A 217,698-nucleotide genomic window follows, 5' to 3' on the forward strand; every position below is an offset into this window, starting at 1 on the left:
ATGATGAAAATATATTTTTAATCATAACATAATTTGGGGGTTGACCTCTACTTGTTTTTGTGGGGATGGGGTTGGCTTTGGGGATTTATTATATAGCATCAATAATGAGAGAGCAGTAGCAGCAGTTGCGCCTACAGCTATCCACAGAGTATAGCTACTCTTGTGGTGCTTGGCTAAGCCAAGCTTTACCGCCGACAAACAGGGCTACCAGTCTATCTCGCTTGTCGTCTTTGTTATCATCCGACACTAACTCAAGTAGTTCATTATACTCCATCTTATAATGTAGTAAACAAATTTTAATTCTAAAAAAATAATACCCTACACACACGAAACACAGGGATGAAGGTTAAGTTACAAACGATAAGAATGTCGGAAACCATTATAAAATATGGCCAATATATTTTGTTGATTTGGCCCCCGGAAAATAGTGGCGACTCAAAAGTGGTCGACACGCTCGGGGGGCAAGAGAGATGTGTGGCCATATTTAAATTATTAAACTTATATATACTCTATGTATATAATAATGTCACAGTAAGGAAGGAAGCCAGATCCTTTCCGAGATTAAGAGATCCTCTAGGAAGCGATAAAGGAGCTATTTCGTGAATGGAGCCTGTATCAAGCATTTCAGCAAAAAGTGATCTTGTACCCCAATTCTGTATACTACTCCCCTGCCATGTAAAAATGACTCCCAACTTTTTCTGTAAAAGGTGCCACTGGCCCCAAGCTGTGAATGTCTTGGCAGAACACTGGCTGTCTTGAGAAATTTGAGGAGTACATTTTTATTTCACTGTCATTTTGTTTTTAGGTACATAAACTGATTAAAGATTAAATATTTAGAAAGCTGAGAATTAATGCATTCCATACATAATTCAAATGACACGTAAATCCTACTTTGTAAATAATTATTGCAAGTTTTATTTGGGGATGTCATTTTGCTGCTATCCTATCGAATGGGTTCGACAGTAGCATTGAGAGGATTAAACACATTTATTTAAAGTCCAGTGAAAACCAGTCCTACAACCTGAAATTTGGGTGCAAGTTGCAAAGTAATGTCGCCAGTACATAATGAACTCATTGTTAGATATAATGAAATCATTGCTAGGTATGCTGATCTCTGTTAACAAACAAGATCACCATGATCCTACAGATCTACTCTACAATCGGTCTGCAGTCAACTTGCTGTATCCTTTAGCCAGTGTTGGGTGTGACAACTCAACTGGTGAAGCTACTGGTTCACTGACTATAGTGGGCTCATTTGCTGTGGAAGATTTCAAAATCTGCACTGGTGGGGATGTAACAGACTCTTTCGGTTTAACTGGACACTGGGTAACTCCCGATACGAGATGATCAACATGTACATATCTCTTGAGGTATCTTCCGATTATGACTACTCCCATTGTGACTACTCCCAGTTTGACTACTCATGAACATAAACGTATAATGGAGCATCCCTACACTTAACAATGTACTGTACCTGTATAGTTGATTACACCCAGTTTGTCTACTCTTTGAAATAAACCTATAAGGGAGACTCCCAGGGCCTACCTATAATGATTAGCACCCAAGTTAATCAGGGATCTTGTGATCATTCATTGTTTATTTTGATATTTCGAGATAACTCCTCTACTCGGATTAAATCTGTGTACAGGTTGTTTGTTTTGAAAATTGGACATAATCCCTTCAACTATCATTCAAACTATACTCAGCAGCAAAAAGAACGTCAATACAAATTCAAAATTAGATAGGCACTGAAATCAAATCATTACAGAAATGGACATAATAAGCGGATCAAACATTTTTGTGTACAATATCTTGACACATCAATGAATAACTCAGCACTATTCCAAGACATTACGTGAACGTTTGCAGGCCATTCAGACTCTTGACTTCAGTATCTAGTGTGACCACCGAGAGCGGCAATAACTGCAGCACAGCTTCTATGCATGGAGTGCACCAATCGATTGATGAAGGCCATTGGCACCTGGAACCATACTCTGAGGCCTGGTGCAATAATTGGCTATGTTCGGCCTTGGTATGACATTATTCAGTCACCTCTGAATTTCATCCCAAAGATGTTCAACTGGGTTTAAATCAGGACTAAGGGCTGGTCACTGCATAATTTTGACACTGTTCTGCTGTAGGAAGTCCCCTGTAGCTCTGGCAGTATGGACCCGAGCGTTATCAAGGTGGAAAATGTTGTTCCGGTGACGTGCGAAATGTGGTATGACGTAGGGTCTGAGAGCTTGGTCGATGTAGCGCACCGCTGTGATGCTGCCTCCTCTCCCTGGACCAAGGTTCTGGAACACCACAGGACCCACTCTCTGGTTCAGGCCTATTCCACCCCATACCATGATGCTTGCACCTCCCCATGAGTCTCTTTCCATAACATTGGTCTGAGCAACGCTGGCCACCGCCGTCGCCATATTCTTGTTCTGCCATCTGCAGTTGATATGCAGTATCAACTCTCATCTGTGAACAGAAGAGTTCTCCATTGCCTGTATCACCAGTTTTGGTGTTGTAGGGCAAACTGTAGACGTTTGCGCCGATGACGAGGGGTGAGGATAGGTCCACGGTAAGGTCTATGGCAATGGAGGTTCCTGCTGTTAAGACGTTGATGTACTGTATCAGTATTGATTGGTCTTCTGTGTGTTCCCACTGTCTGGCGTGCTGTTTCGGATGCCTATGTGAAAGGATTCTGTACATACTGTCGCACAACATGGCAGTCTTGTCGTCTTGTGGTCACCCCTGGTCTGCCAGTACGGGGGCGATCATTTGTGGTGTTGGTAGCCCGGAAACGTTGCTGCAGCCTGCAGATGGCCTGAACATTGTCCTGGCAGTGACTGGCAATGGCTTGTGCAGTGTGGCCAGCTTCAAGTCTTCCTAGCGCCTGGTTCCCTCTGAGCTGTCGTGAGAAGGGGCATTCTCCTGATGTTGTAATGTGAATGTTTCAACCAGGTTTGGTGGTGCATTTTATAGGGCTGGTCCTTGTGAACAGTACGTGCAGCATGAGTTGCATGAAAACATGGAGAAAACCGTATCATCTCGAGCTCAGGTTGCATTTTTGAGACCATTTTTTTTATTCTATTCTGAGTTTGGGAAGGAATGTCTTTGCTCAGGTAGAGTTGGAGACGTTGTCAAAAATATAAAATCAGAACATTAAATGAGTTTACAGTTATCCGTTTCTGCGAAGGAAACTTCCAAACTGACGTTTCTTTTGCTGCCTAGTATATTAACTGTAGTACACAAAGATATTCTCAATCATTTTTACCGAGCGTGATTGTCGTAGAATTTATTGCTCGATGGAGCTGTTAGTGCTATTTCCCTGAATCAATTTAAATACCATGAAAAACCCAACAGAAACTCACAATTACTTTGATTTAGATTTTGGGACTACATTTTGTCAAATCATCCATTGTCGCCTCAAGTGCGTCTGTAGTAATCTAAATATAATCGACATATCTCGAAAACATCTAAGTGTTCATGTGATTATTATAATAATGAAGACGTAATGCATTACCTTTTTGCATGTCGGAACTATCAAAATTTAAGAACTGTGTATTTTTACATTCAAGGGTATGATGTAAAAATCCTATATACGGTATGGGCCGCATTAAATAACTCAACAAATTGTGACATTCTCAACACATTACACCAGTTCTGTCGCACCATTTGAAGCTGGATGATAAGCAGGGACTCTTGTATGTTTCATGCTGTTCTGACACAGAAAATCAGTAAATTCATTTGCAATAAACTGCTGACAGTTGTCCGAGACAGTTTCCTCTGGTACCCCATATGCTGCAAACAGTGTACGGAGTACATCAAAATTTTCTGTGCAGTAGTTGATGATGCCATGTGATAAAATTCTATCCATTTACCGTGGGAATCGACTACAACCAAGGTAGTGCCATCCTTCTTTCTCTGCAAAGTCTATATGCAACCTTTGCCAGACTCGAGTAGGCCAATGCCAAGGATGCAGTGGGGTTACTGGAGCTTGATTCTTTAAGTACAAGTAGTACTGTTTCCAACCAGTCTTTCAATGTCTGAATCTAGACAAGGCCACCATAGACAGCCTCTTGCATAAGTCTTGATACGTGACATTCCTAAGTGTTCAGTATGTAACTCAGATAACAGTGTCTCCCATAGTGAAGAAGGAATCACCACTGTATTCCCCACAAGATACATTTAATTTCAACAGACAGCTCATCTCTTTGTGTAAAGAATGGCTTAATTTCTTCATACTGATTGGTGAGAGGCCAACCTGAACAAACAAAATCCAGAACATTACTGGATCCTTCCTTGTGGCTTCTGCTACATCTTATGCAGTAACTGGCATATCCTCAAACACTGAGAACTGATACATATCTGATTCCAGTGACTGCTTATCATCTGGGGATGGCAGTCAAGACATAGCATCGGCATTGCTGATCTTCTGTACTGAATGGTGTGCTGATTATCCAGAAAGTAACATGGCCCATTGTTGCATTCTTGCAGCTGCCATTGCCAGAATGCCTGTTTTTGGACCTAGTATTGTGGTGAGGGACTTGTGATCAGTCACCAGAGTAAAAGTCCTCTCAAACAGATACTTGTGGAACTTCTTAATTCTAAAGATTATGGCCAATGCCTCTCGTTCAATTTGTGCATAATTCCTTTCACTTGCTGAGAAAGTCTTTGAAGCAAATGCAATCAGACGATGTGTTCTATCCTGCATCTCTAAGCGGACAGGTTTCTGAAGATCATAATGTACCAACAATTTGCCAGTCATCAGCTGTTTCTTGCAGGCTTGAAATGCTGACTGACATGTGTTCGACCATAACCATGGTTCTTCTGCCAGTTTTGTTGAAAGCTTTTCCAAGAAACTCAAGTCATGATTTCATCTAGAATATGATCACGGTCAGCCTCATCAATATCCCCTAATCAGGATGTAAATGCAAGATTGCATGTTTCAATATTCCCTTAAATTCTATGTGTTAATATTGTTTAAAGTTTAAATTTAATCTTAAACTTAAATTTACTAAAATTTCAAATGCAAATATCTTAACTCATTGGTCTAATGGTTAAGGCTGTGGATTGTAATCCCAAGGTTGCAAATTCAAACCCCACTTACACCAACTAAACTTTTGTAACTAATGTACATAACGTATTTAAATTAGCCTCATTTCTAACACTTGCTTATCACATGACATCCCTAAGGAAGCGCATGGTCTAAAAAAGCATGCACTTCAGTCTGTGCCTGACCACCATGCTGGAAAGTTGCTTCACCTCACTGTCTGCGAATAACTGCAAGTCAAGAAACAAATGTAAGGTACTTTTAACTCATAGCATTTCTAACTTTATTGCATTATTATCATTTGTATAAATAATAAATTATTGGTAAACAATTTTGATAACAGTTCAACGAAATGTTGTTCAAATGTTTAGTCAACCAAATGTATTGTACAATTTCAATAAGCATTGTAGAGTTTATTAATGCCAAAAGTAAAAATGTTTAAAGTGCATTAATGAGCAAAGATTATGAAATTGTTTCTGCTTATATTGTAGTTGTTTTAACCTCATCAGAGCTCATCAGTTTTCATCGTAGCCTGATTCCTTGTCAAAGTGCTCACCAAGTTTCAAGGATGAAATGTTGATGAATTGGTAAATTGTAACCTGCACACGGATGTAATAAACTCTGATGCGAGTATCGGATTTTGTTCTTGCATCTACACAGGATATCGTCAAGGTAACACATTACACCCTCAATACTATTTGGTCCATTGTCTTTTGCAAAATGGCAGGTGCCAACTCCATACATCAGTCTCTTGACATTGTACAATCCACGGGGTGTATTGATAGTAAGGAACATTTGTGCATCAGGGTCCAGGGTTCGAAATACCCCCTATATTAGCGTGCGATGGCACGGTAAATATTGAAATGGAACAGATAAAAAATGTTCTCGGTGACCTTACGACACGCCTAATTTCTTAGAGACATAACTCACCTTTAGTCATTTATTCCCCCAAACAAAACACTAATGCAAATACCAAACAAGCAAAAACATTTATTGACTTTATCGCCCAGGAAATCACTGGAAGTCTGATGAATGAGGTAAAGAAATCTGGTTGCTTTTCCATTTAGAGTGATGAGTACTGATAGTTCGGTTTTTGAACAGGACATTGTGTTTGTTAGATATATTGAACAAGTGAACCTGTCACAAAATTCTTAGCTATTAAAGATGTTGGGAAAGCAGAACAAATGAAGCTTAAACAGAAGACATATCAGTTATAAAAGAAAACAGGTTACATTTGTTGTTTACCAACAATAAATTTCAAATGATCATCATCATTGCTAGTCATTTATTCTAAAAACAGGTGGGCACACATGATTTCTGAAAGGCACATTTAATATATTTGCCTGGTGCCCTAAGGCACACTTTGAAAAAAAGGTATTTCTATCCCTGGGGTCTAACTCCAAGCTTTTGGTAAGCATGTGAAGGTCAAATTTTGTGAACACCGTGCCACCTGCCAACTTAGCTAATAGATCACTGACACGTGGTAAAGGATATTTCTCTTCTTCCAGTTGAGGATTAACATGAATCTTGTAGTCACCACAAATCCTAACTGTATTATTGCATTTCAGTTCCACAACAACTGGTGAACCTTTGTCCCTTTTCTCAACCGGTTCCAAAATACCATCCCGTTCCTTGTCGAATGCATCTTTCATTGCATATGGTAAGTTCCTTGCTTTTGCTACAGCCGGCTTTGCATTTTCCTTAAGGCGCACATCAGCCTTAAACAACTTGATTGGTGATCCAGATTCCCCAAACAACTTCCTGTGTTTGTCCAGAATCACTAACATCCTTTTGTTTTCTAAGCGATTCTCTAGTCACTGCCATAGTGTTGATGATACTCCACCAATCAAGATGAAACTCTTTCAGACAGTTCCGACCTAACAAGGGCAGCTTGTCTCCTCGGACGATCACAAGAGGTAGTTCTTGCCTCTGTGAACCATGTCACATCCACATTAACCTCGCCCATGACATCAATCCTGTCACCAGAATATGAACGCAATGTCCTCTCAAAACTGTGCAGTGGTAAATGACTCAAATTTTCCTTGTAAAATGCTTCTGGGGCAATGGAAACGACAGCTCCTGTGTTTATCTCCATTAATATTGTGAGTTTCGCTGAAGAAATGTAGCTTGACATGCTTTGAAACCTGCATTTGCAGATGAATACACACCAAAGAGGTCAAGATCATTTAAATTCTGTTCAAGGTCAGGGTCACCAAGCTCATCCACACCGCCATCTTGTTCATCTACAAAGTGCGTATTGCCATGATTGGAATCAGGTTTGCTAAGGCACCTCTTAGCAAGATGGCCTACTTTCAAACAGTTATTACAAGTATTCTGATCATGTTGATCACCACATCTCTAGCATGGTCGTATTTCTCTTCCTTTCCCAGAATGTATTTGTTTTGATTTTGTTTCACTGATGTAACACTCTATGGTTTCCCTTTTGGGTGAGAAAACATACCTGCTTCCTATCAATGCCATACCATCCGATGTCCGTCGCCAATTTGTAGTAACTTGAAGAAACTACTTCGCTGTATTCAACACACAACTTAAGTCATCAATGGCACTTGGATATCTCGGGTATTGCCACCAAGTTCTGTGCATGATCTTTTTGGTGTCCAGGAAAGCCACATTTGAAAATTACCAATTGCCGCTAAAGCCACATTTCAGGTACAAACCTCGGGGCCGCGAAAGCCTCAAATAAGCGTCACACATTGATCACAATTGGTTAAAATTGTTTTAGTCACTTGCCCTTTGTTTAGTTAAAGACCACATACACTCTAGGGGGGTACAAATACATAAATCACTAATTGGCATCGTTATAAATGAAAACCCGTCATTAAAACTTCTCATTTCGATCTTTAATTAACTTAAATCGACCTTTTGGACAACAGTGCACAATTCTCACCTGCAAACGAAATTTCAACCAATCAGAGCGGTGCGTCTGTGACGTCATGTGAGGAATAGATATGAAGGCCGATGCAAAATTCATGTACATTTCAGGGGGTAAATTATCTTGTTTACAGGTTTTTATGAATACCTCGATATTAAATTTGCCTAGTTTCCAATATACAACTTGTTTTCATAGACGATTCTGTCAAAATCGCTTGGTGTTGCTAGGCCTTATTTGTTCGGGCCAGACGCTAGTGATAGTCAAAACAATGATCAGCCTCGCTCATCACGGTTACGGTTAATTTCTTCAACCTAAACAGTGTGACATTAAGAAGGGTGGATGCCCATCAGATGCAGTTATTTGAAAATATCCCCGGTAGTTCTTGTATGATGATAATAAAGTATCAAAGCAGTGTGAGCTTTTTCAAGTTTTCTAATGCCTGGATGGTATGATTGATCCAAATTGATCCCATTTCTGTTGTTTTACCTCTATATTAAATCATGTCATGTAAAAATATGACGTCTATTACGTATGATATCAAAAATTGACATTTGATGTATTTGAATCCGTAAGTAAACAACCCTACTTTGCCATTGCTAAAAGAATCTGAAAATTTACTTTGGTAAATAGGTACATACAGTTTTAGCACACAGCAAATGCTCATATGTATTTTTTATGCAACAATGAAGTTATGTTTGTATTCTCAAAACAGTGTTGGCCCATAAATTTTCACATGCAATACAGCAATTAATACGCCCTTGTTGTAACCCGTGTTAGGTGGTATAAACCTACACATGCTATTTGTCATCATTCACTTGATGGTCAGTTAATGAATTTATAACAGGTATAATTAGTGGTAACACCACTTCGATTACCCGACAAAGGTTCCCATTTGGCATTTCTTGTGTCTGGAGTAAATACTCAACATTATAAACATCGATCAAAGGATTAACTGATAAAACGCTGATTGATTAATTACTTTTATCTTGCACAGTGGATTTGTCAAAAGGTAGTGTTTATGTATGTAGATTTACTCATCTATACTGAATACACTCTGTCGTGGTTGTGTCTGTTTAAAATTTAAAACAACGTCCTTCTTTCAAAGGCTTAACAGCCAGTACATTGATTGATTGTTCATTATTGGCTAACTAAATTACTTTTTTTTTAAAGAATGGCGGACATTATGCAGTTAGTTGCCAGGTGTGCTATCTTGGGTCACCAATGAGACTATACACCAATGTGAAATACCTGAAACGATATATCACTTTTTCGTATATAAGACTGTTAAAAGACACATCTCTTGGAACAGCTGCAGATGAATGGCATATCACTCGTTTTTGTGGATATTGATGGATACATTCCTCGAACAAGGTAATAGCCTGACATTGTTCCTATAACTTTAATCTGTTTTAATTTTAATATTTGCATTTTGTTTTTATTCATTTGTCGCAGCATTCAACAGAATCAGTATTGTCACTTCGACCCCCCCACCTCGCTTCCATGGAAGACATCCTATGTTACAAGTTGTGTCATGCAAAATCCTTTTGGTCATGATTCAAATACATATTTAACTACGAGTAGAAAGTAGTTTTGATTTTCTAACTTGATGAAAACAAACCATAATCTCATTAATTCTAACAGACTTTAGCCTGTGACTTCACGATTTTAAAAGATGGCGGCGCCCGCGAACATCCGCCAGTCTGAGGATAAATGCTATTTAGGTTTGTTTTCACCGAGTTACAAAAACAAAACTACTTTCTACTGGTAGTAAAATATGTATTTGATTGATGGCCAATAGGATTTTGCATGACATAGCTTATAACATAACAATTTCTCTCGCAGAAGCGAGGTGTGTGTCAATATAACACTGCTTACAATATTATTGTCACTTCGACCACAACCTTGCTTCCGAGGAAGAAATCGTTATGTTACAAGTTGTGTCTTGGAAAATCTTTACGGTCATCAATCATATACATATTTTACTACAACTAGTAAGTAGTTTTGATTCTTTCACTTCCGTGAAGCGATCTGAACACAAGTAAGATATCGTTCCAGGATTCTACAATGCTCGCTTCGCACTCACAAACATAACCCATTTAGCACGAACTGCGGGGTCCTGTGGAAATCTGTGCATGGTGACACCATCGCCCGACCCCTGGGAGCAATTGACGACAACGCAACGATTCGGCATGTCGTCGTTGATGTCGAGAAATCATCAAAATGACGAGCTTGCTACACACTTTCTATACAACTAACTGAAAATCCTTCCTCACATGACGTCACTGCAGTGCTCTGGTGACAGAGTTATGTAACCTGTCTGTGGTTTTGTTGCCGGGCGAGAGTGAAGCAGGCGACTTTTTTGCAACGTTTAATCGCTCAGTATGAATTAACCACAAGTTTTTTAAGAATGAATTTGGCGTCCCGCATAAGACTAACCACAAATTTTTCATATGTAATGGTTTAAAGAGTACATTTTGTTCTTTAACATGTGATGGCGGCTTCTTTATTCTTGTTGAAGTTTGTAATTAATATAGGATAACATTAATATTTATTTTTAAAAATTTAAATATTTTTATTTCCCATCAGTATGTTGAACATCGCATTTCAGAATCAAATGCAATTTTTGCATGTTATAGAATACAGTTTTTGCGTTACACACCACTTACAAGCGATATACATATCACATTTTACAGTATTGATTTCTGCTATTTTGTGAAGATTGATTTTATTTTCAGTAGTATGAATAGTAATAAATCTGCGTAGTTGCAGTGATCACGAATCGTATTCATTGCTCAGCTGATACATAATAGGGACACTGTCCCAAATACATACATATACTTCATCTATATATACCTTAAGTGCATGTACATATGCGTTCATATATACTTCTATACACATACATATATTCATCTACGGACACATACATACACATGCATATACACACACATACGCATGCATACACATATGTATATATACATACACATACATACATGCATATATTCGAAAATAGTGTAAGGAAGGAGGACCAGAAAGTAAAAAATTGTGTTTGCCTCACGTTTAAAAAGGCAATGTATTTGGTGGATTTATAATAGTTTAATATTTCCCGCTGAAAATATTGAAAGTTTGGCTTCATATTTTTCAAACTCATCTTATATAGTGTATATTTCACAATAAGAAAGACCACGTTTAGTGGATTATTATTTTTGCCCTTCCAGCCAAATAATATATTTTCATGAGAGAGGCTGATACTTCCTTCGGATAATATATCAAGCCATCCGGACACCTCCTGCCATATTTTTACAGTATATGGACATTCACATAATAGATGTATTATCGTTTCAGGAGTGGATTCACAGAAAGAGCACATGGGCGAATCAGTATATTTCATTAAATGTAACCTGTACTTAGTCATTAAAATATTATGAGTGATCTTAAAGTGAAACCATCTTAACTGTACGCTCTCTGTGCATCTGTTTGCCATTAAATAAATATTAGTCCACTCTTCTTTGTTATAATGTTGCTTCAGAATATCCTCCCATTTATTTTTGACCACTGGGATTGACGTGACTTTGTGGCAAGAGAGTATTATAAAAAAGCTTCACTCCTTTGTTTTTTTCCACATATACAAGAGATATTAAATGGTGATATTGGGTTTTGGAATTCTGAACTGGTTTTTCCTATATCAGTTATATGTTTAGACCTGCAGTATGCCAATACAGCACATTTTATACCCTCTAAATGCAGAAAGTTTATCTTGGGTATTCCATATTTTTTTTCTATCTCAGCTTTTTGTAGGAAAATCCCATTACAGTCAAGAATATCTTTAAGAAGATGTATTCCCTTTTTGGCCATGTATTCATAATAAACAAATTTTCCCTCTATCTGTATATTATTGTTGAACCATACAGACTGACGGAGAATTTCTGAAATTTCTTTCAACTCTGAATAACAGTTTCTTAGGTAGTAACACCATGCCAATAATGCATCTTTCCAAAAAAGGATTTGTAACATTTGGCATGATATAGTTGCATACATAATCTGTATCAGCATAACAGAACTTAATCCTATCAAGTATACATACATTGGCAATAGAGATACATTTTGAATTTTCGGTAATGAGCCTCTTTATCCACATTAGTTTCTACGCATGTTTAGTATTTTTTATATCTGGTACGCTAATGCCTCCATTCTTGGGTTTCTGAAACATGGTTTCTCCTTTTACCTTATCCTTTTTTCCTTGCCACACAAACATGAAGCATTTTTTCTGAAAGTTTTGTATTATATCCTCCGGTGGGCTTGGAATTGAAGAAAAGAGATGATTTAGTTTTGGTAATAGCAAAGATTTTAAAATAGTGTTTCTACCCATTGGTGTCATATATCTTAAGGACCAGAGGTTCATTTCTTTGTAGATTTTTTCAAGTTATGGTCTATCGTAGCGTCTAGCTCGACATCAAAGTCTATTCCTAATAGCCTAAAGTTTGACTGCGTCCAGTCTAGATTCCATTCTTTGCACATCTTATACCTAGATCTTTTTTTGGATCCTATCCATATCAGCCTAGTTTTGTCTGTATTTACTTTTAGCCCTGAAAATCTTGCAAAGAAAGCCAATGTGTTTAAAACTGCGTAGAGACTTGATTCTGATCCATCCAAGGTTACTGTAGTGTCATCAGCAAACTGGGCAAGTAAACTTTGGATATTTCCTATAATAATTGAATAAAACCCTTAATTTTTTTATTTTTCCTAATTAGTAAAGCTAGTACTTCGGCGCATAGAATAAAGATATACATGTACAGTGATATTGGGTCTCCCTGGCGACATCCCCTGGTTATCTTGAAAAAATCGCTTGCAAAACCGTTTACTATTACACTAGATTCAATATCATTTGAAAAAAATATTTATCCATTTCTGTATGCTTGGCCCAAAGTTAAAAAACTTTAGAACATTCTGCATGAAATTTCTGTCAACTGAGTCGAAACATTAATATTTTTTATGTTTATTTTGTTCTTTAATCTTGCATTCTCTGCTTTTATTAGAGCACCACAAACTTTAAAAATATGTCATAATACCCTTCCATGTAATTTCATGTGATTTTGTTCCAAACCACGTTCTCAAAACAATGCCTTATCACGCCAGCGTAACAAGGTTGTCTGGCTCAGCAAGTATGTAAAAGCTCTGCTTGCTGATGTTTTATCTCTAATAGCTATGTCATTGCATAAGCACAACGATGTTGAGATTTTCCAGTAGTTGTTTATGTTTATCAGCGGATGCGGATAATTTTGCAAGCACCAGTTTGAAATATTTTCCTTTTTGCACTAATACACTCTTATTTATTTCCATTACATACATTATTTTTTGTATTTTCTTATTCTGTATCTTTTCAATTTATTAAGAATGTGTTATATTGGTCATATTCTGGCATATTCTATTATTCGCATCTTGGACAATATAATTATAAAAATATATTTATATTTCGGTTTCAAAGTAACAGTTAGGACTAAATGAGTTATAAATGTCAACTAACTCTTTCAACACCAGTCAACCAGAGGCATTTACTGCCATGACACCGAGTTCCCAGAGACTCTGAGGTCACAGATGAAGCCTATGTTTATGAAGGAAATTATAAGCTTGTAAAACGTTATAGCCAGTACATCCCACACACCATTTAAAAGATCTAATCCTACTGTTGATAAATATGAAGTTTATTTTTATAATATTATTCAAATAATACAACTACAACTTAAATAAATTTATTTTTTAATGAAAATGCAAGCTTACATTTATAGCGTCCACATAAACAACGAAAGAAGCAAAAACTATTGTGGTTTTCCATTTGTGACATGTCATAACATGTCCGTGCCTTTTTCCTTTATAACATGACATAACAACGGAAAATACCTCTGTTTTCGAAGCTTCGTATGAATAACATGCGAGACGAATCGTTTGATGTCGGGCATCGTTCGAAAGCTCTGAACATCAACAACATCACTTAAGCTGGTTCCCGGCTCCCTTTGCGCGCGCTAACGTTCGACAAAGCTATGCGAGACGGGGCCCAGCTTACAATATCACTGTACCCTTGCCTAAGCTGGTTCCCGGCTCCCTTTGCGCGCGCTAACGTTCGACAAAGCTATTGCGATATGCGAGACGGGGCCCAGCTTATACCCTTGGCCAGAGTATTTTCACAGTTGTAAGAAGCGATTTTATTGGATAAAGATTGGTTTCTAATGACGCTTTTTCGCCACAGTCTGCTATAAGGGTCGTGATTGGTCAAAATCAGACACGTGACACGTGACTTAAGGCAGCCAATCATATTACGGCAAAGGATACCGTTCTCGTAAACGAAAACTTTTAGATTTAGACAAAGGTTTTGGGTAAAATAATGTTATTCTGAACATATTAAGTACGAAATCGCTACCTATACGTAAGTTATGGAATTTATTGGATGTATCGTGCTAGGTTATGACCTGTGACAAAAATGCTTCATGTATATATTTTCGCATTAAACATCGTGTCCGAGCGTGAAGATTGAGGCCGCAAGAGCCGAGATGTCCGTTGTCAGTGACTTGACTTACATTACATGATCGCACAAAAAGATGGAAATAGTAATTTTATATGTACGTTTGACAACTTTTATGAATGTTGTTGTTGATTTTATTCATTAGTTTATTCAATATATTTAATGAATTCCTCGAAACATGGTTACTTTGCTCTTTGACAATGTTATTGTGGACCCGCTGCCGAAGCATGTGTCCGAGAATCGCTTTTTTCATTAACATTGCGAAAAATAGTTTATAATTTTAAATCCTGCTGATAGTATATGATAAATTGAAATTGAATAAGTGTTTACAGACATTGTGAAATGTGATAGATTTAATTTATGAATCATAAGTCAGGTAGGTTCCTAAAATTATGTCTCATTTTGTCGTGACTACTGCTTGGCCGCTTAATCGGCCTCCGGTGTCTGGGGACTCTTAACGTTGTGGCCGCTTAAGCGGCCTGCGGTGTTGAATGGGCTAATATACATATATATTTTTTTCATTCAGTAATTTGCATCATAACACAGAAATGGAAGTTATTAGTATTATATTTTTCGAAGCTGTAAGAATTAATTAAACTGGACACATCAGCCATTTCTGAGCAGGTTCGGTCAATGTAGTCTATTTATTAGAATTATTTCAAGGGGTTAGGGACCAAATTAAATATATAGTTGGTGTAATGCATGAGTACCAATTGTATTTTTTCCTTTTGCATTTTTAATACTTTTTTCACATAAAACTTGGAGCCCCAAAACATCAAAAGTACACGATGAAATGGTTTAATGGAGAAATTTTGGGCTCATGGAAATTGGCCAAGAACTTGCACTGAGCCATTTTCACACTCCAAATGTTCAGTAATGATTTAAAGGCTAACTCACCCTTGTGCCGTCACCAAACATGCTCATGTCTCCCTCATTCCTTAGTGCGATCCACATTATCCTTATAGTATATATATATATTCGGTACAACACTTTTTGGTCACAAAATCACACGATGATTTTTATAAAAGCATGTCATTCATGCATGCACTGTGAAATCAACGTCTGATGCCTGACATCAGAAACTGTTTTCAGTTCGTGCCATATCAGCTCATTCCACACTCTTGTAGACAAATGGGGCAAGCTGCCAAATGGCATCGGCAGTTGCCGTGTATTAAAATCACAAGACACCAAGTCCGTGACCTATTCGACACTTTCCGTTCATTTCTGTAACGTCACAGGAATGACTAGATAAATTTTCACATTGTGTAACAGTTTGGCTGTTGCTTGTCTTAGTGACACATGACCTACGGCAGAGAACATCCTCACGAGAAGCTGTGGTGCTGAATTCTAAGCTGCTCCGTAGATTGTATTATCGTTATTCCTATGCAAAGAGTTTGTTCTGAGTTAAAATGATACATGCTTACGGGACATTCTATGGAAAAGGTCAATTTCAGCTTTTGCTCTTAAGAAAATTTTATTTGCAATTTTTTGTATTTTTATGTCTTCATGTAAACTACTTTGGTTTGTATGATTGGTATATTGCATCAGCAGAGAAGCTTGGACAAGTATTTCCATAAAATTTATTGTGACGTTTCAACTTTAAATCAGAACCTCGTTACCGCAACGGCTGCAAAAATCTAGTCATAAATGTTGTTTAAAAACAGCTATGAAATCGAAAGAGTAGTTAGGCATCACATATATTATATTATGATTCGTAAAAGGTGTTTGAGTACCTACGTGAGGCAGCTAGTTTGCATGATCTGGACTTTTCCCTGTTAACGTTTGACCTAAGCTAATATAACACAATCATATTTCATGCATGGCATAAACATGATTATAAAAAATGACAAATAAATAAACACTAACAAATTGAACAAGCTACCACACTTAACAGATGGATATAAATAATAAACAAATAATATACACACCAGGCCTAGGTGACAGTTAACCGCTGTCAGTCAGTCTTGACAAGAGTGCAGAAGTGTCAACCTAAAACCTTGTATAATAATAAAAACCTAATACACATAAATTATAACCACAGACTTAGGTGACAGTTGACCGCTGTCAGTCATGAGAATAACTGAGTGCAGAAGTGTCAACCTAAAGCCTTGTATTAAACAAATAATGCACAGTGAATAGATACCTGCTAACCCATTCATCAATGAAAAGACCTGCAGAATATTTACCCACTTTATAACGTGCATTAATGTAAATACATGTAATATATACAATAATAATATAAATGGATACATATTGGTAACACTACACATATATAAATATGTTGACAGAAATTTGATTAAATACAAACCACGCAAAGCCATGTAAACGTTGCTACAGCGTTGCCATGTATCCAGCGACAGTGATTGACAGCTAGGTACATCGCGACCCTGCAATCAACACCATGAAATTTACACGTAATACGCCGGGTGCGAGGCATGCAGCTTCCAGCGGTTGACATGAACAAGCACATGGATAGTGGATACATCAACACCCTTTGTTTACTATGTTTTTTACATTGCGATGAATTTGTTTACGGCCGATATGTTAAATATAAAACTAAAGAGCATTGGGGTTTTTACTCTATTAGCCATTGAAAAAGCTTAAAACGCTCCATACAGCGAGTTTTGCTCTATATAAGGACATCACGTGACCCATTCATCAGTCCTTTCCCATTGTTTTTCTTGTCACAAATTTCACAAAGGCTTAATCCTGTTCACAGCCTGTTGTGAAAGCCTAGTGCTAGGGAAAGGCGCTTACCTTGCTTCGTAAGCGTAGATGGATGAGGAGATCAAGTGTTCTGTCAGTTCTGCGATTAGCGTCTGTTCTCGTCAGTGTCTTGTATCGATCTGTCAGTTGATCACGTGCCCCGATCACACCCGGAAACATGCGAGTATCACTGGATGGCCAATCCGATGAAACTCGATGTACGAGTGCGGAAGCACTGATCACTACATAATCAATATAGGTATAACCAAAAAAATGTAATTTAACTAAAACAGTAAGTCTATACACAGTTTAATTCACCTAAACATTAGCTTTTCACTTTCCTATTTCTGTCCTTGAGAATGAGTGAGCGAGTATACACTTTTTATCATTTATGTGTTTGTCTATAACTATGTATGTATGTTTTGAAGTGTTCATGGGCATGGTGTGGGTCATACATGGTATGTTACCCAGTCTTTCAATAGTATTTATATTTGTATATTTATTTGTATTTAGATGCAGTTGATATAATCAACTGGTGCAGTCAGTCCGCGCCCCAGTACTAACCACAGGGTACGCTTATAACTATTTTTGTGTATTTATAAAAAACTAGTCTTCATGTACATCATATGTATACATAGTCAGTGTAGTTTACCCTTGAATATATTTGATAAATGTATTAGTTGACTACATTATACCACGTCATCCGTTTGATTAAATGTGTGAATATATATGAATATAAATATGAATTGTGATTATGATTGTGATTGTTATTGTAATGTACCCTTACATACGCATGTGTGTATATATCTATGTACTTATTGTTATGTATATGTTTCAGGGCGTTTGTTCTCACTTATACTCCTCCAATAAATCCTTAAAACTTAAACCCGACCCGTGTGTCATGATTGAACACCTCCGGTTACATATACAAAATACCGACACATTAAGCAGATATACCAGTCTTTATGGAGACCTGACATGCCACAAATAAGACATCCCGGTGTTCTGAATACATACAGGCAACTACCCAAGTGTATCATAATAACCTGGATGCATGTGTGACTCAAGACCTGGTTTGTAGGATAGATGTCTAAATGGCATACGCCATGTCATGAATAACCATCTATTTTCAACTAAAAAAAACTAAGCACTATCATTAATTAAGCATTATTATCCAGCGTCAACATATCATCCATGATGTACTTCCATCTTATCTTCACAGTTGGGACTCTACTGGTGGACATTTCTCACAAATTAATTATTTTTATGTCTTTTAAATGGGTCAGCTGTGCCTGTATCAGGTGACGAATAATGTTTTATATATAATGACAGGTGTACAATATCGGTATCATTTCATAGAGCAGTCTATTTTGAAAATAGAAGAATGCAATTTCTGGTGTTTCACGTATGTACTTTTTTATATATACAGATTTCTCAGGTTATTAAGAGTAGGATATGTAAAGACAAAGTGGATTTCATTATCCATACCTCTTTTATCTTTGGAATCCCCTTTGGAATCCCTATAGTTTCCATTCGTTACTACATTTTTTCAAAATATGCAGTTGAGGTTTGTAGTCCAAGAACAGAGTCTGATGATAATATTACATCGTCTGCAAAGTGAAGCATTAGAAGTTCTGCTAATTGGAGAACAGTTGTGTTTAATTACCACAATTAAGAATTTCAAAGTAGTACTAGTAGTAGTACTACAATTCACTGATGAAAAATGAAAACATTATAGGATTAAGCATGCATCCATGACGAAATCCACTTGGACAATAAAAATAGTCAGTGAGATCATATCCACAGCAAACACATGATTTAACATTTGCGTATACATGTATAGCACATACATTCTACCCCTCAGGCCAACTTTTGTGACACATTGCCACAATTTAGAACGATCAACAGAGTCAAATGGGTTTTTTATAATCTACTAAGGCTACTTATAGATTATGTTTTTTAATGATAAGCGTTTTTTAATTAATGCATATAAAGTACAGATGTGATCAATCAATGAATAGTTCTTTCAGAATCCAGGCTGGGATCCAGGTAATTTGTCGCGCTTATATGCACAAAGCGAAATTATATTATGAAGGATTTTTGTAAACACTTTCTAAAAATACCCATTAGTGATATACCCCTATAGCTGTCTAAATGGTTTGGGTCCCCCTTCTTGAGTAACAGGGTTATAACAGAGGATGCCCAGGAATGTGGAAAATACTTTCATCAACGACTTTGTAAAAACATGTATAATGAATTGTATAATTTCAGGTGTATGAAAATAGATTTCTCACTCCAGTTACCACGCACACACCCACTGACAACAGAACCGGGAAGAACATTGCAGTTAATGTTGTATTTCAACTACAGGACTCTTTTGGAAAGGACTGACTGTTGCTAAATGTGGCCAACTTACTCTCAATATACAGACATGAATTTAAGTTCCTCATTGCATATTTGACATGGATCCAGTGTTACTACAATACATTTGTAGCTTTTCGAAATCTAATACGCTCATAATGAAAGGAAAGTCGGGACATTTACAGTTGTCTATTCATCCAACTACCTATGCACCCTAGTCTACCACTGAGCCACCCGGGGTCAGCTGGTATTGTCAGACACCGCCTATGCAGGTAGGCTGCAAGCTATGAAATGAGTCTACGTGTGTTTCTGGAGTTAATTCCATTGCTTGTTCTGCTGGATACTACTCACATACGTCCTTGTGGTAGGTGCAGTTCCGTGTTACATTCTGTTGCTTACACATAATGTCTTGCTATACAACAAACGTACCCTAAACACTACGCACTTGTTGACCTCCTGGCTGGGTTGACAGTAGAGAGGCAAACCTTGTCCGAGGGATTAACTGGTTGAACAGACGCTTTTATTTCCAGCCAGAATATAACATTGGCCGACTTGGATGGTAATGCTACATTCCTAGTCATAGCCGTTTGGCTTTTGAAACATAAATAACAGCATTCAATCGACAACTGCCGACTCTGTTGCCAAACGCGGGACTTGGTGTTTGGAGTTACCTCCCTTTAGTTAGATTAAATTCGCAGCTCGGCACAATTCCTGTTGTACAGATGTTGACGAACGTATTTCAAGTGATATTCAGATCGGTATTATATCTGAATAAATTGATTATCTAGTACCAACAGAAAACAAGACACATAAAGGCACGTTGGCATATTTTTTGATGACAGACTTCTAAAACCCAAGAACGAACGTTGATTCCTGAAATGAGGATATGCCGCAGCTAAACATGGTAGCATCTGTACCAGACTTTAGAAAGTAAGAAATATAAAATCGTAGATTTGTATTGTTACATAAAAGGGCTTGGTTGGAAATCGGACCTGTAAAAGTGCGGTATAATATAATATTTATAATAATAAATGGATATTTCTTGTGCGCCATAGTCCACCCAGAGCATGCTCAAAGCTCTACATATAAGAGTCACTAGAGTTTATGAGGAAAATATGACAGTTCGTCAAAATGACCATCAGAATATTTGGCAGTTATTGGTTGTAGAATGTTTTGAAGAGGAATGATTTGAATGCTTCGAAGGATGAAGCATCTTTTGTGGGGGGATGGAAGACTGTTCCACAGGGTTGGTGCTGCAAATTTGACTGGTCTATGGCCAAAGATATAAATGATCGTTCGAAATCTAAATTCCAAACTTTTAAGAACCATTTTATTCATGGATGTTATTGAAATACTCCTCATATCAAACTAACGTGCAACTGAAAGACTGCCCAAAGCACAACACACTCACCAGCAACACTTGGAACAAACAAACAACAAAATGTTTCAGGGTCAGCTCCAGTTCTTGCCACCAACAGACGTGTTCCTGTGGAGGGTGTCAGTTTCAGCATCACCTGTACACTAGATGCAGCTATCATTGGATCTGCTGTCTTCTACAAGGGTCCTACTTCTAACCAGGGAGCCTGCCTATCATCAGGCAGGTGTGGGACATCTGTGTCAGGATACAATGTGAGTCTGGACAGTACATCGAGGATCCTGACTTTAGACATCGCATCAGCAGATTCCACCAGAGACAGTGGGACATGGACATGTAGTGATGGTGCTGCATTATCCAACAACATCACACTGTCACAGTTTGCAGGTGGATTTTATATGCGTTTTATGAGCCTAAGATTCATGTCAAACTTAAAAAAGAAACATAATAAGAAGATATATTCAAATGAAATTGTTAAATATGAATTAATATAACCCTTTCCACAATCACGACCAGTTCTCCTGTATGATTCAGACAATATCATGAACAAGTGTTTATAGTTTTTATGAAGATGCCCAATATGTTCAATATGATGCCCTATTACAACAGCTGCAAGGAAACATGCGACTTCCAGTAAATAATGTGTTAGTTCTCTGTATATGTGACATCAGGTGAGTGTTTTTGTTTATTTAAATGACATAACTCGACAGCTCGAAAACTCCACCGCGTTTTCTGATCTGTATCCGACAATATTTCCTCTTGTTAAATTTATTCTGAATGTTTCGTGTCCATATACCGGGGTCTTGCCTGGCTTCCCCCGGACATCAAACAGACACACATCATGATATAACTGGCCAAATATGGAACGTCACTGCAACGAAATACGTTGTCTTGACCCCAGAAAGAAATTCCGTTTGGGAAAAGAAGGGAAAAATAGCTATAAAAATTGTAGGAAATCATCACGTGAAATCCGTGATGACAAAAGGTGTTGAGAATTTTCAGCTCACCCTTGCCCTCAGTTTGCAAAATCTCATATGTATTTGACATGACACAGTAAAGAAAATTTACATTTAAATATATACGTTTCAGCTGTATCATGAATTACATCAGTACAAATATTCTGGTCAGATGACAGCATAACTACTTGCATTACCAGGTACAAAATCACCATTGAACGATGAGCTGCAATTATCAAGGGCGGCCATACAGCGTGGTCCAGAGTTCATATCTTGATTGACTGGCCTCTGCGAACTTTCAAGACGTTTATAGATTTACACAAGACGTATAATTTTATCATTCCTTCGTATCAGTTGTCCTGGACTGGAACTCTGTGACCTTCTCTCCAGAACTGACATCTCTCCCGTCCTCAGTGACACCACAGAATAACATCTCCGTCACTGTGACCACTCCGTGTACTACCCCTGCCGCCGCCATCACATGGAGATACCAGCAGGTAGGAACCGTATGTTCATCTTCATGTATTAGGTCATCGTGTGTATGTATCTGTCAGCGATATTGCGGTTGTAGTCCCACAGCAGGTCTAGAGTAGATGCCTCTTGTTTTAATTTGGAACACACAAGTCAGCGGTTTTCAGTGTTGATCTGCATCGAATTTCAAAACACAGTGGGTTTATCGCTATTCCATTTTCACACGAGGGCAGAAAAATGATTCAAGGGTAGTTATTTATCATAACAGATACGATATTATGTATTTCACTGACATGATATCATGTCATGAATAAACATATTGCATTGCTTGAGTTGACATCATCAATATCATCATTGACATCAATATATATGCTGAAGATCTGTTTATCTTTCCGTTGGGAAAAAACTCATAAACTGGCAAATCTCCAAACCTGAAAGAAATATCAAAATCTTTTATGCTTTCTGAGGACATGAATTGTAACCGAAAGTGACACTTGAATCCAATTACTGATTATCGTGTGTTTCACTGCATGCACGTGGAGTAATCCGATGAAAACTGCTTATTTTGTTCATTTGAGGTAAACAAGAAACAACTGTGCATTTTAGGATGAAACAGTTTTAGCCGTACATAGGACTGTAAGTATCGTAATTCCTTTCATTATAACAATAATTTTTTTAACAGTGTATCCTTTAAAATTATCTATTAATCTTTAACTGAAGAAGGTAGTAGTTATCACAATACTTAATGACGTTTCGGTGTAGGTACATTTTAGGATGAAACAATTTTAGCCGTACATAGGACTGTAAGTATCGTAATTCCTTTCATTATAACAATAATTCTTATAACAGTGTATCTTTTAAAATTATCTTTAATCTTCAACTGAAGTTGGCAGTAGTTATCACAATAATTAATGACGTTTCGGTGTAGGTACTAACACAGTCAAGCACTTGCTTGATAACGGTGTTAGTACCTACACCGAAACGTCGCACTCATTGCAATAAAGAAGTTCACTATTCATAAAACTTGGTTATCCTTCATCTCTACAACTTCTAAAACGCCTCTCAAAGAAGTCTTTGATGGGTAATTATATAATACAGCGACGTCCCACCAGCTGTAAATATTACGATAGGTCCGGACAACCTTCAGTCCATCAGTCTGCGTTGTGTTTACAGGGTGTGAGTGGCGTCCCTCCCAGCGGTACATCTTCCACCCAAGGATCATGTCCATCAGTCTGTGTTGTGTTTACAGGGTGTGAGTGGCGTCCCTCCCTGCAGTACATCTTCCACCCAAGGATCAACACCAACAGTCTGTGTTGTGTTTACAGGGTGTGAGTGGCGTCCCTCCCAGCAGTACATCTTCCACCCAAGGATCATGTCCATCAGTCTGTGTTGTGTTTACAGGGTGTGAGTGGCGTCCCTGCCAGCGGTACATCTTCCACCCAAGGATCATGTCCATCAGTCTGTGTTGTGTTTACAGGGTGTGAGTGGCGTCCCTCCCAGCAGTACATCTTCCACCCAAGGATCATGTCCATCAGTCTGTGTTGTGTTTACAGGGTGTGAGTGGCGTCCCTCCCAGCGGTGCATCTTCCACCCAAGGATCATGTCCATCAGTCTGTGTTGTGTTAACAGGGTGTGAGCGGCGTCCCTCCCAGCAGTACATCTTCCACCCAGGGATCATGTCCATCAGTCTGTGTTGTGTTTACAGGGTGTGAGTGGCGTCCCTCCTAGCAGTACATCTTCCACCCAGGGATCATGTCCATCAGGTCAGGTCAAGACAACCAACACCCTGTCTCTACCAGGGAACACAGTCAGACTATCTAACTACTGTTTTGTGTTTACAGGGTGTGAGTGGCGTCCCTCCCAGCAGTACATCTTCCACCCAGGGATCATGTCCATCAGGTCAGGTCAAGACAACCAACACACTGTCTCTACCAGGGAACATGGTCAGTCTATCTAACTACTGTTTTGTGTTTACAGGGTGTGAGTGGCGTCCCTCCCAGCAGTACATCCTCGACCCAGGGATTGTGTCCTTTAGGTCAGGTCCAGACAACCAACACCCTGTCTCTACCAGGGAACACAGTCAGTCTCTACAACAGGCAGGTGTCTCTCACTGTCAGTGTGGAACATGACTCCTTTGATCCTCCCACGTACACCAAATCTGTCACTTCAAACACCATACAGTTCCCTGGTGAGTACATATGAACTCCCAGTCTTCCTGTTGTTAACTCATGATCAGTATCATTGTTCAACAAGAGTGAGGAGTGAGTGAGTGAGTGAGTGAGTGAGTGAGTGAGTGAGTGAGTGAGTGAGTGAGTGAGTGAGTGAGTGAGTGAGTGAGTGAGTGAGTGCGTGAGTATGGTGTTACGCAGGTTTAAGAAATATTCCAGCAATATCATGGCGAGGGGCTCAAACAATGGGTTTCACACATTGTACCCGTGTGAGAATCAAACTTGTGTCGTTGGCCTAGCGAGTCAACACTTTAACCACTAGGCTACCCCATCGCCCATGTTTCAGCAAGAAGGGTAAGTATCACAGCAGTAAGCTTCCTCCTGGGAAAAGTCTTCGAAGTAACATTTTTGAAAATGTCTTTACGTGTATGTCACCCAATACATTTCAAACACAGCAAGAATGTTATAAAGCCGACCTGTTTAAATATGATGTATGAATTATGTTTTATATGTCATCCATATTGATTTGGTACTGAAAGGTACACTTGGGGGATTACAAAGCATTCATTTCACAGAGAGTTAGGTTGGTGATAAGTACAGCGTTGTTTTGTTTTGAAAATATATTATGTTCGTCAGCCTTTGAAGGCCGGTTTGTGTTGTAGACATGTGTGTAATACTTTCAGTTTTGGATCACCATTTTAGGAGGTAAAATGTCAAATTGTGTGCATCTGTTGATATAACCAGAGACAATATTGCATGCATACTAATGAGCAAAAGTTGTCACGTGGCACAAACACATGATCAATTGTCAGATCACTATGTATGTACATGTATGTATCTGACAAAAACTGAAAAGGTCATGAATGGCCACAAAAAAGACTAACCCTCAGAGGCTGGTATGTATGTGGCTCTGAAGTCACAAACTCCTAGTAAGAGTCAGTCGGTTGCCAAGCTTACTCCAATCCTCAGTAAGAACGTTGCCAACTTCCCGTAGAGTTGCTGGAAGGCGGCGTCACTGGAGGACGCCTTGCAGCTCGTTCCTCGCTTCTTTGATGGGGTTGATGGCTGGTGACCTGACTGGCCTCCCCATGCACATAATGGTCTCGTGCTCAACGTACATATTAACGACCCTTGCATGATGAGGTCTTGTGTTATCGTCCATGCGAATGCTTGCCTCCCGTAACCTGACAACAACCAGTCTCACTGAAACGATTACACACTGTGTAAGTGGAAACGTTCAACAGACCATTTCTCAGTATGACATCCTTGTGCAATCAGGAGAAATCCAACTGTGGTACAATGCTATCGGCTGCATGAGTAGTATAAATCTCTGACGTAAAAACACGACAGATTGTCCTATTATATTCTACAAACGACAACACGAGAAATTGAAAGAGAAAGCTTTTCTACTTAAAACGTTGAGTTGAATGTTCGAAATAAGTTATATACTCAAATAACACACCGAATCAATGCTACACGTTTACTGGCGCGAAAGAAATTGTGTTCCATGGAAAGACAAATGTTCCAAGGCGTTTTCCTGGCTTCTCGCGAGTCTTAAGACCCCACTTAGTGGAAATAATAAGCTGTCTGGCCTTTAAAAGTGAACATTGCTCGCAATGCTCGAATACCCACGTTCTAATTTCGTACAATTCGAACAACAGATGTTTGGATGCGTTCCTTCGACCACTGTATATCCCTCTGTCTCTGTTTCAAATAAAAAAACCCACTTTCACAAGACTACTGGTGAAAACATCCATGTTACAATAACTTTTGCCGCTGAGTATAACAAATTCCTAAGCTGCTATATTATGTGGTTAATACATAATATTATCCACTGTTTGGAATATGACCCTGAAATAGTGGCATGTGTGAAAAACTATTCAAAGTAAGAGTGTCTTGCGTCTTCCGTTTTTACAGTCCGGGTCAGCTCTGTGACACTCACAAACATCAAGTCTGATAATGAGAAGATTGGACAGGAGGTGGGTCAAACTCTAACCTTGACCTGCGTGACCTCAGCCAGTTTCCCCACTTCTACTGTCACCTGGGTGGCCTTGCCATCAGGAACGACACCTACAGTCACCACAGAGACGACATCTGGTGTCCTGATGAAGACAACAAGCTCCGTCACATTCACTGTCAGTAGGGGTGACCAGGGGAGGAGCATTCGTTGTCAGGCTGAAAACATCAACGGTCAGACATCCCCGCAGTCTAACAGAGCCACACTGGAAGTTTGGTGTAAGTAGACATAGTCTAACAGAGTCACACTGGTGGTTTGGTGTAAGTAGACACAGTTTAACAGAGCTACACGGGACGTTCGATGTAAGTAGATACAGTGTAACAGAGCCACACTGGAGGTTTGGTGTAAGTAGACACAATATGTAACAAAGCCATAATGGAGGTTTGGTGGAAGAAGACACAGTGTAACAGAGCCACGCTGGAGTTTAGGTGTAAGAGAGCTACAAGGAAGGTTTGATGTGAGAAGACAAAGTCACACAGCCACACTAGAGATTTGGTGTATATAGACATTGTTTGGGCGTATGATGACGCAGTCCAAGAGAGAAACATGAGATGCAATCTTATAACATAGCCCAATGCGGGTTAAGTAATCAGGTATCAATCAAATGTTTTGTAAGTAGCGCGTCAGGTATGAAATGCCATCTTCAACAGAGCCTTCAACAGCATCGTTAAACCCAACTCACTCACTCACTACTCATTCACCTCACTACATGTTTTGTGTAAGTAATCAGGTATCAATCAGATGTAGCGTGTCAGGTATGGAATATACAGGTTTTGCTGTCAACAGTCTTGTCTCTATCAAGGCAATGTATAAAGTAAATAAAGTCTTCAGATCCACTGTGAATGATTGCAACAAATCCGCACATTTCAGAACGCCACGCTGGTGTTTGATGCAGAGAAACAGAATAAGGGTATTGCTGATCTGAACATGTGTCTGTCAGACGTATGCAAGATTATGTATATAAGCAGATACAGTGTAACAAGCAACACAGTAATTATATACTTGAACTGTATTCCAGTTGGACCAGAGCACGTTGATGTAACAATGCCAGAAAACAATGTAACTTTAGAGAACATAAATATGACCTTGACCTGTGGTACCACCGGTTACCCCAACCTGATCTTCACCTGGGACTACAGTGATGGAACACCAGTAGGTGGCAGCACAGGACCTGTAGCAGAATCTTCTACTTGGTGGTCCCAGACTCTCATCTTCAGGCCAAACAAAGGCAAGACAAGTGTGAGGTGTCACGTCAGAAACACCATAACATCCACAACTAAGACTGGTTCTGTGTCACTGGATGTCAAATGTAAGTTCAGGAGTGTTTCGAGGATTTTATTTATAACGCAAAGCATTTCCATCATGTAAATACTTCCTGGACATCATAATGCCTATGCCAGTTTCTGGGGGTATTTTTTCAGTTTTCTACTTTGCACTATGAGCGTAAGCCACTGATGAATTTAATTGTATTTGCAAGCTGACTGCCATATCAAGATGGTGTTACTACACATTCGTGTGGTGTATAATTGTCTTTAGCGATCACTAGCGTTAATGTAAAACGTTAATATCAAACTTTGATTATCCAGTGTAACGGATTCCACAGGGCATTAGAGGTAACATAGCAGTGAAAATGATATGACTGGATCACCGGAAACGGTGGTAAGACCAGGCTTTAAATCCATCGATCTCGTGAAACAACCCAGATATATTCATGGTCCTCGCTGTTACATGTACACTTCATGTTCTGTTTTTCATGGTTAAACCATATTTGTTTAAGATCACCCACGTGACCCTCCCTCCATCACACAGTTTCCGGCTCTGATGTTTGAAGGAGACCCACAGACAATCAGCTGCTCTGTGACAGGAGGAAATCCTCTAGCTACGATCACATGGTCCTGTCCTGGCACTGGATCAGCATCGGTCAGTGACAGTGGTCAGACCAGGACATCTACTCTCTCCTTTACTGTCAGCAGGAGTCAACATGGTCAACAGTGTCAGTGTCTGGGGGCGTGGCGGTATGGAGGATACAACTACACTGATGTCAGGACATTCAACGTCAGCTGTGAGTACCGTTAACTGTTTCTGAATGGACTGACAGGTACAAGGGATACCCTCTTCTCATTGAGACATGTATGGATGATTCATCCTTTCTATGTTAGAGATCCCTGAAGTTTTTGGCCATGCTAGGCTTTGTCATTTTCTCCCAGATGGCATTTTAGAAGCTGTATTTTTGATGTAGATGATACCTTTGTCAAACTTTTAAACCGAGACAACTCAAAGCTTGGGACAATGATTAATTGATTATCAAAAATTAAATGTACGTACATGATTTATTTACAACTCATCCTACACCGCAGGTCCAATAAACCCACAACCACTCAAAGCCGACTGTAACATGACAGGTGTAATAGCAGGAACCGCAATAGGAACCCTAATTCTCACCTTACTGATTGGAGCTCTAGTTCTGGCTGTCCTCTATAGGAAGGGGTTCAGGTTTGGAAACGTCATGACAGGTATGTTGTTAAATCTCATTGGCAAGAAGTAGTGTGTCGTGATGTTTTATTTCAACGTGAATTTAATTGATCACGATGGTGGACCTGAAAGTTATCTGTGAACCTGGTACTGCATACACAAACAATAAAGACATATAACTGCGGGACTGGTGATTCTGAGGAGTATGTCTGTCATAACGTTTCATATGATTCATGCTTCCTTTGCATCAGTAACCAACAATTTCCAGATTGCCATGTGATGTGTGTATTTCGTTGAACTGTATATGCATTGTCTTCTTTTCAGAAAATGCTTCCCCGAAAAGGTACACCAGATTGATAAATAATCCGTTTTGAAAGAATTGGCTTTGAAATACTTTAAATGTAATTTATAATCAAATATTAATATCAAATAATAAATGTATGCGTTTCCATTGTGAGATCAATTACCTGTCTCATTTGCCTTTGTAGCACTAGAAATCCTGAATTGGAAGAAAATGAAAACATAGGATACTCCTCCCTAGGTAGGTTCAATATTTATGGTCAGATATATCGATTTGATCACAGACATACTTCTCGAATTTTATATGTTAATATTGATTTGTTACAGATCAAATTGACAGTCCAGCACAGTCCTCTAGCATGAGTAGAGATGGTTCGGAAAGACAACATTACACACAGTTGAAGATTTACGAGAATACAAACGGTAGATGGATACAGTTTTACATTATTATAACACTCAATCATATGTGAGGTGAAGGTATGCCATAGTGCAGGTATTATATCTATCTTGTTTTTGGAATGGCATACAACATATGAACTGTTATTTTGGAAATGTGTGTCGTGGTTTTCAGTCGAGGCCAAACGAGAGACAAGTACCTACGAAGACATAACAGAGACGCCTCCTGCACCAAACGAGTCAATCAGCGCCTCTCCATACCAGAACAGCGGCGCTCAACCTTGAGGTAAGCAATATTTGGAAAACAAAGTTCACGCAATTAATTGTACACAAGAACAGTCTCAAACTGACGCCTTGGCTTCCTCATCTGTTCTAATGTAGAGTGTATTGTTTACTGTGCTATAATTTGTAAATCTGGATAAATCAAAGGTGGTTGTTTTTCGAAACGGAGGACGCGTTAAGAGAAATGAAAAATGTTTTTTTAAAGGTCTACCTTTAGAGGCCACCCCTTATTAAAAATATTTAGGAATTGTATTTTCGTCTCGTTTAGTTTGGTCCAAAGCGTGTGAAACGCCATCTTTACAAGCCCAACGTGCATTTTTCTCTCTGTTTCAACTGTTCGCCAAGTATCAAAGTATGTCCTTAACTATTGCTAATAATATATTTGTCAGTAAGATACTACAAATTCTAACCTATGGACGTGAAATTTGGGGCTATGCTTATAGAACGTGTATTGAAAAGGTTCATAGTGAGTACTATAAAAGATTTCTGACACTCAGTAAAAAAACTGCATCATGTGCTGTACTTGGAAAAATTGGCAGATATAACTTGTGTGTACATTACCATTCAAGGTGTATTAAATATTGGTGCCGAATTATTCGTATGGATCAAAATAGATACCCGAATGCCTGTTATAAGATGATGAAAACTATGATGATAACGGAGGCACAAACTGGGTTTCACATGTTCGAATGCTTCTATTAACTACAGCTTTCTCCTATGTCTGGTTAGCCCAAGATTGTGGGGATGTAACTCACTTCATGTTTGAGTTCAAACAACGCTGTATAGATATTAATATAAAACACTGGAATGGTAACATATGAAACTCATCATTTCTTGTAAATTATAGTACATTTAAGTCACTTCTTGAACCTGAACTGTATATTTCCTGTGGCGCATTAGACAAAAATCTTATGCGAATGTTGATCAAATTCCGATGCCAAACACATAACTTGAATATACAAAAACAACGTTTTTCAAAGATAATTGTCCCATGTAAAGAATTAGTTTGTAACAAATGTACTTTAAACGTGTTTGAAGACGAATATCACTTTCATAACCGATGCAGATCCCAATGTATTCCAGCCTATTTCTACAGCCCACCTTCAATTGCCAATTCCGAGCCCCTACGAAGATACACAGTGTCACTGTTCTTAAAGGAATATGTATATTCCTGAAGCAAAACCTACGTTAAAATAATTGTATTATGAATTATATTTCAACTCTACACACAATGACAATGTTGTATTACCTGTTGTACTCTTGGCCAAATGGCCTTCAATTCTGAATAAAGTGATCATCAAATATAATTTGACTTGGCACATTCTTTACGAAATTAATGAGACACACTGAATTTGCTACTGTATATTTCATGTATTTTCAGATCCTGACTACGGGAATACGTAAAGCAAACAAGACATGAGATGACATCACTGGACAGTAATACAAAGGGAATGAACTGATAATCTGTGTACATTTCATATGGTTTATTTTGTCAACATATGACTGTTACCTTATTACATATGTATATGATATTATATTATTTGTACTATGTACACACATGATTCAACAAACGTTTACGCACATATATATTTTTAAGATTGGATAATTGTGTATTTATCTGTGTTCGTATGCATAATAGATGACTATATGTAACGAGATGTAACTGTGTATATTTTAAATGCAGTATGTGTATACCGCGTAAAATAAGAAATGTCTCGTTACACTTTAGTTTGATGACATCAGACAATGATTTCAGTGATTTACGCGTGTTTAAGATTAACAGACTTAACATACCAGAAAAAGGAACAAAATGCAATTATGTTATGATGAAAGTTTGGCGTAATGTTCTTGATTGATTGTACTGATTGTTGTAATAATCACTGATCCTTTTACAACAAATAAGATATAGAACTCGAACCCAAACCCAATGTTTCTCTTTCTAAAGCTATTGATAAGTAAAGTATTTTCTGTGAAATCAAAAAGTCTTTTAACATCATAAAACATTTCCCCGTGTGACCAAATTCATATTTAAATCATTTAGTTTCATATATCGCTTAAGGAAGGTTATCCGATATTTTGGCACCATCATTGATGAAAAGCTCAGTTTTACAGCGAACACAGACAAAATCTAAAAAATGCTAACAAAGACTCTTCACGGAAATTAAACTCTTTTAATGTCAATTATACTTCCAAACGCCACTTTTTAGAAACTCATTTCTTCCATGCTTTTATATATCACAGCATCTAATGTACAACAAATTCCCATTCGGGAAAATAAAGTATTATTGTCGTTATTATTAAAACAATTCAAACAAGACTCTTATTTAACTTGTTTGGTGACTTCACGTAAGAAAAATAAAGATTCACTCCAAATAACTTATGTTTACTTCATGACCGTAAAAAAATATGGTCGGTTTTACGCCCTGGTTTTACCAACTTCACTTATATTCTAGGGTCCTTCAGACTATCAAAATGTAGATAAAAAGGTATTTTTTATAACTTTCTATGTGATTGAAGTGTCGTATAACTTGCTAGATATACAAGATGGTAAAACAATACTGTAGGCGTGATGCATATCAGTGTATAATTGAGCCAAACGTCTCACTGAACTACCTATGCATCTATGACGTAATTGAGAGACTATCCGCGGATCACCATGACGTTATTCTCTTGCATGGAAAGGGTATTACCGCCATGTTATAAGCATATGCAGTATAGTTTTTACGGGACTAGGTTAGTTGTTTTTTATTGAAGTGAAGTGAAGTGCACACACATATACATATATTGGTGGAGGGGGCGGTCGGGGGGTCATAATGTCGGCGTGATCACCGCACACCAATGAACCTTCTTCCGAATACCGAAGGATAGTTAACGAGCGACCGCATGGGAATGGGAATCCTATCCGTCAAACCACGTTTAACTCAACCCATTGTGTTGTGTATATTTTACACGATATTGTATATTTATAACAGTGAGAGAGCTCCAAACCATCGGCTAATGCAGTGTTGTGAATAGTGATTATGTGGTGGATGTCTGAGGGAACAGAATACTGCAGTTAATAATTGGCCCCCTTGTCTATTGTGTCTTTTGTAGGTCATGTCGAGTGTGATAGTGAGGCTTATCTTGCTCTTGTTGTTTTGAACACGCCTATATGTGCACATTGTAAGCCAAGGTCGGTGACTCGGTCTGTTGGTTTTAGTATCCCCAGATAATGCAACGTGGTAGGTATTCACTTAAGCAAAGTGGGGCATGTTCGCTTGTATGCGATCTGATAACAGTCAGGGTTTTGAATTGACAGTCGTAATGGCATTCGTTGGGCTGTATACTGAGGTGCAGCATGGTGACTGAATACTGTGTAAGGCAGACACCGTTGGGTTGTATACTGAGGTGCAGCATGGTGACTGAATACTGTGTAAGGCAGACATCGTTGGGTTGTATACTGAGGTGCAGCATGGAGACTGAATACTGTGTAAGGCAGACACCGTTGGGTTGTATACTGAGGTGCAGCGTGGTGACTGAATGCTGTCATTGTGTTATACCGCCACAACTGTCTGCGCTTCTTTACCTAGTCGAGTACGTGTATTTTGTCTTACCCAACAGACAGCACATACATAAATAGTATGTAGAGTATTTACCTCTTCATTTACAAATACTATTTGATACTTTGCTAGCATTTATCTAAAATACAAGGCAGACATGCATTGTGCAAACATTATTTTTGTTAGATTTGGGAGTTTCAACGGTATACACACAATGCAAAATAAATATTGTGTTGGTGCTTCGAACGGGTTTCATTTATATGTGTTTTCTTTATACTCAACTTTAGCATAGTCAGACGGTCAATATATTCTTCCCAATGAAAATTGATGAATCGTAGAACCCCCAGGCCACGAATATCTTCCATTACCTCTGCAGTTACAGGCTGCTTATTTTGTTGGTTTAAAATTGTGGTAATCACTTCAGCAAACATTGTGACTTTATAATTGAAGCCTAATGGTGAGCCTAAGTAGTGATTCTCCTGTAAAGATTAACACTGCCTTACACTGACGGTGTGTCATAGTAGTGATTCTCCAGTAAAGATTATCACTGCCTTACACTGACGGTGTGTCATAGTAGTGATTCTCCTCTAAAGATTAACACTGCCTTACACTGACGGTGTCTCATAGTAGTGATTCTCCAGTAAAGATTAACACTGCCTTACACTGACGGTGTCTCATAGTAGTGATTCTCCAGTAAAGATTATCACTGCCTTACACTGACGGTGTGTCATGGTAGTGATTCTCCTGTAAAGATTAACACTGCCTTACACCGTTGGTGTCTCATAGTAGTTATTCCCCAGTAAAGATTATCACTGCCTTACACTGACGGTGTCTTATAGTAGTGATTCTCCTGTGCAGATTAACACAGCCTTACACCGTCGGTGTGTCATAGTAGTGATTCTCCAGTAAAGATTATCACTGCCTTACACCGTCGGTGTCTCATAGTAGTGACTCTCCAGTAAAGATTATCACTGCCTTACACTGACGGTGTGTCATAGTAGTGTTTCTCCTGTAAAGATTAACACTGCCTTACACCGTTGGTGTCTCATAGTAGTGATTCCCCAGTAAAGATTATCACTACCTTACACTGACGGTGTGTCATAGTAGTGATTCTCCTCTAAAGATTATCACTGCCTTACACTGACGGTGTGTCATAGTAGTGATTCTCCTGTACAGATTAACACAGCCTCACACCGTCGGTGTGTCATAGTAGTGATTCTCCAGTAAAGATTATCACTGCCTTAAACCGTCGGTGTCTCATAGAAGTGATTCTCCTGTGCAGATTAACGCAGCCTTACACCGTCGGTGTGTCATAGTAGTGATTCTCCAGTTAAAATTATCACTGCCTTACACTGACGGTGTCTCATAGTAGTGATTCTCATGTGCAGACTAACACTGACTTACACTTCCGGTGTGTCATAGTAGGGATTCTCCTATGCAGAGTAACACTGCCTTGCACTGACAGTGTGTCATAGTATTGTTACAAGGTAAAAATGCATCCTAAACCCACAAGAAAATTACATCAGAATCCTTATATAGATTTGCGGCTATTCTCATGAGTGCTTTAAGGTTGGGAAAGCAATGGAAACAGAATGTCGCCAGTTACTAGTAGATCAATAGTTAGATGTGTTTGTGTCGTAGGTTTCGCGAGGCAAGTGAAGAAGACAGTCACTATTAGAGACAGAACAAATTACCAATTACGTTAAAACAACAAAGAACAGTTGCAAAGGGATCAGTCACCGATCAGTGATCTCCGTTATATTTCCAATCGCAACACACATGAGTTCAGAGTCAGAAATAGTTAACGAATTAAAACGAGGTATGGGAACATGTGGTCAAGATCAGGTCAGACTCGAACCAAGTGAAAAGAGACCTTTAACACGAGTAGAGGGGAGCGGGCGACGGAGGCGAATAGCAGTTACACAGTTTCCCACTATGGGGTGAGTCTATCTGTCTTGTGTTGAAGCTGTGTCCATCACCGGGTGGACTGGCATCCTTAGTGCATCACAGCTAACTGCTGTCAAGGAAATAGAAGTGACGAGTTAGTTGTGTGACTTTAAGTAGTATACCGTGTCAAGGGTGAGACCGTGTAAGGAAGTACTGTGTGACAGGTTAGTGGTGATACCGTGTAAGGAAGTATTGTGTGACAGGTTAGTGGTGAGACCGTGTAAGGAAGTACTGTGTGACGAGTTAGTGGTGAGACCGTGTAAGGAAGTATTGTGTGACGGGTTAGTAGTGAGACCGTGTAAGGAAGTACTGTGTGACGATTTAGTGGTGAGACCGTGTAAGGAAGTACTGTGTGACGAGTTAATGGTGAGACCGTGTAAGGAAGTACTGTGTGACGGGTTAGTGGTGAGACCGTGTAAGGAAGTACTGTGTGACAAGTTAGTGGTGAGACCGTGTAAAGAAGTAGTGCATGTCAGAGGTACAAGAACAGATATCAATCACAGTTTCATGTCTAACTCAACTAAATCGTCGCCTGAAACCAGAGTGTTCTAAGTCCACTTTTTGACAATCAGAGTTAGTATGCTCGGGGTAGGTTTTAGAGCATAATCTGTTTCTCTAGCAACTTTTTGCAGTGCTATCTAGCTTTAAAGGTGGTATTTCAAGAACAAACTTTGTTCTATCTCCATGACAAATAACATGCTATAAGTCTTCGAGTGTTCTAAATTGTCAATTGGCCAATGAGCAAGCACAATTTGATCACGTGACATGGAGATTTACCAATTTTGAAGTGATTTTCATCATGAATGGAACATTTTAACTCTTTTTTTATTTCTGCTTTATTTCATTAAGTATAGTCCTTATGCAAGTAAAAAAGGTTTAAACGACAAAAACAAAAATACCTTGTAAAAAAGAAATAAGAATCAAATATCCATATAATAATAATAAGGCTGAGATTTGGCTGTGTTTCTGACACTTAGCACACTTTGGTTTTGAGAAAAATCACGATTTTCTTTAGTCAAATGTTCTATCTCCAATCATTGTTCGTGGACTTCTTATATAGTTCAATAGATTGAGAATATAGTTTGCTATTTTCTGATACTGTTTGACATGTCCCATCCAAAGAATTCCAAAGTATTCGATTGAATAGTTTAGAATATATTGTTGTCCTAAACTTCTAGATCGATTTTCTCGAAAATAGTTTTTTTGTGACTTAGTACTGTTATAAGGTAAAAATGCATCCCCCAAACCATGAGAGAATTACATCAGATTCGTATTTAGATTTGCAGTTTTGCTCATGAGTCATAACGGTTAGGCACGGTATGGAGACGGAAAGTCTCCATAGAATGGCGTTTAGCCGTAGGCTATGGAGAGAGAGACAGAACACATTCTTGTGAAAGACATAACAGATTAATCTTATATTGAAACAAACAACAAAGGGGTGAGTGACCGAACGATTCTTACCGGTACTTTTCCAATCGTAATATTCATGAGTGCAAGGTCGGATACAGGCTAACCGAATCAAAACGATTAGTTGAAACATGTGATGAAGATCAGGCCAGGCTCGAACCATATAAAGAGACAGGTTGGGCACTGAGCGAGGGGTGCGCGCTTTTTAGTGACGGAAGCCAGTCCACGCCACTCAGTTGCCCCGTGTGGTACGAACCTGCCCTGTCTGATGTTGAAGTTGTAGTTAGAGAGATGGACTGAGACAGAGTAAAAACTATGTGAGTATAAACTTGGTGTTGCGTTTATCTTTGAATGTATGTGTGCCAGTACATGAATGTTATGTGGTTAATTAGGAGTCACGGTCGTCCGAACCCTCACTCCTTGACTTAGTATCCTGCAACGGACCAAGCGAGTGGAGCGCCAGAGCTACCATCTCCCCGAACAATGTGGAACGACCATAATTAATAGGTAACTGTGGTAGGGTTTACTAACACCCAATCGCCGGTTACGGCATGGTGGAGTCTGCGGGTTCTTCTTGAACAAAATGTTTAAGACGATCCCTTTCGCTGTTTTTCTCATGGTCGCTCCTACCCTTTTATTCCTTTGCGTTGACGTTTGACGGTAGGTTCCCTTTTAGCGGCTGGGATATGTTATCTGCAGTTTTCCCTCAGGATATTTGGATTTTTTGTAATGCCTCGTGGAAATGATTCAGATTCATCTACGTCCTATGACAGTCCGGTCCAATCTCGTCCCATCACGTCTAACATTTTTACTAATCCAACCCGAGTTGGCATCATACAACAACCCACGTCAACGTCTCACCCTCCATCTGCTCCCAATGACCTCTCCCTATCTCTTTCTCAGGAGGATTTAGAATTCTCATTTTCCTCTTTAGATTTGTCATCTACCAATAGTTCTTATTCTGCACCTGACTTCAATATGGGCGATTCCACTTTTATGCCAGAACATTTCACAGGTAGGGACACGTCTCATGCTGCCAAGTGGCTTGACCGTTTTGCTCATTTTGGTAACTTTAAAAGGTGGACTGATGCACAGAAAATTGAAGTTTTCCCACTCTTTTTAAAGGACGCGGCGTATCTATGGTACAAAGATCTGATAGAATCGGCAGAGGAAGAAATAGTTCGTTTTGATGAGATTGAGAAATTGTTCAAGGACAAGTATGTACATCCTACTCACCGTTGGGCCCTTTTGGAAACTTTTGTCAGTCGAAAGCTATCCTCTACAGAATCTATAGATACTTATTTGGCGGACTTGACTGAGACGGCTAGCCTTTTGGGAACATCAGACACGGACTTAATGGACGCTTTTGTCCGGGGATTAGATGACAATACTAGGCGACATGTTTTAATGAAACAGCCAACTGTGCTTAATGAGGCAGTCTCATTTGCGAGATTGGCCAGGTAAGTCATTCCACAGGCTGCAGAAAGTACGAATATGAAGCTGGCAATAGAGACTTTGAGAGAGCAAATTGCTTCGCTCGCAGGGAAACTCGCTCAACCAACATTACCAGTCAGTACTTTTCAGTATCGCAAGAATCAGCGCTCTCAATTCCCTATAAGACAAACAGCTCGTCCGTGGCAGCAGCCACAACCTCAGTTTCAGCGACAGCTGTATCCGGACCAACACAACCTGCAGCGACGCCCACCCCAGTCTCCTCGGCCAAACTACACCCCAGGAAGGACCATGACACGAGCACGCCCGTGTTATCGCTGTGGAGGTGAGTATGACTTATGTCATTCCGATAGGTGTCCAGCTCGAAATTCAAAGTGTCACTATTGTCAGAAGGTAGGACATTTCCAACGTGTTTGTAATGCTCGAGGTCAGGCAGAGATATCACAACGTGGATAGCAATCAAATCCACGATCACACAAGCAATGTTCTCACTGTATGCATCAGACTTTTGGCCCCCCATATTTGCACTCGCAGGAGTCACCAATTCCTATCTTATCAGGTCATAACCAGCCTCAACCGCCTGTTTTACATGTCACTTCTAACAATGACAATAGGCACAGAATTCATGTCCTTTTAGGAGATCAGATAGTTTCTACAATAGTGGATTCGGGTGCTGCTATTAGCGTTGTAACTCTTGGACTGTTCAATGACTCAGGTCTGTGGAAAGAATTCCCTATTCAAAAATCCGATGTGTTATCCCTTCAGGGCATAGGCTCAACCATAGTGCCAGTGATAGGACAAGTTGAACTTCCTTTAACTATTGGTGATTTTCTGATGACACAACGTTTCCAGGTAGTTGCAGATTTAGCATCACCTATGTTTTTAGGAATTGATTTTTTGATACAGAAGAGTGCTATCTTGAATTTTCCCGTTTGGGCAAATAGCAGCGAGTCCCTTTATCAAGTATTGTTTACGGAACCTGCATACATTTCGGTTCGCAGGCTGGCGGATATTACCATCCCCCCTCAATCTGAAATTATTTTCCCCGTTTCCATGAGTTGTTCTCCATCCGACCAGATAGGTTTATGTGAACCAAATCCCATATTAGCAGAAACCCATCAAGTTTTAGGAGCTCATTGCATCGTCTCAGCAACTTCAGGGAAAAGTGTGTACCAAATCATTAACACTAATGATCATGCTGTAGACATTCCAAAAGGCCATGAAGTTGCTAATTTCACTTTTGTACAATCAAATGAAATTACGCCAATGCAGTCACAGCCCTCGTCTGATTCAGAACCACCCCTCTCTCTGTCAGAAGTAGACACGAGATTACGTGACTTGAATATTGATTTTTCTGCATCCCCTCTGTCACAGGAGCAACAAGCTAGGCTAGGACACCTGTTAGCTGAGTATTGTGATTGTTTCGCTGTTGATCTGTCAGAAATTGGACTAAACGATACAGTCCATCATGATATTGATACAGGAGATGCTCCCCCCGGTTCGGCAACGTTTTTACCGTACTAATCCTGCTATGCTATCGTCAAGTTCAGGAGTTAGTGGATTTAGGCATATGTGAACCTGATCATGATAGCCCGTGGGCCTCTCCAGTTGTAATGGTGCCCAAGAAAACTGCTAAGGGTTCGCCGCCATCATGGAGAATTGCCATTGACTTTAGAATTGTGAATTTATGCTCCCGTCCAGTAGTTTTCCCAATGCCAAGATTAGAAGATGTTCTTCATGTTTTAGGCACGGCACACGCAAAATATTACACAACTATTGATTTGGCTGCAGGATATTGACAAATAGCTTTAAATGAAGAAAGTAAGCCCAAAAGTGCATTTGTGACAGCTAGTGGTACTTATCACTTCAACCGTATGGCCTTTGGCTTAGCCTCTGCCCCAGCAACTTTTCAAAGACTGATCAATGATGTTTTCCGTACACTCAATTGGCGTAAAACGATGTGCTATTTGGACGATGTGTTGTGTTTTTCGCCAGACTTTGAGACTCATTTAGCTGATTTGGAAGAAGTATTTTTGTGCTTACGCAGGGCAAACCTGAAAGCAAAACCATCTAAGTGCCAGTTTGCTTAACAGTAAGTTTCTTATCTGCGGCACATTTTTTCCAACAAGGGTGTCCAAGTCGACCCTGAGAAAACTAGCGTGATAGCTTATTTTTCCCGACACCCACAAAGTCTAAAGAAGTTAAAAGCTTCCTAGGAATGGCAGGGTTTTACCGCCGCTTCATTCAAGATTTTTCAAAGATAGCAGCTCCCTTACATTCACTGTTGCAAAAAGATAAAAAAAAATTGTTTGGACGGATGAACAGGCATTTCAAACTCTCAGATCGGCCATACTCAAACCTCCAATCCTCGCATTTCCAGACTTTGACAAACCATTTCTCCTATATACAGATGCTAGTGATGAGGCTATAGGATATTTGCTTGGTCAAAAAGATGATAGTAACAGAGATGTAGTACTTGCTTACAGTGGTCGTGCTCTGTCTAAAGCAGAGGAAAACTATGGAATCACTGAAAAGGAATGTTTAGCAGTTGTGTCAGGTATCAAACATTTCAAAGTGTATTTGTCACATGCTTCGTTCACAGAGCTCTACAATATTTGAAGGACAATAAAGACCGCTCTGCTCGATTGAGCCGCTGGTCACTTTTGTTGAGTGATTTCACTTTCACAGTTCAGTACCGACCAGGTAAAAACTTGGGTAATGCTGATTTTTTGTCACGCTTACCGTACCCAGAATGCCCAGAAGGCATGGATGATCCACTCTCTGATGTACCCTATTTGTTTGCTACTGATGTGAATTGTACAGCCAATGAGATCACTCAATCGGACGACAACAGCCACATATCGATTGTGACTGCACCTGAGAAATCACCTGCGTTGTATGAGGATGACTCACTTTCTGACCCTCTTCGTGTAATTTCCAACCCTGTAGGAGATTGCTCCATAGCAGAGAAACAATATGCCGACCCTGAACTACAGCCCTTGATTGACTGTTTAAAGTTCCCAACATTTGCAACGGACGACAAAACCACACGATTACTCTTATTACAAAGCCAGGATTTCATTCGTGACAATGACATATTGTATCATCTGTTTGCACCACCAGGACCGGGGCACAGGAAAGACAGGCTTATTCGTCAGTTAGTGATACCCAAATCGTTAGTAAAAGAGGTGTTACAATCATATCATGACAGTTTATTGGCAGGGCATGTCGGTATTGATAGAACATTCAATGCTATTCGACAGAAATATTATTGGCATCATATGTTGTCTGATATAAAGCAGTATATTTTGTCATGTACTGCTTGTCAAATAAATAAACGTGATTTTCACAAGAGACCAGCCCCTTTGCAACCGTTACCTGTTCCAGGTAAATTGTTTGACCGTGTTCAAGCTGATTTCTTAGGACCACTGACAATCACCAAGGCAGGTCATCGGTATGTGTTTTTGTTAACTTGTGCATTTTCACGATGGAGTGTGGCAATTCCTATTTCTTCGTTAAACGCTTCAGAGGTAGCCAAGACATTTTACTCCAAGTATATATGTGTTTATGGAATTCCCAGAATGTTATTGACTGATAACGGTAGTTCATTTACCAGCAAACTTTTTAATGCGGTATGTTCTATATTGGGGATCAAAGCACTGAAAACGAGCAGTTATCACCAACAAACCAATGGAGCTTGTGAAAGACTCAATTCCTTTATGTGGCAGACATTGCGTATGTTTATCAATGAGAACCAAGACAATTGGGATGATCTCCTTCCTAGTGTTATGTTTGCATATAATACTAGCCCGGCAACACAAAGTACTGGATTTTCTCCCTATTTCCTCCTGTTTGGACAAGAATGTTCAGTACCAATTGATGTTGAATTACAATCGTTTCAACCTCTTCCCCACACAATAAAGCAACATCTTGATGTCATCATCCATCATATCGAGGTTACAAGACAGATGGCACGTGCCAACTTACAGCAGGCGCATGAGAAAGCGAAATGCTATTATGACAAAAACACTTCAAATCCTATTTTTCAACTCGGGGATAAAGTATGGCTCCATTCGACGGCACATACTGTAGGGAAATGTAAAAAGTTAGGCCAGGTTTTTCAAGGACCTTTCTACATTGCTGATGAATTGCCCCATTTTACCTACAAGTTACGTCGTTGTGATAATCACAAATTACTTAAAGTGCCTGTCCACGCAAACCGGCTTAAAAGATTTGTCGACCCCAAGGATAGATTAACTCTTCCCATTCCAGCTGGCGGGGACGACACACCAATTGTTATGTCTCAACATGATGCATCTGATTCGGACGCACAGGGGCCAACCCAGGCGTCCCAGCAGTTAAGCCCCACCCAAACACAACAGCCCACATTTGACTGGAAGATGACGTTTTCATAGTGAAACGAATTCTAGCGCATAAACTCGTCAATGGAGAGAAATACTACAAGATTCACTGGGAAAATTTCACTGTACAAGAAGCTACATGGGAACCCGAATCGAACATCCCTCAGGGTTTGATTCGAAATTACATGATTCAGAAGTCATTGAAGAAAAAGAAAAAGCGCAAACGTTACAAATGTGTGTCTATTTTTACACAGGATTCCCAGTTGTTTCTTTTAAATTAATATATTTCGTTTCCTTTTCATTTCAGGCACTGCATATATCATGTTGCAGATGGCCACTCTAATACTGATTTTTGCATGTGTTTTATTTCAGGATTATTACTATATGATGCTATACGCATGGTGCTAGCCCACGCTATAGATCCTTCTTTACGATGTTGCAGGATGCAATTGTCACCAGGTTACAAGGAAACAAATTGTGCATATATGTTGAACTGTGTATTGTTTCTTGTCAAATGTCTTGTTGAATATATTCAGAATACTTCAACTGCATACAGTCACGTGTTGGTTGATATTGAAAAATACATTCATATTCACGGGTTAGTGACCAAACGCTGCGAAGGTTTGGGTCACGTTGCGTACTACTACTTGAAGAATACATTCCCGGGTTACTGACCAAAATGTTTGGGTCAGGTTATACATATTCATACTACTTCTACGGGAAGGTTACAGGTCGCGCTGTCCAAAAGGGACGTTGTACATATTTTGCGGACCATTACAAAGCGTTTCGCTATGCGTGTATATAAGAGAAAAAACACACCATGAACTACGATCTAAGAGATCTGACAATACGCGATTCTTACAAATACAATGATGATCATTGAAATACAGTGAAAGGCGATGATGTTCGATGATATACTATGATGTGCAATGAACTACAAGTACATTACTCGAAAGGCAGTCAAGAGAATTCTGTGTTCAATGGTTATACCGTACCGATACATATATGTTCCGTGATGAGAAATCTTCTGATGAAACAGGTTGATGAGAATTTACTACTATTGTTGAATGTTGTTTATTCGCACGAATACTAGTGTGAAACTACCATTACCTGCATGTGACAATTGTTATCATATTTAATACAGTCAGTTTCAACTTACAGGAGAAGACGCCATATGAGCGCAGTTTTACAGTGATCGAAAATTTTCATAAGAATATTGATGATGTATATGATTTCATTTTAAGTTTCTATTTATGTTCATAATCACGTTCTTTGAATTTTAGAATCCAGGAGTCTCCTTCGACCAGTTTGGGTCTTGTTCACGCTGATGTTACGACAGAATTACGATTTCCATGGGGAGTTGTATTTATCCATACGTCACGTATCGACATTTCACAAAATAAATGGATCCATGTATTCCAGTATAAATTGCCAGATTTGTCTGAAATGGGCAATAGACCAGATTACCAACAGTTTTGTAAAACGCACGCGTTACATTGTTATTCTGTGAATGCTATAGATGGATACATAAAGAAAGCGGAACAAGAATTGCTCGTGTATTGGACGAATGTCAGTAAGGACATTAAAATATTAATTCCGCACATTAACACTTTTCAAAAGGATTCACGCACGAGACGGGCAATTCTTCCATTTATCGGATCCATTAGTCGTTCACTTTTTGGTACTGCCACAGTCGAAGATGTAGAACGGCTGGCGCAGTATGTCAAACAATTATCAATGCATGTAACTAATACTTCTCGTGTTGTACAAGTGCAAGTTCGTCAGATGTCGTCATTTATAGCTAAAACCAATGACCGTATTTCTCAGGTAGCTGAACAGGCACAAGATGTAGAAAAAAGTATTTTCATTTCTATGAAAATTTTGCTAGATCGTCTGACATTTTTGACGACTATTCGACAGGAAATTGATGAAATGTATCTTGGAATACAGCAATTAGTTAACCAGCGTTTGAGTCCATCTTTGCTCCCAGTTACGGAAGTAAAGAAGGCCCTAAATATGATTCAAAAACGTCTCAATGCTGAATATCAGTTGTTTCACGTTGCTCACAAGGATCCAGGCTATTATTATCGGGAACGCACTGTTCATTGTTCTAGAACTGGAGATTCAATTTAAATTTCGCTCATTGTTCCTATCCAGACTCATTTAACTCTCCTCGATGTATATCGAATTAATTCATTTGGCCTACCAATTAATCAATCAAGTTCACACGTGACTCAGGTTATGAACTTACCTGATTATTTGGCAGTTTCGGAAGCGAAAGATCAGTATATTGAATTTTCTACCAGGGATTTTCAAACATGTTTTGGTCAATACGAAAAACATTGCCCAATATTTCTTAGCCCCAAACCAAACACTGTTCTCACCTGCGCACTTGCTTTGTTTAATCAGGACGTACCAGGAATTAAATCCTTGTGTGATGTTAAATTAAATTAAACGGGCTTCGTTCGATGGCTCTCGAAATCGAACCAGGCCTTGTTTTGCTCAGTGGCATAAAAACTATTATATTAACTTGCAAGGGTCGCATTGAGAAGCGTCCAGCTTGTCAGATTTGTATATTTAAAATGCCTTGCCACTGTGCGTTGAAACTGGATGAATTCGACATAGACATGAGAATTCATCACTGTGAAAAAAAGTCAACAACTTCAAAATTGTATCCACCCAATCTTCTACTCTTTTCGGAATTTTTCAATTCATCCGCACTGAAACCTTTCGAAACTTTACGGCCTCTTTTAGAAGATTCTGCGTTCAAAATCCCACATTTATTAATCGATGATAAAGTTTTCGATGACATTCGGAAAAAGGACAAGAAATTTCAAGTTGATTTACGCCTTATTTCCAAGCGTATGAAAAAGGCACAAGTGATTTCGGATAATTTAATTGAAGATAATTGGATGGATTCCCTTCCATCGTCTACTTTGGATAGGTCCTTAACCAACCCCTATCATTTAACGGCTAGTTTTGCCGCAGGTTTGTCCTTATTTCTATTTATACTGGTTATGTATTTATGGTTAAAAGTTAGACGCCTATTTTTTGCTTTAACGTTACTTACAGCAGGTTCCCCGACTAATGGGTTTACAGATTGGAAAGCATACCACACAACCACCCCTCCGAACTATCCCCAGCCATCTTTTATGTCTTTGATTAAATCAACTATTTCAATGGATGTTTTCCTCATCATATCGACAGTATTTCTGGTGTTTATTTTACTTCTTCGCAGAATAAAAAAGTTCAATCGACCGGTTACGACCTTAGTTTTACATTTGACTAATGCTTTGGCTTGTCATGAGATTGTTCTGTCACAATTTTATCTCTGCCCCCGTGACCTCACATTGTCAGCTGCAAATGCTTTGACTAACTTTCGTATTCAACGAGTTTTCTTTACATATTACTTGCTGTTTGATAGCCCTAAACTGCACGTCCACACACCGACACAATCTATATATATTTCTGGTAAGATTGCTATCAGCTGCATAAAAGCGTGGCAATTAAAAAAAATTCTCCCCACTACTACAGGTGTTTTTATGGTTCTACAACATTGTGGAGTCGCTTTTCCATTACCGGTGAATTAAGCCTTCCCCAGACATAATGTATTATCCAGTTAACCAATTTATGCCTTTTGTTTCCCTCCATCTGCCGGAGCGGCCAGAAACTACTATTCATTTGACTTGGGCACATGTTGACTTAGTCACGTAATCACGATGATGATTTGTGTCCGTTGAACATTTGACATGAGTTTTATAATCACGAGGAACCCTGTTGTCGGTATATAAGACCATGATTACAATTCATTCGACCCCGCTCTTCACACATCTGACTTCGTTCATTTTGGTAAGACCCTTTTTCTCTCTTGTATTTCAACTTCTCTTGTGTCGGTTTTTATCAGCTACTTGGCTTATTCCCAAATTCTTCTTGGTCAAGTTTCCTGCTTCACTCGGCCAATTCTATCATTTAAACTTTACTGTCCCTTAATCTTTACAGTCATCTCAATCTGAAATAATGCAGGCTTTTAAGGATGTCTACCTCTTTGAGTGACTGGCATACAATGAGGTTCTGGTGCTTGGTGATGTCATTCGGGATTCGCTGCAGGTGAACTCAGCCCTTATAGCAGAGACACCCCGGACGCGGACCACTATTGCCTGTCCGCGTTATTTTTAATTCCTTCCTTTTTGGCGGGTAGTCCTTTACTTGGCAGGGTTACTGTCTTATAGTGTAGAGTTACCACTCATGGATGACGCCCTTTTGGAGCAGGTTACAATCCTTGCTGAATATTTCAAGGCACCTAACCTTGTTATGGTATGCGCCCAGACGACCTTATCATGCCCAAATCCATTTTGTAAAATGGCCACATGGATCATGCGGGCACATGAGGCTATGCCGATATACCAGACATCATTTGCTAATTTCATTGACTTTTTAGAAATGGAATATGGTCTGCCAGGGTGTCACATATTAAAACACGTATCGGGTGCGTTGGCGTTTCATGTCCCCCAAGTGGTCAGTGTGGTCGACAGAACAAGGGACCGATACGAGAGGTGGCTTAAACAGTCCCATTGTGTTCTCTGTAAAGTTCAAATTACCGAAGCAGCGACGGCATCGGTAAGGCCCCTTCCTTGTTGCTTTGCAACAATCCATGCTGACTGCGCGCTCCGATTCCGGGCTATGCCGTTATGGTCGTTAGCCGCACCTGACGTTTTTTGTGTTGCTTGTGGTACTCCCTATATTGGAGCCCGAGTCTCGTTACCGGCACATCCGACGGCTGATTCGCCGCAAGTTACTGCATGCCTTCAACGGCATTTACTGCTACGCCGTCCCGTTACTCTTCCTCGATGTTTGGGGACCAGTCCGCAACCCCTTGCAACGCGAGACGCACAACCCCCACCACCTCCGCCAACACCATCCTCTTCACACGCGTCTGTGCAACAACGCTCTCCCTCACAACCGCTGTCCCCTCAAGCCCAGCCACACATCTCTACGTCGCACCCATATTGTCCTGATGACTCCTCTTGGTCATCAGATTCTGAAAAGCTTGAACCGGACGTTATTGACTCGTTACTGTTGAATTGAATACCGTCCTTCTAGTCTATTGTCTAACGGTCTCTCTTTGTTCGTACTTCTTACCAATCGGATGTATTACCCGAATCTTCTTCTCGGGTGGCGGACACTCAGGGTTTCAATTCAAATGTTGTACTCTTTGATTATTGAGTAACTTGAGATAAGGTTTAGTCAGTATCTTAACCTGTACCTATATCTATGCTTGTTCATGTGTCCATGTATACACAAGGAGAACAAACAAAATTCTTGTTCTATAGTCGATTTGTATCCTTGTTTCAATGTATGTTCTCAGTCCATCACATAGTCATCTATGTTGTTCGTTCTTGTTGTTTTAAACTGCAAAGCATTTACTGAATGTTGTGAGTAACTTGCACCTATTTAACCTATTACAGGTATTACAGATGTCGTCCATAGTTAAAATAACATTTGATTCCTATTTATTGGTGCCATGTTACATAGGTATCAGAGAATATTCATGCAACATAATGGACTCAAATTGTTTTCGGCACGCAGTCGGCAGTCAAGAATGCTGTTATTGTATCCCCTTTCCCCACATACAAATTTTCATGAGTATCACAAATATTCTTCAATGTATGTGCAAATGTAGCATTTATCAACTGAGACAATAAACCATTTCAGAAAAATGAATGACGTGAGAAAATGCCATATCTGAAGCCAAATGAGAAACTGACACAACCTCATACTTAGCATTTGCATACCAAATTATGATTCATCTTGAGTTTATTAGTCCCATATACTATACCCATCAGCTAATACCTTTCTTGGTGTCATCACATCTACTCTTCTTTGGAGTCTGTTCTCCCCTTCCTGAAAAGTAAAATTATTTATCACCAAGTGCAAACATGTTCCTTTAGCATAAAGGAATGCTTACCATTATAATATTTCTTAAAAGTGTCTCAAATTGTAATAACCTTTTTGTTATGGGTTTCTCCTTCTGTTGCATCTGGCAATGAGTCAGTTGGGACAATACATGTGAAAAAATATGATATTTTACCTACTTTGGTACAAATCCAAAGTAGGTAATGTTTTCATTTCAGCAATGTTTTCATTTCAGGGTACATATAAGAGTGAGTAGGTGAGTTAAGTTTTACGCCATACTCAGCACTATTCCAGCTATATGGCAGCAGTCTCTGAATAATCGAGTTTGTACAAGACAAACCAGTGATCAACAGCATGAGCATCGATCTACCCAATTGGGATAAGATGACGTGTCAACCAAGTCAGTAAACCTGACCACCTGATCCTGTTAGTCGCCTCTTACGACAAGCATGGGTTACTGAAGATCAATTGTAACCCTATCTTCATGGGTTCATATAAGAGTGGATCATTGTAAATGGTTAAAAACGTACTGTTTCTTTGTTGGCTCTAGAAATTGCTAAATATCAACAAATGCTTCATCACACACTCTAAACGAATTACCTCTTGCATTTAGGCACTATATACAATCCATACCTGTGCTGACCATGAACTTGTTTAAACAGTGATGATTTTATTTACCACTAAGTCACCATCAACCAATGTTCTTCCAGTGACATAAAAATCAGTCGAGTGAAATTTTTTGTTATTAGAAATTTACCTATGACCCTGTCATAATTTTGTGGTTTTTTTTAGGTGTGTGTGTGTTGTTGTTGTTGTTTTTGTGTGTGTTACATTCCTATTTGAAATCGATGGCAATAACACGTTCTCTAAATAAAACAACTATTTGACACAATCCAGCTTGATCATATAACCTTAGGAACATTGATAAGAAAGGTTACTTTCATAAAAACATTAGCCCTCTCAAAAGTAGCACATATTTTAAGCTCATTGGCTAATCCTCCAGATGGCTTCCGCAAGTTTCTTGAAAAGATATTTTTCAAATTCATTTGGAATGGTAATAATGATATAATAAAAAGAATCACAATGAAAAGATTAAAGGCTGAAGGGGGGACTGGGTATGGTTGATATAAAAAACATTTATTGAAGCTCTAAATTTATCCACTCTTAGACAATAATTACTGTAAAAAATCATCCGACAATAATCCTTTCAATATACCTTAAAATGATATCTTCAAGTATGGAGCAAATATTCACAAATTGTACCACGTCTGAGTGTCGGTTCCTTTGATCTTACCCGTGGTGTATGTGCTGGAAGACAACAGTTTTGTGTTGAAGGCAGATTTCGTCTGCCATTGGCTCCTAAAAGCCACGCCCCACGGCAAGAGGACTGAACTCAACATTGTTCAACATTGTACACAATTTATGTCAGTCAAGGTTTGCAACAAGGAAATGTAACTTCTACAGTTTTAATGGTTTCAAATGAATTTACAAGCTGAAATTGACCAACTCTTTTATTTATGAGAACCAAATGCTGCAATAAAATGAAAAAGAATGAAACGTATACATGTACTTTATATGTACTTTGAAATTTACACAATAATGAAAGTTATAGTTCCAAAAATGTTTTCAGATTTAGATTAATTATTGTAGAAAACACAGTTATTATAAATAGCACTCATTTTGGCAACTAGACTGAGAATGAAACGGTCGTTAAAACTTTAAAATTTTCCCGCTTCCCATACATAATAGGCGTGGTACAAGTCAGTTAGCTTATCCTATCTCACGGTATGCATAATCCCACGGTTGGTAGGCGGGTTGCAGATTACCCGGTTACTACTACCACCGGGAAAACGCATAACTCAAGGAGGCCAGGAGAAAGCGCCAACTCCCGATATGCAAACTCCAAACTTGAGATGGTTTTTTTTTTGTTTTTTTATGTGGTTTTTTTTCAGGTAACCCCTTGGCTTATACAGCACAAAAACTCTAAGGAGTGGGCGCTCCCGAGTTAATGTGGTCCCTGCTTCGAAACTATCCCCCACAGACACACGCTGGAAGGCGGTGAAAGAAGGAATAGCCTGGTTGATCAACTAGTTTAACGTTCAGTACCAATCTCCCTAACCTACCAAAGGTGAGAAAGGACTTAGGAGCAGAACGCTTTGAAAACCATACAGGTAATCGGGATCAACACTTCACTGACGTGATTGCTCAAAGAGTAGAGGTCAGTAAGCGGAATGTCGACCTTCTCTACATGTAGCACAGGACTTGCCTCATAGTCTTCTGAGCCGACGTCAAGAGGCCTAGGAGTTCCTGCCATTGACGGAGCGTCCTGGCTTGCGCTAGAGCTAGGGAGACCAACCGCTGTATCTGCAGAAACGATCCCTCGGGACAAACATTCTGTTGACCTGTGTGTCGAAAACAGCTCCGATGAATTGAAGTCGGTACGATGGGACTAGTTCCGATTTCTGCAGATTGATTAACCATCCTAATTGGCAAAGAAGCTGTATCGCAAACTGCATGTGACGAACCAGAAGGGCATGATCGTTCTGTGCCTGAATGCAGTCGTCGATGTAGGCTTCGAACACTGTCCTCTTGCGATGAAGAAAACTGGTGATAGGCTTCGTTACCCGTGTAAACAGCCACCGAAGAAATTCCAAACCGGAGAACACGCTATTGATAGTGGATGTCCTCGAAGATGAACCGAAGGAATTTGCGACGCGCCAGGAATATCGGGATGTGGAGGTAGGAATCCTGAAGATTCAAACCGACCATGTAGTCTCCCGGCTTGATAATTGTCTTGAGGAGTGCCACCGATATCATGAGAAAATGAGGCGGGGGCTGAAGAAATTTCTCGTTGAAAGTCTTCATGTTGAAGATTAATCTCAGTTTGTCCGAATCCTTCTTGGGCACCAGAAAGATTGGAGAATAGAACCCTGGATTGGTCGGGGCCGGACCCAGGGATTCGATCGCAAGTTTCTTGAGTAAAGTGTTTATCGTTGATCGCAGAACAGCCGATTGTTGTTTGGGATACGTTCTGCGATCCGGAAGTATTGTGAGCGGAGGTTTCCCGATGACTGGTAACTGGAATCCCTTGGTTAACATGGACAGGACGTAAGGGTCTCCCAAAATTGTCCAATTGGGAGCAAGTCGGCCTCCTACTGGGGAAATCTGAATGGGTACGACTGGAGGTGGAAGTTCCCAGTCGCCTTTCAATGTCAACAAGTCATTGCCTATCACGTCTCTGTGAGGTGGGCTGGTCGATAGTGGAAGTTGATCGTGGAGCAGTGGCAGTTCTTCGTTGGCGATTTCGATCGCGTCCTCTTCCGTGAGGAACCCCTCCCACAAAAAGAAGCCGTAGAACCTGAGCGAAGGTCCGGATTAGTAGGGACATAGTGAGCTGGTCGTCGCTGTCTCATTGATTGCTCCACTTGTAGTCGCTGGAACCTCAACAATTCGACCGAGACTTGTAGATGGGCATCCTTCCCTACTCTTTTGGCTACTTCCCTAATCGCCTCGTTGAACAGAGAATTGCCCGACCAGGGTGGGCGAAATTGGTCCGTTCTGAATCTGTCTTCCCAGGATGATAATTGTGACGGTCCTCTACGCCTCATAGCTGACATAGAAGAAGAAATGAGCCAAGAGATCTAGGATGGTTTGGAATTGTTCTTGCAACTCGGATGTATGCTTGCTGATGGGCTGTAGTTGTCAACATTAAGTTCAATGGAGCCATAATCTTCCTTATGGATGCATCTAAATGTATCAGTTCACGGTCTTCGACCAGAAAGGGCGAATAATCTCTCTGTTTCGTACCCAACAGCGTGATATCATCATCTACTGGAGGAGCGGCAATCATAAATGACAATCCATGTACATGAACCGATGCCAAGTTGAAGCGAGGAGCAGCAAAACAATCTTTAATCTTCCTCAAACTAGCAAAAAGGCTCATCCAGGGACGCAGTCAGCTGAGTAATGCACGGTCGGGGAGGGAACATGATAGAACCAAAGTCTCCAGTCTTCATATCAAAACTGGATAAAATGTCATCTTTCGAAGTACTATGCTGTAACATGAGGTCATCAGCAATCCAGATAAGTAGCTGAGGTGAGTCAACAGCATCCACACTCACATACGCAGGAGACATACTTCCTGAAGACATAGACGGCGCTGTTGAACGTAGAATCTCTTGCACAGGCACCGCTGGCGTAGTCGAAATCCCTGATGACTGAGTAACACGAGATGACACTGGCTCCTGATGCTACCGCCAACACAAAGGCATCAAAGTCCATAGGTTGAGACTTTGCCCCCTCAGACACTGGATTCCAGGAAACCGGCAAAACAGATCTCGCCGTCGAAACTGTAGCAGAAGGAACTGATGAAATCGTAGCAGCCCCAGAGGGAAGATGAGGTATGTCACCCAGCGAGGATGAACATACAGCTGATTGAGTCACGTCAACATGAGATGATGGCACTTGTGTGGACAACGCTGAAACCTGAGGAAGTGTTGAACCATGAACCACTCCAGCAGCTTGAGACCGTACCGCACCAGGAACACCATAAGTAAGCTTTGAGCCTAGTGGCCAATGAGTGAAACTCACAATAGGAATCCCTGGAGTGAGCGTTGATCCAATAACACTATGAGTAAGCGCCGAACCAGGACGGCCGTGAGCGAGCGCTGAATTAAAAGCAGCATGATGAAGCGTCGAACTAGTAGGAAGCGTCAAACCGGAAACGCCGGGAGCAAACGCCGAACCAGGAGGAAGCGTCAAATCCTGAACACCGGGAGCAAGCATAGAACCGGGTGGAAGCGCCGAACCAGGATGAAGCGCCGGACCAGGAGTGAGTGCCGCACCAGGAGTCCTAGGAAGGGGTGCCAAACTGTGCATACCATGAGCAAGCGCCGAGCCAAGACCAACATTAGTGAGTGCCAAACCGGGAATCCTGGGAGGAAGCGCCGAACTGGGATCACCATAAGGAAGCGTCGAACCAGATGCAAGCGTCAAACCAGGACCATTGGGAGGAAATGCAAAACCATGAAGCGCCAAACCCGGAGTAAACACCGAACCAGGAATACCAGGGTTAAGCACCGAACCAGTTGGAAGCGCCGAACTGGGAAAACAAGGGTTAAGCGCCAAACCAGGAGGAAGCGCCGAACTGGTAGTAAGCGCCGAATCCATCCAAAGCGCCGTGAGATAGGATAAGTTTAAAAATATATATTAAAGCTCTCAAAGGGTTCAAGATTACTTAATGACAAGTGTATTTCTAAAAATGACAAACTTGAGATTTGTACTAAATGGGAAATGATATTCAATGATTGTGAATTTGTTTGGCACAAAATTTTCAGCTTCTATTGACATGTATTGAAAGATGTTAAACTTCTTTATTTTCAATACACATTTCTGCAAATAGTTATTTATACTAAAATATTATTATTCAAAATGAACCTGACTGACAATGATTTGTCTACCGTTAGTTTGCAATGATGTTTCTGAGAGCATTTGTTGTGCTTATTAGGACTGTTGTGAAACCATAAAATTCTGGAATGATCTCGAAATCAATTAATAACTATTTACCATGAAAAATAAACATTACAAAATATTTGATTTGGTTTGGTACATTACATAATGATGTATTACTAAATCACATCATTATCTCTGCCAAAAAAACATATCAATTTATGTAAATTTAAAAAATCAATTCCAAAATTCATTAAATATAAAATGGCATCAAAAGAGATATTTTCTGTTCAAAACTTTATTTTCAAGGGAAACAATGAAATTGATAAATTCAGTCTTAAGTCTTAAATGGAATTCACTCATGCCAATATTCAGCAACAAATTATAATTACATCTTTACACCTTTTCTGTGTTTGTTGTTACTGTATACCTTTGACTATGGGAACAAATAAAAAAAATACATAAAAAAAACATGGGAATGTTAAGATACAATATTAATACACTTTGTCAAACTGATTTTAAATCATAGCTTTTGTGCACAGAGTAACAAGAGGGCACAGAAATCTACATCCTTTTCCCTTTCAATGGTGCATAAAATCACTAGAAGTGTAAATATAAGAGAACATACCATTAATCCTAAAGCATATGAGCACAAGTTACATAATAATGACTATACCGAAATCTTTCACTCACTCCCTACTCTTAAAGCTTTCAATACCTTGTAATGCCATGAATTAGAAATGGTACCCTGGTACTTTTCAGTGACTGAGTTTTGCATTTGACAGCAAAGGCTGAATTCATAAATTCATAATAATAATAATGTAGCATTCATCAGTCCTTTAATGTTTGTATGATGCTGTACCTTTCTTATTAATTGACTCTGCATTATAATTAACATCCAAGACTACTCCAGCTGTACCATAAACTAGTTTACCAAGACTGACTACCTCTTGGTCACCTGACTAACATAGGGATTTTTTCCTGGGGATCTATTTTCACCTATATAGATACAGCACTGTTGTATGACATGGGATAACAGATGTGCCCACTTGCCTAATTAAATGCTAAATGTAAAAATTCAACAGTGCCCCTGCATACAGTTCAGATTGCTCCTCTTCACAGCAAGAATAGGCATCAACTGAATTCCAAGCTTTTCCTCAACAAACTGTTGATCTGGACTGGGGGGCAACCCAACATGGGATGGTATGGTGAACAACCTGTAAACATATGAAGTTATTTATACACACAAACATTTGTTTTTAATGCCATAATATAAATAATAACTGCATCCATGTGTTGATGTTTTCTGCGTAACCATGAAGGGATGCACAAAATAGACACAGATGTTGAGATTTAACTTAAAAATGCCTTATTTGACAATTGAGGTTAAAATGTAACATCAAAGCAGAAAAGTCTAACTACAGTATATAACATTGCCAAAGAGGAGCATACCTGTTAAGGTGTCATGACAGAAAGATGTGAACTGTCAAATACATTGATTCACTCAATGGAAAAATAACAAATACATCTTCAGCCATGCATGTGCAAATGAAACTAGCAAAATATCTCTATAATCCTAACAAAAGTGGGGTCAATTGTCTGATTGTGACTATGGCATACAGTGTTCATGAATTACTACCAGTTTGTGAGGGTACCAACGGTTCACAAAAAAGCTGAGCCTATATTGCCTGACTAGTGAGTGGGGAACCTGCAAGTCCAATACATCTGTTCTGTGTTTGTGACTCTGCCCTAACGTTGATATGTTCCAACTTACACTAACAATAATTTCCTTCATATCAAGCATCAGGAAGATGCCTTTACATCTGTGACCTTAACCATGGACATGACCTTTATAGATTACATATCATATTTCAGATCCCATATATATTATTTGTTATTTATCTCCTACTTAGGGCTCTCACGAGTCCAAAATTTGGGACTCGAGTACTCGAGGTGTCAGACCCGACTCGGACCCGAGTACCCGACAATTTGGATGCTTATCTGAAACCAACATTCAAGCATCCAATCTACGAATAATGCAACATGTATATGTAAATCCAAACGTTCCTGAATAAAGCAATTGATATTCAATGTCAATGGAAGTATCTATTACCTTTTTATGATTGCAAACAGAATGTGAAGGCAACGTAAGTGTCACTGTGACCCAGTTCTACGCGATCAATTATGTGATTAATATTCATGAGCTGGGCCGATGATACCTTATTACGCCTGTAAATGATGTAATATGATTGGATGTGTCCGGGAAAAGAAACCAATCAATCTACTTCTCTTTTCGTTTGGTTTTAAGTTTGACTGCGCTTTCAAGATTATCTCATATTAATATGTCGTTGCAGTTATGACATATTAGCAACTTTTAAACATTCACCTGGACGATAAGTCACATAATCAATTAACCTTAATCACGGTTAAAATGCGGCAAAACACGTTTCAAAGCTGGAAGATACATAGATAAGCATTCATTGATTGGTGCTTCATTAGATACTAGTATCTTGTAAAGATGGATCGACTATGGAACTTAAAGAATATGTAAAACAGGATTGATGTTTATTTGAGACTTCTTATAGTGAAAACGGTTTGGTTTCAAACTAAAGACTAACAATTTATTGAGTAACACTACGCTGTATTTCTTCTTCCGAAACTCTGCTGAACGGAGATCACGTCAATGGTACTCATTGTGATTACAATTTTCACTATTAAGGATATAGGTCTCCAAGTGTGAATGTTATTTTGAATGCGTATGTATGTGTTGATTGTTGAATGTGTAACACTGAAACACGCTGGATAAGAACGACTGAATATATAGAAAACAAGTTGTTCAAACATAGCTATAGTGGGCAGGGACAGTGATAAAGCCGTGAGTGGCTACGCTTGTCCACGCGTCCGTAGTTAGGGCAACGGCAGGTACTGTTTTGGGTGCTGATATTTTCTTCTCCTTGCAAACTTCATACGACTTTATGAGGTAGTTGTGAATTGTCGCAGTACATGGGACCTGGTAATTTGGGTTCAATGGTTCACAGAAAGCCCTGAAACCCTCCACTTTAACAAGACTTAATGGTCGCATATCCTTAACGCGCATAAGCATTGCTTTTTGCGTAATACCTTCATACCATTTCCTGTCAACAGGCTTGCGACTTTTGCCATCAAACTTACCAAACTGCCCCAGCGTTGCTTGTTTAGCTGGTTTTCTGTCTACAGTGCTTATTGTGGGTGCTTACAGGACTAATGCTTGCGTAACTAAGGGAAACGCCACAAAGACGGCATTTCGTATTTTGGCCACTAAATCAAGATAAAAATGCGTCCAGACATTGGATTTTTTCTCACGATCATCCATCTTGATTGCATGAGATGTTTAGAGATATCTCCGCTGCGAGTCCTCGAGTCCATTCAATTGGACTCGAGTCCTGCTTTACCCGACTCGGCCCCGAGTACTCGTGAGAGCCCTACTCCTACTCTTCCCTGATATTAGGGATGGTGAGTTAAGACTTATGACAATTATTGTTCCCATTTCAATGCATAATTAGTAGTGTTGGGAATTGGTTTAAATTGATCATTTGTCCATTACAACCGATCAATAATCGAAAATAATTGGTTAGGATCATTTATCAAATGTTCCTGTTACCTTTGTTAATGCACAAAATAATTTACAAAAAAAACCCATGTAGTTCTTTGGGTTTGGGGGTAAATTGCACAAAATGCATTTTCATACTTGACATATTTAAAGGATGGCTAGTATGTGAGGAACATAAATTTCCAGGAGTCTTTAAGATAAATTCAATCATGACTTGGAACAAGCTTGTAGTGCTTATGAAATGTAAATATAATGACTCATACAAACCAACCTTGTTAAAAAATATTGTTAATGCAAACAAGTGTTCCAAAACTGCTTGTGTTCGATTTTGAGAAAACATTTTCGATTGCTTGGTCATTCAGTCACTGCGACCAATCTTCGATTATTTCAATTAATCAGACCACCACTAATAATTGGTTGACTGCTCACTTAAACTCAGAGCCTTGGTCACATTGTGGTATTCTTGGATTTCCCAATCCATACTCAAGGTAGATCCTATGTAGTTGATCCACAAAGTCAATGGTATGTTGCCCCACTGGTGTTTTCTATATCAGGTTTCAAATTTGCTTCATTAGGAAATTTAGGATAACAATTGCCTGTCACCTTGCTTATCAATAAACTCCTGTACGGATCCCTAAGAATTTTTCAGCATAATACCGGTTTATCAATGTTCTTATATTTTCGGAATTTCGGATCCTGAACCCAACAAACGCTGTGTAAATTTGTGGATATGACATTATGAAGTCCAGACTGAGGAATCACTATTTTCCTGTCCCCATCAATAATTTCCAGTCTGTATTTTCAATGGGCAGGGTTGTGGATTTCTTTCAAAGGTAAATCAAACTTGTTCATATTCTTACAAAAATGATAAAACTTGACAATCCTACTTTTCTGGGGAATGTCACCTCCTTCAAGTTTTAATCTAAGGCAGTCGTGATGTCATTTGAAATAACACCAATGCTTCTATTTCTTGAAGGTTGTGCCTGAAATGCATCAAAATCCATCATTAGGTTCAATTGTACCTCATATGCTTGTTTCTATTTTATCTCACATTATGTGATTAATGTTAATAATGTTATATAATTTATTGAGTCATCTTACAAAAGTTATTAACAAATGTATACAATACAAAAAGTACACACAAGGACCCTCTTTATTCTATCTGGAGTGTTATTCCACAAAAAAATGAAAAGAATAAGACAAACCAAACTGAGGTGAAACATATTTTAATGTGGTTGCCTCATCAGCATTAAGATTACTCTTTAGAGTTTATTTGGGTAAACATACTGACAGTATGGTACAATGAACATATCACTGCACAATAGATTATAACGTAATAAACACATATGAAACACATAAACAGTCACTGAACACTATATTAATGCACACCATTATTAACATACCATATCAAGATGTAATCACACCCAAATAGTTCAGCTGCTGCCTATTCTTAATATGTGGCTGATTATGAATTAGGGCAAATGAGACACTAACATGACTAACAATTATCTTCAAACTAAGAAACAAAGGCCAGGTTCTGTACGTACTGTTAGATGGATTACTTGTTGAAGTGGTAGTACATCTCAGTGATGTATTAATGGTAATCATAATAATTATTAAGCCTTTTAAAATGGAAAAGAAACATATATTATCCAAGTCCTTCAAATCTATTAAATCCTTTCTTCAATATACATAATAATTGTCAAAACATATCACATTTATACAAGTTGTACACATGAAACCATGTTATATGCAAGATTACACTTTCTCAGTAAAATACACATTCTACACATGTTTGGGGTTTAGTCCCATCCAGGATTTGAACCGACTCTCTCCACCAAATCGCCAACATACAAAGTCAGTGATCTAGCCAACTCAGCTGTGAACATAATTATATTGTCAGACTTTCACCACACCTAGTCAAATACATCCAAAATGGCCTTTGGTCCAAAATGTGTTTTACATGCTCTAACATTGAACAGGGTAAATGACATGGCAACTAAATAATATTTCACATGTGGTAGTCTCCAAAGCAGCTTGCAAAAGAAAATTATTTAGGTGGTAAACAGCTGGTGCTTCCTTTTCATATATTTTGCTGTAATCTTCAGGTTATTATAAATATGAAATATGAAATGCATACTTACATGCACTTACATGTTGCATGAAATATCACTAAACTACTTAAGTCAATAATGCCTTGTCTTACTATGTGATGTTTATATGTGTACTTATGACCCTTCTGCAGCTGCCCTTAAACATACAGAAAGGTCTTAATGTTGAAAAAAATGGAGACATCTGCACTAGGCAAATCTGTGATTTATGTACTGTATGTGTACATGTGAGTGAGAGAGTGAATTTAGTTTTATGCTGCAATTAGCAATATTCCAGCAATATCACGGCAGGGGACACCAGAAATGGGCTTCATCCATGTGGGGAATCGAACCTGGGAAGCGAACACTTTAACCAGTGGGCTACCCCATGCCCTGTATATGTGTACATATCACTTAAAAAATATGTCACTTAAATTTTTTTTAAAAGAATTGGATGAAGCTTCAATACTTTACCCTGTCCAACATGTCTATATGGCACAAGATACAGAGAGATTTGTTACACTGAAAGACCTGTAAGAGATAAATTATGTCTATTTCATTAATGTTTTGCAAAATGTATTTCTGCATTAATATAGAATGTTTTATAATCATACAGATACCATGGGAGTTTATTCATTCGTCACAAAAAAAGAGTGTCATGGGATAATTTCACGCAACATAATATTTCGAATGACAGAAAATCTTTAAACCTCAAAACTAGTAACAATGCAACTTCCTGTTCATTAATCGTCAGTTGTTTTCCTTCCTCTGCTGACATCATCAAATCATAGCAGAGTCTGCTACATTAATAGAATATGGTTTTGATACTCATGACCTGATGTGATTGAGATAGTTTAAAACTGTTTCAACACACTCTCATGCATTGTTTTTATTGTAAACAAACAACTGTCCAGGTTTGATAAACCATTTATCAGAGGGCTAACACCAGTGTCTGATCTTTAATTTATCCCCAAAGTCATTTGTGTAAGCATCTTTGATGTAGGCTGGTGATCTAAGTGGAGAGGAATCAGAAACATTGTTCAAAGTTAGAAAGCACAGAATTCAGGCCAGAAATTGGCCAGGGTCACATTAAACAGCTTTAAAGTCCTGACATATGTAAGGCTGAAAAATGAATTTTGCCAGAAAGTATAAAGTAAGGGGTTGGAATATGCCTAGCAATGTGAAACACTGACCAAAGAACCCTACTGGCTGTTAAAGCCAAGAAATTGAAATTGAAACAGATGAAAGCTCTTTGAGACCACAGCATGAAACGAAATTACACATGAGTCTATCAATTCATCAAGCTAAGGCTTCGAAATACTTCCATGAAATAAAAAAAAATCACTGTTTGTTGTTTTTGAGAATGCTAGACTTGCCAATTTCATATATGAAAAACAAAATGAAAAAAATCCAGATAACTTATGAAGTTTATTATTTACGCTGCCCAAAAGTGATTATTATTCATCAGAAATATCTAATGGATGAGGTTGAGAGAGTTATGGAATTTGAGATACAGCCTTCACTGGACTGGGGCATTTAAACATACTGTATGTACCTACATGTTCAAGTACCAGAACTTGTTCAAGGTGGTAGAGGATATCAAGGTGAAAGGAGGGTGCACACACTGCCAACATCAGACCGACTTGTTGAAACACAACATTGGATGTGAAGGCTTCTGATTCTGCTGTATGTGCAAAGATACACCTCCCCACTCACCATCAGTCATTCTCCAAGCTGAAAATAGTGTCAAGATCATATTAAATGTTCAATCATAAAGACCATAACAGCCATGAGACAGTTTTTGAGAAACTAAATAATTGTTTGAAAGTCATGAGAGAAAAAAGTTTATTCATATGCAAAAAGGGTGTAACAGAAAGAATGGATCATATGCAACACTGTTTACTTAAAATAAGAGGGTTTTGTGACATATTGTGCCATCAGCAGTGAACACATTTCATACTCGCAATACTCATATCATATGACTTTACACACAGACACCCAAATTGTGTCAGTGGTGACTTTATCCTAATGTTTTGTCAATTCATCGGTTTCAACAAATTTAGAAGCCAGGTAACTATTACCATGTGGGCTCTTGTCACTGTTAGACCACAAATCGAGGCTACATTCAAATCAAGGCCACTAAAACAATCCATTCAACTCAAGCAGCCCTAGCTTCACTCCCTTAAATTATTCTCTATAACAATGCCAACTTGTATCCATGGTGAAACATAAATAGGAAAGCATATACATGTAATGTATGAATTACTAAAATGTGCACTCACCTTTACATGCTGCACAAAATCAAATGTTTTCCCAATAACTTCCAAAGCAACATTAAAAACAACCAGGCTGTTAACAGCCAATACATGTAGTACATATAGCCTCAGACCACTTTACTATCTACAGTGACATGCCATGGCCAGAGCACCATAATTAATATCTGTCCTAGGCTGTCCTGTGGCATGCTGACCAACCTACTACTTCTCACTTACCCAGCAAAATATCGGTCTGGATCGAGCATTTCAATTTTGCTGTATCCACTGTCAACAACGGTCACCGGAATTTTCGAGCTGAAATACACTAAACAGCCTTGAACTTGGGGTCAAATCATGAAAGGCTGGAGTCAATAGCATGTGCAGATTGAGGACAAAAAACAAATGGCAATAAAGTAAAATGTCTGATCTTTCATTTAAGCTGTCACAAGTCACCCTGAATAAATTAGCACAGACAAATCAGTGCATTTAAACAAGGCACTACATTCTCCTATTTTCCTTCCGGGTCATGGTAAAACTTAGAGGAGTAATACAGGAGGGTGAAAAGCGCCGACCCCAGTTTCGCACCAAAATGTAACCTACTTGAAAATATCTCTGCACACATTCTGCAGAAGTAAAAAGAAGCAACTACACATTGAAAAAAATATGCTTAGTTTTAATTACTGGATGAATGCACATTTTAACAACATAAAATCATCCAATCACTGCTGTCATTTGATTCAGTAAGCACTGAAGGCTCTCTACGATACTTTAAAATAAAAAGGCATAGCAAAACTAACATGCATCTCATTTCCTACCAGTCCCCTGGGGTGCTTGGGGCTGGATGAAGCTCTCCTGGGCAGCTGGCAGAACCTCTGTGGTGCACACTGACTGCCCGCCTTGACGCACCGAGGAAGCGGCCCAGCTTGGCTGAAATGGGAGAGAGAGTGAATGAAATTTTCAGTCTAGAGGGGGTTGTACATGGTCAAAGGGATCAGGTGGGGCCTCTGCACCAGCCAAAAGCCCCCAAGAGGGTCCAGGGAGGGGCCAAGACATCTTTGAGCATTTAAGGTTTTCTGTGCACTTAATGACTGCTATAGGAAACCTTAAGTGCACAGAAAACCTTAAATGCACAATGGACCTTTTTAAAAAAGGCACAGCAAAAACAACATGCATTTCATTTCCAACCAGTTCCCTGGGGTGCTTGGGGCTGGATGAAGCTCTCCTGGGCAGCTGGCAGAACCTCTGTGGTGCACACTGACTGTCCGCCTTGACGCGCCGAGGAAGCGGCCCAGCTTGGCTGAAATGGGAGAGAGAGTGAATGAAATTTTCAGTCTAGAGGGGGTTGTACATGGTCAAAGGGATCAGGTTCAAAGGGGTGTTGAAAATGCCATGAAAATGATTTTATATTAATTACTTTAGAGGGAAGTAAAGTTGAAAATAATTGAAAGTGATTTTAACTGCCAATCAGTAAACTCAGTAAGACTTGCCAAAGTACCAAAACACCCTGGCAGTATGGTATCTTTGGAGGGATATACTTTGCCAGACATTTAAACTGGCCGAGGTGTTGACATGGTGTTTCTTTTTTTATCCTTAATATATTTATCTGCACCTTCACACCAGAAACTAGTAATTTTACCATTTGGAGGGATTCCACAGATACTTCAGATACACGACCCAAATTCAAAAATATTTGTTGAAACGGCACGTATACTTCATGTTTACATATACCTCTGTAACGGTCGACGGGGTGGCTGGAGAGGTATTTACTACGACAATGTGGGTATGTGGATCACTCTCTTCCAGCCACGGCAACACAACAGTTTTAACTAGTAAATGATTTCACAAGTCATAAAAGTTACCAACAGCAAATTTATTATAAACAATAGCAAACTTCTAACAGTAAAGACAATATGCAATCACGCCGCCCAAAGCGTTACTCTACAAGTTATAAGGTACAGTACAATTATATATAGTTACAACAGTAGAAAGATTTTACATGCGCTTCTGCGAGTATAGTGCCTCCGGCAAGCCGGGTGTAAACTTACATGTTATTCAGGGTTTTCTTCCCTACGATCGAGATGCAACCATCCAACTCTCAGTGATTCGTCTGTCTCTCTCAACCGTTAATCGGAGAATCTCTCATCCCCGTTATTTCTATTGTGACGTAAAATCCTAGATACGAAACCTTCTAAAACACCTCGCTATGACGTCACAACATGGCGGCGCCCATGCCGAGACGTAGCTTACCTGAGGCAGCACAAGTCAACACCAAAGTCGCTACATACATTACGCCACATCAGGTAGACTGATGGAACGAGGTGAAGAGATGGCTTGGATCTGTTTTACATACTAATTCCAACGGTATGAGCTCTCGTAATCTAAAGATCACGGTAAACTATATGTTGCAGTGCACTGGCACGGAACAACACTACATGGACAGTGTAACTGATACCGCGGGAATTAGTATACCCAAAATACGTCATAAGTAGTAAAGATATCTATATGGGGTAATTATTATCGATTACCCTGTACATTACAATATCCCCTCTTTTATTCTTAAATCGTCTCGATTTACTGACATAAGAGGATATACATATATACAACGGTATGGTAATTATGATATATATACAGTACATTCATACAGATAATAATACTGGCATAATGTGGAATTCATATAGCATACAATCAATAAAACTTACCTACTTACCATTCCCAAGAATTGTTCTCAATCATCACAAATATACATATATCTTCCACAGTTCCAGAATAAATACAGTTCAAAACAGTAAGGTCCACACAGTTCAGCAGATCCACAGATAGTTCCAGAGAGATCAGGAGATAGTTCCAGAGATATCCAGAGATAGTTCCAGAGAGATCCAGAGATAGTTCCAGAGTTGCTAAGTATAACGGCAGCTTACTTGGTCATTATTCGGATGTAGGCATCAGCTTGTCTGCGCAAAGTTAACTGCTCGTTGAACCGTCTATCCTCTGCCTCGTGAAGGACAGCCATAGCTTCCTCTGCCAGACCGGATGAAATCATCCAGTGTCGGTCTGGTCAGAGGAATGTCGAAGGTGGTAGGCCAGCTCGGAACTGACCTGGCTATCTGTCTCTCCAACTGGGAAACCTGACATTTCAGCGCCTGTATCTCAAGCTGGGCCCGATCATAGGCCAGTTCCCACTGGTTCGAAATAACCTCACCAACGGAAACTGGTCTACTCTCTTTCTCAGTCAGCTCAGGAGCGGACTGGACATCTACTGGTTCTGCTGGTAACTCCTTCTGTGTTGATTGGGAAGGTGCCAGTGTAACTTTGGCTGCCTTCTTTGACTTCCGAGCCGGGAAGGTCCATTTCCCTGGGTCCATGAACCCCTTGTTCGTTGCCACAGTTGTCCTAGCCTTCCTGCAAGCCTGTATCATGTTCTTTGGGTTGGCCCGCTTGCTGGTGTGATGCCTCATATAGTGCCGGGTCAAGTCCGGGAACATATGGTAGGTCGCTCGGCAATCCAGGACAGGACAATGGAAGATGGTCAACTGGGGCCTATGTCTCATTGTCCAGTGGCGCTGAAATGCCGGAAAGTGTGTGAATATGCTTCTCTCCGGACATGCCGGGCAATCCATTCCAGACTGGAAATGTATATCCTGCTCTGCTTCTGCCGGAAGGTCCATGTTTGTGTCGATTGTTGTGTTCTCATCCAGGATGAGCACCTCCTCCCCTGGGGAGGGTGAGGTGACAGATTTTTCGGTCCTGAAGATTAGAATTTACATATTACATAGTAGGTAGGATTATATAATATAAAAATGTTTGTTATGAACGGGGCAACAAGAGAGAGAGATCCATTCCCCATGTTATTCCAACAACAACATGTCTTTTAGGCTTTTAGGGTACTATTGGTTGATCCATCATCTACAATTTAGTCTCGCTATTAAGCCTATGAACCAGTCATTCTATTTCCTCAATCAACTAATTTCTATCAGACAGCGTCCAACACGCCTAAATTTTAAATCTTGATAGATATCTAGATAACTGAATATACAGAATTCATTCGTGACGTCAGCAATTCATATCTTCTCTTAAGTTTACACCCCACTATTATCAAATGGGTATAATGTTTTTATCTCTCAGTGTTTCAGGACAATGGACCATAGAGGCAGTGAACTCAAGCATTCTGCTTGGAATGGAACCAGTTTGGTGGTTCCTTCCCTAGGTATGGCAGTAGACGGTCTACATGAACCACCCGGGGGAGGATTGTTGATGTCGTTTTGAATGCGGTAGGTGATGTCATCAATCACCTTGGTGACAACCCAACCTTTCGACCATTTTGGAGTCAGTTTATAACTTAACTTGGTACTTCTGTGGGGGTTATACAACCACACAGGTTGACCAACTTTAAGTCGTGACTCTCTTGTTCCAACATCATAACGCTTCTTTCGCACCTCTGAAGAGCGCTTAAGTGCTTTCCGTGCCGATTCGAAAGCTTTTTCCAACTGCTGCTTGACCTCCTCTACATACTCATCCCTGGTGAGCTGCTGGTCATTAGGATCACCAGTAACCAGGTGGAAGGGCATGCGCACTTGCTTACCTAACATGAGTTTGTTTGGGGTTTGGCCAGTTGACTCATGCTTTGAGCTTCTGTATGCCGCCATCACAAAGGGAAGATGTTTGTCCCAATATCGTGGTTTCTCGTCTGTATATATGCTCAACATGGCAGCTAGGGTACGATTGAAACGCTCGACCTGGCCATTTGCCTGAGGTCGGAGAGAAGTGGTTCTTGTTTTCACCACTCCTAACAATTTGCATAGTTCCTGGAACAAATTGGCTTCATACTGCCTACCCTGATCACTATGTATGAATTTAGGGGTACCATAACGACACACCCACTCCTCAACAATTTTCTTGGCCACTGTCTTTGCCTCAATATTTGGGATGGCAAAGGCTTCTGTCCACTTAGTGAACGAGTCAGTAACAACAAGTATATACTTGTTGCCAGCTGATGTGCGGTCCATTGGACCCATGATGTCAGTGGTTAGTCTCTCCATTGGGGAGCCGGTGGTATACTCCTTCATAGGAGCTTTTGTTTCCTTGGACTCTTCCTGGCGACACACTTGTCACACTGAAGGCAGTGATCTCGGACAGCCATCTTCATCCCTACCCAGTAGTAGGACTGCTCAGCTTTGGCGAATGTCTTCAGGACGCCAAGATGCCCTCCTAAAGGTGAGTTATGACAAGCTTCAAGGACTGCTCTACGTCTGATGGATGGTATAACTATTTGCCATCGCCACTCCTTTCCATCGTTGCTATCCCATCTCCTATGCAACACACCTTGCCTAACTGACAAACGGTGGAACTGACCCCATAGGGCTTTGCATGCTTCAGACAGTGCAGAAACTGCCTCCCACTCGGGAGCTTGTTTTGTTGTCTAGCTTTCAAAATTGGGCTGATATCTGGGTCTTGGAGCTGCAACTCTCTCATCTCTTCACAACTGAAACCCATATCCTTTTGTTTTGCAGATTGGGATCTGGTGATAGCAGAACAGAAAGCCTTGATGTCAGGAACCTCTACACTGCATGGTCCGTCCACTCTCCTGCATTGTGGGCATTGCTCACAGGGATGACGGCTCAAGGCATCAGCATTCCAATGTTTCCTGCCAGGTCGGTGAACCTCGGTCAAATCATAATTACCAAGTTCTTGAAGCCAACGAGCCATTTGGTTCACTGGTCGCTTTATTCGCTTGGCCCAGACTACCGCAGAGTTGTCTGTTCTCACAGTCACTGGCCTGCCAAAGACATAGGGATGCCAGTACCGACATGCTGTAACCACAGCTAGGAGCTCCCGGCGTGTAACACAGTAGTTTTTTCTCTGCCGGGTGAGACACTTGCTGTAATAACCTAAAACCACTTCCCTGCCATTCTGATCTTGGGACAGGACTGCTCCAATTCCCTCACCGGAGGCATCTGTGTCCAAGGTCATGGCACCTTCCTGGGCAGGAAAACCAAGTATGGGTGCTGAGGTGAGAGCCTCTTTCAGATTCATGAATGCTCGGTCAGTACACTCAGTCCACTCAAAATCAACTGAGGGACTGGTAAGCAAAGTAAGGGGTCTTGCAATTCTAGAGAAGTCTTTGATAAATCTCCGATAATAGTTTGCAAGCCCCAGGAATCGTAAAATCTCTTTGCGAGATCTAGGAGTAGGCCACAATCTAACAGAGTTTATTTTCTCTGGCTGGGTGTGAACCCCGTCAGCGGAAATTACATGGCCGAGAAAGTTGACTTTCTCTCTGAAGAGATGACACTTTTTAGGCTTTAACTTTAAACCTGCTACAGTCAGCCTGTCCCAAACAGATTTTAGTCGTAAAAGTGCCTCATCAAAGGAATTTGCAAAGACAATTATATCGTCAAGAAAACAGAGACATTCACTCCACTGTAAGCCTCTCAGGACTGTTTCCATTAGTCTCTCAAAAACACTCGGAGCATTACAAAGTCCGAATGGGAGGACATTCCACTCGTAGAGTCCTGAACGAGTGACAAAAGCTGTTTTCTCTCGATCTCGAGGGTCCATCTCCACTTGCCAGTAGCCTGCTTGAAGGTCCATCGTGCAGAACATGGTTGCCCCCTCCTAGACAGTCAATACAATCGTCTATTCGAGGAAGGGATAGCTGTCCCACGAGAAACACCATTGAGCATCCTAAAATCACAGCAATATCTCCAACGACCATCAGCTGCACTAATACCGTTGGGGAAGACCAAGGACTATTCGATTGACGAATAACGCCTTGCTCTAACATTCGGGCAACCTCTTTCTCCTCCGCTTCTTGCTTAGCAAGAGTTTGGCGACGTGGGGCTTGCTTGATGGGTCTAGCATCCCCAGTATCGATACGGTGTTTCACCAGACCTGTACGACCTAGGTCATCATCGTTCTTAGCAAAAATATCTCTGTAAGTATACAGGAGATCTCTGAGTTTTTCCTGTTGTTCCAGGGTAAGATTATCTTGGCTTCTCTCGAACAAATCTACTAAGTGTTCGGGAACCTCGGATTTGCAACCCTAACCTTAGAAACTCTCTTTGGGATTATGGTAGGTTCTATGACTTTAGTCCCATAACATTGACCTATAATTCTCCCCTTAGTTAAAGTGTATTCGCTGTCTAAAACATTAATGACTTTAACTGTGGCTGCTTTAGTTTCATTATGAACTATGGAGTTACTCATCATTAAACCTTGTGTAAAAGTATGTCTTTACAGGGTTCAACAAGGACTGAGGATGGTTTTGATTAACTCCCGGCAAGGAAACTTGGACGTAGGGAAACGGAGTGAGGTGGTAGGTGAACGCGTCATCAGCAATGCTGACAGTGGTTTCTGATCCAACCATTGGCAACCAACTGCCAAGCAACCGGATTCTCGACCCAGCGACGTCAATCAGACCCTCAAGTCTCTCCAACACATCTACTCCAAGAATACCATCACATTCATGGGAATTATCCACCTCTGCAATCAGGAATTCCTCCACAGTGGGGTAAATATCATCACCACATGAACAGGTGCTTGAAAAGACCATGGGCTTTAAACAGACTTCCATTTACAGCTTCAAGCATGAAGTCCACGGAACTGACAGCTACAGATGAAGACAATCGTTTACTCGCGGCAGGGGACACTAGAGATACCTGGCTACCGGTATCCACTAGCAGGGTGAAGTAAGCCTTTCCAATCTTAAGATTGACAAGTTGGCCTTTATCGCCAATATTGAAACAGGCTCGGAAATTGGCCTTGACAGGAATCGGGTCAGATGGAGTGAGTGTTGAAGGAGTTGTCCCCCCTTGATCAGAAACCAAACAAATCTCTCCCTCCATATGACCTCTTGTTTTTGTTATTTTAGGATTTTGCGGCTCTATTTTTATCAGACTCCACCAAATCCGACCTAAACCGGAAGGTGGGTGATCGTTTCGATTGCTCGGTAATGTGGCATTTACTTGGACATTCGATGCCCAGTGTCCAGTCCCACTGCATTTATAACAGGTACTGGAGTGTCTGCCTGTACTCGGTGAACGAGAGAGAGGAGTGCCTCGTTCCCCTGATCTTTTTCTCTCTCGGGAAAAAGATTGATGATGCTCTGAACCATTGACATGTTTATTCTTATCTCCAGATCTTTGGTGACCTGGGCGGCCTCTAGACTGATACTGGTGACGTCTTGAATACGACTGCTGCTGCTGTACAGAGGCCAATCGTTCAACTGTCTTCTGAAGCTCTGACAATTGATCAGTCAACATCTTAAAACGCTGGTCCTCTGAATCCTCCTCCGCCTTGAAGTGAACTCTTCTCCCAGAAGAAGGATGAGGACTGAGAGCTCTCACCGGTTTGTTCTGACCGGCTTCCTACGATGGACTCGTACATCTCAGCAACATCAACTGCCTCTTGAAGTGTACTGACCCCACGGTCCATGAATCGAAGTCGTAATTCCTTCCCTACAGCTCTCTTGAACGCATCAAAAGCAAATCTTTCTTGTAGTTCATACGACAAATCCGGGTAAGCACCTTGAGCAAGACACCAGATTTCATCACGCGAAATCAGCAATTCGTTCTCCTGGCTGGCGAACACGGGTGAGCAATTCTTCTTGCCTCACATCCGAAGAGAGCTAGCATATCTTCTTCTCAAACATTGAGAGAGCCACAAAAAATCACATCTTTGTCTCTCAGGTAAGCCAGAATAGAATTTCTGAGCTACACCCTCCAAAGCGCAACCCATCATCTGGGCGGCTTGAGCATTACTCCAGTCGGACTGGGCTGCAAGGTTTGAGAACTGTGACTCAAACACACGGTAATCACCGGTACCATTAAATTTTGGCAGCTGAAGCGAAATTCTTCCCACAGAATTATTCTTAGCAGAGCGATCTAGAGAATCAATTCTCTGTGATAGACTTATCATGCAGCTTGACAGCTGTGACACAAGACCCAATAAGTTTGAATCTGAGCTCACCATGGCAGGTGGTGTGTTTGGTGGTGGTACAGGTTCAACAAAAGATTGTCTATGAACAGGAGAATTGTTCATGTAACCTGGGGAGAATGTTCCCGAATTTAACTCAGAGTTTAACTCTGGATTGATTTGCATCCGACGAGAACGTAAGTTTCCAGCAGGACCATCCAAAGGATCAGCACTACTCAAAGGACTTGCCATGACTAATATATTCAGTACTATACAAATGATTTAATAAAACTACAAATTACTCACTATATTACTTGACATTTATAATAAATTAATTTACTAGTCACAATTTACTAGGTGATCCATAATGGATCCCACCGCTGCCACCATAAAACTGTAACGGTCGACGGGGTGGCTGGAGAGGTATTTACTACGACAATGTGGGTATGTGGATCACTCTTCCAGCCACGGCAACACAACAGTTTTAACTAGTAAATGATTTCACAAGTCATAAAAGTTACCAACAGCAAATTTATTATAAACAATAGCAAACTTCTAACAGTAAAGACAATATGCAATCACGCCGCCCAAAGCGTTACTCTACAAGTTATAAGGTACAGTACAATTATATATAGTTACAACAGTAGAAAGATTTTACATGCGCTTCTGCGAGTATAGTGCCTCCGGCAAGCCGGGTGTAAACTTACATGTTATTCAGGGTTTTCTTCCCTACGATCGAGATGCAACCATCCAACTCTCAGTGATTCGTCTGTCTCTCTCAACCGTTAATCGGAGAATCTCTCATCCCCGTTATTTCTATTGTGACGTAAAATCCTAGATACGAAACCTTCTAAAACACCTCGCTATGACGTCACAACATGGCGGCGCCCATGCCGAGACGTAGCTTACCTGAGGCAGCACAAGTCAACACCAAAGTCGCTACATACATTACGCCACATCAGGTAGACTGATGGAACGAGGTGAAGAGATGGCTTGGATCTGTTTTACATACTAATTCCAACGGTATGAGCTCTCGTAATCTAAAGATCACGGTAAACTATATGTTGCAGTGCACTGGCACGGAACAACACTACATGGACAGTGTAACTGATACCGCGGGAATTAGTATACCCAAAATACGTCATAAGTAGTAAAGATATCTATATAGGGTAATTATTATCGATTACCCTGTACATTACACCTCATATGCATATTGTAGCTGTCACATTGTATAAGGCAATAACAGACGAAGAAGCTTATAGGTCAACTCCCTCTACTAGTTCCGCGGAAGATACTGTGCCGTGTATGTGACGTAGTGACATAAGCTCCGCCCACTCATGAATATTCATGATTTCTGTGCACTTACGACTATTGTGCGTTTAAGGGCACAACATACGTACGAGTCTCACAAAGGGTGGTCATGCACACCATAAGCAATTTTCACAAGTTACTAAATCTTAAGAACGTAACTTGTTTCCGGAAAAGCCTTATCAGATCTAAATACTGTAAGCGTTCAGACAAAGACATAATGAAGTAAGTCCGTTAGAGTTCCTTACTTCCCACGCTTTGGTTGTGTAAACAGTGATCATAATCATACTAAGTTGGATTGGATCGTTCAAGAATTACAGTGGAAGGACCCTTCTTATCAACCCTCAACAAAAGAGCTGGCGGGCACCTGTATCATTGACGTGTGTGCACAGACCCCTGATTAAACATTTTAATCTTATCAGAACTAAAGTGATATTGGTGTTTGTGTGTACCTGATGCATATGTGGGTCTTATATCAGTTCACGTGGTCCAGATATGATCCTGCATATCAACCCATATTAAGCCGAGTCCTAAAAAAAAAGATTTTTTTTTTTAAAATACTGTTACACGTAGGTATGGGTACACCACCGACCAAAAAAGTTGGGAACTAGTGACGTAAATGTTTGTATAGTTCGGGTGTGTGTACTTATACTGTTATGCAACACCTAATCACAATGAAACTTTGCATGATGCATTAACAGCGCGCTAAGACTCTTGACATGTTCTCAATAGAACATCTGTGGGATTTAGGCGGCCTAAGTTGGCCTACCCTCGGGTAACACTCCTTGCGGAATGACAGAGGACAACTGCATGCAAATTAATCATCACGGTGTCGAAACAGTTGAATTGAGTTGAGTTGGGTTTTTCGTCACATCGGCATTATTCCAGCCATATAGCGACGAGAACAAGTCTGCAGTTACCCAGATTTTCAGTACAAAGTCAAAATGTGTTTCTTATAAATATATATATATATATTTTACATTATTGGGTGTCGAAATAACTTTTACAGACATATTGTCGTAAGAGGCGACTGATGGGATCGGGTGGTCAGGCTCGCTGACTTGGTTGACACGTCATCGGTTCCCAATTGCGTAGATCGATGCTTATGCTGTTGATCGCTGTATTGTCTGGTCCAGACTCGATTATTTACAGACCACCGCCATATAGCTGGAATAATGCTGAGTGCGGCATAAAACTAAACTCACTCACTCAATTATACCCCAGTTGGCGCCTCTGCAGCACGTAAACATGCGACCCATAACTTTCCATGTGCATTCCAGAGTGCTTGGGTATTATCGCCCGTTTGGACCAAAACTTAACAGCAATTATTGCTCTTAGAATCAAGTGGTGCTTAACTAATGTTCATGTGTAGTTTCTACCAACATAACGTCTTCCAGTGACATACGAACACAGAGAGAGAGAATGTTTCCATCCACGCAGTTAGCAATATGCCACTATCAACTTGTATTGAAATGTTTGTAATGTATTTAATAGGCCTATTGCTTGTTTTTTAAGTTGGACATATAGAGCATGTCATAGTTGCTTGGGGAAAATATGTCTATTGATTGTGAATAACACTCAGATAACAGGCATAAGTCACACAACAATCGTTCAAAACGAAGGGAAATATTTACTGACAATATTTAATGACAATCAGGAAAATATTGATAATTAGGAGGGAAATGAGTCCATAAATGTAATCTTTTGTACTATAACACCCTCCCAGACTTAAAATAGATTAGTATGTAAGCGTTTGGATAGCTGTGCCTCTGTGTGTGTGAGGTGTTTGGTTTCGCAAACTCAGCACATACAAGGACTGACTGACTGACTGACCGAGTTTGATTTTACGCAGCTTTTAGCAATATTCCAGCAACATCACGGCGGGGGACACCAGAAATGGGCTTCACACATTGTACCCATGTGGGGATTCGAACCCGGGTCTTCGGCGTGACGAGCCAACGCTTTAACCACTAGGCTACCCCACCGCCCCGCACATACAAGGAATACTCATCGGCAGTGAAGCAAGGCAATATATATCTCGCACATCGCCCACCTATTGTGACAAACGTATTCACTTCGCCATATTGTTTTATGCGACGGAACGGGTTGTGTACATGAAGTGTGTGTGTGGCCTATGAAGGGGATTCCCCTTCTCATCGATTGAACGAAGCCATTTATATCACAGCTGCATGCACACACTACATGATGACGACCCGACATCGGGATCCAGCAGAATATATAGATCTTACTCGTGTTTCTCCTACATTGCCATGGCTACGGTTAGTTCAACATGACCGTCTACAGACTGATTGACTGTTGCCAAGGAGACGGGTAAACAAGGTTACGCCTGCATATGACGCAATAACACGCCACGAATAGGTTATGGAAGCTTTTGACATTGAAATATCAGCCTATACAGGCAGGGTCTGTGCCGTCCCAGTCAGACAGGTTTTGTTCTGACTGATCAGTATAACATTGGCCATTTTCTGGGTTACACTACGATTGCAGTATACACCTGAACGTTATCATTTTTAATTTTCATTCATTTGTTGTTCAGTTGTGAGCATCTGTTCAATGCAATCAGGCAAACTTTCTGAAATGTATGCATACATTTTAGAATATATTACATTCTGTGTATGTGCTGCAGATGGTAACTTGTTAATTAGACCAGCTAGGATAATCAGGTCATGTGAAATGTGATTGTGTAGTCAAGAGCTGTTGTAAACCTGTTTTCAGCAGATGCACCTACACACTCATGAACCTGACATGCATGACAGTAGTGCAGACATTATACACATTCATGTACACTACTCCCTAATATTCCATGATTGTTGATTCAGGGCTCCTGGCAAAACTCCGTCCATTTCACTGTACATAATCATGTCAGACAATCCAGTGACTGATTGTTATGAGCTGTGATTCATTATTAGTGAGTAGTGGGAGTTAGTTTTACGCCACTTTTAGCAATATTCCAGCAATATCACGGTGGGGGACACCAGAAATGTGATTCACACATTGTACCCATGTGTGGAATCGAACCTGGGTCTTTGGTGTGATGAACAAACGCAACAAACCACTAGCCTACCCCACTGCCCCCTTTCATGAGTAGGGAGTATGTTAAGAAATTGTAAACACAAGGGTTTAGTTGCATATATAATACAATCTGTAGAATAGATCTGTCATGAATATTTGTTTAAGTAACAATGAAAGGAAATTAGCAAAGGAAAACCAAAAGAGTCACATCTATGAGTAATATATTTTATTTATTTATAAAGCAAATGTGTACTAACTAAATAGCATATAAAAATAACATATATAACATTATAATTGTTACATTTCCAAATACTGAAGTCTTGTTTGAACAAAAGATTTCTTTTCAAACTTGTTATGAGATATATCACAGCTTTTCTTTAACAGCAAACTAATAAAAGAATCAATATACAACAAAAAACAATAAAACAGTTCGTACATGAATAAGATTTAAAAGAATCTTCTTTGATGTCTCTTATTCTATGTCTCTTCTTCATCCATGTAATTGTTTAATAAATATGTTTAAACAAACTGAAGTCATTGCACATCAGCATGAAAGACTTCTATACTATACTTTTAGTACTGGACATGATACTGTTGTCTATATTAGTTACTGACCACAACCAGAACAGCAAGTCAAATGCTATGTTCGGTGGAATGTACACTTATTAGTACATGAAGTTTTACTCCTAGCATTACCAGAGACATATAACAAGTGACATTAGAAACAAATATTTTCAAATAATTTTGTGAATTCTTGATATCAATTCTGACATGTTAATTTCTTATAAGACAGAGACAAAGACAAATGAATTTTGTATATATACAGACATAAACACTGACATACTAGTCTTATACATGAAGGGGTCAACCACTTAATACTCCTGGGATTAAGGGGAATTTTTGTCAGTGTAATGCCACTGGTCTGAAACAATACGTTTCACTGAAAGAATATGAAAAAATGTAATTTTTGCGACTTCTGCATGTCAAACCTCCTGCAGCAAACAGGGCTTTTTAAAAGACACCCCCCACCCCATCCCCTTCTCCCCTGAAATACCAACTGGTATCCCCTAACAAAGTTCACAGCAACTGACACGTTTAATGACAAAAACAATCTTTATCGAATATAAGCATATAAACAGAATATACATGGGAACAAAACACATTACATGTATCTCCACATTATACTATATTATATATAATGTATGTATATATATAAACACTAAGAGAAATATATCATAACACCGGGATAGAACAAATGTTTAATTATGGCTGTGTATACACAGATATACATATAGATATCAGAATATAATAGATTATTATATAGGTAGTATTTTTCCTGTACCACGATTGGTCAAAATACCGTCACATGATTGACTACAAAACACGATATTGACTTGAGTTTTCTGATAAATTACGATATTGACTTGGGTTACTAAAAATAGACAAGGAATCCTGTAAGAAGGGGCTTACCCCGCTTTTCAGCCAATCAGATCACTCGGATAGATGGCACAATGTGTGCATTAAAAGTTTATGTTAAAACCCGTTTCTCTTTCATTATATAATAAAACAATTATAGACTCTTGTAGAGGTCGATATCGGTTTTTATTGACCTGAGAAAAACAATATTGTTGTAGAGGTCGATATCGGTTTTTAAAACAATATTGTTTTACTCAGGTCAATAAAAACGATATCGACCTCTACAAGAGTCTATAATTCTATAATATCATCTTCAAAACACTAATAAAGAAATTCACAATGAGACATCAGGAAATATTTCAAATTCAAAGAAAAGATAAAATTGTTATTTTCATTAAAGTAAATACACCCTGTCAAGTAAAGGGTGTGTAGGAAAAGGATGGAATAAGCATTTTAGGAGAAATGTACTTTATTGGGCACACTTGTTTGGATTTCAATTTGCCTGTCATGGAGGACCAAACTCGCATTGCCACCATGGACCTATGCTTGGCAATTGAGTTCATCTCTTTAGATACCATGGGGCTACAGGCGCTATCACACATAATTAGTGCAAATAATTAGTGCTCATCTACATATACACAATGCATTTTAGAAAGTGTTCAAATGCTAGAAAAATTCTAGAATCTGTACTTTACTGAGAAAGTGTAATCCCCAATATTGCACTGATTTCCGCAATTAACATCATCTGCACCTGAGTGTTTATGGTTACGTGCATGCACCCCAAAACAAAATTATATGAGTTATGAGTGATAGCTAACCCACAGCCTACCTCACATTACTGGGTGTTTGATTGGCAAGTGGTGCCCAACACCATTGATTGTAAAGGAGTGCTTGATAGGAAAGAGTATCAAGGCCTAAAAGGAGGGTTGGGTGTAACCTACCTTTACCCTTATCCCAACACAAACATCACTGTGGAGACATCTGTGAAGTGAGAACCACAGCAGTCAGTCTGGGCATATTTGAGCTAACAGATTCAGCTTCACCCTGATAAACTGCTTGAACTTGCCAGTTTATATAACCAAAAATATACCCCTAAAGTATAGAATAGAATTGTACTACCATTCTATGGTCATATTATAATCCAGGTCATCTGACTGCAATGAATTGATTCTAAATGTCATTTTCATAACATCCTCACTTCTACAAGCTCAAGCCCTTAAGTTGAAATCCCTAAGAAGTTGTTAAAACAATACTTTTTTCACAATTCAAATATTTCATGCCAAGACCTACTTTGTTGACATAAATATGTACAACTTGCTGGGGCAAACACACATATTATCAACCATGCAGTATATAGTGAATACCTGGTAAGTGGTCAGTGTCAATATCTTCCCCTGAGTCTAAAGTAATATCTTTCACTTACAGCACTTTAAATAATGAGAGGCAGCCAGCCACTCCTCTACTTTATCTTGTAAGGTACAATCAATTGGTACAATCAAGTTGTATTTCAGTCTTGTCACAGTCGTATTGTCATGTAGGGATGATGGCCCAATCAGGCTATAAGTTACATGGTAACCAGTGTCCTTGTACCCTGGTTATTTGCTTATAGGGTTTGTTGTTTAACGCCACGCTCAGTAATGTTCATTACATGACAGCTGCTTATGAACAGTGAATGAGTTTAGTTTGACACTGTTTTTCACAACGTTCCAGCTATATTATAGTGGGACACCAGATATGGCCTTCACACATTCCAGCTATATTATAGTGGGACACCAGAAATGGCCTTCACACATTCCAGCTATATTATAGTGGGACACCAGAAATGGCCTTCACACATTCCAGCTATATTATAGTGGGACACCAGAAATGGCCTTCACACATTCCAGCTATATTATAGTGGGACACCAGAAATGGCCTTCACACATTCCAGCTATATTATAGTGGGACACCAGAAATGGCCTTTACACATTCCAGCTATATTATAGTGGGACACCAGATATAGCCTTCACACATTCCAGCTATATTATAGTGGGACACCAGAAATGGCCTTCACACATTCCAGCTATATTATAGTGGGACACCAGAAATGGCCTTCACACATTCCAACTATATTATAGTGGGACACGAGAAATGGCCTTCACACATTCCAGCTATATTATAGTGGGACACCAGAAATGGCCTTCACACATTCCAGCTATATTATAGTGGGACACCAGAAATGGCCTTCACACATTCCAGCTATATTATAGTGGGACACCAGAAATGGCCTTCACACATTCCAGCTATATTATAGTGGGACACCAGAAATGGCCTTCACACATTCCAACTATATTATAGTGGGACACCAGAAATGGCCTTCACACATTCCAGCTATATTATAGTGGGACACCAGAAATGGCCTTCACACATTCCAGCTATATTATAGTGGGACACCAGAAATGGCCTTCACACATTCCAGCTATATTATAGTGGGACACCAGAAATGGCCTTCACACATTCCAGCTATATTATAGTGGGACACCAGAAATGGCCTTCACACATTCCAGCTATATTATAGTGGGACACCAGAAATGGCCTTCACACATTCCAACTATATTATAGTGGGACACCAGAAATGGCCTTCACACATTCCAGCTATATTATAGTGGGACACCAGAAATGGCCTTCACACATTCCAACTATATTATAGTGGGACACCAGAAATGGCCTTCATACATTCCAGCTATATTATAGTGGGACACCAGAAATGGCCTTCACACATTCCAGCTATATTATAGAGGGACACCAGAAATGGCCTTCACACATTCCAGCTATATTATAGTGGGACACCAGAAATGGCCTTCACACATTCCAGCTATATTATAGTGGGACACCAGAAATGGCCTTCACACATTCCAGCTATATTATAGTGGGACACCAGAAATGGCCTTCACACATTCCAACTATATAATAGTGGGACACCAGAAATGGCCTTCACACATTCCAACTATATTATAGTGGGACACCAGAAATGGCCTTCACACATTCCAGCTAAATTATAGTGGGACACCAGTAATGGCCTTCACACATTCCAACTATATTATAGTGGGACACCAGAAATGGCCTTCACACATTCCAGCTATATTATAGTGGGACACCAGAAATGGCCTTCACACATTCCAACTATATTATAGTGGGACACCAGAAATGGCCTTCACACATTCCAACTATATTATAGTGGGACACTAGAAATGGCCTTCACACATTCCAGCTATATTATAGTGGGACACCAGAAATGGCCTTCACACATTCCAACTATATTATAGTGGGACACCAGAAATGGCCTTCACACATTATACCTGGAGTCTTTGTCATGATGAGCGGACAATTTAACGACTAGACTACCCTATCGCCCCTTATATGAACATATTCTGTACTTTGATTGAGCATGTTCCAATACTGATCTATTCATAAAAGATGTTCGTGACAGAAATATTTTGTGTGCGGCCAATGATGTCATATGAAAGTCACTTCTGATACCAACTGGTGCCAATGGGTATCCAGATACAGGAAAAGAGGAACATGAATTTCCCTGTCTTTGTTTGGAGACATATAAACCAGTGTATCCTATAAAAGAATGCAAGCAAACAACATTTACTGCAAATTAAATTTTAACATGAGATCTACCTACTATTTCAAACATAATTTCGTTAATTCAATCAATGTATGTATCTGCATGCGCTCGTGTGTGCATGCGTGCGTACGTACGTACATACAGATATACATACGTACATACAGATATACATACGTACATACAGATATACATACGTACATACAGATATATATACGTACATGACTGTTGTGTGGCTGTAACAGAGATGGTAACATGATAACAACAAGTTTGAGCAAATATAATATTTGAGGAAGGGACTAAATATGATACAAATTAAAATATGCTTACATATAAAAACCTCTTTTGAAATCCTTGTCAGATCTTTCTAATTCTTCAGTAGAATGTGCATGGTAGACACAAAATTAACCATTCAGAATAGAAGGATATCAACAAATTATGGCCAACATAAAGATTCTGCAACAGATAGCTCGCATAGATCATTTGATGAAAGTAGTTGTCCTCAATAAGACTTCATGTTTTGTACACTTCTAATCTGTCAACATTATTAAAATCATTTTGTAAAAAGCCTTATATCGAAGATGAATATCAGTTTATTTGTATTTGTAGGATCTATGAACAAATTAGAACCAAATTTATACCTGAAAAATACAAATTATGAATCTATTCTGATCAATTTAGCTATCTATATGTACAAAGCAATGCTTGTCAGACAAAATATCCTCATTGTATGAAATGTTAATGTTTCTCATGCATGTAACAGTAATATGGGCCTAAGGTCCCCCACTTCAGAAATAAACTTGACTTGAACTTAAATCATTTGCGGAACAGGCATGACATAGAACAATCACATCTAAATATTATAAAAATAACGAAAGATAAATCAATGATGGAAAAGATCTGGACGGAACAACATGTCAACATTTTGACATAATCAGTTTCTCTAGCCCTTAAAAATATGTGCATGAAATCAAAAAGCAGGTCAGACACAACTTTCAATAATTCATATTTGATGCTGTGACTGATTTTTTAAATTTACTCTGCCTGAGGATCAACATCCTATTCCATCAGAGAATGATGTCAGACTGTCACCCAAGCTACCATGTCTGACCTTCAGATCCATTCAGTCAATAGCAGTAATGGTTGCTTTACAATATGTGCTTGTAAAGTTCCATGAAAAAATATTACATGTTTCTTTAGTGATGTTCTGCAAAATTAAACCCACATTTATACTTGTTATTGCCTCAGAAATATGTGAATAGTAAAAGGCACTTGCCTGATAAGTAACAATTATTTAACAAGAGACAAGCACTTGCTTGAATTGTATACAAAGATTCACAAGTACTGCTCATCAGCTTTTTGTCATAAAACCCCCAAATGCCAAACTTGCTGACTTCAGCACATGTGTGACAGGTTTACAAATATCAAGAAAATAATGAAACGATTAATGAGCTATGCTCTCTAAACAAAGCGTGCTGGAAAAGAATCATGAAGAACAATGTACAATACCGGTACTACAACAAACAACCTGGATAAATCAGGAAAGTGTACCTCAGTGGCATTAATCTAATTTCATTGCTACTGCAACTTGAGAGCCTACTCAATGTTTTGGAGAAAGAATAATAAATTATGGTTAGCCAATATCTGTTAATATCTTTAATTAACTATTAGCATATCAGATTTTGTTGCAGAAACATAATATTTCACCCTGAATATAAAGTCATCTTCCAAATTTGAGAAAATATTTTCCAGAAGAAACTATTGGTATGTACTTCAATAAAACACGTTAACAATAACAACTCATTGAACTTAGCAAAATAAAGCATAAATGTTCATAAAAGTTTGTTGTGTCTAGAATCACTTTCTCTCTACATCAATCAGTTAAGAAGTTCTACAAATCAATAACAATGACACAAATCTTATCAACTCCATAGTGGAAAACTGAAGCAGGCTGCACATAATACATCAACATTCATATAACTAATAATAATATTAGTGATAATGAGCTGTTTGGTTCCTTTTGTTTGACATAACTGTCTTGAAAGGAACTATAAATGATTAAATAATGAAAATTATATAAAAAGTCCAAACCATGAAGTCAAAACTGGAATTATTACAAACGAAAAGGCAAGTGACAAGCAAAGATTCCATAGGTCAGCTAAGAAACAACCATTGCAAACTGAAACACATTTTGAAAAGTCTTCAAGTTAACAGGAGGACTCAGCTAAAGCAAAAATTGGGAACTTAGCCAATCCTACTAGAATCTACTACAAAATCATTTATTAAGCTCATTTACATTCCAAATAATTGCAGTACTTTATCCAAACTAATGCACTCTGCTTGACAAAATGCTTTGATTTCATTTAAGTTCTGGAAATTCTTACAGTGAGAATGACCTCAAAATATTGATAAAATGTGAATTCTTAAAACATAAACTTTCTTATCACTTGTTAGACCAAAGTACATGCTTTTTTATTATCTTGCACTATGTTCCGAAAACCCAAAATAATTACTATAAAGGATCATATTGTAGATATCCTTCTAGATCGCAAAATGGGAAGTGATATAAACAAGAAAACTTATTTTTGCACAATGTGTAACATGGTTTCAGCTTCCAATGTCTTTTCCTTACAAATTGTCTTGATGTAAAAAGCCCCCAACAAATTCAGAGTGCCCCCAAACAGATGCATTTCTCTCATAAAAAATCTTATCATGCCGAGTGAAATTTATGAATAAATGATTTTGATATGTGATTCACCATTGAAATTTGACAAAACCTTCTCTTGTGGAAAATATTTAAAATGACACTCTAATAGCTAAAGCTATAGTTTTTGAGTCGCCATTGTGCACATTATCTACTACAGTTGTTTGTGCAACCAGCTGACATTTACCACGCATGGGTACATTGCTCCAAACCTGAGATGGAGCATGCAATAATGCATGGTTCCTAAACATTACGTACTTTTTGAAGAAACTTTTGTTTTAAATGTAAAGGTGTATTGTTGTTCATGATTCATAAAGGAAAGATTATACTGTGAGGACATACAACAGATATCCCATATCAACAAATCTGTTATTATCCTATCTGGTTTGAGAAAGCGTTCATTGCATATGTGGACTTATGTTTGTAATCAGTTTTATTTAGTTTATTCAAAGTTTTAGCACTGTTCACATAAACATAAAAATTATGAAATCATGTGAAGAGTGATCAACAGATGACACCAACTTACTGTTATTAACAATATCCATGCTCTGCTTACTGTTACTGACAACTTGAAAGATCTTAGATAAGGAAATGGATATGTTTATCATGACTGCCACATTTTGACTTACTTAATGTAATTTTTGTAGTACTTATAACAGTTCTACATAAACCAAAATGAATGATTATAAGGCATCAGTCTCAGACTTAGTAAACTTGTTTATGCATTAAACTTCATGTACAACCTGCTACTTGGGACAAACTGACCTAATTGCAACAATTATTTGGCTGGATCTTTTATCCCCGGAGCCATTTATAACAGTTCTACATGAACAAAATGTTTTGGCAGCTGAAATAGGGGAGCCTTAATGGTGACAGGGGTCACTATCAATAGCAGCAACGTCAGGATGCAATGATAATGGTATGTTCAAATACAAAAGGTATACCAAGCAACTTCAATAACATGATATTATGCCTGATGAAATAATATAATGGATGATACATCTGCTTCTGATCAGTTCTTATATTACTGGGTATATTTAACTGAATTACTGGAAGATTGGGAGAAACTGAATGTACAGTTTGAAAAATTGCAACTTCTGGCAAAGTTAACAACAATCTACCAACAATAAACATAAAAAACAATGCTGATCAGGACCTACAATTTAAATGGTGAACCATCACATCAGACTATCTTTTATTTCAAATTTATATTGTTTATTATTAATTTGTTAACATATGTTCGCTTGAATTTGCTGAAAACAAAATTATTTCAGGACTGCATGATACTTGTAAAATATATTTTTCACACTATGAATCACGAACAAATACTCCATGTTTATCATTTTACAAACTCTGAAATACAGAGTGGCGAGACAAAGAAAGGATTGTAGGCTGGGCATGTCACCCAACACCAAAGTTAAATGGCTCGTCCATAACAGTCATCAAGGACTGGAACACCAAAGGTAATGTTGTAGCAACATATAACTGAATGTTGTTGAGAAAATCAAAATGAATGATTATAAGGCATCAGTCTCAGACTTTGTAAACTCGTTTATGCATCAAGCTTCATGTATAACCTGCTACTTGGGACAGACTGACCAAATTGAAACAACTGTTTGGCTGGACCTTTGATGCCTTGAACCGCCAGAGACGAATGTGAAACAGGAGAATATTTTCACATTGGTGACTACAGGGGTAACAGACATACAAGGGTATATTTATAAGCGTGCATTGCTTTGGTCAGTCTTCAGTTCATCCGAATAATTCTTATTTCTCTTTTTTTCCAACAGCACCAAACAAGCACAAACATTGGTATGAAGAGGAGGAAAAATAAATAACACAAATTATCTGTACATAGGCCAGGACTGGGAGTTGGTCTTGTGGTTCCTTCTGGTGTTGAAGATGTATTATCTAAACTGACAGAAAAACACACTAAGAGAGAAATCACAGAGGCTTCTCAAACACGTGCTACAATGCTGATTTATCGATACTATACATGACATGATGCATTGACAATACTGGAACATTATTATTATGGTTTACCAGATCATATGCAGTTTATATCTTTTGACAACCTTCTTTTGATGATGTCTGCAAATAAGAACATCAGACGTCAATTTTTGGAAAAAACATAAGAAGCTATGTTTTCCATTTTCAACATCAATTGTTTAGAATTGTCCTGCGAAATATTGCATTATGTCATGTATCATGTTAAGAAGAGAAATGTTGCCACATCTCTCAGTTGTGCATAACTTCAGTATATTGTTTCAGCCCTGGGTGAACATCATCAAGGGTTGTACCCATGTGTTGAGCATTACCGATTTTTATTCATGCAATAAGAACAAGAAAAAATTGTGTCCAGGGACACAGATGCCCCCGCTGACATTCATAAGACAAAATTTATGCAAGTTTAAACAGCATTAAAATTGGAAAAATAAATAAAATACAAAATCAAAATATGAGATGCACACCTTTAGAGTCCCTATAAAGCACATGTGTAATCTAAATGAATTCCATAAAGTAGTTTTTGAGGAGAAGTGGAAAACGTACACCCCCTGTTGTATGGGACAAACTGGATGAATAGAACCAAATTCAACTATGTTCAACCATCTGTAGAAGTGACAAAATTAAGAAATTGGATGAACAAGGTATGAGATGCACACCTTTAGAGTCCCAATGAAACACACGTAGAAGCTCAATCAATTCTGTTGAGCAGCTTTTGTGGAGAAGTGGATAGACTTCACCCCCCTATGACACTATATTCAGAGAGAAATTCAACAAAATTGATCTAAGTTCAAACGGCATTAAAATTGAAAAAATAAATAAAATACAAAATCAAAATATGAGATGCACGCCTTTAGTGTCCCTATAAATCACGTGTAATCTAAAAGAATTCCATAAAGTAGTTTTTGAGGAGAAGTAGATAACGTACACCCCCTGTTGGATGGAATGAACACAAAACATCTGGGAGTCATTAAAACATCAACTTTGTGTGCGTGTGTGTGCGTGTGCGTGTGTGTGTGTGTGTGTGTGCTTTTGGAGAAAAACTAAACTGTAAAGAGGTTACCAAGAGAACACTAATATGCTAGAGCTATCCACCCCAGTGAATGGTACTCAGAATTTAAATTCTCTATTTCTGTCAATGACACTTTTTTGAAAATGATTAAGTGAGCGAGTGAGCGGAGGGGGGACACCCATGTGGAAATGAAACCTGAGTCTTCAGCATGACAAGTGAACCACTAGGCTACCCCACCGCCCCTGAAGATGTTTCAGTGACATACACAACAGTGTTACAGTGGTGTAGTGTTGTAGCTTGATGGTGTCTCCTGTTTTAAACAATTTCCACACTCACTCTATATGAATTTATAAAATGTCCTCATTATGCATCTTTGCAATCTGTTTTGTGACCATGCAGGCTCAACATGTCCCTTCCTCCCTTAAATTGCTTATTTCCATGGTATGTTTTATATCTATAACAGATTGTGGCTTTAAGTAACTCATTGCTCGAATCTTTGAACAATTTTTTAATTTCATGATATAAATTTAAATCCTATAATCATATTTTTAATGCTTGTAATTGACAACAAAACACTTTGGTAATTATTGTTCTCAAACATTTCTATGTCCTAAATATTTATATGTGCTTACGTACAACTGTAGCAATCAACAAAACCTGTTTTTAGCCAAGTAAACTTTTTGTCAACCTCGCCTGCTTGTGTTGAGCATTTTATTTAGCCATTAAATTATCAGTATCAACATATCTGAAGGACTTGTCCAGCTTGCACCATCAACTACATTGTATTATACATAGGAAATCTAAGGCACATTAATCACAAGATATATATCCTTAATTCTTCTTCCTGCTGCGGATACACACAATGATGACTGCAATCATAAGAATTCCAACAATGCTGAACACTACAATTAAAGTGATGTCAACTATTGATAAAGTGGTTTGCTTAGAAATGTGTCCTGTGGTAACAGGGCTAGTTGCTGCAGAAAGGCTTGATGCAGTGGTTAGGCTAGATGTACTGGATACACTAGATGTACGGGATTGGCTAGATGTACTGGGAGGGCTAGATGTACTGGATACGCTAGATGCACTGGATACGCTAGATGTACTGGATACGTTAGATGCACTGGATACGTTAGATGTACTGGAAGGGCTAGATGTACTGGAAGGGCTAGATGTACTGGAAGGGCTAGATGTACTGGGAGGGCTAGATGTACTGGAAGGGCTAGATGCACTGGATACGCTAGATGTACTGGATACGCTAGATGCACTGGATACGCTAGATGCACTGGATACGCTAGATGTACTGGATACGTTAGATGCACTGGATACGTTAGATGTACTGGAAGGGCTAGATGTACTGGAAGGGCTAGATGTACTGGATACGCTAGATGCACTGGATACGCTAGATGTACTGGATACGCTAGATGCACTGGATACGTTAGATGCACTGGATACGCTAGATGTACTGGATACGTTAGATGCACTGGATACGTTAGATGTACTGGAAGGGCTAGATGTACTGGAAGGGCTAGATGTACTGGAAGGGCTAGATGTACTGGATTGGCTAGATGTACTGGAAGGGCTAGATGTAGTTGTATCTGCAATCGGACAGAGAAAATACTTTCACAGTTGGAAATTAATTGGATTAAGATCACATACGAACTGTGATCAGTGGTTAAGAGATACCATAAGTGTTATTTGCAAATTAAGTCACTGACTTTGGTTTTTAACTGACCCAAGTAATTAATAACCTTTTTCTGTTTTATGCAAAGCTATATTCTCCTACTAACCCTTAGCCACAAGTAATCTATGTACAGCTATCATACTACACTGTCCTTGAACAAAGAAGATAATTCTAGGATATACAAATTCAAAATTTCAGTGAATGTGAAGTTTTGGTGAAGATACTAACAACATTACCAACTAAGACTGGCTGAAACATCAATAATAGGGAATATCATCAATGCAAAGAATTATTCACAATTATTGTACATAATCTATGGTGATGAAATAAAGCTTTAATGTACTCACATAATACACAAAGCTAGGTCTATATTCACGGGCTGCTTCTAGATTAAGATAAAGACGCTGTTTTTTTTGTGTAGGTGATTCATGTATAAATGTGCAACCACTCACCAGTAATACAAAATACAGTATGTTGATTTCTTTCAAACACTCTGGGTTATTTTTGCTCATGGTTACTTCTCCGATATACATCGTTAATCGCTTGATGTTAAGTTAACAGTTATCATTCTGTATGATCTAAAGCCAATCCTATTATGAATCACTTAGATTATCTAAATTGTTCATCTTATCAACTCCTAAATGCCATTTAAACTTGTTCAGTGTTTGATTAGGTTCCTGACTTGTCAAACATAAGATAGGTATGTTCCATTGATTATCCCTGATACACTCACAGCTAGCTAGTATTGTTATCTAAAATTCAGGATTTAAATATTGGATAACATTAGGAGCATCTCAGTGAAACAGTCTGATATATGTGTACAGTATAGTAGTCTTCCAATATATTGTATTCCAGACAATTCATACATGGTACAAGTTTTTTGTTTATCAAATCAAGAAGTGTACAGAAACTAAGAAATTAATGATTCTTCATGTCTACTTTCATATAAATACCTCCTCTCTTAAAAAAAAAAAGCCAAACAAACATGTAATTTTCTGAGTAAAATTTATATTTTATACTTTTCCTGACTCATGCTTATTTGCTTGTCTTCTTCTTCGCGAACACAGTGGAACACTTATTTCTCCCAATTGAAGTTCCCTTGTATTGGAGTACCCTCTTCTGGTGAGGCAGTTTGTAATATGCTCCATGCATGTAACTGGAATCCCTGTGGATTGCTGTGTGACTGGTGTAGATTTGGCGATTTTGGTAGGCGAATTGCTGGTTCTCTGAGGAGCCTTATGAGTTCTGGAAACCACGTTCTCGATGACCAGTAGGGCGCTACCAAAATAAGTCATAGGACTTTTGTCTGAGCAATCTTGTGTAGGACTCTTGGTAACAGTATTGGAGGTGGGAAAGTGTAGGCATGTAGACCCTCCCATGAGATGGCCAATGTGTCCAGGGACCACGTTAGTGCATCTGGGACTGGAGACACAAATGTCTCATTTTGGTTGTTGAATCTCGTCACAAAGAGATTGATTAGTGGGCGCCCTTGTTTTCATATTAGAAGTTGAAAGGCTTCCAGATTGAGCATCAATTCCGTTGGAGACAGTTTGAGTGGTCTGGACAATGCGCTGGCCAGCATGTTTACTGCGCCCGGAATGTGCCTGACCTTGATCTACAAGTTGAGACTGTCTATGAGTCTGTATAGCCGAAATGTCAAATCTAGGAGAGGTGCCGATCTTGTGGTGCCTTGAAGATTTATGTAAAAGGCCACTGTTGCGTTGTCTGTTTGTATCATGCGGAACTTGTTCCTTAGATACTGAGCCCAATGAATTCTAGTTGATTCATGTGTAGTAATTTCTCCTCAGCGGACCATGTCCCTGCTGTGACTTCTTTGTTTAGATGTGCTCCCTATCATTGTAGTGAGGTGTCTACGTATAGATGTAGATTGTATGCCGGCGCTTGTAAATAGGTTCCTCCGCAGACGTTCAACTTGTCTGTCCACCATAAAAGATATCTCTTAAGGTGGCCCGATAGAGGGATCTTGAGATCCTGATGGTTTAGATAAGGTTTGAGGAACCTCTGGATGAGTCGGAGTTGTAGTCTGCCTATGCGCGTAAGCGCTTCAGCTGAAGTCATCAGTCCTAATAATTCCTGCCAAGATTTGACAGCTAAAGCCGACTTGAGAGCGAGTGGAAGACAAGCTTGAATTTTTAGCCATGGGTCTTCTGGAACTGTTATACAGTTTTTCCCTGTGAGGAATCTGATTTCTCGGAATTTGAGGTCCTGCGAGGGGTATAACTCCGACTTCATGAGGTTTACCAACCAGCCTAGCTGTGTCAGTAGCTGAATCATGAAGTTCAACTGTTGTCTGAGTAGATCTGCACTTTGATGAGCCTGTAAACTGTCATCTAGGTAGAGGGTACTGCATATCCATCGTAAATGTAGATATGTCACTATGGGCTTGCTTACAAATAGCCACGTAAATAGTAATAGTAAATGGTGTAAATAGGGATATGTAGATAAATGTCTTGCAGATCTATGCTGGCCAGATAATCGTTTGGTTTGTATCAGCAGTCTGAGTTCTGGTAGATGTACGATGTTGAACTTTTCCGGTTCCTGCAGATAAAGTAGGTTGAACTGTTTCATGTTGTATATAAGTCGGAATTTCTCCTTGGAGTTCTTTTTTGGTACTAGGAAAATTGGTGAGTAATAGCCTAAGCTCAGTTGATCTTGTTCCACTATCTCCACAGCATCCTTCACTAATATAGAGTTGATGGCTTCTCATTGCTTTGGTAGTTCCGACAGCGGGTAACTTATGACTGGTGGAGTCATTGTAAGAGGGGGCGTAGCTTTTAGTTGGAGGCAATAACCTTCTCGTAGAACTTGAGAGACATATGGGTAGTATAGGAAATGATAGTTCTATTACAGGTACCCATGAGAGCATTAATTCTAGCCAAATTAGCTCCCAGCGGTGGGTTTAAAAAAGGGGGATGGTGTGACTCAGTGACATCCGATGATGTCCCCTCTATGAAAGAGATTTTTTTTTTATAGAATTTTCAAAATTTGTAATACGAATTGACATCGAGGAAACAATTCAGTGTGAATCTGCTGTTAATTCTTTGGTTTTGGGAAGGAATGCTTGTCAGGCGTCTTGTTTCGCCTGTTCTATGAACTTTTGTCAATAGTTTTATGGGACTTGTTTCATCTTATGGTATTAGGAGAGTTCCGACAGCAACAAACGGAATTCTTCTTCAGAGACTTTACTGTCGGAGATGGATGTCGAGACGTGACCCTCGACAGTATTCAACTTCATTTCGGCCAGAGTGCAAATAGTGTCGTGTTTCAGCGCCTTTCGTTGCAACTGGCGCAAAATCAATTTAATGGCTATTCCTGGATAACTCTGGGATCCCTGCCGCTATTTTCATGCTGAGCACGATCGGTGCGGCTATGATAAATAACAATAAACCGACCCTGACCACAACCAGCCCCATGCCGGTGGCTACGAGCGTGCTATCTACACCATCGATAACATTCACGGCTCTGTGGCATTTTTTGTGCAATCTGATTCATGTATCATGCTCTTTTGGGAGATGCTGTTTAATCTCGTTAATTTGTCACAAGCGAAAGCCGTCCCCGATTTCCAGTGTTTGAGCCACTTAATTCATCCATGGCCGGGTACAATCCCATCCCAACAACGCCCCCTTCAAGGTTTGATTGTACATAAATACGACAACCTTTTTTGGCACGTTTTTGACCCCAGCGTATTTCTATCCCATGTATATGTTTAATATTTTTGGTAGGTACACTTACAAGAAAAAATTCAAAATACAACGTATAGCCTTGTCTAATATTGAACTCTGGTAATTCATACAATTCGCTAAATCATAAACTTAACCATTTATATTTGTTTTCCGGACGGGTCATTAACATATAGCCTGTTTATCTTGTATTGTTGCTACGTATGTCGTCTTTTCTAAAGGTTTAATGAGTAGAATCTCATTAGTTTTTATTTCAATAACATACCATCATCATCTATCATTATAAATGGGCGGTTAAGGGTAATATTTATTAACCGGTCAAACTGGAATTCGAGCATGACTTCCTTTATTTGTAAACTTTGTTTTGTAAGTGTATAATACGTCTTCTGTACCGTGTCCATCAAATTCTCGTGCCCCAGAGATCGGAGAGTACGATGGTAGCGTGTGGATGAAGGTGATGTTCATCACCCATGTTAATATTAGTTTATGAAATAGTCTTCAAATGGTTCTCTGACAATGTCTCGTGCATAAACTTTAAGCTGGTGAGATGGTTATTTGTGGGTAAAAAAATCTTGGTGAGCGTAACTTTTTTTCTCCAAGGTCACAGTGACCCCCTTGAGGCTCGCATAAGTTGTTCTGTCTCTCTGTATGTAAATCAAGCAAACGTCATATTGATGTTTTCGAGCCCAACAGAGTTTGACTCCTGTCATAATTTCAACATCTGGGTTATCGGGTGATGGCTCCACGAGAAAGACTTTGATATATAGCATTATATGGTCCGGAATCCATTGTAATGCAGTCCTTGAATTCCGTCACCAACAGTAAACTCGTATTTCGGATGGATGGTCGACTAGATAGCATGTGACCTGCTTTTCTCGGTACGACGCTCACTAGTACATTCCTTCTTTGCGGGGGGACGTAAGCTCCCAGCACAATCCCATGATTGATGACTTTTGTGACGTAATGATCCTTAGTCTCCATAAACACGTAAGATGAAACGGTATCTATAAACAAAGCCGTTTGACGTGGCCTACCAAATTACAAGTCGATCCCGGACGCGAGTTCATGGGTACTGTGTTGCAGCTGCAAAAAACGGGGGCCTATCGGAGCCAAGCCATCGTTGAAAGATTCAATTGCACCTTAGCCAAACGCCTTTTGGTGCATCTGTACGTGCAGGAATTGTAACACCCGAACAACGATAAATGGAATGGGTGGTCCGTTTACCCCAAGTGGTTCGACAAGAAACCTGCTGAGGCCATTAAAATGAAATCGGTGACTGTCGAATCCTTCGCACCACGACGTGGGGATAAAGAAAAGGAACTGTCAGACAGGGGCCAGCATGGGGTATTTTTACCAGCCCGGTGAAACCGAAGGAGGTGATCGACGCCATGCCATGGACCCGGTGTTGTCCATGAAACCATATAGTATTGACCGAGTGGCTTTATATGAGAGGAATTGCCTATTGTACCCCACGACAACGTATTACCACCCTAACTATTAGAGATGTAAACCCTAAAAAATACAAAGAATTCTCTCTTTCATAGAAGGGACATCAACGGTTGTTCCTGAGTCACATCACCTTCTTTTCAGCCCACCGCTGGCCAGAAATAATGCTCTCGGGGTCCTGTAATAAAACTATCATTTCCTATACTACTGTAATCTTCTACCCAATTTTCCCAGTAGTGGTTGAGACATCCACCCACAGTTGAGGTTCTCTAGGAACAGCTGGGGGTGGAAGACTTCAGTCGTTCTGACCTGGAGCATCAACGCCAAGTACAGGAGCTCCCTGAGGTTCTACCTCTGGAAAAACACCCTCTGCTGTTATATGTTGGCTTGAGAAAAGAAGATTTGGAAGAATGTGACTGAAAGTTCTTTTTTTACTTAGCACTCTGGATACCCGAGAATCGGGTTTTCTGCGTAGTTTGTTTATATATATATCAAGTTCATCATTTGGACGGATCTGCGTGACCTCCTTGGAGACTGGGCATATGGCACCGTCAAAAACAGTCTAAGTGTCCCATGGCTTGCATAAGAGAGGCTTTGTGTATAGATCCGACCAATTACAAGATGATAACAGTCATTGGCATCGCACTAAGGTAAGACTCACCGATATGGATGCTAAGTGATTGGAGATAAATTCTTGATCTCGCTTCTGAGTGGCAATCACTGATAGAAACGGCTAGTTCGTAAAATGCCCGTCTGGGGGTGGTATCAACTTGAGCAACCTTCTTATCCTCCACTCTATAAGTGCAAGACTCAGAATTATTTAGTAGTGAATAGTCATCGTCTATCTCCGGGGCCCTCACAAAAGGGTTCCATATCGTACAACGGGAACTTCCTGAGGGTTGAACGCTGGTGTGGGTTGACTTTGAGTCTTAGTTGCTTTCGCGAAAGCAGACTTTAAATTCTCCGCCACTTCCTAAATAGGCTCAATAGGAGGAATAGTCAATGTGTCAAGATCGTCATCCTTAATGAGGTATGTGTCTGCCTGCTACAAATCCTGAGTAGTCGACGAAATGGGAAGGCCATCTGCTACTCAAGCAAGTACTTCATTTTCTGTGTATATTGATGAATCTAATTCATTCTGATGGCTATCTTCCATGGATATGTTCGTGTCCTCATAGATACATTCTCCATCTGTTGTCGGAATTGGTGTAGAATATCTTAAGAGCTTCTCTGAAGCCATGCTTGACTTTTGTTGCTGCATAGCCAATAATACTTGTTTGGTTATGTTTTCCACCAAATCTGACAGCAAAGGTTGAGACGATTGAGTCCTTGTTTGGTCCTGTATATAACCAGGGTCTATGAAGGCTGCTTTGTGATAGGCTAGGTTTGCAAAGGTCTGCGAAGGTGACAGACAACTTGAGTCAGTATGTGCTTGTAATGAGGACTGAACAGGTGGGTTCCTGAACGTTGGATTCTGATAACCAGCGTTTACGAAAGTCTGTGACTGCACTGGAAAGTTGAAGCCAGTAAGACCTTGTAGAGACGATCGTGTTGCTGGGTTCACGAATGTGTGAGACTGTGTTGCAGAAGCCAATCCAGGAGGAGCCTGATGTGCCACCGAGTTTGCGAAACGTGGACATAGAATAAGGTGTAGTCGAAGATAAAATCAACGAAGGATTTGTTGTAGACGTCCGTATTAAAGGGTTTAAGAACCCCGTCGTTTGCTATGATGGTGCCAAATATCTAGATGTTTGTGCTGGTATGCTCGTGAACGTAAGTGCCTGCATATGTTGTCTCATTTGAAGGCCCGGAGTCTGTTAAGGGTTCTTGAAGGTAGACTTCACCGGAGGCTGACGCACTGCAATCTTGGGTCCTAGACGGGCGGCTGTTGGCTGAATGAATGGTTGTTAGATTCAATCATCTCAGAAGGTGTGGTAACCTTTGTGCAGGTGTGCAGGTCTTCTTCTGTTGCATGTGTATCATAAGTTGACAATCTCGACGAGGACTTTTTACGAGATGTTGTCTTAGACATCACAAGTTTCTGGAGATCGGATCCTCCCCCAAACGGAATCTTCCTTTTAGGACGGGATGTCTGTATGGCAGACTCATTATGCTTCGACATTACCGGAGAATCCTCTAAAGGAAAACTCCAAAGAAGACTACAAAGAATCCAGATTATTAGGTAATGTAATAATATGGAAAATTATGAACATTGTACCCCAAAGTGATTGGCACCTTTGCAGCATGTGAATATGCGACACATAGGTTTTAAGGATGTTGTGTAAGGCACATGCATTCCACCATAATGTTAGATGTTTGGAACAAACTTTCAAAATTTGCCTTGGATTCAGGTGGTGCTTAATTAATGTGCATTTATATGTATAAAAACATTTATAGGTATTTGTTGAAGCAGACAAGAATGTGCACAACAAATCATTGCAGCTATAGTGTACATGATCTGTAGATTTCTTTAAATTGGTAATACAATATCAGAAAATCTGTACTACAATTTGTTTATATCATTGTACAGAAACATTCAATACCTGAAAAAACCTCTTTCATGGCGCAAATAACAGTGGGGAAATGTAAATCTTTCTGACCACTCTGGTCAAAAGTAATTTCCAATTACTTTTCTGATACTAAAATGGGTCCTTAACATGTATCTGTATGTGAAATGGCCACATCAGCAGAATTCGCTGCAATGACTCAACACATATCATAACCTGTAGAACATAATTACATACATATGATACAGTGTCAAAGCTGAGATAATTGGGGTGATGAAAGTAACATTTTTAATTTTGTCAAGTCAATTTTTAACATGTGAACAGTTTAAAAATGATACAATTGTCCCGTGCTTGACAGGGATGCATAATGAGATTGCACCAAGTTTATATTGGTCAACCACAGAAGGTTGAGAAAAAGTGTGGTACGTGCAGCAAATTCAGACAAATATTTCAAGCAGACCTTTACAATACTGGGACCTGTGTTCTCAAACCTAACTCTTTCTATCACATACTTTCATACCAACCTGGGATTAATGTAATATTATTGCTTTCCTTTCCACCCAAACTAGTAGCACATGTCCAAACACTGACATCCCTGCTTTCAGATACAGTTGTGATAGTTAGAGTATAGTTAGTTCCAGGACAGTTGAGTTCATAATCAGCTGGAACTTGTGGAATGGACGTGGTACATGATGCTCGATTCACTTCATAAGGGGCAGTTGCAGTCTTTGTCCATATAATCGGAGTCTCTGAGGCATCTCCCGTCACACAAGTCAAAATACATCCATTACGCAGTTGAGTTCCACAGGAAGATATTAGGTTATACGCCTGACCATTTACTGAAACAAACATATCATATTATCAAGCCTGAAATATTAACTATAAGAGATCTGAGGCTTATCTGTATTTTATCATAATGATTTGAGTAAGCTGACTAACACTTACTCACATCAGCAGTATTTCATACTTATTTTGACTAGAAGCATTATATATACCATATATTACCTAAGATAAACAGACCCCCTAACATGACCCTTAAAATCAGTAACAAAATGGAATATTTCGTACATAAGCCGACCCTCGCTATGGGGTCCTATTATAATCGTGGCCAACTCAGACGACAAGACAACTGGCAGTAATTGATAATTCATAACTTTGGTCCACAGCAATCACAACCACAGGGCTCCAGATAAGGGCCATATCGGCGTATGTACGGATTAAAAGTATGCACGATACGGTAGGATTACTGATACTCCATTAAATTCCATTCAGTACTCTAAATGTACTCTTATTGTTTTCCAGTACTCCTATATTGAACAAATAAGGAGTATGTACTCCTGATCATGAAAAATTATCTGGAGCCCTGTAATTATATTGCGTCTACTCACCCTTCGAAATGAAGTGTAGTTGACAGAAAATGGATACGTATTTTGTTTCACTAAATGTCATATTTATTGTAGGTGAACCATCAACAAACTGGCATGCTTATTTCACCTCATTCCATGCGCATACAACTTCCGCTTACCATGCTCATGTGGTCTGCATAACCTTAGTGATGATTGTACATAATTTACATATATAGAGCAAAACCTGTAATTAAGTACACAGCAAATGCTTATATATATTTCTTATGTAACAATGAAGTTCCGTTCCTATCCTCAAAACAGTGTCTGCCCATAAGGTTTTCTTCAGACAATCAAACTTGCATGCAATACAGTGATTACTACTCTCTTGCTGTAACCCTTGTTTGGTGGTAAACCTACACGTCACTTGTTATCATTCACGTGATGGTCAGTTAATGAATTTATAACCATGATAACAGGTATAAGTGCAGTAAAAGGAATGATCAAAACAAAGTTTCAAAACAAACATCGATCAAAGGCTTATAACTTGCTGATTGATTAATTGCTTTTATCCTGCACAGCAGATTTGTCAAAAGGTAGTGTTTATGTATGTAGATTTAATAATCTTTACTGAATACACCCTGTCATAAAGTCTCTTTGTAAAAACAACGTCTTTCCTTCAAAGGATTAACCGCCAAAGACATTGATTGATTGCTCATTCTTGGCTAACTAAATTACTTTTTTATAGAATGGCAGACATCATGCAATTAGTTGCTAGGTGTGCTATCTTGGGTGACCAATGTGAAAAACCTGAGCCGATAGATCACTTTTTGGCACATTAGTCTGTTAAAAGACACATAACATGGAACAGGATACTTTGTCAGCTGCAGATGAATGGCATCTCATTCCCTTATGATGATATTGATGGATACATTCTCCCAACAAGGTAATAGCCTGATATTGTTGCTATAACTTTGGTCTGTTTTAATTTAAATATCTGCATTTTGTTTCTATTTATTTGTTATGGCATTCAACAGAATCATTTTTTTTTGCTGTGAATCTAAGTGTAATGAAACAGACAACATACACTAGGTTGCAGTCAGGGCTCGTGTGTGAAATATGATACACGTTGGCAATTTATAGAATGTCTAGATATTACAATCATGTTATAAATTCAGTAAGTATAAGCAGATCACGTGCACTTTATTAAGTTTCAAAATGCATACAAATATGATAATAAACTAATTAGGATTATAAGACAAAATATAAAGACGTACATTGACTTCCTTATTTCAGTCCTAACATTTTTTACCACTGGCAGATGGTTAAACTTAAAATGTTTTCATTTGTTACCAAAATAATGCCATTTAATACAACATTCAGATTGACTAGTAGTGAACCCAAGCTCACTACTCTACCCAAGACTCCCCATATACTTAGTTAGCCGATAATTTCAAAACAATGCTATTGTATCAGGCTTCTCACCAAATTCAAGGTCAAACTATTTCTTAAATCAAATTATACATCCATTTACGTTAACATGTGTATAAAGTCAACATTACTATTAAATCAAAATTTTACATCAAAATCAACATTTTTATCAAAGTGAATATTTTTTTATAAGAAACAAAATTATTCATCAAAGTCTTCATACTTTTACATGGAAGTTACGTCAAGTGTCCAAATATAACTGGCACGGGTCTGTACAAAGACAACGGTATGCACATATATGACATATATGACGAGTGGTGGGTCTTGGCTTTAGAGTATCATGTAAAACTTGTGACGACGGTACGATACATAATAATTATAAGCGGTATTAAAATGCATTAGCCTGGCCTACCTATTGATCTATGCTGTAAAGCCAGTAAAGCAATCGTGAGAAACAATCCACTCATTTTCGGACAACATAGAGCTATCTAACTCGAGAAAGCCTCCACACAGCGGTATGTCGTGTTCAGCCTGGTTCCCATGGTCTGTTGCGCTGACGCTTCGATACAGTCACTGTCCTACCCAGAGTTCCATGCGACAGGCCAGCATAGTACTTAAGCTGGGCCCCGTCTCGCATATCGCAATATAGCTTTGTCGAACGTTAGCGCGAGCAAAGGGAGCCGGGAACCAGCTTAGCATAGTACTCTGCCACAGGCAGATATGCATAGTTCCGACTACCGACCCAAGCTCCGCCCACCTTGGTTACTGCTGCTACGTCCCCCAAGCTTTGGGATGCCGAGCTGTCAAAATGGCGGATACACGGTCAGGCACCGTTTGCCTGTTGACAGGTCCCGACACAATATCTGTTGCATTCTTGCCAGATCATCCTACTTTGACGCAGAAATCGCAACAGACAGGCTTACACTATTTCTTCACAGGGTTATATCCATGAGATACGAGCTTATAACCGTGACAACACCTCTGACATTGCTGCTATGTGCTGGGGGTCAATGTCGAAGAATCGGAGCCCGCATACCCTCCATTCGAGGATTGACACAAGCGCCGAGAAGATCGTTCACAGCTATTGTTCTTGTAAAGCTGGGTAAGTACGTCATTGATAAGAAGTCAGTAAATCCTCATATAAATCACTTAAAATCAGTGCCTGATAGATTAAGAGATTGTCATTTCAATGGCACAGTGACTGATCATTTGTTCTCGTCGGGTTATGACTGGTGTGTTGATTGATTTCTAGTCCTATCGAAGTTTGGCATCAAAACATGACGAATGTTTACACTTCTGTATTTATTGTACATCGGGTTTACATATACTATCGGCAAAAAGGAAACAGAAGATTTATCCATTCAGTAATTTGGCTAAAAATGAACCGTAAAATTCAATTGTTTAGTTTTCGATCAGCCTCCAAATGTTACGCAGGGCTAGTAATATACTGTTTCAAATATAAACTTATTAATGAAACACCATGCCTAGCACAGAATGTACTATTAATTATAAGTAAAGACTATTATAAATTACAAGTTAGAATCTACTGAAAATCGAATTTAGATTATTTGTGATTTCACCTATATCATTATATGTTCATTTTGATACACTTAAAAATAAGTATCATGATTTGGGGTTAGATGTTTTTCTTGATGCAATGGTATTTCATTTTTATAAAAAAAATCTTTAGATTTCCTTCACATGAATTCATTTTTGTTTAGATTTGGTGAAAGATGTTCCCACATCTTTGGCCTTGTGAAGACACTTCAGGGATTGAAGCCTCACAATTTCACGCACATTCATGAAAAACAGTTGCACCAGCCTCCAGCAACAGTGGTAGATTCACAGGGGCAGCAAGATCATCCCAGTGCCTATCAACCAAGTGGTTGTGGCTCAACCTCTTGCCCAGTCTAGAAATAGGAAGCCAATCATTTGTCAAGTTCAATGACACCAGGTATGGATACTTTTGTCACTTTTGCATTGTAATTGGTGAAAACTGTTTTGCACATAATCACTAAAACAGGTGCAGGTTTAAAGTTGGTCCTAATGGTCTATAAAGAGTATATACGCATTGAACTAAGGATATTATTTTTAATTTTCAGAAACTGTGTGTCAAATGAATATAATGTAGATGAATATTGTTGCAGACTTCCACATATTACCCCACTGCAGTATGTGCTACAGACAGATGCACCCCGGTGACTAAACACTCTGCTCGGAGACGTCTAGCTTGGGATCAGTCTTGTCATATCAGGTAATGTTTTAATCTATTGGGACATGGATCCTGTTCTTCAAAACAGTCAAAACATAACAATCAGTACATCATTTTTTAAGTAACAAGACTAACATTTCAAGTAACTGAAATTATGTTTATTTCATAGAGACTAGTATCACATTCATATCACAGGATGCAACAACATCGATCTATTCTTGTACCTGCCTCGTACAGCATCATAAAATCCTGATTGATCAGTTAAAGCTTTATCTGAAATTGAACCTGTAAACAATTCAGAAACAAATGTCAATGAACCACAAGGGGCACAACATACACAACACTTTAAAGTAGTACTTAGTCACTGTATAGCTGAGACTGTAACCCTAAAGCACAGGGTACTTGAGTCTTCAGTTCTGTCCCATCAATAATCATCATGGATGAAGGATATTCCTTTCTAAATTTTGCAGGCATAATTTGAAGGATTATACTTTTATGTGGCCATATACTTTACTGGCCCATTTTCAAGTTCACGTGTTCAATCCAGGTATTGAATATTACACCACCTGATTGCAATGACAGTCCAAAACGCATAGCGAGGTCTTTTAATCCAAAACTGTGGCACAGTCGACATAGTCAGGAACAAGCAATCTTTAGTAGATAAATTTTTAATGTCACGATGACCTTTTTCATAATTCAGACATGATGCCTGATCACCTGGCAGAAGGAAGGCCAATAACTGAATATGGCAAGAAACCTGACATAAGTAATGCCTGTGTAGTATTTAAACAGGCCCTTTACTTTCCCTGATCTCACCAAGACACTGGTCACATTAAATCTTTGACATTTCTTAAGTTCCTCCCTCAACTTTACAATTCCCTTGTCTTTTTCCTTTAAATTTTTCTTCATATCCTTGATCTGTTGCCCTTGATCTTCTACCTTGGATCTCAGATCCTGAATTTGGACTGTCTGGTGTTTCTCAAGTGGAGTGATGACTGAAAAATAACAGGCTAATTTGTAATTTGGAATGAAATATATAAAATAATATGTCCGGGCTTAAAGTTATTATTTCCAATGATTTAATTTTTTTATTTTCAGATGAAATCACGTGCAGTATCAACTACCTGCGCCCCCATCAAGTTTCCGAAAATGTCACCTGTACAACTCGCTGCTGGGTATGAAGATCTTAATGCCCAGTATCAACTTACAGATCCTGGAAAAGATCTAAGATCTAATCGTCTTACAGCTTCCAACTTCGGAAAGGTTATGAACAGAAAGAAGAAACCTACACTATCTTTCCTCAACAGTCTTTTTCCCAAGACTGCTTTGCATTCAGTATCTCTTTCCTATGGCATGAACATTGAAGTACAGGCCAAGAAAACATATTTAGAACACAAAATCTCAAACCATCTACATGAGAGTGGACTAGTAATCAACAATAATTTCAGTTTCCTTGGAGCCACTCCTGATGGCAAGATATATTGTTGTGAAAAGGAGAACAGAATTATTGAAATTAAATGCCCGAACTCAGCTTGACACTTTACACTTGAAGAAGCATGAGAAAAGATAACAAATCTATTTTTGCAGAAGGAGGAAATTGCCATTCTCAAACTATCCAACAGACATGCTCACTATGCCCAAATTCAGGCACAATTAATGTTAACCGGGGCTGAGTTCTATGAATATGTGGTTTACACCAAAAAAGAGAGCGTACATTGAGCGTATTTTCACAGACATTGAATACATGACATGTATGCTAGAAAAGCATTCTTTAAAGAACATACCATTTCTTGACATGTAAATTGTACAATAATTGATGGTGTTAACCATCAAGTGCTTTTGGATATTCGTTGTTCACTATCCTAATTCAGGAAAAACAATGTCTCCATCTTGTTATGAAAGATTCTGAAATTAGCTATATAACTTCAAAATGTTTTAAATTGATTATAATGGCCTCATGGTTTTGATTTGCTAATACTATCAGCTTCAACTGAATATGGAATTAAGATTTTGCCTTAAGTGCCATAATTGACTGCCCCCAACTGAGCTTTTCCATGTTATACTTACATGATTCATCAGTCTGTGTACCTTGATTCTCTTCAACAGACACTTCCTGGGGGATATTTCTCTGTTTGCTTGAAACAGTTGTCTGAAATAACATTTTTTTTAGAAAAATAGTTATTTGTAGTAAATATGTGGCAATATTGTAATATCATATTTTTTGTAAATCTAAATTAGGTAAATTCATGAGTAAGTAATTTACCCTTATAGCCGTTGTCACTTTACTTCTTTATTTTCTTTATATTCATATATTTTCTTTATATTCATATATTTTCTATATATTCATCTCCATGTATAGATCTCATTTATTTTGGACAGATTATTCATCTTACACAATGGTTTAATCTTCTTGTTTTGTTATTTTAGATTTGTTAGTTTTATTTACAGGTATATTTTGTTATCACACTTGTTTCTGTATAATTTGTTACAGATCAATCGTTTTTACATGCATCAAATTATGTAATAATTTATCATAATTGCACAACTTTGAGGTCAACCATTTCAGGTGTACTTATATTTAAGTTTTGTGTTGTTATTTTTATGCTTTATATTTATATGTTGTTATCGCTCTTGTTTTATAATAACATGGTTATACGTTTTGGGGATGCATGAAATAAGTTGATAATTTTTCTTCATTGTCCAAATTTTGGGATTAAATAAAGTCATCATACACTGACAAGTGAGGACAAAATAAAAAATAGATGAGGTACTATTCTTTTGTTGTGTTGTTTCTTACATACTGATGTTTGTCACATTAACATTACATCTTTTTTAAATAATTATAGTAAAGTTTGTAGTATGAGCACAAAAAACATCAAAACAACTCTTAATAGGCATTGTATTCTTGAAATGTTAAACTGTTACATACACTTCTTTTTTAAAAAAAATATACCTTAGAGATGAATCAGAGGTATCATTCTTTTTATAAAAAAATATACCTTGGAGATGAATCACAGGTATCCAGACGGATCCTCTCTTTTGGTGGTGGCCGGGTTGGGGTCACATTTCCCCCAATAGCAATAGGGTATGGGAACTCTGCTGTTGGTCTTGAAATGCTGTCAAAACAGGACATTGATTATCAAATTCCTCAGAAATTCTAACACTAATCACATATATTTGAAGTGAGCAAAGTCAAAAATTGATTTTTGATAATATGAAATCACAATATCTGCTGGCAGTACCACAATCTGACAATTTATTTTTCTTATTGATTATATAAAGTCATTGTGAAGTGTCCTACTGAGTTTAGTATTACTTCACTACAGGTTATGATTATGATAAAAAAAATATAAAAAATCTAATATAAAAAAATAATAAATATTTACACTACGCAGTCGGCTTAGATATGCACTAGATCTATTGTATGCACCTATCATAATAGATAATTCAAGTATACGTAATATATATAATTCCAGTAGACAGATAACCTCACTGAAATCTTCCCCCTTTAACAATTATTTCACAGGTTAATGAATCAGTAATTAAATGTACCTTTGAACACACATATTTGTGTTTGTTGATGTTGTTATTCAGCTGATGATGGGATCTTCCACAAGCCCGAATCCATCGCAAACACGTTTCCAAACGGAACTTGAGTTTTGGAAAAGGAATGAAAAGTGCATTCCCAAGCCTCTCAGGATATCCCTCATCAGAATCGCAAGTCCCCCCATGCACAGCGTTTCCCCATTATCACTAAAAACGGCAAGCTACTTTGCAGGGTCAAATGTCCTGACAACCGAAAGCTTGGGGGACCTAATGGCGCCTTAGCAACAAGCTATCCCGCGGTGACGGAAAGGCGCGATCTGATTGATTGACGGGCGATCGGTCGGAACTATACATAAGCTGGGCCCCGTCTCGCATATTGCAATATACGAGCCGGTACGGGCCAAAGAGACGATGGCTGGGGAAGGCCTACGAAAAGCCAACATTGACAATGTTATGTCATTTTCCATTGGTTGCTATTTCAAGACGGCCGCGCTGTCCTTCATCGGAAGACGTCCAAAACACATTTGGTATCGTTTTCAAAAATCGGTCCTGCAGGCGCTTGAAAGACCTTTGAAAATATAAATTGTTTTTATTTTCTGGAATCTTCTTTATCAAAACTCTTACTTTCTGTTATTGTACATATATGATATCAATATTCACAAAAATGATAGTAAACGTAAATATTCGTTTTGTTTGCGTGAAAGGATCGTCGCTTTTCAAATACATACCCTAATTCCCTATGCGACAAAGATTTTTATTATAAGCTTGTCAGAAAACTGTGAGCGAATAAAATCATCTCTGATGTATGAACAAGACAAATATGCAGGCAATTTATACATGTGGACATCGGTCGAGCCACGCATACAAATTAGATCTCGTATTGCAAATATTCCAAACTGTCCTCGCGGATGACGTTTGAAAGGTGTACATGTTTTAGAGTGGGTAGGTGTGCCAACAGACCCAACACTGGCATAAAATCAGTAGTAAGTCGGAAAATGAATTTATAATATTTTGTGGCGATATATTAGTTTTGAATTATTTACTTAGAAAATGCTGAATGTGTCCTGAAGACACTTAAGTACAGCAGCAAGAAGACGTTTGAGGCGATGCATCAACACCGCGGCAAACTCTTTGTTCATCCTTTCACCAAATATTAAATCAACATGGGTAGGCTTTTTAAGCAATATGGTCTTGTCACCAATACAAAGTGGTTATATGAAATTGAGCAATATAGATAAGGTGTGAAAACGAAGGCGGAGCAAACTCTACTTGTTTAAAATGTAAACAAATCATCACAATTCAGATCTTACACTGTGTAGTTTATAGATTTATGAACGTTTGATAATTAGTTGGTTTGAACATACTTTTAATAGGAAATTGACTATGTTAGTGTCAAAATCTCGTACCTTTAGACAAGTGTCAGCAGATCTACAAAATGTATTCTACATCTGAACATAATGTAATAGTCGGAGGAGTGTAGATCCAATGCAACGTTCACTTTTCAGATCCGATGAAACTGCGTCACAAAATACTTCCGCATACAGTGATATTATTTTCAGTAGTTTCATTACATTTGAAGATATGGCTAGTACTCTATTAATAAAGACGCAAAATTAGTCAAAATACATCTACACTAACAGGAGAATATGGGAATCTAAGTACTAAATTATATATCAGTTAGGGCCATCCAAATCGCTATTACGTGCTTTCTCATGTAGTGCTTTGTCATCTTTTCTAATGAATATTGTGCAACTACCAAAACATATCCGCTCACATTGTGGAACTTTGTATTAGTATAGTTTGGTTCATGGTGAACAAGCCATAACGAAAATATAGCGTCCGTATCCACAACAAATTCTCTCCAAGTATTCAGAGTTACATTGACCTAGGGTTAAGCATGTCGGAGTTGTGACCCCTTATCTTTATACGTGTATGGCCTCTCTGTCGTCGTTTGACGTCATAGAACTAAATCCCTTTCGTCATTTCTTACGAGTCATTTATAAGATTGAGCGTATAACGTTATGCATAAGCACACAAAACCCATTTCATATATACTTATGTCGTTCAGATATCAGGCTGTATTTTCTTCGCTCACACTTTCCGTAACGATGCCAAATTAAAAAATTCGTAGCACAGTGCTTTCATCAATACACAATCAAAAGCGGAGATATTTACTGCTTTTTAACGGATAACAAAAAATTGGACAACATTTAACAGTGTCTATTTCTCAAACCGCCGAGGTAGGTGCACTTATATTTATACCAACAGATAGGAAATTTAATATTCTACATTTGTATGTAATTTTATAGCCATACGCAGATCCAGGACCATGTAAGCGTAATTCTCGCACAACGTTCACTTTTCAAGTCTTATGATTCCCAGATCTTTCATCGCGACGGAATCCAGTTTGACCAATCCGGATGTGACGTCAACTAAACGAGCAGAGCGTTTTAAATGGCAGCCTAGCTTTGGCGAACGTTAGCGCGAGCAAAGGGAGCCGGGAACCAGGGGCGGTATATTCATAAAGAAACTAAGATTTTTCCTAAGTCCAAACTTAAGTTTTTTAAAACTGACTTAGCTAAGTCTGAGATTTAAGATGCTATTTATAAAGCGGCCTACCTTTAGAATACAGCACCACAAACTTTATAAATACCTCATAATACCCTTTTTACGTAATGTAATGTGATTTTGTTCGAAAGCACGTTCTCGAAACAATGCCCTATGACGCCTGCATGGCAACACGGTTGTCTGGCTCAGCGAGTGCGTATAAGCTCCGCTCACTGATGTTTCATCTCTACGAGCTATAGTCATTGCATAAGCCCAACGATGTTGAGAGTTTCCAGTAGTTGTATACCGGCGGATGCGCAATATTTTGCAAGCACCAGTCTGTAATATTTTTCTTTTTTCACTAATACGCTCATATTTATTAGTATTACGGGCTGCTGAGGTGTTATGTTTTGTGTATTTGTATTTTTTTAAATTTACATATATATTTTTGTCATTCAGTAATTTGCACCATTACATAGAAGAAAGTTATATTAGTATTTTATTTTTCGAAGCGGTAATAATGCATTACACTGGACACGTCAGTCGTGTTTGTGCCGGTTCGGCCAATGCATTCTATTTATTAGGATTAATTCAAGGGATTAGGGTTAGGGTTAGGGCTAGGGCTAGGGCTAGGGCTAGGGCTAGGGCTAGGGGTTAGGGGTTAGGGGTTAGGGTTGGGGTTGGGGACCTAATGCAATGTAGTAGGTACATGTCCGGTGGTTCGGTCAATGCAATCTATTTATTAGGATTATTTGAAGGGGTTAGGGTTAGTGTTAGGGCTGAGGGGTTAGGGTTTAGGGTTAGGGACCTAATCCAATTTCTAATATTTATTGCCCCTTATGGTTTACGTTAATGACAGATGTAATTAAAATAATTCAGAGAAGATATTTAATCCGAACATAAACCGTCATCAAACTGTTATCATTTGTTTTTTTCCGGTAACGTTCGTCTTAACGTAGTGGGGCAGACACATCAATAGAACAGCGCGCCAGTTAGCCCTGTGCGAGGATTCTTAATTTAGGTCACCGACACCGTCGTTTGTTTTCTGCCTTAAATAAATCGTAATTATCATTAGAAAGTATTAAATTTGGCATCTTAGAAAAGAAATACACTTCGCTCTACCACCATGTATAGTGTAATAAAACACATTTTCGCAAGCGTCCTCGTGCTTTAACTATAGTTGTTGAGTTGAGTTGGGCTTTACGTCACATCGGCATTATTCCAGCCATATAGTGACGAGAACAAGTCTGCATTAATATACATTGTAAGTACAAAGTGGTTTCGTTTCAAAGAAACACATTCATTACATTGTCATTTTGGAACAGAGAATGTCATAGCACTAAATTGAAAAGCAGGTAAATTCGTTAGTGACATTACACAGTTGCAATTTATGATATAGATCAACTTCCCTCAGGTAGTTCAGTATCAGATGAGCGCTCACGCTGGAGAACAGATCTTTCAGATTGGTTGCGTGATAATGCGAGTCCCTTGCAGATGTAAAGTCCACACAGTCAAGCAGAATATGCTTGACGGTGAAAGCCTCACCGCAGGAGAGACATATGGGGGGTCCATCCCCATCCGTTTTTAGCAGATAGTCATGTGTAAATCGACTGTGGCCAATATGACATCGTCGTAAAATTACTTCATCACGTCTTGACTGGCAACCCAAGTAGGTATAACCGATTGTTGGCTTCAATTCATGGAGTTTGTTTCTTCCTACTTGAGTGTCCCACCTTTTTTGCATCAGGTCCCGAGTATAGCTTTTGATAGTGGGTTTGAAATCACTGTACGGGATTAGCAGTGGAGATAGGGGCTTTTCAAGAGCTGCTTTTGCTGCAGCATCGGCCTTAGTGTTACCTGCTATGCCGACGTGACCCGGCAACCAGCAGAGGACGATGTCATATTGGCCAGTAGAAAGGTCGTTGTACAGTTCTAGTATGTCCAGGATGATTGGATGACTTGAAGTCACGTTTAGAAGTGCTTGAAGGCAGGATAATGAATCTGTAAAAACGATGAAGTTTTTTTGATTGAGTTTGCTGTTGAATGTTGGTCAAAGCTGAGAAGATAACTTTGGCTTCAGCGGTGAAAATGGAACTGTTGTCGGGGATCCTAGAAGAGACAGTCTTGGTTCCAATGACTGTAGCGCTGGCAACTTGGCCATCGTCCTTGGATCCGTCTGTGAAAATCGATCTGTGAGTGTTATACTTCGAACGTAACTGGTTGTATTCCTGTTGGAACACCAAGAGATTTGTTTCAGACTTTTTGAGTTTGGTTAGGGTAAGATCGACCTGTGGTTTCACAATTGGCATGGTGGTGAGGACAGAAGTCGGTATGGTGCAATGATGTTGAGATCAATTTTAGCTGCAGATATGTGTGGTTTGATCCTGATTCCTAGTGGTGGAACCAGGCTTGGCAGTTTAGGAAATAAGTTTTCATAGAGCGGGTTGAAAACACAATTGTATGCTGGATTGGACTCATTTGAACGTAATTTAGTGATATACTGCAGTGAGAGTTTAATGCGGCGTTGTTCAAGGGAAGGTTCATTACCCTCCGCATATAGACTGTCTACCGGAGAGGTCCTAAAAGCTCCCAGGCAGAGCCTCAGCCCTTGGTGGTGGATAGAGTCTAATTTTTCTAAATTGCTTTTGCAGGCTCCACCGTAGACAATGGAGCCATAATCTAGTTTACTGCGAACTAATGATCTGTACAAGTGAAGGAGGGTGGTCTGATCCCCTTCCCACTCTGTATTTGAGACTACTTTTAGCGAGTCTAGTGCCTTCAAGCACTTTGTTTTCAAATATTTTATGTGTGGTAAGAATGTCAGGTGGCGGTCGAATATGAGTCCAAGGAATTTGGCCTCTTCTACTACCTTGATGGGAGTACCATCTAAAGTTAGGTCTGGATCCTTGTGTGGTTTGTATTTACGACAAAAGTGAATACAATTTGTTTTGGATTTTGAAAACATAAAACCATTTTCATTGGCCCATTTTTGGATTTTGTTAAGGCAGAGTTGTAGCTGCCTTTCTATTGCGTGCATGTTCTTACCAAGACATGAAATATTGAAGTCATCAACGAAAAGGGACCCATCAACGCAACTGTTCAGAACGTTAATGAGGCTGTTAATTTTGATGCAAAAAAGTGTGACAGACAGGATGGTGCCTTGGGGGACGCCCTGATCTTGGTGGAAATAGTCAGACAGTGTGGAACCCACCCGAACTTGGAATTGTCTGTTATTTAAAAACTGAGATATGAATTGAGGTAGTCTACCCCTCAATCCAAACTCGTGTAAATCTTTTAGGATACCATGTTTCCATGTTGTATCATATGCTACGAAAAAGATAGATACGGTTTGTTGTTTGTTGACAATGGAGTTTTTGATGAATGATTCGAGACGCACCAGATGGTCAATGGTACTTCGGGTTTTTCGGAAACCACATTGGAGGTCACTGAGGAGGTTATTGGTCTCCAAGTACCAGATTAATCGATTGTTGACCATGCGCTCCATGGTTTTGCAAACACAGCTAGTTAGGGATAAAGGACGGTAGTTTGAGGGATCAGTATGATCGCCGTGGGTTTTGGTATAGGGATGATAATGGCATTGTGCCACGAAGAGGGGAAGTGTCCGGATGTCCAAGGTCGCACAATACTCCTTCCCAAGAAAGGAGACTTGACTGATCCCAAATCTTCCGCCCTATCACATGTTTGAATACACAATACAAAATATTCACAGGGTGTTTGACATCTTACTGCTCTTCCAATGATATAATTTACAGAGAGCAGAAGGGGGCGAGAAAGGGATGTTGGGGGTGCAAGGATCAACTTCTTGTACCAAAAATGATTTTGGAAGAGGCTAAAGCATATCACCGCAACCTCTCCATGTGCTGGATTGACTACAAAAAAGCATACGACTCTGTTCCTCACGAATGGATTCTGAAGTCTCTTCATTGTATTGACCTCCCTGAGCGAGTACTTGATTTACTCAAGTCTTTAATGAGTTGCTGGTCGACTCAACTTGAGATGTACTCACAAGGGCAGGTGCAGACTTCGGAATCTATTCCAATCAGAAGGGGAATTTTCCAGGGGGACTCCTTTAGTCCTTTGCTTTTTTGTTTGTCTCTAAATCCTTTGAGCTTTCTGCTTAACAGAGAGGAGGGTTACCATCCCGGACCTCCTCAGCACAGATCCCTAACACCTCTTACTCATCTCCTTTACATGGATGACATCGAGCTCCTGCCAAAGGAGATTCCAATTTGAAAGAGCAGGTTCTCCTTGTCGAGTCCTTTTCTAATGATATTGACATGACATTTGGACGGACAAATGTAATACTCTTTATTTGAAACGTGGCAAGGTAACTAATGATGGATCAGTCAAGTTACAAGGGGGAGGAGTTATTGAGCATCTTGTGGAAGATCAGGCCTACACCTATCTTGGAATGAAAGTTCGAGACAAGCTCCAGAATGCCCAAATTCAAGAAAAACTTCGGGCCGAGTACAAATCTCGTTTAAAGAAAATATGGAGCTCAGAGCTAAATGCTCGTAACAAGGTCAAAGCCACCAATACTTTTGCTGTGCCAGTTCTCTCCTATTCCTTTGGAGTAGTCGACTGGACGAAACAAGACATCCAGAGTCTTGACCGCCTGACCAGAAGGATCATGTCTGATAACAGGGCCCACCACCCTCGTTCCTCTCTTAACCGTATATACATGCCAATCAATTCTGGTGGTCGGGGTTTGATTAATGTGGAGGGTCTTCATGATAGAATGTTATTGTGTACTTTTGCACATATTTATTTATCAGATGATCCTCTGATGATGCATGTGAAGACTCATGATGAAAGCAAGGAATTCCACAGCTATTTTAAGCGTGCCAAGGTTGTTGGACAGAATCTGGGATTTCAGGTTGATTTTGTTGATGGCGATGTACTGCTGGACGGTACAGTGATGGGAGTAAACCAGGTAAAGTCCTTCACCAAGTCTTCCCAGAATCGTTCTTTTGTGGAGAAGCTTTCTGAGAAGCCATTGCATCATGTGTACATGCAGTGTGTTGAACAGAATAGCAATCCCACCGACTCCTTCGCCTGGATGAAGTCGGCTGGTCTTAAATGTGAAACAGAGGGCTTCCTTTTTGCTGCTCAGGACCAGTCACTTCCCACTCGCAATCGCCTAAATGTGATTCTTAAAGAAAATATCAATATGAAATGTCGACTTTGCAATGAATTCACAGAGAATGTCCAACACCTTGTCAGTGGATGCCCTTCCTTGGCACAGACAGCATATCTTAAACGACATGATGGCATGGCTCGTTGCTTTTACTACCGTCTCCGACATGCCTGTGGCTTTGACTCGGAGGTCCATCCATGGTACGACCCTGAACATGTCCAGGGCATCATGGAAAATGATGCTTTCAAACTTCTGTGGAATAGGCCCATATACAGCCCCAGAAGAATTCCAGCTAACAAACCTGATCTTGTCCTTTTTGATAAAGCCAATGAATTTATTTATATCATAGAATTTTCTGTCCCTCTTGACACCAATGTGATTAGCAAGATTAAGGAAAGGCATGATAAATATGCGGACCTCGCCTTTGAAATGTCTTGCTTGCATCCCAAGTACACTGTCGTCAGGCTCCCCATTGTTCTCGGTGCCCTCGGTTTGGTACCTCCTGATCTCTTGGCGCAGATCAGGAGAGTGCCTGGGTTCTCCACCGGGAGTACAGCCCTTCTGACACTCTGGGTAATGCAGAAGGCTGCAGTGTTGGGGAGCCTTCATATTCTCCGGAAAGTTCTTGGTGGGTTCGACTAGGCATTGTTTCCTGGGAGAAGTCCCAATCGCTGTCTGGGCTGCGTGTAGATGGGGCTAGGGCTCTGAGCTGATGATGAGCCTAACCAGCCTGACTGTGCCAGGATCACCCGAACCCCCTCTGCTGCATACTATCTTTAATCTGTAAAACATAATAATAATTGGCTTGTATAGCGCCAAGTTTCCATCATAGATGCTCAACGGCGCTGCATACATCGTTAAAACACAATAAGTGTGAAAATAGTTCTGTTCAGAGGCCATCTTGAAGAAGTAGGTTTTGAGCAAGTTCTTGAATAGTGAAAGGGACTCAGTTCGTCTGAGGGTGACTGGAAGATTGTTCCATAGAGCTGGTGCTGCCACAGAAAAGGCTCTATCACCCATGGATGTTTTAGTGCTTGGCTGTGTTAGTCTTAGCGTATCTATTGATCTAAGAGCTCTGGTGGGTACATGCAGATGTACAAGCTGGCGAAGGTAGTCACAGGACTAGTCATCGTAGAGGCACTTATGAGTCAGTAGCAGAATCTTGAAGTAGATCCTGTACTTTACTGGAAGCCAGTGAAGGGATTTCAGAACTGGCGATATATGGTCATGGCGATGGGTTCGAGAGATCACATGAGCTGCTGCGTTTTGAATTTTCTGCAATTTGGAAAGTGTTGAAGATGCCGTGTTGCAAAAGAGTGAGTTGCAATAGTCCAGCTTTGAGATTACAAGTGTTTGCATTAGGAGCTTTGTTGTCTCAGTATCTAGGAAGTTGTGGATCTTGCCGATGTTGTAGATGTGAAAAAAACATGACTTGCAGAGGGACTTGACATATTCATCTAGGGACATGTTGGACTGGAAGATGATTCCCAGATTTCTGGCTGAGTTTGAGGTCTTCACATCCTCAGTTCCTATCTTGAGTGTGATTCCAGTTAGCATCTTCTGCAGCTGTTGCCGTGAGCCTATGGCAAGGAACTCAGTCTTGCTGTCGTTCAACTTCAAATAGTTGACAGCCATCCATTCCCGGATATCCATTATGCAGCGTTTGATCTTATGAACTCCTTGTGAAACTTCTGATGGTTTGATGGAAATATACAACTGATTATCATCAGCGTAGAGATGGAATTTTAGGGAATGACTTCTCACGATGTCTCCAATTGGTAGAATGTACAAGCTAAAGAGAAGGGGTCCCAGAACAGAACCCTGTGGCACTCCATAGTGAACCAATGATGGTATTGAGATTTTGTCACCGATCTTTACTGACTCTGTCCGAGAAGAAAGATACGATTTTACCCACTGAAGTGCCGTTCCTGTGAGTCCAACGCTGGTCTCTAACCACCTGAAGAGGATACAGTGATCGAAAGCCACTGATAAGTCCAGGAGAATAAGAAGAGTAACTTGCTGATGGTTCATTGCAGTCATGATATCGTTGTGAATGTACACAAGAGCTGTCTCTGTGCTGTGTTAAGATTTATATGCTGACTGATAAATTTCCAAGAGATTGTTAGCGTGAAGATGATCAAGGAGCTTCTTAGCAACAATTCTTTCCAGACACTTTGATAAAAATGACAGATTAGATACCGGCCTAAAGCTCTTCAAGTCCTCTGGATCAAGTGTTGGTTTCTTCAGAATTGGTGTCACAAGGGCATGCTTGAAGGCACTTGGTACTTTACCGGAGACAAGGGATGTGTTGATGATATCCAGGACTGGTTCAGCAAGATGGTCAATTATAGACTTTGTGAGAAATGTTGGAATTGGGTCTAGTGAAGATGATTTGGTTTTGGACTTGATGATTACGTCTCGAACCTCTCCAGGAGTGGCGCAGTTGAGTGAATCCATTGTTGAAACACTGTCGAAAGACTCCAGTGTAGTGATGTCGTGAACTTGGCGTTTCAGTTCCAGTTCCTGTCGAATGAAGTGAATCTTGGTGTGGAAGAATTCAGCAAATCTCCCAGCCAATTCCTCTTTGTCGTCATGATCGGGAAAGTTATAGTTAGTCTTAGGTGCAAGTAAGTTATTCACCAGAGCAAACATCTGTTTGAAGTTGTTTTTACTCTGCTTGGTGCTCTTCTGTACGAAGTTCTGCTTAGGCATCATTGACATCATTTCGAGCTTTTTTTAAGATTTGACGATGAACTTCTAACTTTGTAGAACGCCACTGTTTCTCAGAAGCACGTCTGGTCTTCTTCTTTGCTCAAATGTCATCGTTGTACCAGGATGTATGAGGACGAACTACTACAGTTTGAGTTTTCATGGGTGCGTGAGTATCGAGTATCACCCCCAGAGAATGGTCAAACAATGCAACCTTCTCGTCAATATTGCTGGTTTTGGACAGGGCAGGGACCAAGTCAGCAGCATCGACATCATATCAGAAATTTGCAATGTTAATGATCCTAGTTTTTCTGTATGACAGCTTCTTCCGCTGTGGTTTTGGTCTGTCAACATCGACTGTGCAGTGAACAGCAAAGTGATCTGACACTTGTTCGTCAGTAACTTCTGTGATGCTGAGAACACTTGACATCTCCTTAGTAATGACGAGGTCGAGTGTGTGGCCTGATCTGTGAGTGGGCTCTGTCACATGTTGCTCCAGATTAAATGTGCTCAACAGTTCATTAAACATCTTAGTCATGTGATCAGCATGATTGTCCACATGGATGTTGAAATCACCCTTGATTAGAAGAACTCCTGGTTCCAGAGAAATGGATTCCAAAAGGTCTGAGAAATCCCGGAAAAAGTCGCTGTATGTGTGCTTATTCTTCTGTGAAGGTGGGGGCCGATAGAATAACGCAATCCTCAGCATGTCACTACAAACCTCACTTGTTGCATGAACATATTCAAAAGATTTGAAAGTAATTGCTTTCTTGCGTTTCATCTTGAGAGATTGCCTATATACAAGTGCAATACCACCTCCTCTTCTATCCGACCTATTAACCTGAATGATGTCGTAATTACTAGGGACAATCTCTGCAGTAACTGACGCGTCACGGTTGGATAACCGTGTCTCTGTAATAGCAACGACATCAGAGTCTGTGTCAGTCATGTAGTCATTCAAAGCGAGAGATTTATTCCTAACAGAGCATTTAGTAAGGTTAGTTTGAATTTGCTAACCTTGTTGCAAGGTCCTTTAGCTTTTATTGGACAAATTGTAATTAAGTTATTAAAATTGGCTCCTCGTTTATCTGAACTTTGCCTGTAATCCTCAGAGCTTGTGTGAACCTGTATTCTCCTACGGGTACCTCCTCTTGTTCCTCTCCTTGTTCCTTTCACACGGCTAATATTCAACCTTTTGAGAGTAGACCATAGACTACTTTCCAAGTATCCAGTCACATTTCCTCGAATACAGAGACAGTCAGCTCTAGTGTACTGCAGGTGAGGTTTGTTGACCGCCTGATTGGTGTCCATTGTTTCACCTTTACCCATTGTTCTGTAACAATAGGCTGAGTTCAGTGGGGTGAGAGTCACCAAGCTTGGGTCAATCACAGGCTAGATTTTGCAAATTTGAGAAATGTTTATGAAAAGCAGATGATTCCACATCAAAATGAATGATATGCTTAAATACATCTGCATGTATATGTTCTCAGTCCCTTCATCCACATGTGTGCCAAATTTCAGTCATATACAGTTATGCTGTATGCTTGAAAATACAGATTTATGAGAGGGCAAAAACACAGTGCTGCTGACAGGCGCAAGTGTTAGACTCTGTTCATACATCATTAGTAGAATATATAATGATAGTCCTGGATCAAGTCCAACAAAAGCCTCTGCAAAGCCTTATTTCACAAATAAAGCTTTTGTCAGGCCCTTAGATCTCGCCACCATTGTATCTACTACTTTTGAGCCCCCGTTACTTTCCTGCCCACACGTGGCACTACTGTGCCGGACGTGGCACTACTGTGACACTTTGCCACGTTGGCAGGAGGTAACATTGTGCCGTACGGTACGATCAATAATTCCTCTCTAACGAGCCCTCTCCCTGGCCCATCTCTCAAGTAGTTCGGCTCGTCTGCTTTGATGTCCACTTTATCTATGTTGTAAGTTTTGACTGACCATATAGGATCGGTGGCTCGTTTCCGAGTGTCACCCTCGTGTTCCCCCGGCTGGTTTAGATACCTAACTAGGGCCCTATCTGGTATCTGTTTCTCCTTCCCACGCAATGGAGCAGCCGACTCTGCCACTATTGATTATAGTTTGATAGCGTCTGCCGGCTTCTTACCAGTGAGCCGAGTGGCTTCATGGTTGATGGCCGACACCACCTGAGGTAACCTCGCTACCCACTCAGTCGATCACTTCCCCGGGGTGGCCATCTCTCTCGCATACTTATGCCCGAATAAGCGCTCAGCCAAAGTCCTATTGAATCTTTCAACTATGGCTTGACTGCGATGGGCTCCGGCCGTGCCACCCCTGACCTTGGTATCGTGTTTCCTTCTAGCGACTGGCCACATCCACGACTGTTAAGGCATACTTGTACTTCTTATCGTGGGGTAGGAACAGGAGGTCATCCTGGTGAACGCTATTGGGTATGTTAATACCGAACTTCCTTCTAGGCACGTAGCGTGCTGCCGGTAAATAGATCTGATTGAAAATGACGATTGATATTCTTAATTCCTATGACTATCAGATGTTAGCTGTTTTGTTTTTGTCTGACAGTGAAGACTTATTCACACACATTGCGGTGTTTCTGTGGCGCCAAACGATAAACATGTTTTCTGGCAGGATGGATGATAAGCAACATCTCTTCCAAGAGCATTCAATGAAATGTCCCCATTCCATGTACCAATAATTTGCTATCTTTGAACATATATCATTAGAAGACGCATCGTATTACAACGAAATACTTGATTTTCCAAGTTTCGAAATTTAATATCAGCTTATTGAAACGTACATATTATCGATTTTTTACAATAAATAGAATTGATCGATAATTTTTTATTGATATGTTGTGTATATAGATATATATTTATTACTGGTAGTTTGAATCAGCAAGTGAGATTGTTAGAGGTTGTATCCTCAAAAAGGGTTGAAGTATCGTAAAGGTATTGTCCTCCCGAGAGGTTACCTAAGACGAAAATCGTTGAAAGTCAATTCATTTCTACCAACCTTTTTAATCGTAGAATATTTGTTGTTTTATAATGGCTAAATATCAGTACAATCGCCAATGGCTGAAGGGATGGTGTAACGCCGGCAAGGGTCCATGCAGGTAGCAAAAGTACCTTTAGTCCCCATGGTCCCTAGTATGGTGATCTACCTTCAGTTGTTGGCGATCTATAGCCCGTGTTTTAAATTGTATTGTCTTACTTTAATCAAAATGTTTTAGTTTTACATGCTAGTTTTATATTCATATCTATGATAATCTACTGGCTAGCGAACAGTTATCGCCGCGAAACAGTTATCGCCAATACATCAGTATCACACGTTCCGGCAATTACAATTCCGGTATTTTCCCCCACGGTATTTGATAACAATAAAGGACAGCAAAGAACAATCTTCGCGGTAAGTAACATAACAGAAAATTTTAGGATAAAGTTATGAATCCTATAATTTTTAAAACTAGTCACAGGATCTATGTAATAGCAAGTTTAAAGTTAACAAGTCATTGATTGTTTCATTGTTTCATTGACTATCAATCTACTGTAAAATAAACACTCACATAGTCACACTATCAATTATTCGAGGTTACTGTATGATATAAATATATAGTATTTCACGAATGAGAAATTCTGAAATGGCGATAACTGTTACAATGTCATGATTCCCTTCCGCTGCGTTATATAAAAACACGATCGGCGGCAGAGAACGGGCTGGACACATCGGTGAATAGCTAATTAAGTATCATAATGAATTCAGTTTAATTAATTTAACAAAGGGCGGAGTAATTTTGTACATATCGCTAAAATATGGCGGTAACTGTTCGTCAGCCATTAGTATTTTTACTGTCCATCGTCGGCAGGTTTTACTCTTCAAAATGTTTTCATCAATTGTTTTCGTCACGCTGTGGCTGAGATATTGCCGATGTGACGTTAAATATTAACTCACTCATTCACTTATTCATCTTTGATTTTGCCAGGTAGATTGGTGCCGACAGGGACATTACGTTCTGCTTAAGGAAGGGATGCAAGGACGGTTGGTGAAATATGTTCGTAGTAATGTGCGTTATGCTCCGCTAGGGTGCGTGATGGAGGATCTGCTACATGAAAATGCTGTCAATTCTTCGCATATGGTAATACAGGAAGAGGCCTTGTAACGTTCCGGTAGCTTAAACACATAGGACACGCAGCCAAGGTGATATCCACGGTATATTTCGTCAGCTATAAGTAGGTAGTACAGCCTTTAATAAAATGTCCATTCCACAATCATTCAAGGTGCTACATGTTGTTCACTGCATATAGTAATATTCCTGTATAGTATTTGGTAGAACGTTTAAAACTATGCTAGTATTTACATGTTTACAACATCAGCATCTTATATCATCATTACCATTATATTTCGTCAGCTGCAACTGGACGACGGTTCCTGGGACCTATTGTCGAGCACTGTCCGAGGGGACTGCTTTTAAGTGTATAAATAAGACGCCAAGCAAAGACTTCAATTAAGTGTAGATGCCATATTATTACGTTTGATCATTGTTGTTCATTGCATATATAACCCTTCATTATATTAAGTAGAGCTTCCAAACTTAGGCTAATATTTACATGTTTATAGCATCAGTATTTTTTTTACGTCAATAGTATCAGGTTGCACTCTGAGAGAACAGTCTTTTGTCCGATCATCAGGTGCATTTGCACCTCACATTACACAAGCTACACTTTTTTCAAACGTAGAATTTAGGTATTATGCAATACTTATAATTGCTCCACTCGTCCCGTTAGATATTACATTCTTTACAACTCACATGTCCAGCTACATGCGTGTAGAAATGCAATCATTGTAAGAAAACTGTGTCTGGTGGGTACTTTATATACTTGTGAAGTGAATTAGTGAACTGAATGTAATGTTTCATTGTCTTATACATAATATGCCATGTATATCTATTTAAACTATGAAATGACTCTATCGCCCTTGAATGCTCGTCGATGGCCGCCATGGTCCCTAGTATGGTGATCTACCTTCAGTTGTGGGCGATCTACAGGCTGGTTTTATATTGTATCGTCATCTATTAATAGTTAAAAGTGTTAAGATTTAATTACTAGTTTTACATTTATATCTGTGATAGTCTAGATGTTTTACTGTCCTTCGTTGACAGGTGTTTATACTTTTCTTTTAATAATTATAAATCTTTAACTTGACTTAGTAACGATATGGCTGAAATATTGCCAAAATGATTTAAAATCTTAACTCACTCACTCACTCGTCGATGCCCGCAAGACCTGACATTTCTCTTACACTGTGAAATGACCCAATCGTGAGCGCAGAAATACCTAAATAGGAAGCAGATTAATGGTGTTGGTTGTTCTGTGTTATCTATTTAAAATCCCGCTTGTATTTAGTGAGGGACCATTCATATCTCTATTGACTCAAGTCTGCGCCAGTATATTATGATGGAATGAGCAAACTCACATGTGCTGGCTACTGAATGCATAAGTGAATGATTTAAGGTTTGAAATCATCTATAGTATTCCAGCCGCATTGTGTTATGCATTGTGTTATGCATTTATAACACATATGTGTATTAATCATTTTAAGAAAGGAGGATTTAAAACAAATTACAGTACGGTGTCATATGGCTGTGTAATGTATTGTTAAACAGTAATGTACTTTTGTAATAAGGGTTCTTTACTTATTAGCTTAGGAATCTATGTACTTAGCAGTCGTAATTCCTAATTATCTAACTGGGTCATCGATGGTTTATTCCCAAAAGTCAGACATCCCAGTTGTCAGACAAATCAATCAGGCGTGACTGTGATTACAACCTAGTCTTGCCCACAGATATAATGAACCTATCCCATACACAAACGAGATGTTTTTCACATTTGTACAGAAATACTTGGATCAGAATACTAATGTTGACTGTCTTACTCAATCACTGGGTCTCCAAATGTATTTTCACAATGTTCAGTTTTATCATAACAGGATTATAGATTTTGCATACTTGTTTTCACAACCTTCCCTTTGATCAAAACAGGAGTATAGATTTTTTATGTTTTTGAGTTTTCATTAACCTAATGGTGTTACTTCATTCCTAACATTGTTTTTCCAATATAAACTATATAAAAAGAAGTTTAGGGTGTAGGGTAAACATTCAATTATAACTGACAAATAATAGGAAAACATTATCCACTCTACTAAATCCCACAAACACTAAATAGAAAAATGTAAACTTATCACCAAACACAAACGATGGCTGGTCTTCAGAGAGTAGCATACGTGAAGTCACAGAAGGGTACTCCTCAGGTATTCCTTCAGGGTCACACATGCACCAAGAACAGAGTCAGGGGAGAGTTTGTTCACTGGCGATGTGGAAGAGGAAGAGGGTCTACAGGGAAACTGAGAACAGGCTGATGCGTCTGCAAACATGGAGTTCCTCGTTGTAGTTGGGCATTTGCTCAGACTTGGTTGACATTCTTGCCTGTATAGTGAATAATGTGAAAGATGTGACATGTTTAATCTTGAATGATTTGATTGACCATTTATATTATCTTGTAAATTAACTTATTTTATTTTATGTCAAATAAAGTCATTGTCATCCATAATCTCTTCTCTTTGTGTTTGGATTAGTACATAGGACTAGTCCATTACTTAACGAAGATAACAGTGTAGTGAACCTCAGTGTAACCAACCATAACCTTTCTTGTTTTAACGCGTCTAACTTTTGGGAGGACACCTCATCCATCACTTGATTGTCTGGCTTTTTTCTCAGGCCGCCAACGCATGACAGAATGAATGGCGCGGGAGACCGGTAGGCAGGACATGCTTACCCTATTTTGAGAACAAAAAAGGGATGTCATCCCAATAATTATAATGTTTACAGCTACTTACTCTCTCATGAAGACTGACTGACTGAGTTTGTTTTTACGCCGCTTTTAGCAATATTCCAGCAACATCACGACGGGGGACACCAGAAATGGGCTTCACACATTGTGCCCTTGTGGGGATTCGAACCCAGGTCTTCGGCGTGACGAGCCAACGCCTTAACCATTAGGCTACCCGACCCGCCCCTCTCATGAAGAAACCGCAAAGGTTCCAGTTTGATCTCCTTACAAGAGAAGAGGTGCCAGATCTATCTGCTATCATATTTCCAAGATAATATCGAAAACATGTTTAGCATTATATGGCACATCAGACACCTTTGGCAAACTACTTGTAGCAAAAGGAAACTTGTAACACACATTGTATCCAATTTCATTGGGGCTAATTTGTGATATGTTGTTGCTGAATTTTGTAAATGTTGCTCAGATGGTAGTCATTCCAATCAGCAAATGCCATTTTAATACATTTGGTTCCTTTGCTTTCACAAGACTTCCAGAGGCTAGCCCTATAGCTTTGTGAAGTTCTTCACTGTGTTTGGTTTCCTAACATTTTGCAGTCAGGTGAAGGATCCCATTTCATGTCAGGTGTTTTCCAACATCTGTTGGCATAACTCAGTTAACGTCTTGTGCATATCATCCTGATACTCGGGGAGCTTACGAAAAGGAAGAGAGTACAGTGTGACTAAAGCTCTCACGATAGACATTTCAGAACTAGATGTATAGGTGTATTGTTTTTGCTTTTGCTCATACCCGGTTAACCAGCTTAATAGTTTTCATGCTTTAATTAACAAACACTGTCCCCTCTATGTTCTGACATTCTGCGAACTGAGGGAGTGTTATATTTCAGCGTAATTGTTAAACCATGTTCTACATTACTATATAATAACAAGTCTTCTGTATTTCTGTAGATACTTTAAGTAAATGCTGCCACTGTAATTGAAATGCCATTGAATTTTGTACTTCCATCGTTATTACCTTCCAGTTAATTGATATTACTATGTGAACCTACTTAATTTCATAATAACATTACTATTTGTGTAACAATTCTGCTGTTGGTTGTTGGTTTCCAACTGATTTTTTTTGCGTATGTAATCATTTCTGTTCCGTGAGATTTTAACGACATCAGGTTTATTGGTTACATGATGGACTGAGTGACGATTTACTTCTTTACAATCTGTAACCCAAGAAGCAGCCAGCAAAGTTATGGTCATTTTGTCCCAGTAGCTCTCTCTTAACGTGTTTGCCTCCATGCGATATACTGTAAAACTGTTTAGAACTTGGTGGAATATGCTTTCAATGGCAGCTATTTTCAGTCTTTCTGAGCCAAACTTCACGAGTAATTATTTTTATATTTTGTTTGCCCACATTTGTGTTGTGCTAAGTTGTTGAAGAATCCACCAGGTTAAGGACGTTCAAAATCCTTTATGACAATTTCGAATTTCACTGCTCATCTAAATTTCCTCCTAAAATTTGCTTTAAAAATCTTAGCGTCATTAATCTTGCATAATGAAGATTGCAAATTGATACTACGTAGCATCAACATGTATGTCTTTTTTGCAAATGAAATTGTGTTGTACTGAGCGGTCATGCTGGATGTTATCAGTTATACCTGTCGTGACATTGCATCATACTTAATGGCAAATTGGCGTCGCTGGCAGTTTCACTGGATGTTACAAGTTCCTCATTAAAATACTTTGCTTAGCGCTTTGTATCTTCATATAACATAGAAATGCATCATCACTGGACGTTGAACGTTTCATGTTCTTAGTGACACGTTTGATAAGCACAGTGGACTGAAAACCGATTCTTAAACAATTTTTGTTCCAAAGGGCGCTAACTTCCCTTTTGAAGTCCTATAAGCGACTGTCCAAGTTTAAAGTGTTTATAGTTCCGGACTTAATGTACACGAATACGGTTTGTGACATGTAAAGCCGGAGTTCTGATATTCGAAACGGTCGCTTACAACTGAAGACGTTAACTTGCCCCCCATTTTGTCCTGAGAGTTTATTAAATGACCCGTGAAAACAGGAGAAACTGAAGTGTTCACCCACCCTCCCTCAAGAGTATGCACCCCTCCTTTCTCAAAACACTGTATCCACCCCTGCATAATTCGTCAGTGTCTTATTCTTTCACAGGTTCTTGAACAATCATTTTGCTATTACAAATCATTTTCATCTTTCTCAATTGTACAGGTGTAGAATATTTGTGTTGCTGTGAAAAGTAAGGATATTTATGGACGAGCTCTGCGTTCCATTTGGTAAGATTTCCCTTCATTGAAATCACAGCTTCAATCCGTTAGGGAATTGACGCAGACAATCCTTCAATGTAATTTATCGGCATATTTTGACACACACTGTGAATTACGGCGAAAAGGTCCTCTCGTGTCCTTATGTCGCCAGCTCTGTTTTTTATGGAAATTTTGAGTTTGAGCCAAATGTTTTCGATAATATTCACCTCCGGAGATTGTGCTGGCCATGTGAGACAATTAATGCCATTTTGTTCTTTGTAATCAGCAACAATATGAACCGGATGAACTGGGGCATTGTCATCCTGGAACTAATATTGTTCATCTCCAAAATGCCGTGTCATGACAGGCCACAAATTATCTTCCAGCATGTCAATATACTTTTGTGCATATATATGTCCTTCAAACACCATGAATACACACACATCAAAGACTCCTTCCGCTCACTCGGGCCGGTTTACTTGGTCGGCTTTCCTCCATATAAAGACACGATTATTCTTGCCAATCACAATTTGACTTTCATCATAAAAAATCACTTAACTCCTGTTGGCATCAACATTCCGGTGTCTCCGTTCCGTACACCATGCAAGGCGGTTTGTTTTTCGGTTCACTTCCCGAGCGACCATTTTCTTCTTAAATTCCGCAGGTGATAACCTTCCGTGTGAAATATTCTTTAACAGTCCGTCTAGAGACAGGATGATTATTGTTGTTATTAAAGTCATTAGTTATTACACCTAAACTTCACCTGCGTTTTTTTTTCACGCTCCGAAAAAGTGGTGCCGTGATCGATTGGACACGACTTTAGATCGTCATTTCCGCGGCTCGTTCACAACGTCGCCAGATGCTTGATATTTGTTATGATATCTCCAATTGTAGTCCTTGGTATGTCCAACAAACGAGATACTTCAGAATATTTTTGCCATCTTCATAAAGCCGTACGACACCTTGTTTGGTGGCATAGTCGACTTCACACGATTTGCGACCCATGTTTACAGACGACATATACACAGGAAACGAAGAAGCAGACGACAATAACAATGCAATCACGTGATAGTCACGTGCTGGAAGCGGTAACAGAATCTGTCGGCCATGCATGTCAATGACTTGACAGCGCATCATTAACGGAAGTGAGCACATGCATTTCCTTGAGACAACGTCATAGAAAGTCACGAATACTTTGCAAGGGGTCTGTAGTTGGTTGGCACGTGCTAAATTACAGTGTTAGTAACAACACCGAAACGTCGCTCATGTTAATACTAATGTTTTATATCCATAGAACTCTTCCCGTAGTTCTTTCCTCAGTTAAATTTGCTCATAAACTTTCAAGGGACCTGTGAAGTAAACATGTATTTTCCCGAAGCTGGAAGCAATAAATGTTTCAGACAAACTATACTACAGTTTTTATGGCACACTCCGTCTTCCCTTGCTCCTGACTGCCAAAAGTGATGGTATACGACTCTAACAATTGGGGGTAATACCTGCAGTATAGAGGTAACACGTGGGAGTATTAACTGTAGTGTAAAGTTAACAATCAGGGATAATACCTGCAGAATGAAGGTAACATATTGTAGTATTAACTGTAGTGTGAGGTTAACAATCGGGGGTAATACCTGCAGTGTGAAAGGTAACACATGGGAGTATTAATTGTAGTGTGAAGTTAACAATCGGGAGTAATACTTGCAGTATGAAGGTAACACATGTGTGTATCAACTGTAGTGTGATATCAACAATCGTTGGTAATACCTGCAGTATTAATGTACCATATGGGAGTATTAATTGTAGTGTGAAGTTAACAATCGTTGGTAATACCTGCAGTATTTAGGTACCACATATGAGTATTAACTGTAGTATGAAGTTAACAATCGGGGGTAATACCTGCAGTATGAAGGTAACACATGGGAGTATTAACTGTAGTGTGAGGTTAACAATCGGGGGTAATACCTGCAGTGTGAAAGGTAACACATGGGAGTATTAATTGTAGTGTGAAGTTAGCAATCGGGAGTAATACTTGCAGTATGAAGGTAACACATGTGTGTATCAACTGTAGTGTGATATCAACAATCGTTGGTAATACCTGCAGTATTAATGTACCACATGGGAGTATTAATTGTAGTGTGAAGTTAACAATCGTTGGTAATACCTGCAGTATTTAGGTACCACATATGAGTATTAACTGTAGTAGTACTATTATTACTACTGCTACTACTGCTGCTACTACTACTACTGTTACTACTACTTGTACTACTACTTCTACTATTACTACTACTACGACTGCTACTACTTCTTCTACTATTACTACTAATACTTCTACTACTACTACTACTACTACTATTACTACAACCATTGCTACTACTACAACTACGGCTACTACTCATACTACTACTACTCATACTACTACTACTGCTTCCGCTACTACTTCTACTATTACTTCTACTATTACTACTACTTCTACTACTGCTAATACTACTACTATTACTATTACTACTATTACTAGAACTACTACTATTACTACTACCACTGCTACTACTACTACTACTACTACTGCTGCTATTATTAATACTCCTACTTCTACTGCTGCTGCTACTACTACTTCTACTACTACTACTACTGATTACTACTACCATTGCTACTACTACAACTACTACTATTACTACTACCATTGCTACTACTACAACTACTACTACTACTTATACTACTACTACTGCTCCTGCTACTACTACTACTATTACTTCTACTATTACTACTACTTCTACTACTACTATTACTAGTACTAGTACTATTACTATTACTACTATTACTATTACTACTATTACTATAACTACTACTATCACTGCTACTACTACTACTACTTCTACTACTACTACTGTTGCTACTAATACTACTTATACTACTACTACTACAACTTCTATTACTTCTACTACTACTACTACTACTGCTACTACTACTACTACTACTATTACTGCTACTACTACTGCTGCTATTATTACTACTACTACTCCTACTGCTTCTACTACTGCTACTACTATAACTACTACCTCTACTACTACTGTTACTGCAACTACTACTTCTACTACTACTACTACTACTACTACTACCTACTGCAACTACTACTACTACTTCTACTACTACTACTGCTGTTGGTACTAATACTACTTATACTACTACTACTACAACTATTACTAATACTACTATTACTATTACTACTACTACTACTACTACTACTACTACTACTACTACTACTACTACTACTATTACTATTACTACTATTACTACTGCTACTATTACTATTACTACTACTACTACTACTACTACTACTACTACTACTACTACTACTACTACTACTACCACCACTACTACTACCACTCACTACTGCTACCACTACTCACCATTTACTACTCTACTACTACTACTACTACTACTACTACTACTACTATTTTACTACTACTACTACTACTGTTACTACTACTTTACTACTACTACTACACTACTATTTTACTACTACTACTACTACTATTACTACTACTACTATTACTTTTACTATTACTACTACTGACTACTACTACTACTCATATTACTACTACTACTACTACTGCTACTACTCACTACTTTTACTACTTCTACTTACTACTACTATTACTCACTACTTCACTACTACTTTACTACTACCATTACTACTATTATCACTACTACTACTACTACTACTACTACTACCACTGCCATTACTACTACTACTACTACTGTTCACTCACTACCACTACTCATTACCACTAATTACCACTACTACTACTACTACCATTACTACTCATTACTACTTACTACTACTACTACTACTACTGTTCACTACTACTTTCACTACCACTGTTACTACACACAATTATTTACTACTTACATTACTTTACTACTTACTACTTACTTACTACTACTTTACTACTACTACTACTACTACTCACTACACTACTACTACTACTACTCATTACCACTCACTACTACTTACTACTGGACTACTACTTACTACTACCACATTACTACTTACTTACTACTTACTTTACTACTACTAATTTACTACTACTTACCACTTATATTACTACTTTCACTACATTACTATTTACTACTGTTACTGCATTACATTTTTACTTTACTACTTACTACATTTACTTACTTACTACTTCACATTTATTTATTTTACTATTTACTAAGCTAAAGCATTACTTACACCATATTTACATAATTTTGTTACTTACATTTCAGCAAAGTTATTTTTACACATTTACTATTTCACATTACTTATGACTTATTTACTACTTTTATTTTACTTGACATTTACTTATTATTTACTATTACTACTTGAGCATGGATGTTCACATTACTTACTACTTTGACAGCACATGACATTTACACATGACTGATGACGATTTTTTTTACATGATTTACACGATTTTGATTTACGATACACTTATACTATTACTTTATTGGATATTGAACACACAGGACTGATTGATTGACAGGAGACGAGATGAGGATGACATTACATACGACGACGAGAGGAGGAGAGGAGAGAGGAGAGAGAGGAGAGAGGAGGAGAGGATGAGGAGGAGGAGAGAGAGAGGAGGAGGAGAGAGGAGGAGGAGGAGGAGAGGAGGAGGAGAGGAGGAGGAGGAGGAGGAGGAGAGATGAGAGAGAGAGGAGAGGAGAGAGAGAGGAGGAGAGAGAGGAGAGGAGGAGGAGAGAGAGAGGAGGAGGAGAGAGGAGAGAGAGGAGGAGAGAGGAGGAGAGAGAGGAGGAGGAGGAGGAGAGGAGGAGGAGGAGGAGAGAGGAGAGAGGAGAGAGGAGAGAGAGAGAGAGGAGAGGAGAGAGAGGAGGAGGAGGAGGAGAGGAGGAGGAGAGAGGAGAGGAGAGGAGGAGGAGAGAGAGGAGAGAGGAGGAGAGGAGAGGAGAGAGGAGGAGAGGAGGAGGAGGAGGAGGAGAGAGGAGGAGGAGGAGAGAGAGAGAGGAGGAGGAGAGAGGAGGAGGAGGAGGAGAGAGAGGAGAGGAGGAGAGAGGAGGAGGAGGAGGAGGAGGAGGAGGAGAGAGAGAGAGAGAGGAGAGAGGAGGAGGAGGAGAGAGGAGAGAGAGAGAGGAGAGAGAGGAGAGGAGGAGAGAGGAGGAGAGAGGAGGAGAGGAGGAGGAGAGAGAGAGGAGGAGGAGGAGAGGAGGAGAGAGGAGAGAGGAGGAGGAGAGAGGAGAGAGGAGGAGGAGGAGGAGGAGGAGGAGAGAGGAGAGAGGAGAGGAGAGGAGGAGGAGGAGGAGAGGAGAGAGAGGAGGAGAGAGGAGAGAGGAGGAGGAGGAGGAGAGGAGGAGGAGAGGAGGAGAGGAGGAGGAGGAGGAGGAGGAGAGGAGGAGAGAGAGAGGAGGAGAGGAGAGAGAGGAGGAGGAGGAGGAGAGGAGGAGGAGGAGGAGGAGGAGAGAGAGAGAGGAGGAGGAGGAGGAGAGGAGGAGGAGGAGAGGAGGAGGAGGAGGAGGAGGAGAGAGAGGAGAGGAGAGGAGGAGGAGAGAGGAGAGAGGAGAGGAGGAGAGGGAGGAGAGGAGGAGGAGGAGGACTACTCTACCACTGCCACTACTACTACTACTACTCTACATTACTACTACTACTGCTACTACTACTACTGCTACTACAACTACTACTTTACTACTACTACTACTACTACCACACACTACTTCTACTACCACTCACTACTACTGCTACTGTTACTATACCACTACTACTACTACTACTACTACCACCACTACTACTACTCACTACTACCACTACTACTACATCTACCACCTACTTCCTACTACTACTACTACTATTGTGCTCTACACTACTCACCTACTTTTACTCACTACTACTACTACTACTACTACTTCTATTACTACCACTGCTACTACTACTGCTACTCTACTACTCACTATTATTACTACTACTAACTCACTACTACTACTACTACCTACTGTTACACTAATTACCACTAATACTACTACTACTACTACTACACTACACACTACTACTATTACTACTACCACTACTCACTCTACTACTACTAGTGTTACTACTACTACTACTACTACTACCACTGCTACAACTACTGCCACACCAAACTACTACATTACTATTACTACTACTACCATTACTATGACTACTACTACTACTACTCACCACTGCTACCACTACTACTACTCACTGTTATCACTGCTACTACTACTACTATTACTACTACTACTACTACTACTACTACTCTATTATTTACTACTACTCACTACCATCATCCTGCTACTACTACTACTACTAAGATTACTACTACTACTACTACTACTACTGCCATTAGTATTACTTCTACTACTGCTACAACTACTGCTACAAGTTTTACTATTACTATTATTATTAATACTATTACTATTACTACAACCGCTACCACTACTACCACACACTACTTCTACCACTTCTACTGTTGCTGCTACTACTACTACTACTACTTCTACTGCTACTACTACTATTACTACTACTACTGCTACTACTATTGCTACTACTACTACTGCTGCTACTACTACTACGGCTACAAGTATTACTATTACTATTATTATTACTACTATTACTACTACTTCTACTGCTACTACTACTACTATTACCATTACTACTACTGCTACTACTACTACTACTGCTGTTATTATTACTACTACTATTACTACTACTTCTACTTCTATTACTACTACTACTGCTACTACTACTTCTACTACTACTGTTGCTGCTGCTACTACTACTATCATTAGCAGCACCTAATGCTACTACTATCATCACTACTGCTACTGATTCTTGTAATAGCCCGCAGTGTTGGATGTGTTCTTAAGTCCCTGTCGGAAATTGAAAGAGTACGTTTAACCAATGTTATGCGATTTGGACATTAATCCTAATGACAAACAAGTTCGTTGTTAATGAGTAACGATATCTCTTATCCAAAATACATTTATCAATCCTGTTGTACATGTATTCCCGGGAAGATAGCATCCCCTGATGTCAATCAGTCGACAGACAGCTCTGTTACAGCGAGCGTTGGGTTTTTAGAAATATTCCGGCAATTTCACGGCGGGGACAACAGAAATCGGCTTTACACATTCTATCCATGTCGGGATGGAACCCGTGCCTTCAACAGCAAGACTACGCCACTGCCCTCTTACATGTTTCGTTTCGAACTGGACGGTTATCAGGTGTGAATAAAATTATGAGTCTCTGCTACTAATCACCGTTTCTCTTGAATGAATAAAACGTAAGGAGCCCAAACCCCTTTTTCTATTTATAATAGTCCTTAGTGTATAAACATGCAGACATTGAGGATTTAGATGAATAACTCACTCACATGCATAAACCGGAGCGGCTGCGCGTCTGAGGTTGTACGGTAGCAGGGCATGCTTAAACCTTTCGTGTACACTCGATGCAATCACCTACTTTATATAATCCATTCCTATGCTATGAGTGTCATCACTTTTTTGTATTTTGTGCACAGTCTGTTTCGGCATAAAGCCGACTTGTTATGAAATGTCATTTTAACTGTTTGAGTGAGTGTGTGTGTGTCGAGTGGGGTGGGGTGAGTGGGGGTCACCCATTTGTTCTGGAGAGGTAGGTTGTACGCATGTACTGGGGGGTGTCATTAGTTTTGTACATGACATGCTGGGGGTGTCACTTACTTGGCACATAAATTTTAGGGGGTAGGGGGGCATTCTACGGTCTTCTCCATAATATTCATCAAACCCCACACACCCACCCACACACAGACACACTTGCACACCACACCCCATCCACACCCCTAGCAATAAATTATGAACGGTCCCTTATTGCAATGGGAGGGACAATGCAACAGGCGGGACCCAGCTGATAAGTAGCGCCAGTGCAGCATAACCGGGGAACCAGGCTGGCTTAGTTGTGCCCAGCAGTACTTTTTGTCGGGCACAAGATAACAGCCAGTTTAGTCAAACCATACATGTACATTCAAAGAGGCACAGAAGCTTACACGATAAAGGTGTAGTGGTGTGAGAGAAAGTGGATTGATACAAACAGACTCGACCGAAATCGTTCTATCCCAACAATCCACAGTAATAACTTCCGTTTCGAAAATGAACATATTTCTACAAGTGACTGCCGTTTTGTCTTTACAGTTTGGATTTGTGGTGGGTAGGTCACTTAAACATTCTTGAATTGAGTGGTTTATTAATTCAACGGGATCGGTGTGGTATTTGTGCTGGAGTAGTTAAAAGCGTGCGCTCGTCATGTTGGGGGCCCTGGTCCGATTCCCGACATGGGCACAATGTGTGTGAAGCCCATTTCTAGTGTCCACCGCCGTGCTATTGCGGGAATATTGCTAACAATGAGTGCTAACTCACTCACCTGGTGTATTGAAGTCTCAAGCGCTCTGGCATGTTTAACCGTGCCTGCTAAAGAAATATGTGTCCCGTGACATTAAAACTGAATGTGTATTCTTCTGCATACAAATTCAAAATTATCTTTTTTGTATTTTCCAGCCGATCGATCACTTGATTGCCTGGTTTGTTTACATGCAGCCGTCGCATGGCAAGAGCGTCAGATAAAATGAAGACTTCCAATTTTAGGCATATTTTGTGAATGGCGGCTGTTACTGGCAGGGCAGCACATACTTAACCTTTCCGCGAAAACTTGTGTCATTATTGACTTCAGTGGTATAATCATAGTATTTTCACGGCTAATTTTCCCTTTACACCAAACGGAATTTGTTTCTGAGTATAGTCAAGACTGAGTGTATTCTTTTGCACTGACGTTCTATATTTAGCTTTTTATACCTGCTTGTAAAATGGGTTTTTATTTTTAGGCCGGAGATGTACGCAATCGAAGTGCAATGACACAACGCACATTGTATCTCTGAACATTCTGATATTCATGACCATTCCTCGTTCTTCTAGCTGGTTTGCATTTCACATCTGGGTTGCGTTATTTTGGTTTGTCTAAAACTTGACGTGTGGAAAGTGAAGTAAGAGGCATTTCATCTGCACGTTTTCACCAATCGTCAATCCCATTTTATGACTTATACATGCTCCTTTATGAAACTTGGATATGCTTCGTAATTTAATGTTATTGTATGAAATTCAGAATTCAAATGTTTAGGGGAAAATACCTACTTTCGCTTGGACAGTGAAATGTTGAAATGGATCCTTTGACTTCTCTAAAATCCCTCTGAAGATATCAGAGCTACACTTTTCATGCGCCTACCAAGCCATTTTTTTCCCTGTAAACCCGATAGGCTGCTAAGCTTTATATTTAGATAGCGTAAAGGGCTTGTCCTACTTTCATGGTGATTTTTAGTAAAAGTCATGTGTAAGCCCGGGCTTTTTTTATAGTGGTAGCTACTACGCCCCTGGTTTTAAATCGATCAGCTGGCGCGTTTGCCTTATGAATATTGGTCACAATACTGCCGTCTCTGCCTAGAACAGGTGTAGGACAACGGATATGAGAATCGCCGAGAGTTTATTTTTAGACCAAGAGGAAGATAATGGAGTAAATCTATTTATACTTGGAAGATTACCACGCCAATTAGAGCGTTGGTCATGTGGATTATACGTTGGAATTCGGCACGTTTCTTCCTAAACATATCCAGTTCACATGGAATTGACAATTCCTATTGCAGGCTTGTTCTCGTGTTTTATTTGCTTTTTCTCATCCATCATACCACCAGTGAAATGAAAGTCTGGATGATTTTCCTATAGTTGTCTCCAGTAAGTTTAGAAATAACATTACCGTTTGAAACACCAACGTCTTATTAGTTTGTATGTATTATGTGTCTCATAAAGAGAAGAAAACTCCCACCAGTTTGCATGTTTAAATTTCGAACATGAGACGCGTACGTTCAAAGCTAAGCTGACTTTCAGTAATACTGGGAAGTGATCACCACCTAAAGCATTGTTTTGGAATACATCCTAGTTATATTTAGGAGCTAATGAGAGGGATATATTACAAGACTCCATGGCCTGAAAACACCCATCTCCCCAAATCCATTCTGGTCATTATACCATCATTTAAAATCACCAGGTCTATTTTCAACAACCGTTCCAGTAAAGTCTCTTTTATTGCATACAACAACACACTGTGACTATTAAAATTGTTTACATTAGGCTTTCCCGTATTGTAAACAAGAATCACTGAGATTGATTTATTTTCTTCGAAGAAAGTTCAAACTGCATTGGATTCGAAAACAGTTTTAGGTAACTTATGCCCGCTGAAGGACAAGTCTGACTTTACAAATATTGCACAGCCTGTCCCACGAGGATTTGTGGCATTTGGATTGCTCGTTATTTATTCTACTCTGGCGGAAACTGACATAACCATCTATTTCAAATATACCCTTTGACCAGATGGAATGTCTCTCACACACATTATACCTCCTGGAAGTTTATTTTTCATATCGACCAATATTCCAACAGGTCCAGCCTTTTGTGTCTACATTTCAGAACCTTTGAGGTACAATCGAACATGCAAGACTAAAAACGGCGACATACCACTCTTGCTCATTAGTTCAAGGTCACAACATTCAAGGCCCCAGTAAAGCTTTCAAAAAGTTTCATGGTGGACATGTAGAGTGCATTTCCAAATTCGATGACAAAAAATGATGTCTTTTCCAAGCTTCCATGGCAACAAGTTTCATACAATTACGACTGTGTTTACCACTGCAGAAGATGTCGAAAACATGGTCCTTCTCTTAACATAATTATGTCCTTCGGTTGTGGAAGCCATCATCAGCTTTTCATACAACAAACATCAGCACATTGAAATAATGCCCACTATTGAAAGTATATTACAGTGATTTGAGTAGAGAAAATTGGGGAAGGAATCTGATATACATATTATTCTGATAAAATGATAAATTACATAAAATCAATGTGTTTTTTCAATAGGCGCTTTTATAGGAGTCTCTTCTCATCTGTTTCAGTGCATGGACAGTCGTATGTTCTCACGTCATCCTGTGGGGGTGTAGTCACTGAGGGAAGCAGCTGTGTTTTAAATTGTGAAACTGGTTCTGCCACTGAGACACATATTATTTGGAAAAGAGGTGCAAGTGTTATTTACGAGGTGGCACGAGCAACATGTGAAACGCCAAAATCAGCATCAACTATTCCATTTGATTACGTCTTCGACTGTCCTGGAACTAGCTTTACTCTCAGTATCACATCTGCATCTGTGATACGTGACAAAACTACCTGGACATGTGATGCAGCTTTTGGTGGAAAGGATAGCTCTATTAACTTGGATGTCCCAGGTTGGTATTAAAGTATATTATAGAATATAGACTGAATATGAATGTGACATAGAATTCCTTAAGTTAAATACCTAACCTCTATTTCGTTGTAGCCACCGCCACGTTGTCCACCACCAACACCAACAATCACATCTGATTATGTTTTCGCCTTTCCTGACACGATCCTCTGACAGTTACATGTGTATCTGTGACACGTGATAGAACTACTTGGATATGTAGAGGAACACTTTTATTGGATAGACAACTTCTTTATTGCAACCTCGTCAACTGCATAAACCCATATGTCCCTCATGTATATATTCTCCTTGTGAATGATGTTGTGTATCATTTGCTTGATATCGCTGTTAGGATCAACACCGAAATGTCATCAGTTCTGGCAATAAAATAATATCGATACAGTTGTGTTGTGTTACAGATGATTATGACACAGACAAACATATATTTCTGTATCACATTGGCAATCTCATAGGGACTTTTCAAGTTCAACTATCACAGTAAAACCGTCATTCGTCTTACCAAACGTTGTTGAAGAACTGCTTTATGTTAATTTCGAATCAACTATGCAGAACGAAGCATCGCACACGTACGTTGTATTTTCACTACACAACATGCATGCTTATCATGAATTTGGTCTGTACGTCATGCAACTATGTCAATAGACCCTTTTCGCCACACCATGCACATGGTCAACAAACTGCGTTTGGAGCAGTATTTTGTATATTAAATTATAACTTGTAATCAGAGAAATACATGCCATTTGATAAAAACAACAACGTAATGGGATGAGAATACAGGATGGCACGTTAAATGATAATGTCTACAGTCATATTAAAGGCAATGCAAATCAGTTCATCCAAAACTGTAATATAATCTTTTATTCCTCCTTAGTGAAGAGTGACAGAGATTGTGAGAGTGTTTTTGTACGTGTGTGTGTGTCCTCTTCAATGATATATGTGTTATCATATATCTGATCTAGGATCTATCAACCGCGGCTCACTATAAGCAGGTGCTCGAGAAGGCTAAGGTTGTACGTAACAGAGATAGTTTGTGTCTGTACGCCTTTTATGGTCGATAACAGCGACTGTGTGTGTGTTCTTGTGTACTTGTTAGTTTTTGTGTTCGTCCGCGTATGTGTGTGTTTGTGTCTGCATGTGTTTGCGTTCGCTTGAGTTGTGGATGTGCATGTGTGTGCTTCCAAATATATAAAGACAGTGTGTGCGTGTGTTTTGTGTGGGTGCTTGTTAAAGATAGTCAATCAGTGACTGCCACTTAGTGCAATCGTAGATCTCTTTAAACGTGTACTTATTTGTATATTTATATATCAATGCCCATGCACAACTATTTGTTGGTATACTGTAATGACGCCACGTTGCCAGCGCCTGACAGGGAACAGCAAAACTCGTGATCCAGTGAGATTTATTGTACAACTGACAACCATCCTTCACAAAACGGTAAGGAGGGCGGACCAACACACGGGTCTAGTATCACAATATATTGCTATACTTTGGTGCACACTGAAATCATATCAGGGTCATTTGTGCAAGTTGCATTCGGCCTACCACATAGTTGGGTCTTATCAAATTTACACAGCTGACAAAGACAGTATCATCCTGATATCAGTTGTCTCCCTTTTAATGCAAAACAAAGAGTATGTTCAGTTCAATTCTCACAGGTATGTTATGTACGCATTCGCAACCCGGGAGAACATTATGCGCGGTGTCAGAAGTCTACAAAGACTTTCTTATCACCAACTGGCCTGACCTACCAGGAACTAGTATTAGAATTTGTTGCCGAAGTCTTACCCAAGAAAAGGGTCTGCAAGCACAACATGTATGTTATTGACACCTCGTCAGGGAAGTGGGATTCCCCTTGTCTGGTTGCATCTGCCTAACTCTGAACCACAAATCTGATAGCCTGTCGACAGATTGTTGTATATCTACTGAGTCACCTGTATATCTCTGTCAGCTATGTTTTGGTATCTCTATTGACACCGTTATAATCTCTATTGACACAGTTGACGACCATAGTCACAGGTGAACAACAATGTGTGCCGGAAATATAACAAACAATTACCTCCTCCGACATAATGTCCTGAAGGACCATTAGTCCACTTACAATAATCGTTGATGCATTCTTTGTAGGATATAGAACAGAAGCTCAAAACATAATTCATATGGCTCCAAATATGAAATCCCAAGCAAATTCTTGATCAAGATAAAATCGCAGCCTGTTCAGCTTCACGAAACACGACACGCATGTGTGCATGAGTAAACCACTGCTTATTACTATGGATGTGTCAACAGAAAATTTAAACATTTCTCCATACTTGAGGAGGGTATGTCTGTCTTGTACTTGTGTTTTCTTCTATCCAAACTCTTCACATGAAAATGTGACTTTAAACATTAATTAAAATCAAGCACGAAAATGAAAAGGAAAAGAACGAAAGCTCTGAGGAAGTTATATCACTCTGCAGACCATTTGTCAGTTGAAGAGGGACATATATATTCAGTTGTAGTGTTAATCTGATTTGAATATCATTATTGCTTATTCTTTTGAGGAGAATTTGTTATTTCACTTTCACAGCTGAAACAATAAGCTATATTCCTGTAGATAACCTTATCATTTGCATTGATAACAATTTCTTACATGTTTTAATTTCATGCATACTTACCTAAACTGTTGAGGGTAATTAGAATAGTGAAAATTGAAAATTGACCAAAAAGAGGCATCTATTGGAAAATAATTAAGTAATAGATAATATATACATTCATTCAGTTGTCACCATCTTTGCACAGGGACGGGAATATATATTTAAACATATACATATTAGTCACATGGGAGGTCTGAATTGGCAATCTTTTGTACTTTCCTGACTCGGACGTAATACTTTCAAAGATCAAATTCACAAAGAATAAATCCAGGCTGCATGCGAGTGTTTTAACCCATGAGGTATCTCATGGCTCCCTCACTAAATATTCATGCCCTGTGACCTCACGGTTTTTCTATGATTAGTGTAAATGTATTCATCATCCCTTGTCAAACTGACAAGTGGTCGTGTCATTGCGAACAATCTGTCTCAAGAAATGCTTGAGGAGAAACAAATGCTGCCACTGAAAAAAAACGGTATCCAAAGAAACCACTATGATCCTATGAATAAAACCATTGACAAGGGTAAAAAGCCTATTTACAAGCCGCCGACATATAGGTGGAATATTGCTGAGTGCGGCGTAAAACTAAACTCAGTCACGTTACAAGATTGTACATTTCATTGCACGGTCCTCTACCAAGAACGGTTCGACCGTATCTGCCTTATCCCCTTGTTTGTTTTCAAGGCGATGGACATGGAAAGAACACAATGGAATCAACACGAAAGAGACTATTTCCTGGCTATTTTCCTTTTGAGTGAAGAATCACTCCTTGGTCCAAACATTCCACTGTAACTGTCTTTTAAGAACACCAGGATTGAACCTGTAGTAAAATAATAATTAGTATATAGTGATAGGGAACGGGGCATTTCGGCTCACACAGCTAGAATTTGAATGCGATAACTAGGGCACAAAACAAGAACTTGTGCATTGTAGTTATTATTGATTTTCCTCTCTTTTATTTGCAGACGTTACACCCAGCTTCTGAATTGCAGCAGATGGCACGGACACAGTGCATGTAACTACATAAGTCAATCAAAACTTCGAAGAGGCAATTATCCTTGTTGAACACTTGCTCTGTGACACAAACTACTCCTGTATCAACCGGATAAATTCATCAGGAGACTCGTAAAAAACCAAAAGAATCGCTTGTAAAATGTCTTGAAGCGCCCAATAAATGGACAACTTCCAATCGTCATGTGTGATCATTTGTGTTGATTCGTAATAAAGGGGAATGATCGAGAATCAACAATCGACGATTTATTTCCATACAGTTCTTCTAAGTGATCTTTCCGATCCACAGCCAATTCACGCTTATACAGAACTACCCCAGTGATCTGATTGACCATATCGATTACTATCGCCACAATAAATCGTGTTTCAGTCATTGCATTACAAACAGGTCACACAAACTTAAATTCCCTGCTAAATAAAATATAAAATAAAAAACATCAAACAGCCAAAATTACACGCAGCAATCAATGTCCTGACAGACTGGCTGGGCTTGGGGAAAATATTCAACATGTCGGAAAGAGCACATACACTCACCATTGTCATCGTTATTATAATAATTCGAACCGGAGAGAAGTAGCCATTGCAAGCGTCTTTACATTTAATCTTCTCATTCTTGAACATCACTGAAAGGTAAGCTATACTGATCTCCATGAAGAATTCACCGAGGACCGAAGACTGAATAAAGGTATCAATTTGTAGTCATCATTTTTTTTCAAAATGAATCTTGAACTTACACCACAATGGGTTAAAATTCAATGTAATCTTCCAGCCAAGTTTCGTGGTTGATTTGGAACATCCTGTGAACCAAAGAGAGGTAAAATTTCAGATATTGATAATGAATCATATACTTCAACTTGGACTGAAGACCTGTGATGAGTTTTTTTTATCAGATGTAGACCCTCTCAGAACTAGATCTTCCAGGAATTGTTTTGTCATGTCTTCTGTCATTCTCAGTCAAACATGTTCGAGGGGACAAGGGATTATCCTCCTGGAGATCCTGAGGATAGTCCCGGTCTTCTGCCAACACGTGTCCCTGTATTTCTAGGCCCATGACACGTGACATCATATTCGTATATATCACCTTGAGTCCCAGCAGCAGTCAACTAGCGGCAGCATTCGACCAGCAAGGGCGTTCAGCAGCAACAGCAGCATTATAGCTGCAGCAAACAACAACGACTTAAAGATGTCCTTCACCTATTTACCATGACCTCCGTCTAGCTCAACCTCCTGTGAAAAAAACAGCTAAACTGTTGTGGCTATGTTGGAAATGTAGAGGGAAATGGGTTTTACTTTAACGGCAATTTATCTTTGCATGTTGTATTGTAACTGCACATTAAACATAATTCAGTATACATCTGTGAATTTGCTGTTGCGTCTGACAGCCCGTGCCAGGTGGGGCCGAAATATCTGTGAGAATTCGATGTTGGAAGTATGGGTAAATGGGATGTAGTTTGAACAAGGTGTTTACTGGAAATGCTAAGCTATGAGATTCTATAAAGTGATAATTTGGTGGATATAATACTATGCCCTATATGAACACAATTCAGGATATATCTGTGACGTTTAAGATGGAATACCCTTTGCACACCCACTCACTAGGAATAAATAGGCGACATACTGGGGCGACGGTTGAAGGTGAAATAAACTTTGCACACACACTCTCACCAAGCACAGGTAGGAGATATACTGAGAGAAACAAAAAAAGTATCACGAGAAAATTCAAGCTATCCTTTAATATTTTCCAGTTTTCATCACCAGCGTTGAATAGCGCTGTGGTGATGGAAACTGGAAAATAATTAAGGAACGCTTGAATTTTCCTGTGATCCTTTATTTGTTTCTCTCAGTATATATTGGGGCGACGGCTGAAGGTAGACTACTCTTTGCGCACCCACTCGCCAAGCACTGACAACTAAGAATGCAACATAAATAGGCGACTGGGTCGCATTATGTAGACAGCAGCCTATACAGCGTCGTCGCTGAATATATGCGTTAAAACCAGCTGCAACATTGAGACAACCGTCTACTACGAGTAACCGTAAGGGACACAATACTTTGTATAGTTTGTGTGAAACGTTCACTCGCGTTAATCATGATTACCATTGAATGTGTGTCTTCCCGGGTTGAAAAGAAACTACATGATTGTAAAATACGACGTATTTACTGACATCATACCTATGCAAGTGATCTATTATAAACTGTTTCTTTGCATCACCACGACGCAATCCTGACACGATTCGTAAAGTACGGCGTGTGTAAGTTGTAACAAATGTTTGGTTAGCCATTCAAATGCCAGACTCACTCGCTATTTACGTAGTAGTAAGGACCTAGAAACTATGTACATTGGTTGCCTGCAGCTGATTGGCTCAAGAGAATAAGTGAATTAACTGATGTTGTTTGTCATGTATTCCAGATATATCCTACTAATGACAAGCGTGTGCATCATTTCCTGCTGTTAAGTCAAATACGGGTTAGAATGACTATTGGCTGTTCATCTGTACCAAACTGAATATTGAATAATCTCGTATTTTGATATGTGTGTACCAGTGGGAGATGTTTATCACTGACACTTTATATACTGAACATGTATCATGTATCTCGGGCGTATCTGATATCTATCATGAGCATGCCCAAGTTGCTGTAAATATAGACATTGTGTGTCTCGAATGCACATCATATAAGTGTGAGTTTGGCTTACATTTTTTTTCAGTTTCTTCAATATAAAAATAGAATATGTATTGTGTAACAGAGAACATTGCAGTTAATGTTGTATTTCAACTACAGGACTCTTTTAAAATGGACTGACTGTTGCTAAATGTGGCCAACTTACTCTCAATATACAGACATGAATTTAAGTTCCTCATTGCATATTTGACATGGATCCAGTGTTACTACAATGCATTTATAGCTTTTCGAAGTCTGATACGCTCATAATGAAAGGAAAGTCGGGACATTTACAGTTGTCTATTCATCCAACTACCTATGCACCCTAGTCTACCACTGAGCCACCCGGGGTCAGCTGGTATTGTCAGACACCACCTATGCAGGTAGGCTGCAAGCAATGAAATGAGTCTACGTGTGTTTCTGGAGTTAATTCCACTGCTTGTTCTGCTGGATACTGCTCACATACGGCCTTGTGGTAGGTGCAGGTCCGTGCTACATACTGCTGCTTACACGTAATGTCTTGCTATACAACAAACGTACCCTAAACACTATGCACATGTTGACCTTCTGGCTGGGTTGACAGTTGAGAGGCAAAGCTTGTCCGAGGGATTATCTGGTTGAACAGACGCTTTTATTTCCAGCCAGAATATAACATTAGCCGACTTGGATGGTAACGCTACATTTCTAGTTATAATCGTTGGGCTTTGAAACATAAATAATAGCATTCAATATGAAAACTGCCGACCCTGCCGAAAAGCGGGACTTGGTGTTTGGAGTCACCTCCCTTTCGTTAGATTAGATTCGCAGATCGGCACAATTCCTGTTGAACAGATGTTGACGAACGTATTTCAAGTGATATTCAGATCGGTATTATATCTGAAAAAAATTGATTATCTAGTACCAAAGGAAAACAAGACGCATGAAGGCACGTTGGCATATTCTTTGATGACAAACTTCTAACCCAAGAACGAACTTTGATTCCTGAAATGAGGATATGTTGCAGCTTAACAAGGTAGCATCTGTACCAGACTTTAGAAAGAAAGAAAAATAAAATCGTGGATTTGGATTGTTACACAAAAGGGCTTGGTCGGAAATCGGTCCTGTAAAAGTGCGATATAATATAATAATTATAATAATAAATGGATATTTCTTGTCAATCATAGTCAATCCAGAGCATGCTCAAAGCACTACATACAAAAGAGTCACAATAGTTTATGAGGAAAATATGACAGTTCGTCAAAATGACCATCAGAATAGTTGGCAGTTATTCGTTGTAGAATGTTTTGAAAAGGAAGGTTTTGAGTCCCGATTTGAATGAGTCTGAGGGTGAAGCATCTTTTATGGGAGAAGTAAGACTGTTCCACAATGTTGGTACTGCAAATATGAATGATCCATGGCAAAAGATATAAATGATCGCTCGAAATCTAAATTCCCCCCCTTTTCAAAACCATTTTATTCGTGTGTGCTATTTAAATGACAACGCACAAATACTCCCCATATCACACTAACGTGCAACTGAAAGACTGTTCAAAGCATAACACGCTCACTAGCAACATTTGAAACAAACAACCAGCACGTCATACTGTTTCAGAGTCAGCTTCAGTTCTTGCCACCAACAGACGTGTTCCTGTCGAAGGTGTCAGTTTCAGCATCACCTGTACACTAGATGCAGCTATCAGTGGATCTGCTCTCTTCTACAAGGGTCTTACTTCTAACCAGGAGGCTGCTTATCATCAGGCAGGTGTGGGACATCTGTGTCAGGATACAATGTGAGTCTGGACAGTACATCCAGGATCCTGACTCTAGACATCGCGTCAGCAAATTCCACCAGAGACAGCGGGACATGGACATGTACTGATGGTGCTACATCATCTAACAGCATAACACTGTCACAGTTTGCAGGTCAGTTGTATCTGTGTCAATCATATATCTACAACTGGAAAACGTTGACTGTGAATAATGTTTGAGTGAGTGAGTGAGTTTAGTTTTACGCCGCACTCAGCAATATTCCAGCTATATGGCGGCGGTCTGTAAATAATGGAGTGTGGACCAGACAATCCAGTGATCAACAGCATGAGCATCGATCTCCACAACTGGGAACCGATGACATGTGTCAACCAAGTCAGCGAGCCTGACCACCCGATCCCGTTAGTCGCCTCTTACGACAAGCATGGGTTACTGAAGATCAATATTCTAACCCGGACCTTCACGGGTTGAATAATGTCGGAACTAATATTTGCAGAAGATAGTCCCTAGAGCAACCTACAGTTGCTTGTTTCACCTTCAGATCGCCAAGTCGGAATATTCCGGCGCTTTCAGTGATGATTTTGTATTGTAAAATGCTTTAGCGGCTTTTACTTGAGGGAGCCTAAGGTTCGTGTCAAATTGACAAAAGAAACATAATAAGCATATATATTAGAAGAAAGTTGTTAAATATGTATAAAAGTTGGTAATTATGTATAAATATAACTCTTTCCACAATCATAAACATTTCCCTGTATGATCCAGACAATATCTCAAACAAGTGTTTATAGTATATGTTCAATATGATGCTCTATTACAACAGCTGCAAACCTATGTGGAAAACATATAATAAATACAAACTGAATGACCAATATGTTTATGCTAGTTCCTAGTGCAACTGGTTATTTTCTGCATAAGACTTCAAGTAAATAATGTGATATCGAACAGGTATATTTGTAATTGCAAACGTTTCTTGTTTATTCAAATCACGTAACTCGACAGTTTGGTATACCCCACAGCTGTTAGTAATGTACAACGTTTAAGAACTGACAATATTTCATCTGATGAAGGAGTAAGAATATACTCTGAAACTTCGTGCTCATCAAAGTAAAGAAGCTGACATCCATAACATTCTTGTCTTTATGTGTACCACTTCTAAATGCCGTTCAAATACTCTATATGGCAATATTTCCTTTTTGATTAATAATTTATTAACGTTTCATGTCCACATACCTGGGAACGCCACACATCGTGATATAACTGGTCAAATATAGGACGTCAGTGCAAAAGAATACCATGACTGGACAATTTCCGTTTGGTGTAAAGGGAAAAATAGTTATGAAAATAAGAAATGATTGAGATCAGTGATGACTGAGACATCTCAGCTCACCCCGCTCAGATTGCAAAATCTCGCATGTATTTGTCATGACATAGTCTAGAATAATTATTTTTAAATATATAGGTTTCAGTTATTAATGGATTACATCAAGTACAAATATTCTGGTCAGATGAAACCAGAGCTGTACTTGCATTACCAGGTACAGAATCACCACTGAACGATGAGCTGCAATTATCAAGGGCGGCCATACAGTGAGATCCACAGTTCATATCTTAGCTGACTGGCCCCTACGAACTCCCAAGGCGTTTATAGATTTACACAAGACGTATAATTTTATCATTCCTTATTACCAGCTGTACTGGACTGGGGCTCTGTGACCTTCTCTCCACTACTGACCTCTCTTCCGTCGTCCGTGACACCACAAAACACCATCTCCGTCACTGTGACCACGCCGTGTGCTGCCCTGCCGCCGTCATCACATGGAGATACCAACAGGTAGGAACCGTATGTTCATCCTCATGTATTAGATCATCGTGTGTATGTATCTGTCCGCGAAATTTCGGTTGTAGTCCCACTGCAGGTCTATAGTAGATGCCTCTTGTTTTATTTGGAAACACAAACCCGTGGTTTTATATGTATAAGTTGAGATATCTACTGCGCAGTGGTTCTGTATCAAATTTCAAAAGTGGGTTTATCACTATTCCAATTTTACATGATGACAAATGATTCACGGGTAGTTATTTATCATAACAGATACGATATTATGTATTTCACTGACATGATATCATGTCATCAATAAACGTATTGCATTGTTTGAGTTGGCATCATGAATATCGTCATTGACATCAATATATATGCTGAAGATCTGTTTATCTTTCCGTTGGGGAAAAAATCATAAACTGGCAAATCTCCAAACCTGAAAGAAGTATCAAAATCTTTTACGCGTATCTTAGTGAAGATTACTGAAGACTGTAACCTTTGCACATATCCTGCTGAGAACCAAGAGGTCACCTGACGAAGGGGCAAGGAATAGCCCTGAAACGTTGTGACATACAATCAAGAAGAAGTTTTGTTTGAACACCAACTTTTAGATGCCTCTCAAGAACCTCAAGATAACTAGCGTTTTGTGATACGAACAGCGAGCACTCAACCTCTAAACACCGCAAGCCTTTGAATCAAATGTAATTTACATATTTCATGTATATTCTATTTACACTATACATTGTAGTTCCCAACATCAAACGTGTGTGTTTCATAAATGTAGGAATTGTTATGCTGTGCGTTTATATGGTAATCATGCAAAACGCAAAAGGTGTCTTGTATGTGTTATACTGGACACAACGTCCTCTGGAAGTTTTTCATTTATTTGTTTTCATCAAAATGTCTCATTTTCCGGTTACTGTCGATCAGTCGTTATTCCTTTATTCATATGGAGTACAATGCATTATTTTATTATACGTTTACCGTTTATACCACAATCTGATCATAACACCATATTATTTGAAATGGTATTGAATCATTTTCTGTGATTTTTGCATTTAAGATTTTCAAATTGTTGGGGTTATCTAAAACATTGCTTGAAGCGTTTGACTGCAAAATGCACCTGAAGTATTTGAGTTCCTTAAAAAACGAGATTATAAACTGTTCTGAGGACATGAATTGTAACCGAAAGTGACACTTGAATCCAACTACTGATTATCGTGTGTGCACGTGGAGTAATCCGAAGAAAACTGCTTATTTTGTTCATTTTGAGGTAAACAAGAAACAACTGTGCATTTTAGGATGAAACAATTTTAGCCGTACACAGGACTGTAAGTATCGTAATTCCTTTCATTATAACAATAATTCTTATGACAGTGTATCTTTTAATGTTATTTAAAAGTTTAACATAAAGAAGTTCACTATCCATAAAACTTGGTTATCCTTCATCTCTACAACTTCTAAAAGGCCTCTCAAACAAGTCTTTGATGGGTAATTTTATAATACAGCGAGGTCCCACAAGCTGTAAATATTACGATAGGTCCGGACAACCTTCAGTCCATCAGTCTGTGTTTTGATTACAGGGTGTGAGTGGCGTCCCTCCCAGCAGTACATCTTCCACCCAGGGATCATGTCCATCAGGTCAGGTCCAGACAACCAACACCCTGTCTCTACCAGGGAACACAGTCAGTCTATCTAACTACTGTTTTGTGTTTACAGGGTGTGAGTGGCGTCCCTCCCAGCAGTACATCTTCCACCCAGGGATCATGTCCATCAGGTAAGGTCCAGACAACCAACACCCTGTCTCTACCAGGGAACACAGTCAGTCTATCTAACTACTGTTTTGTGTTTACAGGGTGTGAGTAGCGTCCCTACCCAGCAGTACATCTTCAACCCAGGAATCATGTCCATCCGGTCAGGTCCAGACAACCAACACCCTGTCTCTACCAGGGAACACAGTCAGTCTATCTAACTACTGTTTTGTGTTTACAGGGTGTGAGTGGTGTCCCTCCCAGCAATACTACTTCCACCCAGGGATCATGTCCATCAGGTCAGGTCCAGACAACCAACACTCTGTTTTTACCAGGGGACACAGTCAGTCTATCTAACTACTGTTTTGTGTTTACAGGGTGTGAGTGGTGTCCCCACAGTAGTACATCTTCCACCCAGGGATCATGTCCATCAGGTCAGGTCCAGACAACCAACACCCTGTTTCTACCAGAGGAACACAGTCTGTCTATCTAACTACTGTTTTGTGTTTACAGGGTGTGAGTGGCGTCCCTACCAGCAGTACATCTTCCATCCAGGGATCATGTCCATCAGCTAAGGTCCAGACAACCAACACCCTGTCTCTACCAGGGAACACAGTCAGTCTATATAACTACTGTTTTGTGTTTACAGGTGTGAGTGGCGTCCCTCCCAGCAGTACATCTTCCACCCAGGGATCATGTCCATCAGGTCAGGTCCAGACAACCAACACCCTGTCTCTACCAGGGGACACAGTCAGTCTATCTAACTACTGTTTTGTGTTTACAGGGTGTGAGTGGTGTCCCTCCCAGCAGTACATCTTCCACCCAGGGATCATGTCCATCAGGTCAGGTCCAGACAACCAACACCCTGTCTCTACCAGGGAACACAGTCAGTCTATCTAACTACTGTTTTGTGTTTACAGGGTGTGAGTGGCGTCCCTCCCAGCAGTACATCTTCCACCCAGGGATCATGTCCATCAGGTCAGGTCCAGACAACCAACACCCTGTCTCTACCAGGGAACACAGTCAGTCTATCTAACTACTGTTTTGTGTTTACAGGGTGTGAGTGGTGTCCCACCCAGCAGTATATCTTTCACCCAGGGATCATGTCCATCAGGTCAGGTCCAGACAACCAACACTCTGTCTCTACCAGGGAACACAGTCAGTCTATCTAACTACTGTTTTGTGTTTACAGGGTGAGAGTGGCGTTCTCCCAGCAGTACATCTTCCACCCAGGGATCATGTCCATCAGGTCAGGTCCAGACAACCAACACTCTGTCTCTACCAGGGAACACAGTCAGTCTATCTAACTACTGTTTTGTGTTTACAGGGTGTGAGTGGTGTCCCACCCAGCAGTACATCTTCCACCCAGGGATCATGTCCATCAGGTCAGGTCCAGACAACCAACACCCTGTCTCTACCAGGGAACACAGTCAGTCTATCTAACTACTGTATTGTGTTTACAGGGTGTGAGTGGCGTCCCTTCCAGCAGTACATCTTCCACCCAGGGTCCATGTCCATCAGGTCAGGTCCAGACAACCAACACTCTGTCTCTACCAGGGAACACAGTCTGTATATCTAACTACTGTTTTGTGTTTACAGGGTGTGAGTGGTGTCCCTCCCAGCAGTACATCTTCCACCCAGGGATCATGTCCATCAGGTCAGGTCCAGACAACCAACACCCTGTTTCTACCAGAGAACACAGACTGTCTATCTAACTACTGTTTTGTGTTTACAGGGTTGAGTGATGTCCCTCCCAGCAATACATCTTTCACCCAGGGTCCATGTCAATCAGGTCAGGTCCAGACAACAAACACCCTGTCTCTACCCAGGAACACAGTCTGTCTATCTAACTACTGTTTTGTGTTTACAGGGTTTGAGTGGCGTCCCTCCCAGCAATACTACTTCCACCCAGGGATCATGTCCATCAGGTCAGGTCCAGACAACCAACACTCTGTCTCTACCAGGGGAACACAGTCAGTCTCTACAACAGGCAGTTGTCTCTCACTGTCAGTGTGGAACATGACTCCTTTGATCCTCCCACGTATACCAAGTCTGTCACTTCAAACACCATACAGTTCCCTGGTGAGTACATATGAACTCCCAGTCTTCCTGTTGTTAGCTCATGATCAGTATCCTTGTTCAACAAGAGTGAGTGAGTGAGTGAGCGAGCGAGTGAGTGCGTGAGCATGGTGTTACTCAGCTTTTAGAAATATTCCAGCAATATCATGGCGAGGGCACCAACAATGGGTTTTACACATTGTACCCGTGTGAGAATCAAACTCGAGTCGTTGGCCTAGCGAGTCAACACTTTAACCACTAGGCTACCCCATCGCCCATGTTGAAGCAAGTAGGGTAAGTATCACATCAGCAGTAAGATAGATAGATAGATAGATATTCTTTATTTCAAACACAGCAAGAATGTTCTAAGCCGACCTGTTTAAATATGATGTATGAATTATTTTTCATATGTCATCCATATTGTTTTGGTACTGAAACGTACACTTGGGGGAGTACAAAGCATTCATTTCACAGAGAGTTAGGTTGGTGATAACTACAGCGTTGTTTTGTTTTGAAAATATATTATGTTCGTTAGCCTTTAAAGGCCGGTTTGTGTTGTAGACATGTGTGTACTTTCAGTTTTCGATCACCATTTAAGGAGGTAAAACGTCAATTTGTATTGCATCTGTTGATATAATCAGAGACAATATTGCATGAATACTAATGAGCAAAAGTTGTCACGTGGCACTCAATGCTAACAAACACATGATCAATTGTCAGATCACTATGTATGTACATGTATGTATCTGACAAAACTGAAACATGAAAGAGTCATGAATTGCCACAAAAAGACCAACCCTCAGAGGCTGGTATGTATGTGGCTCTGAAGTCACTCCTAGTAAAGAGTCAGTTGGTTCAATCCTCAGTAAGAACGTTGCCAACTTCCCGTAGAGTTGCTGCAAGGCGGCGTCACTGGGGACGTCTTGCAGCTCGTTCCGCGCGTCTTTGATAGGGTTGATGGCTGGTGACCTGACTGGCCTCCCCATGCGCATAATGGACTCGTGCTCAACGTACATATTAACGACCTTAGCATGATGAGGTCTTGTGTTATCGTCCATGTGAATGCTTGCCTCACGTAACCTGACAACAACCAGTCTCACTGAAACGATTACACACTGTGTAAGTGGAAACGTTCCACAGACCATTTCTCAGTATAAGTAGTATAAGGGCCTTTATAGGGTCAAAATCTATTTTTAGAATAGGCCCCTGGTAACAGGTTATATTTAGACTATGAGTCATGTCAACACCTGCTGTTTCTATTTTTAGAAGAGTCTATATTTAGACCATGACTCATATCAACATCTGGTGTTTCTATTTTTAGACTCGGGTGGGTAATATAAAGTCCCCCCATGAACAGTCCTCCATATCATTCTGACTTCAGTCGACAGAGACAACGTACGGATCTTATGCTCTTGACTCTACTGGTTCTGATAGCTGTTTACCTCGAAGATGGAAACCGTTCACCGCGAGATGCTTAGGAAGAACCGCTCCGATCTCGTGACAAGTATACAACGTGTACAAGATGTGGTCGACAAACTGATGCAGTTTGGTGTGCTTACTTGTTTCATGAAAGCTGAGATTATTGAGAAACCACGGACGTCTTTTGATCGGGTCAGAGAATTGTTAGATATGCTTCCTAGACGGGGCCCTCATGCTTACACCCTATTCTGCAAAGCACTGCAGGAATGTGGAGAGATACAAGCGATGACATTGCTGGGGGTAGAGACTGACAATCAGATGACAGAACTACAGGATCCCAGATGTCATTTACATCTGGGGGACAACGTCTATGTGACAGCCAAGACATGGGATGGTGTATTGAACATTCATGTGAGGAAATACGAGGTATACCCGGGTGGCACGGCCTATCCAACCAAGCGAGGCATTGTGTTGAGTTTGAAACACTGGATGGAACTCCCAGGAGCTATTCGATTCATTGCAGAGGCTGTCAACGAAGGGAAACCTAGCCCCCAGTGGCATTTGGGAGCTAATGTGTTTGTTGCGATGGATAGTACGGGTATAGAGATTCGACAGTCTTGTTGGGATAACTCTATGCAATCTATGGTTCCTCATGCCAAGGGTATCCTGCTGTCCCTGGACCAGTGGAAGAAACTAGGATACTGTGTGGAAGTGATGCCTGATTTTGTGCCCGAACTGAAGGGCATGGTCCCCTGTATGGCACAAGAGGATCATCAGAATCAGATGGGGTACCTCCAGTGTTCCTTCTGCAACCCCAATGGACATGGCATGTGGAGTAATTGACTCTGTTTCTATGGATGGAAGTCACCCTTCAGCAACTTTCATCCAGCTGTGTTTACCTTGGATGGTATTACATTTAATTGTGTTGAGCAGTGTTACATGTACTCTAAAGCAATGTACTTTGGAGATTTGGACAGTGCAAAGTGTATACTACAAGAGACTTCACCGGCAAAGCAAAAACGTCTTGGGAGATGTGTGAAAGACTTTACTCAGAAAGTGTGGGACACTGTCAGTCTTGATGTTATGACAAAGGCTGTAATGGCTAAATTCTCCCAGAACAGTGACTTGAAACACTTATTGATTCAATCCTATCCTAAGCCGTTAGCTGAATCTAGCCCCTTTGATAAAAGATGGGGCATAGGAATTGATGCATCTCATCCGGATATTGACAAACCCTGGAAATGGCCAGGGGAAAACTTGTTAGGAAAAACACTAATGTATACCCGTGAAAAGTTGTTGTTGTAAATATTGTCTTTTGTGTGAATAAAATATTGTATTGTATGTTTGTCTTGGGTTTTGCTTAAATAACATGATGTATGTGAGTTATGTTTAGTTGTGTTTGAGATGGCACCTTGGGAAGACTACTTGAATAGGATCTATTATGATCCAGAACATCCTGGTAGTTATGCTGGACCCCAGAAGTTATACGAAGCTGTCAAAGCTGAGGGTCAGTTTAAAATTGGTCTACATCGAATCAAGAAATGGCTGAAAGGTCAGGAGAACTATACCATGACTCATCAAGTTAGGAGAAAGTTTCCACGAAATAAGTATGTGGTGGAAGGTTTAGACAGTCACTGGCAGTCTGATCTCATGGATATGGTATCACTGGCAAAGTACAATGATGGGGTCAAATACCTCTTAGTCATCATAGATCTGTTTTCACGTTACTTGTGGGTAATTCCACTCATGTCTACAAAAGGTCAAGACGTAGTGAAAGCATTAGCCTCCTTATGGAAAACCGAAACACGGAAACCGAAACTATTTCAGTCAGACATGGGCACAGAATTTAAAAATCGATGGGTAAAAGCCTTTTTGAAAAAGCATAATGTAACCCAGATGTTTACACTGAATGAAACCAAGGCCCCTTATGCTGAGAGAGTGATTAAAACTATTAAAATGAGGCTGTATCGTTACATGTTGAAACACTTTAAGTACAGATATGTGGATATTTTACCAGATGTAGTCAAGAGTTACAACCATACCAAACACAGAATGTTAGGACAGTCGCCTGTGAGTGTAACTCATAAAAATGAAGATGAAGTAAGACTTTCTCAGTATTTGATTCAACCCAAAATATTTAAACTCAGTAAAAAAGAAGTTCACCTTCAAGGTGGGTGACAAAGTCAGAGTGAGTCATCTGAAGAGAACTTTTGACAGAGAATACCAGGAGAAATGGTCCGGTGAAATCTTTACAGTCATCAAAAAGTATTGGTCACAAGACAATGACATGTACAAGCTGAAAGATTGGGGTGGTGATCCTATTGAAGGTGCCTTTTATTCATCAGAGCTACAAGCAGTGATAGAAAACCCAGATCAGGAGTATAGAATTCAAGATATAGTCAAAAAGAGGACCAGAAATAAACGGAAAGAAGTCTTAGTGAAATGGCTTCATTGGTCGAAAAAATACAATTCTTGGATCCCAGAAGCAGAAGTGAAACAGTATAAAAGCACAATGTAAACTCTTTTCAAAGTCATTTATGATGGAAGAGACAGTAGAGACACATCCTCTCTCACATAGCAGGTCTGGTGAAAGTTGGACTTTGCTAGGTCGAAAAGTGGCCAAAACAGAAACAGTGTTTTTTCTCTCAAATCATCATTATTTACATCGTGGTGATTACGTGTATTGTCAATTTGTCCTTGGGCAGAGGAAACTCCAATTTGTGGACAGCTCTCCTCAGTTCCAGTCTAGGATACCTGTTACCAAATCCCAAGATTAAATCAAAACATGGATAAATACATTACGATCAGAAGTACAGATAGTGAACACCTCTATCCCAACAACAAACCTTATAACTTCAGAGTGAGTTTGAATGAACCATTACATCTTGACCAAAGGTGGAGGATAGGACTGACAGAAATATCTATATTGTCCTTGGACATAGATAAAACAAAATCGGAACGTCGTGACTTATATGTCTATTCCTCATTGTGTGATTCATCACATGTAGGGGAAACAAAACAACCTTTACTAAGACATTTATGTCTCATAGGAAACCGAAAAGAACATTCGTTTTCATTTTCTCAGTGTCAGTATGTCCCTATGAATCTCAGAGATTTTCAGACTGTGGATGTCTATATAACAGACCATGGGGGCAATCCAGCTTCATTTATCCGTGGACCAGTGACAGTGACGCTTCACCTCAGGCCGCTCCCATTTTGGTTTTCATCATGAATAATCCACGATACAAACTCTTCGTACCCGATGCCGAAAAATGGACACGATTTTACATGCTCAGGGCTGAAGGGAAAGGAGACCCTTATCATTCTATAACACGTGGAGGAGAAAAATCTGCCATGTTGTCTGTCGATCGATATTTGGAACTGTATGATCCAGAGTGGAAGAAAGACAAACAAAAAACCAGAAACCACAGAGCAACCTAAGATTAATTTCGTTACCCCTACTCAACAAGTGGTTGAACAGGCCAAGGCTCTTATTCAGATGCAGAAGAAACCTATAAAAAGGGGAACTAAAGCTGGAAAAAAACAGTTCTTCCCAGAAGCGCAAGCTGTGCACATCTAAAAGAAGTGGCTCTGGAGATAACTTGGACATACCCGCCAAAAAGAAGAAATAATGGCTTCATACACAGAAAGTATGTCCGTTGAAGCTAGCACTGATGAATTTGATCTCTTCACTGTACCTCCTACCTATGCAGCGGTAGATAAACAGTATTACATGACCTACAGACCAACGTCTCAAATTACAACCGATTCCAGCCCCATTGAATTTAACATCTCAGGGCAAGGGGTAGATTACATTGACTTGAGGAGAACTCACTTACATGTGCAAGCCAAGATACTCAAAACAGATGGAACAGACATTACAACAGATGAAAAAACAGCACCAGTCAATTTATGGCTTCAAAGTCTGTTCTCTCAAGTGGATTTGTCTCTCAATGGAAAACTCATTACGAGTTCGACCAATCTATATCCTTACAAGAGTTATATCAAGGTTCTTCTCAACGAAACCACATCAGTGAAACAATCTCTACTACAGTCTCAACTCTATTACAAAGACAGTGCGGATCATTTGGACGAACCTAATCCTAATTCAAGCAACCTAGGTTTATTTGGAAGATATGAATGCATTCGTTTTGGAACCGTGGATATGTGTGGACCTCTCTATGAAGATTTGATGGATTCAAAACGCTACTTGATTAATGGCGTGGATTTACAAATACGAATGTTCCGCACCCTGCTGCGTTTAATCTCATGTCTGGAGAAGACTCACCCAGTTACAAGGTGAAAATAGAAGATATCTATCTGCGAATGTGTAAGATTCGACCCAGCTCAGCCATCACCACCAGTCATGCCAAAATTCTCACCCATCACACTGCAAAGTATCCTTTCACCAAAAGTGACATAAAAACTGTATCTTTACCCAAAGGACAGCTGAACTACACAGTGGATAATTTGTTCCAAAACAAGGTCCCCAATAAAATTGTAGTAGCGTTGGTATCTGCAGAAGCCGCCAATGGAAGTTACACCAAATCTCCTTTTAATTTTCAAATGTATAATCTCAGTTCTATTGTTCTTTATGTGGATGGAGAATCACTGCCAGGGGAACCCCTGCGAGTAAATGATCAACAGTACATTGCAGCTTATAATACTTTGTTTGAAGGAAGAGCATCTAGAGGGTTGGATATCAACAGGGACGACTTTAAGGGCGGATATGCTCTCTACCAGTTTTGTCTAGAACCTTACCATTTGAAAGACGACTACTTGGATCTGATAAAAAGAGGAAGCGTAAGGCTACACGTTCAGTTTAGTACAGCATTACCTGAGACAACAAATCTGATTCTCTATTCTGAGGATAATCTCATGCTGACAGTGGATAACGCAAGAAATATATTGTACTCTACACCATGAATTCACTCCAACTGATGTGTGCCCTTGATGCGGATGGAATCACAAAACAGTTTAATGTTAAAATAGGTGCAGCAGACCAACTTCCAAAGAAAATCATCTCCTACCCTCGAGGTTTTATCGTCAATACCCACGATTCAACACAACGTGGTCAGCATTGGATCGCTATTTGGTTACATTCACCAAATTATGGAGAATTCTTTGACAGCTTTGGAGAAAGACCCAGTTACTATCGAAGAGAATTTCAAGACTTTTTAATTAAAAATGGATCATGTTATGAATACAATACCAAAGTACTTCAAAGCAGTGACAGCTCTACTTGTGGACTGTATTGTGCTTACTACATTATGATGAAATGTAGAGGATATGTGTTGTATGACATTCAAAGTAGTTTCACTTCAAATACAATGGTCAATGATGCCATGATGTATGACTATGCTTCTAAGTATTTTAATGCATGTATGTAAAACTGTCCATACTATCTAGATTTAGTGATGGTTAACTATGTTTCATGTTCATAGTGATGAGATAATGTACTTGGAAATAAACATAGAAAAAAACCTAAATTTAGCTAGCCCACAGAAGTCCCCAATCGGAGAAGGACGGTTGGGAGGTATGGCACTGTGTTCTGTTATAATTATAGATGTCTACAGACAAACAACAAGATATACATGTTTTTCGATGTTTAATGACCCCGTTTCACAGGAGTAGAACTACAGGTTAGGGGTCAACCCACAGTCTACTTTACAATCACATAAAAATTACAGTGTAATCCATTTGAAAGGCTTCTTTTTCCTCTGTTGAGTATGCGCTGGTATTCCCGGAGGTTTAGGCCTCAGTGTCATTTCAGGTGTTTTGGAATTCATTTCCACTTCCAGACGTTGTCTGTTGCCTACAAGTCCTTGTGGCACGTGTATGTCTTTTAAGGCCTGATAGAATTCAGTCATTCCCTTGGGTTGAAACCGTTTATACAGATACTGTGAGTCCTTGAGTAAGTCTGCAATATGACTCCCCTGAATGACTTGACCCTGGTAGATGAGTACACCTTTCCGATTCCATGACAGTCTTTGGTCGGGATCATTTTGTATGTGTCTCAATAAAGCAGCACCTCTCTGTCTGTAAGGTTTGGGGAGCACACTCAGAATCAAACTGGTATCCATGGGTTCTGACTCATCATCAATGGTGGTATGATGAGTCACATCTGATGACGTATCCATTGCACCACCACCACTCAGTGGATTCACACGATTTTTCAAGAGTCGTTTATATTTATCCATAGGAATGAGCACCTGTTTTTGGATATGCTCCATTACAAAGTCTTCAATAAAGGTCCAACAACCTTCAACACTAAACTAATGACAGCCACACTTTTGGGTAGTAATTGCTGTTTCTTTGTCTTAGATATGGTTTTATCACCGAGAAACCGAAGAACTTTTCTGTGTTTTCTCAGTGCAGTCAAATGTTTCTTTGACAGAGGTACATCTGAGTGTAACAGATTATAAATAATCTCTACCAAGGCTTTTAACTGGTCATCAGTCACACTTTGCAACAGCACCTTCTTTTGAACAGGGATGTATTCTCCTGCAAAAACCGTAAGAAATATCCGTTCTGTCTGAGTGTCTTAGACATAATGACGTTCCATTCAATGTTCAACACAATTTATAAGCACAACTCTCTGACTCATGGATGACTCCCCTCATTGACCATGACAAACAAAGTCACTGCTATTTATAGTCTCTTCCAACTGAGTCATATGTGTAGTGACTGTCATTCACAATGTAGTCCATGGGTAGAGGACTACCTACCAATATGCTTCTATCCTTCCATGTTAGAGTTAGTATGTATCCCGCAGTTATTAACAACACAAGTATACACCATAGAGAGATAATGGTACGTTTCAATACAGGGGGGAGTTCCACGTTGGTTGTTGTGGGAATATTCAGAGACACATGACAGTCGTCAGCTTGAGACTCCATGTCTACAAATGATAAAGTCTGTCTTAATGACGACTATTTATACTCTTGGTACATACACAACGGGATCTTCCCCTGGGAAAATGCTGGTTCTGAGTCGTAGTTTGTCTTCTGTACGAGGAGACATGTCCAACACCAAATATCCATAAGGCTGTTTCATAGCATCAGTATATGCCTCCACTAATACACCACCCCGGCCAGGAAATAATTGTCTTCCAAGGGTCATTATCTGCGAGGTATCACGCACATTCTTGAACAAGACCAGGTACCACGTGTTCAGGGCTATGGTTCGTGCTGACTTGCCTTGCCCATACAAGTTCTGAGTTATAAATATAACACTCAGAAGTCGATGATGACAGCCTTGTGTAAATAACAACTCCATGTCTTTAGAACTTAACACATGATGTAAAAGATCATCCAGGATGATGAGCCCATGTTGTCCATCAGAGGAAAACTGTTCAATGTCTGCTTCGGTGGGTAATCCCTGTTGGAACACAAGGTTTGGCACGGTTCTTTCCATGTCGTCAAACAGAGATTGATAAACACCATAACAGTACAATATTTTCTGGGGTGGGTCCTTCACATACATGCCATTCACATGTTGCAACAGTCTATACACCCACTGCGTCTTTCCTGCTCCTGTGGGTCCAGACACACAAATACTGGAGCAGGGTTCAAAAGGTGTTAAACTCTGTGTTTCCCACCAAGGTTTAGTCGGATCAATCACAGCTTTAGGACTCCAAGTAATGGCTGACTTGGGTGTAGTGGGTTGAACTTCAGTCATGTCCTCCCTCTTCTTGAGCCAAGGTTTCTTCCCATCAGAATCTATCTTGTGTACTTGTGATAAATGATTGGATAGTTTTGAAAGTTGTTTTGCAGTACAGCCAGGCACAGGACAATCTTTCTTGACACGACCCATGTTGTGATTGCTCAATGGTTCCAGTTCAACTGATAAAACAACTTAGAGGGACACGTATATAGCTTGGGAGGACACTTCAGGGACACATGAGGGACACAGAGGGACACTTGAGGGACACTTGAGGGACACTTGAGGGACACATGTGGGACACAGAGGGACACTTGAGGGACACAGAGGGACACTTGAGGGACACAGAGGGACACTTCAGGGACACAGAGGGACACTTGAGGGACACTTGAGGGACACGTATATAGCTTGGGAGGACACTTCAGGGACACTTGAGGGACACAGAGGGACACTTCAGGGACACAGAGGGACACTTGAGGGACACTTGAGGGACACAGAGGGACACTTCAGGGACACATGAGGGACACTTGAGGGACACATGAGGGACACTTCAGGGACACAGAGGGACACTTCAGGGACACAGAGGGACACTTCAGGGACACAGAGGGACCCATACAGCTTGAAGATTAGCTCAGAAGACCCAGTGAAGTAATGGATTGAGGGGTTGATTTGTTAAAACCACAACCCCTACAAACCATTACTATTCAATTACAATTCACGGGTCCTCCGGCCCGGTCTCTGATGATATGACATTGGTTGGCTGGTTGGCTGGTTGGCTGGTTGACTGATGGCTGGATGATTGGTTGGATGATTGGTTTTTTGTTTGATGTTGGGAAGTATGGGTTAGTTGATGATGGGAGGAATAGGCTAATATCCATAAGGCAAAGTGTCCAAGTTGGGCTGAATGACCCGTTTGGTATAAACCATCTGGTACTTTTTCTTTTCTTCTCTATTGTAGATTTTCCGTTTCCTTTTCTCTCGTGAGATCTTGGAAGGATTGGTTACTATAATGGTTTTGTCTCTCTGGGGTGAAAGTACAATGTCCCGAATGGCTTCAAAATTGATGAGTTGGGTGTTCTTGAAATTCAAAGAAAACCCCGGACTTTACACACTTGTTTCCCCTTTTTAGTTTCATAACTATAATTCTTGGGCCCTGCAGACACAAACTCCTCAATGTAGTCATTGTTGTCCAGTTCATTGGTAAGATCACCAAGATAATCTCCGAGTGGTGGCTTGTAATCATTGGGTTTGGCTACATAGATCACAGAATCAGTGTCATAATACAACACTTGTTGATCCAACTTTTCTAGGACACTGTATAACTTCAGTCTTGCCCAAGCAGTGGTGAATGTGGCCAAGAAGATGTTGGTCTTGTTATCTTCCGGGACAAAGTTAGATTTATGATTATATTCCAACTGTAAAATCCGATCTGTCAGTATGTGAAAATCTGTCACTTCCTTGGTAGGATCTGTCAACATCTGGAAGAACTTTTCTGCTTCTGTGTCATGGATAAATTCTGATTGTTTCATGTTCAAACGCTGTCCAAATTTTCCCCAGAAACTGTTCAAGCATAATTTAGCCAGGGAACGTAGTCCTGGGTTTTTTTCTATGTGATCCTTGTCCAGTTGTATACCTTCCTTCTCTCTGTAGTCCGCTATGTATTTCTCCTTGTCATCTTCCGTTTCACACCATGCTGGCCATCCACTGGCTTGCTGTTTTAACTTCAAGAAGGTGTTGATGTAATCCGTAAACAATCCACACTGTCCTGTCTCAGGGTTGTACTGAGTTGTTTCTGACCAGTGGTAAATCTCATACACCTTGATCACTCTATATCCTTTCTCAATGGCTTTCACTATTTCAGGTGTACACCAAGTTCCTAGGATGGCTCTCTGCTCATCTGAATGTTCACAAAGGGTCTGTTGCTCCTCGTCAGCACAGGTACAACATAAAGGAAACTTTAGCTTGCCTTCAGATCGATAGGGGAGTACTGGATGATAGAGTTTTCTAGGTGGTAATATCTTCACCTTGGCAATTCCAAAATAGTGATCCAAAGACTGGAAATTCTTGTGAATGATTTGGGGATGTCCAATAGGGTACTGGCAATATTTGTTGACCCATGGGTAGAGACTTGTAAAGTCCACGTAATGAATTTCTTCACTATCTTTCACCTTGTAGTGAAGTGTACTGGCATTGGTCCTGCCGCCAAAAAAGGAGTCACGTGGCTCTAAGCGATCCTGTATGTCCAGTGTACTGACAAAAGCCTTCATGTCTGGTTTATCCTTTAATTGTTGGTGGAACTCGTGTTCCCAGATGGCAACCACTTTGTAGCCTTTCTGTTTCAACACCCATGATTTCTTACAGGTGAGAGCATAAAGTTCTTCCATAGACTGTTTGGTCCTGGGGAGTATGGTCGATGATCTGGCGTGTGGAAAGCATGTCTTACAACCATGGTAGCAACAACCATGGAATTCCAGTACTGTGTTTGTTTTGGGACAATAACCATCCACTCGGTAGTTGGTTCCAGGCACCTTATGTTCACCTCCATTCAGGGCATGTTGTATGTCAATATTTTCTGAATGCATGATCCATTCTAACCATTGAATGGAAACTTTACTGTATTGCCCATGTCCAACATACCCCTGACATGGTACTTGAGCAATGGCGCTTGGAACTGTTTCTGCTTCATGGACAATGATACCCCTCTTTTGAAGCTGTCTTTGTGACATCCACTGACCTATCTCGAGCTTGACATCAAATGACCCATCTTCTTCTTCGGAGGGTCTGGAAGACATCCAGTTTGTGATAGTTTGTCCATCAGTCAGTCTGACATGTTCATGAGGTTTCAGAAACTTGGTTTTAAATATGTTCATGCACAAAGAGGCTATAGTGATAGAGTTTGCAAAGGGATCAACACCCTCAATGATCTTTCCTTCCGTTTCCTCGCCTGTGGCCTCCATCATCAGTTGCTGAAACTTCAGACAGGCTTCTCTGAGTATAGTGACATCTGAGATACAGTACTCCTTCATTTCTTTAGAAAAATCAAACTGTCCATGTTGTTGGCCGTACCATGACAAGAATACATCTCTGTCTTTAGCTCCCATGTAGTCCACTCCATACATGTGAGGATCTGGAAAAGCTCCAACATAATTTTGGTTCTCCTTCAAATTGAACCAATGTGGGAAGTAACCCTTCTTCAGTTCTGTCAGTCCAAAAGCTTTGGGTAAGGAGGCCAATTTCATTGGAAGAAAGTTGAGACTGTCTATGATTCTGATGTTGAGACCTTTCTCAATCTGCATGTACATAATTTTAGAACCAGTGTAAATGATTTTGCTTGGATACATGGATTGATCTATCATGTACTCCAAAAGAAAGTATCCATCATAGGCTTTGCTATTGTGAGCAATAGCTGTGAAGTCTTTATGATTGCCACTGAAGAGCCATCTTGAAAATTCAATGTGAGCTCCATCTCCCTTGAAAATCACTTGACGAAATCCACAACTCTCTTCACAAGGAGGTTCCTTAAATTGTTTGGTTTTCTTGTCCCTTGTATTACAGGCAGGGCATCTAGAACCACAGTGATGACATTTGGATTCTTCATCGACTGACTCTGTTTTGCAAACAGGACAGGCTGACTGAGCCACCAAGTAGTTGGGAACATGTTGACATTTACCACACCAGGATTGGTGACAATGTTGACAAATAGAGGACTGATGGGGACAGTTATCAACAGGACAGGTAGGACAGGGCCCTTGAGGTGAATAACCTTCCTCACACATCAACTGTTCATCCTGTCGACATTCAAAGTCGTAAAAGATGAATTTGCTCTTGGTCTCGTCCACTTCATTAGGTTTCTGGTAACAAAGATGATCTTGTTCCACCACTTCTTGACATCCAGGACATTTCCATTCTCCGCAGTCGTGTAGTTTGGGGTCCCTTTCACTTCGACATAATACTTTCTTACACATGGTACATTTCCAGAAACTCTCACATTTTGAGGGGGTGTATGTGCCATTCTTTGCATTTCTTTTTCCCGTTTGGTGGCGCTGGAAACATTCAGGTGACCTACAGGTCATATGGCAATGTCGGCAAGTCAATGGAGTATCCGTTTCAGGACACTTTTGGCTATGGCATACAATGCAGGTCTCAGAGCAGGAATGGCACAGTTTGTCATTGTAAGGTTTCAAACACCGCTCACAAAAATATGAGGCAGAGAAAAATCCAGTAATGTTGACAATGGCATGGAAATGAGATTGTGGTTTTTCAACCAGGTAGAGAAAGAGTTTGGGTTGTTCTGACTCTTGATCACCAACCCGGATAAACTTGTTCCCTCTTTCAGCGCTGACCACTAGAATCTGACATCCTAGTACTTTCTCGAAAGCTGGAACATCATTCAAATGACAGGCACGATCTGTAGGGATACCTGCCAATTTACATAACTTCATGGCCAACTTTCCTTGATCATGGCGTGACTTTTTTCTTAAATTTTCATATAAATGTCTGGGACATTTCCGATACTGGAGTACTAAGTCTATCAAGGGTGTTTGAGTATGACCAATGAGTTTCTTCCAGTCATCTTGACTAATTTGATTAGCTTTGGCCCAGCACACAATAATGGCTCTGACCATACATAGGTTATCCTCGTTGACAATCTGCACTACGGATCGTTTCAGATGAATAGAGTTGTTTGGACCTGTGAGTTGCATTAAGGTCTTGTTGGATCGACCGCCTCGGGGTATACGTATGATTCCTATATCCACATGAAAGGAGACATCCATGGCTAGTTCTTCACGACTGTTTAACACTTTCTCAATGTGTTTCATGATCAGTTCTGCATGTAGCTGGGACAGAGGTTGCAGAGGTACCACAATAGCCTTATTTAAGGCTTGATGATGGATAATGATTCTCCCCAAATCTCCTTCCTGAACATCATCAGGGGTGGCTTGCTGTAGAACCTCTTCAAACATATCCTGAAGCTCAGTGTACAAAGTCCTGAGACTTTGACCTTGCCATTCGTCGTTAAATTTGATCTCATAGGTTGTACTAATAGCTCCAGTCTTGGCAAAGGTCTTGGTGTTCTTCTTTGTAAAAGTATAGGGTTGAGTTTTAGGAGACCCAGCATCAGGGAAGGGGGACCCTACACCACCATACTGGTTAATAGTACGTTGTCTTTTTGGAGGATTGGAGTCAGTAGACAGCTCTGCAGAACGTTTAGGACAGGTCATCCTGTGTTTTCTGAGATCAGGCATTCTCCTAAATGTATTTCCACAGAAGGAACATGGTAAACCCTTCTGTCGCCGATCATTGATTTCGTTTAATGTTGGATCAATACTCTCCAAGGAGGGACTATCGTTAGAGCTGAGATCATATAAAGAAGACATTTCTTCCATTTCCTCAGGGGTAAATTGAAGATCTTTTACCAGCAGGTCTTCAAGTGTTGCTATTGGTGTTGTTGCTGTAACTGACTGATCTTCTTTCTGTCTACACAGCAAGCATACAGACCTCATACCTACTCGCTCATCGTTTGACAGCCCATGTTCTTCTGCCCACTTGATCAAACTGGCATAGTCATCAAAAGAATCGATTTTGGCCTGGAGATCCATCTGAAATAAAACAAATATTCCCCCTGAACCATACTTTACAGTATTGTGTCATTTTCAATCATACTGTGATAACATGCCAAATAAATAGTATGTCATTATTATTATTCATATATACACTTAAAATAAGTCATCATTTAGAAATGTGAGCAGCCGTTTGGGATATGTAGCCTGTTTGGTTATGTGGCCGTTTTGAAAGTGTCGTTTGCGAACCGGTTTGAAGAAGTTTGACTGAAACCGGTTTGGCAGAAGCGGTTTTAAGACTGAGACAGGTAAGGGCCGTAACTCTTGTCTAATGAACCCGCGTGCGTGGCGTTTCTTTGTCTGATCTTAGAAATGGAGGGAAATTCATGTCCATGGATGACACAATACGAAATGTGTGGAATTTGTGTAATGGATTATTCTATATCGTGATGGGCATGTTCAATATGTTGATGGGATCATACGGAGGACAATAATTTGTGAGTTTACCGTTCATGATTTTCATGTCGATGATGGGACAGATCACGTATGTATGTTTACATTGACATGTTTGCGGTATCATACTGATATGTATGAACTGATGATTATGATTTTTAACACCATCGTCATCTATATTTAACATTGACATGTTTATTATATCCACACATAGTACAAGATGTGTTTGATGTAGACCATGACTCGAATACGAGATTATGAACTATATTTATACAAAGTGACTCGAGATCGGAGATGTTTTACCATAATTCATCACATACTATGTAATCACATAATAATGATTATTATTTGTATCTGTCTTGTTGGTTCTTAATTATGATTCAGGCATGGTTATCAGTATTATTATTTTTTGTTTTTGTGTTATTAATTGTTTTCAATGACTCAACAACTATTTTATTGTAACTGTAATAACAAGAAATAAAGTAAATATTGTCACTACATATAAATGTAATTTTTTGTTGTTGTTTTTTTTGTATCTAGATGCTGTTTCTTCGTTTTATTATTAGAAACGTTGAGAGCACAACCAAATGTTTTCCAGGTGACTACAGAAACACCTGGCCTATTGTTAGTACTGAAGAAATGAAGGACGCTAACATAGGGTGGTACATTTGTCCAATGTCGGTATTCTAACCTTAGGAGTCTCTTTGTGAAACTAGTGGAATTTTCCATCAATGACCTGTATTTTGTTTTTATAGGTCAATTGAGGAAATGGTGACCTAAAAAATGTGGGTCATTTTTAAGGTCACCATTTCCTCAATTTGATCTTAAAAACAAAATACAGGTCATTGATGGAAAGTTCCAGGGTTTGGTACTCGAAGTTCTTTGTGCCTATATTCCCTATTTAAAACCCCGGGTCCCCATTCCTACACACTTCACCCCTGGCTCATTCCACGTCACTGAAAACCTAACCATTCCACCTAACCAGAAAAAAATGGCAGAAGAATTTTTGGAACTGTAAGTATTTCTCTTTTTTCTATGTTACATTTTGATAATTATTGTGAAAGTAATTTCATTGTCACAAAATGTTTTCTGACTATCATTTCACATGAATCCTTATGACACTAAGACTAGTGTAAAATGTCAGTCCTAAAATCATTTTTCATTATGGAATTTCAGCCAAGACATGATTGAGGAATTTTCCCCAGTCTCCCCTAACATCATGGATTGGGATACAGAGTAAGTATGCTATAAAACAGTTATATTTTATTTTTACAAGTATTCAGTTAATCATTGGTAATGATGTAAAACACAATTTCTGATAAACAATAGGCTCATTTTTTTTCACTAATGTCATTTTGTTACTCTTTCAGTGACTTTGATGACAGTCTTCTTGTGGAAGCTGTTGAGGGCATGAGCACTTCTGTGGAGTAAGTAATATTAATTTGAAAATGATTTAATACTAATGCATGTAATACATGATGTAAACGAGTTAAAATAAATCACACAAAAAATGTTTGGGGTGTGTGTGTGTGTGTGTGTGTGTGTGTGTGTGTGTGTGCGATTATGACCTTTAACCATTTTGTGTTAATTTAGGTATATTGTTCTCATTTTCAGTGATGATGACTGTGTCATCATAGGGTGGACATGCCTGCTACCCCATCCATCACCAGTGACGCTACCAACACCAGTGACGTCACCACTGAGGGGGGCATCCTGCCCCACCTCCTCCCTCGTAAGTGTATATTAGATACATTGAAGTTATTACTATCTGAAGTAAAATGTATTATTATCATATACAGGATTTTTTATCTTATTTTGTTCCTTATTTTTTGTTCAGTCTAACAGAAGTCATCCAGGCCCATATAGAATGGAGAAGGCGGGAAGTGGAGAGTGGAATACGGGCTCTTCAACATGAAGAGTCCTTATTGGACATTTTAGAGATAGTTATTAGAGAATATTAGGTTTTTGTAGTGTTAGTTAGTATTAGTTTTGTATTATGTTTAATTTGTTATCTTTGTGTATATATTGTTAACTTTGTTCATATGGTGTTTGTGTAAATAAAGGTGCCCAAGGGTGGGCAAATGATTCATTCATTGTGGAGTACAGTCATGTCACACCTGTTACTTCACATGAATGGGTTATTTGTCCCAACCCATCAAAACATCTAGACATGCTGGGAAAAAAGGTTGTTGAATATATTCTCAATATTGGATACACCTGCTGGACTTGATCTATGTGTGAAGCTTGTGCTAAGGGATTTCCTATGGTTCACATGAGGTAAGTTGTTTCAATTCCCTATTCAGATGTTAGTATGTTTCCATAAATGTGAAGGGTAACTTACCTTGATGTTCTGTTGATGTGTAGTTGAAAGGCTGATGAAAATATATATCCAGTAGACAGTATAATCCAAGTCTGTTTAGTAATCCAGTGTACACAGTATAATTCAATGAGAAATGCACTCTGGTATATCCACAATGTGTGAAATCACTTGAATGTATATCCACTAATGACTTCAGAGACTGAGTATGACATGAAGCTGTTTGGTGGGGCTTATATACCAGAGTCTAAAAAATAGGTTGTGGGAAAACCCATGTCCAACATGAGTCATGGTCTAAATATAGACTCTTCTAAAAATAGACACAGCAGGTGTTGACATGACTCATAGTCTAAATATAACCTGTTACCAGGGGCCTATTCTAAAAATAGATTTTGACCCTATAAAGGCCCTTATACTACTCATCCTTGTGCAATCAGGAGAAATCCAACTGTGGTAGAGTGCTATCGGCTGCATGAGTAGTATAGATTAGATATGTGTATGTACATTTTGTATTCAAATCTCTGACGTGAAAACACGACAGATTGTCCTATTCTATTATACAAATGACGACACGAGAAATTGAAAGAGAAAGCTTTCCTACTTACAACGTTGAGTTGAATGGTCGAATTGAGTTATATACTCCAAATAACACACCGAATCAATGTTACACGTTTACTAGCGAAAGAAATTGTGTTCCATGGAAAGACAAATGTTCCGAGGCGTTTTCCTGGCTTCTGCGAGTCTTAAGACCCCACTGAGTGGAAATGAAAAGCTGTCTGGCCTTTATAAGTGAACTTCGCTCCGCAATGCTCGAATACCCACGTTCTAATTTCGTACAATTCGAACAACAGATGTTTGGATGCGTTCCTCCGACCACTGTTTCGCCCTCTGTCTCTGTTTCAAATTAAAGAAAACACTTTCACAAGACTACTGGTGAAAACATCCATGTTACAATAACTTTTGCCACTGAGTATAACAAATTCTGAAGTTGCTATAATATGTGTTTACTACATAATATTATCCACTGTTTGGAATATGACCCTGAAATAGCGGCATGTGTCAAAAAACTATTTAAAGTAAAAGTTTCATGCGTCTTCCGTTTTTACAGTCCTGGTCCGCTCTGTGACACTCACAAACATCAAGTCTGATAATGTGAAGATTGGACAGGAAGTTTGTCAAACTCTAACCTTGACCTGCGTGACCTCAGCCAGTTTCCCCACTTTCTACTGTCACCTGGCTGGCCTTGCCACCAGGAACGACACCTACAGTCAGCACAGAGACGACATCTGGTGTCCTGGTGAGAGACAACAAGCTCCGTCACATTCACTGTCAGAAGAAGTGACCAGGACAGGAGCTTTCGCTGTCAATCTGAAAACATCAACGGTCAGACATCCCCGCAGTCTAACAGAGCAACACTGGAGGTTTGGTGTGGTAAACACAGTCTAACAGGGCCACACTGGAAGTGTGGTGTCAGTAGACACAGTGTAACAGAGCCACACTGGGGTTTGGTGAAATTAGACACAGTGTAACAGAGCCACACTGGGGGTTTGGTGTCAGTAGACACAGCCTAAAAAGAGAGCCGTACTGGAGGTTTGGTGTAATTAGACACAGTGTAACAGAGCCACACTGGGGGTTTGGTGTCAGTAGACACAGTGTAACAGGGTCACACTGGGGGTTTGGTGTCAGTAGACACAGTGTAACAGAGCCACACTGGGGGTTTGGTGTCAGTAGACACAGTCTAACAGAGCCACACTGGGGGTTTGGTGTAAGTAGACACAGCCTAACAGAGCCACACTGAGGTTTGGTGGACTAGACACAGTGTAACAGAGCCACACTGGAGGTTTGGTGTAAGTAAACACAGCCTAACAGAGCCACACTGGAGGTTTGGTGTAAGTAGACACAGTGTAACAGAGCCACACTGGGGGTTTGGTGTAATTAGACACAGTGTAACAGAGCCACACTGGGGGTTTGGTGTCCAGTAGACACAGCCTAACAGAGCCACACTGGAGGTTTGGTGTAATTTGACACAGTGTAACAGAGCCACACTGGGGGTTTGGTGTCAGTAGACACAGTGTAACAGGGCCACACTGGGGGTTTGGTGTCAGTAGACACAGTGTAACAGAGCCACACTGGGGGTTTGGTGTAAGCAAACACAGCCTAACAGAGCCGTACTGGAGGTTTGGTGGAAGTAGACACAGTGTAACAGAGCCACACTGGGGTTTTGGTGTCAGTAGGACACAGTGTAACAGAGCCACACTGGGGGTTTGGTGTCAGTAGACACAGTGTAACAGAGCCACACTGGGGGTTTGGTGTAAGTAAACACAGCCTAACAGAGCCACACTGGAGGTTTGGTGTGTGTAGACACACAGTCTAGCAGGAGCCAGACTTGAGGTTTGGTGTACGAAGACACAGTGTAACAGAGCCACACTGGAATCTTGGTGTAAGTAGACACAGTGTAACAGAGCCACACTGGAGGTTTGGTGGAAGTAGACACAGTGTAACAGAGCCACACTGGAGTTTAGGTGTAAGAGAGCTACAAGGAAGGTTTGATGTGAGAAGACACAGAGTCACAGATCCACACTAGAGATTTGGTGTAGACATTGTTTGGGCGTACGATGACTCAATCCAAGAGAGAGAAACGCTGAATATGAGATGCCATCTTATAACAGAGCCAACTGCTGGTTTTGTTTAAGTAATCAGGTATCAATCAAATGTTTTGAAAGTAGCGTGTCAGGTATGAAATGCCATCTTCAACTGAGCCTCAAATTTCTGGTGTGCCCCTGCTGTGATATTGCTGGAATATTGCTAACAGCATCGTTAAACCCAACTCACTCACTCACTCACTCAACAGAGCCTCACTACATGTTTGGTTTAAGTAATCAGGTATCAATCAGATGTAGCGTGTCAGGTATGAAATATACAGGTTTTGGTGTCAACAGTCTTGTATCTGTCAAGGCAATGTATAAAGTAAGTAAAGTCTTCAGATCCACTGTGAATGATTGCAACAAGTCCGCATATTTCAGAACGACACGTTGGTGTTTGATGCAGAGAAACAGAATAACGGTATTGCTGATCTGAACATGTATCTGTCAGACGTATGCAAGATTCTGTATATAAGCAGATACAGTTTAACAAACAACACAGTAATTATATACTTGAACTGATCTGAACATGTATCTGTCAGACGTATGCAAGATTCTGTATATAAGCAGACACAGTTTAACAAACAACACAGTAATTATATACTTGAACTGATGTGAACATGTATCTGTCAGACGTATGCAAGATCTCTGTATATAAAAAAGCAGACACAGTTTAACAAACAACACAGTAATTATATACTTGAACTGATCTGAACATGTATCTGTCAGACGTATGCAAGATTCTGTATATAAGCAGATACAGTTTAACAAACACCACAGTAATTATATACTTGAACTGATCTGAACATGTATCTGTCAGACGTATGCAAGATTCTGTATATAAGCAGATACAGTATAACAGACAACACAGTAATTATATACTTGAACTGTATATAAGCAGATACAGTATAACAAACAACACAGTAATTATATACTTGAACTGTATATAAGCAGATACAGTATAACAAACAACACAGTAATTATATACTTGAACTGTATATAAGCAGATACAGTATAACAAACAACACAGTAATTATATACTTGAACTGTATATAAGCAGATACAGTATGTAACAAACAACACAGTAATTATATACTGGAACTGTATATAAGCAGATACAGTATAACAAACAACACAGTAATTATGTACTTGAACTGTATATAAGCAGATACAGTATAAAAAACAACACAGTAATTATATACTTGAACTGTATATAAGCAGATACAGTATAACAAACAACACAGTAATTATATACTTGAACTGTATATAAGCAGATACAGTTTAACAAACACCACAGTAATTATATACTTGAACTGATCTGAACATGTATCTGTCAGACGTATGCAAGATTCTGTATATAAGCAGATACAGTTTAACAAACAACACAGTAATTATATACTTTGAACTGATCTGAACATGTATCTGTCAGACGTATGCAAGATTCTGTATATAAGCAGACACAGTTTAACAAACAACACAGTAATTATATACTTGAACTGATGTGAACATGTATCTGTCAGACGTATGCAAGATTCTGTATATAAGCAGACACAGTTTAACAAACACCACAGTAATTATATACTTGAACTGATCTGAACATGTATCTGTCAGACGTATGCAAGATTCTGTATATAAGCAGATACAGTTTAACAAACACCACAGTAATTATATGCTTGAACTGATCTGAACATGTATCTGTCAGACGTATGCAAGATTCTGTATATAAAGCAGATACAGTATAACAGACAACACAGTAATTATATACTTGAACTGTATATAAGCAGATACAGTATAACAAACAACACAGTAATTATATACTTGAACTGTATATAAGCAGATACAGTATAACAAACAACACAGTAATTATATACTTGAACTGTATATAAGCAGATACAGTATAACAAACAACACAGTAATTATATACTTGAACTGTATATAAGCAGATACAGTATAACAAACAACACAGTAATTATATACTTGAACTGTATATAAGCAGATACAGTATAACAACAACACAGTAATTATGTACTTGAACTGTATATAAGCAGATACAGTATAAAAAACAACATAGTAATTATATACTTGAACTGTATATAAGCAGATACAGTATAACAAACAACACAGTAATTATATACTTGAACTGTATATAAGCAGATACAGTTTAACAAACACCACAGTAATTATATGCTTGAACTGATCTGAACATGTATCTGTCAGACGTATGCAAGATTCTGTATATAAGCAGATACAGTTTAACAAACAACACAGTAATTATATACTTGAACTGATGTGAACATGTATCTGTCAGACGTATGCAAGATTCTGTATATAAGCAGACACAGTTTAACAAACAACACAGTAATTATATACTTGAACTGATGTGAACATGTATCTGTCAGACGTATGCAAGATTCTGTATATAAGCAGACACAGTTTAACAAACAACACAGTAATTATATACTTGAACTGATCTGAACATGTATCTGTCAGACGTATGCAAGATTCTGTATATAAGCAGATACAGTTTAACAAACACCACAGTAATTATATACTTGAACTGATCTGAACATGTATTTGTCAGACGTATGCAAGATTCTGTATATAAGCAGATACAGTTTAACAAACACCACAGTAATTATATACTTGAACTGATCTGAACATGTATCTGTCAGACGTATGCAAGATTCTGTATATAAGCAGATACAGTTTAACAAACACCACAGTAATTATATACTTGAACTGATCTGAACATGTATCTGTCAGACGTATGCAAGATTCTGTATATAACAGATACAGTATAACAGACAAGACAGTAATTATATGCTTGAACTGTATATAAGCAGATACAGTATAACAAACAACACAGTAATTATATACTTGAACTGTATATAAGCAGATACAGTATAACAAACAACACAGTAATTATGTACTTGAACTGTATATAAGCAGATACAGTATAACAAACAACACAGTAATTATATACTTGAACTGTATATAAGCAGATACAGTATAACAAACAACACAGTAATTATATACTGGAACTGTATATAAGCAGATACAATTATAACAACAACACAGTAATTATGTACTTGAACTGTATATAAGCAGATACAGTATAAAAAACAACACAGTAATTATATGCTTGAACTGTATATAAGCAGATACAGTATAACAAACAACACAGTAATTATATGCTTGAACTGTATATAAGCAGATACAGTTTAACAAACACCACAGTAATTATATACTTGAACTGATCTGAACATGTATCTGTCAGACGTATGCAAGATTCTGTATATAAGCAGATACAGTTTAACAAACAACACAGTAATTATATGCTTGAACTGATCTGAACATGTATTTGTCAGACGTATGCAAGATTCTGTATATAAGCAGATACAGTTTAACAAACACCACAGTAATTATATACTTGAACTGATCTGAACATGTATCTGTCAGACGTATGCAAGATTCTGTATATAAGCAGATACAGTTTAACAAACAACACCGTAATTATATACTTGAACTGATGTGAACATGTATCTGTCAGACGTATGCAAGATTCTCTATATAAGCAGATACAGTTTAACAAACACCACAGTAATTATATACTTGAACTGTATTCCAGTTGGACCAGAGCAGGTTGATGTAACAATGCCAGAGAACAATGTAACTTTAGAGAACATAAATATCACTTTGACCTGTGGTACCACCGGTTACCCCAACCTGACCTTCACCTGGGACTACAGTGATGGAACACCCGTAGGTGGCAGCACAGGACCTGTAGCAGAATCTTCTACTTGGTGGTCCCAGACTCTTATCTTCAGGCCAAACAAAGGCAAGACAAGTGTGAGGTGTCAAGTCAGAAACACCATAACATCGACAGCTAAGACTGGTTCTGTGTCACTGGATGTCAAATGTAAGTTCAGGAGTGTTTCGAGGGATTTTATTCATAACGCAAAGCATTTCCATCGTGTAAATACTTCCTGGACATCATAATGCCTATGCCAGTTTCTGGGGGTATTTTTTCAGTTTTCTACTTTGCACTATAAGCGTATGCCACTGATGTATTTAATTGTATTTGCAAGCTGACTGCCATATCAAGATGGTGTTACTACACATTCGTGTGGTGTATAATTGTCTTAAGCGATCACTAGCGTTAATGTAAAACGTTAATATCAAACTTTGATTATCCAGTGTAACGGATTCCACAGGGCATTAGAGGTAACATAGCAGTGAAAATGATATGACTGGATCACCGGAAACGGTGGTAAGACCAGGCTTTAAATCCATCGATCTCGTGAAACAACCCAGATATATTCATGGTCCTCGCTGTTACATGTACACTTCATGTTCTGTTTTTCATGGTTAAACCATATTTGTTTAAGATCCCCACGTGTCCCTCCCTCCATCACACAGTTTCCGGCTCTGATGTTTGAAGGAGACCCACAGACAATCAGCTGCTCGGTGACAGGAGGAAATCCTCTAGCTACACAATCACATGGTCCTGTCCTGGCACTGGATCAGCATCGGTCAGTGACAGTGGTCAGACCAGGACATCTACTCTCTCCTTTACTGTCAGCAGGAGTCAGAATGGTCAACAGTGTCAGTGTCTGGGGGCGTGGCAGTATGGTGGATACAACTACACTGATGCCAGGACATTCAACGTCAGCTGTGAGTACCGTTAACTGCTTCTGGAAGGACTGACAGGTACAAAGGATACTCCCTTCTCATTGAAACATGTATGGATGATCAATCCTTTCTGATATTCGAGATCCCTGAAGTGTCTGGCCATGCTTGTCATTAATAGATTGGCAATTTAGAAGCTGTATTATTGATGTAAATGATACCTATGTCAAACTTTGTAACCGGGACAACACAAAGCTTGGGACTAAGTCAATAATTAATTGATTATCAGAAATTATCGAGTACGTATATGATTCATGTAAAACTCATTTTACACCGCAGGTCCCACAAACCGACAACCAATCAAAGCCGATTGTAACATGACAGGTGCAATAGCAGGAACCGCAATAGGGGAACCCTACTTCTTACCTTACTGATTGGAGGACTAGTTCTGGCTGTCCTCTATAGGAAGGGTTCAGGTTTGGAAACGTCATGAAAGGTATGTTGTTAAATCTCATTGGCAAGAAGTAGTGTGCCGTGATGTTATATTTCAACGTGAATTTAATTGATCACGATGGTGGACGTGAAAGTTATCTGTGAACCTGGTACTGTATGCACAAACAATAAATACATATAAATGCAGTTGATGCTAAGCAGCATGTCTGTCATAACCGTTTCACATGATTCATGGTTCCTTTGCATCAGTAACCAACAATTTCCAGATTGCATGAGTCATCATGTGCGGTGTGTGTTTTTCGTTGAACTATATATGGATTGTCTTCTTTTCAGAAAATGCTTCCCCAAAAGGTACACCAGATTGATAAATCGTCCGTTTTGAAAGAATTGGCTTTAAAATACTTAAAATGTAATTTATAATCAGATATTAATATCAAATAAAATAAGTATGCGTTTCCATTATGAGATCCATGACATATCTCATTCACTTTTGTAGCACTAGAAGCCCTGAATTTGAAGAAAATGAAAACATAGGATATTCCTCCTAGGTAGGTTCAACATTTATGGTCAGATATCGAGTTGATCACAAGATAGTCGTACTTTTCGAATTTTTATGTGTTTATATTGATTTGTTACAGATCACATCAACAGTCCAGCTAGGCCCCTCAAGCGTGGATACAGAGGGTTCGGAAAGACAACATTACACACAGCTGAAGGTGTATGAGAATACAAACGGTAGATGGATACAGTGTTACATTATTATAGCACTCAGTCATAAGTAAAGTAGAGTATTTCAAGTATTATATCTATCGTTGTGTTTGGAATGGAATACAACATGAACTGTTATTTGGAAATGCGTATCGTGGTTTCAGTCGTGGCCAAATCAGAGACAAGTACCTACGAAAACATGACAGAGACGCCTCCAGTACCATACGAGTCCATCAGCGCATCTCCATACCAGAACAGCGGCGCTCAACCTTGAGGTAAGCTATATTTTGAAAACAAAAACAAAGTTAAATATAATAAATTGTACACAAGAACAGTCTCAAACTGACACCTTGGCTTTCTGATCTGTTCTAATGTAGAGTGTATTGTTTACTGTGTTATAATTTGACTTGGCACATTCTTGACGATAATAATGAGACACACTGAATGTACTACTGTTATTTCATGTATTTTCAGATCCTGACTACGGGAATACGTAAACCAAACAATACATCGACATCACTAGACAGTAATACACAGGAGTGAACTGATAATCTGTGTATTTTTCATATGGTTTATTTTGTCAACATATGGCTGTTACCTTATTACATATGATATTACATGTTACACATGTACCCGTGAAGATCCTGGTTAGAATCGTGATCTTCAGCAACCCATGCTTGTCTTAAGAGGCGACTAACGGGATCGGGTGGTCAGGCTCGCTGATTTGGTGGGCACATGTCATCGGTTCCCAATTGCGCAGATCGATGCTCATGCTGTTAATCACTGGATTGTCTGGTCCAGACTCTATTATTTACAGACCGCCGCCATATATCTGTGAAATAAAAATGTCGTTTAACATCATAAAATATTTCCTGTGTTCATATTTAAAATCAGTCATAAAAACATTTAGTTTCATATGTCGCTTAAGAAAGGCTATCAGATATTGCGGCACCATCATTGATGAAAGCCCGGTTTTACTGCGAACACCGACAGAATCTACAAAAATGCTAACAAAGCATGTACTCTTAGCGGAAACTCAAATCTTTTGATGTCAATTCTTCCACATTTGTCTTATATTACAAAACTGTTATTCAAGGCTTTCTTCATAATGAATATAAACTTCTACCTTCCGGACGCCGCGTCCAAACGCCATTGTTCAGAACTAGCAGGGCATCAAACTCATTTCTTCCAGCCAGCATCGCAATTCTAAACCAAGATACTTGTGTGTGTGTCATGTCATAGCGTACATGTGTTGTTTTGTATTCTAATATTGTTGCATGCTCTATTTATTGCCTTTATGTATCACAGCATCTGATGTACAATAAATACCCTTTCTGGCAAATAAAGTATTATTATCATTATTATTAAAACAATTCAATGTTGTTGTCTGTGAGCGTCTTATTTATCTTGCTTGGTGGCTTCACATAAGAAATAACAATGATTCACACTAAATAACTCGTGTTTACTTCATGACTGTAAAATAAATATGGTCGGTTTTACGCCCTGGTATTACCAACTTCACGTATATTCTAGGATCCTTCAGACTATCACAATTTAGATAAAAGGTATTTTTTATAACTTTCTGTATGATTGAAGTGTCGTATAACTTGACAGAGTTACAAGATGGTAAAACAATACTGTAGGCGTGATGTATATCTGACTCAGTCGGGGCGGTGGGGTAGCCTAATGGTTAAAGCGTTGGCTCGTCGCGCCGAAGACCCGGGTTCGAATCCCCACGTGGGTACAATGTGTGAAACCTATTTCTGGTGTCCCCGCCGTAATGTTGCTGGAATATTGCTAAAAGCGGCGTAAAACCAAACTCAGTCAGTCAGTCAGTCAGACTCAGTCACACAGTGTATAATTGAACCAAATGTCTCACTGAACTACCTATGCATCTATGACGTAATTAAATGACTATCGGCGGATCACCATGACACGCTATTCTCTTGCATGGAAAGGGTATTACCACCATGTGATAAGGATATGCAGTACAGTTTTATGGGACTAGGTCAGTTGTTTTTATTGAAGTGAAGTGAAGTGCAGTAGTAATATATATATATATATATATATATATATATATATACATATACACAGAGAGAGAGAGAGAGAAGTGTGTGTGTGTATATATATTTACACACACACACACACACACATATTGGTGGAGGGAAGGTCGGGGGGTCATAATGTCGGGGTGATCATCGCACACCAATGAAAGTAACGAGCGACCGCATGGGAATCCTATCCGTCAAACCACGTTTAACCCAACCCATTGTGTTGTGTATATTTTACACGATATTGTATATTTATAACAGTGAGATAACTTCAAACCATCGGCTAATGCAGTGCTGTGATCATGAGGTGGATGTTTGAGGAAACAGAATACTGCAGTTAATAATTGGCCCCTTATCTATTGTGTCGCTTGTATGTCATGTCGAGTGTGATAGTGAGTCTTATCTTGCTCTTGTTGTTTTGAACACAACTACATGTGCACATTGTAAGCCAAGGTCCGTGACACGGTGTGTTGGTTTTAGTATCCCAAGATAACACAATGAGGAAGGTATTCACTTAAGCAAAGTGGGGCATGTTCGCTTGTATGCGATCTGATAACACTCAGGGTTTTGAATTGACAGTCGTAATGGCATTCGTTGGGTTGTATACTGAGGTGCAGCATGGTGACTGAATACTGTGTAAGGCAGACACCGTTGGGTTGTATACTGAGGTGCAGCATGGTGGCTGAATACTGTGTAAGGCAGACACCGTTGGGTTGTATACTGAGGTGCAGCATGGTGACTGAATACTGTGTAAGGCAGACACCGTTGGGTTGTATACTGAGGTGCAGCATGGTGACTGAATACTGTGTAAGGCAGACACCGTTGGGTTGTATACTGAGGTGCAGCATGGTGGCTGAATACTGTGTAAAGGCAGACACCGTTGGGTTGTATACTGAGGTGCAGCATGGTGACTGAATACTGTGTAAAGGCAGACACCGTTGGGTTGTATACTGAGGGGCAGCATGGTGGCTGAATACTGTGTAAGGCAGACACCGTTGGGTTGTATACTGAGGTGCAGCATGGTGACTGAATACTGTGTAAGGCAGACACCGTTGGGTTGTATACTGAGGTGCAGCATGGTGACTGAATACTGTGTAAGGCAGACACCGTTGGGTTGTATACTGAGGTGCAGCATGGTGACTGAATACCGTGTAAGGCAGACACCGTTGGGTTGTATACTGAGGTGCAGCATGGTGGCTGAATACTGTGTAAGGCAGACACCGTTGGGTTGTATACTGAGGGGCAGCATGGTGACTGAATACTGTGTAAGGCAGACACCGTTGGGTTGTATACTGAGGTGCAGCATGATGACTGAATACTGTGTAAGGCAGACACCGTTGGGTTGTATACTGAGGTGCAGCATGGTGACTGGATGCTGTCATTGTGTTTATACCGCCACAACTGTCTGCCCTTCTTTACCTAGACGAATACGTGTATTTTGTCTTACCCAACAGACAGCACATACATAAATAGTATGTAGAGTATTTACCTCTTCATTTACAAATACTATTTGATACTTTGCTAGAATTTATCTAAAATACAAGACGGCCATGCATTGTGCAAACATTATTTTGTTAGATTTGGGAGTTTCAACGGTATACACACAATGCAAAATAAATATTGTGTTGATGCTTCGAACAGGTTTCATTTATATGTGTTTTCTTAATACTCAACTTTTGCATAGTCAGACGGTCAATATATTCTTCTCAATAGAAACTGATGAGTCGTAGAACCCCCAGGCCACGAATATCTTCCATTACCTCTGCAGTTACAGGCTGCTTATCTTGTCGGTTTAAAATTGTGGTAATCACTTCAGCAAACATTGTGACTTCATAATTAGAGCCTAATGGTGAGCCTAAGTAGTGATTCCCCTGTAAAGATTATCACTGCCTTACACTGACGGGGTCTCATAGTAGTGATTTTCCTGTAAAGATTAACACTGCCTTACACCGTCGGTGTGTCATAGTAGTGATTCTCCAGTAAAGATTAACACTGCCTTACACCGTCGGTGTCTCATAGTAGTGATGCTCCATTAAGATTATCACTGCCTTACACTGACGGTGTGTCATAGTAGTGATTTTCCTGCAAAGATTAACAGTGCCTTACACCGTTGGTGTCTCATAGTAGTGATTCTCCAGTAAAGATTATCACTGTCTTACACTGACGGTGTCTCATAGTAGTGATGCTCCATTAAGATTATCACTGCCTTACACTGACGGTGTGTCATAGTAGTGATTTTCCTGCAAAGATTAACAGTGCCTTACACCGTTGGTGTCTCATAGTAGTGATTCTCCAGTAAAGATTATCACTGTCTTACACTGACGGTGTGTCATAGTAGTGATTCTCCTGTAAAGATTAACACTGCCTTTACACTGACGGTGTCTCATAGTAGTGATTCTCCTGTGCAGATTAACACAGCCTTACACCGTCGGTGTGTCATAGTAGTGATTCTCCTGTAAAGATAATCACTGCCTTACATTGACGGTGTGTCATAGTAGTGATGCTCCTGTAAAGATTATCACTGCCTTACACCGTCGGTGTCTCATAGTAGTGATTCTCCTGTGAAGATTAACACAGCCTTACACCGTTGGTGTGTCATAGTAGTGATTCTCATGTGCAGACTAATACTGCCTTACACTTCCGGTGTGTCATAGTAGGGATTCTCCTATGCAAAGTAACACTGCCTTGCACTGACGGTGTGTCATAATAGGGATTCTCCTGTAAAGATTAACACAGCCTTACACCGTCTTTGTCTCATAGTAGTGATTCTCCTGTGCAGATTAACATATGCCCTTACACCGTCGGTGTGTCATAGTAGTGATGCATCTGTGAAGATTAACTCTGCCTTACACTTCCGGTGTGTCATAGTAGGGATTCTCCTATGCAGAGTAACACTGCCTTGCACTGACGGTGTGTCATAGTATTGTTACAAGGTAAAATGCATCCTAAACCCACACAAGAAAATTACATCAGAATCCTTATATAGATTTGCGGTTATTCTCATGAGTGCTTTTAAGGTTGGGAAAGCAATGGAAACAGAATGTCGCCAGTTACAGGTAGATCAATAGCTAGATGTGTTTGTGTCGTAGGTTTCGCTAGGCAAGTGAAGAACACAGTCACTATTAGAGACAGAACAAATTACCAATTACGTTAAACCAACAATGAACAGTTGCAAAGGGATCAGTCACCGATCAGTGATCTCCGTTATATTTCCAATCGCGACACACATGACTTCAGAGTCAGATATAGTTAACGAATTAAGACGAGGTATGGGAACATGTGGTCAAGATCAGGTCAGACTCGAACCAAGTAAAAAATACCTTTAACACGAGTAGAGGGAGCGGGCGACGGAGGCGAATAGCAGCTACACAGTTCCCACTATGGGGTGAGTCTATCTGTCTTGTGTTGAAGCTGTGTCCATCCCCGGATGGACTGGCATCCTTAGTGCATCACAGCTAACTGCTGTCAAGGAAAATAGAAGTGACGAGTTAGTTGTGTGACTTAAGGCAGTATACCGTGTCAAGGAAGTAATGAGTGACGAGTTAGTGGTGAGACTTAAGGTAGTATACCGTGTCACAGAAGTGATGAGTGACGAATTAGTGGTGAGACTTAACGTAGCATACCGTGTCAAGGAAGTACTGTGTGACGGGTTAGTGGTGAGACCGTGTAAGGAGGTAGTGCATGTCAGAGGTACAAGAAAAGATATCAATCACAGTTTCATCTCCTAACTAAGTCGTCGCCTGAAAACCAGGGGGTTCTTAGTCCACGTTTGACAATTAGAGTTAGTATGCTCGGGGGTAGGTTTTAGAGCAAAATGTGTTACTCTGGCAACTTTACACTGATATCTAGCTTTGAAAATGGTTTTCAAACACAAACTTTGTTCTCTGTCCATGAAAAATCACATGCTGTTAGTTTTCGAGTGTTATAAGTTGTCTATTGCCGAATGAGCAAGCACAATTTGATCATGTGGTATTGAGATTTTACAAGTTTCGAAGTGATTTTCATCATGAATGGAACATTTTAACTCTGTTCTTATTTCTGCTTTATTTTATTAAGTGTAGTCCGTATGAAAGTCAAAAAAGGTTTAAACAACAAAACTACAACCTGGTAAAAAGAAATAAGAATCAAATATCCATATAATAATAGTAAGGCTGATATTTGGCTGTGTTTCCTGACACTTAGCACACTTTGGTTTTGAGAAAAATCACGATTTTCTTTGGTCAAGGTTCTAACTTCAATCATTTTTCGTGGATTTCTTAATTATTTTAATAGATTGAGGATATAATTTGCTATTTTCTGAAACTGTTTGACATGTCACATGCAAACAATTCCAAAGAATTCGATTGAATAGTTTAGAATATATTGTTGTCCTAAACTTCTAGATCGATTTTCTCGAAAATAGTTTTTGGTGACTTAGTACACTCTGGTTTTCAGGCGACGAAATTGTACATTTCGGTAATGTATGGTTTGGGGCTACATTTGACAGCGGTAGTGCTTCCTGCATACACAATAGCTTCACGATTGCGGATAGATCCTAAGCATATGCACCAGAGTTATGATATATTTTAAATCATGAAACATGAGCTCAATACACTATGCACAGTAACGTATTCTGTTGCTCTGACGTTCTTTAAAGGTTTGAACAGACACTTTAAACGTTAGTGACATAAACCATGGGAAATATTATCACTGAACTATGTGTGAGTGTCTAGAAGCAGTGCATGTGTTCTGGGATTGTACCTATCCAGTATTAAGAACTATAGTCTGTTTGCAGTGAAAACGTACCGATGAAATTCTCGCTAAGCAAAAATTAAATCGATTAAAGCGAAATTAAGATTGCGAATCCTCATAATTTTACCTTGCCAATTGAACATTCGAATCTCAGAATTTTATTCAACTAAGGATAAAGTTGTTTAACAAACGATCATGGTTTCAAATCGTTTTTATTGGTTTGTATTACAAGGGGTAACCACATTAGATGAAACACCGAGAACAAGTAGGGCTGGTCTATGTTAACGCTCATCACGTACCACACGTGCATTTGTTTCACTGTTCCGTGTACTGCGCTTACTCCCTTGTCATACAAACCAATAATAGCAATTTGAATCTATGATCGTTTGTTAAACAACTTTATCCTAAGTTGAATAAGATTCAGAGATTTTAAATGTTCATTTGGCAAGGTAAAATTAAGAGGATTCGCAATCTTAATTTCACTTAATTTGATTTTACTGTTTTGTTTAAAGTGAAATTCATCGGTACGTTTACACTGCAAACAGACTATAGTAATATGTATTTAGCTCGCCCTCGCTCCGACTCGTAATGAAGGACATTAACCAACTCAAAACACAAACGCCTTGTAACCTCTTTATCGTCAAATAATGTCTTTACTAAATATATAGTTTCGAGATGTATATCCACGAAGATGTACAAGTATGTAAAATATAATTCATTGTTAGACACTGACTTGCAGACCACAATAACAGCATTTATCCATGTTGAGTATCCAGATTCCTGATGGTTAAATCTGACACGATCATCCAGTGGCAAGGGTGACTCTATGTTTGTTTATAAAGCTGCTAGTAGTGACCATATTTGCGTCTGTATCCGTATAGGACGGAAGAGGATTGTTTTTATCCACTGGATAATCTGCGAGAAACGTACCCATTCCATAAACTGTTATATTTGATTGAAATTTAACGTAATTAAAACCAGTTACATATGTCCCTTGCGAATAATTGTATGTTATCGATGTCAATAAGAAAAAGGTTATTACAGTTAGATATGTAGTGTGTTCTGTTCTGTTGATTCGTGTGATTTCCATTTACTCCGCCGCCGTTACTGTTTAAAGTCTGCCTCAGTGCGAGATCGTGCGTGATAGTTGCACTCAAGTCCCAGTAATATCTCGTGGAAGAGAGCTGACAAGCCCTGAATTAGATAATTCCTGGACATGAAAGGACGAACAATGATAGCTGTTTGGCTTGCTGGGGAAGTCATGACTTGTATAACGGCGCAGACATACTTTGGTTAAAATGAGAACCTAGTCCACGCAGGCAAACCTTTAGACAAGGGTGCAAATCTAAATGAAATGGAATGCTTAATTGCAACATATGTTAACCCTTGAAGTGTTGGACTAGTAATGTCACTAATGGTAACTGACACTCTTGTGTCAGATCTTTCCACAAATACATGGGAGTTTTTTGTGTGTTATATCTTCTTCATGTGAATACATGTCAGTGTTTGCGATGTTATTTTTCAAAGATCCACCTTGAGAAACTCACACAGTATATGCCCTGAACGATACAACCATGTCATCAATATTAATTTCCTGGCAACATGGACTCAATAGTGGACGCCCTACGTCGTTCAGGGCTGAATATAGTCATTAGGGCGCTACAGGAACTATCTACGACAGATGATAGCTCCTACAACATGATATTGGTGGATGTGGAGACATTCACCTGATGCAGCTGCCACACATGATATATGGCCATGGTATTAACACTTCACACGTCTGCATGGACACTACAGCGACAGGAGGTTAGTACCACTAACACGGAATCGGAAATGTCTGATTTACAGATCCGACCGTTTGTTATGCCTCCTGGGTAGATCGTAACAGACTCGGATACTTAACACTATACTCTTGATGAAGAAAGCATGACGCATTAATCAGAGGAAGCCTCTAGCATCTAGTTGTATAGTCACTGAACTAACTCAAACTGACGATGTTTTGTGACAGACTAAGGAAACTAACATTTAACGTACATAGTATGACATGAATTCTATCCTGCCTAGTGGTTGTATCACAAATGAATACACTGATTTAATGTTTGTAAAAAGATACGTTTAAAGTCAGTAATTCACAAAAGTTATTAAATTGGTATCTGTATTGATTGCAGTGTTTACGGAGGTTCCTGAAACCAGTACAATACGAGGATTCGTCATACTTGGATACTGCTCATCCTACAACAAGTAGAATTTAATGCTATGCTCAGCATTTGATTGACTAATCGGGCAATATATTTTCTATGTCTTTCCCTCAAATGAAATCAACTAATTTGTTATTTTGCACCGAACGTTGTCACATATTTCACATGGTTGTCTTTGACGCTATCATTTGTGAATTGGTAATATACAACAATTGAACGTTTGTTTTATAGAAAATAACGTCAAAAACATAATACACACAGTGAGAAGCTGCAAAGTATAGGGGACCAAATTCATGCAAAGCATGGGCAACGGTATTTATATCTGCCTAGACGCACGCCAATCATTTTGAAGTCACTTTATCACTTTACTGGACAGCATGTGTGTACTTTCTGAGGGGCACCTTACAGCTGGCGATCAGTATCCATCACTGTCATACAGCTTCAGGGTTGCTCGAGAAACCATTTGCAAGTTTATCCCCGAAATCTGTCATCAAGCCATAGTGGATGTGTATGCTGATGAAGTGATCCAGTGTCCCACCACTGAACAAGAATGGTAGCAATTGCTGAAGAATACGAGAGGCTTTGGAACGTTCCACATGTAATGGGGCACTTGATGGGAAGCATGTGGCACCTCCAGAGAGAGGTCAAATAGGATTCCCCCACCTGAGCCAATGACCAGTGACAACCATAACATGCCAAACTTCATGATTGGTGATGACGATTTTGCTTTGCGAACCCGCATGATGAATCGAATATTCGAGAAAGAACTTGACTCTTACAGAGTGGAAATATAACCATCGCATAAGTAGAGCCCGAAGAGTCGTGGAGAACGCTTTCGGAATACTGGCAGCTAGATCCCAGTGTCTTCAAGGATTTTTATTACAGCAGCAACCTGATGTTGTGCGTAACATCATAGAAACCTGTGTCTGCCTCCACAACCTGATCCTAATACGACACTCCAGCCATGCACCATGGCCAGATGGATGCAGAGATGCAAACCACAACATCATGCCAGGAGAATGGGAGGTCGCTTCTTTGCCTTGTGTCCTCGAACATTTCTGTTCTTTCTTGGACCCATCTTCAAGATCTTGGTTCTGTAGTGTCCGGTGAAACTCTGCGGGGTTAGTGTCGGCCTACCCTCCCTTTGTAGTCCGTTGGCCGTCAGATGTCACCGCTTGCTATGCGATATGTCAGATGACAGTTGAGTTAATGAGTGATTACCTCCGATGTTACACCGGATAGCAATCGGACGGTGCTAAATATCATGTTACCCTCCGAGGAGAATGGAACTGGTGATGGGCGACTATCAGGACCGTCGGGCACACCGCAGACTGCAAGCGAATGAGCGTCAGATAACTGTTATTCATCGGACACTTATCAGATTGCCGTCCGACGTTGGCTGGACACGTCCGATAGTTGCACAACACGAATCTGACACACATCGGACTGACTCGACATTCATCCGACACTGACTCGATTTGAGACCGGAAAGAGCGTCCAATGGCAAACTAAGCTCTGAGCTTAGTTCCTTCATCGGACGATTTCACCTCATCGGATCACGCCCGACACGCCGGACACTGACCTGATAGGCGACAAACACACATCAGACATCGTCGCATAATGACCTCCTCAAATCTGGACTGACAACCCAAGTAGGTGTAACCGATAGTTGGCTTTGTTTGATGTAATTTATTGATACGTACTTGGGTGTCCCACTTCTTTCATTAGATCACGGATATAAGATCTAATGGTAGCTTTGTAATCAGAGTATAGAATAAGAAGTGGTGTCACAGATGTGTGGAGGGTTGACTTAGCAGCAATATCGGCCATTGTGTTACCAGAAATTCCAACATATCTGGGTAACTAACAGAGGACGATGTCGTATTGGCCAGCAGCAAGTTCATTATATAATTCAATTAGTTCAATTAAAAGTGGACGTTACTAAGATTTTGAATCCCCTGAAGGCACGAAAGAGAGTCAGAAAAGATTATGTATTCTTTATGTTTAGGTTGTTTTCCAATATATTTTAAGGCTGTTAATATGGTGTTTGCTTCGGCTGTAAAAAATTAGCTGTGATCTGGTAATCGAGAAGATATTCTTCTGGATCCAATGACAGTGGCACAAGCAACTGCGCCACCATTCTTGGACCCATCTGTAAATAAGGATTTATATGTGTTATATTTCGTTTTTAATTGATTAAATTCTTGTTTAGATCGTAATTAATTAGTTGGGGTTTTTTAAATGTGGTTAATTTTAGGTCGACTTGGGGCCTAACCAATTGCCAAGGAGGAGAAGAAAGAAGTCGAGAAGGAGATATATTTTCCAGCTCAATGCTGGCAGCAGAAATGAATGATCCTCACAACGAGGAGTAAAAGCGCAGCTGAACGCAGGCTTGGATTCCTTTGAATATAGTTTTGTGATGTATTATAAAGATAATTTCAGAAGGCGTTGGTTAAGAGTGAGTGAGTGACTGAGTGAGTTAAAACTTTGGCAATATTTCAGTCATATCGTGACTAAAACAACATATATATTAACAATAATTAAAGAGAGAGTATAAAATCCTGTCAACGAAGGACAGTAAAACAACTAAAAATATCACAGATATAAATGTAAAACTAGTAATTAAATCTAAAACATTTTAACTATAGAGGACAACACAATATAAAAATAGGCTATAGATCACCAGCAACTGAAGGTAGTTCACCATACTAGGGACCATGGGTCTTACAGTACCTTTGCTACCCGCATGGACCCTAGCTGGATTTACACCATCCCTTCAGCAGCTGGCGATTGTAGGAAAATGTAGCCGGAAGTTAAAAGAACAAAAATACTACGATTAAAATGTGGTAAATTTACATTTTACTTTGAAAGTTTTGGGACTTACGTACGCGTTGGTTAAGAGATGGCTCGTCGGCCCCAACATGGTTTCTCAAGAATCGCAATGGGTGATGTTCTGAACGACCCAAGACAAAGTCTAAAGCGACCGTCACGGAAAAATAAACCAATCGCTGTCAACGAAACACATGTTGTCAAACTCGAGTTTAAGAGTGTGAACATTTCAACAACTCACCACCAACCCCAATTACAGAGTTGTAAAACTGTTGTCCAGAAAAGTATGATTGGTCTCTTTTCTCACTAACTTTTCCATCTAATTTTGGGTGTTGTCAAACTCGAGTTTGACGCGTAAAGTGTTGTCAAACTCGTGTTGTTCAGAAACAACCAATCACTGTCAACGAAATTGTCACATGATGTTTTGGTCGACTGGTAAAATCGACCTACAAACACAGACTGACTAATAGAGACATGTGTTGTCAAACTTTAGTCTTCAGTGTGAATGACGCTTAAGACATTGATAGTGGATGAAATATACAAGTTTAAGGTTGCTTTTGCAGGTTCCACTATATACGATGGATCTACCATCAAGCTTTAAACGGATTAGTGCTCTATACAAATGAAGCAGGGTTGACTGGTCAGCTCCCCAATTCGAAACAACTTTTAATGAAAAGTAAAAGTCATCTTTTTCCTGCTGTTTTATTTTTGCTTGTATTTCGGGGTTTCGGGGGTTGTTTTGTTTGTTTTTGTTTGTTTGTTTTGGGGTTTTTTGTTTTGTTTTGTTTTTTTTGGGGTTTGGAATGTATAGGTCCACGATTAAGAATGTTTTTGCAAGAGTTTCATCCAGTTCATCAGCAACATCTAATTTATCAGTGAACAATTGATTTCCAGTTTTAAGAAGGTTTATGCTTAATTTAGCTCCCTTACCCATTCGTCACCACTCGACCCTTTCCGTAACCTCCGAGAAGACCCGTCCCCCTCTCAATGGACGTTATATGTGCGAAAACAAACCAGTCAGGACGCGCGTAATGATTGTGGTACTTTGATAGACATAATCCCGAGTACTTAAATCGTTTCTGGCATATGGTTGTTTAGGAAATCATGAAAAAAATACCATCCCTTTCTTATCAAATTTTATTGTATATACATACAACACTGGCTTTTGTACATTTAGTATATATACTCATTGATGTAACTTGCTTGTTACAATTCACCCTGACGAAGGGGCAAGGAATAGCCCAGAAACGTTGTGATATTGAATAAAGAAGAAGTTGTCATCCATAATATTTGCGTTTTACTTGAACACCAACTTCTAAATGCCTCTCAAGAGGCTACATTGGCACTTTAATGCAATGGTTTGCAACCAGTAACTAACAGTTGGTAGTGCTACCTGCCTACACAATAGCCACTCGATTGCAAAAGATTCGTCCTATATACACACGAGTTATAATATGCGTATCTTATGAGCTCAATACTGCCTATACACAATAACTTATTTTTCATTCATGTGCTTTATTTAAAGATTAAAGCAGACACTTATAACTTTAGTGGCGAAAACCATGGGGGATATTATCACGCAACTGCCATATCACCAATATGTGAGTGTCTAGCAGCAATGTATGTGTTTGGCATGGTACATATCCTGTATAAAGAACTAGTAATATGTATTTAGCTCACATCACTTCGATTCCTTCCCAGTGCAGGACATTTACCAGCTCAAAACACAAAAGTCTTATGATCTCTTTAAAAGTCATTGCTAAATAGATTCGAGATGTATACCCTGGAAGATTTTACAAGGTTGTAAAAGATACGTTACAGTTATACACTGATTTGCAGACCATTGTTTTGATAATAACAACAATTGTCCCTTTAGTGTATCCAGATTCACACCGTCCATTGAGCTCCGGCAGTGTGGGGTTGGTCACTGTTATTCCGGATTGGTCAAATTCGAACATGGCGGCCACTCGGCGACTACCACCCGTTTTTCCCAAGGAGTTTAGTAAGGTGTTGTTTTAATGCCAGCTGAGGTTAACAACATTCATTGGAATACATTTCTATCATAGGATCCTATGAACTCAAGCTATTATGTGCATTATCATAGATAAATTGTCAGGTTTTTCGTGTTGAATTTCAGATTCCCACAAAACTTGGTATATTATTGATTCTTTCTGATAACGAGCGACAGTTGGAAACCGTCACCACTCATAATTGTAGGGGAAACTCTGCTACATGGGGAATACAGTATCGTTGAGCCAACTTACTGCATTTGGCCATAGAAATGCGTTTGCCAACGTCGGTCAATGCTGTTAGTGTACGGGTTGGTTTGGCATACACTGCAGGGTTTTGTCACATTTTCTAAACAGTTGGTGTACGGGTTGGTCATAATACTTTTCTAAAGATACTTGTCCTATTTTACTGTGAAGTGTGAATTCAAAGACACATGTGTGATACCTGCATAAACCAAACGTTAGCTCAGTTACTTTCAGGGAGACTTTTCGCACGCTCAAAGGCACAGATTTCAGTTTGCTGCCTTGACCATGCAGAGGATGAACCCGGCATTTCTATAAAAGAACGCTGTCTGGTTCGCCTAGCTTTAAGGGAATGGCTCCTTCAAGGTGTAAACTTTGCCCAGTTTCCCCATATGGTTCTCTCACATAAAGGATATCACAGTTGTCCTCTACGAGGGGTTTACTAACTGGTATTGAAAGGAGGATACAGTTGTTCCCCTTTACAAAAAGAGGGAGTTACAACGTGCGAGCTATTGATAGCCATGACATTGAAAACGTTTTGCCAGTTTCCAGGACACTGATCCACAGGACACAGGAGTGCTTCGACCAGTTGACATCAAAACAGCAATGGGTGTAGCTGTTGAGTTGTTAGATGCCAGGATGAACCCTGATCGGTAAGTGTATATTCATCGTTTATGACTCTCCTGGTGAAAATACCACCGTTTAATGAATCTGCGATGTTATTACACATTGCTTAATACCGCGAACAATATTACATCACAATGCTAATACCATCGTCTGAATTGTGCTAGATCGTGTCTTACTCACCTATAGCTGAGAATTATCACATTGTCAGCGGTTTCACTAAATTCATTCTGCGAGGGCAGTAAAAGAATATTAAATTTGCCCCGTGTAATAGCATGTTTATGGAACCCCTGACAGATTTAGCTTCAAGATGGCTTCCACTCGTTGATACCAAATCATTCACTCATTTAACAGAAATGAGTATTAAGCCTGAGCTCGTATATTATACTCTATATAATCTACATCAAGAGTCACAACTGCCATGTTCTCTTAATTAAGATTTGTTCATTTGTTTGTGTGTAGCTTTCTGTTGAAATATTCATATTATTATAGGATATTTATATAGCGCACATACCCACGCAATAGTGCATGCTCAAGGCGCTGATATTTTTTCCCTCGATCATTTGATGTCAATCTTAACGGCACATCTTCTTATCTCAACTCCCCTGCGCAGTTATTGCGACTTTCCCATCCTTACGAGGTTCCCATTCACAGCTGGGTGGTGTACTTTGTCCAAGTTTACTGCACGTTGCTGTACCTGCAACTTGGTGTTTGCACGTATTCACGCGGCCACCATGTGGTCATATACCAACGGATTCGTGGGTTCTTTTAAGTGCACAGGGTTGTGTACTGTACACTAGCGGTTTGTGACAACTCTAAAAGAGTCTGCACACAATGTTGACTCCAAGGTTTTACACCCAGTCACAGGGGGCTCGGTACCGGCGCCTCGTGCCCGCTGGATCTCTAGCCTGGCGCCTTAGCCAGCTCGCCCACCGCGCCCCTTAGTATCCTTTTAATTATAAAGTGTTTACATTTAAAGGTGCCTTGTGATTGTGTGTGAAAACGGTAGCAACAACAAGAATGGTTGCTTTTATCATTTACAGAGGTTTTCATATGCAGACCTCACGGCCCATAGCGTATCCATGCCCACCCAGGAGGAGGTTGAGCAGATGGAGGTTCAGGGCGAGGAAGAGAGCGTGGTGTGGAGAGATTTGTCAGTCATAAAATAACCCAATGGATGAAGTGAAATTGAAGCTTCCGATAAACTATTTCTGAGAATCTACGCCCTAATATTTTATTCTCAATACAAAGAAATTTGCTTGTGGTAATATTATACATAAAATCATAACTTAAATATTTTCCAAACTACTCAGTTGCATGCAATTTCAGAGACCACACGTTTGACAAGCCAGAGAGGTCTAGAGGAAAAAAGGAAGAGAAAGGACGGGAATGTTTCCAAACCCAACGAACCTGCAAAGGAGACCACTACCTGTCCGTCCGGGAATCTCACAGAGCTTGTGAAGCCAAGATACTCCCCCATGTACGACGCGGGCTTAATTTGAATGATGTTCAGTTGTGGCTGTTTTGTGAATTACAATTATGTTAACGCTTATGAAGAAGGTCGTTTATCATGAACGACTGGCTCCAGCAGTGGATATTGCTTGTGTAAGATCAAGCGATATCTACGATGTAGATATCACTACAATCGCATCTTCATCATCAAGTACATGACCTCACAATGCTTTGACATCATGATGGACATGGCTCACAATGCTATTACGTCGTAATGTTGATGACAACACAATGCCATGAGGTCAATATGATGAGGACAGCATAAGTCTCACCGATTTCAATGATCCAAAAGTTTTGTGCTCTTAGGTTAACAATTTCTTTCCAAAACCATGATTTTTTATGATAAATGATTTCATTGATTACAGTGAAAGTGAAACTATTATCACTAAACCTAAGATATTTGCAACTTAAACCAACTCGTATTCATACATTTGATACCAAAAGACACTTTGGTGATATTATGTATATATGCAGTATAGTCCATCCAGCTGAGAATGGGTATATCCATGAGAGTGAAGATAACATGTACGAATACTCTCATTCAAAACATCAAACATCAAAAAATACTTGACGTACAAATTTCACTAACAGAACATCAACAAGTCTATTTACACCAATTATTCTGTCTACTAAATTTCACAACCGGTTCCAATGTTCACAGTCCCAAATTTGGGGGATTCAGGAAATATAAATCTACTTTTATTGAATGACAACACATATAGTGACCAATCCGTATACCGTCAAATGACCAAACCGCCCACTAGTAAACAATGAGACGTGACCAATCCGTACACTCAACTGCGAGGGGTGTCTCACAAGACGGACAATTTCAACAATTGAAGAGCAAATCTGGTAACTCTGAATATGGGGCACTGATTGGTAAGATATCAAAGAGTATTTCTCAAGCTATAATACACGTTCCTAATAACGATATTCCTATTTTTCGATGAAATTCGTGACAATGGTGGCATGATTTGATGACTCTTTGAAAACAGTGTGAACTTTAGGAAACTGAGGACTTAATAGAGCAATTGTCATTAAACCACATATATTTCAACAATTGATCTGCTTAGTTGTCGACGTATGAAATTATGAAAAATATTAAAAGGAATATTCATTACCTCTTTTGCCCATAATACTGTCTCGATCGTCCACTGATATGGGTTTCTCCAAGTTTGTTTGTAAAGCTGCAAGCAGTGGCTACCTGACCTTTCATATTAGCATCTGCCTCAGTATAGGACACCAATATGTCCACTGGCTATTTAATTTGCGAGAAACATACCCATTACATAAACTGTTATATTTGATTGCAATTTAAAGTAATTAAAACCAGTTCCAGTTATCCCTTTGATGGATAATACCTGTATGTTATCAATAAGACAAATATATATTACATTTAAAATGTAATGTGTTCTGTTCAGAGAATTGATTCTTGTGGTTTTTATTTACTACGCCGCTGTTACTCTTTAAACAATCAAAGGAACCGCCTCCGTGGTGTAGTGGTTAGAGCGTCCGCCCGGAGAGCGGAAGGTCGCGGGTTCGGTCCCCGGCCGCGTCATACCAACGGACGTTAAAATATGGTACTTGTTGGTCCCTGCCTGGCGCTCGGCATTAATGGGTACATCAAGGACTGGTCGGCTCAGAGTCAGTATAATGTGTCTGGAGTGGGGTATTCATACTTCACTGCGGTATGGTATCTCAGTGGGCTAGCACTATAAAACCAGCTTAAGTCTGGGCTACTACAAGCAGCCGCACATACACATACACACGCATGCATGCACGTCGTCATATGAGCGCAATATTCTCAAGCACGACGTTAAACCCAATTTCACCTCACCTCACCAATCAAAGGGATAACTGGAACTGGTTTTAATTAAACAGTGCGAGTTAATGCGTGACAGTTGCACTCAAGCCTTAGTTTGAGTAATACCTCGTTGAATAGAGCTGACGAGTCCTGAATTAGATCATTCCTCCAATACACGAGAGGACAAAAATTGATAGGTGTTTGAGTTGCTGGGAAAGACATCACCGGTGCGACACCAAACAATACCCACTGCATTAAAACCTGTGTGTAGAGACTATGGGACTACTTCAACATGAGGTTACAGTTGGCTACACATGCAATCCTCCACTGTCATGTTATTTAACTACGCGGACACCTCGGGTGTTGAGTTACAGATGCACTGTTTATTATTTTACGTTCACTGATAATGACTTGTATAACGGCGTAGACATACTAGGATTAAATGAGAACCCAGTAAACGCAGGCGAACTATTCGACAAGAGATGCAAATCTCAATGAAATGTAATACTTAATATGTTAACCCTTGAAGTGTTGGGCCCGTAATGGCACAAATGGTAATTGACACTCTTGTGTCAGATCTTTCCACCAATACATGGGATTTTTATTATTATTTGATACATCTTTTTCATATGAATGCATGTCAGTGTTTGCGATATTATTTTTCAAAGAGCCACCTTCAGTAACCAACACAGTTTATGCTCTTGGCGATACAACAATGGTACCAATATTGGTTTCCTGGCAACGTCGTTTAGGGTCGAGTATCGTCAGGGCGCCACAGGAACTGTCTCCAACAGATGATAGCTCCTACAAGATGATATTGGTGGATATGGAGACATTCAGCTGATGCAGCTGCCACACATGATATATGGCCATGGTAAATACGCTTCACACGTCTGTATGGACACTACAGCGACAGGAGGTAATTAGCACTAACACAGAATCGGAAATATCTCATTTTCAAATCCGACCGTTTGTTATGCCTCCTGGATAGATCCTAACAGACTCGGATACTTAACATTATACTTGATGAAGAAAGCATGACGCATTAATCAGAGGAAGCCTCTAGCATCTAGTTGTATTGTCACTGAACTAACTCAAACTGACGATGTTTTGTGACAGATTAAGGAAACTAACATTAAACTTACATAGTATGACAAATGAATTCTATCCTGTCTAGTGGCTGTTTTACAAATAAATACACTGATGTAATGTTTTTAAAATGAAATGTCTAAAGTCAGTGATTCACATAATATACTATTTTGGTATTCATATTGATTGCAATGTTTCCGGAGATCCTGAAACCAGTGAAATACGACGGGGACTCGTGGACAATGCTCGTCCTACAGCAAGAAGAGTTTAATGCTATGGTTAACATTTCATTGACTAATCGGGCAATATATTATCTGTATCTCCCTCAACTGCACCGGACGTTGTCCCTTTTATATGGTTGTCTTTGACGCTATCATTTGTGAATCGTTAATATACAACCATTGAACGTTTGTTTTAACGTCAAAAACGTCAAAACGTCAAAATCATAATACACACAGTGAGAATCCACTAAGTATAGGCGACCGAAATCAAGCAAAGCATGGGCAACGGTATTTATATCTGCCTAAACGCACGCCAATCACTTTGAAGTCATGTTATCAATTTACTGGACAGCATGTGTGTACTTTTGAGGGGAGTCAGTCACGGTAGTACGTCCCTTGCTATGGAAATGATGTTTGCTTGCATGTTTTAACGCCGGCAACATTCCACCAAAATGGCGGCTGTCAATGTTCTAGTTTAAACCAGACATTCCAGTGATTGACATCATGAGGATCGGTTTATACATCTGGGTTCGATGACAAGTATCACTAAGTCAGCAAGTCTAACCAACCGATCCTGCCTGTAAAGACACCCGGTGTTTTAGACATTTTAGTGGACTGTTGGCGGTTATTTCTTCCTTACATGATACATGGAAACTAGGTTCTTTAAACATGTCGTGGATACGGATCGTATCGTGTGTGCGTGTTTGAGGGTGGTGTGTATGCGTACACGTGGATACATATATGAGTTTTCGTATTAAGATAGATTAGCAGACTATTGCGTATACGTACATTACATTACATTTATGCGCATTTATATAGAGCTAATATCCATTAAGATAGATTAGCAGATTTTGGTTTATGGCCTGAAACAATACAGTTGTTCACGGATAGAATGACACCGTCGAACCCTGTTCCAGCAGGAGGTATGGACGACCTTGACAGTTTGCGACCTTTGACAGTATTCATTAACACGAAAAGTGTTTTATCAATAGTTTTAGAAAGCGCTTAATTATGTATGTGGAAACAATTTTGGACCTAACGAAATGTCCCAAACGGTGGTATTATTTAAAGTAACGGGTAGTTTTAAGCCTACAAGGGTTATGTCCCTTCAAATAACGATCGATAATGTTCGTCTTCGTCACTAATCATGTCAAAACGCCTTGAGTGATGTACTGCAGCAGAAATAGAAGAGAAACATTTCAAGAATAATGTATTATGATATTTACTAACATTTGGAAACCTAAATAATCTAAAGGATAATTAATTCGTTGCATGGATGTTTCCTGAGGCCGAGGCTGAAGGCCGGAGGAAATGCGACTTCAATTTGCTGTACCATCCCATACTACCTGGCAAATAGCCGTGTAACTAATACTGTTTGAGCGTGCGTCCGTTTGTGAGTGCGAGTGTGTGTATGTTTGAAAGTGTATGTGCTCATGTATATGCGGAGTGAAAGTGTGTACAAATATGTCTGCACTCGCATGTGTGTGAGAGCGTGTGTGTTGTGTGTGAGAGAGAGTCTCGTGGTTTGCGATGCTGAGGCGTCTGTGTTTATGTTTGAAAGTGTACGTGCGTGTGAAAGTGTGTACAAGAGTGAGGGGTGTGTCTGTTCGCGTGAGTGCGTGTGTGTGAGAGAGAGAGAGAGAGAGAGAGAGAGAGAGAGAGAGCGAGGAAAGAGAGAGAGAGAGAGAGAGAGAGAGAGAGAGAGAGAGAGTGAGAGAGAGAGAGAGAGAGAGAGAGAGAGAGAGAGAGGAGAGAGAGAGAGAGAGAATCTCGTGGTTTACCAGGCATACAGACCGAACAATCCCTGATCCTATTTTCGAACCTTGATTCGCCATCATTATGTTTCAGTACACTCGTAGGTGAGTCTCAAATATTTAGTCTGTCTTACCTCTCACATCAAGCTTACTGTGACTAAACAACCCATCAAGGTGTCCTCCAACCAAACCTGAGTGAATCATGGCAACTGAAACACTGAACCGAAATGCGTAACTGCCAGCGCCTTGAGCATGCACTAGTGCGTGGATATGTGCGCTATATAAATATCCAATAATAAAATGTTATTTGGATATACTCAGCTGACTAGCAAAGAAACACAAAATACTTAACGATCTGTGGGTTAATGTCGGTCAAACAAGGGAATAGTGCTGGTATCAGAGGCCGCTTGGGGCCCTACTTCACTTGAGCGTGTTTGCCTGCTGTGCCCCATTATTACATGCGTTTGAACATGCACATTTGCACATGCTTGAATCAGTAGGGCTAGAACTGTGATAGCAAACCAAGCACGTTATTTCAGTGAATGATTGAGTGAGTTAATATTTATCGCCACATCGGCAATATTTCAGCCATTGTGACGAGAACAATTAATGATTATATCATAGATCAATAAAATTAGAATTTAAAAGCCTGTTGACGAAGAACAGTAAAAGTACTAGTGTATCACATATATTCATTTAAAACTAGCAATTAAATCTAAAACATTTAAACTAGAAATGACAAGACAATGTAAAAAGAGGCTATAGATCGCCAACAACTGAAGGTAGATCACCACACCAAGGACCCATGTTATTTCAGTGAGTGAGTGAGTTTAGTTTTACGCCGCTTTAGCAATATTCCAGCAATATCACGGCGGGGACACCAGAAATTTGCTGTACACATTGTGCCCCATGTGGGAGATTCGAACTCGGGTCTTCGGCGTGACGAGCGAACGCTTTAACCACTAGGTTACCCTACCGCCTCCTGTCATTTCAAACTTTCATGTAGACTAACTAATATTACTTGTAGTATATAAATGTATCTTTACTGAAATATTCACCACTGGTTATACTTCCAAAGATGGCTCAGACCTGGGAGTAGAAACGTCACAAACAAATTTGATAAGAAGTGAATCATAATAATGGACAGCGCGTGTTGTTTGTCTGTATGCATATAAAACCTGAGAGACAGAGTTAGCTCCATAAACCCATTCCTATGAGATATATCAAAACTACGGAAACTGAGTCCTGGTACATAATCCATTAAGGAGTGAAATGAACTTAATTCCTTTGTCTTGAGATGGATGATTCAGGGTGAGGCTAAACACAAAAGGAATACTGACAGTGCCAGGTCGTAAACTTGTTTACAAATCCGTTAGTCCAACAAAGAGTTGTGAAGGACGCCGCGTGTGGATGCAGGACGCACACCTAAAAATATGATTTACTTCTTGAAGCATGGTTAAATTACATGTAAATATGATTTATTTCTTGAAGCATGGTTAAATTAGAACAATTGGTACAATGTTAGAATGTAAATTGATGATACATCAAAATGGCCTTATTTGTTAGAAGGCTACCAAACTGCTCCATTATAACACGTGTCTGCGCTTATAATGGGTTTTGCACAGACATGTTCATGTGCGATGTGCTGGTCTTATTTGATATCTTACTTCACTCTATGTTTACATATCATCAATAGGTTAGGCAACAGAGGAGAACAAAAGGTAGGGTGTGACAATTGGTATTGGAGTAAAATGCACAAGTTACATTTGTTACTCACAGAAACTCAATGTGTTTCCATACGAATGCGCCGGAAGCAAAATGAATAATCTAATAGTATAACAAATGTTTCATTTTCACACACACGCGCGCGCACGCACGCACGTACGCACGCACACAGCACGCGGGCACACCCACACATGTACACTAGCATCTTCAAACTAAGACACAAATCACGCAGTGTGCATCGAATTAAAATAGGCAATAACGACGTCGACTGGTTTCCAAATCCAGACAACGTACAACGCAACGGTAAATCACGATGCAGTTGGTATATCACATATGTGACCCTATAGTTAGGAGAAGGGCGGTATATCACATGTGACCCTGCAGTAGGAGAAGGGTGGTATATCACATATGTGACCCAATAGTTAGGAGAAAGGCGGTATATCACATATGTGACCCTATAGTTAGGAGAAGGGCGGTATATCACATATGTGACCCTATAGTTAGGAGAAGGGTGGTATATTACATATGTGACCCTATAGTTAGGAGAAAGGCGGTATATCACATATGTGACCTATAGCTAGGAGAAGGGTGGTATATTACATATGTGACCCTATAGTTATGAAAAGGGCGGTATATCACATATGTGACCCTATAGTTATGAAAAGGGCGGTATATCACATATTTGACCCTATAGTTAGGAGAAGGGTGGTATATCACATATGTGACCCTATAGTTAGGAGAAGGGTGGTATATCACATATGTGACCCTATAGTTAGGAGAAGGGTGGTATATCACATATGTGACCCTATAGTTAGGAGAAGGGTGGTATATCACATATGTGACCCTATAGTTAGGAGAAGGGTGGTATATCACATATGTGACCCTATAGTTAGGAGAAGGGTGGTATATCACATATGTGACCCTATAGTTAGGAGAAGGGCGGTATATCACATATGTGACCCTATAGTTAGGAGAAGGGCGGTATATCACATATGTGACCCTATAGTTAGGAGAAGGGCGGTATATCACATATGTGACCCTATAGTTAGGAAAAGGGCGGTATATCACATATGTGACCCTATAGTTAGGAGAAGGCGGTATATCACATATGTGACCCTATAGTTAGGAGAAGGGCGGTACATCACATATGTGGCCCTATAGTTAGGAGAAGGACGGTACATCAGTATATGTGACCCTATAGTTAGGAGAAGGACTATACATGGTATATGTGGCCCTACAGTTAGGAGAAGGACGGCACATCACATATGTGACCCTATAGTTAGGAGAAGGATGTCTTACATCACATATGTGACCCTATAGTTAGGGGAAAGGACGGCACATACATCACATATGTTGACCTATAGTTAGAGAGAAGAGCGGCACATCACATATGTGCCCTATAGTATAGGTAGGAGACAAACGGCCTATAGTTAGGAGAGACGGACGGCACATCACATATGTGGCCCTATAGTTAGGAGACGGACGGCACATCACATATGTGGCTCTGTAGTTAGGAGAAGGACGGCACATCACATATGTTGTGTATAGTTAGGAGACGGACGGCACATGTGTATGTGACTATAGTTAGGAGAAGGACGGCACATCACATATGTGACCCTATAGTTAGGAGAAGGACGGAACATCACATATGTTGGCCCTATAGGTAGGAGAAGGACGGCAACATCACATATGTTGACGTGTAGGTAGGAGACGGACGGAACGTCACATATGTTGACGTATAGTTAGGAGACGGACGGCACATTGTAATATGTAGACGAAGATGTGTATAGGTAGGAGACGGACGGTACGTTGATAATGTTGACGTTAGTTAGGAGACGGACGGCACGTTGTATATGTTGACATGTTAGGAGAAGGTCGGCACGTTGTATATGTTGACGTATCGGTAGGAGACGGACGGTACGTTGTATATGTTGACGTGTAGTTAGGAGACGGACGGTACGTTGTAAATGTAGTGAAGATGTGTATAGGTAGGAGACGGACAGTGCGGTGACCGAATAATAGACGGAGATTGATTTATATTCACATATCACGTGATGATTCCTCTCTGAAGAACGGGGGCTGTCTTGTGGGAGGAGCAACAGTCCGGACTAGGATATATCATTATCACCAAGACATGGACTGTTAGCAGCATGTAGCAGAAGGCGTCAGGCGATTCTTCATCAACGGTGCGCTGAGACTTGAGACATCGCTCGCTAGTGTAGCTCTTTAATTTGGGAATGAACGTCTTGAACAAAGGTAACGTCTTAAGATATTTCAATATATTTTATGGCAACTCTGTCTAAACTTAAAACAAATATTAAGTTAAATGTCTTGATTTGTGTATTACTGGATTATTTAAAAAAAATTACTTTTATTGTCCGAAGCCTAATTTGAATCACATAAATTTTGTATTTCGGTGGCACTCCTAGAATATTTAAAAGTGTAGAAACATGTTTTAAGTCAAACGTTTCCCGAACCAGTCTTCGGTAACCACATTTTATCAACAATGTCAGCTTTTGTCATTTACAATTATACCCCTTTACTTGGGACACGGGACCTCACACGAGTACGCTAATATCTTGCCCCATCGTCCGCCGTCGTCCTACCATGTGTTATATGTAGAATGACGTTCCAGGTATTCCCAAATGAAAAGCAGGATTCCCAGCATAATAGTTGGCAATATAATCTCATGTTAACGTAGGAAGGTGGCAAAATATTGATGCATCTCTAAAAAAATTGTCCTGTATGTAAAGTAGATTTAGAAGATAAATATCACTTTTTGTTGCAATGCCCAGCTTATAAAGAACTTCGGGATAGATTTTTGCCTAAGAATTTTAATAGAATATGATATCGGTTAGCAATTTCCTTAAACAAAACAAAACTGAAGACACCTGTGGCTTTCATACGTAATAATGATTTTGATGATTTTGATGATGATGATGATGATGATGATGATGATAATGATGATGATGATGATGTTTAGAAGTGTGTATAAGTGTCAACCTACATGAAATGTTTCAAATATACAGTAAATCCTAATCAGGAAATACCTATGAGAACATTAGGTTTACAAGTGTATGTGTGTAATATATGTTATATTTAAATTACATTTCTCATTAAAGTTCAGATTCTAGTACTTTTGTTACGCTGAGTCTCATACGGTATTCCAACCTTTACTATTTAAATATGAATGTATTCATGTATGTATTTCCTGATCAGGATGTATTGTTTTTGACACATGTCTTTACTATATGCAGTAAGCCACAAGCAGGCAGGCACACAAGGACACACGTACACTATATTGAATACCGTAATACAAATCATGTATCTGACTGTAACGATAACACATTAATTAGACAGACTAAGCAAGAAACACATTACGACGAGACATTAGCCTTGACTCAGCCAAAACGATGGATGAACACCTGTGTTATGTTAAATAATGAGCTCAGACAAATGTGATTATCGTGATATCCGTGAAGATCATTACTGCGGGTGACACAGTGACTCTGGTTGATCATAACTGTGCATGGACTGTGGAGTTGGACTTCTCAAGAACAAACAACTTAATACATTTCAGGGCGATTAATGTAGGCCTTTACGTTTCTGTTTGTCTCTAAATGTTTATGTTTTATGGTCAACAAAGAGGAAGTTCCTTATCCTCGACCTCCTCAGTTCAGATGTCAACACCTCTTCCTCATCTCCTTTACGTGGATGACCTGGAACCTTCTGTCAGGGGAGAATCTATATTGAAAAAAAACCCAGACCTTGTCTGGTCCCTTTCCATTGACATTAGCATGTCCATTGGGACAACAATGCAACATTTTTCTTCAGAAATATGGACAGAATAGTGATTTTCCACCAGGTTACTTCAGGAAGTATTTATTGATCACCTCGTGGAAAGCCAGACCTACACTTACTTAGGGATGCAGGTTAGAAACAAACTCCAGAATGGTTATATATCGGACAAATAACTGGTAGAATACAGAATGTTTACTAAAGAATGTTAAGAGTTAATAGCGAAATGCTTGCAGTAGTCCTATAATAGCCTTCAATCGTTATATTTACCAATTTGTTACGGAAAGGCGTGGTTTGATTAACGTGGATGCTCTTCGTGACGGAATGTTACTGCGCACGTTTGCACATCAATTATGCATTTCTCTGGACTCGACCCGTGAAGGTCCGGGTTAGAATATTGGCCTTCAGTAACCCATGCTTGTCGTAAGAGGCGACTAACGGGATCGGGTGGTCAGGCTCGCTGACTTGGTTGACACATGTCATCGGTTCCCAGTTGCGCAGATCGATGCTAATGCTGTTGATCACTGGATTGTCTAGTCCAGACTCGATTATTTACAGACCGCCGCCACATAGCTGGAATAGTGCTGAGTGCGGCGTAAAACTAAACTCACTCACTGATAATGTGCCGCAAACACATGAATACATGTACAGTTATACTCTCCCTCTTTCTTATAATCTATGAGAAATGCATCTCCTTCGGGCCTGTGGCCTTAAGACTGAATAAACCCCCAACACTTCGGTCTGTATGCCTGGCAAACCACCTCTCTCTCTCTCTCTCTCTCTCTCTCTCTCTCTCTCTCTCTCTCTCTCTCTCTCTCTCTCTCTCTCTCTCTCTCTCTCTCTCTCTCTCTCTCTCTCTCTCTCTCTCTCTCTCTCTCTCTCTCTCTCTCTCTCTCTCTCTCTCTCTCTCTCTCTCTCTCTCAGCTTGAAGAATTTCTCCTATGTCTCTTACCCTCTCTCTCAGCTGGAAGAATTTGTCCTATGTCTTTTATTAATAATCCTTTGTTATTGCAGCGCAGCTTCCCAGATGAACATCGCCCAGATGGTAGCAGGATCAAATAAAACTGCTTTCAGTCTACCTTTGGTTGATATCTATCAACACACCTCTGGTTGCTGGTAACTTGAAGACTGTTCCCATACTTTGTTTGACAGTAGCACTTGGTAGCAATCAACGTGTTTTTTATAATGGATCACGGTAATGAAACTATAGTTCTCACAGACGCAGCAACAGTTACGACGGCGATAAATGGAATAGTCAACGCATGGTGCATTTTAGGGAACATCGTCATCATCGTTATCATTTGCAAGACGCCCGGCATGAGAGGATTCTCTGGAGCTCTCATAATAAACCATACTGTAGCTGATGTTCTTCAAGAATGTGTCACTCAGTGCATCATATATATGTATGTGGTTCGTCCTCGCATAGTTCAACTTGACATATGTTTTCGACTTGGTATTCTTGCTCTAAGTGGCGTGATCTCCCACAGCTTAAGTGCCGTTTCAGCAAACCTCTACCTGGCGATATGCAAGCAACAGCAGTATCGTCGCATGGTTACATGGAAACGGGTGTTTGCCTTCCTGGGTTGGTCCTGGACTTTCAACATTGCTCTTTCCTCTCTGTACCACCTCGTACCGTCATTCTACACAGTGGATTACAGTGCAGATACAGATATCGTGTACATGAATATAACGCAATCTAACTGTTGGTTTCTCGTTCTCCATGGGATCAACGTATTTGGTATCCCATTCTGCACAGCAACGACTTGCTTCTTGAAAATTCGATCCGTTGCGAAACGCCCCACCATTGCCACCATTGGTCCCAAAACAACGCAAAGAAGGTGCAGCTGTCTCAGATGGTTCACGTCTTCACCATCATCTACCTCCTCACTTACGTCCCCATCGCAATCGTCGCCTCAGCCAAAATTAAGATGCAAGGTATTAAGGCAGTTCTGTGGACAGTTAACGCTTCCTATCATGTCACCAAACTGTTTCTTTACTTCAAACTGTACAGGCCTCTCCGAGAGACGGCGAAGGTTATGTTCTTCAAGTCCTGTCTTGAACCGTGTAGGACCAACACAGCATGAACAAGCTGCCTCTGTGGTAACTACTGGGACCACCTTAGATGCCAGTCGTTGTTAAGTGGTGCTTTACCTAGTGGACTCTTACACCTCATGCTGTATTGTACCTAGGTATGTTAAGCAGGACAATAGCTAGTGGACTCTTACACCGTGTGGTATATTATACCTAGTCGTGCTTAATTATTCAATACCTAGTGATCTCTAACACATCTTGGTGTATTGTACCTAGTGTTGTGTTGAGCAGTATGTTGACAGGACATAGTGGTCTCTAATACCTTGTGGTGTTAATGGCAGTATCTAGTGAGTGAGTGAGTTAAATTTAAGTCACGTTGGCATTATTTCAGTCATACTGTGACTTGATAAAGTTATATACTTCAATGAAACTTTTAGACAAAACATTCCCAACTAAAAGCTGTCAACAAAGGACAGTGAAGCAACTTGATGATAACATATAGAGATTTAAAGGTAGTATGAAAATCTAAACCGCTTTTGCTAAAAACGACAATGCAATATAAAAACGGCTACACAGGCTTTCAATACATTTGCTTCCGGCATAGGCTCTGGCTGGATTTACACCATCCATTCCTTCAGATGTTAGCAGCTGTAAACAAAACTAGCCATACATTAAACTTAAGAGATAGTGGTAGATCTAAATCTACTTTGAATGTTTCGGGACTTTGGTACCCTCCCAAGGGGCAATATTTGACGATACTTTAATCGCCTTTAAGGATACTGCAACTAACAATCTCGGTTGCTAATTTAAACTACCAATTATAAAAGTACACCAATCTACAAAACGATCAAACGACAATTAATATTATTAAAAGATCTATAACCGTTGTTACACTGCAATATTTATCCCCTGTAATGGAAAATTCAACACAGTCAATCAGGACATGCTTGGCTGTGATTCTGTTACCACAAGGGATGCAAAACGGAGGTTCCTCACCTTCTAATAAATATTCATGAGTGTATCATGTGTGGCGAATGTGCATGCTGACCTCCTCGAATCTGGACTGAAAACTCAAGTAGGTGTAACCAAGAAAGGTTTTATTTTATTGAATTCATTGATACCTACCTGGGTATAGCACTTTCATTTGCATTAGATCCTGGATGTAGCTTCTAATAACGGGTTTCTAGTAACTGTACGGTATGGGACTTAGTGCCACAGATTTGTTGAGTGCTGTCTATGCAGCAGAACCATCTATTCTCTCAACTGACATTCCAACTTGTCTAGGTAACCAACAGAACCATCTATTCCCTCAACTGACATTCCAACTTGTCTAGGTAACCAACAGAACCATCTATTCTCTCAACTGACATTCCAACTTGTCTAGGTAACCAACACAACCATCTATTCCCTCAACTGACATTCCAACTTGTCTAGGTAGCCAACAGAACCATCTATTCTCTCAACTGACATTCCAACTTGTCTAGGTAACCAACAGAACCATCTATTCCCTCAACTGACATTCCAACTTGTCTAGGTAACCAACAGAACCATCTATTCCCTCAACTGACATTCCAACTTGTCTAGGTAACCAACAGAACCATCTATTCCCTCAACTGACATTCCAACTTGTCTAGGTAACCAACAGAACCATCTATTCTCTCAACTGACATTCCAACTTGTCTAGGTAACCAACAGAACCATCTATTCCCTCAACTGACATTCCAACTTGTCTAGGTAACCAACAGAACCATCTATTCCCTCAACTGACATTCCAACTTGTCTAGGTAAACCAACAGAACCATCTATTCCCTCAACTGACATTCCAACTTGTCTAGGTAACCAACAGAACCATCTATTCCCTCAACTGACATTCCAACTTGTCTAGGTAAAACCAACAGAACCATATATTCCCTCAACTGACATTCCAACTTGTCTAGGTAACCAGCAGAACCATCTATTCCCTCAACTGACATTCCAACTTGTCTAGGTAACCAGCAGAACCATCTATTCCCTCAACTGACATTCCAACTTGTCTAGGTAACCAACAGAACCATCTATTCCCTCAACTGACATTCCAACTTGTCTAGGTAAACCAACAGAACCATCTATTCCCTCAACTGACATTCCAACTTGTCTAGGTAAACCAACAGAACCATATATTCCCTCAACTGACATTCCAACTTGTCTAGGTAACCAACAGAACCATCTATTCTCTCAACTGACATTCCAACTTGTCTAGGTAACCAACAGAACCATCTATTCCCTCAACTGACATTCCAACTTGTCTAGGTAACCAACAGAACCATCTATTCCCTCAACTGACATTCCAACTTGTCTAGGTAACCAACAGAACCATCTATTCTCTCAACTGACATTCCAACTTGTCTAGGTAACCAACAGAACCATCTATTCCCTCAACTGACATTCCAACTTGTCTAGGTAACCAACAGAACCATCTATTCTCTCAACTGACATTCCAACTTGTCTAGGTAACCAACAGAACCATCTATTCCCTCAACTGACATTCCAACTTGTCTAGGTAGCCAACAGAACCATCTATTCTCTCAACTGACATTCCAACTTGTCTAGGTAACCAACAGAACCATCTATTCCCTCAACTGACATTCCAACTTGTCTAGGTAACCAACAGAACCATCTATTCCCTCAACTGACATTCCAACTTGTCTAGGTAACCAACAGAACCATCTATTCCCTCAACTGACATTCCAACTTGTCTAGGTAACCAACAGAACCATCTATTCTCTCAACTGACATTCCAACTTGTCTAGGTAACCAACAGAACCATCTATTCCCTCAACTGACATTCCAACTTGTCTAGGTAACCAACAGAACCATCTATTCCCTCAACTGACATTCCAACTTGTCTAGGTAACCAACAGAACCATCTATTCCCTCAACTGACATTCCAACTTGTCTAGGTAACCAACAGAACCATATATTCCTCAACTGACATTCCAACTTGTCTAGGTAACCAGCAGAACCATCTATTCCCTCAACTGACATTCCAACTTGTCTAGGTAACCAGCAGAACCATCTATTCCCTCAACTGACATTCCAACTTGTCTAGGTAACCAACAGAACCATCTATTCCCTCAACTGACATTCCAACTTGTCTAGGTAACCAACAGAACCATCTATTCCCTCAACTGACATTCCAACTTGTCTAGGTAACCAACAGAACCATCTATTCTCTCAACTGACATTCCAACTTGTCTAGGTAACCAACAGAACCATCTATTCCCTCAACTGACATTCCAACTTGTCTAGGTAACCAACAGAACCATCTATTCCCTCAACTGACATTCCAACTTGTCTAGGTAACCAACAGAACCATCTATTCCCTCAACTGACATTCCAACTTGTCTAGGTAACCAACAGAACCATCTATTCCCTCAACTGACATTCCAACTTGTCTAGGTAACCAACAGAACCATCTATTCTCTCAACTGACATTCCAACTTTGTCTAGGTAACCAACAGAACCATCTATTCCCTCAACTGACATTCCAACTTGTCTAGGTAACCAACAGAACCATCTATTCCCTCAACTGACATTCCAACTTGTCTAGGTAACCAACAGAAGACGATGTCACATTGGCCAGTAACATGATCATTTCGCAATTCAAGAATTTCTGATTAAAAGTGGATGTTGATTTGACATGGTTTTTAAATGGCCTGCAGGCAAGAAAGAGAATCTGAAAATATAATGTACTATTGACATTTAGTCTGTTTATTGATACATTTAAGAGAAGATAAAATGACGTTGAAATTGTTCAGCAATCTAGAAGAAACTGTTCTGGATCCAATGATAGTAGCACTAGCAGCTGAGCCATCATCAATTTGTAAGTAGGATAAGTGTTTCTTAATTGATTGTATCCTTGTTGATAGATTAGTTGCTTGGTTTCAGATTATTTAAGGTTCGTTAATGTAAGGTCCACCTCTGGTCTTACCAATTGCCAAGGAGGAGAAGAACGCAGACCGACAAGGATATATTTTCAAGGTCGATATTTGCATCTGAAATGAATGGTTTAATACTTATTCCTGGAGGTGGAATAAGAGTAGACTTCTTATTGTACAGATCCTCATAAAGAAGAGTAAAACCACAGCTGAACGCAGGGTTGGATTCATTTGAATATAGTTTTGTGATGTATTGTATAGATAATTTCAGACACCAATTTCAGAGTCAAACTGTTATCGAGAAATAGGATCCGTCTTTAATCTCACCAGCGTTTTCATCAAACGTTGGGTGTTGTCAAACTCGAGTTTGACGTGTGAAGTGTTGTCAAACTCGTGTTGTCCAGAAACAACCAATCGCAGTCAATGAAACTGTCACGTGATGTTTTAGTCGACTGGTCAAATCGACCTACAAACACAGACCGAACTAATAGAAACATGGCGCTCAAATGACAATCGTGTTTGACGTGTGAAAACTTTTAAACTCTTACCAACATGTGTTGTCAAACTTTAGTTTGCAGTGTGAAGACCGCTTGAGACCTTGATAATGGATGGAATATAAAGGTTTTAGGTGTTTTTGGCGGCTTCACCATAAATTCTATTATCGAGCTTAGAACGCGTAAGTGCTCTTTGAAAATTAAGCACGGTTGACTAGTCAGTTCCCCTATTCGAAAAGAACTTTAATAAGTCTAGTGCCTTCAGTAATGTACTCTTTAAATATTTGATGTTGGGTAGAAAGGTCAGAAGTTGGTCTAATATTATACCTAGCAATTTAGCTTCTTTCCAACTTTAACAAGTGTACCATTGAAATTTCAGGTTTTGAGTGATTTGCATTTTCTACAAAGTGGACGCTCTTTTTCTAAATCAAAACGATTTACACCGCAGGTTGTTCGATTACAATTATGGATTGCAAGTACTCAAGTTAAACTAACCATGCACTCTATAGATTTTGCAAACGAAGCTGGTCAGTGAAATAGGTCTATAATTTGAGGGATCGGTATGATCACGCCCCGGTTTGAGTAGGGGCACAATTATGGCATCACGGCAAAATTTACCATATTTTTCCAAATTTTATCTAATATACTTAATACAGTTTCTAAACATTGTTCTGGTAAAGGTTTCAGGAGTTGATAATATATGTTATCACCTCTTGAGGCAGTATCATGAGCTTGTTCAATGGCAGTGTGGAGCTCATGAATAGAAAATATTGCATTATAATCTTTTATAATCTTTTATTCCAATTGAAAATAAATAGTCTTTTTCAAGCTGTTAGTTTTGGATGGATAGTTTCACGATGGGTGAGTGAGTGAGTGAGTGAGTGAGTGAGTGAGTTTAGGTTTACGCCGCACCCAGCAATATTCCAGCTATATGACGGCGGTCTGTTAATAATCGAGTCTGACCAGACAATCCAGTGATCAACAGCATGAGCATCGATCTGGGCAATTGAGATCCGATGACATGTGTCAACCAAGCCAGCGAGCCTGACCACCCGATCCCGTTAGTCACCTCTGACGACAAGCATGGGTTACTGAGGATTCATTCTTACCCGGACCTTCACGGGCGTTTCACGATGAAGAATGTTTTGCAAGTGTTGCACCTAGTTTATTAGCAACATCTGATTTGTCAGTTAACAATCGGTCTCCAGTTTTGAGAAGGCGTATGCTTTATTCAGTGCCCTTAGCCTTCGTAACCTCCATTTCCAGAGGTTCAGAGGCAATTATTTCTTGGCTTTCTGCAATTGTTCATGTCTGACAACGAGCGCGATCTCGAAATATTCCACGGCATGTGTTTAGTGTACTGTGCAGTGAGAGTCGAGTGAGACAACAACCGGGACATTTACAAACCGCTTTAAACCAAGCAGACTGACGGATTGTTGTCTCCGTACACACTCAAGTAGGAGCGAGCCACGGCGAAGTCGAGTGACGTTTTTACCTTTCTCGACAGGCACCTTTGATGCCCATGGATATAGCAAACGGGTTCAGTTTGAGTGAGTTACCATCAGAAGATGAAATGACTACAAATCGTACACAGTAATCTTTCAGTTCATCGTGGACAGTAATCTCTTTAGTTCAGGCGCAATTTCTTCATCAGACGATATGGAATCGACATGACGACGTTTGGTTTTTCGCGAATCAGAGTTGGTTGAGAGACCTTGTTCCCCACCCGCCATCGAATGTCAACAGAGGACGATGTTGCTGATGTCTCCAGTCTCCATCATCAGAGCTGCAAGGTTGCAATCGTCTAGCAAATTTACAGGAATAGCTATATATTTAGCTACCAAAGTGACTGCCCAGCATTTAACAGAACTTTGGAGACATATAGAACTCAGAGGTTGACATTAACCATATGGCCCATGAGCCACCGCCTTCTGACATAGGACTCAAGGCAAAAGTCATTCATTTATTTTGAAAATATTAAGCCCAAACACAAAAGGACGATATTAGACTCCAAAGAATCAAATGTCTAACACAGGGCTTGACATGACCAGCAGTTTACTAGAACAGGGTCCATTCTACCACCTGTCTAGGTGAAGTCACGGTCATAGTGGTGTGTTGGGCAACAGAAACACCTGGTCCTGGCTATAGTGCCCTCAACCACCAGAATCCCTCCCTCAAACGACATAGGGTCGCAACCCACGGCAAACAGATTGCCCGATTTGGTGGCTTCTTACTCCAACAATGGGGTGCTGTAGACCCATTCTGCGCGGGTCCACACGGGGAAGAGCTATTACCATTACCCAGTACTCACCTCGAGGAGGTTGCTCTTCACGAGTGTCACAATATCTAGTGACTCTACCACCTTGTGGTGTATTGTACCTAGTGTTGCGTTCAGCAGTACAACACCTAGTGGTCGCTAACACCTAACACCTTGTGGTGTATTGTACCTAGTGTTGCGTTCAGCAGTACAACACCTAGTGGTCGCTAACACCTAACACCTTGTGGTGTATTGTACCTAGTGTTGCGTTAAGCAGTACAACACCTAGTGGTCGCTAACACCTAACACCTTGTGGTGTATTGTACCTTGTGTTGCGTTCAGCAGTACAACACCTAGTGGTCGCTGATACCTTGTGGTGAATTATACGTAGCGGTATTAAATAGTACAACACCTAGTGGTCGCTGATACCTTGTGGTGAATTATACGTAGCGGTATTAAATAGTACAACACCTAGTGGTCGCTGATACCTTGTGGTGAATTATACGTAGCGGTATTAAATAGTACAACACCTCGTGGTCGCTGATACCTTGTGGTGAATTATACGTAGCGGTATTAAATAGTACAACACCTAGTGGTCGCTAATACTTTGTGGTGAATTATACGTAGCGGTATTAAATATTACAACACCTAGAGGTTGCTAATACCTTGTGGTGAATTATACGTAGCGGTATTAAATAGTACAACACCTAGTGGTCGCTAATACCTTGTGAATTATACGTAGCGGTATTAAATAGTACAACACCTAGTGGTCGCTAACACCTAATACCTTTGGTGTATCGTATATTGTCGCTCTACCTATAGTTTGGCATGAAATGCATGTGGACCCGGTTTTTGTAAATATCTCATACTGTCAACAAAATAAACAGCAGAACGTAGACGGCTTGCAGAGGGAGGGAGCCAATGATCTGTAACAGCGGCAGTGTTGGGTCATAAAGGTCAACGTTCGTCAATGTAGGTCAGCTATGCACTTGACAGGTATGAAGAGGTGTTCATTTCTAGCAAATAGCTGGCGAATGACATCTCTGATGACCCTGATGTCAAAAGAATCTAACTTTGGATGCCTACCTTTTTGTACAAGGTTTTGTTTATTGGTTGTTGGTTTATTTTTCACAATTTTTAGCACGATGTTCTTTTTTCATGCCAAGAGCAAATGTTGTACGTTTCATGTAATCCGACACCTTATAAATCGGTTTGCTACGTTTGCTCTATTTTTAAAAAAAAAAAATTCAACACATTTCTAATTAAACGTTTAGCATCATCTGAATAAGCTTTCATGATGACAGCTAGAAGTAGTCAATGTGAATGATCCAAACGGTGTATCACTGTGCAGTGCACATGTAACTATCATGAACTGCACGTGCATTGACCTTTATGACCCAACACTGCCGCTGTTACAGGTCATTGGCTCCCTCCCTCTGCAAGCCGTCTACGTTCTGCTTTTTATTTTGTTAACAGTTACATGGACAGATTCTTTAATACAAATGCATAAAATCGGTGATTTACAATGTGATTAGGTTGTCTGACAAAACATCCACTTGCACAGTTTGATATCGATTGGGTCATTGGATGAAGAGATATTTAAAAAACCTGGGTCCACATGCATTTCATGACAAACTATAGTGATATCTAACCACTCTTGGCGTATATTACCTAGCTGTATTAAATAGCGTAGTGCCCAGTGGATTCTACCACCTTGTGTTTTGTCTTACTGCCTCTGGGGTCTGTAAGCTATTGGTGTCAAGTACCTGCCGGCATGTATTACCTACTTGTCTCCAGCACTAGATCGTATATAGTATTTGCTGCTTCATATCACCTATTGGTTCCTTGTATTTTCATGTGTCAATACTTGATGTTGAGTATATTCACGCAGCTGTTACCTATTGACATCAAACATCGTAGTCTTTTTCCTTCTGGCGTCAGATACGCAACCGAAGTCCGGTTTATACTCGTGGCAAGTACCTTGTGATGTCTAGTACCTGTTAATGGATTGTAACTGGTGACGTCAATTAAACAATTGGAATCTGGCATATACTGGTCTGAAAACATTGTGACGTCAATAACAACGTGTTGTAACCTTTTAGAACTTAATAAAGAGAACTATCGGAATCACCAGAAAATTTATTGTTTTATGTAATAAGCTATACACATAGCATATATATCACAATAAAACAGATGTGCCTAATCTAGACTTTTTAGCTGCAATCCAGTAATAAGTTTAATAAGGTGCTGTTTCTAGTAAAATGATAATAAACTCATAAATTGTTCGTGTTTTCATGCGTGTATGACAAGATATTACCTGGCCCGATGACCGCATATCGGCCCGTTAGGTGGTCTGAAACATTACTGTTATTTATACTTTGATATATATCGTTAGTACTGTATTATGTTTGCTTGGTAAAATTATGGTATTGTTGATAACTATGAAAGTGTTTGTACTTTGAAAAATAGTTGTTGCTCTATAGATGATTTCGTTGGCCTGAACCTGTTGATGAAGTATCTGAATCAAAATCCATTTCAATTGGCTCGTGTCTATTCCATCAGTAGCAGTACGTACGTCCAGCTTCAAGCCTTTAGCCATACTTCTTCGGTGTTTCTAACAAAGACAGCGTTTATCAACCCTTCGACATGTGTGAGCGTGAATGTAGTGTCATGCCTTGCCACGAGCTCAAGTGGTTGGGCGCGTAAGTAAAACAATGGTTTGTGTTGCTGGGGTACCTGTCTGTACCTTTACTGGTTTCCAATTCAGACCAAATGTTCTGCATGACCTGAATGGTGTCCATGGTTTTCATGTATGGCGCTACAGTATCTGGTTCCCAGACGTGATGATCAATGGCGCTATCTATGACAATGACACTAGGGTTGTATTAGAATCGGTTGTGGATCATGTTCCAAGAAACACCATTCATTCCCTAATGAACATCACCAGCTATAGTTTTCGATGAATGCACAATGCAATTTAGGATTATTTCCATTTTCTTTGTAAAGTACAGATTCTAGTACTTTTGTTATTGAGTCCCATCCGTGTTTTCGAACCCACACCCCCAGAGTCAGGCACCTAATCGTCAGCACACAGGGTTTGGCGGCTGACTTTGTGTGTTGGCGATTAGGTGCCTGACTCTGAGGGTATGGGTTATAATCCCGAATGGGTCCCAACAAAAGTACTAGCTATAGAATCTGTACTTTACTAAGAAAAATGTAATCCCAAATATAACATACTTTATATAGTTTTCGCCTCGAAACATATCCAACATCCATCAGAAAGTGTCCGATCACTGGTTCCGGCGTGCAGAACAACAACTGGATTACCGAACCTGATGGTACCATGGTTGCTTTGTCATCTCACAGCAGCCCCATGCAGTCAGTGGAATTTTTACTCATCTTGGTTTCATCACGGTAATGAATCGGGACTGTTATTAATGATGCGGGGATAACGTGACAGTTAGGAATACTTTCCCCTGCTCGTTCCCCGCCACTTGTAGAGTATTCAGGCCCTACAGTTCATGTTGAGCAAATTATGTAGTCAGCGAACCATTAACTGTGTCTTCATTGACTTCTGAATTCATTCTATTACCAGTTGACGAGATGCCTGCTGATCCAAAAATGTCTACACTGTAGGCCAAGACACCTGCTTTGTTGGTTTCATTTATCACACCAACGACTTCTTTTTATGAAAGCATGGGTAGTTCGGTGAAACAGTGATACAATAATACAGTCTAGACAGTGAGGAACTGTTCTACAGTAATTCACTTAAGAGTGGCCGAAACAATGTTACTTAAATTCTAAATCTGACTCCATGAAAACTGTATTTGTCCAAACGCTGGGCATCCACTAACAAGAGTTGGGAGTGCCTCAGTAACTGCAGGATGTGCAGGGGTTGGTCCCCAGCAGCAAACAGAAAGTCTTCTGATTGCCTTATCCGGCCTGCAGACTTAATCCATCCTCAACACACTGCACGTAAACCCAGTGCATCGGTCACTCAGGGAGCCTTCCCTTGAAAACACTGAGCCTGTGCCAATTTCATGTAGCACTTTGTTTAGATGACACTCATTTTTTTAACTGTCCAACAGTACAGACCCATCAACAAAAGCAACATTGACATTAAATTGCTTACGCAAACTGTCGAATGCCCTGTGTTTATTCTGAGTTTTAACATGATCTTCAAGAAATTCATTGGACAACCAATTATGTGCCAAAGTGCGCAATGTAATTCTGGCATGAAGGGCATCCACATCAATCAAACCACGTCCTTCCATAACAAATTAATAAATACAAACTACTGAGGGTAAGAAAGGGATGGTGGCATCATGAATCTTCGTGTGACGGTGTCAAGACTCTAAATCGTTTATTTTGTTCAATCAACAACACCAAACATAAAAGTACAGGGCCGACACAGCATAACTCTCTGTGGATTTTTCTCTGTTGCCAGTATTCAGCTCTGTTCTTAAGTCTACCTTTTTATTCTGCCCTACATTTATTCTATATATTCTAGACATTCTAGAGTTCGTGTCTAACCTGCCACCCAAGGTACATGTGCGTTTGGCCTTCCATGAGATGATCAGTACCTTCTCCCCATACCTTTTCTATCTTACCATGCTTTAGGTAGAGAATGTTGTATTTGTCGAGTCCAAAGGACATGCCAAGGAGGATATGGGGTTTTTCAGTGTGGAATCTCCCATGGCACTAAGCCCCAGGTCATCCATGTAAAGGAGGTGAGTAAGAGGTGTTACGGATCTCTGCTGAGGAGGTCCTGGATGATAACCTTCTTCTTTGCTAAGCAAGAAACTTAAAGGATTTAATGACAAACAGGAAAAGCAAAGGACTAAAGGAATCGCCCTGAAATATTCCTCATCTTCTGAAGACAGTACCTGCCCAAGTTGCGTTCACTACCAATTTCTTAAATATTTGAGTAACACAAGAAAATGCTAAAGGACTTCAATGTTCCATTCGTGAGGTACAGAATACCAGAATAATGTTCTGCAATCTGTCCAATACATGGGTCAGTGAGTTAAAATTCACATCGGCAATATTTCCGCCATACCTGACGAGAGTAAATTATACGATATTAAATATATTCTTACGATATATAATACGGTCGTCAGAGGACAGCATAACAACTAGATTATCACATTTTAATGAAACTAGCTTGAGAACATGTTAAATACTAAACTGTCAATTAACAACACGATATATAGATGGGGTAGAGGTCGCTAGCAGCCAAAGTTAAAGCCACTTGATCTTCAGTAACCCATGCTTGCCGTGAGAGGCGACTAACGGGATCGGGTAGTCAGGCTCGCTGGCTTGGTTGACACATGTCATCGGTTCCCAATTGCGCAGATCGATGCTCATGCCGTTGATCACTGGATTGTCTGGTCCAGACTCGATTATTTACAGATCGCCGCCATATAGCTGGAATATTGCTTAGTGCGGCGTAAAACTAAATTCACTCACTCACCATAGCAGGGACCTTGGGGACTTACAATACCACTGCTTCCTGCAACGTTTTCCCTGTTGGATTTAGGTCACCCCTTCAGCTGTTAGTGACTTACGCAAGGTTAGACATTTAACTAAACACATATACTGCGAGTACAAACTGTGGCAGATTGTCTTAGGAAGACAATATTTTACAGTACTTCAACCCCCATCAAGGGCATGGCCACTAAGATTCAGTTGATAGTCATATACTACCGTTTTAATAAAATATTTAACCATATACATCAAAATTTATGGATTAATTTTTTATTTTTAAAACTGATGTAACATTGAAATATATATTGCTTACGATGACAATACATCGAGAGGTTATGATGGTCAGCTTTTCCGTCTTCCTTGTGGGTACGGCCTGTCATTAGAATACAGAAGCAAAGTATGCATGGTTCCTTTGATATCGGTACCACATTGTAAATGGTTAATGTCATGGGCCAAGTTTATTATAAATCACGGCGTGTCCGCAGATCTTTCACGTTTACGACGTTGCTGGAACCTACGAGCATGGATATGATTCTGTGGACCGGGAACTTGAGGTGACAGGCACGCCCAAAGGGACACAACTCTTCACAGCTAACTGGTCGCCAATGCTCGGCAGTCATATTTTTTGTTCTAAATTTAGCCTCATTCAGTTCGGGGAAAGTATACACTCCAAATGATGAGCAATGTGAAAACCGTAAATGCTAATACAGAAGAAAGAATGAACGTCGATAGTGCTGTCGGGTTAATCTCACCAAACTGGGCAATGCTGTGTTCCCTTTGTTTTCGTGAAATTAATTTAACCACGGTAATCCTGAAATGGATCTATGTGTTGACTGAAAGTATGAATAAATGAAATATAAGTCCTTGATTCTGGCTGTTCAATCATAGATGTCAAATCCGAGTAACAGTCTCTGATTGAGACAGGTTGTCTAAGGTTTGCGAAAGACAACGTTTATAGAACATTGCCAGTATGCTTTGGTTTGGTTTTCGTTTAACGCCGCACTCTGCAACATTCCAGCTGTGGCGGCGGTCTGGATATAATCGAGTCGGGACCACACAATCCAGTGACCAACAGCATGAGCATCAATCTACGCATACGATGACATGTGTCAACTAAGTCAACGAGCCTGTAACCGGTTCCCGTTCTGACCCGGATCTCCATGGGTATTGTCGGTATGCATTTTGAAACCATGAAATACACAAGTGCACGCTACATAGTTGAATTCCTGACACAGCAATATTCACCGTTTTTTAAATTTAAAGAGAATTCATTTTGTTTAAACAGACGGACCACACACTCCTGAAGTTATTTCTATCATTTTATGAAAGCGTCTGTAACATTGGCGGTTTCGGATCAGACACATGGAAAGCCTGATAACTTGTTGTCATTTGATATTTTATGAATGCTTCAGTGGCATGGGGTTTTCTCTCAAGTATTTACACAATCAGCCGTGCTATTAGATATATACGACCATGTCTGGTATACTGACTGACTGACTGAGTTTGGTTTTACGCCGCTTTTAGCAATATTCCAGCAACAACACGGCGGGGACATCAGAAATGGGCTTCACACATTGTACCCATTTGGGGAATTCGAACCCGGGTCTTCGGCGTGACGAGCCAACGTTTCAACCACTAGGCTACCCCCACAAACCTAAGCTACTGAAACAAACAACAAAATTACTTGCATCGCAGCATTCAATATTTCACAAACGTCAACTATTTTCAGCCGAATAACATCTTATCTTGTTTTTTCAATATTTTTTATGTATTCTTTCTTTTGTCGGTTAGTTCATGTGTTGTCAACCAAGGATTTCCTGATTAACATTAAACGATTATCACATAAACTGTTAATGTATTTGATTAAAGTTTATATGTATAAATGTTTGTATCAAAACAGCTAAATCATCTCCATCATATTTGGAATCTCTACTAAAAGCACTTTAAATTTAATTTACACGAATATGTATTCCAAAAACTGTTCACCGGAAAAAACAATTGCTGCAAGTCATAATTGGGAATTGGATCGGAGAGAGGTGTTCTAACAATTTGAACATGTCATCTGCATCTTATGAGACCCTGGCTGAGCCGTGCCTTGACTGCGGTAACCTTTATTAAATACATGAATATATAACTGTCGACACGGAAAGGTGTGAGTACCAGCAGTTACACACTGAATAGCCGAGTTGAATATCGAGTTACTGAGGAGCTTGAAGTGTATCTCTCCATGGGGATGTTACAATCCATATTTAAAGAGGCCTTCTTTGAGAAAACCATTAACCATTCATATTCTATGAGCACGCTAAATCTTGAAAACAGGCCTCAAAGGGATTAAAGAATGGTGTTGAGTTTACTTTGTCACTCTTCCAACAAGGAAGTGGAAACTATTGCAACCTATAGAGAGGTTGGATGACATGTATGGGTCTTGAACATGATTCATTCCGCTGTTTCCTAAAATACAACATTCAAAATGATCTACACGATTTATTCTTTGTATGATAAGTTTTCGGGGAGAGGACGTAGGAGCGGCAACAAGCTGTGCGGATGGGATGACATTCAGTTTAAACAAGGGTTACCCTGAGAGCTTAAGCGTACAGGGTAGGTAGAGGATTCAAACAATACTTGCTTCCTATTATTAGTAGAACATTTTTATGTAATCGCGTATCTTATAATGGTTGACGTTTTGTCAGCAACTTTTAATTGCAATATCGGTGGTTGCAAGGATGTATTCTGAACCCATT

At 39.7% G+C, this 217,698-nt stretch overlaps 4 protein-coding genes and 6 long non-coding RNA genes across 18 annotated transcripts; 7 read left to right on the forward strand and 3 right to left on the reverse strand.

Moving 5' to 3' along the window:
- The first annotated feature begins 19,642 nt into the window (after nucleotides 1–19,642).
- LOC124267634 (mucin-5AC-like) lies at nucleotides 19,643–174,689 on the forward strand. Of its 3 annotated transcripts, XM_046702597.1 has the most exons (15): nucleotides 19,643–19,885; nucleotides 20,972–21,283; nucleotides 22,207–22,349; nucleotides 22,930–22,959; nucleotides 24,029–24,086; nucleotides 24,359–24,511; nucleotides 26,409–26,726; nucleotides 27,527–27,817; nucleotides 28,286–28,570; nucleotides 28,866–29,021; nucleotides 29,305–29,323; nucleotides 29,469–29,521; nucleotides 29,608–29,703; nucleotides 29,852–29,962; nucleotides 31,340–32,377. In XM_046702597.1, the coding sequence occupies exons 1-14, from the start codon at nucleotides 19,813–19,815 to the stop codon at nucleotides 29,959–29,961; spliced, it is 2,097 nt and encodes a 698-aa protein (XP_046558553.1). In that variant the 5' UTR covers nucleotides 19,643–19,812; the 3' UTR covers nucleotide 29,962; nucleotides 31,340–32,377. The 3 variants fall into 3 exon arrangements, 1 of the variants encoding a protein (XP_046558553.1); XR_006896074.1 differs by lacking the exons at nucleotides 19,643–19,885; nucleotides 20,972–21,283; nucleotides 22,207–22,349; ... (10 more) ...; nucleotides 29,852–29,962; nucleotides 31,340–32,377 and adding exons at nucleotides 141,110–141,443; nucleotides 142,560–142,870; nucleotides 144,404–144,545; ... (6 more) ...; nucleotides 174,348–174,458; nucleotides 174,658–174,689; XR_006896075.1 differs by lacking the exons at nucleotides 19,643–19,885; nucleotides 20,972–21,283; nucleotides 22,207–22,349; ... (10 more) ...; nucleotides 29,852–29,962; nucleotides 31,340–32,377 and adding exons at nucleotides 141,108–141,443; nucleotides 142,560–142,870; nucleotides 144,404–144,545; ... (5 more) ...; nucleotides 174,348–174,458; nucleotides 174,658–174,689.
- Nucleotides 32,974–33,740, forward strand: LOC124267641. Its single transcript, XR_006896085.1, has 2 exons — nucleotides 32,974–33,345; nucleotides 33,460–33,740. It is a non-coding gene; the product is annotated as an uncharacterized LOC124267641 (long non-coding RNA).
- On the reverse strand, nucleotides 48,342–62,814 carry LOC124267638. 4 transcript variants are annotated; one of them, XR_006896082.1, is made up of 5 exons: nucleotides 62,775–62,814; nucleotides 62,197–62,274; nucleotides 58,502–58,597; nucleotides 55,124–55,242; nucleotides 48,342–48,565 (listed from the first exon to the last, which is right to left on the reverse strand). It is a non-coding gene; the product is annotated as an uncharacterized LOC124267638 (long non-coding RNA). The 4 variants fall into 4 exon arrangements; XR_006896081.1 differs by having other exon boundaries at nucleotides 62,197–62,284; nucleotides 62,775–62,812; XR_006896079.1 differs by lacking the exon at nucleotides 62,775–62,814 and having other exon boundaries at nucleotides 62,197–62,579.
- On the reverse strand, nucleotides 75,797–98,660 carry LOC124267639. Its single transcript, XR_006896083.1, has 4 exons — nucleotides 98,481–98,660; nucleotides 95,819–96,133; nucleotides 81,819–81,823; nucleotides 75,797–75,808 (listed from the first exon to the last, which is right to left on the reverse strand). It is a non-coding gene; the product is annotated as an uncharacterized LOC124267639 (long non-coding RNA).
- On the forward strand, nucleotides 84,294–93,207 carry LOC124267640. Its single transcript, XR_006896084.1, has 3 exons — nucleotides 84,294–85,294; nucleotides 87,543–87,547; nucleotides 93,197–93,207. It is a non-coding gene; the product is annotated as an uncharacterized LOC124267640 (long non-coding RNA).
- Nucleotides 98,724–103,053, forward strand: LOC124267635. 2 transcript variants are annotated; one of them, XR_006896076.1, is made up of 4 exons: nucleotides 98,783–99,170; nucleotides 99,790–100,022; nucleotides 100,216–100,322; nucleotides 101,379–103,053. XR_006896076.1 is itself a non-coding variant. In XM_046702599.1 (2 exons), exons 1-2 carry the CDS (start codon nucleotides 98,789–98,791, stop codon nucleotides 101,459–101,461), a joined length of 465 nt encoding a protein of 154 aa, XP_046558555.1. In that variant the 5' UTR covers nucleotides 98,724–98,788; the 3' UTR covers nucleotides 101,462–103,053. The 2 variants fall into 2 exon arrangements, 1 of the variants encoding a protein (XP_046558555.1); XM_046702599.1 differs by lacking the exons at nucleotides 99,790–100,022; nucleotides 100,216–100,322 and having other exon boundaries at nucleotides 98,724–99,170.
- Nucleotides 130,110–135,047, forward strand: LOC124267636. 3 transcript variants are annotated; one of them, XM_046702600.1, is made up of 3 exons: nucleotides 131,395–131,539; nucleotides 134,322–134,648; nucleotides 134,741–135,047. In XM_046702600.1, exons 1-3 carry the CDS (start codon nucleotides 131,482–131,484, stop codon nucleotides 134,782–134,784), a joined length of 429 nt encoding a protein of 142 aa, XP_046558556.1. In that variant the 5' UTR covers nucleotides 131,395–131,481; the 3' UTR covers nucleotides 134,785–135,047. The 3 variants fall into 3 exon arrangements, 1 of the variants encoding a protein (XP_046558556.1); XR_006896078.1 differs by lacking the exons at nucleotides 131,395–131,539; nucleotides 134,741–135,047 and adding an exon at nucleotides 130,110–131,387 and having other exon boundaries at nucleotides 134,322–134,734; XR_006896077.1 differs by lacking the exon at nucleotides 134,741–135,047 and having other exon boundaries at nucleotides 131,395–131,535; nucleotides 134,322–134,734.
- On the forward strand, nucleotides 135,959–138,487 carry LOC124267642. Its single transcript, XR_006896086.1, has 2 exons — nucleotides 135,959–136,099; nucleotides 138,262–138,487. It is a non-coding gene; the product is annotated as an uncharacterized LOC124267642 (long non-coding RNA).
- LOC124267637 lies at nucleotides 163,857–165,427 on the forward strand. Its single transcript, XM_046702601.1, has 4 exons — nucleotides 163,857–164,670; nucleotides 164,805–164,861; nucleotides 165,049–165,166; nucleotides 165,272–165,427. The coding sequence occupies exons 1-4, from the start codon at nucleotides 164,618–164,620 to the stop codon at nucleotides 165,347–165,349; spliced, it is 306 nt and encodes a 101-aa protein (XP_046558557.1). The 5' UTR covers nucleotides 163,857–164,617; the 3' UTR covers nucleotides 165,350–165,427.
- A 5,259-nt stretch (nucleotides 174,690–179,948) lies between the features above and the next one.
- Nucleotides 179,949–185,292, reverse strand: LOC124267643. The gene is made up of 3 exons (XR_006896087.1): nucleotides 185,032–185,292; nucleotides 180,333–180,338; nucleotides 179,949–179,958 (listed from the first exon to the last, which is right to left on the reverse strand). It is a non-coding gene; the product is annotated as an uncharacterized LOC124267643 (long non-coding RNA).
- Nucleotides 185,293–217,698: the final 32,406 nt, after the last annotated feature.

The sequence above is a fragment of the Haliotis rubra genome, unplaced genomic scaffold, assembly GCF_003918875.1.
Source record: "Haliotis rubra isolate DU_JTF1 unplaced genomic scaffold, ASM391887v1 Scf1327, whole genome shotgun sequence".
NCBI classification, from domain to species: Eukaryota; Metazoa; Mollusca; class Gastropoda; order Lepetellida; family Haliotidae; genus Haliotis; species Haliotis rubra.

Excerpts from the sequence above, each read along its gene's own strand:
- LOC124267634 (XM_046702597.1), top strand. The coding sequence starts at position 19,813 with ATGAGTCTACGTGTGTTTCTGGAGTTAATTCCATTGCTTGTTCTGCTG. Across the intron at positions 19,886-20,971 it reads TACTCACATACGTCCTTGTG|GGTCAGCTCCAGTTCTTGCC; the intron begins GTAGGTGCAGTT and ends AAAATGTTTCAG. Across the intron at positions 24,087-24,358 it reads CCAGGGATCATGTCCATCAG|GTCAGGTCCAGACAACCAAC; the intron begins GTCAGGTCAAGA and ends TGTGTCCTTTAG.
- LOC124267635 (XM_046702599.1), top strand. The coding sequence starts at position 98,789 with ATGCATAGTTCCGACTACCGACCCAAGCTCCGCCCACCTTGGTTACTG. Across the intron at positions 99,171-101,378 it reads TATTGTTCTTGTAAAGCTGG|ATGAAATCACGTGCAGTATC; the intron begins GTAAGTACGTCA and ends TTTTATTTTCAG.
- LOC124267636 (XM_046702600.1), top strand. The coding sequence starts at position 131,482 with ATGAACATATTTCTACAAGTGACTGCCGTTTTGTCTTTACAGTTTGGA. Across the intron at positions 131,540-134,321 it reads ACAGTTTGGATTTGTGGTGG|TGCATGGACAGTCGTATGTT; the intron begins GTAGGTCACTTA and ends CATCTGTTTCAG. Across the intron at positions 134,649-134,740 it reads TATTAACTTGGATGTCCCAG|CCACCGCCACGTTGTCCACC; the intron begins GTTGGTATTAAA and ends ATTTCGTTGTAG.
- LOC124267637 (XM_046702601.1), top strand. The coding sequence starts at position 164,618 with ATGATTGAGGAATTTTCCCCAGTCTCCCCTAACATCATGGATTGGGAT. Across the intron at positions 164,862-165,048 it reads GGCATGAGCACTTCTGTGGA|TGATGATGACTGTGTCATCA; the intron begins GTAAGTAATATT and ends TCTCATTTTCAG. Across the intron at positions 165,167-165,271 it reads CCTGCCCCACCTCCTCCCTC|TCTAACAGAAGTCATCCAGG; the intron begins GTAAGTGTATAT and ends TTTTTTGTTCAG.